Raw genomic sequence first — 288,358 nt, 5'->3', positions numbered from 1 at the left:
TAAAAAAATAAATTTAAAAATTCATTACAAATGAAACTATTGAATTATTTATTTAATAATTAAACTTTGAATTATTTTTATAATGAATTGAACAAATCTCTTTAAAATAATCACCAGAATTATAGATATAATAAATTAAACAATTTATTATAAATTAAACTATTGAATTATTTATGTAATAAATTAAACAATTCATTATGAATTAAACTGTTGAATTATTTGGATAATAAATTAGACTATTCATTTAAAAATAATCGCTTGAATTATTTAGATAATTATTTAAACAATTCATTATAAATTAAACTATTGAATGATTGATATCATAAATTAAACCTTGAATTATTTTGATAATAAATTAAACAATTCATTCAAAAAATAATCACTTGAATTATTTATATAATTATTTAAACAATTCATTATAAATTAAACTATTGAATTATTGATATAATAAATTAAAACTTGAATATTTTTAAAATAAATTAATCAATTTATTTTAAAATAATCCCTTGAATTATTTATATAATAAATTAAACAATTCATTACAAATTAAACTATTGAATTATTTATATAATAGAATAAACTATTGAATTATTTGTACACTAAACTAAACTTTGAATTTTTTTTATAATAAATTAAACAAATCATTTTAAAATAATCACTTGAATTATTTATAAAATAAATTAAACAATTCATTATAAATTAAACTATTGAATTATTTATATATTAAACTAAACTTTGAATTATTTTTACAATAAATTAAACAATTCATTTAAAAATAATCACTTGAATTATTGATAAAATAAATTAAACAATTCATTATAAATTAAACTATTGAATTATTTATATAATAAATTAAACAATTCATTACAAATTAAAATATTGAATTATTTATATAATAAATTAAACAATTCATTACAAATTAAAATATTGAATTATTTATACAATAAATTAAACAATTCATTTTAAAATAATCACTTGAATTATTTATGTAATAAATTAAACAATTCATTATTAATTACAGTATTGAATTATTGATATGATAGATTAAACTATTGCATTATTTATATACTAAATTAAACTATAGAATTATTTATATAATAAAATAAACTTTGAATTATATTGTCAATAAATAAACAATTCATTTTAAAATAATCACTTGAATTATTTATATAATAAATGAAACAACTAATTTTAAAATAATCACAAGAATTAATAAAAAAATAAATTAAACAATTCATTATAAATTAAACGATTGAATTATTTATTAATAAATTAAACTATTGCATTGTTTATATAATAAATTAAAATTTGAATTATTTTTCCAATAAATTAAACAAATAATTTGAAAATAATCACTAGAATTATTTCTGTAATAAATTAAACAATTCATTATAAATTAAAAGATTGAATTATTTATATAATAAATTAAACTATTGCATTGTTCCTGTAATAAATTAAACTTTGAATTATATTTATAATAAATTAAACAATTGATTTTAAAATCATCACTTGAATTATTTATAAAATAAATTAAACAATTAATTATAAATTAAACTATTGAATTATTTATATAATCAATTAAACAAATCATTTAAAAATAAACACCAGAATTATTTATATAATAAATTAAACAATTCATTATATATTAAACTATTGAATTATTGAGATAATAAATTAAACTGGTGCGTTATTTACATAAAAAATTAAACTTTTAATTATTTTAATAATCAATTAAACAATTCATTTTAATATAATCACATAAATTATTTATATAATAATTTAAACAATTCATTATAAACTAAACAGTTGAATTATTTATACAATAAAATAAACTTTGAATTATTTTGATATAAAATTAAACAAATCATTTAAAAATAATAACCAATATTATTTGTAAAATCAATTAAACAATTCATTATAAATTAAACCATTGAATTATTTATATAATAAATTAAACTATTGAATTATTTATATAATAAATCAAACAATTCATTATAAATTAAACTATTGAATTATTTATATAATATATTAAACAATTCATTATAAATTAAATTTTAGAATGATTAATATAATAAATTAAACAATTCATTATAAATTAAACTATTGATTTATTTGTATCATAAATTAAAATTTGAATTATTTTTGCAATAAATTAAACAATTCTTTTTAAAATAATCAGTTGAATTATTTATGTTGTAAATTAAACAATTCATTATTAATTCAAGTATTGAATTATTTATGTAATAAATTGAACTATTGCATTGTTTATATAATCAATTAAATTAAATTATATGATAAATTTAATTTTGAATTATTTTTAGAATCAATTATTCATTTTATTTCAATATAATAACTTGAATTATTTATAAATTAATGAACAATTCATTATAAATTAAACTATTGAATTATTTATATAATAAATTTAACAATTCATTATAAATTAAACTATTGAATCTTTTATGGAATAAATTAAACTATTGCATTATTTTTATAAAAAATTAAACATTGAATTATTTTTATAATAAATTAAACAATTCATTTTAAAATTATCATATGAATTATTGATGTAATAAATTAAACAATTCATTTTAAAAGAATCACTTGAATTATTTATGTAATAAATTAAACAATTCATTATCAATTGAACTATTGAATAATTTAAATAATAAATTAAACTTTGAATTATTTTTATATTATATTAATCAATTTATTTTAAAATAATCACTTGAATTATTTATAAAATAAATTAAACAATTCATAATAAATTAAATTATTCAATGATTTATGTAATAAATTAAACAATTCATCACAAATTAAACTATTGATTTATTTATACAATAAATTAAACTTTGAATTATTTATATAAGAAATTAATCAATGTATTATATAATAATCACTTGAATTATTTATATCATAAATTAAACAATTCATTATAAATTATACTATTGAATTATTTATGTAATACAATAAACTTTGAATTATTTTTATAATAAATTAAACAATTCATTTTAAAATAATCACTTGAATTATTTAGATAATAAATTAAGCAATTCATTATAAATTAATCTATTGAATTATTTATATAATAAATTAAACCTTGAATTAGTTTGATAATAAATTTAACAATTCATTTTAAAAATAATCACTTGAATTATTTATATAATAAATTAAACAATTCATTATAAATTAAACTATTGAATTATTTATGTAATAAATTAAACTATTGCATTGTTTATATAATCAATTAAACTTCAAATTATTTTTATAATAAATTATACGATTCATTTTAAAATAATCACTTGAATTATGAATGTAATAAATTAAACAATTCATCACAAATTAAACTATTGAATTATTTATACAATAAATTAATCTTTGAATTATTTATATAATAAATTAGTCAATGTATTATACAATAATCACTTGAATTATTTATATGATAAATTAAACAATTCATTATAAATTAAACTATTGAATTATTTATATAATACAATAAACTTTGAATTATTTTTATAATAAATTAAACAATTCATTTTAAAATAATCACTTGAATTATTTACACAATAAATTAAACAATTCATTATAAATTAAACTATTGAATTATTTATGTAATAAATTAAACTATTGCATTGTTTATATAATCAATTAAACTTCAAATTATTTTTATAATAAATTATACGATTCATTTTAAAATAATCACTTGAATTATTTATATAATAAATTAAACAATTCATCACAAATTAAACTATTGAATTATTTATACAATAAATTAATCTTTGAATTATTTATATAATAAATTAGTCAATGTATTATACAATAATCACTTGAATTATTTATATGATAAATTAAACAATTCATTATAAATTAAACTATTGAATTATTTATATAATACAATAAACTTTGAATTATTTTTATAATAAATTAAACAATTCATTTTAAAATAATCACTTGAATTATTTACACAATAAATTAAACAATTCATTATAAATTAAACTATTGAATTATTTACGTAATAAATTAAACCTTGAATTAGTTTGATAATAAATTCAACAATTCATTTAAAAGATAATCACTTCAATTATTTATATAATAAATTAAACAATTCATTATAATTTAAACTATTGAATCTTTTATAGAATAAATTAAACTATTGCATTTTTTTTGTTAAAAAATAAACATTGAATTCTTTTTATAATAAATTAAACAATTCATTATATATTAAACTATTGAATTATTGAGATAATAAATTAAACTGGTGCGTTATTTACATAAAAAATTAAACTTTTAATTATTTTAATAATCAATTAAACAATTCATTTTAATATAATCACATAAATTATTTATATAATAATTTAAACAATTCATTATAAACTAAACAGTTGAATTATTTATACAATAAAATAAACTTTGAATTATTTTGATATAAAATTAAACAAATCATTTAAAAATAATAACCAATATTATTTGTAAAATCAATTAAACAATTCATTATAAATTAAACCATTGAATTATTTATATAATAAATTAAACTATTGAATTATTTATATAATAAATCAAACAATTCATTATAAATTAAACTATTGAATTATTTATATAATATATTAAACAATTCATTATAAATTAAATTTTAGAATGATTAATATAATAAATTAAACAATTCATTATAAATTAAACTATTGATTTATTTGTATCATAAATTAAAATTTGAATTATTTTTGCAATAAATTAAACAATTCTTTTTAAAATAATCAGTTGAATTATTTATGTTGTAAATTAAACAATTCATTATTAATTCAAGTATTGAATTATTTATGTAATAAATTGAACTATTGCATTGTTTATATAATCAATTAAATTAAATTATATGATAAATTTAATTTTGAATTATTTTTAGAATCAATTATTCATTTTATTTCAATATAATAACTTGAATTATTTATAAATTAATGAACAATTCATTATAAATTAAACTATTGAATTATTTATATAATAAATTTAACAATTCATTATAAATTAAACTATTGAATCTTTTATGGAATAAATTAAACTATTGCATTATTTTTATAAAAAATTAAACATTGAATTATTTTTATAATAAATTAAACAATTCATTTTAAAATTATCATATGAATTATTGATGTAATAAATTAAACAATTCATTTTAAAAGAATCACTTGAATTATTTATGTAATAAATTAAACAATTCATTATCAATTGAACTATTGAATAATTTAAATAATAAATTAAACTTTGAATTATTTTTATATTATATTAATCAATTTATTTTAAAATAATCACTTGAATTATTTATAAAATAAATTAAACAATTCATAATAAATTAAATTATTCAATGATTTATGTAATAAATTAAACAATTCATCACAAATTAAACTATTGATTTATTTATACAATAAATTAAACTTTGAATTATTTATATAAGAAATTAATCAATGTATTATATAATAATCACTTGAATTATTTATATCATAAATTAAACAATTCATTATAAATTATACTATTGAATTATTTATGTAATACAATAAACTTTGAATTATTTTTATAATAAATTAAACAATTCATTTTAAAATAATCACTTGAATTATTTAGATAATAAATTAAGCAATTCATTATAAATTAATCTATTGAATTATTTATATAATAAATTAAACCTTGAATTAGTTTGATAATAAATTTAACAATTCATTTTAAAAATAATCACTTGAATTATTTATATAATAAATTAAACAATTCATTATAAATTAAACTATTGAATTATTTATGTAATAAATTAATCTTTGAATTATTTATATAATAAATTAGTCAATGTATTATACAATAATCACTTGAATTATTTATATGATAAATTAAACAATTCATTATAAATTAAACTATTGAATTATTTATATAATACAATAAACTTTGAATTATTTTTATAATAAATTAAACAATTCATTTGTTTAATTTATTATAAAAATTAATCTTTGAATTATTTATATAATAAATTAGTCAATGTATTATACAATAATCACTTGAATTATTTATATGATAAATTAAACAATTCATTATAAATTAAACTATTGAATTATTTATATAATACAATAAACTTTGAATTATTTAGATAATAAATTAAGCAATTCATTATAAATTAATCTATTGAATTATTTATATAATAAATTAAACCTTGAATTAGTTTGATAATAAATTTAACAATTCATTTTAAAAATAATCACTTGAATTATTTATATAATAAATTAAACAATTCATTATAAATTAAACTATTGAATTATTTATGTAATAAATTAAACTATTGCATTGTTTATATAATCAATTAAACTTCAAATTATTTTTATAATAAATTATACGATTCATTTTAAAATAATCACTTGAATTATGAATGTAATAAATTAAACAATTCATCACAAATTAAACTATTGAATTATTTATACAATAAATTAATCTTTGAATTATTTATATAATAAATTAGTCAATGTATTATACAATAATCACTTGAATTATTTATATGATAAATTAAACAATTCATTATAAATTAAACTATTGAATTATTTATATAATACAATAAACTTTGAATTATTTTTATAATAAATTAAACAATTCATTTTAAAATAATCACTTGAATTATTTACACAATAAATTAAACAATTCATTATAAATTAAACTATTGAATTATTTATGTAATAAATTAAACTATTGCATTGTTTATATAATCAATTAAACTTCAAATTATTTTTATAATAAATTATACGATTCATTTTAAAATAATCACTTGAATTATCAATGTAATAAATTAAACAATTCATCACAAATTAAACTATTGAATTATTTATACAATAAATTAATCTTTGAATTATTTATATAATAAATTAGTCAATGTATTATACAATAATCACTTGAATTATTTATATGATAAATTAAACAATTCATTATAAATTAAACTATTGAATTATTTATATAATACAATAAACTTTGAATTATTTTTATAATAAATTAAACAATTCATTTTAAAATAATCACTTGAATTATTTACACAATAAATTAAACAATTCATTATAAATTAAACTATTGAATTATTTACGTAATAAATTAAACCTTGAATTAGTTTGATAATAAATTCAACAATTCATTTAAAAGATAATCACTTCAATTATTTATATAATAAATTAAACAATTCATTATAATTTAAACTATTGAATCTTTTATAGAATAAATTAAACTATTGCATTTTTTTTGTTAAAAAATAAACATTGAATTCTTTTTATAATAAATTAAACAATTCATTTTAAAATTATCATATGAATTATTGATGTAATATATTAAACAATTCATTTTAAAAGAATTACTTGAATTATTTATGTAATAAATTAAACTATTGCATTGTTTATATAATCAATTAAACCTCAAATTATTTATATAATAAATTAATCAATGTATTATATAATAATCACTTGAATTATTTATATGATAAATTAAACAATTCATTATCAATTAAACTATTGAATTATATGTATAATAAATTAAACCTTGAATTATTTTTATAATAAATTAAACAATTCATTTAAAATATAATCACTTGAATTATTGATATAATAAATTAAAAATTCATTATCAATTAAACTATTGAATTATTTATAGAATAAATTAAACTATTGAATTATGTATATCATAAAATAAACTTTGAATTATATTTATAATCAATTAAACAATACATTTTAAAATAATCACTTGAATTTTTTATGTGATAAATTAAACTATTGAATTATTTAGAGAATAAATTAAACTATTGAAATATGTATATGATAAAATAAACTTTGAATTATATTTATAATAAATTAAACAATTCATTTTAAAATAATCACTTGAATTATTCATGTAATAAATTAAACAATTCATTATAAATTAAACTATTGAATTATTTATATAATCAATTAAACCTTGAATTTTTTTAAACAACAAATGAAACAATTCATTTAAAAAATATTCACTTGAATTATTTTTATAATAAATTAAACAATTCATTTTAAAATAATCACTTGAATTATTTATATAATATATTAAAGTAGTGCATTATCTGTATGAAATATTAAACTTTGAATTCTTGAAATAGTAAATTAAACAATTCATTTTAAAATAATCACTTGAATTATATATGTAATAAATTAATCAATTCATTATAAATTAAACTATTGAATTATTTATATAATAAATTAAACAATTCATTATAAATTAAACTATTGAATTATTTATATAATAAATTAAACTATTGAATTATTTATATAATAAAATAAGCTTGGAATTATTTTTATAATAAATTAATCAATTTATTTTAAAATAATCACTGTAATTATTTATATCATAAATTAAACAATTCATTATAAATTAAACTATTGAATAATTTATGTAATAAATTAAACTTTGAATTATTTTTATAATAAATTAATCAATTTATTTTGAAATAATCAGTAGAATTATTTATATAATAAATTAACCAATTCATTATAAATTTAATAGTTGAATTATTTATATAATAAATTAACCAATTCATTATAAATTAAACTATTGAATTATTCACATAATAAATTAAACTATTGAATTATTTATATCATTTATAATATTTGAATCATTTTTATCATGAATTAAACAATTCATTTTAAAATAATCACTTGAATTACTGATATAATAAATTAAACAATTCATTATAAATTAAACTATTGAATTATTTATATCATAAATTAAACCTTGAATTATTTTTATAATAAATTAAACAATTCATTACTATTACAAGAATTCAAAGTTTAATATTTCATACAAATAATGCACTACTTCAATATATTGTATAAAAAATTCAAGTGATTATTTTAAAATGAATTGTTTAATTTATTGTAAAAGTAATTCAAGGTTTAATTTATTATACAAATAATTCAATAGTTTAATTTATAATGAATTGTTTAATTTATTATATAAATAATTCAAGTGATTATTTTAAAATGAGTTATTTAATTTATTATAAAAATAATTCAAGGTTTAATTCATTATACAAATAATTCAATAGTTTAATTTATAATGAATTGTTTAATTTATTATATAAATAATTCAAGTGACTATTTTAAAATGAATTGTTTAATTTATTATATCAATAATTCAAGTGATTATATTAAAATGAATTGTTAAATTTATGATAAAAATAATTCAAATTTTATTAATTATATAATTAATTCAATAGTTTAATTTATTCTATAAATAATTCAATAGTTTAATTTATTGTATAAATAATTCAATAGTTTAATTTATAATGAATTGTTTAATTTATTATATAAATAATTCAAGTGATTATTTTAAAATAAATTGATTAACTTATTATAAAAATAATTCAAAGTTTAATTTTTTATATAAATAATGCACTAGTTTAATTCATTATCTAAATAATTCAAGAGTTTAATTTATTGTATCAATAATTCAATAGTTTAATTTATAATGAATTGTTTAATTTATTATGTAAATAATTCAAGTGATTATTTTAAAATGAATTGTTTAATTTACTATTACAAGAATTCAAAGTTTAATATTTGATACAAATAATGCACTACTTTAATATATCATACAGAAATTCACGTGATTATTTCAAAATGAATTGTTTAATTTATTATATAAATAATTCAATAGTTTAATTTTTAATGAATTGTTTAATTTATTATATAAATAATTCAAGTGATTATTTTAAAATGAATTGTTTAATTTATTAAAATAATCCCTTGAATTATTTATATAATAAATTTAACAAGTGATTATAAATTAAACGATTCAATTATTAAATAATAAATTAAACTTTGAATTATTTTGTAATAAATTAAACAAATCATTTTAAAATAATCACTTGAATTATTCATAAAATAAATTAAACAATTCATTATAAATTAATCTATTGAATTATTAATGTAATAAACTAAACTTTGAATTATTTTTATGATAAATTAAACAAATAATTTTAAAATAATCACTAGAATTATTCATATAATAAATTAAACAATTCATTATAAATTAAACGATAGAATTATTTGTATAATAAATTAAACAATTCATTACAAATTAAACTCATGAATTATTTATATAACAAATTAAACTATTGAATTAATTATATAATAAATTAAACGTTGAATTATTTTTATAATAAATTAATCAATTTATTTTAAAATAATCCCTTGAATTATTTATATAATAAATTTAACAATTCATTATAATTTAAACGATTGAATTATTTAAATAATAAATTAAACTTTGAATTATTTTGTAATAAATTAAACAAATGATTTTAAAATAATCACTTGAATTATTCATAAAATAAATTAAACAATTCATTATAAATTAATCTATTGAATTATTAATGTAATAAACTAAACTTTGAATTATTTTTATGATAAATTAAACAAATCATTGAAAAATAATCACTTGAATTATTTATAAAATAAATTAAACAATTCATTATAAATTAAATGATAGAATTATTTTTATAATAAATTAAACAAATAATTTAAAAATAATCACTGGAATTATTTATATAATAAATGAAACAATTCATTATAAATTAAACGATAGAATTATTTATATAATAAATTAAACAATTCATTACAAATTAAACCATTGAATTATTTACACAATAAATTAAACAATTCATTTTAAAAGAATCACATGATTTATTGATGTAATAAATTAAACAATTCATTATCAATTAAACTATTGAATTACTTATATAATAAATTAAACTTTGAATTATTTTTACAATAAATTAATCAATTTATTTTAAAATATTCACTTGAATTATTTACATAATAAATTTAACAATTCATTATGAATTAAACTATTGAATTATTTAAATAATAAATTAAACTTTGAATTATTTTGTAATAAATTAAACAAATCATTTTAAAGTAATCACTTGAATTATTTATACAATAAATTAAACTATTCATTATAAATTAAACTATTGAATTATTTATATAATAAATTAAACAATTGAATTATTTGTACAATAAATTAAACTTTGAATTATTTTTATAATAAATTAAACAAATCATTTAAAAATAATCACTTGAATTATTTATAAAATAAATTAAACAATTCATTATAAATTAAACTATTGAATTATTTATAAAATAAATTAAACGTTGAATTATTTTAATAATAAATTAAACAATTCATTTTTAAAAATCACTTGAATTATTTATATAATAAATTGAACAATTCATTATAAATTAAACTATTGAATTATATATATTATAAATTAAACTTTGAAATATTTTTTAATAAATTAAACAATTCATTATAAATTAAACTATTGAATTATATATATTATAAATTAAACTTTGAAATATTTTTATAATAAATTAAACAATTCATTTAGAAATAATCACTTGAATTATTCATATAATAAATTGAACAATTCATTATAAATTAAACTATTGAATTATTTATATAATAAATTAAACTATTGAACCATTGATATAATAAATTAAATTTGAATTATTTTTATCAATCATTAAACAATTCATTAAAAAATAATCTATTGAATTATTGATATAATCAATTAAAAGATTGATTAATTTATATAATTAATTAAATTTGAATTATTTTTATAATATATTAAACAATTCATTATAAATTAAACTGTTGAATTATCTCTATAATAAATTGAACTTTTGAATTATTTATATAATAAATTGAACAATTCATTATAATTTAAACTTCAACTATTTTTAATGAATTAAACAATTCATTTAGAAATAATCACTTGAATTATTTATATAATAAATTGAACAATTCATTATAAATTAAACTATTGAATTATGTATATAATAAATTAAACTATTGAATTATTTATATAATAAATTAAACTTTGAATTTTTTTAATGAATTAAACAATTCATTTTAAAATAATCACTTGAATTATTTATATAATAAATTAAACATTTCATTATAAATTAAACTACTGAATTATTTATAAAATAAATTAAACTTTGAATTATTTTTTATCATAAATTAAGCAATTCATTATAAATTAAAATGTTGAATTATTTATATAATAAATTGAACTTTTGAATTATTTATATAATAAATTAAACAATTCATTATGAATTAAACTTTTGAATTATTAATATAATAAATTAAACTTTTAATTATTTTTATAATAAATTAATCAATTTATTTTAAAATACTCACTTGAATTATTCATAAAATAAATTACACAATTCATTATAAATTAAACTATTGAATTATTTATATAATAAATTTAATTTGTATTATTTTTTGAAAAAATTAAACGATTCATTATGAATTAATCTGTTGAATTATTTTTATAATCAATTAAACGATTGAGTAATTGATATAATTAATTAAATTTGAATTATTTTTTATAATAAATTAAACAATTCATTATGAATTAAACTGTTGAATTATTTATATAATAAATTGAACTTTTGAATTACTTATATAATAAATTAAAATTTGAATTATTTTTATAAAAATTAAACAGTTCATTTTACAATAATCACTTGAATTATTTATAAAATAAATTAACAATTCATTATAAATTAAACGATTGAATTATTTATGTAATTAATTAAATTTATATTATTTTTATGATAAATTACACAATTCATTATAACTTAAACTATTGAATTATTTCTAACAAATTGAACTGTTGAATTATTTATATAATAAATTGAACTTTTGAATTATTTATATAATAAAGTAATCTTTGAATTATTTTTATAATAAATTAAACAATTCATTTGAAATTATCACTTGAATTATTTATAAAATAAATTAAACAATTCATTATAAATTTAAACTATTGAATGATCTATGTAATAAATTAAACTTTGAATTATTTTCATAATAAATTAAACAATTTATTTTAAAATAATCACTTGAATTATTTATAAAAAAAATAAAACAATTCATTATAAATTAAACTATTGAATTATTTATATAATAAATTAAACTTTGAATTATTTTTATAATGAATTAAACAATTCATTATGAATTAAACTATTGAATTATTTATGTAAAAAATTAAACTATTGAATTATTTGTATAATAAATTAAACTTTGAATTATTTTCTAATAAATTAAACAATTCATTTAAAAATAATCACTTGAATTATTTATAAAATAAATAAAACAATTCATTATAAATTAAACTATTGAATTATTTATAAAATAAATTAAACGTTGAATTATTTTAATAAAAAATTAAACAATTCATTTTTAAAAATCACTTGAATTATTTATATAATAAATTGAACAATTCGTTATCAATTAAACTATTGAATTATATATATTATAAATTAAACTTTGAAATATTTTTATAATAAATTAAACAATTCATTTAGAAATAATCACTTGAATTATTCATATAATAAATTAAACAATTCATTATAAATTAAACTATTGAATTATTTATATAATAAATTAAACTTTGAATTTTTTTAATGAATTAAACAATTCATTTTAAAATAATCACTTGAATTATTTGTATAATAAATTAAACATTTCATTATAAATTAAACTACTGAATTATTTATAAAATAAATTAAACTTTGAATTATTTTTATCATAAATTAAGCAATTCATTATAAATTAAACTTTTGAATTATTAATATAATAAATTAAACTTTGAATTATTTTTATAATAAATTAATCAATTTATTTTAAAATAATCACTTGAATTATTCATAAAATAAATTAAACAATTCATTATAAATTAAACTATTGAATTATTTATATAATAAATTAAATTTGTATTATTTTTCGAAAAAATTAAACGATTCATTATGAATTAATCTGTTGAATTATTTTTATAATCAATTAAACGATTGAGTAATTGATATAATTAATTAAATTTGAATTATTTTTTATAATAAATTAAACAATTCATTATGAATTAAACTGTTGAATTATTTATATAATAAATTGAACTTTTGAATTATTTATATAATAAATTAAAATTTGAATTATTTTTATAAAAATTAAACAGTTCATTTTACAATAATCACTTGAATTATTTATCAAATAAATTAACAATTCATTATAAATTAAACGATTGAATTATTTATGTAATTAATTAAATTTATATTATTTTTATGATAAATTACACAATTCATTATAACTTAAACTATTGAATTATTTCTAACAAATTGAACTGTTGAATTATTTATATAATAAATTGAACTTTTGAATTATTTATATAATAAATTAAATTTGTATTATTTTTCAAAAAAATTAAACGATTCATTATGAATTAATCTGTTGAATTATTTTTATAATCAATTAAACGATTGAGTAATTTATATAATTAATTAAATTTGAATTATTTTTTATAATAAATTAAACAATTCATTATGAATTAAACTGTTGAATTATTTATATAATAAATTGAACTTTTGAATTATTTATATAATAAATTAAAATTTGAATTATTTTTATAAAAATTAAACAGTTCATTTTACAATAATCAATTGAATTATTTATAAAATAAATTAACAATTCATTATAAATTAAACGATTGAATTATTTATGTAATTAATTAAATTTATATTATTTTTATGATAAATTACACAATTCATTATAACTTAAACTATTGAATTATTTCTAACAAATTGAACTGTTGAATTATTTATATAATAAATTAATCTTTGAATTATTTTTATAATAAATTAAACAATTCATTTGAAATTATCACTTGAATTATTTATAAAATAAATTAAACAATTCATTATGAATTTAAACTATTGAATTATCTATGTAATAAATTAAACTTTGAATTATTTTCATAATAAATTAAACAATTTATTTTAAAATAATCACTTGAATTATTTATAAAATAAATAAAACAATTCATTATAAATTAAACTATTGAATTATTTATATAATAAATTAAACTTTGAATTATTTTTATAATGAATTAAACAATTTATTATGAATTAAACTATTGAATTATTTATGTAAAAAAATTAAACTATTGAATTATTTGTATAATAAATTAAACTTTGAATTATTTTCTAATAAATTAAACAATTCATTTAAAAATAATCACTTGAATTATTTATAAAATAAATTAAACAATTCATTATAAATTAAACTATTGAATTATTTATAAAATAAATTAAACGTTGAATTATTTTAATAATAAATTAAACAATTCATTTTTAAAAATCACTTGAATTATTTATATAATAAATTGAACAATTCGTTATCAATTAAACTATTGAATTATATATATTATAAATTAAACTTTGAAATATTTTTATAATAAATTAAACAATTCATTATAAATTAAACTATTGAATTATATATATTATAAATTAAACTTTGAAATATTTTTATAATAAATTAAACAATTCATTTAGAAATAATCACTTGAATTATTCATATAATAAATTGAACAATTCATTATAAATTAAACTATTGAATTATTTATATAATAAATTAAACTATTGAACCATTGATATAATAAATTAAATTTGAATTATTTTTATCAATCATTAAACAATTCATTAAAAAATAATCTATTGAATTATTGATATAATCAATTAAACGATTGAATAATTTATATAATTAATTAAATTTGAATTATTTTTATAATATATTAAACAATTCATTATAAATTAAACTGTTGAATTATCTCTATAATAAATTGAACATTTGAATTATTTATATAATAAATTGAACAATTCATTATAATTTAAACTTGAACTATTTTTAATGAATTAAACAATTCATTTAGAAATAATCACTTGAATTATTTATATAATAAATTGAACAATTCATTATAAATTAAACTATTGAATTATGTATATAATAAATTAAACTTTGAATTATTTTTATAATTAATTAAACAATTCATTTAGAAATAATCAGTTGAATTAGTTATATAATGAATTAAACAATTCATTATAAATTAAACTATTGAATTATTTATATAATAAATTAAACTTTGAATTTTTTTAATGAATTAAACAATTCATTTTAAAATAATCACTTGAATTATTTATATAATAAATTAAACATTTCATTATAAATTAAACTACTGAATTATTTATAAAATAAATTAAACTTTGAATTATTTTTATCATAAATTAAGCAATTCATTATAAATTAAACTTTTGAATTATTAATATAATAAATTAAACTTTGAATTATTTTTATAATAAATTAATCAATTTATTTTAAAATAATCACTTGAATTATTCATAAAATAAATTAAACAATTCATTATAAATTAAACTATTGAATTATTTATATAATAAATTAAATTTGTATTATTTTTCGAAAAAATTAAACGATTCATTATGAATTAATCTGTTGAATTATTTTTATAATCAATTAAACGATTGAGTAATTGATATAATTAATTAAATTTGAATTATTTTTTATAATAAATTAAACAATTCATTATGAATTAAACTGTTGAATTATTTATATAATAAATTGAACTTTTGAATTATTTATATAATAAATTAAAATTTGAATTATTTTTATAAAAAATAAACAATTCATTTGAAAAGAATTGAGAATCCCTACGTGGTCAGTTTTCGGTAAAATATTAAGATGCCTACGTGGCAAAGAAGCAGAATGCAAAATGATTAGAAAGGGTTAATTAGTTAGTAACTAATTAACCCTTTCTAACTAATTAACCCTAATTGCATGGTCTTAGCAATGTAGAGTCTTTGATGTGATTCAAGGACTGGTCTGAATGTCTCCATGTTTATGGCAGATCAATATAGGTAACGAGGTTAGCCAAAGTTGAAAGACATTCCAGGTTGGGAGATAAGGAACAGAAGGAACAGGGAAGAACATTCCACGATGTCTAACAGCAGCTTGATCAGCACATGGACGATTTATGATTGGCCGGAAATAATGTAACCTCGCATGGCAACCTGTGCCCGGCTTATGATTGGTGTTGACCCTCGTTAAGTATGTTCCAACCCTATTGATTTGTATAAAAACGTGTGGATTTCTGTATGTTTTTGTTCTTGCTCTGCCAGCATAGAGGGACTCTATCAGGAGTCCAAATCAATGCTGCAGACTAAGAACCCTGCTATTAAAGTTGTGCTGAACTTTAAAATGTATTCGACTTCAGTTTTTACTGAACCAGACTGAGGGGAAAGAATCCGGATCGTCATTTGGTGGCAGCGGTGGGATCTTAACGGTCGTTCACCGAGTGTTCGCGGAGTAAGAGGCGGATTGTCTCAGACACGGAGGAAGGAAATGGCGCCCCGATGTAAGTAGTCTTAATTTACTATGTCGGTTTTCCTCCAATCCGACAGTCTGACAACGAATCGTCCAATCGCTAACACTCGTGCGGCGTCCTTACAAGATTCAGGTCAGTCTGGCGAATACACAGAAATAGCAGGAAGAGGTCAGTGGTCGAATATCACTGAGGGAATAACTTGTAAGCGGTAGGTCAGTGGTTAATATCACTGAGGGTAGTCAGGGTTTAAGTTCCTGGTGATTGGATATAAACAGGAACTATTGATAAAACTTAGATGCCGCCAAAAAGGCTCAGGAATTAATTTGGAAAAATAACAGAGGTACCACAGCCAAAGAACTAATTGCTTTATGGAGACAGTACTGTAAAAAAATATGGATAGAATTAAGTGACTAGACAAATGTTTAAAAGACAGAGACCCGAAAAAGAAAGGTTTTGTTGTTTAAGTGTACTGTCCCTTTAAAAAGCCTGTCTTGATCAGTGTTTTTTTGTCGGTGTTGTGGGCCACACCCCCTTCTTACTGTATCTTACGTGTTTTCTTCCTTTGTGTAATGTATCTGTCTTGTCGTGTGTTTAATTCTGATACTGCCGAATTAAAATTGGAGTTATTGAGGTTAAGTGACCTATTAAATTCTGGTTCTTATAAAGTGTGGGCATGTTAAATTCCAGACATGGGATCTTCAAAAAATTAGCATTTTGGATGTTTATTTTGTGATTGGCTGTGGTTTAAAAAGAGGTTAAAAATTAACGGGATAGATTAAAAAAACTATCAGGATCATTGTGATAGGAAAAGTCAGAAAGCTGGAACAGCTCGGAGCGTTGATTATAATCACATCCACTAAAAGTATGTAAAAAAATAGTGTGCAAAAATACAGTATAAAGCAATCCACAAATGTGAGAAGTAAAAAAAATCAGTCAAACCTGTGTGAAGTGAAATTTTGAAGGTGGGAACTTAATCTCAAAAGGGAGAAGGATCAAGTTACTCCTACCACAAGAGCAAGTTAATATTAACCCCTTCCATCCCAAGAAACCAGACTGTCATGCCAAGAGCAGTTCAAACAGATAGAAATGACCCAGTCGGTTGAGAACTGTCTGAGGCTTGCCCAGAACACAGGTGAACATGAGGTAATAATTGGAATAGGTTATATTAGTAAAATTGTCCCAATCACTCGGAAATGCCAAAGGCTACAATTGACTGAGAAATAAGTTTTCACGCTACAGTGAAAAATTGATTAGAAAGGAATGTAAAACAAATCATATGAAAAGGGAGCATAGGTTAGACAATTGGAAGTCCATTACTTGAGCTATGTACTGACACAGGGTACTAAACACCTATCAGTTTTACCCTGCCACAGTATGATAAGGAAGTTTTGACAAGTTCTGGGGCTATTCAATTTTATTTGAAATTAATAGTTGAATACAAGATCTGACCAAAGAGGGGAGACCTTCCCTGACAAATTATATAACTCGCGTTGAGAATGCTAAGAAAACTCAACAATTAGATCAACACCTCCTAACTCAAGTGTTAAAACAAAGAGCGACATGGAATGGAGGTGGACATCGTAAAAAGAGATAGGCAAATATGGAGACGTAAAGATCTGTGATAAGTGATATAGCAACTGCCTTTGCCTCAGTTGTGAACACCATTGATTTGGCAACATTAGATCAAAAGGTCAGAGATTTAGGGTCTCGCATTAAAGATATATTAAAAGATAAATGAAAATACAGATAAGGAATTGTCTGAGGATCAAATGCTGACCATATATTTGCAAAGGATAGCTACAGTGCTAGAAACACATGCCCAAACCATTAATAAATTAATAAAAGAGGAATATAACGTATCTTAGCAGGCGGCTGCTAATGATATCTGCTTAATGTGGTTACATCTTGAAATCACAGAGATTAGGACTTGGAGTTAGAAATTCCAGTCTGCAGCCCTGCGTACATCTGTATGTGGGAGAGACGGTGTTTATTTCAGACAGGCTGCGTGCTTCAGAGAGAGAGCAAGAGTGGAACTAGGCAATTTCTCTCTCCTGTTTTGTTTTCTGAATTTGTTTCGGGTATAGGGATTATTCCTTTGGATAAATAAATAATAAATGAAGATTTGACAAATTAATCACTTGGGCTCTCAAGAAGAGCCGCAATGGATTTTCTGTGTTTCTTTTAAAACAGGTGACCCTGGTTTTTTTTTGGGACCACGTGAGTGTTGATGGTGCAGGATTACCAAGAGTAGTTACAAAGTTACGGTGCAACCTTTGCTGGAGAAATTTGGTGCAGGAAACGATCCAGTGGTGTTAAAGATTTAAGACTTTAGCTGCAGACATCAGCGGATACCAAATGTCACAGCGTGGTGATATCAACCTGATTCTCTTCTTTTGAAAACATTTTGATTTGTTTTGTATTAACCTATTTGTTGTCTTCCGAGACAGAGTGCTCGAGGTGGGGAGATATGGGAGTTGCACATCTCTACTATAAAACCACAAAGCCTGGACATAATTTGTTTCTGAAATTGGAATTGATAAGAAAAATTTATATAAGTTGCTATTTAAGCCCTTGAGAAAGGAAAAAATTAACTTGTAATTTAAGGGGATAATCAAATTATATTTTAAAATAAAGGAAGTCCAGTCTAAATGGTTCCTATTGAATGCTGTGTATCAAAGAAGAATTCTTTTCGAGAGGGAAGAGAATTTTACATTGACAAGTCCTGTCGGTCCAACAATACTGCTCTTAAGTTGGGATAATTGTGAAATGATAGAAGGACTCGGGCACAATATAGTGGGATATTTTGGGAAATGAAAAGCGGTTCAAGAAAAATTACGTAAGGTGAATAAATTTTGGGATATTGGACCGGACTGTAAATATCGTATCAGACAGTAACGTTCCTCCAGGGCTCATGATAGGTAATATAATGGGTTATGTAAAATTGGATGAGAGGAAGTGATTGAGAATTAAAGTAAGAAACAGAGAAATTACACCAAATGGGAATTTCTCTAAAGTCATTGAATTGGGCATGATAAAAAAATCAATCTGGCATAAATATGCAATCTAGTGGAAGTCAGGAAAGTGTAGTTGAGAATAGTAAATTGATAGCTTTCTCGTGGAGATATTTGTGTCCTTGCCTATAATGAATAATGAGAAAACTACACTCAATAGCCTGGCCACTACCCTGACATCGGGACCATTCAGGGGGAGATAAGCACTCTAGACACCCCTGATCTTTTTGATAAGATAACCTGAAAACCTAAGAGTGGCTACAGTGGACATAAAAGATACAAATGTATGTTGCCATCATCTGAAATGGAGATCAGGATGAAGAACATGATTACAAAGGCCTATGGCCTGGTGAGCTATTGCAACCACTCTTTAAACAAACCAGTTGCTTTTACAGGACTGAATCCTACAGGACATATGATGTGTGCCATGGAAAATGTTCGGAAATACCATGAGGAAGAAGAGACTGGCCAGCAGAAAGTTAATATCCAAGAACACTAAGCTCATTCCTATGAGATGCTGCTAGTATGCGGAGATACATGAAGAAGATACATTGCAGAATGAGTCTCAGACAGGCTCAGTTACTTGACAACAGCACAACAGGAAAATGGTTAATGTGGTCCAGGCGAGTGAGAAATCCTTTTAAACAAGGCACTGACACATGGTCCATAGAGAAACCAACTAATTAATGAAACAGTCAGGAAACACTGGTATCAATCAAAAGGACTGAAATTAAAGTAAAGAGGGACACAGTAAATTGGATTTCCAAAATTCAGGGTTAGGTTCCCATCAGTTAACAATGAAATTGGGCGAAACAATATTTAGAAGATATCCGCACGTTGGATACAAAATTACAAGATTATGAGGGGCCCAGATAAAGTAGACAGGAAGTACCTGTTTCCCCTAGCAGAGGGTTCAAGAACTAGAGGACGTAGATTTAAGCTGATTGGCTGGAACAAAATTAAAGGGATGTGTTACTAGACATGCTGTCACTGTGTGTCCACATAGTGTTGGACACAGCCTAGAAGCACAGTGTGGGTTTAATAATACCGGTACCAATCAGGATATTAACTGTACCATGGAGGCCCTAGAGGCGGATCTAAAACCCACTTAAGTGGCATATGCCGGAGAGGGCGAATATTGTGTTACAACTAATTTGAAAACTTTTAAATATGCCAATCTAACTTGTGATATTTTAAGTCCAGAATTCTACTCCATTTCTGAAGTCCTGGTTCGGATTGGACCTGAGGAACTGGTAGAGATACACCGGCATAACCTCACCACCTTACAAGTTTCTGAGAATGTCAGAAAGGACTTAAAAGCATATCAGGACACATTTGGGTATCTGACACCCCTGTTGCCTAAATACTTGAAAGCATTGCGAATGGAGATACGCCTCTCCCAGAAGGTTTATTATAACCTACAACAGGACAATAACAACATTAAGAATGACATTGACCAAATTAAAGTCACCACCTGGTGAAATGACCTCTGGAATTTGGGACTGAATATACAGATCCATCTTTGGATTAGATTAGTTTCATATGTATTAGTCGTAGTGCAGTTTGTTGTAATGTGCTTCTTGATTTTCATTGCATGTAATAAATGTAAGCAGAGGATGAAGGGTTTGGCAAAGATAGTAAAACAGAGCCTGGGTGAGAATGTCCCCATTGTCTCTGTGGTTTCAACTAAGAACACATCTTAATGGTACCGGGAGTAGCACCCGCTGGGGTAAGGTGCATGTAAAAGGGAAGACAATTATAGTTTGATAGGATTATCAGATGTTCTGCCTCTCTTCCACCCTGACTGGTGGCCAACACGAAGGGAACCTGGTTAAGATGAGGTACAGCATCTAACGGGATATTGTAGGGAGAATTTGGATTAAGGGTTATAATGGGGAGGGCACCAATTCACAGGTGTAAAATGGTCTGAAAGGTACCATTCAGTCTAGTTAGGCTGGAAACAAAATATAAAGCACCATAGGATATTTGACTATGTTAGCCTTTTCAAACTAACATGAATAGGTTTAGCTGACCAAGGACATTCACAACTTACTTGAGAGATGTTTAGAAGGAGTCCGTTCCTGAGAACAGATAAGAGTACAAAGGCGTATTGATGAAACATGTCTGTGTTCTATTGGGACTTCTCTAGTTCAAGGGCTAGTTATATTCATTGTTATAATTCTTATAGTTTATTGCTTACTTAAATGTTGCTGCGCTGCAGAACCTGCAGAACCAGTGAGCACCGTAATAATTGGTTATCATGAAATTATAAAAGGGGGGAATGAGAATCCCTACGTGGTCAGTTTTCGGTAAAATATTAAGATGCCTACGTGGCAAAGAAGCAGAATGCAAAATGATTAGAATGGGTTAATTAGTTAGTAACTGAGATTGGTACAGGTGGCCTGGCCTCCTGCTGGGCCATATGTTTGCGTAGTCAGCAGGTTTGCATGGTCTTAGCAATGTAGAGTCTTTGATGTGATTCAAGGACTGGTCTGAATGTCTCCATGTTTATGGCAGATCAATATAGGTAACGAGCTTAGCCAAAGTTGAAAGACATTCCAGGTTGGGAGATAAGGAACAGAAGGAACAGGGAAGAACATTCCAAGTTGGAAGGTGAGGAAGTATCCCCTTTGATGTCTAACAGCAGCTTGATCAGCACATGGACGATTTATGATTGGCCGGAAATAATGTAACCTCGCATGGCAACCTGTGCCCGGCTTATGATTGGTGTTGACCATCGTTAAGTATGTTCCAACCCTATTGATTTGTATAAAAACGTGTGGATTTCTGTATGTTTTTGTTCTTGCTCTGCCAGCATAGAGGGACTCGATCAGGAGTCCAAATCAATGCTGCAGACTAAGAACCCTGCTATTAAAGTTGTGATGAACTTTAAAATGTATTCGACTTCAGTTTTTACTGAACCAGACTGAGGGGAAAGAATCCGGATCGTCAGAATCACTTGAATTATTTATAAAATAAATTAAACAATTCATTTTAAATTAAACTATTGAATTATTAATATAATAAATTAAACTTTGAATTATTTTTATAATACATTAAACAATTCATTTAGAAATAATCACTTGAATCATTTATATAATAAATTGAACAATTCATTATAAATTAAACTGTTGAATTATTTATATAATCAATTGAACTATTGAATAATTTATATAATTAATTAAATTTGAATTATTTTTATCATAATTTAAACTATTGAATTACTTATATAATAAATTAAACTTTGAATTATTAATATAATAAATTAAACTTTGAATTATTTTTATAATACATTAAACAATTCATTTAGAAATAATCACTTGAATCATTTATATAATAAATTGAACAATTCATTATAAATTAAACTGTTGAATTATTTATATAATCAATTGAACTATTGAATAATTTATATAATTAATTAAATTTGAATTATTTTTATCATAATTTAAACTATTGAATTACTTATATAATAAATTAAACTTTGAATTATTTTTTTAATGAATTAAACAATTCATTTTAAATAATCACTTGAATTATTTATATAATAAATTAAACAATTCATTATAAATTAAACTGTTGAATTATTTATATTCTAAATTAAACTTTGAATTATTTTGATAAGAAATTAAACAATTCATTTTAAAATAATTAAATTTATATTATTCTTATGATCAATTAAACAATTCGTTATAACTTAAACTATTGAATTATTTATATAATACATTAAACTTTTAATTATTTTCTTAATGAATTAAACAATTCATTTTAAAATAATCACTTGAATTATTATATATAATAAATTAAACAATTCATTATAAATTAAACTATTGAATTATTTATACAATAAATTAAACTATTGCACCTTTAATATAATAAATTAACATTTGAATTGTTTTATAATCAATAAAACAAATCATTTTAAAATAATCACTTGAATTATGTACATAACAAATGAAACAATTCATTATAAATTAAACGATTGAATTATTTATGTAATCAATTAAATTTATATTATTTTTATGATAAATTACACAATTCATTATAACTTAAACTATTGAATTATTTTTAATGAATTAAACAATTCATTTAGAAATAATCACTTGAATTATTTATATAATAAATTGAACAATTCATTATAAATTAAACTATTGAATTATGTATGTAATAAATTAAACTTTGAATTATTTTTATAATAAATTAAACAATTCATTTAGAAATAATCAGTTGAATTAGTTATAAAATAAATTAAACAATTCATTTTAAAATAATCACTTGAATTATTTATATAATAAATTAAACATTTCATTATAAATTAAACTACTGAATTAGTTATAAAATAAATTAAACTTTGAATTATTTTTATAATAAATTAAACAGTTCATTATAAATTAAACTGTTGAATTATTTATATAATAAATTGAACTTTTGAATTATTTACATAATAAATTAAACAATTCATTATGAATTAAACTTTTGAATTATTTATATAATAAATTAAACTTTGAATTATTTTTATAATAAATTATTTAATTTATTTTAAAAAATTCACTTGAATTATTTATAAAATAAATTAAACAATTCATTATAAATTAAACTATTGAATTATTTATATAATAAATTAAATTTGTATTATTTTTAGAAAAAATTAACCGATTCATTATGAATTAATCTGTTGAATTATTTTTATAATCAATTAAACGATTGATTAATTTATATAATTAATTAAATTTGAATTATTTTTTATAATAAATTAAACAATTCATTATGAATTAAACTGTTCAATTATTTATATAATAAATTGAACTTTTGAATTATTTATATAATAAATTATACAATTCATTATAAATTAAACTATTGAATTATTTATATAATAAATTAAACTTTGAATTATTTATAAAATAAATTAAACAATTCATTATAAAATAAACTATTGAATTATTAATATAATAAATTAAACTTTGAATTATTTTTATAATACATTAAACAATTCATTTCGAAATAATCACTTGAATCATTTATATAATAAATTGAACAATTCATTATAAATTAAATGATTGAATAATTTATCTAATTAATTTAACTATTGAACCATTTATATAATAAATTAAATTTGAATTAATTTTATAAGAAATTAAACAATTCATTATAAATTAATCTATTGAATTATTTATATAATCAATGGAACTATTGAATAATTTATATAATTAATTAAATTTGAATGATTTTTATCATAATTAAAACTATTGAATTACTTATATAATAAATTAAACTTTGAATTTTTTTTAATGAATTAAACAATTCATTTTAAATAATCACTTGAATTATTTATATAATAAATTATACAATCATTATAAATTAAACTGTTGAATTATTTATATTCTAAATTAAACTTTGAATTATTTTGATAAGAAATTAAACAATTCATTTTAAAATAATTAAATTTATATTATTCTTATGATCAATTAAACAATTCGTTATAACTTAAACTATTGAATTATTTATATAATAAATTAAACTTTGAATTATTTTTATAATAAATTAAACAGTTCATTATAAATTAAACTGTTGAATTATTTATATAATAAATTGAACTTTTGAATTATTTACATAATAAATTAAACAATTCATTATGAATTAAACTTTTGAATTATTTATATAATAAATTAAACTTTGAATTATTTTTATAATAAATTATTCAATTTATTTTAAAAAATTCACTTGAATTATTTATAAAATAAATTAAACAATTCATTATAAATTAAACTATTGAATTATTTATATAATAAATTAAATTTGTATTATTTTTAGAAAAAAATTAACCGATTCATTATGAATTAATCTGTTGAATTATTTTTATAATCAATTAAACGATTGAATAATTTATATAATTAATTAAATTTGAATTATTTTTTATAATAAATTAAACAATTCATTATGAATTAAACTGTTCAATTATTTATATAATAAATTGAACTTTTGAATTATTTATATAATAAATTATACAATTCATTATAAATTAAATTATTGAATTATTTATATAATAAATTAAACTATTGAACCATTTATATAATAAATTAAATTTGAATTAATTTTATAAGAAATTAAACAATTCATTATAAATTAATCTATTGAATTATTTATATAATCAATTGAACTATTGAATAATTTATATAATTAATTAAATTTGAATTATTTTTATCATAATTTAAACTATTGAATTTCTTATATAATAAATTAAACTTTGAATTGTTTTATAATAAATAAAACAAATCATTTTAAAATAATCACTTGAATTATGTATATAATAAATGAAACAATTCATTATAAATTAAACGATTGAATTATTTATATAATAAATTATACAATTCATTATAAATTAAACTATTGAATTATTTATACAATAAATTAAACTTTGAATTATTTTTATAATAAATTAAACAATTCATTTGAAAAGAATCACTTGAATTATTTATAAAATAAATTAAACAATTCATTATAAAATAAACTATTGAATTATTAATATAATGAATTAAACTTTGAATTATTTTTATAATACATTAAACAATTCATTTCGAAATAATCACTTGAATCATTTATATAATAAATTGAACAATTCATTATGAATTAAATGATTGAATAATTTATATAATAAATTTAACTATTGAACCATTTATATAATAAATTAAATTTGAATTAATTTTATAAGAAATTAAACAATTCATTATAAATTAATCTATTGAATTATTTATATAATCAATGGAACTATTGAATAATTTATATAATTAATTAAATTTGAATGATTTTTATCATAATTTAAACTATTGAATTACTTATATAATAAATTAAACTTTGAATTTTTTTAAATGAATTAAACAATTCATTTTAAATAATCACTTGAATTATTTATATAATAAATTATACAATCATTATAAATTAAACTGTTGAATTATTATATTCTAAATTAAACTTTGAATTATTTTGATAAGAAATTAAACAATTCATTTTAAAATAATTAAATTTATATTATTCTTATGATCAATTAAACAATTCGTTATAATTTAAACTATTGAATTATTTATATAATAAATTAAACTTTGAATTATTTTTATAATAAATTAAACAGTTCATTATAAATTAAACTGTTGAATTATTTATATAATAAATTGAACTTTTGAATTATTTACATAATAAATTAAACAATTCATTATGAATTAAACTTTTGAATTATTTATATAATAAATTAAACTTTGAATTATTTTTATAATAAATTATTCAATTTATTTTAAAAAATTCACTTGAATTATTTATAAAATAAATTAAACAATTCATTATAAATTAAACTATTGAATTATTTATATAATAAATTAAATTTGTATTATTTTTAGAAAAAAATTAACCGATTCATTATGAATTAATCTGTTGAATTATTTTTATAATCAATTAAACGATTGAATAATTTATATAATTAATTAAATTTGAATTATTTTTTATAATAAATTAAACAATTCATTATGAATTAAACTGTTCAATTATTTATATAATAAATTGAACTTTTGAATTATTTATATAATAAATTATACAATTCATTATAAATTAAACTATTGAATTATTTATATAATAAATTAAACTTTGAATTATTTTTATAATAAATTAAACAATTCATTTGAAAAGAATCACTTGAATTATTTATAAAATAAATTAAACAATTCATTATAAAATAAACTGTTGAATTATTAATATAATAAATTAAACTTTGAATTATTTTTATAATACATTAAACAATTCATTTAGAAATAATCACTTGAATCATTTATATAATAAATTGAACAATTCATTATAAATTAAATGATTGAATAATTTATATAATAAATTTAACTATTGAACCATTTATATAATAAATTAAATTTGAATTAATTTTATAAGAAATTAAACAATTCATTATAAATTAATCTATTGAATTATTTATATAATCAATGGAACTATTGAATAATTTATATAATTAATTAAATTTGAATTATTTTTATCATAATTTAAACTATTGAATTACTTATATAATAAATTAAACTTTGATTTTTTTTAATGAATTAAACAATTCATTTTAAATAATCACTTGAATTATTTATATAATAAATTATACAATCATTATAAATTAAACTGTTGAATTATTTATATTCTAAATTAAACTTTGAATTATTTTGATAAGAAATTAAACAATTCATTTTAAAATAATTAAATTTATATTATTCTTATGATCAATTAAACAATTCGTTATAACTTAAACTATTGAATTATTTATATAATAAATTAAACTTTTAATTATTTTCTTAATGAATTAAACAATTCATTTTAAAATAATCACTTGAATTATTTATTTAATAAATTAAACAATTCATTATAAATTAAACTATTGAATTATTTATATAATAAATTAAACTATTGCACCTTTAATATAATAAATTAACATTTGAATTGTTTTATAATAAATAAAACAAATCATTTTAAAATAATCACTTGAATTATTTATTTAATAAATTAAACAATTCATTATAAATTAAACTATTGAATTATTTATATAATATATTAAACTATTGCACCTTTAATATAATAAATTAACATTTGAATTGTTTTATAATAAATAAAACAAATCATTTTAAAATAATCACTTGAATTATGTATATAATAAATGAAACAATTCATTATAAATTAAACAATTGAATTATTTATGTAATTAATTAAATTTATATTATTTTTATGATAAATTACACAATTCATTATAACTTAAACTATTGAATTATTTATATAATAAATTGAACTGTTGAATTATTTATATAATAAATTAAACTTTGAATTTTTTTAATGAATTAAACAATTCATTTTAAAATAATCACTTGAATTATTTATATAATAAATTAAACAATTCATTATGAATTAAACTTTTGAATTATTTATATAATAAATTAAACTTTGAATTATTTTCATAATAAATTAATCAATTTATTTTAAAATAATCACTTGAATTATTTATAAAATAAATTAAACAATTCATTATAAATTAAACTATTGAATTATTTATATAATAAATTAAATTTGTATTATTTTTAGAAAAAATTAACCGATTCATTATGAATTAATCTGTTGAATTATTTTTATAATCAATTAAACGATTGAATAATTTATATAATAAATTTAACTATTGAACCATTTATATAATAAATTAAATTTGAATTAATTTTATAAGAAATTAAACAAATCATTATAAATTAATCTATTGAATTATTTATATAATCAATTGAACTATTGAATAATTTATATAATTAATTAAATTTGAATTATTTTTATCATAATTTAAACTATTGAATTTCTTATATAATAAATTAAACTTTGAATTATTTTTTTAATGAATTAAACAATTCATTTTAAATAATCACTTGAATTATTTATATAATAAATTAAACAATTCATTATAAATTAAACAGTTGAATTATTTATATTCTAAATTAAACTATTGAATTATTTATATAATAAATTAAACTATTGCACCTTTAATATAATAAATTAAAATTTGAATTGTTTTATAATAAATAAAACAAATCATTTTAAAATAATCACTTGAATTATGTATATAATAAATGAAACAATTCATTATAAATTAAACGATTGAATTATTTATGTAATTAATTAAATTTATATTATTTTTATGATAAATTACACAATTCATTATAAATTAAACTATTGAATTATTTTTTATAAAAATTAAACAATTCATTTTACAATAATCACTTGAATTATTTATAAAATAAATTAACAATTCATTATAAATTATACTGTTGAATTATGTAAACAATAATTTAAACTTTGAATTATTTTTACAATGAATTAAACAATTCATTATAAATTAAACTATTGAATTATGTAAACAATAATTTAAACTTTGAATTATTTTTATAATGAATTAAACAATTCATTATAAATTAAACTATTGAATTATTTATGTAATAAATTAAACTGTTGAATTATTTGTATAATAAATTAAACTTTGAATTATTTTCTAATAAATTAAACAATTCATTTTAAAATAATCACTTGACTTATTGTATAATAAATTAAACAATTCATTATAAATTAAACTATTGGATTATTTATAAAATAAATAAAACTTTGAATTATTTTTATAATAAATTAAGCAATTCATTTAAAAATATTCACTTTAATTATTTATGTAATAAATTGAATAATTCATTTTAAATTAAACTATTGAATTATTTATATTATCAATTGAACTATTGAATTATTTATATAATACATTAAATTTAAATTATTTTTATAATCAATTAAACGATTGAATAATTTACATAATTAATTAAATTTGAATTATTTTTATAATAAATTAAACAATTCATTTGAAATTATCACTTGAATTATTTATAAAATAAATTAAACAATTCATTATAAATTAAACTATTGAATAATTTATATTATAAATTAAACTTTGAATTATTTTTATAATAAATTAAACAATTCATTTTAAAATAATGACTTGAATTATTTATATAATAAATTGAACAATTCATTATCAATTAAACAATTGAATTATTTATATAATAAATTACACAATTCATTATTAATTAAGCTATTGAATTATTTCTATAATAATTTAAACAATTGAATTACTTATATAATAAATTAAACTTTGAATTATTTTTATAATAAATTGAACAATTCATTATAAATTATTCTGTTGCATTATTTATGTAATCAATTGAACTATTGAATTATTTATATAATAAATTAAATTTGAATTATTTTTCGAAAAAATTAAACGATTCATTATCAATTAATCTGTTGAATTATTTTTATAATCAATTAAACGATTGAATAATTTACATAATTAATTAAATTTGAATCATTTTTATAATAAATTAAACAATTCATTTGAAATTATCACTTGAATTATTTATAAAATAAATTAAACAATTCATTATAAATTTAAACTATTGAATTATCTATGTAATAAATTAAACTTTGAATTATTTTTATAATGAATTAAACAATTCATTATAAATTAAACTATTGAATTATTTATGTAATAAATTAAACTGTTGAATTATTTGTATAATAAATTAAACTTTGAATTATTTTCTAATAAATTAAACAATTCATTTTAAAATAATCACTTGACTTATTGTATAATAAATTAAACAATTCATTATAAATTAAACTATTGGATTATTTATAAAATAAATAAAACTTTGAATTATTTTTATAATAAATTAAACAATTCATTTAAAAATATTCACTTTAATTATTTATGTAATAAATTGAATAATTCATTTTAAATTAAACTATTGAATTATTTATATTATCAATTGAACTATTGAATTATTTATATAATACATTAAATTTAAATTATTTTTATAATCAATTAAACGATTGAATAATTTACATAATTAATTAAATTTGAATTATTTTTATAATAAATAAAACAAATCATTTTAAAATAATCACTTGAATTATGTATATAATAAATGAAACAATTCATTATAAATTAAACGATTGAATTATTTATGTAATTAATTAAATTTATATTATTTTTATGATAAATTACACAATTCATTATAACTTAAACTATTGAATTATTTATATAATAAATTGAACTGTTGAAATATTTATATAATAAATTAAACTTTGAATTTTTTTAATGAATTAAACAATTCATTTTAAAATAATCACTTGAATTATTTATATAATAAATTAAACATTTCATTATAAATTAAACTACTGAATTATTTATAAAATAAATTAAACTGTTGAATTATTTATATAATAAATTGAACTTTTGAATTATTTATATAATAAATTAAACAATTCATTATGAATTAAACTTTTGAATTATTTATATAATAAATTAAACTTTGAATTATTTTTATAATAAATTAATCAATTTATTTTAAAATAATCACTTGAATTATTTATAAAATAAATTAAACAATTCATTATAAATTAAACTATTGAATTATTTATATAATAAATTAAATTTGTATTATTTTTAGAAAAAATTAACCGAATCATTATGAATTAATCTGTTGAATTATTTTTATAATCAATTAAACGATTGAATAATTTATATAATAAATTTAACTATTGAACCATTTATATAATAAATTAAACTTGAATTAATTTTATAAGAAATTAAACAAATCATTATAAATTAATCTATTGAATTATTTATATAATCAATTGAACTATTGAATAATTTATATAATTAATTAAATTTGAATTATTTTTATCATAATTTAAACTATTGAATTTCTTATATAATAAATTAAACTTTGAATTGTTTTATAATAAATAAAACAAATCATTTTAAAATAATCACTTGAATTATGTATATAATAAATGAAACAATTCATTATAAATTAAACGATTGAATTATTTATATAATAAATTATACAATTCATTATAAATTAAACTATTGAATTATTTATACAATAAATTAAACTTTGAATTATTTTTATAATAAATTAAACAATTCATTTGAAAAGAATCACTTGAATTATTTATAAAATAAATTAAACAATTCATTATAAAATAAACTATTGAATTATTAATATAATGAATTAAACTTTGAATTATTTTTATAATACATTAAACAATTCATTTCGAAATAATCACTTGAATCATTTATATAATAAATTGAACAATTCATTATAAATTAAATGATTGAATAATTTATATAATAAATTTAACTATTGAACCATTTATATAATAAATTAAATTTGAATTAATTTTATAAGAAATTAAACAATTCATTATAAATTAATCTATTGAATTATTTATATAATCAATGGAACTATTGAATAATTTATATAATTAATTAAATTTGAATGATTTTTATCATAATTTAAACTATTGAATTACTTATATAATAAATTAAACATTGAATTTTTTTTAATGAATTAAACAATTCATTTTAAATAATCACTTGAATTATTTATATAATAAATTATACAATCATTATAAATTAAACTGTTGAATTATTTATATTCTAAATTAAACTTTGAATTATTTTGATAAGAAATTAAACAATTCATTTTAAAATAATTAAATTTATATTATTCTTATGATCAATTAAACAATTCGTTATAACTTAAACTATTGAATTATTTATATAATAAATTAAACTTTGAATTATTTTTATAATAAATTAAACAGTTCATTATAAATTAAACTGTTGAATTATTTATATAATAAATTGAACTTTTGAATTATTTACATAATAAATTAAACAATTCATTATGAATTAAACTTTTGAATTATTTATATAATAAATTAAACTTTGAATTATTTTTATAATAAATTATTCAATTTATTTTAAAAAATTCACTTGAATTATTTATAAAATAAATTAAACAATTCATTATAAATTAAACTATTGAATTATTTATATAATAAATTAAATTTGTATTATTTTTAGAAAAAAATTAACCGATTCATTATGAATGAATCTGTTGAATTATTTTTATAATCAATTAAACGATTGAATAATTTATATAATTAATTAAATTTGAATTATTTTTTGTAATAAATTAAACAATTCATTATGAATTAAACTGTTCAATTATTTATATAATAAATTGAACTTTTGAATTATTTATATAATAAATTATACAATTCATTATAAATTAAACTATTGAATTATTTATATAATAAATTAAACTTTGAATTATTTTTATAATAAATTAAACAATTCATTTGAAAAGAATCACTTGAATTATTTATAAAATAAATTAAACAATTCATTATAAAATAAACTGTTGAATTATTAATATAATAAATTAAACTTTGAATTATTTTTATAATACATTAAACAATTCATTTAGAAATAATCACTTGAATCATTTATATAATAAATTGAACAATTCATTATAAATTAAATGATTGAATAATTTATATAATAAATTTAACTATTGAACCATTTATATAATAAATTAAATTTGAATTAATTTTATAAGAAATTAAACAATTCATTATAAATTAATCTATTGAATTATTTATATAATCAATGGAACTATTGAATAATTTATATAATTAATTAAATTTGAATTATTTTTATCATAATTTAAACTATTGAATTACTTATATAATAAATTAAACTTTGATTTTTTTTAATGAATTAAACAATTCATTTTAAATAATCACTTGAATTATTTATATAATAAATTATACAATCATTATAAATTAAACTGTTGAATTATTTATATTCTAAATTAAACTTTGAATTATTTTGATAAGAAATTAAACAATTCATTTTAAAATAATTAAATTTATATTATTCTTATGATCAATTAAACAATTCGTTATAACTTAAACTATTGAATTATTTATATAATAAATTAAACTTTTAATTATTTTCTTAATGAATTAAACAATTCATTTTAAAATAATCACTTGAATTATTTATTTAATAAATTAAACAATTCATTATAAATTAAACTATTGAATTATTTATATAATAAATTAAACTATTGCACCTTTAATATAATAAATTAACATTTGAATTGTTTTATAATAAATAAAACAAATCATTTTAAAATAATCACTTGAATTATTTATTTAATAAATTAAACAATTCATTATAAATTAAACTATTGAATTATTTATATAATATATTAAACTATTGCACCTTTAATATAATAAATTAACATTTGAATTGTTTTATAATAAATAAAACAAATCATTTTAAAATAATCACTTGAATTATGTATATAATAAATGAAACAATTCATTATAAATTAAACAATTGAATTATTTATGTAATTAATTAAATTTATATTATTTTTATGATAAATTACACAATTCATTATAACTTAAACTATTGAATTATTTATATAATAAATTGAACTGTTGAATTATTTATATAATAAATTAAACTTTGAATTTTTTTAATGAATTAAACAATTCATTTTAAAATAATCACTTGAATTATTTATATAATAAATTAAATATTTCATTATAAATTAAACTACTGAATTATTTATAAAATAAATTAAACTGTTCAATTATTTATATAATAAATTGAACTTTTGAATTATTTATATAATAAATTAAACAATTCATTATGAATTAAACTTTTGAATTATTTATATAATAAATTAAACTTTGAATTATTTTTATAATAAATTAATCAATTTATTTTAAAATAATCACTTGAATTATTTATAAAATAAATTAAACAATTCATTATAAATTAAACTATTGAATTATTTATATAATAAATTAAATTTGTATTATTTTTAGAAAAAATTAACCGATTCATTATGAATTAATCTGTTGAATTATTTTTATAATCAATTAAACGATTGAATAATTTATATAATAAATTTAACTATTGAACCATTTATATAATAAATTAAATTTGAATTAATTTTATAAGAAATTAAACAAATCATTATAAATTAATCTATTGAATTATTTATATAATCAATTGAACTATTGAATAATTTATATAATTAATTAAATTTGAATTATTTTTATCATAATTTAAACTATTGAATTTCTTATATAATAAATTAAACTTTGAATTATTTTTTTAATGAATTAAACAATTCATTTTAAATAATCACTTGAATTATTTATATAATAAATTAAACAATTCATTATAAATTAAACAGTTGAATTATTTATATTCTAAATTAAACTATTGAATTATTTATATAATAAATTAAACTTTTGCACCTTTAATATAATAAATTAAAATTTGAATTGTTTTATAATAAATAAAACAAATCATTTTAAAATAATCACTTGAATTATGTATATAATAAATGAAACAATTCATTATAAATTAAACGATTGAATTATTTATGTAATTAATTAAATTTATATTATTTTTATGATAAATTACACAATTCATTATAAATTAAACTATTGAATTATTTTTATAAAAATTAAACAATTCATTTTACAATAATCACTTGAATTATTTATAAAATAAATTAACAATTCATTATAAATTATACTGTTGAATTATGTAAACAATAATTTAAACTTTGAATTATTTTTACAATGAATTAAACAATTCATTATAAATTAAACTATTGAATTATGTAAACAATAATTTAAACTTTGAATTATTTTTATAATGAATTAAACAATTCATTATAAATTAAACTATTGAATTATTTATGTAATAAATTAAACTGTTGAATTATTTGTATAATAAATTAAACTTTGAATTATTTTCTAATAAATTAAACAATTCATTTTAAAATAATCACTTGACTTATTGTATAATAAATTAAACAATTCATTATAAATTAAACTATTGGATTATTTATAAAATAAATAAAACTTTGAATTATTTTTATAATAAATTAAACAATTCATTTAAAAATATTCACTTTAATTATTTATGTAATAAATTGAATAATTCATTTTAAATTAAACTATTGAATTATTTATATTATCAATTGAACTATTGAATTATTTATATAATACATTAAATTTAAATTATTTTTATAATCAATTAAACGATTGAATAATTTACATAATTAATTAAATTTGAATTATTTTTATAATAAATTAAACAATTCATTTGAAATTATCACTTGAATTATTTATAAAATAAATTAAACAATTCATTATAAATTTAAACTATTGAATTATCTATGTAATAAATTAAACTTTGAATTATTTTCATAATAAATTAAACAATTCATTTAGAAATAATCACTTGAATTATTTATAAAACAAATTGAACAATTCATTATAAATTAAACTATTGAATTATTTATATAATCAATTGAACTATAGAATAATTTATATAATAAATTAAATTTGAATTATTTTTATAATAAATTAAACAATTCATTATAAATTAAACTGTTGAATTATTTATATAATAAATTGAACAATTCATTATAAATTAAACTGTTGAATTATTTATATAATAAATTAAACTATTGAACCATTTATATAATAAATTAAACATTGAATTATTTTTAGAATAAATTAATCAATTTATTTTAAAATAATCACTTGAATTATATATAAAATAAATAAAACAATTCATTATAAATTAAACTATTGAATTATTTATATAATAAATTAAACAATTCATTATAAATTAAACTGATGAATTATTTATATAATAAATTGAACAATTCTTTATCAATTAAACGATTGAATTATTTATGTAAAAAATTAAACTATTGAATTATTTGCATAATAAATTAAACTTTGAATTATTTTCTAATAAATTAAACAATTCATTTTAAAATAATGACTTGAATTATTTATATAATAAATTGAACAATTCATTATCAATTAAACAATTGAATTATTTATATAATAAATTACACAATTCATTATTAATTAAGCTATTGAATTATTTCTATAATAATTTAAACAATTGAATTACTTATATAATAAATTAAACTTTGAATTATTTTTATAATAAATTGAACAATTCATTATAAATTATTCTGTTGCATTATTTATGTAATCAATTGAACTATTGAATTATTTATATAATAAATTAAATTTGAATTATTTTTCGAAAAAATTAAACGATTCATTATCAATTAATCTGTTGAATTATTTTTATAATCAATTAAACGATTGAATAATTTACATAATTAATTAAATTTGAATCATTTTTATAATAAATTAAACAATTCATTTGAAATTATCACTTGAATTATTTATAAAATAAATTAAACAATTCATTATAAATTTAAACTATTGAATTATCTATGTAATAAATTAAACTTTGAATTATTTTTATAATGAATTAAACAATTCATTATAAATTAAACTATTGAATTATTTATGTAATAAATTAAACTGTTGAATTATTTGTATAATAAATTAAACTTTGAATTATTTTCTAATAAATTAAACAATTCATTTTAAAATAATCACTTGACTTATTGTATAATAAATTAAACAATTCATTATAAATTAAACTATTGGATTATTTATAAAATAAATAAAACTTTGAATTATTTTTATAATAAATTAAACAATTCATTTAAAAATATTCACTTTAATTATTTATGTAATAAATTGAATAATTCATTTTAAATTAAACTATTGAATTATTTATATTATCAATTGAACTATTGAATTATTTATATAATACATTAAATTTAAATTATTTTTATAATCAATTAAACGATTGAATAATTTACATAATTAATTAAATTTGAATTATTTTTATAATAAATTAAACAATTCATTTGAAATTATCACTTGAATTATTTATAAAATAAATTAAACAATTCATTATAAATTTAAACTATTGAATTATCTATGTAATAAATTAAACTTTGAATTATTTTCATAATAAATTAAACAATTCATTTAGAAATAATCACTTGAATTATTTATAAAACAAATTGAACAATTCATTATAAATTAAACTATTGAATTATTTATATAATCAATTGAACTATAGAATAATTTATATAATAAATTAAATTTGAATTATTTTTATAATAAATTAAACAATTCATTATAAATTAAACTGTTGAATTATTTATATAATAAATTGAACAATTCATTATAAATTAAACTGTTGAATTATTTATATAATAAATTAAACTATTGAACCATTTATATAATAAATTAAACATTGAATTATTTTTAGAATAAATTAATCAATTTATTTTAAAATAATCACTTGAATTATATATAAAATAAATAAAACAATTCATTATAAATTAAACTATTGAATTATTTATATAATAAATTAAACAATTCATTATAAATTAAACTGATGAATTATTTATATAATAAATTAAACTATTGAATTATTTATTTAATAAACTAAACAATTCATTATTAATTAAGCTATTGAATGATTTCTATAATAATTTAAACGATTGAATTACTTGTATAACAAATTTAACTTTGAATTATTTTTTTAATGAATTAAACAGTTCATTTTAAAATAATCACTTGAATTATTTATATAATAAATTGAACAATTCATTATAAATTAAACTATTGAATAATTTATATTATAAATTAAACTTTGAATTATTTTTATAATAAATTAAACAATTCATTTAAAAATAATCACTTGAATTATTTATATAATAAATTGAACAATTCATTATAAATTAAACTATTGAATTATTTATATAATAAATTAAACTATTGAACCATTTATATAATCAATTAAATTTGAATTATTTTTACAATAAGTTAAGGAATTCATTTTAAAATAATCATTGAATTATTTATAAAATAAATTAAACAATTCATTATAAATTAAATGATTGAATTATTTATATAATAAATTAAACAATTCATTATAAATTAAACTGATGAATTATTTATATAATAAATTAAACTATTGAATTATTTATTTAATAAACTAAACAATTCATTATTAATTAAGCTATTGAATGATTTCTATAATAATTTAAACGATTGAATTACTTGTATAACAAATTTAACTTTGAATTATTTTTTTAATGAATTAAACAGTTCATTTTAAAATAATCACTTGAATTATTTATATAATAAATTGAACAATTCATTATAAATTAAACTATTGAATAATTTATATTATAAATTAAACTTTGAATTATTTTTATAATAAATTAAACAATTCATTTAAAAATAATCACTTGAATTATTTATATAATAAATTGAACAATTCATTATAAATTAAACTATTGAATTATTTATATAATAAATTAAACTATTGAACCATTTATATAATCAATTAAATTTGAATTATTTTTACAATAAGTTAAGGAATTCATTTTAAAATAATCATTGAATTATTTATAAAATAAATTAAACAATTCATTATAAATTAAATGATTGAATTATTTATATAATAAATTAAACAATTCATTATAAATTAAACTATTGAATTATTTATATAATAAATTATACAATTCATAATTAATTAAGCTATTGAATTATTTCAATAATAATTTAAACTTTGAATTATTTTCTAATAAATTAAAAAATTAATTTTAAAATAATAACTTGAATTATTTACATATTAAATTAAACAATTCATTATCAATTTTACTATTGAATTATTTATATAATAAATTAAACTTTGAAATTTTTTTAATAAATTAAACAATTCATTTTAAAATAATCACTTGAATTATTTATATAATAAATTAAACTATTGAACCATTTATATAATTAATTAAATTTGAATTATTTTTATAATAAATTGAACAATTCATTATAAATTAATCAATTGAATTATTTATGTAATCAATTAAACTATTGAATAATTTATATAATTAATTAAATTTGAATTATCTTTATAATAAGTTAAACAATTCATTTAAAATAATCGCTTCAATTATTTATAAAATAAATTAAACAATTCATTTTAAATTAAACTATTGAATTATTTATATAATAAATTATACAATTCATTATTAATTAAGCTATTGAATTATTTCTAAAATAATTTAAACTTTGAATTATTTTCTAATAAATTAAACAATTCATTTTAAAATAATGACTTGAATTATTTATATAATAAATTGAACAATTCATTATCAATTAAACGATTGAATTATTTATGTAAAAAATTAAACTATTGAATTATTTGCATAATAAATTAAACTTTGAATTATTTTCTAATAAATTAAACAATTCATTTTAAAATAATGACTTGAATTATTTATATAATAAATTGAACAATTCATTATCAATTAAACAATTGAATTATTTATATAATAAATTACACAATTCATTATTAATTAAGCTATTGAATTATTTATATAATAATTTAAACAATTGAATTACTTATATAATAAATTAAACTTTGAATTATTTTTATAATAAATTGAACAATTCATTATAAATTATTCTGTTGCATTATTTATGTAATCAATTGAACTATTGAATTATTTATATAATAAATTAAATTTGAATTATTTTTCGAAAAAATTAAACGATTCATTATCAATTAATCTGTTGAATTATTTTTATAATCAATTAAACGATTGAATAATTTACATAATTAATTAAATTTGAATCATTTTTATAATAAATTAAACAATTCATTTGAAATTATCACTTGAATTATTTATAAAATAAATTAAACAATTCATTATAAATTTAAACTATTGAATTATCTATGTAATAAATTAAACTTTGAATTATTTTCATAATAAATTAAACAATTCATTTAGAAATAATCACTTGAATTATTTATAAAATAAATTGAACAATTCATTATAAATTAAACTATTGAATTATTTATATAATCAATTGAACTATAGAATAATTTATATAATAAATTACATTTGAATTATTGTTATAATAAATTAAACAATTCATTATAAATTAAACTGTTGAATTATTTATATAATAAATTGAACAATTCATTATAAATTAAACTGTTGAATTATTTATATAATAAATTAAACTATTGAACCATTTATATAATAAATTAAACATTGAATTATTTTTAGAATAAATTAATCAATTTATTTTAAAATAATCACTTGAATTATTTATAAAATAAATAAAACAATTCATTATAAATTAAACTATTGAATTATTTATATAATAAATTAAACAATTCATTATAAATTAAACTGATGAATTATTTATATAATAAATTAAACTATTGAATTATTTATATAATAAACTAAACAATTCATTATTAATTAAGCTATTGAATGATTTCTATAATAATTTAAACGATTGAATTACTTGTATAACAAATTTAACTTTGAATTATTTTTTTAATGAATTGAACAGTTCATTTTAAAATAATCACTTGAATTATTTATATAATAAATTGAACAATTCATTATAAATTAAACTATTGAATTATTTATATAATAAATTAAACTATTGAACCATTTATATAATCAATTAAATTTGAATTATTTTTACAATAAGTTAAGGAATTCATTTTAAAATAATCACTTGAATTATTTATAAAATAAATTAAACAATTCATTATAAATTAAATGATTGAATTATTTATATAATAAATTAAACAATTCATTATAAATTAAACTATTGAATTATTTATATAATAAATTATACAATTCATAATTAATGAAGCTATTGAATTATTTCAATAATAATTTAATCTTTGAATTATTTTCTAATAAATTAAACAATTAATTTTAAAATAATGACTTGAATTATTTATATAATAAATTGAACAATTCTTTATCAATTAAACGATTGAATTATTTATATAATAAATTACACAATTCATTATTAATTAAGCTATTGAAGTATTTCTGTAATAAATTAAACTATTGATCCATTTATATCATAAATTAAATTTGAATTATTTTTATAATAAATTGAACAATTCATTATAAATTATTCTGTTGCATTATTTATGTAATCAATTAAACTATTGAATAATTTATATAATTAATTAAATTTGAAATATTTGTATAATAAGTTAAACAATTCATTTTAAAATAATCACTTGAATTATTTATAAAATAAATTAAACAATTCATTATAAATTAAACGATTGAATTATTTATATAATAAATTAAACAATTCATTATAAATTAAACTATTGAATTATTTATAAAATAAATTAAACTTTGAATTATTTTTATAATAAATTAAACAATTCATTTAAAAATAATCACTTGAATTATTTATATAATAAATTGAACAATTCATTATAAATTAAAATATTGAATTATTTTTGTAATAAATTAAACTATTGAACCATTTATATAATAAATTAAATTTGAATTATTTGAATAATAAATTGAAAAATTCATTATAAATTAAACGATTGAATTATTTATAAAATAAATTAAGCTTTGAATCATTTTTATAATAAATTAAACAATTCATTTAAAAATAATCACGAATTATTTATATAATAAATTGAACAATTCATTATAAATTAAACTATTGAATTATTTATATAATAAATTAAACTATTGAATAATTTATATAATTAATTAAATTTGAATTATTTGTATAATAAGTTAAACAATTCATTTTAAAATAATCACTTGAATTATTTATAAAATAAATTAAACAATTCATTATAAATTAAACGATTGAATTATTTATATAATAAATTAAACTATTGAATTATTTATTAAATAAATTAAATGTTGAATTATTTTTATAATAAATTAAACGATTCATTAAAAAAATCACTTGAATTATTTATATAATAAATTGAACAATTCATTATAAATTAAACTATTGAATTATTTCTGTAATAAATTAAACTATTGAACCATTTATATAATAAATTAAATTTGAATTATTTTGATAATAAATTAAGCAATTCATTTTAAAATAATCACTTCAATTATTTAGAAAATAAATTAAACAATTCATTATAAATTAAACTATTGAATTATTTATAAAATAAATTAAACTTTCAATTATTTTTATAATAAATTATTCAATTTATTTTAAAATAATGACTTGAATTATTTATAAAATAAATTAAACAATTCATTATAAATTAAACTATTGAATTATTCATGTAATAAATTAAACTCTGAATTATTTTTATAATAAATTAAACAATTCATTTTTAAAATAATCACTTGAATTATTTAGAAAATAAATTAAACAATTCATTATAAATTGAACTGATGAATTATTTATATAATAAATTAAACTATTGAATTATTTATATAATAAACTAAACAATTCATTATTAATTAAGCTATTGAATGATTTCTATAATAATTTAAACGATTGAATTACTTATATAACAAATTAAACTTTGAATTATTTTTTTAATGAATTAAACAGTTCATTTTAAAATAATCACTTGAATTATTTATATAATAAATTGAGCAATTCATTATAAATTAAACTATTGAATAATTTATATTATAAATTAATCTTTGAATTATTTTTATAATAAATTAAACAATTCATTTAAAAATAATCACTTGAATTATTTATATAATAAATTGAACAATTCATTATAAATTAAACTATTGAATTATTTATATAATAAATTAAACTATTGAACCATTTATATAATCAATTGAATTTGAATTATTTTTACAATAAGTTAAAGAATTCATTTTAAAATAATCACTTGAATTATTTATAAAATAAATTAAACAATTCATTATAAATTAAATGATTGAATTATTTATATAATAAATTAAACAATTCATTATAAATTAAACTATTGAATTATTTATATAATAAATTATACAATTCATAATTAATTAAGCTATTGAATTATTTCAATAATAATTTAAACTTTGAATTATTTTCTCATAAATTAAACAATTAATTTTAAAATAATAACTTGAATTATTTATATATTAAATTAAACAATTCATTATCAATTTTACTATTGAATTATTTATATAATAAATTAAACTTTGAAATTTTATAAATAAATTGAACAATTCATTATAAATTAAACTATTGAATTATTTATAGTATAAATTAAACTTTGAATTATTTTTATAATAAATTAAACAATTCGTTTTAAAATAATCACTTGAATTATTAATAAAATAAATTGAACTTTTGAATTATTTCTAAAATAAATTAAACAATTAATTATAAATTAAACTATTGAATTATCTATATAATAAATTACACAATTCATTATTAATTAAGCTATTGAATTATTTCAATAATAATTTAAACTTTGAATTATTTTCTAATAAATTAAACAATTAATTTTAAAATAATAACTTGAATTATTTATATATTAAATTAAACAATTCATTATCAATTTTACTATTGAATTATTCATAAAATAAATTAAACAATTCATTATAAATTAAACTATTGAATTATTTCTGTAATAAATTAAACTATTGATCCATTTATATCATAAATTAAATTTGAATTATTTTTATAATAAATTGAACAATTCATTATAAATTATTCTGTTGCATTATTTATGTAATCAATTAAACTATTGAATAATTTATATAATTAATTAAATTTGAAATATTTGTATAATAAGTTAAACAATTCATTTTAAAATAATCACTTGAATTATTTATAAAATAAATTAAACAATTCATTATAAATTAAACGATTGAATTATTTATATAATAAATTAAACAATTCATTATAAATTAAACTATTGAATTATTTATAAAATAAATTAAACTTTGAATTATTTTTATAATAAATTAAACAATTCATTTAAAAATAATCACTTGAATTATTTATATAATAAATTGAACAATTCATTATAAATTAAACTATTGAATTATTTTTGTAATAAATTAAACTATTGAACCATTTATATAATAAATTAAATTTGAATTATTTTAATAATAAATTGAAAAATTCATTATAAATTAAACGATTGAATTATTTATAAAATAAATTAAGCTTTGAATCATTTTTATAATAAATTAAACAATTCATTTAAAAATAATCACTTGAATTATTTATATAATAAATTGAACAATTCATTATAAATTAAACTATTGAATTATTTATATAATAAATTAAACTATTGAACCATTTATATAATCAATTGAATTTTAATTATTTTTACAATAAGTTAAAGAATTCATTTTAAAATAATCACTTGAATTATTTATAAAATAAATTAAACAATTCATTATAAATTAAATGATTGAATTATTTATATAATAAATTAAACAATTCATTATAAATTAAACTATTGAATTATTTATATAATAAATTATACAATTCATAATTAATTAAGCTATTGAATTATTTCAATAATAATTTAAACTTTGAATTATTTTCTCATAAATTAAACAATTAATTTTAAAATAATAACTTGAATTATTTATATATTAAATTAAACAATTCATTATCAATTTTACTATTGAATTATTTATATAATAAATTAAACTTTGAAATTTTATAAATAAATTGAACAATTCATTATAAATTAAACTATTGAATTATTTATAGTATAAATTAAACTTTGAATTATTTTTATAATAAATTAAACAATTCGTTTTAAAATAATCACTTGAATTATTAATAAAATAAATTGAACTTTTGAATTATTTCTAAAATAAATTAAACAATTAATTATAAATTAAACTATTGAATTATCTATATAATAAATTACACAATTCATTATTAATTAAGCTATTGAATTATTTCAATAATAATTTAAACTTTGAATTATTTTCTAATAAATTAAACAATTAATTTTAAAATAATAACTTGAATTATTTATATATTAAATTAAACAATTCATTATCAATTTTACTATTGAATTATTCATAAAATAAATTAAACAATTCATTATAAATTAAACTATTGAATTATTTCTGTAATAAATTAAACTATTGATCCATTTATATCATAAATTAAATTTGAATTATTTTTATAATAAATTGAACAATTCATTATAAATTATTCTGTTGCATTATTTATGTAATCAATTAAACTATTGAATAATTTATATAATTAATTAAATTTGAAATATTTGTATAATAAGTTAAACAATTCATTTTAAAATAATCACTTGAATTATTTATAAAATAAATTAAACAATTCATTATAAATTAAACGATTGAATTATTTATATAATAAATTAAACAATTCATTATAAATTAAACTATTGAATTATTTATAAAATAAATTAAACTTTGAATTATTTTTATAATAAATTAAACAATTCATTTAAAAATAATCACTTGAATTATTTATATAATAAATTGAACAATTCATTATAAATTAAACTATTTAATTATTTTTGTAATAAATTAAACTATTGAACCATTTATATAATAAATTAAATTTGAATTATTTTAATAATAAATTGAAAAATTCATTATAAATTAAACGATTGAATTATTTATAAAATAAATTAAGCTTTGAATCATTTTTATAATAAATTAAACAATTCATTTAAAAATAATCACGAATTATTTATATAATAAATTGAACAATTCATTATAAATTAAACTATTGAATTATTTATATAATAAAGTAAACAATTGAATAATTTATATCATTAATTAAATTTGAATTATTTGTATAATAAGTTAAACAATTCATTTTAAAATAATCACTTGAATTATTTATAAAATAAATTAAACAATTCATTATAAATTAAACTATTGAATTATTTATATAATAAATTAAACAATTCGTTATAAATTAAACTATTGAACCATTCATATAATAAATTAAATTTGAATTATTTTAATAATAAATTGAAAAATTCATTATAAATTAAATGATTGAATTATTTATAAAATAAATTAAGCTTTGAATCATTTTTATAATAAATTAAACAATTCATTTAAAAATAATCACGAATTATTTATATAATAAATTGAACAATTCATTATAAATTAAACTATTGAATTATTTATATAATAAAGTAAACAATTGAATAATTTATATAATTAATTAAATTTGAATTATTTGTATAATAAGTTAAACAATTCATTTTAAAATAATCACTTGAATTATTTATAAAATAAATTAAACAATTCATTATAAATTAAACTATTGAATTATTTATATAATAAATTAAACAATTCGTTATAAATTAAACTATTGAACCATTCATATAATAAATTAAATTTGAATTATTTTAATAATAAATTGAAAAATTCATTATAAATTAAATGATTGAATTATTTATAAAATACATTAAACTTTGAATCATTTTTATAATAAATTAAACAATTCATTTAAAAATAATCACAAATTATTTACATAATAAATTGAACAATTCATTATAAATTAAACTATTGAATTATTTATATAATAAATTAAACTATTGAACCATTTCTATAATAAATTATATTTGAATTATTTTTATAAAAAATTAAACAATTCATTATAAATTTAACTTTTGAATTATTTATAGTATAAATTAAACTTTGAATTATTTTTATAATAAATTAAACAATTCGTTTTAAAATAATCACTTGAATTATTAATAAAATAAATTGAACTTTTGAATTATTTCTAAAATAAATTAAACAATTAATTATAAATTAAACTATTGAATTATTTCTGTAATAAATTAAACTATTGATCCATTTATATAATAAATTAAATTTGAATTATTTTTATAATAAATTGAACAATTCATTATAAATTATTCTGTTGCATTATTTATGTAATCAATTAAACTATTGAATAATTTATATAATTAATTAAATTTGAAATATTTGTATAATAAGTTAAACAATTCATTTTAAAATAATCACTTGAATTATTTATAAAATAAATTAAACAATTCATTATAAATTAAACTATTGAATTATTTATATAATAAATTAAACTTTGAATTTTTAAAAATAAATTAAACAATTCATTTTAAATTAAACTATTGAATTATTTATATAATAAATTATACAATTCATTATTAATTAAACTATTGAATTACTTATAAAATAAATTAAACTTTGAATTATTTTTATAATAAATTAAACAATTCATTTAAAAATAATCACTTGAATTATTTATATAATAAATTGAACAATTCATTATAAATTAAACTATTGAATTATTTTTGTAATAAATTAAACTATTGAATAATTTATATAATTAATTAAATTTGAATTATTTGTATAATAAGTTAAACAATTCATTTTAAAATAATCACTTGAATTATTTATAAAATAAATTAAACAATTCATTATAAATTAAACGATTGAATTATTTATATAATAAATTAAACTATTGAACCATTTATATAATAAATTAAATTTGAATTATTTTTATAAAAAATTAAACAATTCATTATAAATTTAACTTTTGAATTATTTATAGTATAAATTAAACAATTCGTTTTAAAATAATCACTTGAATTATTAATAAAATAAATTGAACTTTTGAATTATTTCTAAAATAAATTAAACAATTAATTATAAATTAAACTATTGAATTATCTATATAATAAATTACACAATTCATTACTAATTAAGCTATTGAATTATTTCTATAATAATTTAAACAATTGAATTACTTATATAATAAATTAAACTTTGAATTATTTTCTAATAAATTAAACAATTAATTTTAAAACAATAACTTGAATTATTTATATAATAAATTAAACTATTGAACCATTTATATAATAAATTAAATTTGAATTATTTTTATAATAAATTGAACAATTCATTATAAATTAATCAATTGAATTATTTATGTAATCAATTAAACTATTGAATAATTTATATAATTAATTAAATTTGAATTATTTTTATAATAAATTAAACAATTAATTAAAAAATAATCACTTGAATTATTTATATAATAAATTAAACAATTCATTATAAATTATACTATTGAATTATTTATATTATAAATTAAACTTTGAATTATTTTTATAATAAATTATTCAATTTATTTTAAAATAATCACTTGAATTATTTACAAAATAAATTAAACAATTCATTATAAATTAAACTATTGAATTATTTATATAATAAATTATACAATTCATTATTAATTAAGCTAATGAATTATTTCTAAAATAATTTAAACTTTGAATTATTTTCTAATAAATTAAACAATTCATTTTAAAATAATCACTTGAATTATTTATATAATAAATTGAACAATTCATTATCAATTAAACGATTGAATTATTTTATAATAAATTACACAATTCATTATAAATTAAGCTATTGAATTATTTCTATAATAATTTAAACAATTGAATTACTTATATAATAAATTAAAGTTTGAATTATTTTTATAATAAATTAAACAATTAATTAAAAAATAATCAGTTGAATTATTTATATAATAAATTAAACAATTCATTATAAATTATGCTATTGAATTATTTATATTATAAATTAAACTTTGAATTATTTTTATAATGAATTAAGCAATTCATTATAAATTAAACTGTTGAATTATTTATATAATAAATTGAACAATTCATTATAAATTAAACTGTTGAATTATTTATATAATAAATTAAACTATTGAACCATTTATATAATAAATTAAACATTGAATTATTTTTAGAATAAATTAATCAATTTATTTTAAAATAATCACTTGAATTATTTATAAAATAAATAAAACAATTCATTATCAATTAAACTATTGAATTATTTATGTAACAAATTAAACTATTGAATTATTTGTATAATAAATTAAACATTGAATTATTTTCTAATAAATTAAACAATTCATTTTTTAAAAATCACTTGAATTATTTATATAATAAATTGAACAATTCATTATAAATTAAACTATTGAATTATTTATAAAATAAATTAAACGTTGAATTATTTTTATAATAAATTAAACGATTCATTAAAAAAAATCACTTGAATTATTTATATAATAAATTGAACAATTCATTATAAATTAAACTATTGAATTATTTCTGTAATAAATTATACTATTGAACCATTTATATAATAAATTAAATTTGAATTATTTTGATAATAAATTAAGCAATTCATTTTAAAATAATCACTTCAATTATTTAGAAAATAAATTAAACAATTCATTATTAATTAAACTATTGAATTATTTATAAAATAAATTAAACTTTGAATTATTTTTATAATAAATTATTCAATTTATTTTAAAATAATCACTTGAATTATTTATAAAATAAATTAAACAATTCATTATAAATTAAACTATTGAATTATTCATGTAATAAATTAAACTTTGAATTATTTTTATAATAAATTAAACAATTCATTTTAAAATAATCACTTGAATTATTTAGAAAATAAATTAAACAATTCATTATAAATTAAACTGATGAATTATTTATATAATAAATTAAACTATTGAATTATTTATATAATAAACTAAACGATTCATTATTAATTAAGCTATTGAATGATTTCTATAATAATTTAAACGATTGAATTACTTATATAACAAATTAAACTTTGAATTATTTTTTTAATGAATTAAACAGTTCATTTTAAAATAATCACTTGAATTATTTATATAATAAATTGAACAATTCATTATAAATTAAACTATTGAATTATTTATATAATAAATTAAACTATTGAACCATTTATATAATCAATTAAATTTGAATTATTTTTACAATAAGTTAAAGAATTCATTTTAAAATAATCACTTGAATTATTTATAAAATAAATTAAACAATTCATTATAAATTAAATGATTGAATTATTTATATAATAAATTAAACAATTCATTATAAATTAAACTATTGAATTATATATATAATAAATTATACAATTCATAATTAATTAAGCTATTGAATTATTTCAATAATAATTTAAACTTTGAATTATTTTCTAATAAATTAAACAATTCATTTTAAAATAATGACTTGAATTATTTATATAATAAATTGAACAATTCATTATCAATTAAACGATTGAATTATTTATGTAAAAAATTAAACTATTGAATTATTTGCATAATAAATTAAACTTTGAATTATTTTCTAATAAATTAAACAATTCATTTTAAAATAATGACTTGAATTATTTATATAATAAATTGAACAATTCATTATCAATTAAACAATTGAATTATTTATATAATAAATTACACAATTCATTATTAATTAAGCTATTGAATTATTTCTATAATAATTTAAACAATTGAATTACTTATATAATAAATTAAACTTTGAATTATTTTTATAATAAATTGAACAATTCATTATAAATTATTCTGTTGCATTATTTATGTAATCAATTGAACGATTGAATTATTTATATAATAAATTAAATTTGAATTATTTTTCGAAAAAATTAAACGATTCATTATAAATTAATCTGTTGAATTATTTTTATAATCAATTAAACGATTGAATAATTTACATAATTAATTAAATTTGAATCATTTTTATAATAAATTAAACAATTCATTTGAAATTATCACTTGAATTATTTATAAAATAAATTAAACAATTCATTATAAATTTAAACTATTGAATTATCTATGTAATAAATTAAACTTTGAATTATTTTCATAATAAATTAAACAATTCATTTAGAAATAATCACTTGAATTATTTATAAAATAAATTGAACAATTCATTATAAATTAAACTATTGAATTATTTATATAATCAATTGAACTATAGAATAATTTATATAATAAATTACATTTGAATTATTGTTATAATAAATTAAACAATTCATTATAAATTAAACTGTTGAATTATTTATATAATAAATTGAACAATTCATTATAAATTAAACTGTTGAATTATTTATATAATAAATTAAACTATTGAACCATTTATATAATAAATTAAACATTGAATTATTTTTAGAATAAATTAATCAATTTATTTTAAAATAATCACTTGAATTATTTATAAAATAAATAAAACAATTCATTATAAATTAAACTATTGAATTATTTATATAATAAATTAAACAATTCATTATAAATTAAACTGATGAATTATTTATATAATAAATTAAACTATTGAATTATTTATATAATAAACTAAACAATTCATTATTAATTAAGCTATTGAATGATTTCTATAATAATTTAAACGATTGAATTAATTGTATAACAAATTTAACTTTGAATTATTTTTTTAATGAATTGAACAGTTCATTTTAAAATAATCACTTGAATTATTTATATAATAAATTGAACAATTCATTATAAATTAAACTATTGAATTATTTATATAATAAATTAAACTATTGAACCATTTATATAATCAATTAAATTTGAATTATTTTTACAATAAGTTAAGGAATTCATTTTAAAATAATCACTTGAATTATTTATAAAATAAATTAAACAATTCATTATAAATTAAATGATTGAATTATTTATATAATAAATTAAACAATTCATTATAAATTAAACTATTGAATTATTTATATAATAAATTATACAATTCATAATTAATGAAGCTATTGAATTATTTCAATAATAATTTAATCTTTGAATTATTTTCTAATAAATTAAACAATTAATTTTAAAATAATGACTTGAATTATTTATATAATAAATTGAACAATTCTTTATCAATTAAACGATTGAATTATTTATATAATAAATTACACAATTCATTATTAATTAAGCTATTGAATTATTTCTGTAATAAATTAAACTATTGATCCATTTATATCATAAATTAAATTTGAATTATTTTTATAATAAATTGAACAATTCATTATAAATTATTCTGTTGCATTATTTATGTAATCAATTAAACTATTGAATAATTTATATAATTAATTAAATTTGAAATATTTGTATAATAAGTTAAACAATTCATTTTAAAATAATTACTTGAATTATTTATAAAGTAAATTAAACAATTCATTATAAATTAAACGATTGAATTATTTATATAATAAATTAAACAATTCATTATAAATTAAACTATTGAATTATTTATAAAATAAATTAAACTTTGAATTATTTTTATAATAAATTAAACAATTCATTTAAAAATAATCACTTGAATTATTTATATAATAAATTGAACAATTCATTATAAATTAAACTATTGAATTATTTTTGTAATAAATTAAACTATTGAACCATTTATATAATAAATTAAATTTGAATTATTTTAATAATAAATTGAAAAATTCATTATAAATTAAACGATTGAATTATTTATAAAATAAATTAAGCTTTGAATCATTTTTATAATAAATTAAACAATTCATTTAGAAATAATCACGAATTATTTATATAATAAATTGAACAATTCATTATAAATTAAACTATTGAATTATTTATATAATAAAGTAAACAATTGAATAATTTATATAATTAATTAAATTTGAATTATTTGTATAATAAGTTAAACAATTCATTTTAAAATAATCACTTGAATTATTTATAAAATAAATTAAACAATTCATTATAAATTAAACTATTGAATTATTTATATAATAAATTAAACAATTCGTTATAAATTAAACTATTGAACCATTCATATAATAAATTAAATTTGAATTATTTTAATAATAAATTGAAAAATTCATTATAAATTAAATGATTGAATTATTTATAAAATAAATTAAGCTTTGAATCATTTTTATAATAAATTAAACAATTCATTTAAAAATAATCACGAATTATTTATATAATAAATTGAACAATTCATTATAAATTAAACTATTGAATTATTTATATAATAAAGTAAACAATTGAATAATTTATATAATTAATTAAATTTGAATTATTTGTATAATAAGTTAAACAATTCATTTTAAAATAATCACTTGAATTATTTATAAAATAAATTAAACAATTCATTATAAATTAAACTATTGAATTATTTATATAATAAATTAAACAATTCGTTATAAATTAAACTATTGAACCATTCATATAATAAATTAAATTTGAATTATTTTAATAATAAATTGAAAAATTCATTATAAATTAAATGATTGAATTATTTATAAAATACATTAAACTTTGAATCATTTTTATAATAAATTAAACAATTCATTTAAAAATAATCACAAATTATTTATATAATAAATTGAACAATTCATTATAAATTAAACTATTGAATTATTTATATAATAAATTAAACTATTGAACCATTTCTATAATAAATTATATTTGAATTATTTTTATAAAAAATTAAACAATTCATTATAAATTTAACTTTTGAATTATTTATAGTATAAATTAAACTTTGAATTATTTTTATAATAAATTAAACAATTCGTTTTAAAATAATCACTTGAATTATTAATAAAATAAATTGAACTTTTGAATTATTTCTAAAATAAATTAAACAATTAATTATAAATTAAACTATTGAATTATCTATATAATAAATTACACAATTCATTATTAATTAAGCTATTGAATTATTTCAATAATAATTTAAACTTTGAATTATTTTCTAATAAATTAAACAATTAATTTTAAAATAATAACTTGAATTATTTATATATTAAATTAAACAATTCATTATCAATTTTACTATTGAATTATTCATAAAATAAATTAAACAATTCATTATAAATTAAACTATTGAATTATTTCTGTAATAAATTAAACTATTGATCCATTTATATAATAAATTAAATTTGAATTATTTTTATAATAAATTGAACAATTCATTATAAATTATTCTGTTGCATTATTTATGTAATCAATTAAACTATTGAATAATTTATATAATTAATTAAATTTGAAATATTTGTATAATAAGTTAAACAATTCATTTTAAAATAATCACTTGAATTATTTATAAAATAAATTAAACAATTCATTATAAATTAAACTATTGAATTATTTATATAATAAATTAAACTTTGAATTTTTAAAAATAAATTAAACAATTCATTTTAAATTAAACTATTGAATTATTTATATAATAAATTATACAATTCATTATTAATTAAACTATTGAATTACTTATAAAATAAATTAAACTTTGAATTATTTTTATAATAAATTAAACAATTCATTTAAAAATAATCACTTGAATTATTTATATAATAAATTGAACAATTCATTATAAATTAAACTATTGAATTATTTTTGTAATAAATTAAACTATTGAACCATTTGTATAATAAATTAAATTTGAATTATTTTAATAATAAATTGAAAAAATCATTATAAATTAAACGATTGAATTATTTATAAAATAAATTAAGCTTTGAATCATGTTTATAATAAATTAAACAATTCATTTAAAAATAATCACGAATTATTTATATAATAAATTGAACAATTCATTATAAATTAAACTATTGAATTATTTATATAATAAATTAAACTATTGAATAATTTATATAATTAATTAAATTTGAATTATTTGTATAATAAGTTAAACAATTCATTTTAAAATAATCACTTGAATTATTTATAAAATAAATTAAACAATTCATTATAAATTAAACGATTGAATTATTTATATAATAAATTAAACTATTGAACCATTTATATAATAAATTAAATTTGAATTATTTTTATAAAAAATTAAACAATTCATTATAAATTTTACTTTTGAATTATTTATAGTATAAATTAAACAATTCGTTTTAAAATAATCACTTGAATTATTAATAAAATAAATTGAACTTTTGAATTATTTCTAAAATAAATTAAACAACTAATTATAAATTAAACTATTGAATTATCTATATAATAAATTACACAATTCATTACTAATTAAGCTATTGAATTACTTATAAAATAAATTAAACTTTGAATTATTTTTATAATAAATTAAACAATTCATTTAAAAATAATCACTTGAATTATTTATATAATAAATTGAACAATTCATTATAAATTAAACTATTGAATTATTTATATAATAAATTAAACTTTGAATTTTTAAAAATAAATTAAACAATTCATTTTAAATTAAACTATTGAATTATTTATATAATAAATTATACAATTCATTATTAATTAAACTATTGAATTACTTATAAAATAAATTAAACTTTGAATTATTTTTATAATAAATTAAACAATTCATTTAAAAATAATCACTTGAATTATTTATATAATAAATTGAACAATTCATTATAAATTAAACTATTGAATTATTTTTGTAATAAATTAAACTATTGAACCATTTGTATAATAAATTAAATTTGAATTATTTTAATAATAAATTGAAAAAATCATTATAAATTAAACGATTGAATTATTTATAAAATAAATTAAGCTTTGAATCATTTTTATAATAAATTAAACAATTCATTTAAAAATAATCACGAATTATTTATATAATAAATTGAACAATTCATTATAAATTAAACTATTGAATTATTTATATAATAAATTAAACTATTGAATAATTTATATAATTAATTAAATTTGAATTATTTGTATAATAAGTTAAACAATTCATTTTAAAATAATCACTTGAATTATTTATAAAATAAATTAAACAATTCATTATAAATTAAACGATTGAATTATTTATATAATAAATTAAACTATTGAACCATTTATATAATAAATTAAATTTGAATTATTTTTATAAAAAATTAAACAATTCATTATAAATTTAACTTTTGAATTATTTATAGTATAAATTAAACAATTCGTTTTAAAATAATCACTTGAATTATTAATAAAATAAATTGAACTTTTGAATTATTTCTAAAATAAATTAAACAATTAATTATAAATTAAACTATTGAATTATCTATATAATAAATTACACAATTCATTACTAATTAAGCTATTGAATTATTTCTATAATAATTTAAACAATTGAATTACTTATATAATAAATTAAACTTTGAATTATTTTCTAATAAATTAAACAATTAATTTTAAAACAATAACTTGAATTATTTATATAATAAATTAAACTATTGAACCATTTATATAATAAATTAAATTTGAATTATTTTTATAATAAATTGAACAATTCATTATAAATTAATCAATTGAATTATTTATGTAATCAATTAAACTATTGAATAATTTATATAATTAATTAAATTTGAATTATTTTTATAATAAATTAAACAATTAATTAAAAAATAATCACTTGAATTATTCATATAATAAATTAAACAATTCATTATAAATTATACTATTGAATTATTTATATTATAAATTAAACTTTGAATTATTTTTATAATAAATTATTCAATTTATTTTAAAATAATCACTTGAATTATTTATAAAATAAATTAAACAATTCATTATAAATTAAACTATTGAATTATTTGTATAATAAATTATACAATTCATTATTAATTAAGCTAATGAATTATTTCTAAAATAATTTAAACTTTGAATTATTTTCTAATAAATTAAACAATTCATTTTAAAATAATCACTTGAATTATTTATATAATAAATTGAACAATTCATTATCAATTAAACGATTGAATTATTTTATAATAAATTACACAATTCATTATAAATTAAGCTATTGAATTATTTCTATAATAATTTAAACAATTGAATTACTTATATAATAAATTAAAGTTTGAATTATTTTTATAATAAATTAAACAATTAATTAAAAAATAATCAGTTGAATTATTTATATAATAAATTAAACAATTCATTATAAATTATACTATTGAATTATTTATATTATAAATTAAACTTTGAATTATTTTTATAATGAATTAAGCAATTCATTATAAATTAAACTGTTGAATTATTTATATAATAAATTGAACAATTCATTATAAATTAAACTGTTGAATTATTTATATAATAAATTAAACTATTGAACCATTTATATAATAAATTAAACATTGAATTATTTTTAGAATGAATTAATCAATTTATTTTAAAATAATCACTTGAATTATTTATAAAATAAATAAAACAATTCATTATCAATTAAACTATTGAATTATTTATGTAACAAATTAAACTATTGAATTATTTATAAAATAAATTAAACGTTGAATTATTTTTATAATAAATTAAACGATTCATTAAAAAAAATCACTTGAATTATTTATATAATAAATTGAACAATTCATTATAAATTAAACTATTGAATTATTTCTGTAATAAATTATACTATTGAACCATTTATATAATAAATTAAATTTGAATTATTTTGATAATAAATTAAGCAATTCATTTTAAAATAATCACTTCAATTATTTAGAAAATAAATTAAACAATTCATTATAAATTAAACTATTGAATTATTTATAAAATAAATTAAACTTTGAATTATTTTTATAATAAATTATTCAATTTATTTTAAAATAATCACTTGAATTATTTATAAAATAAATTAAACAATTCATTATAAATTAAACTATTGAATTATTCATGTAATAAATTAAACTTTGAATTATTTTTATAATAAATTAAACAATTCATTTTAAAATAATCACTTGAATTATTTAGAAAATAAATTAAACAATTCATTATAAATTAAACTGATGAATTATTTATATAATAAATTAAACTATTGAATTATTTATATAATAAACTAAACGATTCATTATTAATTAAGCTATTGAATGATTTCTATAATAATTTAAACGATTGAATTACTTATATAACAAATTAAACTTTGAATTATTTTTTTAATGAATTAAACAGTTCATTTTAAAATAATCACTTGAATTATTTATATAATAAATTGAACAATTCATTATAAATTAAACTATTGAATAATTTATATTATAAATTAAACTTTGAATTATTTTTATAATAAATTAAACAATTCATTTAAAAATAATCACTTGAATTATTTATATAATAAATTGAACAATTCATTATAAATTAAACTATTGAATTATTTATATAATAAATTAAACTATTGAACCATTTATATAATCAATTAAATTTGAATTATTTTTACAATAAGTTAAAGAATTCATTTTAAAATAATCACTTGAATTATTTATAAAATAAATTAAACAATTCATTATAAATTAAATGATTGAATTATTTATATAATAAATTAAACAATTCATTATAAATTAAACTATTGAATTATATATATAATAAATTATACAATTCATAATTAATTAAGCTATTGAATTATTTCAATAATAATTTAAACTTTGAATTATTTTCTAATAAATTAAACAATTAATTTTAAAATAATAACTTGAATTATTTATATAATAAATTGAACAATTCATTATAAATTAAACTATTGAATAATTTATATTATAAATTAAACTTTGAATTATTTTTATAATAAATTAAACAATTCATTTAAAAATAATCACTTGAATTATTTATATAATAAATTGAACAATTCATTATAAATTAAACTATTGAATTATTTATATAATAAATTAAACAATTCATTATAATTTAAACTATTGAATTATTTATATAATAAATTAAACAATTCATTATAAATTAAACTATTGAATTATATATATAATAAATTATACAATTCATTTTAAAATAATCACTTGAATTATTTAGAAAATAAATTGAACAATTCATTATAAATTAAACTATTGAATTATTTATATAATAAATTAAACAATTCATTATAATTTAAACTATTGAATTATTTATATAATAAATTAAACAATTCATTATAAATGAAACTATTGAATTATATATATAATAAATTAAACAATTCATTTTAAAATAATCACTTGAATTATTTAGAAAATAAATTAAACAATTCATTATAAATTAAATTGATGAATTATTTATATAATAAATTAAACTATTGAATTATTTATATAATAAACTAAACAATTAATTATTAATTAAGCTATTGAATGATTTCTATAATAATTTAAACGATTGAATTACTTATATAACAAATTAAACTTTGAATTATTTTTTTAATGAATTAAACAGTTCATTTTAAAATAATCACTTGAATTATTTATAAAATAAATTAAACAATTCATTATAAATTAAATGATTGAATTATTTATATAATAAATTCAACAATTCATTATAAATTAAACTATTGAATTATTTATATAATAAATTATACAATTCATAATTAATTAAGCTATTGAATTATTTCAATAATAATTTAAACTTTGAATTATTTTCTAATAAATTAAACAATTAATTTTAAAATAATAACTTGAATTATTTATATAATAAATTAAACTATTGAACCATTTATATAATAAATTAAATTTGAATTATTTTTATAATAAATTGAACAATTCATTATAAATTAATCAATTGAATTATTTATGTAATCAATTAAACTATTGAATAATTTATATAATTAATTAAATTTGAATTATTTTTATAATAAATTAAACAATTAATTAAAAAATAATCACTTGAATTATTTATATAATAAATTAAACAATTCATTATAAATTATACTATTGAATTATTTATATTATAAATTAAACTTTGAATTATTTTTATAATAAATTATTCAATTTATTTTAAAATAATCACTTGAATTATTTATAAAATAAATTAAACAATTCATTATAAATTAAACTATTGAATTATTTATATAATAAATTATACAATTCATTATTAATTAAGCTAATGAATTATTTCTAAAATAATTTAAACTTTGAATTATTTTCTAATAAATTAAACAATTCATTTTAAAATAATCACTTGAATTATTTATATAATAAATTGAACAATTCATTATCAATTAAACGATTGAATTATTTTATAATAAATTACACAATTCATTATAAATTAAGCTATTGAATTATTTCTATAATAATTTAAACAATTGAATTACTTATAGAATAAATTAAAGTTTGAATTATTTTTATAATAAATTAAACAATTAATTAAAAAATAATCAGTTGAATTATTTATATAATAAATTAAACAATTCATTATAAATTATACTATTGAATTATTTATATTATAAATTAAACTTTGAATTATTTTTATAATGAATTAAGCAATTCATTATAAATTAAACTGTTGAATTATTTATATAATAAATTGAACAATTCATTATAAATTAAACTGTTGAATTATTTATATAATAAATTAAACTATTGAACCATTTATATAATAAATTAAACATTGAATTATTTTTAGAATAAATTAATCAATTTATTTTAAAATAATCACTTGAATTATTTATAAAATAAATAAAACAATTCATTATCAATTAAACTATTGAATTATTTATGTAACAAATTAAACTATTGAATCATTTGTATAATAAATTAAACATTGAATTATTTTCTAATAAATTAAACAATTCATTTTTTAAAAATCACTTGAATTATTTATATAATAAATTGAACAATTCATTATAAATTAAACTATTGAATTATTTATAAAATAAATTAAACGTTGAATTATTTTTATAATAAATTAAACGATTCATTAAAAAAAAACACTTGAATTATTTATATAATAAATTGAACAATTCATTATAAATTAAACTATTGAATTATTTCTGTAATAAATTATACTATTGAACCATTTATATAATAAATTAAATTTGAATTATTTTGATAATAAATTAAGCAATTCATTTTAAAATAATCACTTCAATTATTTAGAAAATAAATTAAACAATTCATTATAAATTAAACTATTGAATTATTTATAAAATAAATTAAACTTTGAATTATTTTTATAATAAATTATTCAATTTATTTTAAAATAATCACTTGAATTATTTATAAAATAAATTAAACAATTCATTATAAATTAAACTATTGAATTATTCATGTAATAAATTAAACTTTGAATTATTTTTATAATAAATTAAACAATTCATTTTAAAATAATCACTTGAATTATTTAGAAAATAAATTAAACAATTCATTATAAATTAAACTGATGAATTATTTATATAATAAATTAAACTATTGAATTATTTATATAATAAACTAAACGATTCATTATTAATTAAGCTATTGAATGATTTCTATAATAATTTAAACGATTGAATTACTTATATAACAAATTAAACTTTGAATTATTTTTTTAATGAATTAAACAGTTCATTTTAAAATAATCACTTGAATTATTTATATAATAAATTGAACAATTCATTATAAATTAAACTATTGAATAATTTATATTATTAATTAAACTTTGAATTATTTTTATAATAAATTAAACAATTCATTTAAATCTAATCACTTGAATTATTTATATAATAAATTGAAGAATTCATTATAAATTAAACTATTGAATTATTTATATAATAAATTAAACTATTGAACCATTTATATAATCAATTAAATTTGAATTATTTTTACAATAAGTTAAAGAATTCATTTTAAAATAATCACTTGAATTATTTATAAAATAAATTAAACAATTCATTATAAATTAAATGATTGAATTATTTATATAATAAATTAAACAATTCATTATAAATTAAACTATTGAATTATATATATAATAAATTATACAATTCATAATTAATTAAGCTATTGAATTATTTCAATAATAATTTAAACTTTGAATTATTTTCTAATAAATTAAACAATTAATTTTAAAATAATAACTTGAATTATTTATATAATAAATTGAACAATTCATTATAAATTAAACTATTGAATAATTTATATTATAAATTAAACTTTGAATTATTTTTATAATAAATTAAACAATTCATTTAAAAATAATCACTTGAATTATTTATATAATAAATTGAACAATTCATTATAAATTAAACTATTGAATTATTTATATAATAAATTAAACAATTCATTATAATTTAAACTATTGAATTATTTATATAATAAATTAAACAATTCATTATAAATTAAACTATTGAATTATATATATAATAAATTATACAATTCATTTTAAAATAATCACTTGAATTATTTAGAAAATAAATTAAACAATTCATTATAAATTAAATTGATGAATTATTTATATAATAAATTAAACTATTGAATTATTTATATAATAAACTAAACAATTCATTATTAATTAAGCTATTGAATGATTTCTATAATAATTTAAACGATTGAATTACTTATATAACAAATTAAACTTTGAATTATTTTTTTAATGAATTAAACAGTTCATTTTAAAATAATCACTTGAATTATTTATATAATAAATTGTACAATTCATTTAAAAATAATCACTTGAATTATTTATATAATAAATTGAACAATTCATTATAAATTAAACTATTGAATTATATATATAATAAATTAAACAATTCATTTTAAAATAATCACTTGAATTATTTAGAAAATAAATTAAACAATTCATTATAAATTAATTTGATGAATTATTTATATAATAAATTAAACTATTGAATTATTTATATAATAAACTAAACAATTCATTATTAATTAAGCTATTGAATGATTTCTATAATAATTTAAACGATTGAATTACTTATATAACAAATTAAACTTTGAATTATTTTTTTAATGAATTAAACAGTTCATTTTAAAATAATCACTTGAATTATTTATATAATAAATTGAACAATTCATTATAAATTAAACTATTGAATAATTTATATTATAAATTAAACTTTGAATTATTTTTATAATAAATTAAACAATTCATTTAAAAATAATCACTTGAATTATTTATATAATAAATTGAACAATTCATTATAAATTAAACTATTGAATTATTTATATAATAAATTAAACAATTCATTATAATTTAAACTATTGAATTATTTATATAATAAATTAAACAATTCATTATAAATTAAACTATTGAATTATATATATAATAAATTATACAATTCATAATTAATTAAGCTATTGAATTATTTCAATAATAATTTAAACTTTGAATTATTTTCTAATAAATTAAACAATTAATTTTAAAATAATCACATGAATTATTGATAAAATAAATTAAACAATTCATTATAAATTAAACTATTGATTTATTTTTATAATAAATTATACTATTGAATTATTTATATAATAAATTGAACCTTGAATTATTTTTATAATAAATTAAACAATTCATTCAAAAATAATCACTTGAATTATTTATCATAAGAATTACACAATTGATTGTAAATTAAACTATTGCATTATTTATATAACAAATTAAACATTGAATTATTTATATAATAAATTAAACAATTCATTTTAAATTGAACTTTGAATTATTTTTATAATAAATTAAACAATGAATTATAAATTTAAATATTCAATTATTTATGTAGTAAATTAAGCTGTGAATTATTTTTACAATAAATTAAACAATTCTTTATAAATTAAACTGTTGAATTATTTAAATAATAAATTAAACTTTGAATTATTTTGTAATAAATTAAACAAATCATTCAAAAATAATCACTTGAATTATTTATAAAATAAGTTAAACAATTCATTATAAATTAATCTATTGAATTATTTATGCAATAAATTAAACAATTCATTATAAATTAAACTATTGAATTATTTATAGAATGAATGAAACTGTTGCATTATTGATATAAAAAATTAAACTTTGAATTATTTTTATAATAAATTAAACAATTCATTTAAAAAATAATCTCTTGAATTATTTTTAAATAAATTAAACAATTCATTATAAATTAAACTATTGAATTATTTTTCAATAAATTAAACTTTGAATTATTTTATAATAAATTAATCAATTTATTTTGAAATAATCCCTTCAATTATTTATAAAATAAATTAAACAATTCATTATGAATTAAACTATTGAATCATTTATATAATAAATTAAACCATAGAATTACTTATATAATAAAATATACATTGAAATATATTGATAATAAATAAACAATTCATTTTAAAATAATCACTTGAATTATTTGTATAATAATTTAAACAATTCAATTTAAAAATAAAATCTGGAATGATTTATAGAATAAATTAAACTATTGATTAAAAATTAAACTATTGAATTATTTATGTAATAAATTAAACAATTGAATTATTTTTACAATAAATTAAAAAATTCATTTTATAAATGATCACTTGAATTATTTAAAGAATAAACTAAACAATTAATTACAAATTAAACGATTGTATTATTTAGATAATGAATTAAATTTGAATTATTTTTATAATAAATTGAACAAATCATTTAAAAATAATCACGAGAATTATTCATATGATAAATTAAACAATTCATTTTAAAATAATCCCTTCAATTATTTATAAAATAAATTAAACAATTCATTATGAATTAAACTATTGAATCATTTATATAATAAATTAAACCATGGAATTACTTATATAATAAAATATACATTGAAATATATTGATAATAAATAAACAATTCATTTTAAAATAATCACTTGAATTATTTGTACAATAATTTAAACAATTCAATTTAAAAATAATCTCTGGAATTATTTATAGAATAAATTAATCTATTGATTATAAATTAAACCATTGAATTGTTTATATAATAAATTAAACAATTGAATTATTTTTATAACAAATTAAACTTTGATTTATTTTTATAATAAATTAAACAATTCATTTAAAAAATAATAATTTGAATTATTTACATAATAAATTAAACAATTGAATTAAGCAATTGAATTATGTTCATAATAAATTGAACAAATAATTTTAAAATAATCACTGGAATTATTTATATAATAAATTAAACAATTCATTATAAATTAAATGATAGAATTATTTTTATAATAAATTAAACAAATCATTTTAAAATAATCACTGGAATTATTCATATAATAAATTAAACAATTCATTATAAATTAAATGATATAATTATTTGTATAATAAATTAAACAATTCATTACAAATTAAACTCTTGAATTATTAAAATAACAAATTAAACTATTGAATTATTAAAATAACAAATTAAACTATTGAATTATTTATATAATAAATTAAACTTTGAATTATTTTGATAATAAATTAATCAATTTATTTTAAAATAATCCCTTGAATTATTTATATAATAAATTTAACAATTGATTATAAATTAAACGATTCAATTATTTAAATAATAAATTAAACTTTGAATTATTTTGTAATAAATTAAACAAATCATTTTAAAATAATCACTTGAATTATTCATAAAATAAATTAAACAATTCATTATAAATTAAACTATTGAATCATTTAAAAAATAAATTAAACCATATAATTAATTACGTAATAATATATACATTGAAATATATTGATAATAAATAAACAATTCATTTTAAAATAATCACTTGAATTATTTGTATAATAATTTAAACAATTCAATTTAAAAATAATCTCTGGAATTATTTATAGAATAAATTAAACTATTGATTATAAATTAAACTATTGAATTATTTATATAATAAATTAAACAATTGAATTATTTTTATAATAAATTAAACTTTGATTTATTTTTATAATAAATTAAACAATTCATTAAAAAAATAATCATTGAATTATTTATATAATAAATTAAACTATTTGTTATAAATTAAACGATTGAATTATTTATGTAATAAATTAAAATTTGAATTATTTTTACAATAAATTAAACAATTCATTTAAAAATAATCACTGGAATTATTTATATCATAAATTAAACAATTCATAACAAATTAAACTCTTGAATTATTTATATAATAAATTAAATAATTGAATTATTTGTACAATGAATTAAACTTTGAATTATTTTGTAATAAATTAAACAAATCATTTTAAAATAATCACTTGAATTATTTATATAATAAATTAAACAATTCATTATAAATTAAACTATTGATTTATTTTTATAATAAATTAAACTATTGAATTATTTATATAATAAATTGAACCTTGAATTATTTTTATAATAAATTAAACAATTCATTCTAAAATAATCACTTGAATTATTTATCAAAAGAATTACTCAATTGATTGTAAATTAAACTATTGCATTATTTATATAACAAATTAAACATTGAATTATTTATATAATAAATTAAACAATTCATTTTAAATTGAACTTTGAATTATTTTTATAATAAATTAAACAATGAATTATAAATTTAAATATTCAATTATTTATGTAATAAATTGAACTTTGTAAAAATAATCACTTGAGTTATTTGCATAATAAATTTAACAATTCATTATGAATTAAACCATTGAATTATTTAAATAATAAATTAAACAATTCATTATAATTTAAACTCTTGAATTATTTATATAATAAATTATACTTTGAATTATTTATATAATAAATTAAGCTTTGAATTATTTTTACAATAAATTAAACAATTCATTTTAAAATAATCACATGAATTAAACAATTCTTTATAAATTAAACTATTGAATTATTTAAATAATAAATTAAACTTTGAATTATTTTGTAATAAATTAAACAGTTCATTTTAAAATAATCACTTGAATTATTTATATAATAAATTGAACAATTCATTATAAATTAAACTATTGAAGTATTTATATAATAAATTAAACTATTGAACCATTTATATAATCAATTAAATTTGAATTATTTTTACAATAAGTTAAAGAATTCATTTTAAAATAATCACTTGAATTATTTATATAATAAAATAAACTATTGAACCATTTATATAATAAATTAAATTTGAATTATTTAAAAAATAAATTAAACAAGTCATTATAAATTAAACTATTGAATTATTTATGTAATAAATTAAACTTTGAATTATTTTTATAATAAATTAAACAAATCATTTTTAAATAGTCACTTGAATTATATAGAAAATAAATTAAACAATTCATTATAAATTAAACTATTGAATTATTTATATAATAAATTAAACAATTCATTATAAATTAAACTATTGAATTATTTATATAATAAATTAAACGATTGAATTATTTATATAATAAACTAAACAATTCATTATTAATTAAGCTATTGAATTATTTCTATAATAATTTAAACGATTGAGTTACTTATATAATAAATTAAACTTTGAATTATTTTTTTAATGAATTAAACAGTTCATTTTAAAATAATAACTTGAATTATTTATATGATAAATTAAACAATTCATTATAAATTAAACTATTGAATAATTTATATTATAAGTTAAACTTTGAATTATTTTGATAATAAATTAAGCAATTCATTTTAAAATAATCACTTCAATTATTTAGAAAATAAATTAAACAATTCATTATAAATTAAACTATTGAATTATTTATAAAATAAATTAAACTTTGAATTATTTTTATAATAAATTATTCAATTTATTTTAAAATAATCACTTGCATTATTTATAAAATAAATTAAACAATTCATTATAAATTAAACTATTGAATTATTCATGTGATAAATTAAACTTTGAATTATTTTTATAATAAATTAAACAATTCATTTAAAAATAATCACTTGAATTATTTATCTAATAAATTGAACAATTCATTATAAATTAAACTATTGAATTATTTATATAATAAATTAAACTATTGAACCATTTATATAATCAATTAAATTTGAATTATTTTTACAATAAGTTAAAGAATTCATTTTACAATAATCACTTGAATTATTTATAAAATAAATTAAACAATTCATTATAAATTAAATGATTGAATTATTTATATAATAAATTAAACAATTCATTATAAATTAAACTATTGAATTATTTATATAATAAATTATACAATTCATAATTAATTAAGCTATTGAATTATTTCAATAATAATTTAAACTTTGAATTATTTTCTAATAAATTAAACAATTAATTTTAAAATAATAACTTGAATTATTTATATATTAAATTAAACAATTCATTATCAATTTTACTATTGAATTATTTATAGAATAAATTGAACAATTGAACCATTTATATAATAAATTTAATTTGAATTATTTTTATAATAAATTGAACAATTCATTATAAATTAATCAATTGAATTATTTATGTAATCAATTAAACTATTGAATAATTTATATAATTAATTAAATTTGAATTATTTTTATAATAAGTTAAACAATTCATTTTAAAATAATCGCTTCAATTATTTATAAAATAAATTAAACAATTCATTTTAAATTAAACTATTGAATTATTTATATAATAAATTATACAATTCATTATTAATTAAGCTATTGAATTATTTCTAAAATAATTTAAACTTTGAATTATTTTCTAATAAATTAAACAATTCATTTTAAAATAATCACTTGAATTATTTATATAATAAATTGAACAATTCATTTTAAAATAATCACTTGAATTATTTATATAATAAATTGAACAATTCATTATCAATTAAACGATTGAATTATTTATATAATAAATTACACAATTCATTATTAATTAAGCTATTGAATTATTTCTATAATAATTTAAACAATTGAATTACTTATATAATAAATTAAACTTTGAATTATTTTTATAACAAATTAAACAATTCATTAAAAAATAATCACTTGAATTATTTATATAATAAATTGAACAATTCATTATAAATTAAACTGTTGAATTATTTATATAATAAATTAAACCATTGAACCATTTATATAATAAATTAAACATTGAATTATTTTTAGAATAAATTAATCAATTTATTTTAAAATAATCACTTGAATTATTTATTAAATAAATAAAACAATTCATTATCAATTAAACTATTGAATTATTTATGTAAAAAATTAAACTATTGAATTATTTGTACAATAAATTAAACTTTGAATCATTTTCTAATAAATTAAACAATTCATTTTATGTGATAAATTAAACTATTGAATTATTTAGAGAATAAATTAAACTATTGAATTATGTATATGATAAAATAAACTTTGAATTATATTTATAATAAATTAAACAATTCATTTTAAAATAATCACTTGAATTATTCATGTAATAAATTAAACAATTCATTATAAATTAAACTATTGAATTATTTATATAATCAATTAAACCTTGAATTTTTTTAAACAATAAATGAAACAATTCATTTTAAAAATGTTCACTTGAATTATTTTTATAATAAATTAAACAATTCATTTTAAAATAATCACTTGAATTATTTATATAATATATTAAAGTAGTGCATTATCTGTATGAAATATTAAACTTTGAATTCTTGAAATAGTAAATTAAACAATTCATTTTAAAATAATCACTTGAATTATATATGTAATAAATTAAACAATTCATTATAAATTAAACTATTGAATTATTTATATAATAAATTAAACAATTCATTATAAATTAAACTATTGAATTATTTATATAATCAATTAAACCTTCAATTTTTTTAAACAATAAATGAAACAATTCATTTAAAAAATATTCACTTGAATTATTTTTATAATAAATTAAACAATTCATTTTAAAATAATGACTTGAATTATTTATATAATATATTAAAGTAGTGCATTATCTGTATGAAATATTAAACTTTGAATTCTTGAAATAGTAAATTAAACAATTAATTTTAAAATAATCACTTGAATTATATATGTAATAAATTAAACAATTCATTATAAATTAAACTATTGAATTATTTATATAATAAATTAAACTATTGAATTATTTATATAATAAAATAAGCTTGGAATTATTTTTATAATAAATTAATCAATTTATTTTAAAATAATCACTGTAATTATTTATATCATAAATTAAACAATTCATTATAAATTAAACTATTGAATAATTTATGTAATAAATTAAACTTTGAATTATTTTTATAATAAATTAATCAATTTATTTTGAAATAATCACTAGAATTATTTATATAATAAATTAACCAATTCATTATAAATTTAACAGTTGAATTATTTATATAATAAATTAACCAATTCATTATAAATTAAACTATTGAATTATTCACATAATAAATTAAACTATTGAATTATTTATATCATTTATAATATTTGAATCATTTTTATCATGAATTAAACAATTCATTACTATTACAAGAATTCAAAGTTTAATATTTCATACAAATAATGCACTACTTCAATATATTATATAAAAAATTCAAGTGATTATTTTAAAATGAATTGTTTAATTTATTGTAAAAGTAATTCAAGGTTTAATTTATTATACAAATAATTCAATAGTTTAATTTATAATGAATTGTTTAATTTATTATATAAATAATTCAAGTGATTATTTTAAAATGAGTTATTTAATTTATTATAAAAATAATTCAAGGTTTAATTTATTATACAAATAATTCAATAGTTTAATTTATAATGAATTGTTTAATTTATTATATAAATAATTCAAGTGATTATTTTAAAATGAGTTATTTAATTTATTATAAAAATAATTCAAGGTTTAATTCATTATACAAATAATTCAATAGTTTAATTTATAATGAATTGTTTAATTTATTATATAAATAATTCAAGTGACTATTTTAAAATGAATTGTTTAATTTATTATGTCAATAATTCAAGTGATTATATTAAAATGAATTGTTAAATTTATTATAAAAATAATTCAAGGTTTAATTTATTATATAAATGATTCAATAGTTTAATTTACAATGAATTGTTTAATTTATTATAAAAATAATTCAAATTTTATTAATTATATAATTAATTCAATAGTTTAATTTATTCTATAAATAATTCAATAGTTTAATTTATTGTATAAATAATTCAATAGTTTAATTTATAATGAATTGTTTAATTTATTATATAAATAATTCAAGTGATTATTTTAAAATAAATTGATTAACTTATTATAAAAATAATTCAAACTTTAATTTTTTATATAAATAATGCACTAGTTTAATTCATTATCTAAATAATTCAAGAGTTTAATTTATTGTATCAATAATTCAATAGTTTAATTTATAATGAATTGTTTAATTTATTATATAAATAATTCAAGTGATTATTTTAAAATGAATTGTTTAATTTATTATAAAAATAATTCAAGGTTTAATTTATTATATAAATAATTCAATAGTTTAATTTTTAATGAATTGTTTAATTTATTATATAAATAATTCAAGTGATTATTTTAAAATGAATTGTTTAATTTATTAAAATAATCCCTTGAATTATTTATATAATAAATTTAACAATTGATTATAAATTAAACGATTCAATTATTTAAATAATAAATTAAACTTTGAATTATTTTGTAATAAATTAAACAAATCATTTTAAAATAATCAATTGAATTATTCATAAAATAAATTAAACAATTCATTATAAATTAATCTATTGAATTATTAATGTAATAAACTAAACTTTGAATTATTTTTATGATAAATTAAACAAATAATTTAAAAATAATCACTGGAATTATTTATATAATAAATTAAACAATTCATTATAAATTAAATAATCGAATTATTTTAACAATAAATTAAACAAATAATTATAAAATAATCACTGGAATTATTCATATAATAAATTAAACAATTCATTATAAATTAAATGATAGAATTATTTGTATAATAAATTAAACAATTCATTACAAATTAAACTCAAGAATTATTTATATAACAAATTAAACTATTGAATTAATTATATAATAAATTAAACGTTGAATTATTTTTATAATAAATTAATCAATTTATTTTAAAATAATCCCTTGAATTATTTATATAATAAATTTAACAATTCATTATAAATTAAACGATTGAATTATTTAAATAATAAATTAAACTTTGAATTATTTTGTAATAAATTAAACAAATGATTTTAAAATAATCACTTGAATTATTCATAAAATAAATTAAACAATTCATTATAAATTAATCTATTGAATTATTAATGTAATAAACTAAACTTTGAATTATTTTTATGATAAATTAAACAAATAATTTAAAAATAATCACTTGAATTATTTATATAATAAATTAAACAATTCATTATAAATTAAACAATAGAATTATTTATATAATAAATTAAACAATTAATTACAAATCAAACTCTTGAATTATTTTTAGAATAAATTAAACTATTGAATTATTTATATGATAAATTAAACTTTGAATTATTTTTATAATAAATTAATCAATTTATTTTAAAATAATCCCTTGAATTACTTATATAATAATTTTAACAATTCATTATAAATTAAACTAATGAATTATTTAAATAATAAATTAAACTTTGAATGATTTTGTAATAAATTAAACAAATCATTTTAAAATAATCACTTGAATTATTTATATAATAAATTAAACAATTCATTTTAAAAGAATCACATGAATTATTGATGTAATAAATTAAACAATTCATTATCAATTAAACTATTGAATTACTTATATAATAAATTAAACTTTGAATTATTTTTACAATAAATTAATCAATTTATTTTAAAATATTCACTTGAATTATTTACATAATAAATTTAACAATTCATTATGAATTAAACCATTGAATTATTTGCACAATAAATTAAACAATTCATTTTAAAATAATCACTTGAATTATTTATAAAATAAATTAAACAATTAATTATAAATTAAACTGTTCAATTATTTATATAATAAAATAAAATTTGAATTATTTTTATATTAAATTAAACAATTCATTTTAAAATAATCGCATGAATTATTTATATAATAAATTAAACAATTCATTATAAATTAAACTATTGAATTATTTTTACAATAAATTAAACTATTGAACTATTTATATAATAAATTAAACCTTGAATTATTTTGATAATAAATTAAACAAATCATTTAAATAATAATCACTTGAAATATTTGTATAATAAATTAAACAATTCATTATAAATTAAACTATTGATTTATTTATATAATAAATTAAACTTTGAATTATTCATATAATAAATTAAACAATTCATTTTAAATTAATCTTTGAATTATTTTTACAATAAATTAAACAATTCATTTTAAAATAATCACTTGAATTATTTCGATAATTATTTAAACAATTCATTATAAATTAAGCAATTGAATTATTTATACAATAAATTAAACCTTGAATTATTTTGATAATAAATTAAACAATTCATTCAAAAAATAATCACTTGAATTATTTAAATAATAAATTAAACAATTCATTATAAATTAAGCTATTGAATTGTTTACAGAATTAATACAATTTGAATTATTTTTACAATAAATTAAACAATTCATTTTAAAATAATCACATGAATTATTGATAAAATAAATTAAACAATTCATTATAAATTAAACTATTGATTTATTTTTATAATAAATTAAACTATTGAATTATTTATATAATAAATTAAACATTGAATTATTTATATAATAAATTAAACAATGAATTATAAATTAAACCATTGAATTATTTACACAATAAATTAAACAATTCATTTTAAAATAATCACTTGAATTATTTATAGAATAAATTAAACAATTAATTTTAAAATTAAACTGTTGAATTATTTATATGATAAATTAAACTTTGAATTATTTTTACAATAAATAAAAAAATTCATTTAAAAAATAATCACTTGTATTATTGATATAATAAATTAAACAATTCATTATAAATTAAACTGTTGAATTATTTATATAATCAATTAAATTTGAATTATGTTTATAATAAATTGAACAAATCATTTAAAAATAATCACGAGAATTATTTATTTAATACATTAACAATTCATTTAAAAAATAATCTCTTGAATTATTTTTACAATAAATTAAACAAATAATCACTGGAATTATTCATATAATAAATTAAACAATTCATTATAAATTAAATAATCGAATTATTTTTACAATAAATTAAACAAATAATTTTAAAATAATCACTGGAATTATTCATATAATAAATTAAACAATTCATTATAAATTAAACGATAGAATTATTTGTGTAATAAATTAAACAATTCATTACAAATTAAACTCTTGAATTATTTATATAACAAATTAAACTATTGAATTATTTATATAATAAATTAAACTTTGAATTATTTTTATAATAAATTAATCAAATCATTTTAAAATAATGCCTTGAATTATTTATATAATAAATTTAACAATTCATTATAAATTAAACGATTCAATTATTTAAATAATAAATTAAACTTTGAATTATTTTGTAATAAATTAAACAAATCATCATTAATTAAAGTATTGAATTATTTATATGATAGATTAAACGATTGCATTATTTATACAATAAATTAAACTATAGAATTATTTATATAATAAATTAAAGATTGAATTATTTTTATAATAAATTAAACAATTCATTTAAAAAATAATCTCTTGAATTATTTTTAAATAAATTAAACAATTCATTATAAATTAAACTATTGAATTATTTTTCAATAAATTAAACTTTGAATTATTTTTATAATAAATTAATCAATTTATTTTAAAATAATCCCTTGAATTATTTATATAATAAATTTAACAATTCATTATAAATTAAACTATTGAATTATTTAAATAACAAATTAAACTTTGAATTATTTTGTAATAAATTAAACAAATCATTTTAAAATAATCCCTTCAATTATTTATAAAATAAATTAAACAATTCATTATGAATTAAACTATTGAATCATTTATATAATAAATTGCACCATTGAAATATGTTGATAATAAATAAACAATTCATTTTAAAATAATCACTTGAATTATTTACATAATAAATTAATCAATTCAATTTAAAAATAATCTCTGGAATTATTTATATAATAAATTAAACTTTGAATTATTTTTATTATAAATTAAACAATTCATTTAAAAAATAATCATTTGATTTATTTATATAATAAATTAAACTATTCATTATCAATTAAACTATTGAATTATTTACATAATAAATTAAACAATTGAATTATGTTCATAATAAATTGAACAAATCATTTCAAAATAACCACGAGAATTATTTATATAATAAATTAAACAATTCATTTAAAAAATAATCTCCAGAATTATTTTTGTAATAAATGAAACAAATAATTTTAAAATAATCACTGGAATTATTTATATAATAAATTATACAATTAATTATTAATTAAACTATTGAATTATTTATACAATAAATTAAACTTTGAATTATTTTTACAATTAATTAAACAATTCATTTTAAAATAATCACTTGAATTATTTATAAAATAAATTAAACAATTCATTCTAAAGTAAACTATTGATTTTTTTGTATAATAAATTAAACAATTCATTATAAATTAAACTATTGAATTATTTATACAATAAATTAAACAATTCATTTTAAAATAATCACTTGAATTATTTATAGAATAAATTAAACAATTAATTATAAATTAAACTGTTGAATTATTTATATGATAAAGTAAACTTTGAATTATTTTTACAATAAATTAAAAAATTCATTTTATAAATGATCACTTGAATTATTTAAAGAATAAACTAAACAATTAATTACAAATTAAACGATTGAATTATTTAGATGATGAATTAAATTTGAATTATTTTTATAATAAATTGAACAAATCATTTAAAAATAATCACGAGAATTATTTAGATGATAAATTAAACAATTCATTTCAAAAATAATCTCATGAATTATTTTTAAATAAATTAAACAAATCATTTTAATATAATCACTTCAATTATTTGTATAATAAATTAAACAATTCATTTTAAAGTAATCCCTTCAATTATTTATAAAATAAATTAAACAATTCATTATGAATTAAACTATTGAATCATTTATATAATAAATTAAACCATGGAATTACTTATATAATAAAATATACATTGAAATATATTGATAATAAATAAACAATTCATTTTAAAATAATCACTTGAATTATTTGTACAATAATTTAAACAATTCAATTTAAAAATAATCTCTGGAATTATTTATAGAATAAATTAATCTATTGATTATAAATTAAACCATTGAATTGTTTATATAATAAATTAAACAATTGAATTATTTTTATAACAAATTAAACTTTGATTTATTTTTATAATAAATTAAACAATTCATTTAAAAAATAATAATTTGAATTATTTATATAATAAATTAAACTATTCATTATAAATTAAACTATTGAATTATTTACATAATAAATTAAACAATTTAATTAAGCAATTGAATTATGTTCATAATAAATTGAACAAATCATTTTAAAATAATCACAAGAATTATTTATATAATAAATTAAACAATTCATTATAAATTAAATGATAGAATTATTTTTATAATAAATTAAACAAATCATTTTAAAATAATCACTGGAATTATTTATATAATAAATTAAACAATTCATTATAAATTAAATGATAGAATTATTTTTATAATAAATTAAACAAATCATTTTAAAATAATCACTGGAATTATTCATATAATAAATTAAACAATTCATTATAAATTAAACGATATAATTATTTGTATAATAAATTAAACAATTCATTACAAATTAAACTCTTGAATTATTAAAATAACAAATTAAAATATTGAATTATTTATATAATAAATTAAACTTTGAATTATTTTGATAATAAATTAATCAATTTATTTTAAAATAATCCCTTGAATTATTTATATAATAAATTTAACAATTGATTATAAATTAAACGATTCAATTATTTAAATAATAAATTAAACTTTGAATTATTTTGTAATAAATTAAACAAATCATTTTAAAATAATCACTTGAATTATTCATAAAATAAATTAAACAATTCATTATAAATTAATCTATTGAATGACTTATATAATAAATTAAACTTTGAATTATTTTTACAATAAATTAATCAATTTATTTTAAAATAATCACTTGAATTATTTACATAATAAATTAAAGAATTCATTATAAATTAAACTATTGAATCATTTAAAAAATAAATTAAACCATATAATTAATTATGTAATAATATATACATTGAAATATATTGATAATAAATAAACAATTCATTTTAAAATAATCACTTGAATTATTTGTATAATAATTTAAACAATTCAATTTAAAAATAATCTCTGGAATTATTTATAGAATAAATTAAACTATTGATTATAAATTAAACTATTGAATTATTTATATAATACATTAAACAATTGAATTATTTTTATAATAAATTAAACTTTGATTTATTTTTATAATAAATTAAACAATTCATTTAAAAAATAATCATTTGAATTATTTATATTATAAATTAAACAATTCATAACAAATTAAACTCTTGAATTATTTATATAATAAATTAAACAATTGAATTATTTGTATAATGAATTAAACTTTGAATTATTTTGTAATAAATTAAACAAATCATTTAAAAATAATCACTTGAATTATTTATATAATAAATTAAACAATTCATTATAAATTAAGCTATTGAATTGTTTACAGAATTAATAAAATTTGAATTATTTTTACAACAAATTAAACAATTCATTTTGAAATAATCACATGAATTACTGATAAAATAAATTAAACAATTCATTATAAATTAAACTATTGATTTATTTTTATAATAAATTAAACTATTGAATTATTTATATAATAAATTGAACCTTGAATTATTTTTATAATAAATTAAACAATTCATTCAAAAATAATCACTTGAATTATGTATCAAAAGAATTACACAATTGATTGTAAATTAAACTATTGCATTATTTATATAACAAATTAAACATTGAATTATTTATATAAAAAATTAAACAATTCATTTTAAATTGAACTTTGAATTATTTTTATAATAAATTAAACAATGAATTATAAATTTAAATATTCAATTATTTATGTAATAAATTAATCTTTGAATTATTTTTACAATAAATTAAACAATTCATTAAAAAAATAATCACTTGAATTATTTATATAATTAATGAAACAATTCATTATAAATTAATCCATTGAATTATTTATATAATAAATTAAACTCTTGAATTATTTATATAATAAATTAAACTATTGAATTATTTATATAATAAATCAAACCTTGAATAATTTTTATAATAAATTAACCAATTCATTTAAAAAATAATCACTTGAGTTATTTTTATAATAAATTAAACAATTCATTTGAAAAATAATCACTTGAATTATTTATATAAAAAATTGAACAATTCATTCCAATTTAAACTATTGAATTATTTGTATAATAAATTAAACCTTGAACTATTTTTATAATAAATTATACAATTCATTTTAAAATAATCACTTGTATTATTTACGTAATAAATTAAACAATTCATTATAAATTAAACTGTTGCATTATTTATATAATAAATTAAACTCTTGAATTATTTATATAATAAATTAAACTTTGAATTATTTTCATATTAAATTAACCAATTCATCATTAAATAATCACCAGAATTATTTATAAAATAAATTAAACAATTCATTATAAATTAAACTGTTGAATTAATCATATAATAAATTAAACAATTCATTATAAATTAAATTTTTGAATGATTTATATAATAAATTAAACTATTCATTCTAAATTAAACTATTGAATTATTTATATCATCAATTATACCTTGATTTATTTTTATAAGAAATTTAACAATTCATTTGAAAAATAATCACTTGAATTATTAATATAATAAATCAAACACTTCATTATAAATTAAACTTTTGAATTATTTATATATGATAAATTAAACTTTGAATTATTTTTATCATAAATTAAACTATTGAATTATTTGTATAATAAATCAAACCTTGAATAATTTTGAAAATAAATTAACCAATTCATTTAAAAAATAATCACTTGAATTATTTATATAATAAATTAAACAATTCATTCTAAATTAAACTATTGAATTATTTATATAATAAATTAAACCTTGAACAATTTTTATAATAAATTAAACAATTCATTTCAAAATAATCACTTGAATTATTTATATAATAAATTAAACAATTCATTATAAATTAAACTATTGAATTATTTTTATAATAAATTAAACTATTGAATTATTTATATAACAAATTAAACATTGAATTATTTATATAATAAATTAAACCTTGAATAATTTTTACAATAAATTAACCAATTCATTTAAAAAATAATCACTTGAATTATTTTTATAAAAAATTATACAATTCATTTGAAAAATAATCACTTGAATTATTTATATAATAAATTAAACACTTCATTCTAAATTAAACTATTGAATTATTTATATCATAAATTAAACCTTGAACAATTTTTATAATAAATTAAACAATTCATTTCAAAATAATCACTTGAATTATTTATATAATAAATTAAACAATTCATTATAAATTAAACTATTGAATTATATATAACAAAATTCAACTCTTGAATTATTGATATCATAATTTAAACTATTGAATTGTTTGTATAATAAATTAAACGTTGAATTATTTTTACAATAAATTAACAAATTCATTAAAAAAATAATCACTTGAATTATTTATATAATCAATTATACCTTGAATTATTTTAATAATAAATTAAACAATTCATTATAATTTAAACTGTTGAATTATTTATACAATAAATTAAACTCTTGAATTATTTATATAATAATTTAAACTATTGAATTATTAATAAAATAAATTAAAACTTGAATAATTTTTACAATAAATTATCCAATTCATTTAAAAGTAATCACTTGAATTATTTTTATAACAAATTAAACAATTCATTTGAAAAATAATCACTTGAATTATTTATATAATAAATTAAACAATTCATTCTAAATTAAACTATTGCATTGTTTGTATAATAAATTAAACGTTGAATTATTTTCATATTAAATTAACCAATTCATTTTAAATGATCACCAGAATTATTTATAAAATAAATTAAACAATTCATTATAAATTAAACTATTGAATGATTTATACTATAAATTAAACAATTAATTATAAATTAAACTATTGAATTATTTATATAATCAATTAAAACTTGAATCATTTAAAAAATAATCACTTGAATTATTTTTATAACAAATTAAACAATTCATTTGAAAAATAATCACTTGAATTATTTACATAATAAATTAAACAATTCATTCTAAATTAAACTATTGCATTGTTTGTATAATAAATTAAACTTTGAATTATTTTCATATTAAATTAACCAATTCATTTTAAAATGATCACCAGAATTATTTATAAAATAAATTAAACAATTCATTATAAATTAAATTTTTGAATGATTTATACTATAAATTAAACAATTAATTATAAATTAAACTATTGAATTATTTATATAATCAATTAAACCTTGAATTATTTTTATAATAAATTATTCAATTTATTTTAAAATAATCACTTTTATTATTTATATAATAAATTAAACAATTCATTATAAGTTAAACTATTGAATTATTTATATAATAAATTAAACTATTGAATTATTTATATAATAAATTAAACCTTGAATTATTTTTACAATAAATTAAACAATTCATTTTAAGATAATCACCAGAATTATTTATATTACAAATCAAACACTTCATTATAAATTAAACTTTTGAATTATTTATATATGATAAATTAAACTTTGAATTATTTTTATCATAAATTATTCAATTTATTTGAAAATAATCACTTGAATTATTTATATAATAAATTAACAATTCATTATAAATTAAACTGTTGAATTATTTATATAATAAATTAAACTCTTGAATTATTTATATAATAAATTAAACTATTGAATTATTTGTATAATAAATCAAACCTTGAATAATTTTGAAAATAAATTAACCAATTCATTTAAAAAATAATCACTTGAATTATTTATATCATAAATTAAACAATTCATTCTAAATTAAACTATTGAATTATTTATATAATAAATTAAACCTTGAACAATTTTTATAATAAATTAAACAATTCATTTCAAAATAATCACTTGAATTATTTATATAATAAATTAAACAATTCATAACAAATTAAACTCTTGAATTATTTATATAATAAATTAAACAATTGAATTATTTGTATAATGAATTAAACTTTGAATTATTTTGTAATAAATTAAACAAATCATTTAAAAATAATCACTTGAATTATTTATATAATAAATTAAACAATTCATTATAAATTAAGCTATTGAATTGTTTACAGAATTAATAAAATTTGAATTATTTTTACAACAAATTAAACAATTCATTTTGAAATAATCACATGAATTACTGATAAAATAAATTAAACAATTCATTATAAATTAAACTATTGATTTATTTTTATAATAAATTAAACTATTGAATTATTTATATAATAAATTGAACCTTGAATTATTTTTATAATAAATTAAACAATTCATTCAAAAATAATCACTTGAATTATGTATCAAAAGAATTACACAATTGATTGTAAATTAAACTATTGCATTATTTATATAACAAATTAAACATTGAATTATTTATATAAAAAATTAAACAATTCATTTTAAATTGAACTTTGAATTATTTTTATAATAAATTAAACAATGAATTATAAATTTAAATATTCAATTATTTATGTAATAAATTAATCTTTGAATTATTTTTACAATAAATTAAACAATTCATTAAAAAAATAATCACTTGAATTATTTATATAATTAATGAAACAATTCATTATAAATTAATCCATTGAATTATTTATATAATAAATTAAACTCTTGAATTATTTATATAATAAATTAAACTATTGAATTATTTATATAATAAATCAAACCTTGAATAATTTTTATCATAAATTAACCAATTCATTTAAAAAATAATCACTTGAGTTATTTTTATAATAAATTAAACAATTCATTTGAAAAATAATCACTTGAATTATTTATATAAAAAATTGAACAATTCATTCCAATTTAAACTATTGAATTATTTGTATAATAAATTAAACCTTGAACTATTTTTATAATAAATTATACAATTCATTTTAAAATAATCACTTGTATTATTTACGTAATAAATTAAACAATTCATTATAAATTAAACTGTTGCATTATTTATATAATAAATTAAACTCTTGAATTATTTATATAATAAATTAAACTTTGAATTATTTTCATATTAAATTAACCAATTCATCATTAAATAATCACCAGAATTATTTATAAAATAAATTAAACAATTCATTATAAATTAAACTGTTGAATTAATCATATAATAAATTAAACAATTCATTATAAATTAAATTTTTGAATGATTTATATAATAAATTAAACTATTCATTCTAAATTAAACTATTGAATTATTTATATCATCAATTATACCTTGATTTATTTTTATAAGAAATTTAACAATTCATTTGAAAAATAATCACTTGAATTATTAATATAATAAATCAAACACTTCATTATAAATTAAACTTTTGAATTATTTATATATGATAAATTAAACTTTGAATTATTTTTATCATAAATTAAACTATTGAATTATTTGTATAATAAATCAAACCTTGAATAATTTTGAAAATAAATTAACCAATTCATTTAAAAAATAATCACTTGAATTATTTATATAATAAATTAAACAATTCATTCTAAATTAAACTATTGAATTATTTATATAATAAATTAAACCTTGAACAATTTTTATAATAAATTAAACAATTCATTTCAAAATAATCACTTGAATTATTTATATAATAAATTAAACAATTCATTATAAATTAAACTATTGAATTATTTTTATAATAAATTAAACTATTGAATTATTTATATAACAAATTAAACATTGAATTATTTATATAATAAATTAAACCTTGAATAATTTTTACAATAAATTAACCAATTCATTTAAAAAATAATCACTTGAATTATTTTTATAAAAAATTATACAATTCATTTGAAAAATAATCACTTGAATTATTTATATAATAAATTAAACACTTCATTCTAAATTAAACTATTGAATTATTTATATCATAAATTAAACCTTGAACAATTTTTATAATAAATTAAACAATTCATTTCAAAATAATCACTTGAATTATTTATATAATAAATTAAACAATTCATTATAAATTAAACTATTGAATTATATATAACAAAATTCAACTCTTGAATTATTGATATCATAATTTAAACTATTGAATTGTTTGTATAATAAATTAAACGTTGAATTATTTTTACAATAAATTAACAAATTCATTAAAAAAATAATCACTTGAATTATTTATATAATCAATTATACCTTGAATTATTTTAATAATAAATTAAACAATTCATTATAATTTAAACTGTTGAATTATTTATACAATAAATTAAACTCTTGAATTATTTATATAATAATTTAAACTATTGAATTATTAATAAAATAAATTAAAACTTGAATAATTTTTACAATAAATTATCCAATTCATTGAAAAGTAATCACTTGAATTATTTTTATAACAAATTAAACAATTCATTTGAAAAATAATCACTTGAATTATTTATATAATAAATTAAACAATTCATTCTAAATTAAACTATTGCATTGTTTGTATAATAAATTAAACGTTGAATTATTTTCATATTAAATTAACCAATTCATTTTAAATGATCACCAGAATTATTTATAAAATAAATTAAACAATTCATTATAAATTAAACTATTGAATGATTTATACTATAAATTAAACAATTAATTATAAATTAAACTATTGAATTATTTATATAATCAATTAAAACTTGAATCATTTAAAAAATAATCACTTGAATTATTTTTATAACAAATTAAACAATTCATTTGAAAAATAATCACTTGAATTATTTACATAATAAATTAAACAATTCATTCTAAATTAAACTATTGCATTGTTTGTATAATAAATTAAACTTTGAATTATTTTCATATTAAATTAACCAATTCATTTTAAAATGATCACCAGAATTATTTATAAAATAAATTAAACAATTCATTATAAATTAAATTTTTGAATGATTTATACTATAAATTAAACAATTAATTATAAATTAAACTATTGAATTATTTATATAATCAATTAAACCTTGAATTATTTTTATAATAAATTATTCAATTTATTTTAAAATAATCACTTTTATTATTTATATAATAAATTAAACAATTCATTATAAGTTAAACTATTGAATTATTTATATAATAAATTAAACTATTGAATTATTTATATAATAAATTAAACCTTGAATTATTTTTACAATAAATTAAACAATTCATTTTAAGATAATCACCAGAATTATTTATATTACAAATCAAACACTTCATTATAAATTAAACTTTTGAATTATTTATATATGATAAATTAAACTTTGAATTATTTTTATCATAAATTATTCAATTTATTTGAAAATAATCACTTGAATTATTTATATAATAAATTAACAATTCATTATAAATTAAACTGTTGAATTATTTATATAATAAATTAAACTCTTGAATTATTTATATAATAAATTAAACTATTGAATTATTTGTATAATAAATCAAACCTTGAATAATTTTGAAAATAAATTAACCAATTCATTTAAAAAATAATCACTTGAATTATTTATATCATAAATTAAACAATTCATTCTAAATTAAACTATTGAATTATTTATATAATAAATTAAACCTTGAACAATTTTTATAATAAATTAAACAATTCATTTCAAAATAATCACTTGAATTATTTATATAATAAATTAAACAATTCATTATAAATTAAACTATTGAATTATTTATACAATAAATTAAACTCTTGAATTATTAATATAATAAATTAAACTATTGAATTATTTATATAATAAATTAAACCTTGAATAATTTTTACAATAAATTAACCAATTCATTTAAAAAATAATCACTTGAATTATTTTTATAACAAATTAAACAATTCATTTGAAAAATAATCACTTGAATTATTTATATAATAAATTAAACACTTCATTCTAAATTAAACTATTGAATTATTTATATAATAAATTAAACCTTGAACAATTTTTATAATAAATTAAACAATTCATTTCAAAATAATCACTTGAATTATTTATATAATAAATTAAACAATTCATTATAAATTAAACTATTGAATTATATATAATAAATTCAACTCTTGAATTATTGATATCATAATTTAAACTATTGAATTGTTTGTATAATAAATTAAACGTTGAATTATTTTTACAATAAATTAACAAATTCATTTAAAAAATAATCACTTGAATTATTTATATAATCAATTATACCTTGAATTATTTTAATAATAAATTAAACAATTCATTATAATTTAAACTATTGAATTATTTATACAATAAATTAAACTCTTGAATATTTATATAATAATGTAAACTATTGAATTATTAATAAAATAAATTAAAACTTGAATAATTTTTACAATAAATTATCCAATTCATTTAAAAAATAATCACTTGAATTATTTTTATAACAAATTAAACAATTCATTTGAAAAATAATCACTTGAATTATTTATATAATAAATTAAACAATTCATTCTAAATTAAACTATTGCATTGTTTGTATAATAAATTAAACTTTGAATTATTTTCATATTAAATTAACCAATTCATTTTAAATGATCACCAGAATTATTTATAAAATAAATTAAACAATTCATTATAAATTAAACTATGAATGATTTATACTATAAATTAAACAATTAATTATAAATTAAACTATTGAATTATTTATATAATCAATTAAACCTTGAATTATTTTTATAATAAATTATTCAATTTATTTTAAAATAATCACTTTTATTATTTATATAATAAATTAAACAATTCATTATAAGTTAAACTATTGAATTATTTATATAATAAATTAAACTATTGAATTATTTATATAATAAATTAAACCTTGAATTATTTTTACAATAAATTAAACCTTGAATTATTTTTACAATAAATTAAACAATTCATTTTAAGATAATCACCAGAATTATTTATATTACAAATCAAACAATTCATTATAAATTAAACTGTTGAATTATTTATATAATAAATTGAACTATTGCATTGTTTGTATAATAAATTAAAGTTTGAATTATAAATTAAATTTTTGAATGATTTATATAATAAATTAAACAATTCATTATAAATTAAACTATTGAATTATTTATATAATCAATTATACATTGAATTATTTTTATAATAAATTAAACAATTCATTTAAAAAATAATCACTTGAAATATTAATATAATAAATCAAACAATTCATTATGAATTAAACTTTTGAATTATTTATATAATAAATTAAACTTTGAATTATTTTTATCATAAATTAACCAATTCATTTAAAAAATAATCACTTGAATTATTTTTATAATAAATTAAACTATTGCATTGTTTGTACAATAAATTAAACTTTGAATTATTTTTATATTAAATTAACCAATTCATTTTAAAATAATCACCAGAATTATTTATAAAATAAATTAAACAATTCATTATAAATTAAACTATTGAATTATTTATATAATAAATTAAACTATTGAATTATTTATATAACAAATTAAACTTTGAATTATTTGTAAAATAAGTTAAACAATTCATTTTAAATTAAACAATTGAATTATTTATATAATCAATTAAACCTTGAATTATTGTTATAATAAATCAAACATTTCATTGACAATTAACTTTAGAATTATTTATATAATAAATTAAACTCTTGAATTATTTATATAATGAATTAAACTTTGAATTATTTTTATGATAAATTAAACAATTCATTATAAATTAAATTTTTGAATGATTTATACAATAAATTAAACAATTAATTATAAATTAAACTATTGAATTATTCATATAATCAATTAAACCTTGAATTATTTTTATAATAAATTATTCAATTTATTTTAAAATAATCACTTTTATTATTTATATAATAAATTAAACAATTCATTCTAAATTAAACTATTGCATTGTTTGTATAATAAATTAAACTTTGAATTATTTTCATATTAAATTAACCAATTCATTTTAAAATGATCACCAGAATTATTTATAAAATAAATTAAACAATTCATTATAAATTAAATTTTTGAATGATTTATACTATAAATTAAACAATTAATTATAAATTAAACTATTGAATTATTTATATAATCAATTAAACCTTGAATTATTTTTATAATAAATTATTCAATTTATTTTAAAATAATCACTTTTATTATTTATATAATAAATTAAACAATTCATTATAAGTTAAACTATTGAATTATTTATATAATAAATTAAACTATTGAATTATTTATATAATAAATTAAACCTTGAATTATTTTTACAATAAATTAAACAATTCATTTTAAGATAATCACCAGAATTATTTATATTACAAATTAAACAATTCATTATAAATTAAACTGTTGAATTATTTATATAATAAATTGAACTATTGCATTGTTTGTATAATAAATTAAACTTTGAATTATAAATTCAATTTTTGAATGATTTATATAATAAATTAAACAATTCATTATCAATTAAACTATTGAATTATTTATATAATAAAATTAAATTTGAATTATTTTTATAATAAGTTAAACAAATAATTTTAAAATAATCACTCAAATTATCTATAAAATAAATGAAACAATTCATTATAAATTAAACTATTGAATTATTTATATTATAAACTAAACTTTGAATTATTTTTATAATAAATTAAACAATTCATTTTAAAAGAATCATTTGAATTATTTATGAAATAAATTAAACAATTCATTTTAAAATAATCACTTGAATTATTTATGTGATACATTAAACAATTCATTATGAATTAAACCATTGAATTATTTATAAAATAAATTAAACAATTCATTATGAATTAAACTATTGAATTATTTGTATAATAAATTAAACCATAGAATTATTTATAAAATCAAATAAACTTTGAATTATATTGATAATAAATATACAATTCATTTTAAAATAATCACTTGAATTATTTGTATAATAAATTAAACAATACATTATAAATTAAACGTTGAATTATTTTTATAATAAATTAAACAATTCATTTTAAAATAATCACTTGAATGATTTATGTAATAAATTAAACAATTCATTATTAATAAAGTATTGAATTATTCATATGATAAATTAAACTATTGCATTATTTATATAATAAACTAAACTTTGAATTATTTTGATAATTAATTAATCAATTTATTTTAAATCAATCAGTTGAATTATTTATGTGATAAATTAAACAATTCATTATAAATTGAACCATTGAATTATTTATAAAATAAATTAAACAATTCATTATCAATTAATCTATTGAATTATTATACAATAAACTAAACTTTGAATTATTTTCATGATAAAGTAAACAATTCAATTAAACAATAAACTCTTGAATTATTTTGTAATCAATTAAACCTTGAATTATTTTTATAATAAATTAATCAATTCATTTGAAAAATAATCACTTGAATTATTTATATAATAAATTAAACAATTCATTATAAATTAAACTATTGAATTATTTATGTAATAAATTAAAATTTGAATTATTTTTATAATAAATTAATCAATTTATTTTAAAATAATCCCTTGAATTATTTATATAATAAGTTAAACAATTCATTATAAATTAAACTTTGAATTATTTTGTAATAAATTAAACTTTGAATTATTTTTATAATAAATTAATCAATTTACTCTAAAACAATTACATGAATTATGTCTATAATAAATTAAACAATTCATTATAAATTAAACTTTGAATTATTTTTATAATAAATTAAACAATTCATTATAAATTAAACTATTGAATTATTTATATAATAAACTAAACTCTTGAATTATTTATATAATAAATTAAACTATTGAATTATTTGTATAATAAATCAAACCTTGAATAATTTTGAAAATAAATTAACCAATTCATTTAAAAAATAATCACTTGAATTATTTATATCATAAATTAAACAATTCATTCTAAATTAAACTATTGAATTATTTATATAATAAATTAAACCTTGAACAATTTTTATAATAAATTAAACAATTCATTTCAAAATAATCACTTGAATTATTTATATAATAAATTAAACAATTCATTATAAATTAAACTATTGAATTATTTATACAATAAATTAAACTCTTGAATTATTAATATAATAAATTAAACTATTGAATTATTTATATAATAAATTAAACCTTGAATAATTTTTACAATAAATTAACCAATTCATTTAAAAAATAATCACTTGAATTATTTTTATAACAAATTAAACAATTCATTTGAAAAATAATCACTTGAATTATTTATATAATAAATTAAACACTTCATTCTAAATTAAACTATTGAATTATTTATATAATAAATTAAACCTTGAACAATTTTTATAATAAATTAAACAATTCATTTCAAAATAATCACTTGAATTATTTATATAATAAATTAAACAATTCATTATAAATTAAACTATTGAATTATATATAATAAATTCAACTCTTGAATTATTGATATCATAATTTAAACTATTGAATTGTTTGTATAATAAATTAAACGTTGAATTATTTTTACAATAAATTAACAAATTCATTTAAAAAATAATCACTTGAATTATTTATATAATCAATTATACCTTGAATTATTTTAATAATAAATTAAACAATTCATTATAATTTAAACTATTGAATTATTTATACAATAAATTAAACTCTTGAATTATTTATATAATAATGTAAATATTGAATTATTAATAAAATAAATTAAAACTTGAATAATTTTTACAATAAATTATCCAATTCATTTAAAAAATAATCACTTGAATTATTTTTATAACAAATTAAACAATTCATTTGAAAAATAATCACTTGAATTATTTATATAATAAATTAAACAATTCATTCTAAATTAAACTATTGCATTGTTTGTATAATAAATTAAACTTTGAATTATTTTCATATTAAATTAACCAATTCATTTTAAATGATCACCAGAATTATTTATAAAATAAATTAAACAATTCATTATAAATTAAACTATTGAATGATTTATACTATAAATTAAACAATTAATTATAAATTAAACTATTGAATTATTTATATAATCAATTAAACCTTGAATTATTTTTATAATAAATTATTCAATTTATTTTAAAATAATCACTTTTATTATTTATATAATAAATTAAACAATTCATTATAAGTTAAACTATTGAATTATTTATATAATAAATTAAACTATTGAATTATTTATATAATAAATTAAACCTTGAATTATTTTTACAATAAATTAAACAATTCATTTTAAGATAATCACCAGAATTATTTATATTACAAATTAAACAATTCATTATAAATTAAACTGTTGAATTATTTATATAATAAATTGAACTATTGCATTGTTTGTATAATAAATTAAACTTTGAATTATAAATTCAATTTTTGAATGATTTATATAATAAATTAAACAATTCATTATCAATTAAACTATTGAATTATTTATATAATAAAATTAAATTTGAATTATTTTTATAATAAGTTAAACAAATAATTTTAAAATAATCACTCAAATTATCTATAAAATAAATGAAACAATTCATTATAAATTAAACTATTGAATTATTTATATTATAAACTAAACTTTGAATTATTTTTATAATAAATTAAACAATTCATTTTAAAAGAATCATTTGAATTATTTATGAAATAAATTAAACAATTCATTTTAAAATAATCACTTGAATTATTTATGTGATACATTAAACAATTCATTATGAATTAAACCATTGAATTATTTATAAAATAAATTAAACAATTCATTATGAATTAAACTATTGAATTATTTGTATAATAAATTAAACCATAGAATTATTTATAAAATCAAATAAACTTTGAATTATATTGATAATAAATATACAATTCATTTTAAAATAATCACTTGAATTATTTGTATAATAAATTAAACAATACATTATAAATTAAACGTTGAATTATTTTTATAATAAATTAAACAATTCATTTTAAAATAATCACTTGAATGATTTATGTAATAAATTAAACAATTCATTATTAATAAAGTATTGAATTATTCATATGATAAATTAAACTATTGCATTATTTATATAATAAACTAAACTTTGAATTATTTTGATAATTAATTAATCAATTTATTTTAAATCAATCAGTTGAATTATTTATGTGATAAATTAAACAATTCATTATAAATTGAACCATTGAATTATTTATAAAATAAATTAAACAATTCATTATCAATTAATCTATTGAATTATTATACAATAAACTAAACTTTGAATTATTTTCATGATAAAGTAAACAATTCAATTAAACAATAAACTCTTGAATTATTTTGTAATCAATTAAACCTTGAATTATTTTTATAATAAATTAATCAATTCATTTGAAAAATAATCACTTGAATTATTTATATAATAAATTAAACAATTCATTATAAATTAAACTATTGAATTATTTATGTAATAAATTAAAATTTGAATTATCTTTATAATAAATTAATCAATTTATTTTAAAATAATCCCTTGAATTATTTATATAATAAGTTAAACAATTCATTATAAATTAAACTTTGAATTATTTATATAATAAATTAAACTTTGAATTATTTTTATAATAAATTAATCAATTTACTCTAAAACAATTACATGAATTATGTATATAATAAATTAAACAATTCATTATAAATTAAACTTTGAATTATTTTTATAATAAATTAAACAATTCATTATAAATTAAACTATTGAATTATTTATATAATAAACTAAACTCTTGAATTATTTATATAATAAATTAAACTATTGAATTATTTGTATAATAAATCAAACCTTGAATAATTTTGAAAATAAATTAACCAATTCATTTAAAAAATAATCACTTGAATTATTTATATCATAAATTAAACAATTCATTCTAAATTAAACTATTGAATTATTTATATAATAAATTAAACCTTGAACAATTTTTATAATAAATTAAACAATTCATTTCAAAATAATCACTTGAATTATTTATATAATAAATTAAACAATTCATTATAAATTAAACTATTGAATTATTTATACAATAAATTAAACTCTTGAATTATTAATATAATAAATTAAACTATTGAATTATTTATATAATAAATTAAACCTTGAATAATTTTTACAATAAATTAACCAATTCATTTAAAAAATAATCACTTGAATTATTTTTATAACAAATTAAACAATTCATTTGAAAAATAATCACTTGAATTATTTATATAATAAATTAAACACTTCATTCTAAATTAAACTATTGAATTATTTATATAATAAATTAAACCTTGAACAATTTTTATAATAAATTAAACAATTCATTTCAAAATAATCACTTGAATTATTTATATAATAAATTAAACAATTCATTATAAATTAAACTATTGAATTATATATAATAAATTCAACTCTTGAATTATTGATATCATAATTTAAACTATTGAATTGTTTGCATAATAAATTAAACGTTGAATTATTTTTACAATAAATTAACAAATTCATTTAAAAAATAATCACTTGAATTATTTATATAATCAATTATACCTTGAATTATTTTAATAATAAATTAAACAATTCATTATAATTTAAACTATTGAATTATTTATACAATAAATTAAACTCTTGAATTATTTATATAATAATGTAAACTATTGAATTATTAATAAAATAAATTAAAACTTGAATAATTTTTACAATAAATTATCCAATTCATTTAAAAAATAATCACTTGAATTATTTTTATAACAAATTAAACAATTCATTTGAAAAATAATCACTTGAATTATTTATATAATAAATTAAACAATTCATTCTAAATTAAACTATTGCATTGTTTGTATAATAAATTAAACTTTGAATTATTTTCATATTAAATTAACCAATTCATTTTAAATGATCACCAGAATTATTTATAAAATAAATTAAACAATTCATTATAAATTAAACTATTGAATGATTTATACTATAAATTAAACAATTAATTATAAATTAAACTATTGAATTATTTATATAATCAATTAAACCTTGAATTATTTTTATAATAAATTATTCAATTTATTTTAAAATAATCACTTTTATTATTTATATAATAAATTAAACAATTCATTATAAGTTAAACTATTGAATTATTTATATAATAAATTAAACTATTGAATTATTTATATAATAAATTAAACCTTGAATTATTTTTACAATAAATTAAACAATTCATTTTAAGATAATCACCAGAATTATTTATATTACAAATCAAACAATTCATTATAAATTAAACTGTTGAATTATTTATATAATAAATTGAACTATTGCATTGTTTGTATAATAAATTAAAGTTTGAATTATAAATTAAATTTTTGAATGATTTATATAATAAATTAAACAATTCATTATAAATTAAACTATTGAATTATTTATATAATCAATTATACATTGAATTATTTTTATAATAAATTAAACAATTCATTTAAAAAATAATCACTTGAAATATTAATATAATAAATCAAACAATTCATTATGAATTAAACTTTTGAATTATTTATATAATAAATTAAACTTTGAATTATTTTTATCATAAATTAACCAATTCATTTAAAAAATAATCACTTGAATTATTTTTATAATAAATTAAACTATTGCATTGTTTGTACAATAAATTAAACTTTGAATTATTTTTATATTAAATTAACCAATTCATTTTAAAATAATCACCAGAATTATTTATAAAATAAATTAAACAATTCATTATAAATTAAACTATTGAATTATTTATATAATAAATTAAACTATTGAATTATTTATATAACAAATTAAACTTTGAATTATTTGTAAAATAAGTTAAACAATTCATTTTAAATTAAACAATTGAATTATTTATATAATCAATTAAACCTTGAATTATTGTTATAATAAATCAAACATTTCATTGACAATTAACTTTAGAATTATTTATATAATAAATTAAACTCTTGAATTATTTATATAATGAATTAAACTTTGAATTATTTTTATGATAAATTAAACAATTCATTATAAATTAAATTTTTGAATGATTTATACAATAAATTAAACAATTAATTATAAATTAAACTATTGAATTATTCATATAATCAATTAAACCTTGAATTATTTTTATAATAAATTATTCAATTTATTTTAAAATAATCACTTTTATTATTTATATAATAAATTAAACAATTCATTCTAAATTAAACTATTGCATTGTTTGTATAATAAATTAAACTTTGAATTATTTTCATATTAAATTAACCAATTCATTTTAAAATGATCACCAGAATTATTTATAAAATAAATTAAACAATTCATTATAAATTAAATTTTTGAATGATTTATACTGTAAATTAAACAATTAATTATAAATTAAACTATTGAATTATTTATATAATCAATTAAACCTTGAATTATTTTTATAATAAATTATTCAATTTATTTTAAAATAATCACTTTTATTATTTATATAATAAATTAAACAATTCATTATAAGTTAAACTATTGAATTATTTATATAATAAATTAAACTATTGAATTATTTATATAATAAATTAAACCTTGAATTATTTTTACAATAAATTAAACAATTCATTTTAAGATAATCACCAGAATTATTTATATTACAAATTAAACAATTCATTATAAATTAAACTGTTGAATTATTTATATAATAAATTGAACTATTGCATTGTTTGTATAATAAATTAAACTTTGAATTATAAATTCAATTTTTGAATGATTTATATAATAAATTAAACAATTCATTATCAATTAAACTATTGAATTATTTATATAATAAAATTAAATTTGAATTATTTTTATAATAAGTTAAACAAATAATTTTAAAATAATCACTCAAATTATCTATAAAATAAATGAAACAATTCATTATAAATTAAACTATTGAATTATTTATATTATAAACTAAACTTTGAATTATTTTTATAATAAATTAAACAATTCATTTTAAAAGAATCATTTGAATTATTTATGAAATAAATTAAACAATTCATTTTAAAATAATCACTTGAATTATTTATGTGATACATTAAACAATTCATTATGAATTAAACCATTGAATTATTTATAAAATAAATTAAACAATTCATTATGAATTAAACTATTGAATTATTTGTATAATAAATTAAACCATAGAATTATTTATAAAATCAAATAAACTTTGAATTATATTGATAATAAATATACAATTCATTTTAAAATAATCACTTGAATTATTTGTATAATAAATTAAACAATACATTATAAATTAAACGTTGAATTATTTTTATAATAAATTAAACAATTCATTTTAAAATAATCACTTGAATGATTTATGTAATAAATTAAACAATTCATTATTAATAAAGTATTGAATTATTCATATGATAAATTAAACTATTGCATTATTTATATAATAAACTAAACTTTGAATTATTTTGATAATTAATTAATCAATTTATTTTAAATCAATCAGTTGAATTATTTATGTGATAAATTAAACAATTCATTATAAATTGAACCATTGAATTATTTATAAAATAAATTAAACAATTCATTATCAATTAATCTATTGAATTATTATACAATAAACTAAACTTTGAATTATTTTCATGATAAAGTAAACAATTCAATTAAACAATAAACTCTTGAATTATTTTGTAATCAATTAAACCTTGAATTATTTTTATAATAAATTAATCAATTCATTTGAAAAATAATCACTTGAATTATTTATATAATAAATTAAACAATTCATTATAAATTAAACTATTGAATTATTTATGTAATAAATTAAAATTTGAATTATTTTTATAATAAATTAATCAATTTATTTTAAAATAATCCCTTGAATTATTTATATAATAAGTTAAACAATTCATTATAAATTAAACTTTGAATTATTTATATAATAAATTAAACTTTGAATTATTTTTATAATAAATTAATCAATTTACTCTAAAACAATTACATGAATTATGTATATAATAAATTAAACAATTCATTATAAATTAAACTTTGAATTATTTTTATAATAAATTAAACAATTCATTATAAATTAAACTATTGAATTATTTATATAATAAATTAAACCTTGAACAATTTTTATAATAAATTAATCAATTCATTTGAAAAATATTCACTTGAATTATTTATATCATAAATTAAACAATTCATTCTAAATTAAACTATTGAATTATTTATATAATAAATTAAACCTTGAACAATTTTTATAATAAATTAAACAATTCATTTCAAAATAATCACTTGAATTATTTATATAATAAATTAAACAATTCATTATAAATTAAACTATTGAATTATTTATACAATAAATTAAACTCTTGAATTATTAATATAATAAATTAAACTATTGAATTATTTATATAATAAATTAAACCTTGAATAATTTTTACAATAAATTAACCAATTCATTTAAAAAATAATCACTTGAATTATTTTTATAACAAATTAAACAATTCATTTGAAAAATAATCACTTGAATTATTTATATAATAAATTAAACACTTCATTCTAAATTAAACTATTGAATTATTTATATAATAAATTAAACCTTGAACAATTTTTATAATAAATTAAACAATTCATTTCAAAATAATCACTTGAATTATTTATATAATAAATTAAACAATTCATTATAAATTAAACTATTGAATTATATATAATAAATTCAACTCTTGAATTATTGATATCATAATTTAAACTATTGAATTGTTTGTATAATAAATTAAACGTTGAATTATTTTTACAATAAATTAACAAATTCATTTAAAAAATAATCACTTGAATTATTTATATAATCAATTATACCTTGAATTATTTTAATAATAAATTAAACAATTCATTATAATTTAAACTATTGAATTATTTATACAATAAATTAAACTCTTGAATTATTTATATAATAATGTAAACTATTGAATTATTAATAAAATAAATTAAAACTTGAATAATTTTTACAATAAATTATCCAATTCATTTAAAAAATAATCACTTGAATTATTTTTATAACAAATTAAACAATTCATTTGAAAAATAATCACTTGAATTATTTATATAATAAATTAAACAATTGATTCTAAATTAAACTATTGCATTGTTTGTATAATAAATTAAACTTTGAATTATTTTCATATTAAATTAACCAATTCATTTTAAATGATCACCAGAATTATTTATAAAATAAATTAAACAATTCATTATAAATTAAACTATTGAATGATTTATACTATAAATTAAACAATTAATTATAAATTAAACTATTGAATTATTTATATAATAAATTAAACCTTGAATTATTTTTACAATAAATTAAACAATTCATTTTAAGATAATCACCAGAATTATTTATATTACAAATCAAACAATTCATTATAAATTAAACTGTTGAATTATTTATATAATAAATTGAACTATTGCATTGTTTGTATAATAAATTAAAGTTTGAATTATAAATTAAATTTTTGAATGATTTATATAATAAATTAAACAATTCATTATAAATTAAACTATTGAATGATTTATATAATCAATTATACATTGAATTATTTTTATAATAAATTAAACAATTCATTTAAAAAATAATCACTTGAAATATTAATATAATAAATCAAACAATTCATTATGAATTAAACTTTTGAATTATTTATATAATAAATTAAACTTTGAATTATTTTTATCATAAATTAACCAATTCATTTAAAAAATAATCACTTGAATTATTTTTATAATAAATTAAACTATTGCATTGTTTGTACAATAAATTAAACTTTGAATTATTTTTATATTAAATTAACCAATTCATTTTAAAATAATCACCAGAATTATTTATAAAATAAATTAAACAATTCATTATAAATTAAACTATTGAATTATTTATATAATAAATTAAACTATTGAATTATTTATATAACAAATTAAACTTTGAATTATTTGTAAAATAAGTTAAACAATTCATTTTAAATTAAACAATTGAATTATTTATATAATCAATTAAACCTTGAATTATTGTTATAATAAATCAAACATTTCATTGACAATTAACTTTAGAATTATTTATATAATAAATTAAACTCTTGAATTATTTATATAATGAATTAAACTTTGAATTATTTTTATGATAAATTAAACAATTCATTATAAATTAAATTTTTGAATGATTTATACAATAAATTAAACAATTAATTATAAATTAAACTATTGAATTATTCATATAATCAATTAAACCTTGAATTATTTTTATAATAAATTATTCAATTTATTTTAAAATAATCACTTTTATTATTTATATAATAAATTAAACAATTCATTCTAAATTAAACTATTGCATTGTTTGTATAATAAATTAAACTTTGAATTATTTTCATATTAAATTAACCAATTCATTTTAAAATGATCACCAGAATTATTTATAAAATAAATTAAACAATTAATTATAAATTAAATTTTTGAATGATTTATACTATAAATTAAACAATTAATTATAAATTAAACTATTGAATTATTTATATAATCAATTAAACCTTGAATTATTTTTATAATAAATTATTCAATTTATTTTAAAATAATCACTTTTATTATTTATATAATAAATTAAACAATTCATTATAAGTTAAACTATTGAATTATTTATATAATAAATTAAACTATTGAATTATTTATATAATAAATTAAACCTTGAATTATTTTTACAATAAATTAAACAATTCATTTTAAGATAATCACCAGAATTATTTATATTACAAATTAAACAATTCATTATAAATTAAACTGTTGAATTATTTATATAATAAATTGAACTATTGCATTGTTTGTATAATAAATTAAACTTTGAATTATAAATTCAATTTTTGAATGATTTATATAATAAATTAAACAATTCATTATCAATTAAACTATTGAATTATTTATATAATAAAATTAAATTTGAATTATTTTTATAATAAGTTAAACAAATAATTTTAAAATAATCACTCAAATTATCTATAAAATAAATGAAACAATTCATTATAAATTAAACTATTGAATTATTTATATTATAAACTAAACTTTGAATTATTTTTATAATAAATTAAACAATTCATTTTAAAAGAATCATTTGAATTATTTATGAAATAAATTAAACAATTCATTTTAAAATAATCACTTGAATTATTTATGTGATACATTAAACAATTCATTATGAATTAAACCATTGAATTATTTATAAAATAAATTAAACAATTCATTATGAATTAAACTATTGAATTATTTGTATAATAAATTAAACCATAGAATTATTTATAAAATCAAATAAACTTTGAATTATATTGATAATAAATATACAATTCATTTTAAAATAATCACTTGAATTATTTGTATAATAAATTAAACAATACATTATAAATTAAACGTTGAATTATTTTTATAATAAATTAAACAATTCATTTTAAAATAATCACTTGAATGATTTATGTAATAAATTAAACAATTCATTATTAATAAAGTATTGAATTATTCATATGATAAATTAAACTATTGCATTATTTATATAATAAACTAAACTTTGAATTATTTTGATAATTAATTAATCAATTTATTTTAAATCAATCAGTTGAATTATTTATGTGATAAATTAAACAATTCATTATAAATTGAACCATTGAATTATTTATAAAATAAATTAAACAATTCATTATCAATTAATCTATTGAATTATTATACAATAAACTAAACTTTGAATTATTTTCATGATAAAGTAAACAATTCAATTAAACAATAAACTCTTGAATTATTTTGTAATCAATTAAACCTTGAATTATTTTTATAATAAATTAATCAATTCATTTGAAAAATAATCACTTGAATTATTTATATAATAAATTAAACAATTCATTATAAATTAAACTATTGAATTATTTATGTAATAAATTAAAATTTGAATTATTTTTATAATAAATTAATCAATTTATTTTAAAATAATCCCTTGAATTATTTATACAATAAGTTAAACAATTCATTATAAATTAAACTTTGAATTATTTATATAATAAATTAAACTTTGAATTATTTTTATAATAAATTAATCAATTTACTCTAAAACAATTACATGAATTATGTATATAATAAATTAAACAATTCATTATAAATTAAACTTTGAATTATTTTTATAATAAATTAAACAATTCATTATAAATTAAACTATTGAATTATTTATATAATAAACTAAACTTTGAATTATTTATATAATAAATTAAACAATTCATTTTAAAATCATCACTTGAATTATTTATGATAAATTAAACAATTCATTATAAATGAATCTATTGAATTATTTATATAATAAACTAAACTTTGAATTATTTTTATAATAAATCAATCAATTTATTTCAAAATAATCACATGAATTATTTATATAATACATTAAACAATTCATTATAAATTAAACTATTGAATTATTTATTTAATAAATTAAACTTTGAATTATTTTTACAAAAAATTAATGCTATAGAAAAGATAGAGCAGCAGGTAAGAAAGGAGGGGGAGTTGCGTTCTTGATTAGGGAGAACATCACGGTTGTAGTGAGAGGGGATATATCCGAGGGTTCGCCCACTGAGTCTATATGGGTAGAAATGAAAAATAAGAAGGGAGAGATCACTTTGATAGGATTGTACTACAGACCCCCAAATAGTCAACGGGAAATTGAGGAGCAAATATGTAAGGAGATTACAGACAGCTGCAAGAAAAATAGGGTGGTAATAGTAGGGGACTTTAACTTTCCCAACATTGACTGGGACAGCCATAGCATTAGGGGCTTGGATGGAGAGAAATTTGTTGAGTGTATTCAGGAGGAATTTCTCATTCAGTATGTGGATGGCCCGACTAGAGAGGGGGCAAAACTTGACCTCCTCTTGGGAAATAAGGAAGGGCAGGTGACAGAAGTGTTAGTGAGGGATCACTTTGGGATCAGTGATCATAATTCCATTAGTTTTAAGATAGCTATGGAGAAGGATAGGTCTGGCCCAAAAGTTAAAATTCTAAATTGGGGAAAGGCCAATGTTGATGGTATTAGACAGGAACTTTCAGAAGTTGATTGGGAGAGTCTGTTGGCAGGCAAAGGGACGTCTGGTAAGTGGGAGGCTTTCAAAAGTGTGTTAACCAGGGTTCAGGGTAAGCACATTCCTTATAAAGTGAAGGGCAAGGCTGGTAGAAGTAGGGAACCTTGGATGACTCGGGAGATTGAGGCACTAGTCAAAAAGAAGAAGGAGGCATATGACATGCATAGGCAGCTGGGATCAAGTGGATCCCTTGAAGAGTATAGAGATTGCCGGAGTAGAGTTAAGAGAGAAATCAGGAGGGCAAAAAGGGGATATGAGATTGCTTTGGCAGATCAGGCAAAGGTGAATCCAAAGAGCTTCTACAAATACATAAAGGGCAAAAGGGTAACTAAAGAGAGAGTAGGGCCTCTTAAGGATCAACAAGGTCATCTATGTGCGGAACCACAAGAGATGGGTGAGATCCTGAATGAATATTTCACATCGGTATTTACGGTTGAGAAAGGCATGGATGTTAGGGAACTTGGGGAAATAAATAGTGATGTCTTGAGGAGTGTACATATTACAGAGAGGGAGGTGCTGGAAGTCTTAACGCGCATCAAGGTAGATAAATCTCCGGGACCTGATGAAATGTATCCCAGGACGTTATGGGAGGTTAGGGAGGAAATTGCGGGTCCCCTAGCAGAGATATTTGAATCATCCACCGCTACAGGTGAGGTGCCTGAAGATTGGAGGGTAGCAAATGTTGTGCCTTTGTTTAAGAAGGGCGGCAGGGAAAAGCCTGGGAACTACAGACCAGTGAGCCTGACATCTGTAGTGGGTAAGTTGTTAGAGGGTATTCTGAGGGACAGGATCTACAGGCATTTGGAGAGGCAGGGACTAATTAGGAACAGTCAGCATGGTTTTGTGAGAGGAAAATCATGTCTCACGAATTTGATTGAGTTTTTTGAAGGGGTAACCAAGAAGATAGATGAGGGCTGTGCAGTAGACGTGGTCTACATGGACTTCAGCAAAGCATTTGACAAGGTACCGCATGGTAGGTTGTTACATAAGGTTAAATCTCATGGGATCCAAGGTGAGGTAGCCAATTGGATACAAAATTGGCTTGACGACAGAAGACAGAGGGTGGTTGTAGAGGGTTGTTTTTCAAACTGGATGCCTGTGTCCAGCGGTGTGCCTCAGGGATCGGTGCTGGGTCCGCTGTTATTTGTTATTTATATTAATGATTTGGATGAGAATTTAGGAGGCATGGTTAGTAAGTTTGCAGATGACACCAAGATTGGTGGCATTGTGGACAGTGAAGAAGGTTATCTAGGATTGCAACGGGATCTTGATAAATTGGGCCACTGGGCCGATGAATGGCAGATGGAGTTTAATTTAGATAAATGTGAGGTGATGCATTTTGGTAGATCGAATCGGGCCAGGACCTACTCCGTTAATGGTAGGGCGTTGGGGAGAGTTATAGAACAAAGAGATCTGGGAGTACAGATTCATAGCTCCTTCAAAAGTGGAGTCACAGGTGGATAGGGTGGTGAAGAAGGCATTCGGCATGCTTGGTTTCATTGGTCAGAACATTGAATGCAGGAGTTGGGATGTCTTGTTGAAGTTGTAAAGGGCATTGGTGAGGCCACACTTGGAGTACTGTGTACAGTTCTGGTCACCCTATTATAGAAAGGATATTATTAAACTAGAAAGAGTGCAGAAAAGATTTACTAGGATGCTACCGGGACTTGATGGTTTGACTTACAGGGAGAGGTTAGACAGACTGGGACTTTTTTCCCTGGAGAGTAGGAGGTTAAGGGGTGATCTTATAGAAGTCTATAAAATAATGAGGGGCATAGATAAGGTCGATAGTCAAAATCTTTTCCCAAAGGTAGGGAAGTCTATAACGAGGGGGCACAGATTTAAGGTGAGAGGGGAGAGATACAAAAGGGTCCAGAGGGGCAATTTTTTCACTCAAAGGGTGGTGAGTGTCTGGAACGAGCTGCCAGAGGCAGTAGTAGAGGCGGGTACAATTTTGTCTTTTGAAAAGCATTTGGACAGTTACATGGGTAAGATGGGTATAGAGGGATATGGGCCAAGTGCAGGCAATTGGGACTAGCTTAGTGGTATAAACTGGGCGACATGGACATGTTGGGCCGAAGGGCCTGTTTCCATGTTGTAACTTCTATGATTCAATGATTCTATGATTCTATAAACAATTCATTTTAAAATAATCACTTGAATTATTTTATATAATAAATTAAACAATTCATTTTAAATTAAACTATTGAATTATTTATAGAATAAATTAAACTATTGCATTATTTATATAAAAAATTAAACTTTGAATTATGTTGATAATAAATTAAACAATTCATTTCAAAAATAATCACTTGAATTATTTATATAATTATTTAAACAGTTCATTTTAAATTAAACTATTGAATTATTTATATAATAAATTAAAATTTGAATTATTTTTATAATAAATTAATCAATTCATTACAAATTAAAATATTGAATTATTTATAGAATAAATTAAACTTTGAATTATTTTTATAATAAATTAAACAATTCATTTTAAAATAATCACTTGAATTATTCATGTAATAAATTAAATAATTCATTATAAATTAAACTATTGAATTATTTATTTAATAAATTAAACTTTGAATTATTTTTACAATCACTTTTTAATAATCACCAGAATTATTTGTGTAATAAATTAAACAATTTATTATGAATTAAACTATTGAATTATTTATTTAATAAATTAAACAATTCATTATAAATTAAACTCTTGAATTATTTATATAATAAATTAAACTTTGAATTATTTATATAATAAATTAATCAATTTATTTTAAAATAATCACTTGAATCATTAAAAAAATAAATTAAAAAATTCATTACAAATGAAACTATTGAATTATTTATTTAATAATTAAACTTTGAATTATTTTTATAATGAATTGAACAAATCTCTTTAAAATAATCACCAGAATTATAGATATAATAAATTAAACAATTTATTATAAATTAAACTATTGAATTATTTATGTAATAAATTAAACAATTAATTATGAATTAAACTGTTGAATTATTTGGATAATAAATTAGACTATTCATTTAAAAATAATCACTTGAATTATTTAGATAATTATTTAAACAATTCATTATAAATTAAACTATTGAATGATTGATATCATAAATTAAACCTTGAATTATTTTGATAATAAATTAAACAATTCATTAAAAAAATAATCACTTGAATTATTTATATAATTATTTAAACAATTCATTACAAATTAAAATATTGAATTATTTATACAATAAATTAAACAATTCATTTTAAAATAATCACTTGAATTATTTATATAATAAATGAAACAACTAATTTTAAAATAATAACAAGAATTAATAAAAAAATAAATTAAACAATTCATTATAAATTAAACGATTGAATTATTTATTAATAAATTAAACTATTGCATTGTTTATATAATAAATTAAACTTTGAATTATTTTTCCAATAAATTAAACAAATAATTTGAAAATAATCACTAGAATTATTTCTGTAATAAATTAAACAATTCATTATAAATTAAAAGATTGAATTATTTATATAATAAATTAAACTATTGCATTGTTCCTGTAATAAATTAAACTTTGAATTATATTTATAATAAATTAAACAATTGATTTTAAAATCATCACTTGAATTATTTATAAAATAAATTAAACAATTCATTATAAATTAAACCATTGAATTATTTATATAATAAATTAAACTATTGAATTATTTATATAATAATTAAACCATTCATTATAAATTAAACTATTGAATTATTTATATAATATATTAAACAATTCATTATAAATTACATTTTAGAATGATTAATATAATAAATTAAACAATTCATTATAAATTAAACTATTGATTTATTTGTATCATAAATTAAAATTTGAATTATTTTTGCAATAAATTAAACAATTCTTTTCAAAATAATCACTTGAATTATTTATGTTGTAAATTAAACAATTCATTATTAATTCAAGTATTGAATTATTTATGTAATAAATTGAACTATTGCATTGTTTATATAATCAATTAAATTAAATTATATGATAAATTTAATTTTGAATTATTTTTAGAATCAATTATTCATTTTATTTCAATATAATAACTTGAATTATTTATAAATTAATGAACAATTCATTATAAATTAAACTATTGAATTATTTATATAATAAATTTAACAATTCATTATAAATTAAACTATTGAATCTTTTATGGAATAAATTAAACTATTGCATTATTTTTATAAAAAATTAAACATTGAATTCTTTTTATAATAAATTAAACAATTCATTTTAAAATTATCATATGAATTATTGATGTAATAAATTAAACAATTCATTTTAAAAGAATTACTTGAATTATTTATGTAATAAATTAAACTATTGCATTGTTTATTTTATCAATTAAACCTCAAATTATTTATATAATAAATTAATCAATGTATTATATAATAATCACTTGAATTATTTATATGATAAATTAAACAATTCATTATCAATTAAACTATTGAATTATATGTATAATAAATTAAACCTTGAATTATTTTTATAATAAATTAAACAATTCATTTAAAATATAATCACTTGAATTATTGATATAATAAATTAAAAATTCATTATCAATTAAACTATTGAATTATTTATAGAATAAATTAAACTATTGAATTATGTATATCATAAAATAAACTTTGAATTATATTTATAATCAATTAAACAATACATTTTAAAATAATCACTTGAATTATTCATGTAATAAATTAAACAATTCATTATAAATTAAACTATTGAATTATTTATATAATCAATTAAACCTTGAATTTTTTTAAACAATAAATGAAACAATTCATTTAAAAAATATTCACTTGAATTATTTTTATAATAAATTAAACAATTCATTTTAAAATAATCACTTGAATTATTTATATAATATATTAAATTAGTGCATTATCTGTATGAAATATTAAACTTTGAATTCTTGAAATAGTAAATTAAACAATTCATTTTAAAATAATCACTTGAATTATATATGTAATAAATTAAACAATTCATTATAAATTAAACTATTGAATTATTTATATCATTTATAATATTTGAATCATTTTTATCATGAATTAAACAATTCATTTTAAAATAATCACTTGAATTACTGATATAATATATTAAACAATTCATTATAAATTAAACTATTGAATTATTTATATCATAAATTAAACCTTGAATTATTTTTATAATAAATTAAACAATTCATTACTATTACAAGAATTCAAAGTTTAATATTTCATACAAATAATGCACTACTTCAATATATTATATAAAAAATTCAAGTGATTATTTTAAAATGAATTGTTTAATTTATTGTAAAAGTAATTCAAGGTTTAATTTATTATACAAATAATTCAATAGTTTAATTTATAATGAATTGTTTAATTTATTATATAAATAATTCAAGTGACTATTTTAAAATGAATTGTTTAATTTATTATATCAATAATTCAAGTGATTATATTAAAATGAATTGTTAAATTTATTATAAAAATAATTCAAGGTTTAATTTATTATATAAATGATTCAATAGTTTAATTTACAATGAATTGTTTAATTTATTATAAAAATAATTCAAATTTTATGAATTATATAATTAATTCAATAGTTTAATTTATTCTATAAATAATTCAATAGTTTAATTTATTGTATAAATAATTCAATAGTTTAATTTATAATGAATTGTTTAATTTATTATATAAATAATTCAAGTGATTATTTTAAAATAAATTGATTAACTTATTATAAAAATAATTCAAAGTTTAATTTTTTATATAAATAATGCACTAGTTTAATTCATTATCTAAATAATTCAAGAGTTTAATTTATTGTATCAATAATTCAATAGTTTAATTTATAATGAATTGTTTAATTTATTATATAAATAATTCAAGTGATTATTTTAAAATAAATTGATTAATTTATTATAAATATAATTCAAAGTTTATTTTATTATATTAAAAATTCAATTGTTTAATTTACTATTACAAGAATTCAAAGTTTAATATTTGATACAAATAATGCACTACTTTAATATATTATACAGAAATTCACGTGATTATTTCAAAATGAATTGTTTAATTTATTATAAAAATAATTCAAGGTTTAATTTATTATATAAATAATTCAATAGTTTAATTTTTAATGAATTGTTTAATTTATTATATAAATAATTCAAGTGATTATTTTAAAATGAATTGTTTAATTTATTAAAATAATCCCTTGAATTATTTATATAATAAATTTAACAATTGATTATAAATTAAACGATTCAATTATTTAAATAATAAATTAAACTTTGAATTATTTTGTAATAAATGAAACAAATCATTTTAAAATAATCACTTGAATTATTCATAAAATAAATTAAACAATTCATTATAAATTAATCTATTGAATTATTAATGTAATAAACTAAACTTTGAATTATTTTTATGATAAATTAAACAAATAATTTAAAAATAATCACTGGAATTATTTATATAATAAATTAAACAATTCATTATAAATTTAACGATAGAATTATTTGTATAATAAATTAAACAATTCATTACAAATTAAACTCATGAATTATTTATGTAACCAATTAAACTATTGAATTAATTATATAATAAATTAAACGTTTAATTATTTTTATAATAAATTAATCAATTTATTTTAAAATAATCCCTTGAATTATTCATAAAATAAATTAAACAATTCATTATAAATTAATCTATTGAATTATTAATGTAATAAACTAAACTTTGTATTATTTTTATGATAAATTAAACAAATCATTGAAAAATAATCACTTGAATTATTTATAAAATAAATTAAACAATTCATTATAAATTAAACAATAGAATTATTTTTATAATAAATTAAACAAATAATTTAAAAATAATCACTGGAATTATTTGTACAATAAATTAAACTTTGAATTATTTTTATAATAAATTAAACAAATCATTTAAAAATAATCACTTGAATAATTTATAAAATATATTAAACAATTCATTCCAAATTAAACTATTGAATTTTTTGTATTATAAATTAAACAATTCATTATAAATTAAACCATTGAATTATTTACACAATAAATTAAACAATTCATTTTAAAATAATCACTTGAATTATTTATAGAATAAATTAAACAATTAATTATAAATTAAACTTTGAATTATTTATATAATAAAATAAACTTTGAATTATTTTTATATTAAATTAAACAATTCATTTTAAAATAATCGCATGAATTATTTATATAATAAATTAAACAATTCATTATAAATTAAACTATTGAATTATTTTTACAATAAATTAAACTATTGAACTATTTATATAATAAATTAAACCTTGAATTATTTTGATAATAAATTAAACAAATCATTTAAACAATAATCACTTGAAATATTTGTATAATAAATAAAACAATTCATTATAAATTAAACTATTGATTTATTTATATAATAAATTAAACTTTGAATTATTCATATAATAAATTAAACAATTCATTTTAAATTAATCTTTGAATTATTTTTACAATAAATTAAACAATTCATTTTAAAATAATCACTTGAATTATTTGGATAATTATTTAAACAATTCATTATAAATTAAGCTATTGAATTATTTATACAATAAATTAAACCTTGAATTATTTTGATAATAAATTAAACAATTCATTAAAAAAATAATCGCTTGAATTATTTAAATAATAAATTAAACAATTCATTATAAATTAAGCTATTGAATTGTTTACAGAATTAATACAATTTGAATTATTTTTACAATAAATTAAACAATTCATTTTAAAATAATCACATGAATTATTGATGAAATAAATTAAACAATTCATTATAAATTAAACTATTGATTTATTTTTATAATAAATTAAACTATTGAATTATTTATATAATAAATTGAACCTTGAATTATTTTTATAATAAATTAAACAATGAATTATAAATTTAAATATTCAATGATTTATGTAATAAATTAAGCTTTGAATTATTTTTACAATAAATTAAACAATTCTTTATAAATTAAACTATTGAATTATTTAAATAATAAATTAAACTTTGAATTATTTTGTAATAAATTAAACAAATCATTTAAAAATAATCACTTGAATAATTTATAAAATAAATTAAACAATTCATTCCAAATTAAACTATTGAATTTTTTGTATTATAAATTAAACAATTCATTATAAATTAAACCATTGAATTATTTACACAATAAATTAAACAATTCATTTTAAAATAATCACTTGAATTATTTATAGAATAAATTAAACAATTAATTTTAAAATTAAACTGTTGAATTATTTATATGATAAATTAAACTTTGAATTATTTTTACAATAAATTAAAAAATTCATTAAAAAAATAATCACTTGTATTATTGATATAATAAATTAAACAATTCATTATAAATTAAACTGTTGAATTATTTATATAATCAATTAAATTTGAATTATGTTTATAATAAATTGAACAAATCATTTAAAAATAATCACGAGAATTATTTATTTAATACATTAACAATTCATTTAAAAAATAATCTCCTGAATTATTTTTATAATAAATTAAACAAATAATCACAGGAATTATTCATGTAATAAATTAAACAATTCATTATAAATTAAATAATCGAATTATTTTTACAATAAATTAAACAAATAATTTTAAAATAATCACTGGAATTATTCATATAATAAATTAAACAATTCATTATAAATTAAACGATAGAATTATTTGTATAATAAATTAAACAATTCATTACAAATTAAACTCTTGAATTATTTATATAACAAATTAAACTATTGAATTATTTATATAATAAATTAAACTTTGAATTATTTTTATAATAAATTAAACAAATCATTTTAAAATAATGCCTTGAATTATTTATATAATAAATTTAGCAATTCATTATAAATTAAACGATTCAATTATTTAAATAATAAATTAAACTTTGAATTATTTTGTAATAAATTAAACAAATCATCATTAATTAAAGTATTGAATTATTTATATGATAGATTAAACGATTGCATTATTTATACAATAAATTAAACTATAGAATTATTTATATAATAAATTAAAGATTGAATTATTTTTATAATAAATTAAACAATTCATTTAAAAAATAATCTCTTGAATTATTTTTAAATAAATTAAACAATTCATTATAAATTAAACTATTGAATTATATTTCAATAAATTAAACTTTGAATTATTTTTATAATAAATTAATCAATTTTTAAAAAAATATTCCCTTGAATTATTTATATAATAAATTTAACAATTCATTATAAATTAAATTATTGAATTATTTAAATAACAAATTAAACTTTGAATTATTTTGTAATAAATTAAACAAATCATTTTAAAATAATCCCTTCAATTATTTATAAAATAAATTAAACAATTCATTATGAATTAAACTATTGAATCATTTATATAATAAATTGAACCTTGAATTATTTTTATAATAAATTAAACAATTCATTATAAATTAAACGATTCAATTATTTAAATAATAAATTAAACTTTGAATTATTTTGTAATAAATTAAACAAATCATCATTAATTAAAGTATTGAATTATTTATATGATAGATTAAACGATTGCATTATTCATACAATAAATTAAACTATAGAATTATTTTTATAATAAATTAAAGATTGAAATATTTTTATAATAAATTAAACAATTCATTTAAAAAATAATCTCTTGAATTATTTTTAAATAAATTAAATAATTCATTATAAATTAAACTATTGAATTATTTTTCAATAAATTAAACTTTGAATCATTTTTATAATAAATTAATCAATTTATTTTAAAATAATCCCTTGAATTATTTATATAATAAATTTAACAATTCATTATAAATTAAATTATTGAATTATTTAAATAACAAATTAAACTTTGAATTATTTTGTAATAAATTAAACAAATCATTTTAAAATAATCCCTTCAATTATTTATAAAATAAATTAAACAATTCATTATGAATTAAACTATTGAATCATTTATATAATAAATTGAACCTTGAATTATTTTTATAATAAATTAAACAATTCATTCAAAAATATTCACTTGAATTATTTATCAAAAGAATTACACAATTGATTGTAAATTAAACTATTGCATTATTTATATAACAAATTAAACATTGAATTATTTATATAATAAATTAAAGATTGAATTATTTTTATAATAAATTAATCTTTGAATTATTTTTATAATAAATTAATCAATTTATTTTAAAATAATCCCTTGAATTATTTATATAATAAATTTAACAATTCATTATAAATTAAATTATTGAATTATTTAAATAACAAATTAAACTTTGAATTATTTTGTAATAAATTAAACAAATCATTTTAAAATAATCCCTTCAATTATTTATAAAATAAATTAAACAATTCATTATGAATTAAACTATTGAATCATTTATATAATAAATTGAACCTTGAATTAATTTTATAATAAATTAAACAATTCATTCAAAAATATTCACTTGAATTATTTATCAAAAGAATTACACAATTGATTGTAAATTAAACTATTGCATTATTTATATAACAAATTAAACATTGAATTATTTATATAATAAATTAAACAATTCATTTTAAATTGAACTTTGAATTATTTTTATAATAAATTAAACAAAGAATTATAAATTTATATATTCAATGATTTATGTAATAAATTATGCTTTGAATTATTTTTACAATAAATTAAACAATTCTTTATAAATTAAACTATTGAATTATTTAAATAATAAATTAAACTCTGAATTATTTTGTAATAAATTAAACAAATAATTTAAAAATAATCACTGGAATTATTTATATAATAAATTAAACAATTCATTATAAATTAAATAATTGAATTATTTGTATAATAAATTAAACAATTCATTACAAATTAAACTCTTGAATTATTTATATAACAAATTAAACTATTGAATTAATTATATAATAAATTAAACATTGAATTATTTTTATAATAAATTAACCAATTTATTTTAAAATAATCCCTTGAATTATTTATATAATAAATTTAACAAATCATTATAAATTAAACGATTGAATTATTTAAATAATAAATTAAACTTTGAATTATTTTGTAATGAATTAAACAAATGATTTTAAAATAATCACTTGAATTATTCATAAAATAAATTAAACAATTCATTATAAATTAATCTATTGAATTATTAATGTAATAAACTAAACTTTGAATTATTTTTATGATAAATTAATCAAATCATTTAAAAATAATCACTTGAATTATTTATAAAATAAATTAAACAATTCATTATAAATTAAACGATAGAATTATTTTTATAATAAATTAAACAAATAATTTAAAAATAATCACTGGAATTATTTATATAATAAATTAAACAATTCATTATAAATTAAACTAATAAATTATTTAAATAATAAATTAAACTTTGAATGATTTTGTAATAAATTAAACAAATCATTTTGAAATAATCACTTGAATTATTTATAGAATAAATTTAACAATTCATTATAAATTAAATTATTGAATTATTTAAATAACAAATTAAACTTTGAATTATTTTGTAATAAATTAAACAAATCATTTTAAAATAATCCCTTCAATTATTTATAAAATAAATTAAACAATTCATTATGAATTAAACTATTGAATCATTTATATAATAAATTGAACCTTGAATTAATTTTATAATAAATTAAACAATTCATTCAAAAATATTCACTTGAATTATTTATCAAAAGAATTACACAATTGATTGTAAATTAAACTATTGCATTATTTATATAACAAATTAAACATTGAATTATTTATATAATAAATTAAACAATTCATTTTAAATTGAACTTTGAATTATTTTTATAATAAATTAAACTTTGAATTATTTGTACAATAAATTAAACTTTGAATTATTTTTATGATAAATTAATCAATTTATTTTAAAATAATCCCTTGAATTATTTATATAATAAATTTAACAATTCATTATAAATTAAATTATTGAATTATTTAAATAACAAATTAAACTTTGAATTATTTTGTAATAAATTAAACAAATCATTTTAAAATAATCCCTTCAATTATTTATAAAATAAATTAAACAATTCATTATGAATTAAACTATTGAATCATTTATATGATAAATTAAACTTTGAATGATTTTGTAATAAATTAAACAAATCATTTTGAAATAATCACTTGAACTATTTATAGAATAAATTAAACAATTAATTATAAATTAAACTGTTGAATTATTTATATGATAAAGTAAACTTTGAATTATTTTTACAATAAATTTAAAAAATCATTTTATAAATGATCACTTGAATTATTTAAAGAATAAACTAAACAATGAATTACAAATTAAACGATTGAATTATTTATATAATGAATTAAATTTGAATTATTTTTATCATAAATTGAACAAATCATTTAAAAATAATCACGAGAATTATTCATATGATAAATTAAACAATTCATTTAAAAAATAATCTCATGAATTATTTTTAAATAAATTAAACAAATCATTTTAATATAATCACTTCAATTACTTTTATAATAAATTAAACAATTCATTTTAAAATAATCCCTTCAATTATTTATAAAATAAATTAAACTTTGAATTATTTTGTAATAAATTAAACAAATCATCATTAATTAAAGTATTGAATTATTTATATGATAGATTAAACGATTGCATTATTTATACAATAAATTAAACTATAGAATTATTTATATAATAAATTAAAGATTGAATTATTTTTATAATAAATTAAACAATTCATTTAAAAAATAATCTCTTGAATTATTTTTAAATAAATTAAACAATTCATTATAAATTAAACTATTGAATTATATTTCAATAAATTAAACTTTGAATTATTTTTATAATAAATTAATCAATTTTTAAAAAAATATTCCCTTGAATTATTTATATAATAAATTTAACAATTCATTATAAATTAAATTATTGAATTATTTAAATAACAAATTAAACTTTGAATTATTTTGTAATAAATTAAACAAATCATTTTAAAATAATCCCTTCAATTATTTATAAAATAAATTAAACAATTCATTATGAATTAAACTATTGAATCATTTATATAATAAATTGAACCTTGAATTATTTTTATAATAAATTAAACAATTCATTATAAATTAAACGATTCAATTATTTAAATAATAAATTAAACTTTGAATTATTTTGTAATAAATTAAACAAATCATCATTAATTAAAGTATTGAATTATTTATATGATAGATTAAACGATTGCATTATTCATACAATAAATTAAACTATAGAATTATTTTTATAATAAATTAAAGATTGAAATATTTTTATAATAAATTAAACAATTCATTTAAAAAATAATCTCTTGAATTATTTTTAAATAAATTAAATAATTCATTATAAATTAAACTATTGAATTATTTTTCAATAAATTAAACTTTGAATCATTTTTATAATAAATTAATCAATTTATTTTAAAATAATCCCTTGAATTATTTATATAATAAATTTAACAATTCATTATAAATTAAATTATTGAATTATTTAAATAACAAATTAAACTTTGAATTATTTTGTAATAAATTAAACAAATCATTTTAAAATAATCCCTTCAATTATTTATAAAATAAATTAAACAATTCATTATGAATTAAACTATTGAATCATTTATATAATAAATTGAACCTTGAATTATTTTTATAATAAATTAAACAATTCATTCAAAAATATTCACTTGAATTATTTATCAAAAGAATTACACAATTGATTGTAAATTAAACTATTGCATTATTTATATAACAAATTAAACATTGAATTATTTATATAATAAATTAAAGATTGAATTATTTTTATAATAAATTAAACTTTGAATTATTTTTATAATAAATTAATCAATTTATTTTAAAATAATCCCTTGAATTATTTATATAATAAATTTAACAATTCATTATAAATTAAATTATTGAATTATTTAAATAACAAATTAAACTTTGAATTATTTTGTAATAAATTAAACAAATCATTTTAAAATAATCCCTTCAATTATTTATAAAATAAATTAAACAATTCATTATGAATTAAACTATTGAATCATTTATATAATAAATTGAACCTTGAATTAATTTTATAATAAATTAAACAATTCATTCAAAAATATTCACTTGAATTATTTATCAAAAGAATTACACAATTGATTGTAAATTAAACTATTGCATTATTTATATAACAAATTAAACATTGAATTATTTATATAATAAATTAAACAATTCATTTTAAATTGAACTTTGAATTATTTTTATAATAAATTAAACAAAGAATTATAAATTTATATATTCAATGATTTATGTAATAAATTATGCTTTGAATTATTTTTACAATAAATTAAACAATTCTTTATAAATTAAACTATTGAATTATTTAAATAATAAATTAAACTCTGAATTATTTTGTAATAAATTAAACAAATAATTTAAAAATAATCACTGGAATTATTTATATAATAAATTAAACAATTCATTATAAATTAAATAATTGAATTATTTGTATAATAAATTAAACAATTCATTACAAATTAAACTCTTGAATTATTTATATAACAAATTAAACTATTGAATTAATTATATAATAAATTAAACATTGAATTATTTTTATAATAAATTAACCAATTTATTTTAAAATAATCCCTTGAATTATTTATATAATAAATTTAACAAATCATTATAAATTAAACGATTGAATTATTTAAATAATAAATTAAACTTTGAATTATTTTGTAATGAATTAAACAAATGATTTTAAAATAATCACTTGAATTATTCATAAAATAAATTAAACAATTCATTATAAATTAATCTATTGAATTATTAATGTAATAAACTAAACTTTGAATTATTTTTATGATAAATTAATCAAATCATTTAAAAATAATCACTTGAATTATTTATAAAATAAATTAAACAATTCATTATAAATTAAACGATAGAATTATTTTTATAATAAATTAAACAAATAATTTAAAAATAATCACTGGAATTATTTATATAATAAATTAAACAATTCATTATAAATTAAACTAATAAATTATTTAAATAATAAATTAAACTTTGAATGATTTTGTAATAAATTAAACAAATCATTTTGAAATAATCACTTGAATTATTTATAGAATAAATTTAACAATTCATTATAAATTAAATTATTGAATTATTTAAATAACAAATTAAACTTTGAATTATTTTGTAATAAATTAAACAAATCATTTTAAAATAATCCCTTCAATTATTTATAAAATAAATTAAACAATTCATTATGAATTAAACTATTGAATCATTTATATAATAAATTGAACCTTGAATTAATTTTATAATAAATTAAACAATTCATTCAAAAATATTCACTTGAATTATTTATCAAAAGAATTACACAATTGATTGTAAATTAAACTATTGCATTATTTATATAACAAATTAAACATTGAATTATTTATATAATAAATTAAACAATTCATTTTAAATTGAACTTTGAATTATTTTTATAATAAATTAAACTTTGAATTATTTGTACAATAAATTAAACTTTGAATTATTTTTATGATAAATTAATCAATTTATTTTAAAATAATCCCTTGAATTATTTATATAATAAATTTAACAATTCATTATAAATTAAATTATTGAATTATTTAAATAACAAATTAAACTTTGAATTATTTTGTAATAAATTAAACAAATCATTTTAAAATAATCCCTTCAATTATTTATAAAATAAATTAAACAATTCATTATGAATTAAACTATTGAATCATTTATATGATAAATTAAACTTTGAATGATTTTGTAATAAATTAAACAAATCATTTTGAAATAATCACTTGAATTATTTATAGAATAAATTAAACAATTAATTATAAATTAAACTGTTGAATTATTTATATGATAAAGTAAACTTTGAATTATTTTTACAATAAATTTAAAAAATCATTTTATAAATGATCACTTGAATTATTTAAAGAATAAACTAAACAATGAATTACAAATTAAACGATTGAATTATTTATATAATGAATTAAATTTGAATTATTTTTATCATAAATTGAACAAATCATTTAAAAATAATCACGAGAATTATTCATATGATAAATTAAACAATTCATTTAAAAAATAATCTCATGAATTATTTTTAAATAAATTAAACAAATCATTTTAATATAATCACTTCAATTACTTTTATAATAAATTAAACAATTCATTTTAAAATAATCCCTTCAATTATTTATAAAATAAATTAAACTTTGAATTATTTTGTAATAAATTAAACAAATCATCATTAATTAAAGTATTGAATTATTTATATGATAGATTAAACGATTGCATTATTTATACAATAAATTAAACTATAGAATTATTTATATAATAAATTAAAGATTGAATTATTTTTATAATAAATTAAACAATTCATTTAAAAAATAATCTCTTGAATTATTTTTAAATAAATTAAACAATTCATTATAAATTAAACTATTGAATTATATTTCAATAAATTAAACTTTGAATTATTTTTATAATAAATTAATCAATTTTTAAAAAAATATTCCCTTGAATTATTTATATAATAAATTTAACAATTCATTATAAATTAAATTATTGAATTATTTAAATAACAAATTAAACTTTGAATTATTTTGTAATAAATTAAACAAATCATTTTAAAATAATCCCTTCAATTATTTATAAAATAAATTAAACAATTCATTATGAATTAAACTATTGAATCATTTATATAATAAATTGAACCTTGAATTATTTTTATAATAAATTAAACAATTCATTATAAATTAAACGATTCAATTATTTAAATAATAAATTAAACTTTGAATTATTTTGTAATAAATTAAACAAATCATCATTAATTAAAGTATTGAATTATTTATATGATAGATTAAACAATTGCATTATTCATACAATAAATTAAACTATAGAATTATTTTTATAATAAATTAAAGATTGAAATATTTTTATAATAAATTAAACAATTCATTTAAAAAATAATCTCTTGAATTATTTTTAAATAAATTAAATAATTCATTATAAATTAAACTATTGAATTATTTTTCAATAAATTAAACTTTGAATCATTTTTATAATAAATTAATCAATTTATTTTAAAATAATCCCTTGAATTATTTATATAATAAATTTAACAATTCATTATAAATTAAATTATTGAATTATTTAAATAACAAATTAAACTTTGAATTATTTTGTAATAAATTAAACAAATCATTTTAAAATAATCCCTTCAATTATTTATAAAATAAATTAAACAATTCATTATGAATTAAACTATTGAATCATTTATATAATAAATTGAACCTTGAATTATTTTTATAATAAATTAAACAATTCATTCAAAAATATTCACTTGAATTATTTATCAAAAGAATTACACAATTGATTGTAAATTAAACTATTGCATTATTTATATAACAAATTAAACATTGAATTATTTATATAATAAATTAAACAATTCATTTTAAATTGAACTTTGAATTATTTTTATAATAAATTAAACAAAGAATTATAAATTTATATATTCAATGATTTATGTAATAAATTATGCTTTGAATTATTTTTACAATAAATTAAACAATTCTTTATAAATTAAACTATTGAATTATTTAAATAATAAATTAAACTCTGAATTATTTTGTAATAAATTAAACAAATAATTTAAAAATAATCACTGGAATTATTTATATAATAAATTAAACAATTCATTATAAATTAAATAATTGAATTATTTGTATAATAAATTAAACAATTCATTACAAATTAAACTCTTGAATTATTTATATAACAAATTAAACTATTGAATTAATTATATAATAAATTAAACATTGAATTATTTTTATAATAAATTAACCAATTTATTTTAAAATAATCCCTTGAATTATTTATATAATAAATTTAACAAATCATTATAAATTAAACGATTGAATTATTTAAATAATAAATTAAACTTTGAATTATTTTGTAATGAATTAAACAAATGATTTTAAAATAATCACTTGAATTATTCATAAAATAAATTAAACAATTCATTATAAATTAATCTATTGAATTATTAATGTAATAAACTAAACTTTGAATTATTTTTATGATAAATTAATCAAATCATTTAAAAATAATCACTTGAATTATTTATAAAATAAATTAAACAATTCATTATAAATTAAACGATAGAATTATTTTTATAATAAATTAAACAAATAATTTAAAAATAATCACTGGAATTATTTATATAATAAATTAAACAATTCATTATAAATTAAACTAATAAATTATTTAAATAATAAATTAAACTTTGAATGATTTTGTAATAAATTAAACAAATCATTTTGAAATAATCACTTGAATTATTTATAGAATAAATTTAACAATTCATTATAAATTAAATTATTGAATTATTTAAATAACAAATTAAACTTTGAATTATTTTGTAATAAATTAAACAAATCATTTTAAAATAATCCCTTCAATTATTTATAAAATAAATTAAACAATTCATTATGAATTAAACTATTGAATCATTTATATAATAAATTGAACCTTGAATTAATTTTATAATAAATTAAACAATTCATTCAAAAATATTCACTTGAATTATTTATCAAAAGAATTACACAATTGATTGTAAATTAAACTATTGCATTATTTATATAACAAATTAAACATTGAATTATTTATATAATAAATTAAACAATTCATTTTAAATTGAACTTTGAATTATTTTTATAATAAATTAAACTTTGAATTATTTGTACAATAAATTAAACTTTGAATTATTTTTATGATAAATTAATCAATTTATTTTAAAATAATCCCTTGAATTATTTATATAATAAATTTAACAATTCATTATGAATTAAATTATTGAATTATTTAAATAACAAATTAAACTTTGAATTATTTTGTAATAAATTAAACAAATCATTTTAAAATAATCCCTTCAATTATTTATAAAATAAATTAAACAATTCATTATGAATTAAACTATTGAATCATTTATATGATAAATTAAACTTTGAATGATTTTGTAATAAATTAAACAAATCATTTTGAAATAATCACTTGAATTATTTATAGAATAAATTAAACAATTAATTATAAATTAAACTGTTGAATTATTTATATGATAAAGTAAACTTTGAATTATTTTTACAATAAATTTAAAAAATCATTTTATAAATGATCACTTGAATTATTTAAAGAATAAACTAAACAATGAATTACAAATTAAACGATTGAATTATTTATATAATGAATTAAATTTGAATTATTTTTATCATAAATTGAACAAATCATTTAAAAATAATCACGAGAATTATTCATATGATAAATTAAACAATTCATTTAAAAAATAATCTCATGAATTATTTTTAAATAAATTAAACAAATCATTTTAATATAATCACTTCAATTACTTTTATAATAAATTAAACAATTCATTTTAAAATAATCCCTTCAATTATTTATAAAATAAATTAAACTTTGAATTATTTTGTAATAAATTAAACAAATCATCATTAATTAAAGTATTGAATTATTTATATGATAGATTAAACGATTGCATTATTTATACAATAAATTAAACTATAGAATTATTTATATAATAAATTAAAGATTGAATTATTTTTATAATAAATTAAACAATTCATTTAAAAAATAATCTCTTGAATTATTTTTAAATAAATTAAACAATTCATTATAAATTAAACTATTGAATTATATTTCAATAAATTAAACTTTGAATTATTTTTATAATAAATTAATCAATTTTTAAAAAAATATTCCCTTGAATTATTTATATAATAAATTTAACAATTCATTATAAATTAAATTATTGAATTATTTAAATAACAAATTAAACTTTGAATTATTTTGTAATAAATTAAACAAATCATTTTAAAATAATCCCTTCAATTATTTATAAAATAAATTAAACAATTCATTATGAATTAAACTATTGAATCATTTATATAATAAATTGAACCTTGAATTATTTTTATAATAAATTAAACAATTCATTATAAATTAAACGATTCAATTATTTAAATAATAAATTAAACTTTGAATTATTTTGTAATAAATTAAACAAATCATCATTAATTAAAGTATTGAATTATTTATATGATAGATTAAACAATTGCATTATTCATACAATAAATTAAACTATAGAATTATTTTTATAATAAATTAAAGATTGAAATATTTTTATAATAAATTAAACAATTCATTTAAAAAATAATCTCTTGAATTATTTTTAAATAAATTAAATAATTCATTATAAATTAAACTATTGAATTATTTTTCAATAAATTAAACTTTGAATCATTTTTATAATAAATTAATCAATTTATTTTAAAATAATCCCTTGAATTATTTATATAATAAATTTAACAATTCATTATAAATTAAATTATTGAATTATTTAAATAACAAATTAAACTTTGAATTATTTTGTAATAAATTAAACAAATCATTTTAAAATAATCCCTTCAATTATTTATAAAATAAATTAAACAATTCATTATGAATTAAACTATTGAATCATTTATATAATAAATTGAACCTTGAATTATTTTTATAATAAATTAAACAATTCATTCAAAAATATTCACTTGAATTATTTATCAAAAGAATTACACAATTGATTGTAAATTAAACTATTGCATTATTTATATAACAAATTAAACATTGAATTATTTATATAATAAATTAAACAATTCATTTTAAATTGAACTTTGAATTATTTTTATAATAAATTAAACAAAGAATTATAAATTTATATATTCAATGATTTATGTAATAAATTATGCTTTGAATTATTTTTACAATAAATTAAACAATTCTTTATAAATTAAACTATTGAATTATTTAAATAATAAATTAAACTCTGAATTATTTTGTAATAAATTAAACAAATAATTTAAAAATAATCACTGGAATTATTTATATAATAAATTAAACAATTCATTATAAATTAAATAATTGAATTATTTGTATAATAAATTAAACAATTCATTACAAATTAAACTCTTGAATTATTTATATAACAAATTAAACTATTGAATTAATTATATAATAAATTAAACATTGAATTATTTTTATAATAAATTAACCAATTTATTTTAAAATAATCCCTTGAATTATTTATATAATAAATTTAACAAATCATTATAAATTAAACGATTGAATTATTTAAATAATAAATTAAACTTTGAATTATTTTGTAATGAATTAAACAAATGATTTTAAAATAATCACTTGAATTATTCATAAAATAAATTAAACAATTCATTATAAATTAATCTATTGAATTATTAATGTAATAAACTAAACTTTGAATTATTTTTATGATAAATTAATCAAATCATTTAAAAATAATCACTTGAATTATTTATAAAATAAATTAAACAATTCATTATAAATTAAACGATAGAATTATTTTTATAATAAATTAAACAAATAATTTAAAAATAATCACTGGAATTATTTATATAATAAATTAAACAATTCATTATAAATTAAACTAATAAATTATTTAAATAATAAATTAAACTTTGAATGATTTTGTAATAAATTAAACAAATCATTTTGAAATAATCACTTGAATTATTTATAGAATAAATTTAACAATTCATTATAAATTAAATTATTGAATTATTTAAATAACAAATTAAACTTTGAATTATTTTGTAATAAATTAAACAAATCATTTTAAAATAATCCCTTCAATTATTTATAAAATAAATTAAACAATTCATTATGAATTAAACTATTGAATCATTTATATAATAAATTGAACCTTGAATTAATTTTATAATAAATTAAACAATTCATTCAAAAATATTCACTTGAATTATTTATCAAAAGAATTACACAATTGATTGTAAATTAAACTATTGCATTATTTATATAACAAATTAAACATTGAATTATTTATATAATAAATTAAACAATTCATTTTAAATTGAACTTTGAATTATTTTTATAATAAATTAAACTTTGAATTATTTGTACAATAAATTAAACTTTGAATTATTTTTATGATAAATTAATCAATTTATTTTAAAATAATCCCTTGAATTATTTATATAATAAATTTAACAATTCATTATGAATTAAATTATTGAATTATTTAAATAACAAATTAAACTTTGAATTATTTTGTAATAAATTAAACAAATCATTTTAAAATAATCCCTTCAATTATTTATAAAATAAATTAAACAATTCATTATGAATTAAACTATTGAATCATTTATATGATAAATTAAACTTTGAATGATTTTGTAATAAATTAAACAAATCATTTTGAAATAATCACTTGAATTATTTATAGAATAAATTAAACAATTAATTATAAATTAAACTGTTGAATTATTTATATGATAAAGTAAACTTTGAATTATTTTTACAATAAATTTAAAAAATCATTTTATAAATGATCACTTGAATTATTTAAAGAATAAACTAAACAATGAATTACAAATTAAACGATTGAATTATTTATATAATGAATTAAATTTGAATTATTTTTATCATAAATTGAACAAATCATTTAAAAATAATCACGAGAATTATTCATATGATAAATTAAACAATTCATTTAAAAAATAATCTCATGAATTATTTTTAAATAAATTAAACAAATCATTTTAATATAATCACTTCAATTACTTTTATAATAAATTAAACAATTCATTTTAAAATAATCCCTTCAATTATTTATAAAATAAATTAAACAATTCATTATGAATTAAACTATTGAATCATTTATATAATAAATTAAACCATAGAATTACTTATATAATAAAATATACATTGAAATATATTGATAATGAATAAACAATTCATTTTAAAATAATCACTGGAATTATTTGTATAATAATTTAAACAATTCAATTTAAAAATAATCTCTGGAATTATTTATAGAATAAATTAATCTATTGATTATAAATTAAACCATTGAATTATTTATATAATAAATTAAACAATTGAATTATTTTTATAATAAATTAAACTTTGATTTATTTTTATAATAAATTAAACAATTCATTTAAAAAATAATAATTTGAATTATTTATATAATAAATTAAACTATTCATTATAAATTAAACGATTGAATTATTTATATAATAAATTAAACTATTCATTATAAATTAAACTATTGAATTATTTACATAATAAATTAAACAATTGTATTATTTACATAATAAATTAAACAATTGAATTAAGCAATTGAATTATGTTCATAATAAATTGAACAAATCATTTTAAAATAATCATAAGAATTATTTATATAATAAATTAAACAATTCATTTAAAAAAAAACTCCTGAATTATTTTTGTAATAAATGAAACAAATAATTTCAAAATAATCACTGGAATTATTTATATAATAAATTAAACAATTCATTATAAATTAAATGATAGAATTATTTGTATAATAAATTGAACAATTCATTACAAATTAAACTCTTGAATTATTGAAATAACAAATTAAACTATTGAATTATTTATATAATAAATTAAACTTTGAATTATTTTGATAATAAATTAATCAATTTATTTTAAAATAATCCCTTGAATTATTTATATAATAAATTTAACAATTGATTATAAATTAAACGATTCAATTATTTAAATAATAAATTAAACTTTGAATTATTTTGTAATAAATTAAACAAAACATTTTTAAATAATCACTTGAATTATTCATAAAATAAATTAAACAATTCATTATAAATTAATCTATTGAATGACTTATATAATAAATTAAACTTTGAATTATTTTTACAATAAATTAATCAATTTATTTTAAAATAATCACTTGAATTATTTATATAATAAATTAAAGAATTCATTATAAATTAAACTATTGAATCATTTAAAAAATAAATTAAACCATATAATTAATTATGTAATAATATATACATTGAAATATATTGATAATAAATAAACAATTCATTTTAAAATAATCACTTGAATTATTTGTATAATAATTTAAACAATTCAATTTAAAAATAATCTCTGGAATTATTTATATAATAAATTAAACAATTGAATTATTTTTATAATAAATTAAACTTTGATTTATTTTTATAATAAATTAAACAATTCATTTAAAAAATAATCATTTGAATTATTTATATAATAAATTAAACTATTCATTATAAATTAAATGATAGAATTATTTTCAAAATAAGTTAAACAAATTTAAAAATAATCACTGGAGTTATTTATAAAATAAATTAAACAATTCATTATAAATTAAACGATAGAATTATTAATGTAAGAAACTAAACTTTGAATTATTTTTATGATAAATTAAACAAATAATTTAAAAATAATCACTGGAATTATTTATATAATAAATTAAACAATTCATTATCAATTAAACTATTGAATTACTTATATAATAAATTAAACTTTGAATTATTTTTACAATAAATTAATCAATTTATTTTAAAATATTCACTTGAATTATTTACATAAGAAATTTAACAATTCATTATGAATTAAACTATTGAATTATTTAAATAATAAATTAAACTTTGAATCATTTTCTAATAAATTAAACAAATCATTTTAAAATAATCACTTGAATTATTTATATAATAAATTAAACTATTCATTATAAATTAAACTATTGAATTATTTATATAATAAATTAAACAATTGAATTATTTGTACAATAAATTAAACTTTGAATTATTTTTATAAATAATTAAACAAATCATTTAAAAATAATCACTTGAATAATTTATAAAATAAATTAAACAATTCATTCCAAATTAAACTATTGATTTTTTTGTATTATAAATTAAACAATTCATTATAAATTAAACCATTGAATTATTTACACAATAAATTAAACAATTCATTTTAAAATAATCAATTGAATTATTTATAGAATAAATTAAACAATTAATTATAAATTAAACTGTTGAATTATTTATATAATAAATTAAACTTTGAATTATTTATATAATAAATTAAACTTTGAATTATTTTTATATTAAATTAAACAATTCATTTTAAAATAATTGCATGAATTATTTATATAATAAATTAAACAATTCATTATAAATTAAACTATTGAATTATTTTTACAATAAATTAAACTATTGAACTATTTATATAATACATTAAACCTTGAATTATTTTGAGAATAAATTAAACAAATCATTTAAATAATAATCACTTGAAATATTTGTATAATAAATTAAACTATTCATTATAAATTAAACGATTGAATTATTCATATAATAAATTAAACAATTCATTTTAAATTAATCTTTGAATTATTTTTACAATAAATTAAACAATTCATTTTAAAATAATCACTTGAATTAATTATACAATAAATTAAACAATTCATTTTAAAATAATCACATGAATTATTGATAAAATAAATTAAACAATTCATTATAAATTAAACTATTGATTTATTTTTATAATAAATTAAACTATTGAATTATTTATATAATAAATTGAACCTTGAATTATTTTTATAATAAATTAAACAATTCATTCAAAAATAATCACTTGAATTATTTATCAAAAGAATTACACAATTGATTGTAAATTAAACTATTGCATTATTTATATAACAAATTAAACATTGAATTATTTATACAATAAATTAAACAATTCATTTTAAATTGAACTTTGAATTATTTTTATAATAAATTAATCAATTTATTTTAAAATAATCCCTTGAATTATTTATATAATAATTTTAACAGTTCATTATAAATTAAACTAATGAATTATTTAAATAATAAATTAAACTTTGAATGATTTTGTAATAAATTAAACAAATCATCTTAAAATAATCACTTCAATTATTTTTATAAAAAATTAAACAATTCATTATCAATTAAACTATTGAATTACTTATATAATAAATTAAACTTTGAATTATTTTTACAATAAATTAATCAATTTATTTTAAAATATTCACTTGAATTATTTACATAAGAAATTTAACAATTCATTATGAATTAAACTATTGAATTATTTAAATAATAAATTAAACAATTGAATTATTTGTATAATAAATTAAACTTTGAATTATTTTAATAATAAATTAAACAATTGAATTATTTGTATAATAAATTAAACTTTGAATTATTTTAATAATAAATTAAACAAATCATTTAAAAATAATCACTTGAGTAATTTATAAAATAAATTAATCAATTAATTCCAAATTAAACTATTGAATTTTTTGTATTATAAATTAAACAATTCATTATAAATTAAACCTTTGAATTATTTACACATTAAATTAAACAATTAATTATAAATTAAACTGTTGAATTATTTATATAATAAATTAAACTGTTGAATTATTTATATAATAAAATAAACTTTGAATTATTTCTATATTAAATTAAACAATTCATTTTAAAATAATCGCATGAATTATTTATATAATAAATTAAACAATTCATTATAAATTAAACTATTGAATTATTTTTACAATAAATTAAACTATTGAACTATTTATATAATAAATTAAACATTGAATTATTTTGACAATAAATTAAACAAATCGTTTAAATAATAATCACTTGAAATATTTGTATAATAAATTGAACAATTCATTATAAATTAAAATATTGAATTATTTATATAATAAATTAAACAATTCATTTTAAATTAATCTTTGAATTATTTTTACAATAAATTAAACAATTCATTTTAAAATAATCACTTGAATTATTTAGATAATTATGTAAACAATTCATTATAAATTAAGCTATTGAATTATTTATACAATAAATTAAACCTTGAATTATTTTGATAATAAATTAAACAATTCATTTAAAAAATAATCACTTGAATTATTTAAATAATAAATTAAACAATTCATTATAAATTAAGCTATTGAATTGTTTACAGAATTAATAAAATTTGAATTATTTTTACAATAAATTAAACAATTCATTTAAAAATAATCACATGAATTATTGATAAAATAAATTAAATAATTCATTATAAATTAAACTATTGATTTATTTTTATAATAAATTAAACTATTGAATTATTTATATAATAAATTGAACCTTGAATTATTTTTATAATAAATTAAACAATTCATTCAAAAATAATCACTTGAATTATTTATCAAAAGAATTACACAATTGATTGGAAATTAAACTATTGCATTATTTATATAACAAATTAAACATTGAATTATTTATATAATAAATTAAACAATTCATTTTAAATTGAACTTTGAATTATTTTTATAATAAATTAAACAAATCATTTAAAAATAATCACTTGAATAATTTATAAAATAAATGAAACAATTCATTCCAAATTAAACTATTGAATTTTTTGTATTATAAATTAAACAATTCATTTTAAATTGAACTTTGAATTATTTTTATAATAAATTAAACAAATCATTTAAAAATAATCACTTGAATAATTTATAAAATAAATGAAACAATTCATTCCAAATTAAACTATTGAATTTTTTGTATTATAAATTAAACAATTCATTATAAATTAAACCATTGAATTATTTACACAATAAATTAAACAATTCATTTTAAAATAATCACTTGAATTATTTATAGAATAAATTAAACAATTAATTATAAATTAAACTGTTGAATTATTTATATGATAAATTAAACTTTGAATTATTTTTACAATAAATTTAAAAATTCATTTATAAAATAATCACTTGAATTATTGATGTAATAAATTAAACAATTAATTATAAATTAAACTGTTGAATTATTTATATAATCAATCACATTTGAATTATGTTTATAATAAATTGAACAAATCATTTAAAAATAATCACGAGAATTATTTATTTAATACATTAACAATGCATTTAAAAAATATTCTCCTGAATTATTTTTATAATAAATTAAACAAATAATTTAAAAATAATCACTGGAATTATTTATATAATAAATTAAACAATTCATTATCAATTAAATGATAGAATTATTTGTATAATAAATTAAACAATTCATTACAAATTAAACTCTTGAATTATTTATATAACAAATTAAACTATTGAATTATTTATATAATAAATTAAACGTTGAAATATTTTTATAATAAATTAATCAATTTATTTTAAAATAATCCCTTGAATTATTTATATAATAAATTTAACAATTCATTATAAATTAAACGATTGAATTATTTAAATAATAAATTAAACTTTGAATTATTTTGTAATAAATTAAACAAATCATTATTAATTAAAGTATTGAATTATTTATATGATAGATTAAACGATTGCATTATTTATACAATAAATTAAACTATAGAATTATTTATACAATAAATTAAAGATTGAATTATTTTTATAATAAATTAAACAATTCATTTAAAAAATAATTTCTTGAATTATTTTGAAATAAATTAAACAATTCATTATAAATTAAACTATTGAATTATTTAAATAACAAATCAAACTTTGAATTATTTTGTAATAAATTAAACAAATCATTTTAAAATAATCGCTTCAATTATTTTTATAATAAATTAAACAATTCATTTTAAAATAATCCCTTCAATTATTTATAAAATAAATTAAACAATTCATTATGAATTAAACTATTGAATCATTTATATAATAAATTAAATCATAGAATTACTTATAAAATAAAATATACATTGAAATATATTGATAATAAATAAACAATTCATTTTAAAATAATCACTTGAATTATTTGTATAATAATTTAAACAATTCAATTTAAAAATAATCTCTGGAATTATTTATAGAATAAATTAAACTATTGATTATAAATTAAACTATTGAATTATTTATATAATAAATTAAACAATTGAATTATTTTTATAATAAATTAAACTTTGATTTATTTTTATAATAAATTAAACAATTCATTTAAAAAATAATCATTTGAATTATTTATATAATAAATTAAACTATTCATTATAAATTAAACGATTGAATCATTTATGTAATAAATTAAACTTTGAATTATTTTTACAATAAATTAAACAATTCATTTTAAAATAATCACTGGAATTATTGATATTATAAATTAAACAATTCATAACAAATTAAACTCTTGAATTATTTATATAATAAATTAAACAATTGAATTATTTGTATAATGAATTAAACTTTGAATTATTTTGTAATAAATTAAACAAATCATTTTAAAATAATCACTTCAATTATTTTTATAATAAATTAAACAATTCATTTTAAAAGAATCACTTGAATTATTTAGATAATTATTTAAACAATTCATTATAAATTAAATGATAGAATTATTTTTATAATAAATTAAACAAATCATTTTAAAATAATCACTGGAATTATTCATATAATAAATTAAACAATTCATTATAAATTAAATGATAGAATTATTTTTATAATAAATTAAACAAATCATTTTAAAATAATCACTGGAATTATTCATATAATAAATTAAACAATTCATTATAAATTAAACAATATAATTATTTTTATAATAAATTAAACAATTCATTACAAATTAAACTCTTGAATTATTAAAATAACAAATTAAACTATTGAATTATTTATACAATAAAATAAGCTTTGAATTATTTTTATAATAAATTAATCAATTTATTTTAAAATAATCACTTGAATTATTTACATAATAAATTAAACAATTCATTATAAATTAAACTATTGAATCATTTAAAAAATAAATTAAACCATATAATTACTTATATAATAATATATACATTGAAATATATTGATAATAAATAAACAATTCATTTTAAAATAATCACTTGAATTATTTGTATAATAATTTAAAAAATTCAATTTAAAAATAATATCTGGAATTATTTATAGAATAAATTAAACTATTGATTATAAATTAAACTATTGAATTATTTATATAATAAATTAAACAATTGAATTATTTTTACAATACATTAAACTTTGATTTATTTTTATAATAAATTAAACAATTCATTAAAAAATAATCATTTGAATTATTTATATAATAAATTAAACTATTCATTATAAATTAAACTATTGAATTTTTTGTATAATAAATTAAACAATTCATTACAAATTAAACTATTGAATTATTTACATAATAAATTAAATTTGAATTATTTTTATAATAAATTGAACAAATCATTTAAAAATAGTCACGAGAATTATTTATATAATAAATTAAACAATTCATTTAAAAAATGATCTCTTGAATTATTTTCACAATAAATTAAACAAATAATTTTAAAATAATCACTGGAATTATTTACATAATAAATTAAACAATTCCATTTAAAAATAATCTCTAGAATTATTCATATAATAAATTAAACTTTGATTTATTTTTATAATAAATTAAACAATTCATTTAAAAAATAATCATTTGAATTATTTTTATGATAAATTAAACAAATCATTTAAAAATAATCACTTGAATTATTTATAAAATAAATTAAACAATTCATTATAAATTAAACAATAGAATTATTTTTATAATAAATTAAACAAATAATTTAAAAATAATCACTGGAATTATTTATATAATAAATTAAACAATTCATTATAAATTAAACTATTGATTCATTTTTATAATAAATTAAACTATTGAATTATTTATATAATAAATTAAACCTTGAATTATTTTTATAATAAATTAAACAATTCATTTAATAATAATCACTTGAATTATTTATCAAAAGAATTACACAATTGATTGTAAATTAAACTATTGCATTATTGATATAAAAAATTAAACATTGAATTATTTATATAATAAATTAAACTATTCATTTTAAATTGAACTTTGAATTATTTTTATAATAAATTAAACAATTAATTATAAATTAAACTGTTGAATTATTTATATGATAAATTAAACTTTGAATTATTATTACAATAAATTTAAAAATTCATTTAAAAAATAATCACTTGAATTATTGATATAATAAATTAAACAATTCATTATAAATTAAACTGTTGAATTATTAATATAATCAATTAAATTTGAATTATGTTTATAATAAATTGAACAAATCATTTAAAAATAATCACGAGAATTATTTATTTAATACATTAACAATTCATTTAAAAAATAATCTCCTGAATTATTTTTATAATAAATTAAACAATTCATTATAAATTAAACGATAGAATTATTTGTATAATAAATTAAACAATTCATTACAAATTAAACTCTTGAATTATTTATATAACAAATTAAACTATTGAATTATTTATATAATAAATTAAACGTTGAATTATTTTTATAATAAATTAATCAATTTATTTTAAAATAATCCCTTGAATTATTTATATAATAAATTAAACAATTCATTATAAATTAAACTATTGATTGATTTTTATAATAAATTAAACTATTGAATTATTTATATAATAAATTAAACAATTCATTTAATAATAATCACTTGCATTATTTATCAAAAGAATTACACAATTGATTGTAAATTAAACTATTGCATTATTGATATAAAAAATTAAACATTGAATTATTTATATAATAAATTAAACTATTCATTTTAAATTGAACTTTGAATTATTTTTATAATAAATTAAACAATTAATTATAAATTAAACTGTTGAATTATTTATATGATAAATTAAACTTTGAATTATTATTACAATAAATTTAAAAATTCATTTAAAACATAATCACTTGAATTATTGATATAATAAATTAAACAATTCATTATAAATTAAACTGTTGAATTATTAATATAATCAATTAAATTTGAATTATGTTTATAATAAATTGAACAAATCATTTAAAAATAATCACGAGAATTATTTATTTAATACATTAACAATTCATTTAAAAAATAATCTCCTGAATTATTTTTATAATAAATTAAACAATTCATTATAAATTAAACGATAGAATTATTTGTATAATAAATTAAACAATTCATTACAAATTAAACTCTTGAATTATTTATATAACAAATTAAACTATTGAATTATTTATATAATAAATTAAACGTTGAATTATTTTTATAATAAATTAATCAATTTATTTTAAAATAATCCCTTGAATTATTTATATAATAAATTAAACAATTCATTATAAATTAAACTATTGATTGATTTTTATAATAAATTAAACTATTGAATTATTTATATAATAAATTAAACCTTGAATTATTTTTATAATAAATTAAACAATTCATTTAATAATAATCACTTGAATTATTTATCAAAAGAATTACACAATTGATTGTAAATTAAACTATTGCATTATTGATATAAAAAATTAAACATTGAATTATTTATATAATAAATTAAACTATTCATTTTAAATTGAACTTTGAATTATTTTTTATAATAAATTAAACAATTAATTATAAATTAAACTGTTGAATTATTTATATGATAAATTAAACTTTGAATTATTATTACAATAAATTTAAAAATTCATTTAAAAAATAATCACTTGAATTATTGATATAATAAATTAAACAATTCATTATAAATTAAACTGTTGAATTATTAATATAATCAATTAAATTTGAATTATGTTTATAATAAATTGAACAAATCATTTAAAAATAATCACGAGAATTATTTATTTAATACATTAACAATTCATTTAAAAAATAATCTCCTGAATTATTTTTATAATAAATTAAACAATTCATTATAAATTAAACGATAGAATTATTTGTATAATAAATTAAACAATTCATTACAAATTAAACTCTTGAATTATTTATATAACAAATTAAACTATTGAATTATTTATATAATAAATTAAACGTTGAATTATTTTTATAATAAATTAATCAATTTATTTTAAAATAATCCCTTGAATTATTTATATAATAAATTTAACAATTCATTATAAATTGAACTTTGAATTATTTTTATAATAAATTAAACTATTCATTTTAAATTGAACTTTGAATTATTTTTATAATAAATTAAACAATGAATTATAAATTTAAATATTCAATTATTTATGTAATAAATTGAACTTTTTTAAAATAATCACTTGAGTTATTTGCATAATAAATTTAACAATTCATTATGAATTAAACCATTGAATTATTTAAATAATAAATTAAACAATTCATTATAATTTAAACTCTTGAATTATTTATATAATAAATTATACTTTGAATTATTTATATAATAAATTAAACTTTGAATTATTTTTACAATAAATTAAACAATTCATTTTAAAATAATCACTTGAATTATTTAGATAATTATTTAAACAATTCATAATAAATTAAACTATTGAATTATTTGCATAATAAATTAAACCTTGAATTATTTTTAAGTAAATTAAACAATTCATTACAAATTAAACTATTGAATTATTTGTAAGATAAATTAAAATATTGCATTATTTACATTAAAAAAATAAACTCTGAATTATTTTTATAATAAATTAAACAATTCATTTTAAAATAATCACATGAATTATTTATAAAATAAATTAAACAATGCATTATAATTAAACTATTGAATTATTTATATAATCAATTAAACTCTGAATTATTTTTATAATAAATTAATCAATTTATTTTTTAAAAATCCCATGAATTATTTATATAATAAATTAAACAATTCGTTATAAATTAAACTATTGAATGATTTGTACAATAAATTAAACTTTGAATTATTTTTACAATAAATTATACAATTCATTTTAAAATAATCACTTGAATTATTTATAAAATAAATTAAACAATTCATTATATATTAAACTATTGAATTATTTATATAATCAATTAAACAATTCATTATAAATTAAACTATTGAATTATTTATGCAATAAATTAAACTGTTGCGTTATTGATATAAAAAATTAAACTTTGAATTCTTTTTATAATAAATTAAACTATTCATTTTAAAATAATCACTTGAATTATGTATGTAATAAATTAAACAATTCATTATTAATTAAAGTATTGAATTATTTATATGATAGATTAAACTATTGCATTATTTATACAATAAATTAAACTATAGAATTATTTAAATAATAAAATAAACTTTGAATTATATTTATAATAAATAAACAATTCATTTCAAAATAATCACTTGAATTATTTGTATAATAAATTAAACCTTGAATTATTTTTATAATAAATTAAACTTTGAATCATTGTTATAATAAATTAAATAAATCATTTAAAAATAATCGCTAGAATAATTTATATAATAAATTAAACAATGAATTATAAATTTAAATATTCAATTATTTAGGCAATAAATTAAACTTTGAATTATTTTTACAATAAATTGAACAATTAATTATAAATTTAAATATTCAATTATTTATACAATAAATTAAACTTTGAATTATTTTTATAATAAATTAAACAATTCATTTTAAAATAATCACTTGAATTATTTGGATAATTATTTAAACAATTCATTATAAATTAAACTATTGAATTATTTATATCATAAATTAAACAATTCATTATAAATTAAACTGTTGAATTGTTCATATAATTAATAAAATTTGAATTATTTTTAGAATAAATTAAACAATTCATTTTAAAATGATCACTTGAATTATTTATATAATAAATTGAACAATTCATTATAAATTAAACTATTGAATTATTTATATAATAAATTAAACTATTGAACCATTGATATAATAAATTAAATTTGAATATTTTTAATAAGAAATTAAACAATTCATTATAAATTAAGTGATAGAATTATTTTTATAATAAATTAATCAATTTATTTTAAAATATTCACATGAATTATTTATATAATAAATTATACAATTAATTATGAATTAAACTATTGAATTATTTATACAATAATTTAAATTTGAATTATTTTTACAATTAATTAAACAATTCATTTTAAAATAATCACTTGAATTATTTATAAAATAAATTAAACAATTCATTCTAAAGTAAACTATTGAATTTTTTGTATAATAAATTAAACAATTCATTATAAATTAAACTATTGAATTATTTGTACAATAAATTAAACAATTCATTTTAAAATAATCACTTGAATTATTTATAGAATAAATTAAACAATTAATTATAAATTAAACTGTTGAATTATTTATATGATAAAGTAAACTTTGAATTATTTTTACAATAAATTAAAAAATTCATTTTATAAATGATCACGAATTATTTAAAGAATAAACTAAACAATTAATTACAAATTAAACGATTGAATTATTTATATAATGAATTAAATTTGAATTATTTTTATAATAAATTGAACAAATCATTTAAAAATAATTACGAGAATTATTTATATGATAAATTAAACAATTCATTTAAAAATAATCTCATGAATTATTTTTAAATAAATTAAACAAATCATTTTAAAATAATCACTTCAATTCTTTTTATAATAAATTAAACAATTCATTTTAAAATAATCCCTTCAATTATTTATAAAATAAATTAAACAATTCATTATGAATTAAACTATTGAATCATTATATACTAAATTAAACCATAGAATTACTTATATAATAAAATATGCATTGAAATATATTGATAATAAATAAACAATTCATTTTAAAATAATCACTTGAATTATTTGTATAATAATTTAAACAATTCAATTTAAAAATAATCTCTGGAATTATTTATAGAATAAATTAATCTATTGATTATAAATTAAACCATTGAATTATTTATATAATAAATTAAACAATTTAATTATTTTTATAACAAATTAAACTTTGATTTATTTTTATAATAAATTAAACAATTCATTTAAAAAATAATAATTTGAATTATTTATATAATAAATTAAACTATTCATTATAAATTAAATGATTGAATTATTTATATAATAAATTAAACTTTGAATTATTTTTACAATAAATTAAACAATTCATTTTAAAATAATCACTGGAATTATTTATATTATAAATTAAACAATTCATAACAAATTAAACTCTTGAATTATTTATATAATAAATTAAACAATTGAATTATTTGTATAATGAATTAAACTTTGAATTATTTTGTAATAAATTAAACAATTCATTATAAATTAAACGATTGAATTACTTATATAATAAATTAAATTTTGAATTATTTTTAGTTTAAATTAATCAATTTATTTTAAAATAATCACTTGAATTATTTACATAATAAATTAAACAATTCAATTTAAAAATAATCTCTGGAATTATTTATATAATAAATTAAACTTTGAATTATTTTTATAATAAATTAAACAATTCTTTTAAAAAATAATCATTTGAATTATTTATACAATAAATTAAACTATTCATTATAAATTAAACTATTGAATTATTTACATAATAAATTAAACAATTGAATTAAGCAATTGAATTATGTTCATAATAAATTGAACAAATCATTTTAAAATAATCAAAAGAATTATTTATATAATAAATTAAACAATTCATTTAAAAAAAAATCTCCTGAATTATTTTTGTAATAAATGAAACAAATAATTTTAAAATAATCACTGGAATTATTCATATAATAAATTAAACAATTCATTATAAATTAAACAATATAATTATTTTTATAATAAATTAAACAATTCATTACAAATTAAACTCTTGAATTATTAAAATAACAAATTAAACTATTGAATTATTTATACAATAAAATAAGCTTTGAATTATTTTTATAATAAATTAATCAATTTATTTTAAAATAATCACTTGAATTATTTACATAATAAATTAAACAATTCATTATAAATTAAACTATTGAATCATTTAAAAAATAAATTAAACCATATAATTACTTATATAATAATATATACATTGAAATATATTGATAATAAATAAACAATTCATTTTAAAATAATCACTTGAATTATTTGTATAATAATTTTAAAAATTCAATTTAAAAATAATATCTGGAATTATTTATAGAATAAATTAAACTATTGATTATAAATTAAACTATTGAATTATTTATATAATAAATTAAACAATTGAATTATTTTTATAATAAATTAAACTTTGATTTATTTTTATAATAAATTAAACAATTCATTAAAAAATAATCATTTGAATTATTTATATAATAAATTAAACTATTCATTATAAATTAAACTATTGAATTTTTTGTATAATAAATTAAACAATTCATTACAAATTAAACTATTGAATTATTTACATAATAAATTAAATTTGAATTATTTTTATAATAAATTGAACAAATCATTTAAAAATAGTCACGAGAATTATTTATATAATAAATTAAACAATTCATTTAAAAAATGATCTCTTGAATTATTTTCACAATAAATTAAACAAATAATTTTAAAATAATCACTGGAATTATTTACATAATAAATTAAACAATTCCATTTAAAAATAATCTCCAGAATTATTCATATAATAAATTAAACTTTGATTTATTTTTATAATAAATTAAACAATTCATTTAAAAAATAATCATTTGAATTATTTTTATGATAAATTAAACAAATCATTTAAAAATAATCACTTGAATTATTTATAAAATAAATTAAACAATTCATTATAAATTAAACTATTGATTTATTTTTATAATAAATTATACTATTGAATTATTTATATAATAAATTAAACCTTGAATTATTTTTATAATAAATTAAACACTTCATTTAATAATAATCACTTGAATTATTTATCAAAAGAATTACACAATTGATTGTAAATTAAACTATTGCATTATTGATATAAAAAATTAAATCATTGAATTATTTATATAATAAATTAAACTCTGAATTATTTTTATAATAAATTAATCAATTTATTTTTTAAAAATCCCATGAATTATTTATATAATAAATTAAACAATTCGTTATAAATTAAACTATTGAATGATTTGTACAATAAATTAAACTTTGAATTATTTTTACAATAAATTATACAATTCATTTTAAAATAATCACTTGAATTATTTATAAAATAAATTAAACAATTCATTATATATTAAACTATTGAATTATTTATATAATCAATTAAACAATTCATTATAAATTAAACTATTGAATTATTTATGCAATAAATTAAACTGTTGCGTTATTGATATAAAAAATTAAACTTTGAATTCTTTTTATAATAAATTAAACTATTCATTTTAAAATAATCACTTGAATTATGTATGTAATAAATTAAACAATTCATTATTAATTAAAGTATTGAATTATTTATATGATAGATTAAACTATTGCATTATTTATACAATAAATTAAACTATAGAATTATTTAAATAATAAAATAAACTTTGAATTATATTTATAATAAATAAACAATTCATTTCAAAATAATCACTTGAATTATTTGTATAATAAATTAAACCTTGAATTATTTTTATAATAAATTAAACTTTGAATCATTGTTATAATAAATTAAATAAATCATTTAAAAATAATCGCTAGAATAATTTATATAATAAATTAAACAATGAATTATAAATTTAAATATTCAATTATTTAGGCAATAAATTAAACTTTGAATTATTTTTACAATAAATTGAACAATTAATTATAAATTTAAATATTCAATTATTTATACAATAAATTAAACTTTGAATTATTTTTATAATAAATTAAACAATTCATTTTAAAATAATCACTTGAATTATTTGGATAATTATTTAAACAATTCATTATAAATTAAACTATTGAATTATTTATATCATAAATTAAACAATTCATTATAAATTAAACTGTTGAATTGTTCATATAATTAATAAAATTTGAATTATTTTTAGAATAAATTAAACAATTCATTTTAAAATGATCACTTGAATTATTTATATAATAAATTGAACAATTCATTATAAATTAAACTATTGAATTATTTATATAATAAATTAAACTATTGAACCATTGATATAATAAATTAAATTTGAATATTTTTAATAAGAAATTAAACAATTCATTATAAATTAAGTGATAGAATTATTTTTATAATAAATTAATCAATTTATTTTAAAATATTCACATGAATTATTTATATAATAAATTATACAATTAATTATGAATTAAACTATTGAATTATTTATACAATAATTTAAATTTGAATTATTTTTACAATTAATTAAACAATTCATTTTAAAATAATCACTTGAATTATTTATAAAATAAATTAAACAATTCATTCTAAAGTAAACTATTGAATTTTTTGTATAATAAATTAAACAATTCATTATAAATTAAACTATTGAATTATTTGTACAATAAATTAAACAATTCATTTTAAAATAATCACTTGAATTATTTATAGAATAAATTAAACAATTAATTATAAATTAAACTGTTGAATTATTTATATGATAAAGTAAACTTTGAATTATTTTTACAATAAATTAAAAAATTCATTTTATAAATGATCACGAATTATTTAAAGAATAAACTAAACAATTAATTACAAATTAAACGATTGAATTATTTATATAATGAATTAAATTTGAATTATTTTTATAATAAATTGAACAAATCATTTAAAAATAATTACGAGAATTATTTATATGATAAATTAAACAATTCATTTAAAAATAATCTCATGAATTATTTTTAAATAAATTAAACAAATCATTTTAAAATAATCACTTCAATTCTTTTTATAATAAATTAAACAATTCATTTTAAAATAATCCCTTCAATTATTTATAAAATAAATTAAACAATTCATTATGAATTAAACTATTGAATCATTATATACTAAATTAAACCATAGAATTACTTATATAATAAAATATGCATTGAAATATATTGATAATAAATAAACAATTCATTTTAAAATAATCACTTGAATTATTTGTATAATAATTTAAACAATTCAATTTAAAAATAATCTCTGGAATTATTTATAGAATAAATTAATCTATTGATTATAAATTAAACCATTGAATTATTTATATAATAAATTAAACAATTTAATTATTTTTATAACAAATTAAACTTTGATTTATTTTTATAATAAATTAAACAATTCATTTAAAAAATAATAATTTGAATTATTTATATAATAAATTAAACTATTCATTATAAATTAAATGATTGAATTATTTATATAATAAATTAAACTTTGAATTATTTTTACAATAAATTAAACAATTCATTTTAAAATAATCACTGGAATTATTTATATTATAAATTAAACAATTCATAACAAATTAAACTCTTGAATTATTTATATAATAAATTAAACAATTGAATTATTTGTATAATGAATTAAACTTTGAATTATTTTGTAATAAATTAAACAATTCATTATAAATTAAACGATTGAATTACTTATATAATAAATTAAATTTTGAATTATTTTTAGTTTAAATTAATCAATTTATTTTAAAATAATCACTTGAATTATTTACATAATAAATTAAACAATTCAATTTAAAAATAATCTCTGGAATTATTTATATAATAAATTAAACTTTGAATTATTTTTATAATAAATTAAACAATTCTTTTAAAAAATAATCATTTGAATTATTTATACAATAAATTAAACTATTCATTATAAATTAAACTATTGAATTATTTACATAATAAATTAAACAATTGAATTAAGCAATTGAATTATGTTCATAATAAATTGAACAAATCATTTTAAAATAATCAAAAGAATTATTTATATAATAAATTAAACAATTCATTTAAAAAAAAATCTCCTGAATTATTTTTGTAATAAATGAAACAAATAATTTTAAAATAATCACTGGAATTATTCATATAATAAATTAAACAATTCATTATAAATTAAACAATATAATTATTTTTATAATAAATTAAACAATTCATTACAAATTAAACTCTTGAATTATTAAAATAACAAATTAAACTATTGAATTATTTATACAATAAAATAAGCTTTGAATTATTTTTATAATAAATTAATCAATTTATTTTAAAATAATCACTTGAATTATTTACATAATAAATTAAACAATTCATTATAAATTAAACTATTGAATCATTTAAAAAATAAATTAAACCATATAATTACTTATATAATAATATATACATTGAAATATATTGATAATAAATAAACAATTCATTTTAAAATAATCACTTGAATTATTTGTATAATAATTTTAAAAATTCAATTTAAAAATAATATCTGGAATTATTTATAGAATAAATTAAACTATTGATTATAAATTAAACTATTGAATTATTTATATAATAAATTAAACAATTGAATTATTTTTATAATAAATTAAACTTTGATTTATTTTTATAATAAATTAAACAATTCATTAAAAAATAATCATTTGAATTATTTATATAATAAATTAAACTATTCATTATAAATTAAACTATTGAATTTTTTGTATAATAAATTAAACAATTCATTACAAATTAAACTATTGAATTATTTACATAATAAATTAAATTTGAATTATTTTTATAATAAATTGAACAAATCATTTAAAAATAGTCACGAGAATTATTTATATAATAAATTAAACAATTCATTTAAAAAATGATCTCTTGAATTATTTTCACAATAAATTAAACAAATAATTTTAAAATAATCACTGGAATTATTTACATAATAAATTAAACAATTCCATTTAAAAATAATCTCCAGAATTATTCATATAATAAATTAAACTTTGATTTATTTTTATAATAAATTAAACAATTCATTTAAAAAATAATCATTTGAATTATTTTTATGATAAATTAAACAAATCATTTAAAAATAATCACTTGAATTATTTATAAAATAAATTAAACAATTCATTATAAATTAAACTATTGATTTATTTTTATAATAAATTATACTATTGAATTATTTATATAATAAATTAAACCTTGAATTATTTTTATAATAAATTAAACACTTCATTTAATAATAATCACTTGAATTATTTATCAAAAGAATTACACAATTGATTGTAAATTAAACTATTGCATTATTGATATAAAAAATTAAATCATTGAATTATTTATATAATAAATTAAACTATTCATTTTAAATTGAACTTTGAATTATTTTTATAATAAATTAAACAATGAATTATAAATTAAACTGTTGAATTATTTATATGATAAATTAAACTTTGAATTATTATTACAATAAATTTAAAAATTCATTTAAAAAATAATCACTTGAATTATTGATATAATAAATTAAACAATTCATTATAAATTAATCTGTTGAATTATTAATATAATCAATTAAATTTGAATTATGTTTATAATAAATTGAACAAATCATTTAAAAATAATCACGAGAATTATTTATTTAATACATTAAGAAATCATTTAAAAAATAATCTCCTGAATTATTTTTATAATAAATTAAACAATTCATTATAAATTAAACGATAGAATTATTTGTATAATAAATTAAACATTTCATTCCAAATTAAACTCTTGAATTATTTATATAACAAATTAAACTATTGAATTATTTATATAATAAATTAAACATTGAATTTTTTAAATAATAAATTAATCAATTTATTTTAAAATAATCCCTTGAATTATTTATATAATAAATTTAACAATTCATTATAAATTAAACGATTGAATTATTTAAATAATAAATTAAACTATTGCATTATTGATATAAAAAATTAAACCTTGAATTATTTATATAATAAATTAAACTATTCGTTTTAAAATAATCACATGAATTATTTATAAAATAAATTAAACAATGCATTATAATTAAACTATTGAATTATTTATTTATTCAATTAAACTCTGAATTATTTTTATAATAAATTAATCAATTTATTTTAAAAAAATCCCATGAATTATTTATATAATAAATTAAACAATTCGTTATAAATTAAACTATTGAATGATTTGTACAATAAATTAAACTTTGAATTATTTTTACAATAAATTAAACAATTCATTTTAAAATAATCACTTGAATTATTTATAAAATAAATTAAACAATTCATTATAAATTAATCTATTGAATTATTTATATAATAAATTAAACCTTGAATTAGTTTGATAATAAATTTAACAATTCATTTTAAAAATAATCACTTGAATTATTTATATAATAAATTAAACAATTCATTATAAATTAAACTATTGAATTATTTATGTAATAAATTAAACTATTGCATTGTTTATATAATAAATTAAACTTTGAATTATTTTTACAATAAATTAAACAATTCATTTTAAAATAATCACTTGAGTTATTTATAAAATAAATGAAACAATTCATTATAAATTAAATTATTGAATTATTTATGTAATTTATTAAATTTTGCATTATTTATACAAAAAAACTAAACGATAGAATTATTTATATAATAAAATAAACTTTGATTTATTTTTATAATAAATTAAACAATTCATTTTAAAATAATTACTTTAATTATTTATAAAATAAATTAAACAATTCATTATCAATTAATCTATTGAATTATTGATATAATAAATTAAACAATTCATTATAAATTAAACCATTGAATTATTCATATAATTTATTAAACTATTGCATTAAATATATAAAAAATAAAACTTTGAATTATTTATATAATAAATTAAACAATTCATTTAAAAAATGATCTCTTGAATTATTTTCACAATCAATTAAACAAATAATTTTAAAATAATCACTGGAATTATTTACATAATAAATTAAACAATTCCATTTAAAAATAATCTCTAGAATTATTCATATAATAAATTAAACTTTGATTTATTTTTATAATAAATTAAACAATTCATTTAAAAAATAATCATTTGAATTATTTTTATGATAAATTAAACAAATCATTTAAAAATAATCACTTGAATTATTTATAAAATAAATTAAACAATTCATTATAAATTAAACAATAGAATTATTTTTATAATAAATTAAACAAATAATTTAAAAATAATCACTGGAATTATTTATATAATAAATTAAACAATTCATTATAAATTAAACTATTGATTTATTTTTATAATAAATTAAACTATTGAATTATTTATTTTATAAATTAAACCTTGAATTATTTTTATAATAAATTAAACAATTCATTTAATAATAATCACTTGAATTATTTATCAAAAGAATTACACAATTGATTGTAAATTAAACTATTGCATTATTGATATAAAAATTAAACATTGAATTATTTATATAATAAATTAAACTATTCATTTTAAATTGAACTTTGAATTATTTTTATAATAAATTAAACAATGAATTATAAATTAAACTGTTGAATTATTTATATGATAAATTAAACTTTGAATTATTATTACAATAAATTTAAAAATTCATTTAAAAATAATCACTTTAATTATTGATATAATAAATTAAACAATTCATTATAAATTAAACTGTTGAATTATTAATATAATCAATTAAATTTGAATTATGTTTATAATAAATTGAACAAATCATTTAAAAATAATCACAAGATTTATTTATTTAATACATTAACAATTCATTTAAAAAATAATCTCCTGAATTATTTTTATAATAAATTAAACAATTCATTATAAATTAAACGATAGAATTATTTGTATAATAAATTAAACAATTCATTACAAATTAAACTCTTGAATTATTTATATAACAAATTAAACTATTGAATTATTTATATAATAAATTAAACGTTGAATTATTTTTATAATAAATTAATCAATTTATTTTAAAATAATCCCTTGAATTATTTATATAATAAATTTAACAATTCATTACAAATTAAACTCTTGAATTATTAAAATAACAAATTAAACTATTGAATTATTTATACAATAAAATAAGCTTTGAATTATTTTTATAATAAATTAATCAATTTATTTTAAAATAATCACTTGAATTATTTACATAATAAATTAAACAATTCATTATAAATTAAACTATTGAATCATTTAAAAAATAAATTAAACCATATAATTACTTATATAATAATATATACATTGAAATATATTGATAATAAATAAACAATTCATTTTAAAATAATCACTTGAATTATTTGTATAATAATTTTAAAAATTCAATTTAAAAATAATATCTGGAATTATTTATAGAATAAATTAAACTATTGATTATAAATTAAACTATTGAATTATTTATATAATAAATTAAACAATTGAATTATTTTTATAATAAATTAAACTTTGATTTATTTTTATAATAAATTAAACAATTCATTAAAAAATAATCATTTGAATTATTTATATAATAAATTAAACTATTCATTATAAATTAAACTATTGAATTTTTTGTATAATAAATTAAACAATTCATTACAAATTAAACTATTGAATTATTTACATAATAAATTAAATTTGAATTATTTTTATAATAAATTGAACAAATCATTTAAAAATAGTCACGAGAATTATTTATATAATAAATTAAACAATTCATTTAAAAAATGATCTCTTGAATTATTTTCACAATAAATTAAACAAATAATTTTAAAATAATCACTGGAATTATTTACATAATAAATTAAACAATTCCATTTAAAAATAATCTCCAGAATTATTCATATAATAAATTAAACTTTGATTTATTTTTATAATAAATTAAACAATTCATTTAAAAAATAATCATTTGAATTATTTTTATGATAAATTAAACAAATCATTTAAAAATAATCACTTGAATTATTTATAAAATAAATTAAACAATTCATTATAAATTAAACTATTGATTTATTTTTATAATAAATTATACTATTGAATTATTTATATAATAAATTAAACCTTGAATTATTTTTATAATAAATTAAACACTTCATTTAATAATAATCACTTGAATTATTTATCAAAAGAATTACACAATTGATTGTAAATTAAACTATTGCATTATTGATATAAAAAATTAAATCATTGAATTATTTATATAATAAATTAAACTATTCATTTTAAATTGAACTTTGAATTATTTTTATAATAAATTAAACAATGAATTATAAATTAAACTGTTGAATTATTTATATGATAAATTAAACTTTGAATTATTATTACAATAAATTTAAAAATTCATTTAAAAAATAATCACTTGAATTATTGATATAATAAATTAAACAATTCATTATAAATTAATCTGTTGAATTATTAATATAATCAATTAAATTTGAATTATGTTTATAATAAATTGAACAAATCATTTAAAAATAATCACGAGAATTATTTATTTAATACATTAAGAAATCATTTAAAAAATAATCTCCTGAATTATTTTTATAATAAATTAAACAATTCATTATAAATTAAACGATAGAATTATTTGTATAATAAATTAAACATTTCATTCCAAATTAAACTCTTGAATTATTTATATAACAAATTAAACTATTGAATTATTTATATAATAAATTAAACATTGAATTTTTTAAATAATAAATTAATCAATTTATTTTAAAATAATCCCTTGAATTATTTATATAATAAATTTAACAATTCATTATAAATTAAACGATTGAATTATTTAAATAATAAATTAAACTATTGCATTATTGATATAAAAAATTAAACCTTGAATTATTTATATAATAAATTAAACTATTCGTTTTAAAATAATCACATGAATTATTTATAAAATAAATTAAACAATGCATTATAATTAAACTATTGAATTATTTATTTATTCAATTAAACTCTGAATTATTTTTATAATAAATTAATCAATTTATTTTTAAAAAATCCCATGAATTATTTATATAATAAATTAAACAATTCGTTATAAATTAAACTATTGAATGATTTGTACAATAAATTAAACTTTGAATTATTTTTACAATAAATTAAACAATTCATTTTAAAATAATCACTTGAATTATTTATAAAATAAATTAAACAATTCATTATAAATTAATCTATTGAATTATTTATATAATAAATTAAACCTTGAATTAGTTTGATAATAAATTTAACAATTCATTTTAAAAATAATCACTTGAATTATTTATATAATAAATTAAACAATTCATTATAAATTAAACTATTGAATTATTTATGTAATAAATTAAACTATTGCATTGTTTATATAATAAATTAAACTTTGAATTATTTTTACAATAAATTAAACAATTCATTTTAAAATAATCACTTGAGTTATTTATAAAATAAATGAAACAATTCATTATAAATTAAATTATTGAATTATTTATGTAATTTATTAAATTTTGCATTATTTATACAAAAAAACTAAACGATAGAATTATTTATATAATAAAATAAACTTTGATTTATTTTTATAATAAATTAAACAATTCATTTTAAAATAATTACTTTAATTATTTATAAAATAAATTAAACAATTCATTATCAATTAATCTATTGAATTATTGATATAATAAATTAAACAATTCATTATAAATTAAACCATTGAATTATTCATATAATTTATTAAACTATTGCATTAAATATATAAAAAATAAAACTTTGAATTATTTATATAATAAATTAAACAATTCATTTAAAAAATGATCTCTTGAATTATTTTCACAATCAATTAAACAAATAATTTTAAAATAATCACTGGAATTATTTACATAATAAATTAAACAATTCCATTTAAAAATAATCTCTAGAATTATTCATATAATAAATTAAACTTTGATTTATTTTTATAATAAATTAAACAATTCATTTAAAAAATAATCATTTGAATTATTTTTATGATAAATTAAACAAATCATTTAAAAATAATCACTTGAATTATTTATAAAATAAATTAAACAATTCATTATAAATTAAACAATAGAATTATTTTTATAATAAATTAAACAAATAATTTAAAAATAATCACTGGAATTATTTATATAATAAATTAAACAATTCATTATAAATTAAACTATTGATTTATTTTTATAATAAATTAAACTATTGAATTATTTATTTTATAAATTAAACCTTGAATTATTTTTATAATAAATTAAACAATTCATTTAATAATAATCACTTGAATTATTTATCAAAAGAATTACACAATTGATTGTAAATTAAACTATTGCATTATTGATATAAAAATTAAACATTGAATTATTTATATAATAAATTAAACTATTCATTTTAAATTGAACTTTGAATTATTTTTATAATAAATTAAACAATGAATTATAAATTAAACTGTTGAATTATTTATATGATAAATTAAACTTTGAATTATTATTACAATAAATTTAAAAATTCATTTAAAAATAATCACTTTAATTATTGATATAATAAATTAAACAATTCATTATAAATTAAACTGTTGAATTATTAATATAATCAATTAAATTTGAATTATGTTTATAATAAATTGAACAAATCATTTAAAAATAATCACAAGATTTATTTATTTAATACATTAACAATTCATTTAAAAAATAATCTCCTGAATTATTTTTATAATAAATTAAACAATTCATTATAAATTAAACGATAGAATTATTTGTATAATAAATTAAACAATTCATTACAAATTAAACTCTTGAATTATTTATATAACAAATTAAACTATTGAATTATTTATATAATAAATTAAACGTTGAATTATTTTTATAATAAATTAATCAATTTATTTTAAAATAATCCCTTGAATTATTTATATAATAAATTTAACAATTCATTATAAATTAAACGATAGAATTATTTGTATAATAAATTAAACAATTCATTACAAATTAAACTCTTGAATTATTTATATAACAAATTAAACTATTGAATTATTTATATAATAAATTATATTTTGAATTACTTTTAGTTTAAATTAATCAATTTATTTTAAAATAATCACTTGAATTATTTACATAATAAATTAAACAATTCAATTTAAAAATAATCTCTGGAATTATTTATATAATAAATTGAACTTTGAATTATTTTTATAATAAATTAAACAATTCTTTTAAAAAATAATCATTTGAATTATTTATATAATAAATTAAACTATTCATTATAAATTAAACTATTGAATTATTTACATAATAAATTAAACAATTGAATTAAGCAATTGAATTATGTTCATAATAAATTGAACAAATCATTTTAAAATAATCACAAGAATTATTTATATAATAAATTAAACAATTCATTTAAAAAAAAATCTCCTGAATTATTTTTGTAATAAATGAAACAAATAATTTTAAAATAATCACTGGAATTATTTATATAATAAATTAAACAATTCATTATAAATTAAACAATATAATTATTTTTATAATAAATTAAACAATTCATTACAAATTAAACTCTTGAATTATTAAAATAACAAATTAAACTATTGAATTATTTATACAATAAAATAAGCTTTGAATTATTTTTATAATAAATTAATCAATTTATTTTAAAATAATCACTTGAATTATTTACATAATAAATTAAACAATGAATTATAAATTAAACTGTTGAATTATTTATATGATAAATTAAACTTTGAATTATTATTACAATAAATTTAAAAATTCATTTAAAAAATAATCACTTGAATTATTGATATAATAAATTAAACAATTCATTATAAATTAATCTGTTGAATTATTAATATAATCAATTAAATTTGAATTATGTTTATAATAAATTGAACAAATCATTTAAAAATAATCACGAGAATTATTTATTTAATACATTAACAATTCATTTAAAAAATAATCTCCTGAATTATTTTTATAATAAATTAAACAATTCATTATAAATTAAACGATAGAATTATTTGTATAATAAATTAAACAATTCATTACAAATTAAACTCTTGAATTATTTATATAACAAATTAAACTATTGAATTATTTATATAATAAATTAAACGTTGAATTATTTTTATAATAAATTAATCAATTTATTTTAAATTAATCCCTTGAATTATTTATATAATAAATTTAACAATTCATTATAAATTAAACGATAGAATTATTTGTATAATAAATTAAACAATTCATTACAAATTAAACTCTTGAATTATTTATATAACAAATTAAACTATTGAATTATTTATATAATAAATTAAACGTTGAATTATTTTTATAATAAATTAATCAATTTATTTTAAATTAATCCCTTGAATTATTTATATAATAAATTTAACAATTCATTATAAATTAAACGATTGAATTATTTAAATAATAAATTAAACTATTGCATTATTGATATAAAAAATTAAACCTTGAATTATTTATATAATAAATTAAACTATTCATTTTAAATTGAACTTTGAATTATTTTAACAATAAATTAAACAATGAATTATAAATTTAAATATTCAATTATTTATGTAATAAATTGAACTTTTTAAAAATAATCACTTGAGTTATTTGCATAATAAATTTAACAATTCATTATGAATTAAACCATTGAATTATTTAAATAATAAATTAAACAATTCATTATAATTTAAACTCTTGAATTATTTATATAATAAATTATACTTTGAATTATTTATATAATAAATTAAGCTTTGAATTATTTTTACAATAAATTAAACAATTCATTTTAAAATAATCACATGAATTATTTATAAAATAAATTAAACAATGCATTATAATTAAACTATTGAATTATTTATATAATCAATTAAACTCTGAATTATTTTTATAATAAATTAATCAATTTATTTTTTTAAAATCCCATGAATTATTTATATAATAAATTAAACAATTCGTTATAAATTAAACTATTGAATGATTTGTACAATAAATTAAACTTTGAATTATTTTTACAATAAATTAAACAATTCATTTTAAAATAATCACTTGAATTATTTATAAAATAAATTAAACAATTCATTATAAATTAAACTATTGAATTATTTATGCAATAAATTAAACTGTTGCGTTATTGATATAAAAAATTAAACTTTGAATTCTTTTTATAATAAATTAAACTATTCATTTTAAAATAATCACTTGAATTATGTATGTAATAAATTAAACAATTCATTATTAATTAAAGTATTGAATTATTTATATGATAGATTAAACTATTGCATTATTTATACAATAAATTAAACTATAGAATTATTTAAATAATAAAATAAAATTTGAATTATATTTATAATAAATAAACAATTCATTTCAAAATAATCACTTGAATTATTTGTATAATAAATTAAACCTTGAATTACTTTTAAATAAATTAAACAATTCATTACAAATTAAACTATTGAATTATTTGTAAGATAAATTAAAATATTGCATTATTTACATTAAAAATAAACTTTGAATTATTTTTATAATAAATTAAACAATTCATTTTAAAATAATCACATGAATTATTTATAAAATAAATTAAACAATGCATTATAATTAAACTATTGAATTATTTATATAATCAATTAAACTCTGAATTATTTTTATAATAAATTAATCAATTTATTTTTTAAAAATCCCATGAATTATTTATATAATAAATTAAACAATTCGTTATAAATTAAACTATTGAATGATTTGTACCATAAATTAAACTTTGAATTATTTTTACAATAAATTAAACAATTCATTTTAAAATAATCACTTGAATTATTTATAAAATAAATTAAACAATTCATTATATATTAAACTATTGAATTATTTATATAATAAATTAAACAATTCATTATAAATTAAACTATTGAATTATTTATGCAATAAATTAAACTGTTGCGTTATTGATATAAAAAATTAAACTTTGAATTATTTTAATAATAAATTAAACTATTCATTTTAAAATAATCACTTGAATTATGTATGTAATAAATTAAACAATTCATTATTATTTAAAGTATTGAATTATTTATATGATAGATTAAACTATTGCATTATTTATACAATAAATTAAACAATAGAATTATTTAAATAATAAAATAAACTTTGAATTATATTTATAATAAATAAACAATTAAATAAATCATTTAAAAATAATCGCTAGAATTATTTATATAATAAATTAAACAATGAATTATAAATTTAAATATTCAATTATTTATATAATAAATTAAACTTTGAATTATTTTTATAATAAATTAAACAATTCATTTTAAAATAATCACTTGAATTATTTGGATAATTATTTAAACAATTCATTATAAATTAAACTATTGAATTATTTATATCATAAATTAAACAATTCATTATAAATTAAACTGTTGAATTGTTTATATAATTAATAAAATTTGAATTAATTTTAGAATAAATTAAACAATTCATTTTAAAATGATCACTTGAATTATTTATATAATAAATTGAACAATTCATTATAAATTAAACTATTGAATTATTTATATAATAAATTAAACTATTGAACCATTGATATAATAAATTAAATTTGAATATTTTTTATAAGAAATTAAACAATTCATTATAAATTAAACTGTTGAATTATTTATATAATAAATTGAACTTTTGAATTATTTATATAATAAATTAAACAATTTATTTTAAAATAATCACTTGAATTATTTACATAATAAATTAAACAATTAATTATAAATTAAACTATTGAATCATTTAAAAAATAAATTAAACCATATAATTACTTATATAATAATATATACATTGAAATATATTGATAATAAATAAACAATTCATTTTAAAATAATCACTTGAATTATTTGTATAATAATTTTAAAAATTCAATTTAAAAATAATCTCTGGAATTATTTATAGAATAAATTAAACTATTGATTATAAATTAAACTATTGAATTATTTATATAATAAATTAAACAATTGAATTATTTTTATAATAAATTAAACTTTGATTTATTTTTTTAATAAATTAAACAATTCATTTAAAAAATAATCATTTGAATTATTTATATAATAAATTAAACTATTCATTATAAATTAAACTATTGAATTTTTTGTATAATTAATGAAACAATTCATTACAAATTAAACTATTGAATTATTTACATAATAAATTAAATTTGAATTATTTTTATAATAAATTGAACAAATCATTTAAAAATAGTCACGAGAATTATTTATATAATAAATTAAACAATTCATTTAAAAAATGATCTCTTGAATTATTTTCACAATCAATTAAACAAATAATTTTAAAATAATCACTGGAATTATTTACATAATAAATTAAACAATTCCATTTAAAAATAATCTCTAGAATTATTCATATAATAAATTAAACTTTGATTTATTTTTATAATAAATTAAACAATTCATTTAAAAAATAATCATTTGAATTATTTTTATGATAAATTAAACAAATCATTTAAAAATAATCACTTGAATTATTTATAAAATAAATTAAACAATTCATTATAAATTAAACAATAGAATTATTTTTATAATAAATTAAACAAATAATTTAAAAATAATCACTGGAATTATTTATATAATAAATTAAACAATTCATTATAAATTAAACTATTGATTTATTTTTATAATAAATTAAACTATTGAATTATTTATTTTATAAATTAAACCTTGAATTATTTATATAATAAATTAAACTATTCATTTTAAATTGAACTTTGAATTATTTTAATAATAAATTAAACAATGAATTATAAATTAAACTGTTGAATTATTTATATGATAAATTAAACTTTGAATTATTATTACAATAAATTTAAAAATTCATTTAAAAAATAATCACTTTAATTATTGATATAATAAATTAAACAATTCATTATAAATTAAACTGTTGAATTATTAATATAATCAATTAAATTTGAATTATGTTTATAATAAACTGAACAAATCATTTAAAAATAATCACAAGAATTATTTATTTAATACATTAACAATTCATTTAAAAAATAATCTCCTGAATTATTTTTATAATAAATTAAACAATTCATTATAAATTAAACGATAGAATTATTTGTATAATAAATTAAACAATTCATTATAAATTAAACGATTGAATTATTTAAATAATAAATTAAACTATTGCATTATTGATATAAAAAATTAAACCTTGAATTATTTATATAATAAATTAAACTATTCGTTTTAAAATAATCACATGAATTATTTATAAAATAAATTAAACAATGCATTATAATTAAACTATTGAATTATTTATATAATCAATTAAACTCTGAATTATTTTTATAATAAATTAATCAATTTATTTTTTAAAAATCCCATGAATTATTTATATAATAAATTAAACAATTCGTTATAAATTAAACTATTGAATGATTTGTACAATAAATTAAACTTTGAATTATTTTTACAATAAATTAAACAATTCATTTTAAAATAATCACTTGAATTATTTATAAAATAAATTAAACAATTCATTATATATTAAACTATTGAATTATTTATATAATAAATTAAACAATTAATTATAAATTAAACTATTGAATTATTTATGCAATAAATTAAACTGTTGCGTTATTGATATAAAAAATTAAACTTTGAATTCTTTTTATAATAAATTAAACTATTCATTTTAAAATAATCACTTGAATTATGTATGTAATAAATTAAACAATTCATTATTAATTAAAGTATTGAATTATTTATATGATAGATTAAACTATTGCATTATTTATACAATAAATTAAACTATAGAATTATTTAAATAATAAAATAAACTTTGAATTATATTTATAATAAATAAACAATTCATTTAAAAAATAATCACTGGAATTATTTATATAATAAATTAAACAATTCATTATAAATTAATCTATTGAATTATTTATATAATAAATTAAACCTTGAATTAGTTTGATAATAAATTTAACAATTCATTTAAAAAATAATCACTTGAATTATTTATATAATAAATTAAACAATTCATTATAAATTAAACTATTGAATTATTTATGTAATAAATTAAACTATTGCATTGTTTATATAATAAATTAAACTTTGAATTATTTTTACAATAAATTAAACAATTCATTTTAAAATAATCACTTGAGTTATTTATAAAATAAATGAAACAATTCATTATAAATTAAATTATTGAATTATTTATGTAATTTATTAAATTTTGCATTATTTATACAAAAAAACTAAACGATAGAATTATTTATATAATAAAATAAACTTTGATTTATTTTTATAATAAATTAAACAATTCATTTTAAAATAATTACTTTAATTATTTATAAAATAAATTAAACAATTCATTATCAATTAATCTATTGAATTATTGATATAATAAATTAAACAATTCATTATAAATTAAACCATTGAATTATTCATATAATTTATTAAACTATTGCATTAAATATATAAAAAATTAAACTTTGAATTATTTATATAATAAATTAAACAATTCATTTTAAAATAATCAGTTGACTTATTCATGTGATAAATTAAACAATTCATTATAAATTAAACCATTGAATTATTTATAAAATAAATTAAACAAATAATTTTAAAATAATCACTCGAATTATTTATATAATAAATTAAACAATTCATCATCAATTAAACGATTGAATTATTTATTTCATAAATTAAACTATTGCATTGTTTATATAATAAATTAAACTTTGAATTATTTTTACAATAAATTAAATAATTCATATTAAAATAATCACTTGAATTATTTATAAAATAAATGAAACTATTCATTATAAATTAAACTATTGAATTATTCACATAATAAATTAAACAATTGAATTATGTTCATAATAAATTGAACAAATTATTTCAAAGTAACCAAGAGAATTATTTATATAATAAATTAAACAATTCATTTAAAAAATAATCTCCAGAATAATTTTTGTAATAAATGAAACAAATAATTTTAAAATAATCACTGGAATTATTTATATAATAAATTAAACAATTCATTATAAATTAAGTGATAGAATTATTTTTATAATAAATTAATCAATTTATTTTAAAATATTCACATGAATTATTTATATAATAAATTATACAATTAATTATGAATTAAACTATTGAATCATTTATATACTAAATTAAACCATAGAATTACTTATATAATAAAATATACATTGAAATATATTGATAATAAATAAACAATTCATTTTAAAATAATCACTTGAATTATTTGTATAATAATTTAAACAATTCAATTTAAAAATAATCTCTGGAATTATTTATAGAATAAATTAATATTTTGATTATAAATTAAACCATTGAATTATTTATATAATAAATAAAACAATTGAATTATTTTTATAATAAATTAAACTTTGATTTATTTTTATAATAAATTAAACAATTCATTTAAAAAATAATAATTTGAATTATTTATATAATAAATTAAACTATTCATTATAAATTAAATGATTGAATTATTTATATAATAAATTAAACTTTGAATTATTTTTACAATAAATTAAACAATTCATTTTAAAATAATCACTGGAATTATTTATATTATAAATTAAACAATTCATAACAAATTAAACTCTTGAATTATTTATATAATAAATTAAACAATTGAATTATTTGTATAATGAATTAAACTTTGAATTATTTTGTAATAAATTAAACAATTCATTATAAATTAAACGATTGAATTACTTATATAATAAATTAAATTTTGAATTACTTTTAGTTTAAATTAATCAATTTATTTTAAAATAATCACTTGAATTATTTACATAATAAATTAAACAATTCAATTTAAAAATAATCTCTGGAATTATTTATATAATAAATTGAACTTTGAATTATTTTTATAATAAATTAAACAATTCTTTTAAAAAATAATCATTTGAATTATTTATATAATAAATTAAACTATTCATTATAAATTAAACTATTGAATTATTTACATAATAAATTAAACAATTGAATTAAGCAATTGAATTATGTTCATAATAAATTGAACAAATCATTTTAAAATAATCAAAAGAATTATTTATATAATAAATTAAACAATTCATTTAAAAAAAAATCTCCTGAATTATTTTTGTAATAAATGAAACAAATAATTTTAAAATAATCACTGGAATTATTTATATAATAAATTAAACAATTCATTATAAATTAAATGATAGAATTATTTTTATAATAAATTAAACAAATCATTTTAAAATAATCACTGGAATTATTCATATAATAAATTAAACAATTCATTATAAATTAAACAATATAATTATTTTTATAATAAATTAAACAATTCATTACAAATTAAACTCTTGAATTATTAAAATAACAAATTAAACTATTGAATTATTTATACAATAAAATAAGCTTTGAATTATTTTTATAATAAATTAATCAATTTATTTTAAAATAATCACTTGAATTATTTACATAATAAATTAAACAATTCATTATAAATTAAACTATTGAATCATTTAAAAAATAAATTAAACCATATAATTACTTATATAATAATATATACATTGAAATATATTGATAATAATTAAACAATTCATTTTAAAATAATCACTTGAATTATTTGTATAATAATTTTAAAAATTCAATTTAAAAATAATCTCTGGAATTATTTATAGAATAAATTAAACTATTGATTATAAATTAAACTATTGAATTATTTATATAATAAATTAAACAATTGAATTATTTTTATAATAAATTAAACTTTGATTTATTTTTATAATAAATTAAACTATTCATTATAAATTAAACTATTGAATTTTTTGTATAATAAATTAAACAATTCATTACAAATTAAACTATTGAATTATTTACATAATAAATTAAATTTGAATTATTTTTATAATAAATTGAACAAATCATTTAAAAATAGTCACGAGAATTATTTATATAATCAATTAAACAATTCATTTAAAAAATGATCTCTTGAATTATTTTCACAATAAATTAAACAAATAATTTTAAAATAATCACTGGAATTATTTACATAATAAATTAAACAATTCCATTTAAAAATAATCTCTAGAATTATTCATATAATAAATTAAACTTTGATTTATTTTTATAATAAATTAAACAATTCATTTAAAAAATAATCATTTGAATTATTTATATGATAAATTAAACAAATCATTTAAAAATAATCACTTGAATTATTTATAAAATAAATTAAACAATTCATTATAAATTAAACAATAGAATTATTTTTATAATAAATTAAACAAATAATTTAAAAATAATCACTGGAATTATTTATATAATAAATTAAACAATTCATTATAAATTAAACTATTGATTTATATTTATAATAAATTAAACTATTGAATTATTTATATAATAAATTAAACCTTGAATTATTTTTATAATAAATTAAACAATTCATTTAATAATAATCACTTGAATTATTTATCAAAAGAATTACACAATTGATTGTAAATTAAACTATTGCATTATTGATATAAAAAATTAAACATTGAATTATTTATATAATAAATTAAACTATTCATTTTAAATTGAACTTTGAATTATTTTTATAATAAATTAAACAATGAATTATAAATTAAACTGTTGAATTATTTATATGATAAATTAAACTTTGAATTATTATTACAATAAATTTAAAAATTCATTTAAAAAATAATCACTTGAATTATTGATATAATAAATTAAACAATTCATTATAAATTAATCTGTTGAATTATTAATATAATCAATTAAATTTGAATTATGTTTATAATAAATTGAACAAATCATTTAAAAATAATCACGAGAATTATTTATTTAATACATTAACAATTCATTTAAAAAATAATCTCCTGAATTATTTTTATAATAAATTAAACAATTCATTATAAATTAAACGATAGAATTATTTGTATAATAAATTAAACAATTCATTACAAATTAAACTCTTGAATTATTTATATAACAAATTAAACTATTGAATTATTTATATAATAAATTAAACGTTGAATCATTTTTATAATAAATTAATCAATTTATTTTAAATTAATCCCTTGAATTATTTATATAATAAATTTAACAATTCATTATAAATTAAACGATTGAATTATTTAAATAATAAATTAAACTATTGCATTATTGATATAAAAAATTAAACCTTGAATTATTTATATAATAAATTAAACTATTCATTTTAAATTGAACTTTGAATTATTTTAACAATAAATTAAACAATGAATTATAAATTTAAATATTCAATTATTTATGTAATAAATTGAACTTTTTAAAAATAATCACTTGAGTTATTTGCATAATAAATTTAACAATTCATTATGAATTAAACCATTGAATTATTTAAATAATAAATTAAACAATTCATTATAATTTAAACTCTTGAATTATTTATATAATAAATTATACTTTGAATTATTTATATAATAAATTAAGCTTTGAATTATTTTTACAATAAATTAAACAATTCATTTTAAAATAATCACATGAATTATTTATAAAATAAATTAAACAATGCATTATAATTAAACTATTGAATTATTTATATAATCAATTAAACTGTTGCGTTATTGATATAAAAAATTAAACTTTGAATTCTTTTTATAATAAATTAAACTATTCATTTTAAAATAATCACTTGAATTATGTATGTAATAAATTAAACAATTCATTATTAATTAAAGTATTGAATTATTTATATGATAGATTAAACTATTGCATTATTTATACAATAAATTAAACTATAGAATTATTTAAATAATAAAATAAAATTTGAATTATATTTATAATAAATAAACAATTCATTTCAAAATAATCACTTGAATTATTTAGATAATAAATTAAACAATTCATTATAATTTAATCTATTGAATTATTTATATAATAAATTAAACCTTGAATTAGTTTGATAATAAATTTAACAATTCATTTTAAAAATAATCACTTGAATTATTTATATCATAAATTAAACAATTCATTATAAATTAAACTATTGAATTATTTATGTAATAAATTAAACTGTTGCATTGTTTATATAATAAATTAAACTTTGAATTATTTTTACAATAAATTAAACAATTCATTTTAAAATAATCACTTGAGTTATTTATAAAATAAATGAAACAATTCATTATAAATTAAATTATTGAATTATTTATGTAATTTATTAAATTTTGCATTATTTATACAAAAAAACTAAACTATAGAATTATTTATATAATAAAATAAACTTTGATTTATTTTTATAATAAATTAAACAATTCATTTTAAAATAATTACTTTAATTATTTATAAAATAAATTAAACAATTCATTATCAATTAATCTATTGAAAAATTGATATAATAAATTAAACAATTCATTATAAATTAAACCATTGAATTATTCATACAATTCATTAAACTATTGCATTAAATATATAAAAAATTAAACTTTGAATTATTTATATAATAAATTAAACAATTCATTTTAAAATAATCAGTTGACTTATTCATGTGATAAATTAAACAATTCATTATAAATTAAACCATTGAATTATTTATAAAATAAATTAAACAAATAATTTTAAAATAATCACTCGAATTATTTATATAATAAATTAAACAATTCATCATCAATTAAACGATTGAATTATTTATTTCATAAATTAAACTATTGCATTGTTTATATAATAAATTAAACTTTGAATTATTTTTACAATAAATTAAATAATTCATTTTAAAATAATCACTTGAATGATTTATGTAATAAATGAAACAATTCATTATTAATTAAAGTATTGAATTATTCATATGATTGATTGAACTATTGAATTATTTGTATAATAAATTAAACAATTCAGTATAAATTAAACTTTGAATTATTTTTATAATAAATTAAACAATTCATTTTAAAAATAATCACTTGAATTATTTATGTAATAAATTAAACAATTCATTATAAATTAAACTATTTAATTATTTATACAATAAACTAATCTTTGAATTATTTTTTAAAAAATTAATCAATTTATTTTGAAATAATCACATTAATTATTTATGTAATAAATTGAACAATTCATTATAAATTAAACTATTGAATTATTTATATAATTTATGAAACTATTGAATTATTTATATAATAAATTCAACTTTGAATTATTTATATAATAAATTGAACAATTCATTTTAAAATAAGCAGTTGAATTATTTATGTGATAAATTAAACAATTCATTATAAATTAAACCATTGAATTATTTATAAAATGAATTAAACAATTCATTATCAATTAATCTATTGAATTATTATATAATAAACTAAACTTTGAATTATTTTTATGATAAATTAATCAATTTATTTAAAAATAATCACTTGAATTATTTATGTAATAAATTAAACAATTCATTATTAATTAAAGTATTGAATTATTCATATGATAAGTTAAACTATTGCATTATTGACATCATAAATTAAACTTTGAATTATTTTAATAATAAATGAAACAAATCATTGAAAAATATTCACTAGAATTATTTATATAATAAATTGAACAATTCATTTTAAAAATAATCTCTTGAATTATTTTTATAATAAATTAATCAATTTATTTTAATATAATCCCTTGAATTATTTATATAATAAATTAAGCAATTGAATTATTTGTATAATAAATTAAACTTTGAATTATTTTTATAATAAATTAAACAAATCATTTTAAAATAATCACTTGAGTTATTTATATAATAAATCAAACAATTCATTTTAAAAATAATCTCTTGAATTATTCTTATAATAAATTAAACAATTCATTATCAATTAAACTATTGAATTATTTATATAATAAAATAAAATTTCAATTATTTTTACAGTAAATTAAGCAATTCATTTTAAAATAATCACTTGAATTATTTATAAAATAAATGAAACAATTCATTATAAATTGAACTATTGAATTATTTATGTAATTTATTAAATTTTCCATTTTTTATACAAAAAATTAAACAATAGAATTATTTATACAATAAAATAAACTTTGATTTATTTTTATAATAAATTAAACCATTCATTTTAAAATAATTACTTGAATTATTTATAAAATAAATTAAACAATTCATTATAAATTAAACTCTTGAATTATTTATACAATAAACTAAACTTTGAATTATTTTTATAATAAATTAATCAATTTATTTTAATACAATCGCATGAATTGTGTATATAATAAATTAAACAAGTCATTATAAATTAAACTTTGAATTATTTTTATAATAATTAAAAAATTCATTTTAAAATAATCACTTGATTTATTTATGGAATAAATTAAGCAATTCATTATAAATTAAACTATTGAATTATTTATATAATAAATTAAACTTTGAATTATTTTTATAATAAATTAAACAAATCATTGAAAAATAATCACTAGAATTATTTATATAATAAATTGAACAATTCTTTTTAAAAATAATCTCTTGAATTATTTTTATAATAAATTAAACAATTCATTATTAATTAAACTATTGAATTATTTATGTAATAAATTAAAATTTGAATTATTTTTATAATAAATTAATCAATTTATTTTAATATAATCCCTTGAATTATTTATATAATAAATTAAGCAATTGAATTATTTGTATAATAAATTAAACTTTGAATTATTTTTATAATAAATTAAACAAATCATTTTAAAATAATCACTTGAGTTATTTATATAATAAATCAAACAATTCATTTTAAAAATAATCTCTTGAATTAATCTTATAATAAATTAAACAATTCATTATCAATTAAACTATTGAATTATTTATATAATAAAATAAAATTTCAATTATTTTTACAGTAAATTAAACAATTCATTTTAAAATAATCACTTGAATTATTTATAAAATAAATGAAACAATTCATTATAAATTGAACTATTGAATTATTTATGTAATTTATTAAATTTTCCATTTTTTATACAAAAAATTAAACTATAGAATTATTTATACAATAAAATAAACTTTGATTTATTTTTATAATAAATTAAACCATTCATTTTAAAATAATTACTTGAATTATTTATAAAATAAATTAAACAATTCATTATAAATTAAACTCTTGAATTATTTATACAATAAACTAAACTTTGAATTATTTTTATAATAAATTAATCAATTTATTTTAATACAATCGCATGAATTGTGTATATAATAAATTAAACAAGTCATTATAAATTAAACTTTGAATTATTTTTATAATAATTAAAAAATTCATTTTAAAATAATCACTTGATTTATTTATGGAATAAATTAAGCAATTCATTATAAATTAAACTATTGAATTATTTATATAATAGATTAAACTTTGAATTATTTTTATAATAAATTAAACAAATCATTGAAAAATAATCACTAGAATTATTTATATAATAAATTGAACAATTCATTTTAAAAATAATCTCTTGAATTATTTTTATAATAAATTAAACAATTCATTATTAATTAAACTATTGAATTATTTATGTAATAAATTAAAATTTGAATTATTTTTATAATAAATTAATCAATTTATTTTAATATAATCCCTTGAATTATTTATATAATAAATTAAGCAATTGAATTATTTGTATAATAAATTAAACTTTGAATTATTTTTATAATAAATTAAACAAATCATTTTAAAATAATCACTTGAGTTATTTATATAATAAATCAAACAATTCATTTTAAAAATAATCTCTTGAATTATTCTTATAATAAATTAAACAATTCATTATCAATTAAACTATTGAATTATTTATATAATAAAATAAAATTTGAATTATTTTTATAATAAGTTAAAGAAATAATTTTAAAATAATCACTCGAATTATTTATAAAATAAATGAAGCAATTCATTATAAATTAAACTCTTGAATTATTTATATAATAAATTAAACTTTGAATTATTTTTATAATAAATTAATCAATTTATTTTAAAACAATTACATGAATTATGTATATAATAAATTAAACAATTCATTATAAATTAAACTTTGAATTATTTTTATAATAATTAAACAACTAATTTTAAAATAATCACTCGAATTATTTATAAAATAAATGAAACAATTCATTATAAATTAAACTCTTGAATTATTTATATAATAAATTAAACTTTGAATTATTTTTATAATAAATTAATCAATTTATTTTAAAACAATTACATGAATTATGTATATAATAAATTAAACAATTCATTATAAATTAAACTTTGAATTATTTTTATAATAATTAAACAATTCATTTTAAAATAATCACTTGATTTATTTATGGAATAAATTAAGCAATTCATTATAAATTAAACTATTGAATTATTTTATAATAAATTAAACAATTCATTTTAAAATAATCACTTGAATGATTTATGTAATAAATTAAACAATTCATTATTAATAAAGTATTGAATTATTCATATGATAAATTAAACTATTGCATTATTTACATCATAAATTAAACTTTGAAGTATTTTTATAATAAATTAAACAATTCATTATAAATTAAACTATTGAATTATTTATATAATAAACTAAACTTTGAATTATTTTTATAATAAATTAAACAATTCATTTTAAAAGAATCATTTGAATTATTTATGAAATAAATTAAACAATTCATTTTAAAATAATCACTTGAATTATTTATGTGATAAATTAAACAATTCATTATGAATTAAACCATTGAATTATTTATAAAATAAATTAAACAATTCATTATGAATTAAACTATTGAATTATTTGTATAATAAATTAAACCATAGAATTATTTATAAAATCAAATAAACTTTGAATTATATTGATAATAAATATACAATTCATTTTAAAATAATCACTTGAATTATTTGTATAATAAATTAAACAATACATTATAAATTAAACGTTGAGTTATTTTTATAATAAATTAAACAATTCATTTTAAAATAATCACTTGAATGATTTATGTAATAAATTAAACAATTCATTATTAATAAAGTATTGAATTATTCATATGATAAATTAAACTATTGCATTATTTACATCATAAATTAAACTTTGAATTATTTTTATAATAAATTAAACAATTCATTTTAAAAGAATCACTTGAATTATTTATGTAATAAATTAAACAAATCATTATAAATTAAGCTATTGAATTATTTATATAATAAACTAAACTTTGAATTATTTTTATAATAAATTAAACAATTCATTTTAAAAGAATCATTTGAATTATTTATGAAATAAATTAAACAATTCATTTTAAAATAATCACTTGAATTATTTGTGTGATAAATTAAACAATTCATTATGAATTAAACCATTGAATTATTTATAAAATAAATTAAACAATTCATTATGAATTAAAATATTAAATTATTTGTATAATAAATTAAACCATAGAATTATTTATAAAATCAAATAAACTTTGAATTATATTGATAATAAATATACAATTCATTTTAAAATAATCACTTGAATTATTTGTATAATAAATTAAACAATACATTATAAATTAAACGTTGAATTATTTTTATAATAAATTAAACAATTCATTTTAAAATAATCACTTGAATGATTTATGTAATAAATTAAACAATTCATTATTAATAAAGTATTGAATTATTCATATGATAAATTAAACGATTGCATTATTTACATCATAAATTAAACTTTGAATTATTTTTATAATAAATTAAACAATTCATTTTAAAAGAATCACTTGAATTATTTATGTAATAAATTAAACAAATCATTATAAATTAAACTATTGAATTATTTATATAATAAACTAAACTTTGAATTATTTTTATAATAAATTAATCAATTTATTTTAAAATAATCCCTTGAATTATTTATATAATAAGTTAAACAATTCATTATAAATTAAACTTTGAATTATTTTTATAATAAATTAAGCAATTCATTGTGAATTAAAGTATTGAATCATTCATATGATAAATTAAACAATTGCATTATTTATATAATAAATTAAACTTTGAATTATTTTTACAATAAATTAAACAATTCATTTTAAAAGAATCATTTGAATTATTTATGAAATAAATTAAACAATTCATTTTAAAATAATCACTTGAATTATTTATGTGATAAATTAAACAAATCATTATGAATTAAACCATTGAATTATTTATAAAATAAATTAAACAATTCATTATGTATTAAACTATTGAATTATTTATATAATAAATTAAACAATTCATTTTAAAAATAATCTCTTGAATTATTCTTATAATAAATTAAACAATTCATTATCAATTAAACTATTGAATTATTTATATAATAAAATTAAATTTGAATTATTTTTATAATAAGTTAAACAAATAATTTTAAAATAATCACTCAAATTATCTATAAAATAAATGAAACAATTCATTATAAATTAAACGATTGAATTATTTATATAATAAACTAAACTTTGAATTATTTTTATAATAAATTAAACAATTCATTTTAAAAGAATCATTTGAATTATTTATGAAATAAATTAAACAATTCATTTTAAAATAATCACTTGAATTATTTATGTGATACATTAAACAATTCATTATGAATTAAACCATTGAATTATTTGTATAATAAATTAAACCATAGAATTATTTATAAAATCAAATAAACTTTGAATTATATTGATAATAAATATACAATTCATTTTAAAATAATCACTTGAATTATTTGTATAATAAATTAAACAATACATTATAAATTAAACGTTGAGTTATTTTTATAATAAATTAAACAATTCATTTTAAAATAATCACTTGAATGATTTATGTAATAAATTAAACAATTCATTATTAATAAAGTATTGAATTATTCATATGATAAATTAAACTATTGCATTATTTACATCATAAATTAAACTTTGAATTATTTTTATAATAAATTAAACAATTCATTTTAAAAGAATCACTTGAATTATTTATGTAATAAATTAAACAAATCATTATAAATTAAGCTATTGAATTATTTATATAATAAACTAAACTTTGAATTATTTTTATAATAAATTAAACAATTCATTTTAAAAGAATCATTTGAATTATTTATGAAATAAATTAAACAATTCATTTTAAAATAATCACTTGAATTATTTGTGTGATAAATTAAACAATTCATTATGAATTAAACCATTGAATTATTTATAAAATAAATTAAACAATTCATTATGAATTAAACTATTAAATTATTTGTATAATAAATTAAACCATAGAATTATTTATAAAATCAAATAAACTTTGAATTATATTGATAATAAATATACAATTCATTTTAAAATAATCACTTGAATTATTTGTATAATAAATTAAACAATACATTATAAATTAAACGTTGAATTATTTTTATAATAAATTAAACAATTCATTTTAAAATAATCACTTGAATGATTTATGTAATAAATTAAACAATTCATTATTAATAAAGTATTGAATTATTCATATGATAAATTAAACGATTGCATTATTTACATCATAAATTAAACTTTGAATTATTTTTATAATAAATTAAACAATTCATTTTAAAAGAATCACTTGAATTATTTATGTAATAAATTAAACAAATCATTATGAATTAAACTATTGAATTATTTATATAATAAACTAAACTTTGAATTATTTTTATAATAAATTAATCAATTTATTTTAAAATAATCCCTTGAATTATTTATATAATAAGTTAAACAATTCATTATAAATTAAACTTTGAATTATTTTTATAATAAATTAAGCAATTCATTGTGAATTAAAGTATTGAATTATTCATATGATAAATTAAACAATTGCATTATTTATATAATAAATTAAACTTTGAATGATTTTTATAATAAATTAATCAATTTACTCTAAAACAATTACATGAATTATGTATATAATAAATTAAATAATTCATTATAAATTAAACTTTCAATTATTTATAAAATAAATTAAACAATTCATTATCAATTAATCTATTGAATTATTATATAATAAACTAATCTTTGAATTATTTTCATGATAAATTAAACAATTCAATTAAACAATAAACTCTTGAATTATTTTGTAATAAATTAAACCTTGAATTATTTTTATAATAAATTACACAATTCATTTGAAAAATAATCACTTGAATTATTTATATGATAAATTAAACAATTCATTATAAATTAAACTATTGAATTATTTATGTAATAAAATAAAATTTGAATTATTTTTATAATAAATTAATCAATTTATTTTAAAATAATCCCTTGAATTATTTATATAATAAGTTAAACAATTCATTATAAATTAAACTTTGAATTATTTTTATAATAAATTAAGCAATTCATTGTGAATTAAAGTATTGAATTATTCATATGATAAATTAAACAATTGCATTATTTATATAATAAATTAAACTTTGAATTATTTTTATAATAAATTAAACAATTCATTTTAAAATAATCACTTGAATTATTTATGTGATACATTAAACAATTCATTATGAATTAAACCATTGAATTATTTGTATAATAAATTAAACCATAGAATTATTTATAAAATCAAATAAACTTTGAATTATATTGATAATAAATATACAATTCATTTTAAAATAATCACTTGAATTATTTGTATAATAAATTAAACAATACATTATAAATTAAACGTTGAGTTATTTTTATAATAAATTAAACAATTCATTTTAAAATAATCACTTGAATGATTTATGTAATAAATTAAACAATTCATTATTAATAAAGTATTGAATTATTCATATGATAAATTAAACTATTGCATTATTTACATCATAAATTAAACTTTGAATTATTTTTATAATAAATTGAACAATTCATTTTAAAAGAATCACTTGAATTATTTATGTAATAAATTAAACAAATCATTATAAATTAAACTATTGAATTATTTATATAATAAACTAAACTTTGAATTATTTTTATAATTAATTAATCAATTTATTTTAAATTAATCAGTTGAATTATTGATGTGATAAATTAAACAATTCATTATAAATTAAACTTTCAATTATTTATAAAATAAATTAAACAATTCATTATCAATTAATCTGTTGAATTATTATATAATAAACTAAACTTTGAATTATTTTCATGATAAATTAAACAATTCAATTAAACAATAAACTCTTGAATTATTTTGTAATAAATTAAAATTTGAATTATTTTTATAATAAATTAATCAATTTATTTTAAAATAATCCCTTGAATTATTTATATAATAAGTTAAACAATTCATTATAAATTAAACTTTGAATTATTTTTATAATAAATTAAGCAATTCATTGTGAATTAAAGTATTGAATTATTCATATGATAAATTAAACAATTGCATTATTTATATAATAAATTAAACTTTGAATGATTTTTATAATAAATTAATCAATTTACTCTAAAACAATTACATGAATTATGTATATAATAAATTAAACAATTCATTATAAATTAAACTTTGAATTATTTATAAAATAAATTAAACAATTCATTATCAATTAATCTATTGAATTATTATATAATAAACTAAACTTTGAATTATTTTCATGATAAATTAAACAATTCAATTAAACAATAAACTCTTGAATTATTTTGTAATAAATTAAACCTTGAATTATTTTTATAATAAATTACACAATTCATTTGAAAAATAATCACTTGAATTATTTATATGATAAATTAAACAATTCATTATAAATTAAACTATTGAATTATTTATGTAATAAAATAAAATTTGAATTATTTTTATAATAAATTAATCAATTTATTTTAAAATAATCCCTTGAATTATTTATATAATAAGTTAAACAATTCATTATAAATTAAACTTTGAATTATTTTTATAATAAATTAAGCAATTCATTGTGAATTAAAGTATTGAATTATTCATATGATAAATTAAACAATTGCATTATTTATATAATAAATTAAACTTTGAATTATTTTTATAATAAATTAAACAATTCATTTTAAAAGAATCACTTGAATTATTTATGAAATAAATTAAACAATTCATTTTAAAATAATCACTTGAATTATTTATGTGATACATTAAACAATTCATTATGAATTAAACCATTGAATTATTTGTATAATAAATTAAACCATAGAATTATTTATAAAATCAAATAAACTTTGAATTATATTGATAATAAATATACAATTCATTTTAAAATAATCACTTGAATTATTTGTATAATAAATTAAACAATACATTATAAATTAAACGTTGAGTTATTTTTATAATAAATTAAACAATTCATTTTAAAATAATCACTTGAATGATTTATGTAATAAATTAAACAATTCATTATTAATAAAGTATTGAATTATTCATATGATAAATTAAACTATTGCATTATTTACATCATAAATTAAACTTTGAATTATTTTTATAATAAATTGAACAATTCATTTTAAAAGAATCACTTGAATTATTTATGTAATAAATTAAACAAATCATTATAAATTAAACTATTGAATTATTTATATAATAAACTAAACTTTGAATTATTTTTATAATTAATTAATCAATTTATTTTAAATTAATCAGTTGAATTATTGATGTGATAAATTAAACAATTCATTATAAATTAAACTTTCAATTATTTATAAAATAAATTAAACAATTCATTATCAATTAATCTGTTGAATTATTATATAATAAACTAAACTTTGAATTATTTTCATGATAAATTAAACAATTCAATTAAACAATAAACTCTTGAATTATTTTGTAATAAATTAAAATTTGAATTATTTTTATAATAAATTAATCAATTTATTTTAAAATAATCCCTTGAATTATTTATATAATAAGTTAAACAATTCATTATAAATTAAACTTTGAATTATTTTTATAATAAATTAAGCAATTCATTGTGAATTAAAGTATTGAATTATTCATATGATAAATTAAACAATTGCATTATTTATATAATAAATTAAACTTTGAATGATTTTTATAATAAATTAATCAATTTACTCTAAAACAATTACATGAATTATGTATATAATAAATTAAACAATTCATTATAAATTAAACTTTGAATTATTTATAAAATAAATTAAACAATTCATTATCAATTAATCTATTGAATTATTATATAATAAACTAAACTTTGAATTATTTTCATGATAAATTAAACAATTCAATTAAACAATAAACTCTTGAATTATTTTGTAATAAATTAAACCTTGAATTATTTTTATAATAAATTACACAATTCATTTGAAAAATAATCACTTGAATTATTTATATGATAAATTAAACAATTCATTATAAATTAAACTATTGAATTATTTATGTAATAAAATAAAATTTGAATTATTTTTATAATAAATTAATCAATTTATTTTAAAATAATCCCTTGAATTATTTATATAATAAGTTAAACAATTCATTATAAATTAAACTTTGAATTATTTTTATAATAAATTAAGCAATTCATTGTGAATTAAAGTATTGAATTATTCATATGATAAATTAAACAATTGCATTATTTATATAATAAATTAAACTTTGAATTATTTTTATAATAAATTAAACAATTCATTTTAAAAGAATCACTTGAATTATTTATGAAATAAATTAAACAATTCATTTTAAAAGAATCATTTGAATTATTTATGAAATAAATTAAACAATTCATTTTAAAATAATCACTTGAATTATTTATGTGATACATTAAACAATTCATTATGAATTAAACCATTGAATTATTTGTATAATAAATTAAACCATAGAATTATTTATAAAATCAAATAAACTTTGAATTATATTGATAATAAATATACAATTCATTTTAAAATAATCACTTGAATTATTTGTATAATAAATTAAACAATACATTATAAATTAAACGTTGAATTATTTTTATAATAAATTAAACAATTCATTTTAAAATAATCACTTGAATGATTTATGTAATAAATTAAACAATTCATTATTAATAAAGTATTGAATTATTCATATGATAAATTAAACTATTGCATTATTTACTTCATAAATTAAACTTTGAATTATTTTTATAATAAATTGAACAATTCATTTTAAAAGAATCACTTGAATTATTTATGTAATAAATTAAACAAATCATTATAAATTAAACTATTGAATTATTTATATAATAAACTAAACTTTGAATTATTTTTATAATAAATTAATCAATTTATTTTAAATTAATCAGTTGAATTATTTATGTGATAAATTAAACAATTCATTATAAATTGAACCATTGAATTATTTATAAAATAAATTAAACAATTCATTATAAATTAAACTATTGAATTATTTATATAATAAACTAAACTTTGAATTATTTTTATAATTAATTAATCAATTTATTTTAAATTAATCAGTTGAATTATTGATGTGATAAATTAAACAATTCATTATAAATTAAACTTTCAATTATTTATAAAATAAATTAAACAATTCATTATCAATTAATCTATTGAATTATTATATAATAAACTAAACTTTGAATTATTTTCATGATAAATTAAACAATTCAATTAAACAATAAACTCTTGAATTATTTTGTAATAAATTAAAATTTGAATTATTTTTATAATAAATTAATCAATTTATTTTAAAATAATCCCTTGAATTATTTATATAATAAGTTAAACAATTCATTATAAATTAAACTTTGAATTATTTTTATAATAAATTAAGCAATTCATTGTGAATTAAAGTATTGAATTATTCATATGATAAATTAAACAATTGCATTATTTATATAATAAATTAAACTTTGAATGATTTTTATAATAAATTAATCAATTTACTCTAAAACAATTACATGAATTATGTATATAAAAAATTAAACAATTCATTATAAATTAAACTTTGAATTATTTATAAAATAAATTAAACAATTCATTATCAATTAATCTATTGAATTATTATATAATAAACTAAACTTTGAATTATTTTCATGATAAATTAAACAATTCAATTAAACAATAAACTCTTGAATTATTTTGTAATAAATTAAACCTTGAATTATTTTTATAATAAATTACACAATTCATTTGAAAAATAATCACTTGAATTATTTATATGATAAATTAAACAATTCATTATAAATTAAACTATTGAATTATTTATGTAATAAAATAAAATTTGAATTATTTTTATAATAAATTAATCAATTTATTTTAAAATAATCCCTTGAATTATTTATATAATAAGTTAAACAATTCATTATAAATTAAACTTTGAATTATTTTTATAATAAATTAAGCAATTCATTGTGAATTAAAGTATTGAATTATTCATATGATAAATTAAACAATTGCATTATTTATATAATAAATTAAACTTTGAATTATTTTTACAATAAATTAAACAATTCATTTTAAAAGAATCACTTGAATTATTTATGAAATAAATTAAACAATTCATTTTAAAAGAATCATTTGAATTATTTATGAAATAAATTAAACAATTCATTTTAAAATAATCACTTGAATTATTTATGTGATACATTAAACAATTCATTATGAATTAAACCATTGAATTATTTGTATAATAAATTAAACCATAGAATTATTTATAAAATCAAATAAACTTTGAATTATATTGATAATAAATATACAATTCATTTTAAAATAATCACTTGAATTATTTGTATAATAAATTAAACAATACATTATAAATTAAACGTTGAATTATTTTTATAATAAATTAAACAATTCATTTTAAAATAATCACTTGAATGATTTATGTAATAAATTAAACAATTCATTATTAATAAAGTATTGAATTATTCATATGATAAATTAAACTATTGCATTATTTACATCATAAATTAAACTTTGAATTATTTTTATAATAAATTGAACAATTCATTTTAAAAGAATCACTTGAATTATTTATGTAATAAATTAAACAAATCATTATAAATTAAACTATTAAATTATTTATATAATAAACTAAACTTTGAATTATATTTATAATTAATTAATCAATTTATTTTAAATTAATCAGTTGAATTATTTATGTGATAAATTAAACAATTCATTATAAATTGAACCATTGAATTATTTATAAAATAAATTAAACAATTCATTATCAATTAATCTATTGAATTATTATATAATAAACTAAACTTTGAATTATTTTCATGATAAATTAAACAATTCAATTAAACAATAAACTCTTGAATTATTTTGTAATAAATTAAAATTTGAATTATTTTTATAATAAATTAATCAATTTATTTTAAAATAATCCCTTGAATTATTTATATAATAAGTTAAACAATTCATTATAAATTAAACTTTGAATTATTTTTATAATAAATTAAGCAATTCATTGTGAATTAAAGTATTGAATTATTCATATGATAAATTAAACAATTGCATTATTTATATAATAAATTAAACTTTGAATGATTTTTATAATAAATTAATCAATTTACTCTAAAACAATTACATGAATTATGTATATAATAAATTAAACAATTCATTATAAATTAAACTTTGAATTATTTATAAAATAAATTAAACAATTCATTATCAATTAATCTATTGAATTATTATATAATAAACTAAACTTTGAATTATTTTCATGATAAATTAAACAATTCAATTAAACAATAAACTCTTGAATTATTTTGTAATAAATTAAACCTTGAATTATTTTTATAATAAATTACACAATTCATTTGAAAAATAATCACTTGAATTATTTATATGATAAATTAAACAATTCATTATAAATTAAACTATTGAATTATTTATGTAATAAAATAAAATTTGAATTATTTTTATAATAAATTAATCAATTTATTTTAAAATAATCCCTTGAATTATTTATATAATAAGTTAAACAATTCATTATAAATTAAACTTTGAATTATTTTTATAATAAATTAAGCAATTCATTGTGAATTAAAGTATTGAATTATTCATATGATAAATTAAACAATTGCATTATTTATATAATAAATTAAACTTTGAATTATTTTTACAATAAATTAAACAATTCATTTTAAAAGAATCACTTGAATTATTTATGTGATAAATTAAACAAATCATTATGAATTAAACCATTGAATTATTTATAAAATAAATTAAACAATTCATTATGAATTAAACTATTGAATTATTTGTATAATAAATTAAACCATAGAATTATTTATAAAATCAAATAAACTTTGAATTATATTGATAATAAATATACAATTCATTTTAAAATAATCACTTGAATTATTTGTATAATAAATTAAACAATACATTATAAATTAAATGTTGAGTTATTTTTATAATAAATTAAACAATTCATTTTAAAATAATCACTTGAATGATTTATGTAATAAATTAAACAATTCATTATTAATAAAGTATTGAATTATTCATATGATAAATTAAATTATTGCATTATTTACATCATAAATTAAACTTTGAATTATTTTTATAATAAATTAATCAATTTATTTTAAATTAATCAGTTGAATTATTTATGTGATAAATTAAACAATTCATTATAAATTGAACCATTGAATTATTTATAAAATAAATTAAACAATTCATTATCAATTAATCTATTGAATTATTATATAATAAACTCAACTTTGAATTATTTTCATGATAAATTAAACAATTCAATTAAACAATAAACTCTTGAATTATTTTGTAATAAATTAAACCTTGAATTATTTTTATAATAAATTAAACAATTCATTTGAAAAATAATCACTTGAATTATTTATATAATAAATTAAACAATTCATTATAAATTAAACTATTGAATTATTTATGTAATAAATTAAAATTTGAATTATTTTTATAATAAATTAATCAATTTATTTTAAAATAATCCCTTGAATTATTTATATAATAAGTTAAACAATTCATTATAAATTAAACGTTGAGTTATTTTTATAATAAATTAAACAATTCATTTTAAAAGAATCACTTGAATTATTTATGTAATAAATTAAACAAATCATTATAAATTAAACTATTGAATTATTTATATAATAAACTAAACTTTGAATTATTTTTATAATTAATTGATCAATTTATTTTAAATTAATCAGTTGAATTATTGATGTGATAAATTAAACAATTCATTATAAATTGAACCATTGAATTATTTATAAAATAAATTAAACAATTCATTATCAATTAATCTATTGAATTATTATATAATAAACTAAACTTTGAATTATTTTCATGACAAATTAAACAATTCAATTAAACAATAAACTCTTGAATTATTTTGTAATAAATTAAACCTTGAATTATTTTTATAATAAATTAATCAATTTATTTTAAAATAACCCCTTGAATTATTTATATAATAAGTTGAACAATTCATTATAAATTAAACTTTGAATTATTTTTATAATAAATTAAGCAATTCATTGTGAATTAAAGTATTTAATTATTCATATGATAAATTAAACAATTGCATTATTTATATAATAAATTAAACTTTGAATGATTTTTATAATAAATTAATCAATTTACTCTAAAACAATTACATGAATTATGTATATAATAAATTAAACAATTCATTATAAATTAAACTTTGAATTATTTATAAAATAAATTAAACAATTCATTATCAATTAATCGATTGAATTATTATATAATAAACTAAACTTTGAATTATTTTCATGATAAATTAAACAATTCAATTAAACAATAAACTCTTGAATTATTTTGTAATAAATTAAACCTTGAATTATTTTTATAATAAATTAAACAATTCATTTGAAAAATAATCACTTGAATTATTTATATGATAAATTAAACAATTCATTATAAATTAAACTATTGAATTATTTAAGAACATAAGAACATAAGAAATTGGAGCAGGAGTAGGCCAATCGGCCCCTCGAGCCTGCTCCGCCATTCAATAAGGTCATGGCTGATCTGATCCCAACCACAAATCTAAAGAACACAAGAAGTCGGAGCAGGACCCGGCCACATAGCCCCTGGGCCCTCTCCGCCACCCACAGGGCATTGACCGATCCGAACTCAGCTTCATGTCCAATTTCCTGCCCGCTCCCCATAACCCCTAATTCCCTTTACTTCTAGGAAACTGTCTATTTCTGTTTTAAATTTATCTAATGATGTAGCTTCCACAGCTTCCTGGGGCAGCAAATTCCACAGACCTACCACCCTCTGAGTGAAGAAGTTTCTCCTCATCTCAGTTTTGAAAGAGCAGCCCCTTATTCTAAGATTATGCCCCCTAGTTCTAGTTTCACCCATCTTTGGGAACATCCTTACTGCATCCACCCGATCAAGACCCTTCACAATCTTATATGTTTCAATAAGATCGCCTCTCATTCTTCTGAACTCCAATGAGTAGAGTCCCAATCTACTCAACCTCTCCTCATATGTCCGCCCCCTCATCCCCGGGATTAACCGAGTGAACCTTCTTTGTACTGCCTCGAGAGCCATATGTCTTTTCTTAAGTATGGAGACCAAAACTGTATGCAGTATTCCAGGTGCGGTCTCACCAATACCTTATATAACTGCAGCAATACCTCCTTGTTTTTATATTCTATGCCCCTAGCAATAAAAGCCAACATTCCGTTGGCTTTCTTGATCACCTGCTGCACATGCATACCAACTTTTTGATTTTCTTGCACTAGGACCCCCAGATCCCTTTGTACTGCAGTACTTTCCAGTCTCTCGCCATTAAGAAAATAACTTGCTCTCTGATTTTTCCTGCCAAAGTGCATAACCTCACATTTTCCAATATTATATTGCATCTGCCAAATCTCCGCCCACTCACCCAGCCTGTCTATATCCCCTTGCAGGTTTTTTATGTCCTCCTCACTCTCTACTTTCCCTCCCATCTTTGTATCATCTGCAAATTTTGATACGTTGCACTCGGTCCCCTCCTCCAAATCGTTAATATAGATTGTAAAGAGTTGGGGACACAGCACCGACCCCTGTGGAACACCACTGGTTACTGGTTGCCAGTCCGAAAATGAACCATTTATCCCAACTCTCTGCTTCCTGTTCGATAACCAATCCTCCACCCATGCCAGAATATTACCCCCAATCCCGTGATTTTTTATCTTAAGTAATAATCTTTTATGTGGCACCTTGTCGAATGCCTTCTGGAAGTCTAAATACACTATGTCCACTGGTTCCCCTTTATCCACCCTATACGTTATATCCTCGAAGAACTCAAGCAAATTTGTCAGACATGACTTCCCCTTCATAAAGCCATGCTGACTTTGTCCTATTAAATTATGCTTATCTAAATGTTCCGTTACTGTCTCCTTAGTAATAGACTCCAAAATTTTACCCACCACAGATGTTAAGCTAACTGGCCTATAATTTCCAGCCTTCTGCCTACTACCCTTTTTAAATAACGGTGTTACATTAGCAGTTTTCCAATCTGCCGGGACCTCTCCTGAGTCCAGGGAATTTTGGAAAACTATCACCAAAGCATCCACAATCCCTACTGCCACTTCCCTCAAGACCCTAGGATGGAAGCCATCAGGTCCAGGGGATTTATCCGCCTTGAGTCCCATTATTTTACTGAGTACCATCTCCTGAGTGATTTTAATCGTATTTAGCTCCTCCCCCCCGAGAGTCCCCTGTTTGTCCAGTGTTGGGATATTCTTAGTGTCCTCTACTGTAAAGACTGAAACAAAATATTTGTTCAGCATTTTTGCCATCTCCATGTTTCCCACCATTAATTTCCCGGTCTCATCCTCTAAGGGACCTATGTTTGCCTTAGCGACCCTTTTTCTTTTTATGTATCTATAGAAACTCTTGCTATCTGTTTTTATATTTTTTGCCAATTTCTTTTCATAATCTAACTTCCCTTTCTTAATCAATCCTTTAGTTACTTTTTGCTGTCTTTTGAAGAATTCCCAATCTTCTATCCTCCCACTAAGTTTGGCTACCTTATATGTCCTTGTTTTTAGTCGGATACTATCCTTGATTTCTTTACTTAGCCACGGATGGCTGTTATTTCTTTTACACCCTTTTTTCCTCAGTGGAATATATTTATTTTGAAAGTTGTAAAATAACTCCCTAAATGAACACCACTGCTCATGTACCGTCTTACCCTTTAATCTATTTTCCCAGTCCACTTTAATCAATTCCGCTCTCATACCATCATAGTCTCCTTTATTCAAGCTTCTCACCCTCTAATTGGATATGGAATTCAACCATGTTGTGGTCGCTCGTTCCAAGGGGATCATTAACTAGGACATTATTAATGAATCCTGACTCATTACACAGGACCAGGTCCAAGGTTGCCTGCCCCCTTGTAGGATCAGTTACATACTGCTCAAGAAATCCATCCCTGATGCACTCAATGAACTCGTCCTCAAGGCTGCTCTGCCCAATTTGATTTGTCCAGTTAATATGATAATTAAATCCCCCATAATTATGGCTGTTCCCTTATTACATGCCCCGACTATCTCCTGATTAATACTTCTTCCAGCAGAGTTGCAACTATTAGGAGGCCGATATACTACGCCCACTAATGTTTTTTTTCCCTTATTATTCCTTATCTCCACCCAAACTGTTTCATTATCTTGATGCTTTGTCCCAATATCATTTCTCTGTATTACAGTGATTCCTTCCTTTATTAACATAGCCACCCCACCTCCCCTTCCTTCCTGCCTGTCCTTCCTGATTGTTAAATACCCTGGCATATTTAATTCCCAGTCGTTGTCACCCTGCAGCCATGTTTCTGTAATGGCCACAAGATCATACCCATACGTAGTTATTTGTGCCGTTAACTCGTCCATTTTATTACGAATGCTACGTGCATTCAGATAAAGAACTTTCAAATCTGTTTTGTGACGCTTAGTTCCTGCTTTTTCCTTTTTTAACACTTTACCTATTACTCCATACCTTCTGTCCCTTCCTGTTACGCTTTCCTCTCTCTCCCTGCTCAGGTTCCCAACCCCCTGCCACTTTAGTTTAAACCCTCCCCAACAGCACTAGCAAACACTCCTCCTAGGACAGCGGTCCCGGCCCTGCCCAGGTGCAGACCATCCGGTTTGTACTGGTCCCACCTCCCCCAGAACCGTTTCCAGTGTCCCAGGAATTTGAATCCCTCCCCCTTGCACCATTCCTCTAGCCACGTATTCATTTGAAATATCCTCCTATTTCTACTCTGACTAGCACGTGGCACTGGCAGCAATCCTGAGATTACTACCTTTGAGGTCCTATTTTTTAATTGACCTCCTAACTCCCATTATTCTGCTTTTAGGACCTCATCCCCCTTTTTACCTATATCGTTGGTGCCTATGTGCACCACAATTTATTTTAAAATAATCCCTTGAATTATTTATATAATAAGTTAAACAATTCATTATAAATTAAACTTTGAATTATTTTTATAATAAATTAAGCAATTCATTGTGAATTAAAGTATTGAATTATTCATATGATAAATTAAACAATTGCATTATTTATATAATAAATTAAACTTTGAATTATTTTTATAATAAATTAAACAATTCATTTTAAAAGAATCATTTGAATTATTTATGAAATAAATTAAACAATTCATTTTAAAATAATCACTTGAATTATTTATGTGATAAATTAAACAAATCATTATGAATTAAACCATTGAATTATTTATAAAATAAATTAAACAATTCATTATGAATTAAACTATTGAATTATTTATATAATAAATTAAACCATAGAATTATTTATAAAATCAAATAAACTTTGAATTATATTGATAATAAATATACAATTCATTTTAAAATAATCACTGGAATTATTTGTATAATAAATTAAACAATACATTATAAATTAAACGTTGAGTTATTTTTATAATAAATTAAACAATCATTTTAAAATAATCACTTGAATGATTTATGTAATAAATTAAACAATTCATTATTAATAAAGTATTGAATTATTCATATGATAAATTAAAGTATTGCATTATTTACATCATAAATTAAACTTTGAATTATTTTTATAATAAATTAAACAATTCATTTTAAAAGAATCACTTGAATTATTTATGTAATAAATTAAACAAATCATTATAAATTAAACTATTGAATTATTTATATAATAAACTAAACTTTGAATTATTTTTATAATTAATTAATCAATTTATTTTAAATTAATCAGTTGAATTATTTATGTGATAAATTAAACAATTCATTATAAATTGAACCATTGAATTATTTATAAAATAAATTAAACAATTCATTATCAATTAATCTATTGAATTATTATATAATAAACTAAACTTTGAATTATTTTCATGACAAATTAAACAATTCAATTAAACAATAAACTCTTGAATTATTTTGTAATAAATTAAACCTTGAATTATTTTTATAATAAATTAAACAATTCATTTGAAAAATAATCACTTGAATTATTTATATAATAAATTAAACAATTCATTATAAATTAAACTATTGAATTATTTATGTAATAAATTAAAATTTGAATTATTTTTATAATAAATTAATCAATTTATTTTAAAATAATCCCTTGAATTATTTATATAATAAGTTAAACAATTCATTATAAATTAAACTTTGAATTATTTTTATAATAAATTAAGCAATTCATTGTGAATTAAAGTATTGAATTATTCATATGATAAATTAAACAATTGCATTATTTATATAATAAATTAAACTTTGAATTATTTTTATAATAAATTAAACAATTCATTTTAAAAGAATCATTTGAATTATTTATGAAATAAATTAAACAATTCATTTTAAAATAATCACTTGAATTATTTATGTGATAAATTAAACAAATCAGTATGAATTAAACCATTGAATTATTTATAAAATAAATTAAACAATTCATTATGTATTAAACTATTGAATTATTTATATAATAAATTAAACGATTCATTTTAAAAATAATCTCTTGAATTATTCTTATAATAAATTAAACAATTCATTATAAATTAAACTATTGAATTATTTATATAATAAAATTAAATTTGAATTATTTTTATAATAAGTTAAACAAATAATTTTAAAATAATCACTCAAATTATCTATAAAATAAATGAAACAATTCATTATAAATTAAACTATTGAATTATTTATATAATAAACTAAACTTTGAATTATTTTTATAATAAATTAAACAATTCATTTTAAAAGAATCATTTGAATTATTTATGAAATAAATTAAACAATTCATTTTAAAATAATCACTTGAATTATGTATGTAATAAATTAAACAATTCATTATTAATTAAAGTATTGAATCATTTATATGATAGATTAAACTATTGCATTATTTATACAATAAATTAAACTATAGAATTATTTAAATAATAAAATAAACTTTGAATTATATTTATAATAAATAAACAATTCATTTCAAAATAATCACTTGAATTATTTGTATAATAAATTAAACCTTGAATTATTTTTAAATAAATTAAACAATTCATTACAAATTAAACTATTGAATTATTTGTAAGATAAATTAAAATATTGCATTATTTACATTAAAAAAATAAACTTTGAATTATTTTTATAATAAATTAAACAATTCATTTTAAAATAATCACATGAATTATTTATAAAATAAATTAAACAATGCATTATAATTAAACTATTGAATTATTTATATAATCAATTAAACTCTGAATTATTTTTATAATAAATTAATCAATTTATTTTTTAAAAATCCCATGAATTATTTATATAATAAATTAAACAATTCGTTATAAATTAAACTATTGAATGATTTGTACCATAAATTAAACTTTGAATTATTTTTACAATAAATTAAACAATTCATTTTAAAATAATCACTTGAATTATTTATAAAATAAATTAAACAATTCATTATATATTAAACTATTTAATTATTTATATAATAAATTAAACAATTCATTATAAATTAAACTATTGAATTATTTATGCAATAAATTAAACTGTTGCGTTATTGATATAAAAAATTAAACTTTGAATTCTTTTTATAATAAATTAAACTATTCATTTTAAAATAATCACTTGAATTATGTATGTAATAAATTAAACAATTCATTATTAATTAAAGTATTGAATTATTTATATGATAGATTAAACTATTGCATTATTTATACAATAAATTAAACTATAGAATTATTTAAATAATAAAATAAACTTTGAATTATATTTATAATAAATAAACAATTCATTTCAAAATAATCACTTGAATTATTTGTATAATAAATTAAACCTTGAATTATTTTTAAATAAATTAAACAATTCATTACAAATTAAACTATTGAATTATTTGTAAGATAAATTAAAATATTGCATTATTTACATTAAAAAAATAAACTTTGAATTATTTTTATAATAAATTAAACAATTCATTTTAAAATAATCACATGAATTATTTATAAAATAAATTATACAATGCATTATAATTAAACTATTGAATTATTTATATAATCAATTAAACTCTGAATTATTTTTATAATAAATTAATCAATTTATGTTTTAAAAATCCCATGAATTATTTATATAATAAATTAAACAATTCGTTATAAATTAAACTATCGAATGATTTGTACCATAAATTAAACTTTGAATTATTTTTACAATAAATTAAACAATTCATTTTAAAATAATCACTTGAATTATTTATAAAATAAATTAAACAATTCATTATATATTAAACTATTGAATTATTTATATAATAAATTAAACAATTCATTATAAATTAAACTATTGATTTATATTTATAATAAATTAAACTATTGAATTATTTATATAATAAATTAAACCTTGAATTATTTTTATAATCAATTAAACAATTCATTATAAATTAAACTATTGAATTATTTATGCAATAAATTAAACTGTTGCGTTATTGATATCAAAAATTAAACTTTGAATTCTTTTTATAATAAATTAAACTATTCATTTTAAAATAATCACTTGAATTATGTATGTAATAAATTAAACAATTCATTATTAATTAAAGTATTGAATTATTTATATGATAGATTAAACTATTGCATTATTTATACAATAAATTAAACTATAGAATTATTTAAATAATGAAATAAACTTTGAATTATATTTATAATAAATAAACAATTCATTTCAAAATAATCACTTGAATTATTTGTATAATAAATTAAACCTTGAATTATTTTTATAATAAATTAAACTTTGAATCATTGTTATAATAAATTAAATAAATCATTTAAAAATAATCGCTAGAATTATTTATATAATAAATTAAACAATGAATTATAAATTAAACTGTTGAATTATTTATATGATAAATTAAACTTTGAATTATTATTACAATAAATTGAACAATTAATTATAAATTTAAATATTCAATTATTTATGCAATAAATTAAACTTTGAATTATTTTTACAATAAATTGAACAATTAATTATAAATTTAAATATTCAATTATTTATACAATAAATTAAACTTTGAATTATTTTTATAATAAATTAAACAATTCATTTTAAAATAATCAGTTGAATTATTTGGATAATTATTTAAACAATTCATTATAAATTAAACTATTGAATTATTTATATCATAAATTAAACAATTCATTATAAATTAAACTGTTGAATTGTTTATATAATTAATAAAATTTGAATTATTTTTAGAATAAATTAAACATTTCATTTTAAAATGATCACTTGAATTATTTATATAATAAATTGAACAATTCATTATAAATTAAACTATTGAATTATTTATATAATAAATTAAACTATTGAACCATTGATATAATAAATTAAATTTGAATATTTTTTATAAGAAATTAAACAATTCATTATAAATTAAACTGTTGAATTATTTATATAATAAATTGAACTTTTGAATTATTTATATAATAAATTAAACAATTTATTTTAAAATAATCACTTGAATTATTTACATAATAAATTAAACAATTAATTATAAATTAAACTATAGAATCATTTAAAAAATAAATTAAACCATATAATTACTTATATAATAATATATACATTGAAATATATTGATAATAAATAAACAATTCATTTTAAAATAATCACTTGAATGATTTGTATAATAATTTTAAAAATTCAATTTAAAAATAATCTCTGGAATTATTTATAGAATAAATTAAACTATTGATTATAAATTAAATTATTGAATTATTTATATAATAAATTAAACAATTGAATTATTTTTATAATAAATTAAACTTTGATTTATTTTTATAATAAATTAAACAATTCATTTAAAAAATAATCATTTGAATTATTTATATAATAAATTGAACAATTCATTATAAATTAAACTATTGAATTATTTATATAATAAATTAAACTATTGAACCATTGATATAATAAATTAAATTTGAATATTTTTTATAAGAAATTAAACAATTCATTATAAATTAAACTGTTGAATTATTTATATAATAAATTGAACTTTTGAATTATTTATATAATAAATTAAACAATTTATTTTAAAATAATCACTTGAATTATTTACATAATAAATTAAACAATTAATTATAAATTAAACTATAGAATCATTTAAAAAATAAATTAAACCATATAATTACTTATATAATAATATATACATTGAAATATATTGATAATAAATAAACAATTCATTTTAAAATAATCACTTGAATGATTTGTATAATAATTTTAAAAATTCAATTTAAAAATAATCTCTGGAATTATTTATAGAATAAATTAAACTATTGATTATAAATTAAATTATTGAATTATTTATATAATAAATTAAACAATTGAATTATTTTTATAATAAATTAAACTTTGATTTATTTTTATAATAAATTAAACAATTCATTTAAAAAATAATCATTTGAATTATTTATATAATAAATTGAACAATTCATTATAAATTAAACTATTGAATTATTTATATAATAAATTAAACTATTGAACCATTGATATAATAAATTAAATTTGAATATTTTTTATAAGAAATTAAACAATTCATTATAAATTAAACTGTTGAATTATTTATATAATAAATTGAACTTTTGAATTATTTATATAATAAATTAAACAATTTATTTTAAAATAATCACTTGAATTATTTACATAATAAATTAAACAATTAATTATAAATTAAACTATAGAATCATTTAAAAAATAAATTAAACCATATAATTACTTATATAATAATATATACATTGAAATATATTGATAATAAATAAACAATTCATTTTAAAATAATCACTTGAATGATTTGTATAATAATTTTAAAAATTCAATTTAAAAATAATCTCTGGAATTATTTATAGAATAAATTAAACTATTGATTATAAATTAAATTATTGAATTATTTATATAATAAATTAAACAATTGAATTATTTTTATAATAAATTAAACTTTGATTTATTTTTATAATAAATTAAACAATTCATTTAAAAAATAATCATTTGAATTATTTATATAATAAATTGAACAATTCATTATAAATTAAACTATTGAATTATTTATATAATAAATTAAACTATTGAACCATTGATATAATAAATTAAATTTGAATATTTTTTATAAGAAATTAAACAATTCATTATAAATTAAACTGTTGAATTATTTATATAATAAATTGAACTTTTGAATTATTTATATAATAAATTAAACAATTAATTATAAATTAAACTATAGAATCATTTAAAAAATAAATTAAACCATATAATTACTTATATAATAATATATACATTGAAATATATTGATAATAAATAAACAATTCATTTTAAAATAATCACTTGAATGATTTGTATAATAATTTTAAAAATTCAATTTAAAAATAATCTCTGGAATTATTTATAGAATAAATTAAACTATTGATTATAAATTAAATTGTTGAATTATTTATATAATAAATTAAACAATTGAATTATTTTTATAATAAATTAAACTTTGATTCATTTTTATAATAAATTAAACAATTCATTTAAAAAATAATCATTTGAATTATTTATATAATAAATTAAACTATTCATTATAAATTAATCTATTGAATTTTTTGTATAATAAATTAAACAATTCATTACAAATTAAACTATTGAATTATTTACATAATAAATTAAATTTGAATTATTTACATAATAAATTGAACAAATCATTTAAAAATAGTCACAAGAATTATTTATATAATAAATTAAACAATTCATTTAAAAAATGATCTCTTGAATTATTTTCACAATAAATTAAACAAATAATTTTAAAATAATCACTGGAATTATTTACATAATAAATTAAACAATTCCATTTAAAAATAATCTCTAGAATTATTCATATAATAAATTAAACTTTGATTTATTTTTATAATAAATTAAACAATTCATTTAAAAAATAATCATTTGAATTATTTTTATGATAAATTAAACAAATCATTTAAAAATAATCACTTGAATTATTTATAAAATAAATTAAACAATTCATTATAAATTAAACAATAGAATTATTTTTATAATAAATTAAACAAATAATTTAAAAATAATCACTGGAATTATTTATATAATAAATTAAACAATTCATTATAAATTAAACTATTGATTTATTTTTATAATAAATTAAACTATTGAATTATTTATATCATAAATTAAACCTTGAATTATTTTTATAATAAATTAAACAATTCATTTAATAATAATCACTTGAATTATTTATCAAAAGAATTACACAATTGATTGTAAATTAAACTATTGCATTATTGATATAAAAAATTAAACATTGAATTATTTATATAATAAATTAAACTATTCATTTTAAATTGAACTTTGAATTATTTTTATAATAAATTAAACAATGAATTATAAATTAAACTGTTGAATTATTTATATGATAAATTAAACTTTGAATTATTATTACAATAAATTTAAAAATTCATTTAAAAAATAATCACTTGAATTATTGATATAATAAATTAAACAATTCATTATAAATTAAACTGTTGAATTATTAATATAATCAATTAAATTTGAATTATGTTTATAATAAATTGAACAAATCATTTAAAAATAATCACGAGAATTATTTATTTAATACATTAACAATTCATTTAAAAAATAATCTCCTGAATTATTTTTATAATAAATTAAACAATTCATTATAAATTAAACTATTGAATTATTTATATAATAAATTAAACTATTGAACCATTGATATAATAAATTAAATTTGAATATTTTTATAAGAAATTAAACAATTCATTATAAATTAAACTGTTGAATTATTCATATAATAAATTGAACTTTTGAATTATTTATATAATAAATTAAACAATTCATTTTAAAATGATCACTTGAATTATTTATAAATTAAATTAAACAATTCATTATAAATTAAATTATTGGTTTATTTATATGATAAATTAAACTTTTAATTATTTTTATAATAAATTAAACAATTCATTTAGAATTAGTCACTTGAATTATTTATATAATAAATTTAACAATTCATTATAAATTAAACTTTTGATTTATTTATATAATAAATTGAACAATTCATTATAAATTAAACTATTGAATTATTTATATAATAAATTAAACTATTGAACGATTTATATAATGAATTAAATTTGAATATTTTTTATAAGAAATTAAACAATTCATTATAAATTAAACTGTTGAATTATTCCTATAATAAATTGAACTTTTGAATTATTTATATAATAAATTAAACAATTCATTTTAAAATGATCACTTGAATTATTTATAAAATCAATTAAACAATTCATTATAAATTAAACTATTGGTTTATTTATATGATAAATTAAACTTTGCATTATTTTTAATGAATTAAACAATTGATTTTTATAAAAAATTAAACAATTCATTATAAATTAATCTATTGAATTATTTATATAATCAATTAAAGTATTGAATAATTTATATAATTAATTAAATTTGAATGATTTTTATAATAATTTAAACTATTGAATGAATTATAAAATAATTTAAACTTTGAATTACTTTTTTAATGAATTAAACAATTCATTTTAAATAATCACTTGAATTATTCATACAATAAATTAAACAATTCATTATAAATTAAACTATTGAATTATTTATATAATAAATTAAACTATTGCACCTTTAATATAATAAATTAAAATTTGAATTGTTTTATAATAAATAAAACAAATCATTTAAAAATAATCACCTGAATTATGTATATAATAAACGAAACAACTCATTATAAATTAAACTATTGAATTATTTATATAATAAATTAAACTTTGAATTATTTTTGTAATAAATTAAACAATTCATTATAAATTAACCTATTGAATTATTTATATAATAAATTAAAGTTTGAATTATTTTTAATGAATTAAACAATTCATTTTAAAATGATCACTTGAATTATTTATAAAATAAATTAAACAATTAATTATAAATTAAACTATTGAATTATTTATATAATAAATTAAACTTTGAATTATTTTTACAATAAATTAAACAGTTCATTTAGAAATAATAAGTTGAATTATTTATATAATAAATTGAACAATTCACTATGAATTAAACTTTTGAATTATCGATTTAATAAATTGAACACTTCATTATAAATTAAACTTGAATTATTTATATGATAAATTAAACTTTGACTTATTTTTATAATAAATTAATCAATTTATTTTAAAATAATCTCTTGAATTATTTAAAAAATAAATTAAACATTTCATTATAAATTATTCTATTGAATTATTTATATGATCAATTAAACCATAGAATAATTTATATAATTAATTAAATTTGAATTATTTTTTTCATAAATTAAACAATTCATTATAAATTATACTGTTGAATTATTTATATAATGAATTGAACTTTTGAATTATTTATATAATAAATTAAACAATTCATTATAAATTAAACTATTGAATTATTTATTTTATGAATTAAACTTTGAATTATTTTTAAAATAAATTAATCAATTTATTGTTCATTTGAATTATTCACTTGAATTATTCATAAAATAAATTAATCAATTCATTATAAATTAAACTATTGAATTATTTATATAATAAATTAAACTTTGAATTATTTATATAATAAATTAAACTTTGAATTATTTTTACAATAAATTAAACAGTTCATTTAGAAATAATCACTTGAATTACTTATATAATAAATTGAACAATTCATTATAAATTAAACTTTTGAATTATTTATATAATAAAATGAACAATTCATTATAAATTAAACTATTGAATTATTTATACAATAAATTAAACTTTGAATTATTTTTACAATAAATTAAACAATTCATTTAGAAATAATAAGTTGAATTATTTATATAATAAATTGAACAATTCATTATAAATTAAACTTTTGAATTATTTATTTAATAAATTGAACACTTCATTATAAATTAAACTTTGAATTATTTTTATAATAAATTAAATGATTGAACCATTTCTATAATTAATTAAATTTGAATTATTTTTTTTATAAATTAAACAATTCATTATAAATTAGACTGTTGAATTATTTATATAATAAATTGAACTTTTCAATTATTTATATAATAATTTAAACAATTCATTATACATTAAACTGTTGAATTATTTACACGATAAATTAAACTTTGAATTATTTTTATACTAAATTAAACAATTCATTTTAAAATAATCATTTGAATTATTTATATAATAAATTGAACAATTCATTATAAATTATACTGTTGAATTATTTATATAATAAATTGAACTTTTGAATTATTTATATAATAAATTAAACAATTCATTATAAATTAAACTATTGAATTATTTATTTTATGAATTAAACTTTGAATTATTCATAAAATAAATTAATCAATTCATTATAAATTAAACTATTGAATTATTTATATAATAAATTAAACTTTGAATTATTTTTATAATAAATTGAACAATTCATTTAGAAATAATCACTTGAATTACTTATATAATAAATTGAACAATTCATTATAAATTAAACTTTTGAATTATTTATGTAATAAAATGAACAATTCATTATAAATTAAACTATTGAATTATTTATACAATAAATTTAAATTTGAATTATTTTTATAATAAATTAAACAATTCATTTTAAAATAATCACTTGAATTATTTATATAATAAATTGAACAATTCATGATAAATTAAACTATTGAATTATTTATATAATAAATTAAACTTTGAATTATTTTTACAATAAATTAAACAATTCATTTAGAAATAATAAGTTGAATTATTTATATAATAAATTGAACAATTCATTATAAATTAAACTTTTGAATTATTTATTTAATAAATTGAACACTTCATTATAAATTAATCTTTGAATTATTTTTATAATAAATTAAATGATTGAACCATTTCTATAATTAATTAAATTTGAATTATTTTTTTATAAATTAAACAATTCATTATAAATTAGACTGTTGAATTATTTATATAATAAATTGAACTTTTCAATTATTTATATAATAATTTAAACAATTCATTATACATTAAACTGTTGAATTATTTACACAATAAATTAAACTTTGAATTATTTTTATACTAAATTAAACAATTCATTTTAAAATAATCATTTGAATTATTTATATAATAAATTGAACAATTCATTATAAATTAACCTATTGAATTATTTATATAATAAATTAAAGTTTGAATTATTTTTAATGAATTAAACAATTCATTTTAAAATGATCACTTGAATTATTTATAAAATAAATTAAAAAATTAATTATAAATTAAACTATTGAATTATTTATATAATAAATTAAACTTTGAATTATTTTTACAATAAATTAAACAGTTCATTTAGAAATAATAAGTTGAATTATTTATATAATAAATTGAACAATTCACTATAAATTAAACTTTTGAATTATCTATTTAATAAATTGAACACTTCATTATAAATTAAACTATTGAATTATTTATATGATAAATTAAACTTTGACTTATTTTTATAATAAATTAATCAATTTATTTTAAAATAATCTCTTGAATTATTTATAAAATAAATTAAACATTTCATTATAAATTATTCTATTGAATTATTTATATGATCAATTAAACCATAGAATAATTTATATAATTAATTAAATTTGAATTATTTTTTTCATAAATTAAACAATTCATTATAAATTATACTGTTGAATTATTTATATAATAAATTGAACTTTTGAATTATTTATATAATAAATTAAACAATTCATTATAAATTAAACTATTGAATTATTTATTTTATGAATTAAACTTTGAATTATTTTAAAAATAAATTAATCAATTTATTGTTCATTTGAATTATTCACTTGAATTATTCATAAAATAAATTAATCAATTCATTATAAATTAAACTATTGAATTATTTATATAATAAATTAAACTATTGAATTATTTATAGATGAGGGCTGTGCAGTAGACGTGGTCTACATGGACTTCAGCAAAGCATTTGACAAGGTACCGCATGGTAGGTTGTTACATAAGGTTAAATCTCATGGGATCCAAGGTGAGGTAGCCAATTGGATACAAAATTGGCTTGACGACAGAAGACAGAGGGTGGTTGTCGAGGGTTGTTTTTCAAACTGGATGCCTGTGTCCAGCGGTGTGCCTCAGGGATCGGTGCTGGGTCCGCTGTTATTTGTTATTTATATTAATGATTTGGATGAGAATTTAGGAGGCATGGTTAGTAAGTTTGCAGATGACACCAAGATTGGTGGCATTGTGGACAGTGAAGAAGGTTATCTAGGATTGCAACGGGATCTTGATAAATTGGGCCAGTGGGCCGATGAATGGCAGATGGAGTTTAATTTAGATAAATGTGAGGTGATGCATTTTGGTAGATCGAATCGGGCCAGGACCTACTCCGTTAATGGTAGGGCGTTGGGGAGAGTTATCGAACAAAGAGATCTAGCAGTACAGATTCATAGCTCCTTGAAAGTGGAGTCACAGGTGGATAGGGTGGTGAAGAAGGCATTCAGCATGCTTGGTTTCATTGGTCAGAACATTGAATGCAGGAGTTGGGATGTCTTGTTGAAGTTGTACAGGGCATTGGTGAGGCCACACTTGGAGTACTGTGTACAGTTCTGGTCACCCTATTATAGAAAGGATATTATTAAACTAGAAAGAGTGCAGAAAAGATTTACTAGGATGCTACCGGGACTTGATGGTTTGACTTACAGGGAGAGGATAGACAGACTGGGACTTTATTCCCTGGAGAGTAGGAGGTTAAGGGGTGATCTTATAGAAGTCTATAAAATAATGAGGGGCATAGATAAGGTCGATAGTCAAAATCTTTTCCCAAAGGTAGGGGAGTCTATAACGAGGGGGCACAGATTTAAGGTGAGAGGGGAGAGATACAAAAGGATCCAGAGGGGCAATTTTTTCACTCAAAGGGTGGTGAGTGTCTGGAACGAGCTGCCAGAGGCAGTAGTAGAGGCGGGTACAATTTTGTCTTTTAAAAAGCATTTGGACAGTTACATGGGGAAGATGGGTATCGAGGGATATGGGCCAAGTGCAGGCAATTGGGACTAGCTTAGTGGTATAAACTGGGCGACATGGACATGTTGGGCCGAAGGGCCTGTTTCCATGTTGTAACTTCTATGATTCTATATAATAAATTAAACTTTGAATTATTTTTATAATAAATTGAACAATTCATTTAGAAATAATCACTTGAATTACTTATATAATAAATTGAACAATTCATTATAAATTAAACTTTTGAATTATTTATATAATAAATTGAACAATTCATTATAAATTAAACTATTGAATTATTTATATAATAAATTAAACTATTGAACCATTGATATAATAAATTAAATTTGAATATTTTTTATAAGAAATTAAACAATTCATTATAAATTAAACTGTTGAATTATTTATATAATAAATTGAACTTTTGAATTATTTATATAATAAATTAAACAATTTATTTTAAAATAATCACTTGAATTATTTACATAATAAATTAAACAATTAATTATAAATTAAACTATAGAATCATTTAAAAAATAAATTAAACCATATAATTACTTATATAATAATATATACATTGAAATATATTGATAATAAATAAACAATTCATTTTAAAATAATCACTTGAATGATTTGTATAATAATTTTAAAAATTCAATTTAAAAATAATCTCTGGAATTATTTATAGAATAAATTAAACTATTGATTATAAATTAAATTGTTGAATTATTTATATAATAAATTAAACAATTGAATTATTTTTATAATAAATTAAACTTTGATTCATTTTTATAATAAATTAAACAATTCATTTAAAAAATAATCATTTGAATTATTTATATAATAAATTAAACTATTCATTATAAATTAATCTATTGAATTTTTTGTATAATAAATTAAACAATTCATTACAAATTAAACTATTGAATTATTTACATAATAAATTAAACAATTCCATTTAAAAATAATCTCTAGAATTATTCATATAATAAATTAAACTTTGATTTATTTTTATAATAAATTAAACAATTCATTTAAAAAATAATCATTTGAATTATTTTTATGATAAATTAAACAAATCATTTAAAAATAATCACTGGAATTATTTATATAATAAATTAAACAATTCATTATAAATTAAACTATTGATTTATTTTTATAATAAATTAAACTATTGAATTATTTATATCATAAATTAAACCTTGAATTATTTTTATAATAAATTAAACAATTCATTTAATAATAATCACTTGAATTATTTATCAAAAGAATTACACAATTGATTGTAAATTAAACTATTGCATTATTGATATAAAAAATTAAACATTGAATTATTTATATAATAAATTAAACTATTCATTTTAAATTGAACTTTGAATTATTTTTATAATAAATTAAACAATGAATTATAAATTAAACTGTTGAATTATTTATATGATAAATTAAACTTTGAATTATTATTACAATAAATTTAAAAATTCATTTAAAAAATAATCACTTTAATTATTGATATAATAAATTAAACAATTCATTATAAATTAAACTGTTGAATTATTAATATAATCAATTAAATTTGAATTATGTTTATAATAAATTGAACAAATCATTTAAAAATAATCACAAGAATTATTTATTTAATACATTAACAATTCATTTAAAAAATAATCTCCTGAATTATTTTTATAATAAATTAAACAATTCATTATAAATTAAATGATAGAATTATTTGTATAATAAATTAAACAATTCATTACAAATTAAACTCTTGAATTATTTATATAACAAATTCAACTATTGAATTATTTATATAATAAATTAAACTATTCATTTTAAATTGAACTTTGAATTATTTTAATAATAAATTAAACAATGAATTATAAATTTAAATATTCAATTATTTATGTAATAAATTGAACTTTTTTTAAATAATCACTTGAGTTATTTGCATAATAAATTTAACAATTCATTATGAATTAAACCATTGAATTATTTATATAATAAATTAAACAATTCGTTATAAATTAAACTATTGAATGATTTGTACAATAAATTAAACAATTCATTTTAAAATGATCACTTGAATTATTTATAAATTAAATTAAACAATTCATTATAAATTAAACTATTGGTTTATTTATATGATAAATTAAACTTTTAATTATTTTTATAATAAATTAAACAATTCATTTAGAATTAGTCACTTGAATTATTTATATAATAAATTTAACAATTCATTATAAATTAAACTTTTGATTTATTTATATAATAAATTGAACAATTCATTATAAATTAAACTATTGAATTATTTATATAATAAATTAAACTATTGAACGATTTATATAATGAATTAAATTTGAATATTTTTTATAAGAAATTAAACAATTCATTATAAATTAAACTGTTGAATTATTCCTATAATAAATTGAACTTTTGAATTATTTATATAATAAATTAAACAATTCATTTTAAAATGATCACTTGAATTATTTATAAAATAAATTAAACAATTCATTATAAATTAAACTATTGGTTTATTTATATGATAAATTAAACTTTGCATTATTCTTAATGAATTAAAAAATTGATTTTAAAATGATCACTTGATTTATTTTTAAAATAAATTAAACAATTCATGATAAATTAAACTATTGATTTATTTATATAATAAATTAAACTATTGAGCCATTTATATAATGAATTAAATTTGAATGATTTTTATAAAAAATTAAACAATTCATTTTAAATTAATCTATTGAATTATTTATATAATCAATTAAAGTATTGAATAATTTATATAATTAATTAAATTTGAATTATTTTTATAATAATTTAAACTATTGAATGAATTATAAAATAAATTAAACTTTGAATTACTTTTTTAATGAATTAAACAATTCATTTTAAATAATCACTTGAATTATTCATACAATACATTAAACAATTCATTATAAATTAAACTATTGAATTATTTATATAATAAATTAAACTATTGCACCTTTAATATAATAAATTAAAATTTGAATTGTTTTATAATAAATAAAACAAATCATTTAAAAATAATCACCTGAATTATGTATATAATAAACGAAACAACTCATTATAAATTAAACTATTGAATTATTTATATAATAAATTAAACTTTGAATTATTTTTGTAATAAATTAAACAATTCATTATAAATTAACCTATTGAATTATTTATATAATAAATTAAAGTTTGAATTATTTTTAATGAATTAAACAATTCATTTTAAAATGATCACTTGAATTATTTATAAAATAAATTAAACAATTAATTATAAATTAAACTATTGAATTATTTATATAATAAATTAAACTTTGAATTATTTTTACAATAAATTAAACAGTTCATTTAGAAATAATAAGTTGAATTATTTATATAATAAATTGAACAATTCACTATGAATTAAACTTTTGAATTATCGATTTAATAAATTGAACACTTCATTATAAATTAAACTTGAATTATTTATATGATAAATTAAACTTTGACTTATTTTTATAATAAATTAATCAATTTATTTTAAAATAATCTCTTGAATTATTTAAAAAATAAATTAAACATTTCATTATAAATTATTATATTGAATTATTTATATGATCAATTAAACCATAGAATAATTTATATAATTAATTAAATTTGAATTATTTTTTTCATAAATTAAACAATTCATTATAAATTATACTGTTGAATTATTTATATAATGAATTGAACTTTTGAATTATTTATATAATAAATTAAACAATTCATTATAAATTAAACTATTGAATTATTTATTTTATGAATTAAACTTTGAATTATTTTTAAAATAAATTAATCAATTTATTGTTCATTTGAATTATTCACTTGAATTATTCATAAAATAAATTAATCAATTCATTATAAATTAAACTATTGAATTATTTATATAATAAATTAAACTTTGAATTATTTATATAATAAATTAAACTTTGAATTATTTTTACAATAAATTAAACAGTTCATTTAGAAATAATCACTTGAATTACTTATATAATAAATTGAACAATTCATTATAAATTAAACTTTTGAATTATTTATATAATAAAATGAACAATTCATTATAAATTAAACTATTGAATTATTTATACAATAAATTTAAATTTGAATTATTTTTATAATAAATTAAACAATTCATTTTAAAATAATCACTTGAATTATTTATATAATAAATTGAACAATTCATGATAAATTAAACTATTGAATTATTTATACAATAAATTAAACTTTGAATTATTTTTACAATAAATTAAACAATTCATTTAGAAATAATAAGTTGAATTATTTATATAATAAATTGAACAATTCATTATAAATTAAACTTTTGAATTATTTATTTAATAAATTGAACACTTCATTATAAATTAAACTTTGAATTATTTTTATAATAAATTAAATGATTGAACCATTTCTATAATTAATTAAATTTGAATTATTTTTTTTATAAATTAAACAATTCATTATAAATTAGACTGTTGAATTATTTATATAATAAATTGAACTTTTCAATTATTTATATAATAATTTAAACAATTCATTATACATTAAACTGTTGAATTATTTACACGATAAATTAAACTTTGAATTATTTTTATACTAAATTAAACAATTCATTTTAAAATAATCATTTGAATTATTTATATAATAAATTGAACAATTCATTATAAATTAAACTATTGAATTATTTATATAATAAATTAAACTTAAAATTATTTTTATAATAAATTAAACAATTCATTTGGAAATAATAAGTTGAATTATTTATATAATAAATTGAACAATTCATTATAAATTAACCTATTGAATTATTTATATAATAAATTAAAGTTTGAATTATTTTTAATGAATTAAACAATTCATTTTAAAATGATCACTTGAATTATTTATAAAATAAATTAAACAATTAATTATAAATTAAACTATTGAATTATTTATATAATAAATTAAACTTTGAATTATTTTTACAATAAATTAAACAGTTCATTTGGAAATAATAAGTTGAATTATTAATATAATAAATTGAACAATTCACTATAAATTAAACTTTTGAATTATCTATTTAATAAATTGAACACTTCATTATAAATTAAACTATTGAATTATTTATATGATAAATTAAACTTTGACTTATTTTTATAATAAATTAATCAATTTATTTTAAAATAATCTCTTGAATTATTTATAAAATAAATTAAACATTTCATTATAAATTATTCTATTGAATTATTTATATGATCAATTAAACCATAGAATAATTTATATAATTAATTAAATTTGAATCATTTTTTTCATAAATTAAACAATTCATTATAAATTATACTGTTGAATTATTTATATAATAAATTGAACTTTTGAATTATTTATATAATAAATTAAACAATTCATTATAAATTAAACTATTGAATTATTTATTTTATGAATTAAACTTTGAATTATTTTTAAAATAAATTAAGCAATTTATTGTTCATTTGAATTATTCACTTGAATTATTCATAAAATAAATTAATCAATTCATTATAAATTAAACTATTGAATTATTTATATAATAAATTAAACTTTGAATTATTTATATAATAAATTAAACTTTGAATTATTTTTACAATAAATTAAACAGTTCATTTAGAAATAATCACTTGAATTACTTATATAATAAATTGAACAATTCATTATAAATTAAACTTTTGAATTATTTATATAATAAAATGAACAATTCATTATAAATTAAACTATTGAATTATTTATACAATAAATTTAAATTTGAATTATTTTTATAATAAATTAAACAATTGATTTTAAAATAATCACTTGAATTATTTATATAATAAATTGAACAATTCATGATAAATTAAACTATTGAATTATTTATACAATAAATTAAACTTTGAATTATTTTTACAATAAATTAAACAATTCATTTAGAAATAATAAGTTGAATTATTTATATAATAAATTGAACAATTCATTATAAATTAAACTTTTGAATTATTTATTTAATAAATTGAACACTTCATTATAAATTAAACTTTGAATTATTTTTATAATAAATTAAATGATTGAACCATTTCTATAATTAATTAAATTTGAATTATTTTTTTTATAAATTAAACAATTCATTATAAATTAGACTGTTGAATTATTTATATAATAAATTGAACTTTTCAATTATTTATATAATAATTTAAACAATTCATTATACATTAAACTGTTGAATTATTTACACGATAAATTAAACTTTGAATTATTTTTATACTAAATTAAACAATTCATTTTAAAATAATCATTTGAATTATTTATATAATAAATTGAACAATTCATTATAAATTAAACTATTGAATTATTTATATAATAAATTAAACTTAAAATTATTTTTATAATAAATTAAACAATTCATTTGGAAATAATAAGTTGAATTATTTATATAATAAATTGAACAATTCATTATAAATTAACCTATTGAATTATTTATATAATAAATTAAAGTTTGAATTATTTTTAATGAATTAAACAATTCATTTTAAAATGATCACTTGAATTATTTATAAAATAAATTAAACAATTAATTATAAATTAAACTATTGAATTATTTATATAATAAATTAAACTTTGAATTATTTTTACAATAAATTAAACAGTTCATTTGGAAATAATAAGTTGAATTATTAATATAATAAATTGAACAATTCACTATAAATTAAACTTTTGAATTATCTATTTAATAAATTGAACACTTCATTATAAATTAAACTATTGAATTATTTATATGATAAATTAAACTTTGACTTATTTTTATAATAAATTAATCAATTTATTTTAAAATAATCTCTTGAATTATTTATAAAATAAATTAAACATTTCATTATAAATTATTCTATTGAATTATTTATATGATCAATTAAACCATAGAATAATTTATATAATTAATTAAATTTGAATCATTTTTTTCATAAATTAAACAATTCATTATAAATTATACTGTTGAATTATTTATATAATAAATTGAACTTTTGAATTATTTATATAATAAATTAAACAATTCATTATAAATTAAACTATTGAATTATTTATTTTATGAATTAAACTTTGAATTATTTTTAAAATAAATTAATCAATTTATTGTTCATTTGAATTATTCACTTGAATTATTCATAAAATAAATTAATCAATTCATTATAAATTAAACTATTGAATTATTTATATAATAAATTAAACTTTGAATTATTTTTATAATAAATTGAACAATTCATTTAGAAATAATCACTTGAATTACTTATATAATAAATTGAACAATTCATTATAAATTAAACTTTTGAATTATTTATGTAATAAAATGAACAATTCATTATAAATTAAACTATTGAATTATTTATACAATAAATTTAAATTTGAATTATTTTTATAATAAATTAAACAATTCATTTTAAAATAATCACTTGAATTATTTATATAATAAATTGAACAATTCATGATAAATTAAACTATTGAATTATTTATATAATAAATTAAACTTTGAATTATTTTTACAATAAATTAAACAATTCATTTAGAAATAATAAGTTGAATTATTTATATAATAAATTGAACAATTCATTATAAATTAAACTTTTGAATTATTTATTTAATAAATTGAACACTTCATTATAAATTAATCTTTGAATTATTTTTATAATAAATTAAATGATTGAACCATTTCTATAATTAATTAAATTTGAATTATTTTTTTATAAATTAAACAATTCATTATAAATTAGACTGTTGAATTATTTATATAATAAATTGAACTTTTCAATTATTTATATAATAATTTAAACAATTCATTATACATTAAACTGTTGAATTATTTACACAATAAATTAAACTTTGAATTATTTTTATACTAAATTAAACAATTCATTTTAAAATAATCATTTGAATTATTTATATAATAAATTGAACAATTCATTATAAATTAACCTATTGAATTATTTATATAATAAATTAAAGTTTGAATTATTTTTAATGAATTAAACAATTCATTTTAAAATGATCACTTGAATTATTTATAAAATAAATTAAAAAATTAATTATAAATTAAACTATTGAATTATTTATATAATAAATTAAACTTTGAATTATTTTTACAATAAATTAAACAGTTCATTTAGAAATAATAAGTTGAATTATTTATATAATAAATTGAACAATTCACTATAAATTAAACTTTTGAATTATCTATTTAATAAATTGAACACTTCATTATAAATTAAACTATTGAATTATTTATATGATAAATTAAACTTTGACTTATTTTTATAATAAATTAATCAATTTATTTTAAAATAATCTCTTGAATTATTTATAAAATAAATTAAACATTTCATTATAAATTATTCTATTGAATTATTTATATGATCAATTAAACCATAGAATAATTTATATAATTAATTAAATTTGAATTATTTTTTTCATAAATTAAACAATTCATTATAAATTATACTGTTGAATTATTTATATAATAAATTGAACTTTTGAATTATTTATATAATAAATTAAACAATTCATTATAAATTAAACTATTGAATTATTTATTTTATGAATTAAACTTTGAATTATTTTAAAAATAAATTAATCAATTTATTGTTCATTTGAATTATTCACTTGAATTATTCATAAAATAAATTAATCAATTCATTATAAATTAAACTATTGAATTATTTATATAATAAATTAAACTATTGAATTATTTATAGATGAGGGCTGTGCAGTAGACGTGGTCTACATGGACTTCAGCAAAGCATTTGACAAGGTACCGCATGGTAGGTTGTTACATAAGGTTAAATCTCATGGGATCCAAGGTGAGGTAGCCAATTGGATACAAAATTGGCTTGACGACAGAAGACAGAGGGTGGTTGTCGAGGGTTGTTTTTCAAACTGGATGCCTGTGTCCAGCGGTGTGCCTCAGGGATCGGTGCTGGGTCCGCTGTTATTTGTTATTTATATTAATGATTTGGATGAGAATTTAGGAGGCATGGTTAGTAAGTTTGCAGATGACACCAAGATTGGTGGCATTGTGGACAGTGAAGAAGGTTATCTAGGATTGCAACGGGATCTTGATAAATTGGGCCAGTGGGCCGATGAATGGCAGATGGAGTTTAATTTAGATAAATGTGAGGTGATGCATTTTGGTAGATCGAATCGGGCCAGGACCTACTCCGTTAATGGTAGGGCATTGGGGAGAGTTATCGAACAAAGAGATCTAGGAGTACAGATTCATAGCTCCTTGAAAGTGGAGTCACAGGTGGATAGGGTGGTGAAGAAGGCATTCAGCATGCTTGGTTTCATTGGTCAGAACATTGAATGCAGGAGTTGGGATGTCTTGTTGAAGTTGTACAGGGCATTGGTGAGGCCACACTTGGAGTACTGTGTACAGTTCTGGTCACCCTATTATAGAAAGGATATTATTAAACTAGAAAGAGTGCAGAAAAGATTTACTAGGATGCTACCGGGACTTGATGGTTTGACTTACAGGGAGAGGTTAGACAGACTGGGACTTTATTCCCTGGAGAGTAGGAGGTTAAGGGGTGATCTTATAGAAGTCTATAAAATAATGAGGGGCATAGATAAGGTCGATAGTCAAAATCTTTTCCCAAAGGTAGGGGAGTCTATAACGAGGGGGCACAGATTTAAGGTGAGAGGGGAGAGATACAAAAGGATCCAGAGGGGCAATTTTTTCACTCAAAGTGTGGTGAGTGTCTGGAACGAGCTGCCAGAGGCAGTAGTAGAGGCGGGTACAATTTTGTCTTTTAAAAAGCATTTGGACAGTTACATGGGGAAGATGGGTATCGAGGGATATGGGCCAAGTGCAGGCAATTGGGACTAGCTTAGTGGTATAAACTGGGCGACATGGACATGTTGGGCCGAAGGGCCTGTTTCCATGTTGTAACTTCTATGATTCTATGATTCTATGATTCTATATAATAAATTAAACTTTGAATTATTTTTATAATAAATTGAACAATTCATTTAGAAATAATCACTTGAATTACTTATATAATAAATTGAACAATTCATTATAAATTAAACTTTTGAATTATTTATATAATAAAATGAACAATTCATTATAAATTAAACTATTGAATTATTTATACAATAAATTTAAATTTGAATTATTTTTATAATAAATTAAACAATTCATTTTAAAATAATCATTTGAATTATTTATATAATAAATTGAACAATTCATGATAAATTAAACTATTGAATTATTTATATAATAAATTAAACTTTGAATTATTTTTACAATAAATTAAACAATTCATTTAGAAATAATAAGTTGAATTATTTATATAATAAATTGAACAATTCATTATAAATTAAACTTTTGAATCATTTATTTAATAAATTGAACACTTCATTATAAATTAAACTATTGAATTATTTATATAATAAATTAAACTTTGAATTATTTTTATAATAAATTAAATGATTGAACCATTTCTATAATTAATTAAATTTGAATTATTTTTTTATAAATTGAACAATTCATTATAAATTAGACTGTTGAATTATTTATATAATAAATTGAACTTTTCAATTATTTATATAATAATTTAAACAATTCATTATACATTAAACTGTTGAATTATTTACACAATAAATTAAACTTTGAATTATTTTTATACTAAATTAAACAATTCATTTTAAAATAATCATTTGAATTATTTATATAATAAATTGAACAATTCATTATAAATTAAACTATTGAATTATTTATATAATAAATTAAACTTAGAATTATTTTTACAATAAATTAAACAATTCATTTAGAAATAATAAGTTGAATTATTTATATAATAAATTGAACAATTCATTATAAATTAAACTTTTGAATTATTTATTTAATAAATTGAACACTTCATTATAAATTAAACTTTGAATTATTTTTATAATAAATTAAATGATTGAACCATTTCTATAATTAATTAAATTTGAATTATTTTTTTATAAATTAAACAATTCATTATAAATTAGACTGTTGAATTATTTATATAATAAATTGAACTTTTCAATTATTTATATAATAATTTAAACAATTCATTATACATTAAACTGTTGAATTATTTACACGATAAATTAAACTTTGAATTATTTTTATACTAAATTAAACAATTCATTTTAAAATAATCATTTGAATTATTTATATAATAAATTGAACAATTCATTATAAATTAAACTATTGAATTATTTATATAATAAATTAAACTTTGAATTATTTTTATAATAAATTAAACAATTCATTTGGAAATAATAAGTTGAATTATTTATATAATAAATTGAACAATTCATTATAAATTAAACTTTTGAATTATTTATTTAATAAATTGAACACTTCATTATAAAATAAACTATTGAATTATTTATATAATAAATTAAACAATTCATTATAAATTAACCTATTGAATTATTTATATAATAAATTAAAGTTTGAATTATTGTTAATGAATTAAACAATTCATTTTAAAATGATCACTTGAATTATTTATAAAATAAATTAAACAATTAATTATAAATTAAACTATTGAATTATTTATATAATAAATTAAACTTTGAATTATTTTTACAATAAATTAAACAATACATTTAGAAAAAAAAGTTGCATTATTTATATAATAAATTGAACAATTCGTTATAAATTAAACTTTTGAATTTTTTATTTAATAAATTGAACACTTCATTATAAATTAAACTTTGAATTATTTTTATAATAAATTAAATGATTGAACCATTTCTATAATTAATTAAATTTGAATTATTTTTTTATAAATTAAAAAATTCATTATAAATTAGACTGTTGAATTATTTATATAATAAATTGAACTTTTCAATTATTTATATAATAATTTAAACAATTCATTATACATTAAACTGTTGAATTATTTACACCATAAATTAAACTTTGAATTATTTTTATACTAAATTAAACAATTCATTTTAAAATAATCATTTGAATTATTTATATAATAAATTGAACAATTCATTATAAATTAAACTATTGAATTATTTTTATAATAAATTAAACAATTCATTTGGAAATAATAAGTTGAATTATTTATATAATAAATTGAACAATTCATTATAAATTAAACTTTTGAATTATTTATTTAATAAATTGAACACTTCATTATAAAATAAACTATTGAATTATTTATATGATAAATTAAACTTTGACTTATTTTTATAATAAATTAATCAATTTATTTTAAAATAATCTCTTGAATTATTTATAAAATAAATTAAACATTTCATTATAAATTATTCTATTGAATTATTTATATGATCAATTAAACCATAGAATAATTTATACAATTAATTAAATTTGAATTATTTTTTTCATAAATTAAACAATTCATTATAAATTATACTGTTGAATTATTTATGTAATAAATTGAACTTTTGAATTATTTATATAATAAATTAAACAATTCATTATAAATTAAACTATTGAATTATTTATTTTATGAATTAAACTTTGAATTATTTTTAAAATAAATTAATCAATTTATTGTTCATTTGAATTATTCACTTGAATTATTCATAAAATAAATTAATCAATTCATTATAAATTAAACTATTGAATTATTTATATAATAAATTAAACTTTGAATTATTTATATAATAAATTAAACTTTGAATTATTTTTACAATAAATTAAACAGTTCATTTAGAAATAATAAGTTGAATTATTTATATAATAAATTGAACAATTCATTTAGAAATAATCACTTGAATTACTTATATAATAAATTGAACAATTCATTATAAATTAAACTTTTGAATTATTATATAATAAAATGAACAATTCATTATAAATTAAACTATTGAATTATTTATACAATAAATTTAAATTTGAATTATTTTTAAAATAAATTAAACAATTCATTATAAATTATTCTATTGAATTATTTATATAATCAATTAAACCATAGAATAATTTATATAATGAATTAAATTTGAATTATTTTTATAATAAATTAAACAATTCATTATAAATTAACCTATTGAATTATTTATATAATAAATTAAACTTTGAATTATTTTTATAATAAATTAAACAATTCATTTAGAAATAATCACTAGAATTATTTATATAATAAATTAAACAATTCATTATAAACTAAACTGTTGAATTATTTATATAATAAATTAAACTATTGAATTATTAATATAATAAATTAAACTTTGAATTATTTTTATAATACATTAAACAATTCATTTAGAAATAATCACTTGAATTATTTATATAATAAATTAAACAATTCATTATAAATTAAACTATTGAATAATTTATAGAATTAATTACATTTGAATTATTTTTATAATAATTAAAACTATTGAATTACTTATATAATAAATTAAACTTTGAATTAGTTTGTTAATGAATTAAACAATTCATTTTAAATAATCACTTGAATTATTTATATAATAAATTAAACAATTCATTATAAATTAAACTGTTGAATTGTTTATATTCTAAATTAAACTTTGAATTATTTTGATAAGAAATTAAACAATTCATTTTAAAATAATTAAATTTATATTATTCTTATGATCAATTAAACAATTTGTTATAACTTAAACTATTGAATTATTTATACAATAAATTAAACTTTTAATTATTTTCTTAATGATTAAACAATTCATTTTATAATAATCACTTGAATTATTTATATAATAAATTAAACAATTCATTATAAATTAAACTATTGAATTATTTATTTAATAAGTTAAACTATTGCACCTTTAATATAATAAATTAAAATTTGAATTGTTTTATAATAAATAAAACAAATCATTTTAAAATAATCACTTGAATTATGTATATAATAAATGAAACAATTCATTATAAATTAAACGAATGAATTATTTAAGTAATTAATCAAATTTATATTAATTTTATGATAAATTACACAATTCATTATAACTTAAACTTTTGAATTATTTATTTAATAAATTGAACACTTCATTATAAAATAAACTATTGAAGGATTTATATGATAAATTAAACTTTGAATTATTTTTAATGAATTAAACAATTGATTTTAAAATGATCACTTGATTTATTTTTAAAATAAATTAAACAATTCATGATAAATTAAACTATTGATTTATTTATATAATAAATTAAACTATTGAACCATTTATATAATGAATTAAATTTGAATGATTTTTATAAAAAATTAAACAATTCATTATAAATTAAACTATTGAATTATTAATATAATAAATTAAACTTTGAATTATTTTTATAATACATTAAACAATTCATTTTAAAATAATCACTTGAATTATTTATATAATAAATTAAACAATTCATTATAAATTAAACTATTGAATTATTTATATAATAAATTAAACTATTGCACCTTTAATATAATAAATTAAAATTTGAATTGTTTTATAATAAATAAAACAAATCATTTTAAAATAATCACCTGAATTATGTATATAATAAATGAAACAATTCATTATAAATTAAACGATTGAATTATTTATGTAATTAACTAAATTTGAATTATTTTTTATAATAAATTAAACAATTCATTATGAATTAAACTGTTGAATTATTTATATAATAAATTGAACTTTTGAATTATTAATATAATAAATTAAACAATTCATTATAAATTAAACTATTGAATTATTTATATAATAAATTAAACTTTGAATTATTTTTATAATAAATTAAACAATTCATTTGAAAAGAATCACTTGAATTATTAATAAAATAAATTAAACAATTCATTATAAATTAAACTATTGAATAATTAATATAATAAATTAAACTTTGAATTATTTTTATAATACATTAAACAATTCATTTAGAAATAATCACTTGAATCATTTATATAATAAATTGAACAATTCATTATAAATTAAACGATTGAATAATTTATATAATAAATTTAACTATTGAACCATTTATATAATAAATTAAATTTGAATTAATTTTATAAGAAATTAAACAATTCATTATAAATTAATCTATTGAATTATTTATATAATCAATTAAACTATTGAATAATTTATATAATTAATTAAATTTGAATTATTTTTATAATAATTTAAACTATTGAATTATTTATATAATAAATTAAAGTTTGAATTATTTTTGTAATAAATTAAACAATTCATTTAGAAATAATCACTTGAATTATTTATATAATAAATTTAACAATTCATTATAAATTAAACTTTTGAATTATTTATTTAATAAATTGAACACTTCATTATAAAATAAACTATTGATTTATTTATATGATAAATTAAACTTTGAATTATTTTTAATGAATTAAACAATTCATTTTAAAATGATCACTTGAATTATTTATAAAATAAATTAAACAATTCATTTAGAAATTATCACTTGAATTATGTATATAATAAATTACACAATTCATTATAAATTAAACTATTGAATTATTTATATAATTAATTAAATTTAAATTATTTTTATAATAAATTAAACAATTCATTTAAAAATAATCACTTGAATTATTTATATAATAAATTAAACAATTCATTATAAATTAAACTATTGAATTATTTATATAATAAATTAAACTATTGCACCTTTAATATAATAAATTAAAATTTGAATTGTTATATAATAAATAAAACAAATGATTTTAAAATAATCACTTGAATTATGTATATAATAAATGAAACAATTCATTATAAATTAAACGATTGAATTATTTATGTAATTAATCAAATTTATATTAATTTTATGATAAATTACACAATTCATTATAACTTAAACTAATGAATTATTTATATAATAAATTGAACTGTTGAATTATTTATATAATAAATTAAACTTTGAATTATTTTTAGAATGAATTAATCAATTTATTTTAAAATAATCACTTGAATTATTTATATCATAAATTAAACAATTCATCATAAATTAAATTATTGAATTATTTACATAATTAATTGAACTATTGATTTATTTATATAATAAATTAAACATTGAATTATTTTTATAATAAATTAAACTTTGAATTATTTTTATAAAAATTAAACAATTCATTTTACAATAATCATTTGAATTATTTATAAAATAAATTAACAATTCATTATAAATTAAACTGTTGAATTACGTAAACAATAATTTAAACTTTGAATTATTTTTATAATGAATTAAACAATTCATTATAAATTAAACTGTTGAATTATTTATGTAATAAATTAAACTATGAATTATTTGTATAATAAATTAAACAATTCATTTTAAAATAATCACTTGAATTATTGTATAATAAATTAAACAATTCATTATAAATTAAACTATTGAATTATTAATAAAATAAATAAAAGTTTGAATTATTTTTATAATAAATTAAAGAATACATTTAAAAATATTCACTTTAATTATTTATGTAATAAATTGAATAATTCATTATAAATTAAACTATTGAATTATTTATATTATCAATTGAACTATTGAATTATTTATATAATAAATTAAATTTGAATTATTTTTCGAAAAAATTAAACGATTCATTATAAATTAATCTGTTGAATTATTTTTATAATCAATTAAACGATTGAATAAATTATATAATTACTTAAATTTGAATTATTTTTATAATGAATTAAACAATTCATTATAAATTAAAATGTTGAATTATTTATATAATAAATTGAACTTTTCAATTATTTATATAATAAATTAAACTTTGAATTATTTTTATAATAAATTAAACAATTCATTTGAAATTATCACTTGAATTATTTATAAAATAAATTAAACAATTCATTATAAATTTAAACTATTGAATTATCTATGTAATAAATTAAACTTTGAATTATTTTCATAATAAATTAAACAATTCATTTAGAAATAAACACTTGAATTATTTATGTAATAAATTGAACAATTCATTATAAATTAAACTATTGAATTATTTTTATAATCAATTGAACTATAGAATTATTTATATAATCAATTGAACAATTCATTATAAATTATTCTATTGAATTATTTATATAATCAATTAAACCATAGAATAATTTATATAATGAATTAAATTTGAATTATTATTATAATAAATTAAACTATTTATGTTAAAATAATCACTTGAATTATTTATAAAATAAATAAAACAATTCATTATAAATTAAACTATTGAATTATTTATATAATAAATTAAACTTTGAATTATTTTTATAATGAATTAAACAATTCATTATGAATTAAACTATTGAATTATTTATGTAAAAAATTAAACTATTGAATTATTTGTATAATAAATTAAACTTTGAATTATTTTTATAATGAATTAAACAATTCATTATGAATTAAACTATTGAATTATTTATGTAAAAAATTAAACTATTGAATTATTTGTATAATAAATTAAACTTTGAATTATTTTCTAATAAATTAAACAATTCATTTTAAAATAATCACTTGAATTATTTATAAAATAAATTAAACAATTCATTATAAATTAAACTATTGAATTATTTATAAAATAAATTAAAAGTTGAATTATTTTTATAATAAATTAAACAATTCATTTTAAAAAATCACTTGAATTATTCATATAATAAATTGAACAATTCATTATAAATTAAACTATTGAATTATTTGTATAATAAATTAAACTATTGAACCATTTATATAATAAATTAAATTTGAATTATTTTTATAATAAATTAAACAATTCGTTATAAATTAAACTATTGAATTATATATATTATAAATTAAACTTTGAAATATTTTTACAATAAATTAAACAATTCATTTAGAAATAATCACTTGAATTATTCATATAATAAATTGAACAATTCATTATAAATTAATCTATTGAATTATTTGTATAATAAATTAAACTATTGAACCATTTATATAATAAATTAAATTTGAATTATTTTTATAATAAATTAAACAATTCGTTATAAATTAAACTATTGAATTATATATATTATAAATTAAACTTTGAAATATTTTTACAATAAATTAAACAATTCATTTAGAAATAATCACTTGAATTATTCATATAATAAATTGAACAATTCATTATAAATTAAACGATTGAATAATTTATATAATAAATTAAACTTTGAATTATTTTTATAATAAATTAAACAATTCATTTGAAATTATCACTTGAATTATTTATAAAATAAATTAAACAATTCATTATAAATTTAAACTATTGAATTATCTATGTAATAAATTAAACTTTGAATTATTTTCATAATAAATTAAACAATTCATTTAGAAATAATCAGTTGAATTATTTATATAATAAATTAATCTTTGAATTATTTTTATAATAAATTAAACAATTCATTTGAAATTATCACTTGAATTATTTATAAAATAAATTAAACAATTCATTATAAATTTAAACTATTGAATTATCTATGTAATAAATTAAACTTTGAATTATTTTCATAATAAATTAAACAATTCATTTAGAAATAATCACTTGAATTATTTATATAATAAATTGAACAATTAATTATCAATTCAACTATTGAATTATTTATATAATCAATTGAACTATAGAATTATTTATATAATAAATTGAACAATTCATTATAAATTATTCTATTGAATTATTTATATAATCAATTAAACCATAGAATAATTTATATAATGAATTAAATTTGAATTACTTTTATAATAAATTAAACTATTGAACCATTTATATAATAAATTAAACATTGAATTATTTTTAGAATAATTTAATCAATTTATTTTAAAATAATCACTTGAATTATTTATAAAATAAATAAAACAATTCATTATAAATTAAACTATTGAATTATTTATATAATAAATTAAACTTTGAATTATTTTTATAATGAATTAAACAATTCATTATGAATTTAACTATTGAATTATTTATGTAAAAAATTAAACTATTGAATTATTTGTATAATAAATTAAACTTTGAATTATTTTCTAATAAATTAAACAATTCATTTAAAAATAATCACTTGAATTATTTATAAAATAAATTAAACAATTCATTATAAATTAAACTATTGAATTATTTATAAAATAAATTAAACGTTGAATTATTTATATAATAAATTGAACAATTCATTATAAATTAAACTATTGAATTATATATATTATAAATTAAACTTTGAAATATTTTTATAATGAATTAAACAATTCATTATGAATTAAACTATTGAATTATTTATGTAAAAAATTAAACTATTGAATTATTTGTATAATAAATTAAACTTTGAATTATTTTCTAATAAATTAAACAATTCATTTAAAAATAATCACTTGAATTATTTATAAAATAAATTAAACAATTCATTATAAATTAAACTATTGAATTATTTATAAAATAAATTAAACGTTGAATTATTTATATAATAAATTGAACAATTCATTATAAATTAAACTATTGAATTATATATATTATAAATTAAACTTTGAAATATTTTTATAATAAATTAAACAATTCATTTTGAAATAATCACTTGAATTATTCATATAATAAATTGAACAATTCATTATCAATTAAACTATTGAATTATTTATATAATAAATTAAACTATTGAACCATTGATATAATAAATTAAATTTGAATTATTTTTATCAATCATTAAACAATTCATTAAAAAATAATCTATTGAATTATTGATATAATCAATTAAACGATTGAATAATTTATATAATTAATTAAATTTGAATTATTTTTATAATATATTAAACAATTCATTATAAATTAAACTGTTGAATTATCTCTATAATAAATTGAACTTTTGAATTATTTATATAATAAATTGAACAATTCATTATAATTTAAACTTGAACTATTTTTAATGAATTAAACAATTCATTTAGAAATAATCACTTGAATTATTTATATAATAAATTGAACAATTCATTATATATTAAACTATTGAATTATGTATATAATAAATTAAACTTTGAATTATTTTTATAATTAATTAAACAATTCATTTAGAAATAATCAGTTGAATTAGTTATATAATGAATTAAACAATTCATTATAAATTAAACTATTGAATTATTTATATAATAAATTAAACTTTGAATTTTTTTAATGAATTAAACAATTCATTTTAAAATAATCACTTGAATTATTTATATAATAAATTAAACATTTCATTATAAATTAAACTACTGAATTATTTATAAAATAAATTAAACTTTGAAATATTTTAATCATAAATTAAGCAATTCATTATAAATTAAACTGTTGAATTATTTATATAATAAATTGAACTTTTGAATTATTTATATAATAAATTAAACAATTCATTATGAATTAAACTTTTGAATTATATATATTATAAATTAAACTTTGAAATATTTTTATAATAAATTAAACAATTCATTTTGAAATAATCACTTGAATTATTCATATAATAAATTGAACAATTCATTATCAATTAAACTATTGAATTATTTATATAATAAATTAAACTATTGAACCATTGATATAATAAATTAAATTTGAATTATTTTTATCAATCATTAAACAATTCATTAAAAAATAATCTATTGAATTATTGATATAATCAATTAAACGATTGAATAATTTATATAATTAATTAAATTTGAATTATTTTTATAATATATTAAACAATTCATTATAAATTAAACTGTTGAATTATCTCTATAATAAATTGAACTTTTGAATTATTTATATAATAAATTGAACAATTCATTATAATTTAAACTTGAACTATTTTTAATGAATTAAACAATTCATTTAGAAATAATCACTTGAATTATTTATATAATAAATTGAACAATTCATTATATATTAAACTATTGAATTATGTATATAATAAATTAAACTTTGAATTATTTTTATAATTAATTAAACAATTCATTTAGAAATAATCATTTGAATTAGTTATATAATGAATTAAACAATTCATTATAAATTAAACTATTGAATTATTTATATAATAAATTAAACTTTGAATTTTTTTAATGAATTAAACAATTCATTTTAAAATAATCACTTGAATTATTTATATAATAAATTAAACATTTCATTATAAATTAAACTACTGAATTATTTATAAAATAAATTAAACTTTGAAATATTTTAATCATAAATTAAGCAATTCATTATAAATTAAACTGTTGAATTATTTATATAATAAATTGAACTTTTGAATTATTTATATAATAAATTAAACAATTCATTATGAATTAAACTTTTGAATTATTGATATAATAAATTAAACTTTGAATTATTTTTATAATAAATTAATCAATTTATTTTAAAATAATCACTTGAATTATTCATAAAATAAATTAAACAATTCATTATAAATTAAACTATTGAATTATTTATATAATAAATTAAATTTGTATTATTTTTTGAAAAAATTAAACGATTCATTATGAATTAATCTGTTGAATTATTTTAATAATCAATTAAACAATTGAGTAATTTATATAATTAATTAAATTTGAATTATTTTTTATAATATATTAAACAATTCATTATGAATTAAACTGTTGAATTATTTATATAATAAATTACTTTTGAATTATTTATATAATAAATTAAAATTTGAATTATTTTTATAAAAAATAAACAATTCATTTGAAAAGAATTGAGAATCCCTACGTGGTCAGTTTTCGGTAAAATATTAAGATGCCTACGTGGCAAAGAAGCAGAATGCAAAATGATTAGAAAGGGTTAATTAGTTAGTAACTGAGATTACTTGGGTTTGCATGGTCTTAGCAATGTAGAGTCTTTGATGTGATTCAAGGACTGGTCTGAATGTCTCCATGTTTATGGCAGATCAATATAGGTAACGAGGTTAGCCAAAGTTGAAAGACATTCCAGGTTGGGAGATAAGGAACAGAAGGAACAGGGAAGAACATTCCACGTTGGAAGGTGAGGAAGTATCCCCTTTGATGTCTAACAGCAGCTTGATCAGCACATGGACGATTTATGATTGGCCGGAAATAATGTAACCTCGCATGGCAACCTGTGCCCGGCTTATGATTGGTGTTGACCCTCGTTAAGTATGTTCCAACCCTATTGATTTGTATAAAAACGTGTGGATTTCTGTATGTTTTTGTTCTTGCTCTGCCAGCATAGAGGGACTCTATCAGGAGTCCAAATCAATGCTGCAGACTAAGAACCCTGCTATTAAAGTTGTGCTGAACTTTAAAATGTATTCGACTTCAGTTTTTACTGAACCAGACTGAGGGGAAAGAATCCGGATCGTCATTTGGTGGCAGCGGTGGGATCTTAACGGTCGTTCACCGAGTGTTCGCGGAGTAAGAGGCGGATTGTCTCAGACACGGAGGAAGGAAATGGCGCCCCGATGTAAGTAGTCTTAATTTACTATGTCGGTTTTCCTCCAATCCGTCAGTCTGACAACGAATCGTCCAATCGCTAACACTCGTGCGGCGTCCTTACAAGATTCAGGTCAGTCTGGCGAATACACAGAAATAGCAGGAAGAGGTCAGTGGTCGAATATCACTGAGGGAATAACTTGTAAGCGGTAGGTCAGTGGTTAATATCACTGAGGGTAGTCAGGGTTTAAGTTCCTGGTGATTGGATATAAACAGGAACTATTGATAAAACTTAGATGCCACCAAAAAGGCTCAGGAATTAATTTGGAAAAATAACAGAGGTACCACAGCCAAAGAACTAATTGCTTTATGGAGACAGTACTGTAAAAAAATATGGATAGAATTAAGTGACTAGACAAATGTTTAAAAGACAGAGACCCGAAAAAGAAAGGTTTTGTTGTTTAAGTGTACTGTCCCTTTAAAAAGCCTGTCTTGATCAGTGTTTTTTTGTCGGTGTTGTGGGCCACACCCCCTTCTTACTGTATCTTACGTGTTTTCTTCCTTTGTGTAATGTATCTGTCTTGTCGTGTGTTTAATTCTGATACTGCCGAATTAAAATTGGAGTTATTGAGGTTAAGTGACCTATTAAATTCTGGTTCTTATAAAGTGTGGGCATGTTAAATTCCAGACATGGGATCTTCAAAAAATTGGCATTTTGGATGTTTATTTTGTGATTGGCTGTGGTTTAAAAAGAGGTTAAAAATTAACGGGATAGATTAAAAAAACTATCAGGATCATTGTGATAGGAAAAGTCAGAAAGCTGGAACAGCTCGGAGCGTTGATTATAATCACATCCACTAAAAGTATGTAAAAAAATAGTGTGCAAAAATATAGTATAAAGCAATCCACAAATGTGAGAAGTAAAAAAAATCAGTCAAACCTGTGTGAAGTGAAATTTTGAAGGTGGGAACTTAATCTCAAAAGGGAGAAGGATCAAGTTACTCCTACCACAAGAGCAAGTTAATATTAACCCCTTCCATCCCAAGAAACCAGACTGTCATGCCAAGAGCAGTTCAAACAGATAGAAATGACCCAGTCGGTTGAGAACTGTCTGAGGCTTGCCCAGAACACAGGTGAACATGAGGTAATAATTGGAATAGGTTATATTAGTAAAATTGTCCCAATCACTCGGAAATGCCAAAGGCTACAATTGACTGAGAAATAAGTTTTCACGCTACAGTGAAAAATTGATTAGAAAGGAATGTAAAACAAATCATATGAAAAGGGAGCATAGGTTAGACAATTGGAAGTCCATTACTTGAGCTATGTACTGACACAGGGTACTAAACACCTATCAGTTTTACCCTGCCACAGTATGATAAGGAAGTTTTGACAAGTTCTGGGGCTATTCAATTTTATTTGAAATTAATAGTTGAATACAAGATCTGACCAAAGAGGGGAGACCTTCCCTGACAAATTATATAACTCGCGTTGAGAATGCTAAGAAAACTCAACAATTAGATCAACACCTCCTAACTCAAGTGTTAAAACAAAGAGCGACATGGAATGGAGGTGGACATCGTAAAAAGAGATAGGCAAATATGGAGACGTAAAGATCTGTGATAAGTGATATAGCAACTGCCTTTGCCTCAGTTGTGAACACCATTGATTTGGCAACATTAGATCAAAAGGTCAGAGATTTAGGGTCTCGCATTAAAGATATATTAAAAGATAAATGAAAATACAGATAAGGAATTGTCTGAGGATCAAATGCTGACCATATATTTGCAAAGGATAGCTACAGTGCTAGAAACACATGCCCAAACCATTAATAAATTAATAAAAGAGGAATATAACGTATCTTAGCAGGCGGCTGCTAATGATATCTGCTTAATGTGGTTACATCTTGAAATCACAGAGATTAGGACTTGGAGTTAGAAATTCCAGTCTGCAGCCCTGCGTACATCTGTATGTGGGAGAGACGGTGTTTATTTCAGACAGGCTGCATGCTTCAGAGAGAGAGCAAGAGTGGAATTAGGCAATTTCTCTCTCCTGTTTTGTTTTCTGAATTTGTTTCGGGTATAGGGATTATTCCTTTGGATAAATAAATAATAAATGAAGATTTGACAAATTAATCACTTGGGCTCTCAAGAAGAGCCGCAATGGATTTTCTGTGTTTCTTTTAAAACAGGTGACCCTGGTTTTTTTTTGGGACCACGTGAGTGTTGATGGTGCAGGATTACCAAGAGTAGTTACAAAGTTACGGTGCAACCTTTGCTGGAGAAATTTGGTGCAGGAAACGATCCAGTGGTGTTAAAGATTTAAGACTTTAGCTGCAGACATCAGCGGATACCAAATGTCACAGCGTGGTGATATCAACCTGATTCTCTTCTTTTGAAAACATTTTGATTTGTTTTGTTTTAACCTATTTGTTGTCTTCCGAGACAGAGTGCTCGAGGTGGGGAGATATGGGAGTTGCACATCTCTACTATAAAACCACAAAGCCTGGACATAATTTGTTTCTGAAATTGGAATTGATAAGAAAAATTTATATAAGTTGCTATTTAAGCCCTTGAGAAAGGAAAAAATTAACTTGTAATTTAAGGGGATAATCAAATTATATTTTAAAATAAAGGAAGTCCAGTCTAAATGGTTCCTATTGAATGCTGTGTATCAAAGAAGAATTATTTTCGAGAGGGAAGAGAATTTTACATTGACAAGTGCTGTCGGTCCAACAATACTGCTCTTAAGTTGGGATAATTGTGAAATGATAGAAGGACTCGGGCACAATATAGTGGGATATTTTGGGAAATGAAAAGCGGTTCAAGAAAAATTACGTAAGGTGAATAAATTTTGGGATATTGGACCGGACTGTAAATATCGTATCAGACAGTAACGTTCCTCCAGGGCTCATGATAGGTAATATAATGGGTTATGTAAAATTGGATGAGAGGAAGTGATTGAGAATTAAAGTAAGAAACAGAGAAATTACACCAAATGGGAATTTCTCTGAAGTCATTGAATTGGGCATGATAAAAAAATCAATCTGGCATAAATATACAATCTAGTGGAAGTCAGGAAAGTGTAGTTGAGAATAGTAAATTGATAGCTTTCTCGTGGAGATATTTGTGTCCTTGCCTATAATGAATAATGAGAAAACTACACTCAATAGCCTGGCCACTACCCTGACATCGGGACCATTCAGGGGGAGATAAGCACTCTAGACACCCCTGATCTTTTTGATAAGATAACCTGAAAACCTAAGAGTGGCTACAGTGGACATAAAAGATACAAATGTATGTTGCCATCATCTGAAATGGAGATCAGGATGAAGAACATGATTACAAAGGCCTATGGCCTGGTGAGCTATTGCAACCACTCTTTAAACAAACCAGTTGCTTTTACATAAGAACATAAGAAATTGGAGCAGGAGTAGGCCAATCGGCCCCTCGAGCCTGCTCCGCCATTCAATAAGATCATGGCTGATCTGATCCCAACCACAAATCTAAAGAACACAAGAAGTCGGAGCAGGACCCGGCCACATAGCCCCTGGGCCCTCTCCGCCACCCACAGGGCATTGACCGATCCGAACTCAGCTTCATGTCCAATTTCCTGCCCGCTCCCCATAACCCCTAATTCCCTTTACTTCTAGGAAACTGTCTATTTCTGTTTTAAATTTATCTAATGATGTAGCTTCCACAGCTTCCTGGGGCAGCAAATTCCACAGACCTACCACCCTCTGAGTGAAGAAGTTTCTCCTCATCTCAGTTTTGAAAGAGCAGCCCCTTATTCTAAGATTATGCCCCCTAGTTCTAGTTTCACCCATCTTTGGGAACATCCTTACTGCATCCACCCGATCAAGACCCTTCACAATCTTATATGTTTCAATAAGATCGCCTCTCATTCTTCTGAACTCCAATGAGTAGAGTCCCAATCTACTCAACCTCTCCTCATATGTCCGCCCCCTCATCCCCGGGATTAACCGAGTGAACCTTCTTTGTACTGCCTCGAGAGCAAGTATGTATTTTCTTAAGTATGGAGACCAAAACTGTATGCAGTATTCCAGGTGCGGTCTCACCAATACCTTATATAACTGCAGCAATACCTCCTTGTTTTTATATTCTATCCCCCTAGCAATAAAAGCCAACATACCGTTGGCTTTCTTGATCACCTGCTGCACCTGCATACCAACTTTTTGATTTTCTTGCACTAGGACCCCCAGATCCCTTTGTACTGCAGTACTTTCCAGTCTCTCGCCATTAAGAAAATAACTTGCTCTCTGATTTTTCCTGCCAAAGTGCATAACCTCACATTTTCCAATATTATATTGCATCTGCCAAATCTCCGCCCACTCACCCAGCCTGTCTATATCCCCTTGCAGGTTTTTTATGTCCTCCTCACTCTCTACTTTCCCTCCCATCTTTGTATCATCTGCAAATTTTGATATGTTGCACTCGGTCCCCTCCTCCAAATCGTTAATATAGATTGTAAAGAGTTGGGGACCCAGCACCGACCCCTGTGGAACACCACTGGTTACTGGTTGCCAGTCCGAAAATGAACCATTTATCCCAACTCTCTGCTTCCTGTTTGATAACCAATCCTCCACCCATGCCAGAATATTACCCCCAATCCTGTGATTTTTTATCTTAAGTAATAATCTTTTATGTGGCACCTTGTCGAATGCCTTCTGGAAGTCTAAATACACTACGTCCACTGGTTCCCCTTTATCCACCCTATACGTTATATCCTCGAAGAACTCAAGCAAATTTGTCAGACATGACTTCCCCTTCATAAAGCCATGCTGACTTTGTCCTATTAAATTATGCTTATCTAAATGTTCCGTTACTGTCTCCTTAATAATAGACTCCAAAATTTTACCCACCACAGATGTTAAGCTAACTGGCCTATAATTTCCAGCCTTCTGCCTACTACCCTTTTTAAATAACGGTGTTACATTAGCAGTTTTCCAATCTGCCGGGACCTCTCCTGAGTCCAGGGAATTTTGGAAAACTATCACCAAAGCATCCACAATCCCTACAGGACTGAATCCTACAGGACATATGATGTGTGCCATGGAAAATGTTCGGAAATACCATGAGGAAGAAGAGACTGGCCAGCAGAAAGTTAATATCAAAGAACACTAAGCTCATTCCTATGAGATGCTGCTAGTATGCGGAGATACATGAAGAAGATACATTGCAGAATGAGTCTCAGACAGGCTCAGTTACTTGACAACAGCACAACAGGAAAATGGTTAATGTGGTCCAGGCGAGTGAGAAATCCTTTTAAACAAGGCACTGACACATGGTCCATAGAGAAACCAACTAATTAATGAAACAGTCAGGAAACACTGGTATCAATCAAAAGGACTGAAATTAAAGTAAAGAGGGACACAGTAAATTGGATTTCCAAAATTCAGGGTTAGGTTCCCATCAGTTAACAATGAAATTGGGCGAAACAATATTTAGAAGATATCCGCACGATGGATACAAAATTACAAGATTATGAGGGGCCCAGATAAAGTAGACAGGAAGTACCTGTTTCCCCTAGCAGAGGGTTCAAGAACTAGAGGACGTAGATTTAAGCTGATTGGCTGGAACAAAATTAAAGGGATGTGTTACTAGACATGCTGTCACTGTGTGTCCACATAGTGTTGGACACAGCCTAGAAGCACAGTGTGGGTTTAATAATACCGGTACCAATCAGGATATTAACTGTACCATGGAGGCCCTAGAGGCGGATCTAAAACCCACTTAAGTGGCATATGCCGGAGAGGGCGAATATTGTGTTACAACTAATTTGAAAACGTTTAAATATGCCAATCTAACTTGTGATATTTTAAGTCCAGAATTCTACTCCATTTCTGAAGTCCTGGTTCGGATTGGACCTGAGGAACTGGTAGAGATACACCGGCATAACCTCACCACCTTACAAGTTTCTGAGAATGTCAGAAAGGACTTAAAAGCATATCAGGACACATTTGGGTATCTGACACCCCTGTTGCCTAAATACTTGAAAGCATTGCGAATGGAGATACGCCTCTCCCAGAAGGTTTATTATAACCTACAACAGGACAATAACAACATTAAGCATGACATTGACCAAATTAAAGTCACCACCTGGTGAAATGACCTCTGGAATTTGGGACTGAATATACAGATCCATCTTTGGATTAGATTAGTTTCATATGTATTAGTCGTAGTGCAGTTTGTTGTAATGTGCTTCTTGATTTTCATTGCATGTAATAAATGTAAGCAGAGGATGAAGGGTTTGGCAAAGATAGTAAAACAGAGCCTGGGTGAGAATGTCCCCATTGTCTCTGTGGTTTCAACTAAGAACACATCTTAATGGTACCGGGAGTAGCACCCGCTGGGGTAAGGTGCATGTAAAAGGGAAGACAATTATAGTTTGATAGGATTATCAGATGCTCTGCCTCTCTTCCACCCGGACTGGTGGCCAACACGAAGGGAACCTGGTTAAGATGAGGTACAGCATCTAACGGGATATTGTAGGGAGAATTTGGATTAAGGGTTATAATGGGGAGGGCACCAATTCACAGGTGTAAAATGGTCTGAAAGGTACCATTCAGTCTAGTTAGGCTGGAAACAAAATATAAAGCACCATAGGATATTTGACTATGTTAGCCTTTTCAAACTAACATGAATAGGTTTAGCTGACCAAGGACATTCACAACTTACTTGAGAGATGTTTAGAAGGAGTCTGTTCCTGAGAACAGATAAGAGTACAAAGGCGTATTGATGAAACATGTTTGTGTTCTATTGGGACTTCTCTAGTTCAAGGGCTAGTTATATTCATTGTTATAATTCTTATAGTTTATTGCTTACTTAAATGTTGCTGCGCTGCAGAACCTGCAGAACCAGTGAGCACCGTAATAATTGGTTATCATGAAATGATAAAAGGGGGGAATGAGAATCCCTACGTGGTCAGTTTTCGGTAAAATATTAAGATGCCTACGTGGCAAAGAAGCAGAATGCAAAATGATTAGAATGGGTTAATTAGTTAGTAACTGAGATTGGTACAGGTGGCCTGGCCTCCTGCTGGGCCATATGTTTGCGTAGTCAGCAGGTTTGCATGGTCTTAGCAATGTAGAGTCTTTGATGTGATTCAAGGACTGGTCTGAATGTCTCCATGTTTATGGCAGATCAATATAGGTAACGAGCTTAGCCAAAGTTGAAAGACATTCCAGGTTGGGAGATAAGGAACAGAAGGAACAGGGAAGAACATTCCAAGTTGGAAGGTGAGGAAGTATCCCCTTTGATGTCTAACAGCAGCTTGATCAGCACATGGACGATTTATGATTGGCCGGAAATAATGTAACCTCGCATGGCAACCTGTGCCCGGCTTATGATTGGTGTTGACCATCGTTAAGTATGTTCCAACCCTATTGATTTGTATAAAAACGTGTGGATTTCTGTATGTTTTTGTTCTTGCTCTGCCAGCATAGAGGGACTCAATCAGGAGTCCAAATCAATGCTGCAGACTAAGAACCCTGCTATTAAAGTTGTGATGAACTTTAAAATGTATTCGACTTCAGTTTTTACTGAACCAGACTGAGGGGAAAGAATCCGGATCGTCAGTATCACTTGAATTATTGATAAAATAAATTAAACAATTCATTGTAAATTAAACTATTGAATTATTAATATAATAAATTAAACTTTGAATTATTTTTATAATACATTAAACAATTCATTTAGAAATAATCACTTGAATCATTTATATAATAAATTGAACAATTCATTATAAATTAAACTGTTGAATTATTTATATAATCAATTAAACTATTGAATAATTTATATAATTAATTAAATTTGAATTATTTTTATAATAATTTAAACTATTGAATTACTTATATAATAAATTAAACTTTGAATTATTTTTTTAATGAATTAAACAATTCATTTTAAATAATCACTTGAATTATTTATATAATAAATTAAACAATTCATTATAAATTAAACTGTTGAATTATTTATATTCTAAATTAAACTTTGAATTATTTTGATAAGAAATTAAACAATTCATTTTAAAATAATTAAATTTATATTATTCTTATGATCAATTAAACAATTCGTTATAACTTAAACTATTGAATTATTTATATAATAAATTAAACTTTTAATTATTTTCTTAATGAATTAAACAATTCATTTTAAAATAATCACTTGAATTATTTATATAATAAATTAAACAATTCATTATAAATTAAACTATTGAATTATTTATATAATAAATTAAACTATTGCACCTTTAATATAATAAATTAACATTTGAATTGTTTTATAATAAATAAAACAAATCATTTTAAAATAATCACTTGAATTATGTATATAATAAATGAAACAATTCATTATAAATTAAACGATTGAATTATTTACGTAATTAATTAAATTTATATTATTTTTATGATAAATTACACAATTCATTATAACTTAAACTATTGAATTATTTTTAATGAATTAAACAATTCATTTAGAAATAATCACTTGAATTATTTATATAATAAATTGAACAATTCATTATAAATTAAACTATTGAATTATGTATGTAATAAATTAAACTTTGAATTATTTTTATAATAAATTAAACAATTCATTTAGAAATAATCAGTTGAATTAGTTATAAAATAAATTAAACAATTCATTATAAATTAAACTATTGAATTATTTATATAATAAATTAAACTTTGAATTTTTTTTAATGAATTAAACAATTCATTTAAAAATAATCACTTGAATTATTTATATAATAAATTAAACATTTCATTATAAATTAAACTACTGAATTATTTATAAAATAAATTAAACTTTGAATTATTTTTATAATAAATTAAACAGTTCATTATAAATTAAACTGTTGAATTATTTATATAATAAATTGAACTTTGAATTATTTTTATAATAAATTATTCAATTTATTTTAAAATAATCACTTGAATTATTTATAAAATAAATTAAACAATTCATTATAAATTAAACTATTGAATTATTTATATAATAAATTAAATTTGTATTATTTTTTTAATGAATTAAACAATTCATTTTAAATAATCACTTGATTTATTGATATAATAAATTAAACAATTCATTATAAATTAAACTGTTGAATTATTTATATTCTAAATTAAACTTTGAATTATTTTGATAAGAAATTAAACAATTCATTTTAAAATAATTAAATTTATATTATTCTTATGATCAATTAAACAATTCGTTATAACTTAAACTATTGAATTATTTATATAATAAATTAAACTTTTAATTATTTTCTTAATGAATTAAACAATTCATTTTAAAATAATCACTTGAATTATTTATATAATAAATTAAACAATTCATTATAAATTAAACTATTGAATTATTTATATAATAAATTAAACTATTGCACCTTTAATATAATAAATTAACATTTGAATTGTTTTATAATAAATAAAACAAATCATTTTAAAATAATCACTTGAATTATGTATATAATAAATGAAACAATTCATTATAAATTAAACGATTGAATTATTTACGTAATTAATTAAATTTATATTATTTTTATGATAAATTACACAATTCATTATAACTTAAACTATTGAATTATTTTTAATGAATTAAACAATTCATTTAGAAATAATCACTTGAATTATTTATATAATAAATTGAACAATTCATTATAAATTAAACTATTGAATTATGTATGTAATAAATTAAACTTTGAATTATTTTTATAATAAATTAAACAATTCATTTAGAAATAATCAGTTGAATTAGTTATAAAATAAATTAAACAATTCATTATAAATTAAACTATTGAATTATTTATATAATAAATTAAACTTTGAATTTTTTTAATGAATTAAACAATTCATTTAAAAATAATCACTTGAATTATTTATATAATAAATTAAACATTTCATTATAAATTAAACTACTGAATTATTTATAAAATAAATTAAACTTTGAATTATTTTTATAATAAATTAAACAGTTCATTATAAATTAAACTGTTGAATTATTTATATAATAAATTGAACTTTGAATTATTTTTATAATAAATTATTCAATTTATTTTAAAATAATCACTTGAATTATTTATAAAATAAATTAAACAATTCATTATAAATTAAACTATTGAATTATTTATATAATAAATTAAATTTGTATTATTTTTTTAATGAATTAAACAATTCATTTTAAATAATCACTTGATTTATTGATATAATAAATTAAACAATTCATTATAAATTAAACTGTTGAATTATTTATATTCTAAATTAAACTTTGAATTATTTTGATAAGAAATTAAACAATTCATTTTAAAATAATTAAATTTATATTATTCTTATGATCAATTAAACAATTCGTTATAACTTAAACTATTGAATTATTTATATAATAAATTAAACTTTTAATTATTTTCTTAATGAATTAAACAATTCATTTTAAAATAATCACTTGAATTATTTATATAATAAATTAAACAATTCATTATAAATTAAACTATTGAATTATTTATATAATAAATTAAACTATTGCACCTTTAATATAATAAATTAACATTTGAATTGTTTTATAATAAATAAAACAAATCATTTTAAAATAATCACTTGAATTATGTATATAATAAATTAAACAATTCATTATAAATTAAACGATTGAATTATTTATGTAATTAATTAAATTTATATTATTTTTATGATAAATTACACAATTCATTATAACTTAAACTATTGAATTATTTTTAATGAATTAAACAATTCATTTAGAAATAATCACTTGAATTATTTATATAATAAATTGAACAATTCATTATAAATTAAACTATTGAATTATGTATGTAATAAATTAAACTTTGAATTATTTTTATAATAAATTAAACAATTCATTTAGAAATAATCAGTTGAATTAGTTATAAAATAAATTAAACAATTCATTATAAATTAAACTATTGAATTATTTATATAATAAATTAAATTTGTATTATTTTTAGAAAAAATTAACCGATTCATTATGAATTAATCTGTTGAATTATTTTTATAATCAATTAAACGATTGAATAATTTATATAATTAATTAAATTTGAATTATTTTTTATAATAAATTGAACAATTCATTATGAATTAAACTGTTCAATTATTTATATAATAAATTGAACTTTTGAATTATTTATATAATAAATTATACAATTCATTATAAATTAAACTATTGAATTATTTATATAATAAATTAAACTTTGAATTATTTTTATAATAAATTAAACAATTCATTTGAAAATAATCACTTGAATCATTTATATAATAAATTGAACAATTCATTATAAATTAAATGATTGAATAATTTATATAATAAATTTAACTATTGAACCATTTATATAATAAATTAAATTTGAATTAATTTTATAAGAAATTAAACAATTCATTATAAATTAATCTATTGAATTATTTATATAATCAATTGAACTATTGAATAATTTATATAATTAATTAAATTTGAATTATTTTTATCATAATTTAAACTATTGAATTACTTATATAATAAATTAAACTTTGAATTTTTTTAAATAAATTAAACAATTCATTTTAAATAATCACTTGAATTATTTATATAATAAATTAAACAATTCATTATAAATTAAACTGTTGAATTATTTATATTCTAAATTAAACTTTGAATTATTTTGATAAGAAATTAAACAATTCATTTTAAAATAATTAAATTTATATTATTCTTATGATCAATTAAACAATTCGTTATAACTTAAACTATTGAATTATTTATATAATAAATTAAACTTTTAATTATTTTCTTAATGAATTAAACAATTCATTTTAAAATAATCACTTGAATTATTTATATAATATATTAAACAATTCATTATAAATTAAACTATTGAATTATTTATATAATAAATTAAACTATTGCACCTTTAATATAATAAATTAACATTTGAATTGTTTTATAATAAATAAAACAAATCATTTTAAAATAATCACTTGAATTATGTATATAATAAATGAAACAATTCATTATAAATTAAACGATTGAATTATTTATGTAATTAATTAAATTTATATTATTTTTATGATAAATTACACAATTCATTATAACTTAAACTATTGAATTATTTATATAATAAATTGAACTGTTGAATTATTTATATAATAAATTAAACTTTGAATTATTTTTAGAATGAATTAATCAATTTATTTTAAAATAAACACTTGAATTATTTATATCATAAATTAAACAATTCATTATAAATTAAATTATTGAATTATTTATATAATAAATTAAACTTTGAATTATTTTTATAATGAATTAAACAATTCATTATCAATTAAACTATTGAATTATTTATGTAAAAAATTAAACTATTGAATTATTTGTATAATAAATTAAACTTTGAATTATTTTCTAATAAATTAAACAATTCATTTAAAAATAATCACTTGAATTATTTATAAAATAAATTGAACAACTCATTATAAATTAATCGATTGAATTATTTATATAATAAATTAAACTATTGAACCATTTATATAATAAATTCAATTTGAATTAATTTTATCAAAAATTATACAATTCATTCCAAATTAATCTATTGAATTATTGATATAATCAATTAAACGATTGAATAATTTATATAATTAATTAAATTTGAATTATTTTTATAATAAATTAAACAATTCATTATAAATTAAACTATTGAATTATTTTTAATGAATTAAACAATTCATTTAGAAATAATCACTTGAATTATTTATATAATAAATTGAACAATTCATTATAAATTAAACTATTGAATTATGTATGTAATAAATTAAACTTTGAATTATTTTTATAATAAATTAAACAATTCATTTAGAAATAATCAGTTGAATTAGTTATAAAATAAATTAAACAATTCATTATAAATTAAACTATTGAATTATTTATATAATAAATTAAACTTTGAATTTTTTTAATGAATTAAACAATTCATTTTAAAATAATCACTTGAATTATTTATATAATAAATTAAACATTTCATTATAAATTAAACTACTGAATTATTTATAAAATAAATTCAACTGTTGAATTATTTATATAATAAATTGAACTTTTGAATTATTTATATAATAAATTAAACAATTCATTATGAATTAAACTTTTGAATTATTTATATAATAAATTAAACTTTGAATTGTTTTTATAATAAATTAATCAATTTATTTTAAAATAATCACTTGAATTATTTATAAAATAAATTAAACAATTCATTATAAATTAAACTATTGAATTATTTATATAATAAATTAAATTTGTATTATTTTTAGAAAAAATTAACCGATTCATTATGAATTAATCTGTTGAATTATTTTTATAATCAATTAAACGATTGAATAATTTATATAATAAATTTAACTATTGAACCATATATATATTAAATTAAACTTTGAATTATTTGTTTAATGAATTAAACAATTCATTTTAAATAATCACTTGAATTATTTATATAATAAATTAAACAATTCATTATAAATTAAACTGTTGAATTATTTATATTCTAAATTAAACTATTGAATTATTTATATAATAAATTAAACTATTGCACCTTTAATATAATAAATTAAAATTTGAATTGTTTTATAATAAATAAAACAAATCATTTTAAAATAATCACTTGTATTATGTATATAATAAATGAAACAATTCATTATAAATTAAACGATTGAATTATTTATGTAATTAATTAAATTTATATTATTTTTATGATAAATTACACAAATAATTATAACTTAAACTATTGAATTATTTATGTAATAAATTGAACTGTTGAATTATTTATATAATAAATTAAACTTTGAATTATTTTTAGAATGAATTAATCAATTTATTTTAAAATAATCACTTGAATTATTTATATCATAAATTAAACAATTCATTATAAATTAAATTATTGAATTATTTACATAATTAATTGAACTATTGAATTATTTATATAATAAATTAAACATTGAATTATTTTTATAAAAATTAAACAGTTCATTTTACAATAATCACTTGAATTATTTATAAAATAAATTAACAATTCATTATAAATTAAACGATTGAATTATTTATGTAATTAATTAAATTTATATTATTTTTATGATAAATTACACAATTCATTATAACTTAAACTATTGAATTATTTCTAACAAATTGAACTGTTGAATTATTTATATAATAAATTAAACTTTGAATTATTTTTATAAAAATTAAACAATTCATTTTACAATAATCACTTGAATTATTTATAAAATAAATTAACAATTCATTATAAATTATACTGTTGAATTATGTAAACAATAATTTAAACTTTGAATTATTTTTATAATGAATTAAACAATTCATTATAAATTAAACTATTGAATTATTTACGTAAAAAATTAAACTATTGAATTATTTGTATCATAAATTAAACTTAAAATTATTTTCTAATAAATTAAACAATTCATTTTAAAATAATCACTTGAATTATTTATAAAGTAAATTAAACAATTCATTATAAATTAAACTATTGAATTATTTATAAAATAAATTAAAAGTTGAATTATTTTTATAATAAATTAAACAATTCATTTAAAAAAATCACTTGAATTATTTATATAATAAATTGAACAATTCATTATCAATTAAACTATTGAATTATTTATGAAATAAATTAAACATTGAATTATTTTTATAATAAATTAAACGATTCATTTTAAAAAATCACTTGAATTATTTATATAATAAATTGAACAATTCATTATAAATTAAACTATTGAATTATTTATGTAATCAATTAAACTATTGAATCATTTATATAATTAATTAAATTTGAATTATTTGTATAATAAGTTAAACAATTCATTTTAAAATAATCACTTGCATTATTTATAAAATAAATTAAACAATTCATTATAAATTAAACGATTGAATTATTTATATAATAAATTAAACAATTCATTATAAATTAAACTATTGAACCATTTATATAACAAATTAAATTTGAATTATTTTAAAAATAAATTAAACAATTCATTATAAATTAATCACTTGAATTATTTATAAAATAAATTAAACAATTCATTATAAATTAAACGATTGAATTATTTATATAATAAATTATACAATTCATTATTAATTAAGCTATTGAATTATTTATATAATAAATTAAACTATTGAACCATTTATATCATAAATTAAACATTGAATTATTTTTAGAATAAATTAATCAATTTATTTTAAAATAATCAGTTGAATTATTTATAAAATAAATAAAACAATTCATTATCAATTAAACTATTGAATTATTTATGTAATCAATTAAACTATTGAATAATTTATATAATTAATTAAATTTGAATTATTTGTATAATAAATTAAACAATTCATTTTAAAATAATCACTTGAATTATTTATAAAATAAATTAAACAATTCATTATAAATTAAACGATTGAATTATTTATATAATAAATTAAACAATTCATTATAAATTAAACTATTGAACCATTTATATAATAAATTAAATTTGAATTATTTTAATAATAAATTGAAAAATTCATTATAAATTAAACGATTGAATTATTTATAAAATAAATTAAACTTTGAATCATTTTTATAATAAATTAAACAATTCATTTAAAAATAATCACGAATTATTTATATAATAAATTGAACAATTCATTATAAATTAAACTATTGAATCATTTATATAATAAATTAAACTATTGAACCATTTATATAATAAATTAAATTTGAATTATTTTTATAAAAAATTAAACAATTCATTATAAATTTAACTTTTGAATTATTTATAGCATAAATTAAACTTTAAATTATTTTTATAATAAATTAAACAATTTGTTTTAAAATAATCACTTGAATTATTAATAAAATAAATTTAATAATTCAATATAAATAAAACTTTTGAATTATTTATACAATAAATTGAACTTTGAATTACTTTTATAATAAATTAAACAATTCATTTAAAAATAATCACTTGAATTATTTATATAATAAATTGAACTTTTGAATTATTTCTAAAATTAATAAAACAATTCATTATAAATTAAACTATTGAATTATCTATATAATAAATTACACAATTCATTATTAATTAAGCTATTGAATTATTTCTATAATAATTTAAACAATTGAATTACTTATATAATAAATTAAACTTTGAATTAATTTTATCATGAATTAAACAATTCATTTTAAAATAATCACTTGAATTAATATATAAAATAAATTAAACAAATCATTATAAATTAAACTATTGAATTATTTACATAATAAATTAAACTATTGAATTATTTACATAATTAATTAAATTTGAATTATTTTTATAATAAATTAAACAATTCATGATAAATTAAACTATTGAATTATTTATATAATCAATTAAACTATTGAATTATTTACATAATTAATTAAATTTGAATTATTTTTAGAATAAATTAAACAATTCATTATAAATTAAACTATTGAATTATTTATATAATAAATTAAACTATTGAACCATTTATATAATATATTAAATTTGAATTATTTAAAAAATAAATTAAACAATTCATTATAAATTAAACTATTGAATTATTTATGTAATAAATTAAACTTTGAATTATTTTTAAAATAAATTAAACAAATCATTTTAAAATAGTCACTTGAATTATTTAGAAAATAAATTAAACAATTCATTATAAATTAAACGATTGAATTATTTATATAATAAACTAAACAATTCATTATTAATTAAGCTATTGAATTATTTCTATAATAATTTAAATGATTGAGTTACTTATATAATAAATAAAACTTTGAATTATATTTTTAATGAATTAAACAGTTCATTTTAAAATAATAACTTGAATTATTTATATAATAAATTAAACAATTCATTATAAATTAAACTATTGAATTATTCATGTAATAAATTAAACTTTGAATTATTTTTATAATAAATTAAACAATTCATTTAAAAATAATCACTTGAATTATTTATATAATAAATTGAACAATTCATTATAAATTAAACTATTGAATTATTTATATAATAAATTAAACTATTGAACCATTTATATAATCAATTAAATTTGAATTATTTTTACAATAAGTTAAGGAATTCATTTTAAAATAATCACTTGAATTATTTATAAAATAAATTAAACAATTCATTATAAATTAAATGATTGAATTATTTATATAATAAATTAAACAATTCATTATAAATTAAACTATTGAATTATTTATATAATAAATTAAACAATTCATTATAAATTAAACTATTGAATTATTTATATAATAAATTAAACTTTTGAACCATTTATATAATATATTAAATTTGAATTATTTAAAAAATAAATTAAACAATTCATTATAAATTAAACTATTGAATTATTTATATAATAAATTAAACTTTGAAACTTTTTTAATAAATTAAACAATTCATTTTAAAATAATCACTTGAATTATTTATATAATAAATTAAACTATTGAACCATTTATATAATAAATTAAATTTAAATTATTTTTATAATAAATTGCACAATTCATTATAAATTAATCAATTGAATTATTTATGTAATCAATTAAACTATTGAATAATTTATATAATTAATTAAATTTGAATTATCTTTATAATAAGTTAAACAATTCATTTTAAAATAATCGCTTCAATTATTTATAAAATAAATTAAACAATTCATTTTAAATTAAACGATTGAATTATTTATATAATAAATTACACAATTCATTATTAATTAAGCTATTGAATTATTTCTATAATAATTTAAACAATTGAATTACTTATATAATAAATTAAACTTTGAATTATTTTTATAATAAATTAAACAATTCATTAAAAAATAATCACTTGAATTATTTATATAATAAATTAAACAATTCATTATAAATTAAACTATTGAATTATTTATATTATAAATTAAACTTTGAATTATTTTTATAATAAATTAAACAATTCATTATAAATTAAACTGTTGAATTATTTATATAATAAATTGAACAATTCATTATAAATTAAACTGTTGAATTATTTATATAATAAATTAAACGTTGAATTATTTTTATAATAAATTAAACAATTCATTAAAAAAAATCACTTGAATTATTTATATAATAAATTGAAGAATTCATTATAAATTAAACTATTGAATTATTTATAAAATAAATTAAACTTTGAATTATTTTTATAATAAATTAAACGATTCATTAAAAAAAATCACTTGAATTATTTATATAATAAATTGAACAATTCATTATGAATTAAACTATTGAATTATTTCTGTAATATATTAAACTATTGATCCAGTTATATAATAAATTAAATTTGAATTATTTTTATAATAAATTGAACAATTCATTATAAATTATTCTGTTGCATTATTTATGTAATCAATTAAACTATTGAATAATTTATATAATTAATTAAATTTGAAATATTTGTATAATAAGTTAAACAATTCATTTTAAAATAATCATTTGAATTATTTATAAAATAAATTAAACAATTCATTATAAATTAAACGATTGAATTATTTATATAATAAATTAAACAATTCATTATAAATTAAACTATTGAATTATTTATAAAATAAATTAAACTTTGAATTATTTTTATAATAAATTAAACAATTCATTTAAAAATAATCACTTGAATTATTTATATAATAAATTGAACAATTCATTATAAATTAAACTATTGAATTATTTTTGTAATAAATTACACAATTCATTATTAATTAAGCTATTGAATTATTTCTATAATAATTTAAACAATTGAACCATTTATATAATAAATTAAATTTGAATTATTTTTATTAAAAATTAAACAATTCATTATAAATTTAACTTTTGAATTATTTTTGTATAAATTAAACTTTGAATTATTTTTATAATAAATTAAACAATTCGTTTTAAAATAATCACTTGAATTATTAATAAAATAAATTGAACTTTTGAATTATTTCTAAAATAAATTAAACAATTAATTATAAATTAAATTATTGAATTATCTATATAATAAATTACACAATTCATTATTAATTAAGCTATTGAATTATTTCTATAATAATTTAAACAATTGAATTACTTATATGATAAATTAAACTTTGAATTAATTTTATAATGAATTAAACAATTCATTTTAAAATAATCACTTGAATTATTTATAAAATAAATTAAACAATTCATTATGAATTAAACTACTGAATTATTTACATAATAAATTAAACTATTGAATTATTTACATAATTAATTAAATTTAAATTATTTTTATAATAAATTAAACAATTCATGATAAATTAAACTATTGAATTATTTATATAATCAATTAAACTATTGAATTATTTATATAATAAACTAAACAATTCATTATTAATTAAGCTATTGAATTATTTCTATAATAATTTAAACGATTGAGTTACTTATATAATAAATTAAACTTTGAATTATATTTTTAATGAATTAAACAGTTCATTTTAAAATAATAACTTGAATTATTTATATAATCAATTAAACAATTCATTATAAATTAAACTATTGAATTATTCATGTAATAAATTAAACTTTGAATTATTTTTATAATAAATTAAACAATTCATTTTAAAATAATCACTTGAATTATTTAGGAAATAAATTAAACAATTCATTATAAATTAAACTGATGAATTATTTATATAATACATTAAACTATTGAATTATTTATATAATAAAATAAACAATTCATTATTAATTAAGCTATTGAATGATTTCTATAATAATTTAAACGATTGAATTACTTATATAACAAATTTAACTTTGAATTATTTTTTTAATGAATTAAACAGTTCATTTTAAAATAATCACTTGAATTATTTATATAATAAATTGAACAATTCATTATAAATTAAAATATTGAATAATTTATATTATAAATTAAACTTTGAATTATTTTTATAATAAATTAAACAATTCATTTAAAAATAATCACTTGAATTATTTATATAATAAATTGAACAATTCATTATAAATTAAACTATTGAATTATTTATATAATAAATTAAACTATTGAACCATTTATATAATCAATTAAATTTGAATTATTTTTACAATAAGTTAAAGAATTCATTTTAAAATAATCAATCGAATTATTTATAAAATAAATTAAACAATTCATTATAAATTAAATGATTGAATTATTTATATAATAAATTCAACAATTCATTATAAATTAAACTATTGAATTATTTATATAATAAATTATACAATTCATAATTAATTAAGCTATTGAATTATTTCAATAATAATTTAAACTTTGAATTATTTTCTAATAAATTAAACAATTAATTTTAAAATAATAACTTGAATTATTTATATATTAAATTAAACAATTAATTATCAATTTTACTATTGAATTATTTATATAATAAATTAAACTTTGAATTTTTAAAAATAAATTAAACAATTCATTTTAAAATAATCACTTGAATTATTTATATAATAAATTAAACTATTGAACCATTTATATCATAAATTAAATTTGAATTATTTTTATAATAAATTGAACAATGCATTATAAATTAATCAATTGAATTATTTATGTAATCAATTAAACTATTGAATAATTTATATAATTAATTAAATTTGAATTATCTTTATAATAAGTTAACCAATTCATTTTAAAATAATCGCTTCAATTATTTATAAAATAAATTAAACAATTCATTTTAAATTAAACTATTGAATTATTTATATAATAAATTATACAATTCATTATTAATTAAGCTATTGAATTATTTCTAAAATAATTTAAACTTTGAATTATTTTCTAATAAATTAAACAATTCATTTTAAAATAATCACTTGAATTATTTATATAATAAATTACACAATTCATTATTAATTAAGCTATTGAATTATTTCTATAATAATTTAAACAATTGAATTACTTATATAATAAATTAAACTTTGAATTATTTTTAGAATAAATTAAACAATTCATTAAAAAATAATCACTTGAATTATTTATATAATAAATTAAACAATTCATTACAAATTAAACTATTGAATTATTTATATTATAAATTAAACTTTGAATTATTTTTATAATAAATTATACAATTCATTATAAATTAAACTGTTGAATTATTTATATAATAAATTGAACAATTCATTATAAATTAAACTGTTGAATTATTTATATAATAAATTAAACGTTGAATTATTTTTATAATAAATTAAACAATTCATTAAAAAAATCACTTGAATTATTTATATAATAAATTGAAGAATTCATTATAAATTAAACTATTGAATTATTTATAAAATAAATTAAACGTTGAATTATTTTTATAATAAATTAAACGATTCATTAAAAAAATCACTTGAATTATTTATATAATAAATTGAACAATTCATTATAAATTAAACTATTGAATTATTTCTGTAATATATTAAACTATTGATCCAGTTATATAATAAATTAAATTTGAATTATTTTTATAATAAATTGAACAATTCATTATAAATTATTCTGTTGCATTATTTATGTAATCAATTAAACTATTGAATAATTTATATAATTAATTAAATTTGAAATATTTGTATAATAAGTTAAACAATTCATTTTAAAATAATCACTTGAATTATTTATAAAATAAATTAAACAATTCATTATAAATTAAACGATTGAATTATTTATATAATAAATTAAACAATTCATTATAAATTAAACTATTGAATTATTTATAAAATAAATTAAACTTTGAATTATTTTTATAATAAATTAAACAATTGATTTAAAAATAATCACTTGAATTATTTATATAATAAATTGAACAATTCATTATAAATTAAACTATTGAATTATTTTTGTAATAAATTAAACTATTGAACCATTTATATAATAAATTAAATTTGAATTATTTTAATAATAAATTGAAAAATTCATTATAAATTAAACGATTGAATTATTTATAAAATAAATTAAACTTTGAATCATTTTTATAATAAATTAAACAATTCATTTAAAAATAATCACGAATTATTTATATAACAAATTGAACAATTCATTATAAATTAAACTATTGAATTATTTATATAATAAATTAAACTATTGAACCATTTATATAATAAATTAAATTTGAATTATTTTTATAAAAAATTAAACAATTCATTATAAATTTAACTTTTGAATTAATTATAGTATAAATTAAACTTTGAATTATTTTTATAATAAATTAAACAATTCGTTTTAAAATAATCACTTGAATTATTAATAAAATAAATTGAACTTTTGAATTATTTCTAAAATAAATTAAACAATTAATTATAAATTAAACTATTGAATTATCTATATAATAAATTACACAATTCATTATTAATTAAGCTATTGAATTATTTCTATAATAATTTAAACAATTGAATTACTTATAAAATAAATTAAACTTTGAATTAATTTTATAATGAATTAAACAATTCATTTTAAAATAATCACTTGAATTATTTATAAAATAAATTAAACAATTCATTATGAATTAAACTACTGAATTATTTACATAATAAATTAAACTATTGAATTATTTACATAATTAATTAAATTTGAATTATTTTTATAATAAATTAAACAATTCATGATCAATTAAACTATTGAATTATTTATATAATCAATTAAACTATTGAATTATTTACATAATTAATTAAATTTGAATTATTTAAAAAATAAATTAAACAATTCATTATAAATTAAACTATTGAATTATTCATGTAATAAATTAAACTTTGAATTATTTTTATAATAAATTAAACAAATCATTTTAAAATAGTCACTTGAATTATTTAGAAAATAAATTAAACAATTCATTATAAATTAAACTATTGAATTATTTATATAATAAATTAAACAATTCATTATAAATTAAACTATTTAATTATTTATATAATAAATTAAACGATTGAATTATTTATATAATAAACTAAACAATTCATTATTAATTAAGCTATTGAATTATTTCTATAATAATTTAAACGATTGAGTTACTTATATAATAAATTAAACTTTGAATTATTTTGTTAATGAATTAAACAGTTCATTTTAAAATAATAACTTCAATTATTTAGAAAATAAATTAAACAATTCATTATAAATTAAACTATTGAATAATTTATAAAATAAATTAAACTTTGAATTATTTTTATAATAAATTAAACAATTCATTTAAAAATAATCACTTGAATTATTTATATAATAAATTGAACAATTCATTATAAATTAAACTATTGAATTATTTATATAATAAATTAAACTATTGAACCATTTATATAATCAATTAAATTTGAATTATTTTTACAATAATTTAAAGAATTCATTTTAAAATAATCACTTGAATTATTTATAAAATAAATTAAACAATTCATTATAAATTAAATGATTGAATTATTTATATAATAAATTCAACAATTCATTATAAATTAAACTATTGAATTATTTATATAATAAATTATACAATTCATAATTAATTAAGCTATTGAATTATTTCAATAATAATTTAAACTTTGAATTATTTTCTAATAAATTAAACAATTAATTTTAAAATAATAACTTGAATTATATATATATTAAATTAAACAATTAATTATCAATTTTACTATTGAATTATTTATATAATAAATTAAACTTTGAATTTTTAAAAATAAATTAAACAATTCATTTTAAAATAATCACTTGAATTATTTATATAATAAATTAAACTATTGAACCATTTATATAATAAATTAAATTTGAATTATTTTTATAATAAATTGAACAATTCATTATAAATTAATCAATTGAATTATTTATGTAATCAATTAAACTATTGAATAATTTATATAATTAATTAAATTTGAATTATTTTTATAATAAGTTAAACAATTCATTTTAAAATAATCGCTTCAATTATTTATAAAATAAATTAAACAATTCATTTTAAATTAAACTATTGAATTATTTATATAATAAATTATACAATTCATTATTAATTAAGCTATTGAATTATTTCTAAAATAATTTAAACTTTGAATTATTTTCTAATAAATTAAACAATTCATTTTAAAATAATCACTTGAATTATTTATATAATAAATTGAACAATTCATTATCAATTAAACGATTGAATTATTTATATAATAAATTACACAATTCATTATTAATTAAGCTATTGAATTATTTATATTATAAATTAAACTTTGAATTAGTTTTATAATAAATTGAACAATTCATTATAAATTAATCAATTGAATTATTTATGTAATCAATTAAACTATTGAATAATTTATATAATTAATTAAATTTGAATTATTTTTATAATAAGTTAAACAATTCATTTTAAAATAATCGCTTCAATTATTTATAAAATAAATTAAACAATTCATTTTAAATTAAACTATTGAATTATTTATATAATAAATTATACAATTCATTATTAATTAAGCTATTGAATTATTTCTAAAATAATTTAAACTTTGAATTATTTTCTAATACATTAAACAATTCATTTTAAAATAATCACTTGAATTATTTATATAATAAATTAAACTATTGAACCATTTATATAATAAATTAAATTTGAATTATTTTTATAATAAATTGAACAATTCATTATAAATTAATCAATTGAATTATTTATGTAATCAATTAAACTATTGAATAATTTATATAATTAATTAAATTTGAATTATTTTTATAATAAGTTAAACAATTCATTTTAAAATAATCGCTTCAATTATTTATATAATAAATTGAACAATTCATTATCAATTAAACGATTGAATTATTTATATAATAAATTACACAATTCATTATTAATTAAGCTATTGAATTATTTCTATAATAATTTAAACAATTGAATTACTTATATAATAAATTAAACTTTGAATTATTTTTATAATAAATTCAACAATTCATTAAAAAATAATCACTTGAATTATGTATATAATAAATTAAACAATTCATTATAAATTAAACTATTGAATTATTTATATTATAAATTAAACTTTGAATTATTTTTATAATAAATTAAACAATTCATTATAAATTAAACTGTTGAATTATTTATAAAATAAATTGAACAATTCATTATAAATTAAACTGTTGAATTATTTATATAATAAATTAAACTATTGAACCATTTTTATAATAAATTAAACATTGAATTATTTTTAGAATAAATTAATCAATTTATTTTAAAATAATCACTTGAATTATTTATAAAATAAATAAAACAATTCATTATCAATTAAACTATTGAATTATTTATGTAACAAATTAAACTATTGAATTATTTGTATAATAAATTAAACATTGAATTATTTTCTAATAAATTAAACAATTCATTTTAAAATAATCACTTGAATTATTTATATAATAAATTGAACAATTCATTATCAATTAAACGATTGAATTATTTATATAATAAATTACACAATTCATTATTAATTAAGCTATTGAATTATTTATATTATAAATTAAACTTTGAATTATTTTTATAATAAATTGAACAATTCATTATAAATTAATCAATTGAATTATTTATGTAATCAATTAAACTATTGAATAATTTATATAATTAATTAAATTTGAATTATTTTTATAATAAGTTAAACAATTCATTTTAAAATAATCGCTTCAATTATTTATAAAATAAATTAAACAATTCATTTTAAATTAAACTATTGAATTATTTATATAATAAATTATACAATTCATTATTAATTAAGCTATTGAATTATTTCTAAAATAATTTAAACTTTGAATTATTTTCTAATACATTAAACAATTCATTTTAAAATAATCACTTGAATTATTTATATAATAAATTAAACTATTGAATTATTTATATAATAAACTAAACAATTCATTATTAATTAAGCTATTGAATGATTTCTATAATAATTTAAACGATTGAATTACTTATATAACAAATTAAACTTTGAATTATTTTTTTAATGAATTAAACAGTTCATTTTAAAATAATCACTTGAATTATTTATATAATAAATTGAACAATTCATTATAAATTAAAGTATTGAATAATTTATATTATAAATTAAACTTTGAATTATTTTTATAATAAATTAAACAATTCATTTAAAAATAATCACTTGAATTATTTATCTAATAAATTGAACAATTCATTATAAATTAAACTATTGAATTATTTATATAATAAATTAAACTATTGAACCATTTATATAATCAATTAAATTTGAATTATTTTTACAATAAGTTAAAGAATTCATTTTAAAATAATCACTTGAATTATTTATAAAATAAATTAAACAATTCATTATAAATTAAATGATTGAATTATTTATATAATAAATTAAACAATTCATTATAAATTAAACTATTGAATTATTTATATAATAAATTATACAATTCATAATTAATTAAGCTATTGAATTATTTCAATAATAATTTAAACTTTGAATTATTTTCTAATAAATTAAACAATTAATTTTAAAATAATAACTTGAATTATTTATATATTAAATTAAACAATTCATTATCAATTTTACTATTGAATTATTTATAAAATAAATTAAACAATTCATTATAAATTAAACTATTGAATTATTCATGTAATAAATTAAACTTTGAATTATTTTTATAATAAATTAAACAATTCATTTTAAAATAATCACTTGAATTATTTAGAAAATAAATTAAACAATTCATTATAAATTAAACTGATGAATTATTTATATAATAAATTAAACTATTGAATTATTTATATAATAAACTAAACAATTCATTATTAATTGAGCTATTGAATGATTTCTATAATAATTTAAACGATTGAATTACTTATATAACAAATTAAACTTTGAATTATTTTTTTAATGAATTAAACAGTTCATTTTAAAACAATCACTTGAATTATTTATATAATAAATTGAACAATTCATTATAAATTAAACTATTGAATAATTTATATTATAAATTAAACTTTGAATTATTTTTATAATAAATTAAACAATTCATTTAAAAATAATCACTTGAATCATTTATATAATAAATTAAACAATTCATTATAAATTAAACTATTGAATTATTTATATAATAAATTAAACTATTGAACCATTTATATAATCAATTAAATTTGAATTATTTTTCCAATAAGTTAAAGAATTCATTTTAAAATAATCACTTGAATTATTTATAAAATAAATTAAACAATTCATTATAAATTAAATGATTGAATTATTTATATAATAAATTAAACAATTCATTATAAATTAAACTATTGAATTATTTATATAATAAATTATACAATTCATAATTAAATAAGCTATTGAATTATTTCAATAATAATTTAAACTTTGAATTATTTTCTAATAAATTAAACAATTAATTTTAAAATAATAACTTGAATTATTGATATATTAAATTAAACAATTCATTATCAATTTTACTATTGAATTATTTATATAATAAATTAAACTTTGAAATTTTTTTAATAAATTAAACAATTCATTTTAAAATAATCACTTGAATTATTTATATAATAAATTAAACTATTGAACCATTTATATAATAAATTAAATTTGAATTATTTTTATAATAAATTGAACAATTCATTATAAATTAATCAATTGAATTATTTATGTAATCAATTAAACTATTGAATAATTTATATAATTAATTAAATTTGAATTATTTTTATAATAAGTTAAACAATTCATTTTAAAATAATCGCTTCAATTATTTATAAAATAAATTAAACAATTCATTTTAAATTAAATGATTGAATTATTTATATAATAAATTATACAATTCATTATTAATTAAGCTATTGAATTATTTCTAAAATAATTTAAACTTTGAATTATTTTCTAATAAATTAAACAATTCATTTTAAAATAATCACTTGAATTATTTATATAATGAATTGAACAATTCATTATCAATTAAACGATTGAATTATTTATATAATAAATTACACAATTCATTATTAATTAAGCTATTGAATTATTTATATAATAATTTAAACAATTGAATTACTTATATAATAAATTAAACTTTGAATTATTTTTATAATAAATTAAACAATTCATTAAAAAATAATCACTTGAATTATTTATATAATAAATTAAACAATTCATTATAAATTAAACTACTGAATTATTTATATTATAAATTAAACTTTGAATTATTTTTATAATAAATTAAACAATTCATTATAAATTAAACTGTTGAATTATTTATATAATAAATTAAACTATTGAACCATTTATATAATAAATTAAACATTGAATTATTTTTAGAATAAATTAATCAATTTATTTTAAAATAATCACTTGAATTATTTATAAAATAAATAAAACAATTCATTATCAATTAAACTATTGAATTATTTATGTAAAAAATTAAACTATTGATTTATTTGTATAATAAATTAAACTTTGAATTATTTTCTAATAAATTAAACAATTCATTTTAAAATAATCACTTGAATTATTTATAAAATAAATTAAACAATTCATTATAAATTAAACTATTGAATTATTTATAAAATAAATTAAACGTTGAATTATTTTTATAATAAATTAAACAATTCATTAAAAAAAAATCACTTGAATTATTTATATAATAAATTGAACAATTCATTATAAATTAAACTATTGAATTATTTATAAAATAAATTAAACGTTGAATTATTTTTATAATAAATTAAACGATTCATTAAAAAAAAATCACTTGAATTATTTATATAATAAATTGAACAATTCATTATTAATTAAACTATTGAATTATTTCTGTAATAAATTAAACTATTGAACCATTTATATAATAAATTAAATTTGAATTATTTTTTATAATAAATTAAACAATTCGTTTTAAAATTATCACTTGAATTATTAATAAAATAAATTAAACAATTCAATATAAATAAAACTTTTGAATTATTTGTACAATAAATTGAACTTTGAATTACTTTTATAATAAATTAAACAATTCATTTAAAAATAATCACTTGAATTATTTATATAATAAATTGAACTTTTGAATTATTTCTAAAATAAATTAAACAATTCATTATAAATTAAACTAATGAATTATCTATATAATAAATTACACAATTCATTATTAATTAAGCTATTGAATTATTTCTGCAATAATTTAAACAATTGAATTACTTATATAATAAATTAAACTTTGAATTAATTTTATAATGAATTAAACAATTCATTTTAAAATAATCACTTGAATTATTTATAAAATAAATTAAACAATTCATTATAAATTAAACTATTGAATTATTTACATAATAAATTAAACTTTGAATTATTCATTTAATGAATTAAACAATTCATTATAAATTAAACTATTGAATTATCTGTATAATAAATTAAACAATTCCTTATAAATTAAACTATTGAATTATTTAAACAATAAATTAAACTTTGAATTATTTATATAATAAATTAAACAATTAATTTTAAAATAATCACTTGAATTATTGATATAATAAATTAAACAATTCATTATAAATTAAACTATTGAATTATTTATATAATAAATTAAACTTTGAATTATTTTTATAATAATTAAAACAATTCATTTTAAAATAATCAATTGAATTATTTATATAATGAATGAAACAAATCATTATAACTTAAACTATTGAATTATTTATATAATAAATTAAATTTGAATTATTTTTATAAAAAATAAACAATTCCTTATAAATTAATCTATTGAATTATTTATATAATCAATTAAACTATTGAATTATTTATATAATTAATTAAATTTGAATTATTTTTATAATAAATTAAACAATTCATTTTAAAATAATCACTTGAATTATTTATAAAATAAATGATACAATTCATTATAAATTAAACTATTGAATTATTTATATAATAAATTAAACTATTGAATTATTTATATAATAAATTAAATTTGAATTATTTTTTATAAAAAAGTAAACAATTCATTTTAAAATAATCACTTGAATCATTTATAAAATAAATTAAACAATTCATTATAAATTAAACTATTGAATTATTGATATAATCAATTAAACTATTGAATTATTTATATAATTAATTAAATTTGAATTATTTTTATAATAAATTAAACAATTCATTATAAATTAAACTGATGAATTATTTATATTATAAATTGAACACTTGACGTTTTCCTCTAATAAATTGGATCATTTATGTAAGAAATTGAACAATTCATTATAAATTGAAGAATTGAATCATTTATATAATAAATTATTTCCTTGATTATTTACATAATACATTAAACATTTGAATTATTTGTACAATAAATTAAACACTTGACTTCTTCATATAATAAATTATATCTTTGAATTATTTATATAATAAATTAAACAAGTGAATTATTTATATAATAAATTAAACAATTCTTTATAAATTAAACATGTGATTATTTACATAATAAATTACACACTCAAATTACTTGTGTAATCAATTGAATTATTTATTTTATTTAAACAATTCATTATAAATTAAACTATTGAATTATTATTATAATAAATAAATCAACAATTGAATTATGTGTGTAATAAATTAAACCATTCATTATGAAATAAACTATTGAATTATTTATATAATAAATTAAACTTTGAATTATTTTTATAATAATTAAAACAATTCATTTTAAAATAATCAATTGAATTATTTATATAATGAATGAAACAAATCATTATAACTTAAACTATTGAATTATTTATATAATAAATTAAATTTGAATTATTTTTATAAAAAATAAACAATTCCTTATAAATTAATCTATTGAATTATTTATATAATCAATTAAACTATTGAATTATTTATATAATTAATTAAATTTGAATTATTTTTATAATAAATTAAACAATTCATTTTAAAATAATCACTTGAATTATTTATAAAATAAATGATACAATTCATTATAAATTAAACTATTGAATTATTTATATAATAAATTAAACTATTGAATTATTTATATAATAAATTAAATTTGAATTATTTTTATAAAAAAGTAAACAATTCATTTTAAAATAATCACTTGAATCATTTATAAAATAAATTAAACAATTCATTATAAATTAAACTATTGAATTATTGATATAATCAATTAAACTATTGAATTATTTATATAATTAATTAAATTTGAATTATTTTTATAATAAATTAAACAATTCATTATAAATTAAACTGATGAATTATTTATATTATAAATTGAACACTTGACGTTTTCCTCTAATAAATTGGATCATTTATGTAAGAAATTGAACAATTCATTATAAAATGAAGAATTGAATCATTTATATAATAAATTATTACCTTGATTATTTACATAATACATTAAACATTTGAATTATTTGTACAATAAATTAAACACTTGACTTCTCCATATAATAAATTATATCTTTGAATTATTTATATAATAAATTAAACAAGTGAATTATTTATATAATAAATTAAACAATTCTTTATAAATTAAACATGTGATTATTTACATAATAAATTACACACTCAAATTACTTGTGTAATCAATTGAATTATTTATTTTATTTAAACAATTCATTATAAATTAAACTATTGAATTATTATTATAATAAATAAATCAACAATTGAATTATGTGTGTAATAAATTAAACCATTCATTATGAAATAAACTATTGAATTATTTATATAATAAATTAAACTTTGAATTATTTTTATAATAATTAAAACAATTCATTTTAAAATAATCAATTGAATTATTTATATAATGAATGAAACAAATCATTATAACTTAAACTATTGAATTATTTATATAATAAATTAAATTTGAATTATTTTTATAAAAAATAAACAATTCCTTATAAATTAATCTATTGAATTATTTATATAATTAATTAAATTTGAATTATTTTTATAATAAATTAAACAATTCATTTTAAAATAATCACTTGAATTATTTATAAAATAAATGATACAATTCATTATAAATTAAACTATTGAATTATTTTTATAATAAATTAAACAATTCATTTTAAAATAATCACTTGAATTATTTATAAAATAAATGATACAATTCGTTATAAATTAAACTATTGAATTATTTATATAATAAATTAAACTATTGAATTATTTATATAATAAATTAAATTTGAATTATTTTTATAAAAAAGTAAACAATTCATTTTAAAATAATCACTTGAATCATTTATAAAATAAATTAAACAATTCATTATAAATTAAACTATTGAATTATTGATATAATCAATTAAACTATTGAATTATTTATATAATTAATTAAATTTGAATCATTTTTATAATAAATTAAACAATTCATTTTAAAATAATCACTTGAATTATTTATAAAATAAATGATACAATTCGTTATAAATTAAACTATTGAATTATTTATATAATAAATTAAACTATTGAATTATTTATATAATAAATTAAATTTGAATTATTTTTATAAAAAAGTAAACAATTCATTTTAAAATAATCACTTGAATCATTTATAAAATAAATTAAACAATTCATTATAAATTAAACTATTGAATTATTGATATAATCAATTAAACTATTGAATTATTTATATAATTAATTAAATTTGAATTATTTTTATAATAAATTAAACAATTCATTTTAAAATAATCACTTGAATTATTTATAAAATAAATGATACAATTCATTATAAATTAAACTATTGAATTATTTATATAATAAATTAAACTATTGAATTATTTATATAATAAATTAAATTTGAATTATTTTTATAAAAAAGTAAACAATTCATTTTAAAATAATCACTTGAATCATTTATAAAATAAATTAAACAATTCATTATAAATTAAACTATTGAATTATTGATATAATCAATTAAACTATTGAATTATTTATATAATTAATTAAATTTGAATTATTTTTATAATAAATTAAACAATTCATTATAAATTAAACTGATGAATTATTTATATTATAAATTGAACACTTGACGTTTTCCTCTAATAAATTGGATCATTTATGTAAGAAATTGAACAATTCATTATAAAATGAAGAATTGAATCATTTATATAATAAATTATTACCTTGATTATTTACATAATACATTAAACATTTGAATTATTTGTACAATAAATTAAACACTTGACTTCTTCATATAATAAATTATATCTTTGAATTATTTATATAATAAATTAAACAAGTGAATTATTTATATAATAAATTAAACAATTCTTTATAAATTAAACATGTGATTATTTACATAATAAATTACACACTCAAATTACTTGTGTAATCAATTGAATTATTTATTTTATTTAAACAATTCATTATAAATTAAACTATTGAATTATTATTATAATAAATAAATCAACAATTGAATTATGTGTGTAATAAATTAAACCATTCATTATGAAATAAACTATTGAATTATTTATATAATAAATTAAACTTTGAATTATTTTTATAATAATTAAAACAATTCATTTTAAAATAATCAATTGAATTATTTATATAATGAATGAAACAAATCATTATAACTTAAACTATTGAATTATTTATATAATAAATTAAATTTGAATTATTTTTATAAAAAATAAACAATTCCTTATAAATTAATCTATTGAATTATTTATATAATCAATTAAACTATTGAATTATTTATATAATTAATTAAATTTGAATTATTTTTATAATAAATTAAACAATTCATTTTAAAATAATCACTTGAATTATTTATAAAATAAATGATACAATTCATTATAAATTAAACTATTGAATTATTTATATAATAAATTAAACTATTGAATTATTTATATAATAAATTAAATTTGAATTATTTTTATAAAAAAGTAAACAATTCATTTTAAAATAATCACTTGAATCATTTATAAAATAAATTAAACAATTCATTATAAATTAAACTATTGAATTATTGATATAATCAATTAAACTATTGAATTATTTATATAATTAATTAAATTTGAATTATTTTTATAATAAATTAAACAATTCATTATAAATTAAACTGATGAATTATTTATATTATAAATTGAACACTTGACGTTTTCCTCTAATAAATTGGATCATTTATGTAAGAAATTGAACAATTCATTATAAATTGAAGAATTGAATCATTTATATAATAAATTATTTCCTTGATTATTTACATAATACATTAAACATTTGAATTATTTGTACAATAAATTAAACACTTGACTTCTTCATATAATAAATTATATCTTTGAATTATTTATATAATAAATTAAACAAGTGAATTATTTATATAATAAATTAAACAATTCTTTATAAATTAAACATGTGATTATTTACATAATAAATTACACACTCAAATTACTTGTGTAATCAATTGAATTATTTATTTTATTTAAACAATTCATTATAAATTAAACTATTGAATTATTATTATAATAAATAAATCAACAATTGAATTATTTCTATAATAAATTAAACAATTGAATTATGTGTGTAATAAATTAAACCATTCATTATGAATTAAACAATTGAATTATTTATTTAATAAATTAACACTTCATTATTTATATATTAACTTAACCTATTGAATCATTTAAAAAATAACTGCAACAATTGATTATTTAGATAATCAATTGAACAATTCATTATTAATTAAACAATTGATTTATTTGCATAATTAATTAAACAATTCATTTGTTTATATAATAAATTAAACAATTGACTTAATTCTATAATAAATTAAACAATAGAATTATTTTAAAAATAAATTTAAAAGTTGAATTATTTATATAATAAATTAAACTTTGAATTATTTTCATATAAATTAAACAATTCACTATAAAATAAACACTTGAATTATTTTTTAATAAAGTAAACCATTGAATTAATTATATAATTAATTAAACACATGAATTATTTATAGAATAAAATAAACTTTGAATTGTTTTTATAATAAATAAAACAATTCATTTTAAAGTAAAGACTTGAATCATTTATATAATAATATAAACAATTCATTATAAATTAAAGATTTGAATTGATAATGTGATAAATTACCTTATTGAATTATTTATATTATAAATTAAACACTTGATTATTTATATAATAAATTAAACAATTCATTGGAAATTGAAGAATTACATCATTTATATAATAAATTATTCACTTGATCATTTACATAATATATTAAACAGTTGAATTATTCATATTATAAATTAAACACTTGACTTCTTTTTATAATAAATTAAACCTTGGAATTATTTATATAATAAGTTGAACAATTCAATCTAAATTAAACAATTTAATTATTTGTAAAATAAATTAAACAGTTGAATTATTTATATTATAAATTGAACACTTGACATTTTCCTGTAATAAATCGGATTATTGATGTAAGAAATTGAACAATTCATTATAAATTGAAGAATTGAATCATTTATATAATAAATTATTTCCTTGAATATTTACATAATGCATTAAACATTTGAATTATTTATACAATAAATTAAACACTTGACTTCTTCATATAATAAATGAAATCTTTGAATTATTTATATAATAAATTAAATAAGTGAACTATTCATACAATAAATTAAACAATTCATTATAAATTAAACATTTGATTATTTACATAATAAATTACACACTTGAATTATTTATGTAATCGGTGGAATTATTTATTTAAGTTAAACAATTCATTATGAATTAAACTATTGAATTGTTATAATAAATTAAACAGTTGAATTATTATTATAATAATTAAATAAACAATTGAATTATTTCTATAATAAATTAAACAATTGAATTATGTATATAATAAATTAAACAATTCATTATAAATTAAACAATTGAATTATTTATTTAATAAATTAAACACTTCATTATTTATATATTAACTTAATCTATTGAATCATTTACAAAATAACTGCAACAATTGAATTATTTAGATAATCAATTGAACAATTCATTGTTAATTAAACAATTGAATTATTTACATAATAAATTAAACAATTGATTCGTTTATATGATAAATTAAACAATTGACTTAATTCTATAATAAATTAAACAATATAATTATTTAAATAATAAATTAAAAAGTTGAATTTTTAAATTTATTTTATTCGTTCACGGGATGTGGGGGTCGCTGGCAAGGCCGGCATTTATTGCCCATCCCTAATTGCCCTCGAGAAGGTGGTGGTGAGCCGCCTTCTTGAACCACTGCAGTCCGTGTGGTGACGGTTCTCCCACAGTGCTGTTAGGAAGGGAGTTCCAGGATTTTGACCCAGCGACAATGAAGGAACGGCGATATATTTCCAAGTCGGGATGGTGTGTGACTTGGAGGGGAACGTGCAGGTGGTGTTGTTCCCATGCGCCTGCTGCCCTTGTCCTTCTAGGTGGTAGAGGTCGCGGGTTTGGGAGGTGCTGTCGAAGAAGCCTTGGCGAGTTGCTGCAGTGCATCCTGTGGATGGTGCACACTGCAGCCACAGTGCGCCGGTGGTGAAGGGAGTGAATGTTTAGGGTGGTGGATGGGGTGCCAATCAAGCGGGCTGCTTTATCTTGGATGGTGTCGAGCTTCTTGAGTGTTGTTGGAGCTGCACTCATCCAGGCAAGTGGAGAGTATTCCATCACACTCCTGACTTGTGCCTTGTAGATGGTGGAAAGGCTTTGGGGAGTCAGGAGGTGAGTCACTCGCCGCAGAATACCCAGCCTCTGACCTGCTCTCGTAGCCACAGTATTTATATGGCTGGTCCAGTTAAGTTTCTGGTCAATGGTGACCCCCAGGATGTTGATGGTGGGGGATTCGGCGATGGTAATGCCGTTGAATGTCAAGGGGAGGTGGTTAGACTCTCTCTTGTTGGAGATGGTCATTGCCTGGCACTTATCTGGCGCGAATGTTACTTGCCACTTATCAGCCCAAGCCTGAATGTTGTCCAGGTCTTGCTGCATGCAGGCTCGGACTGCTTCATTATCTGAGGGGTTGCGAATGGAACTGAACACTGTGCAGTCATCAGCGAACATCCCCATTTCTGACCTTATGATGGAGGGAAGGTCATTGATGAAACAGCTGAAGATGGTTGGGCCTAGGACACTGCCCTGAGGAACTCCTGCAGCAATGCCCTGGGGCTGAGATGATTGGCCTCCAACAACCACTACCATCTTCCTTTGTGCTAGGTATGACTCCAGCCACTGGAGAGTTTTCCCCCTGATTCCCATTGACTTCAATTTTACTCGGGCTCCTTGGTGCCACACTCGGTCAAATGCTGCCTTGATGTCAAGGGCAGTCACTCTCACCTCACCTCTGGAATTCAGCTCTTTTGTCCATGTTTGGACCAAGGCTGTAATGAGGTCTGGAGCCGAGTGGTCCTGGCGGAACCCAAACTGAGCATCGGTGAGCAGGTTATTGGTGAGTAAGTGCCGCTTGATAGCACTGTCGACGACACCTTCCATCACTTTGCTGATGATTGAGAGTAGACTGATGGGGCGGTAATTGGCCGGATTGGATTTGTCCTGCTTTTTGTGGACAGGACATACCTGGGCAATTTACTGGAACAGCTTGGCTAGAGGCGCAGCTAGTTCTGGAGCACAAGACTTCAACACTACAGCTGGGATGTTGTCAGGGCCCATAGCCTTTGCTGTATCCAGTGCACTCAGCCGTTTCTTGATATCACCTGGAGTGAATCGAATTGGCCGAAGACTGGCTTCCGTGATGGTGGGGATATCGGGAGGAGGCTGAGATGGATTATCCATATTAAATTTACATAATAAATTAAAATTTGAATTATTTTCATATAAACTAAACAATTCACTATAAAATAAACACTTGAATTATTTATACTGTAAATTAAACAATTAATTTTGAAATAAACAATTAAATTACTTATATAATAAAGTAAACATTTGATTATTTACATAATATATTAAACCTTTGAATTATTTATATAATAAGTAAAACACTTGACTTTATATTCTAAATTAAACACTCGAATTAATTATATAATAAATCAAACTATTGAATTATTTACATATGTTAAACAATTCACTATAAATTAAACTATTGAATTATTTACATATGTTAAACAATTCACGATAAATTAAACTATTGAATTATTTGTATAATGAAATAAACAGTTGAAGTATTTTTGTAATAGATTAACCAATTGAATTATTTATGTAATAAATTAAGTTATTGAGTTATTTATGTAACAAATTAAACATGACGTATTTCTTTAATAAATTAAACAATTGGATTATTTATATAAGAAATTAAACAATTCATTATAAATTGAAGAATTGAATCATTTATATATTAAATTATTCACTTGATTATCTACATAATATATTAAACATTTGAATCATTTTTATAATATATTTAAAAATTCATGATAAATTAAACTATTTAATTATTTGTATCATAAATTAAACTATTTAATTGTTAATATAATAAATTAAACACTTGCATTATTTAAATGATAAATTAAACACTTGATTATATAATAAATTAAACAGTTGAATTATTTATAGAATAACCTAAATTAGTGAATTATTTATATTATAAATTAAACAATTGATTATATAATAAATTAAACAGTTGAATTATTTATAGAATAGATTAAACACTGAATTAATTAGTTAATAAATTCAACTTTGAATAATTTTTATAATAAATTAAACAATTCTTTTTAGAATAAACACTTGAATTAATTATATAATAAATTAAACAATTGATTATTTATAAAAAAAATAAACACTTGAATTATTTATGTAATAACCTAAATTATTGAATTATTTATATTATAATTTAAACAATTGATTATTTATATAATAATTTGAACAGTTGAATTATTTTTATAATAAATGAAACAATTCATTGTAAATTAAACACTTGATTATTTATGCAATAAATTAAACAGTTGAATTATTTATCTAATAAATTAAACAATTCATTAGAAATTAAACAGTTGAGTGATTTATATAATAAATTAAACAATTCATTATGTTAAACACTTGAATTATTTATATAATAAGTTAAACACTTGAATAATTCATATAATAAATTGATCTTTCAATTATTTATATAATAAATTAAATAATTCATTATAAATTAAACACTTGATTATTTATGCAATAAATTAAACAGTTGAATTATTTATCTAATAAATTAAACAATTGGATTATTTATATAAGAAATTAAACAATTCATTATAAATTGAAGAATTGAATCATTTATATTATAAATTATTCACTTGATTATTGATATAATATATTAAACCACTGAATTATTTATATGATAAATTAAACAATTGAATTATTCATATAATAAGTTAAACAATTCATCATAAGTTAAAATATTGAATTATTTGTATAACAATATAAGCAGTTGAATTATTTATAATATAAATTAAACAATTGAATTATTTATATAATAAATTAAAAAGTTGAATTAATTATATAATAAATTAAACACTTGAATTATTTATATAATATATGAAACACTTGAATTAATTATTTAAAATAAACACTTCAATTATTTAAATAATAAATGAAACATTTGATTATTTACATAATATATTAAACCTTTGAAATATTTATATAATATGTTAAACATTTGACTTCTTGATATAATAAATTAAATCTTTGAATTATTTATATAATAAATTGAAAAATTGAATTATTGATGTAATAAATTAAACAATTCATTATGAATTAAACATTTGATAATTTACATAATAAATTACACACTTGAATTATTTATGTAATCAATTGAATTATTTATATAAGAAATTAAACAATTCATATAAATTGAAGAATTGAATCATTTATATAATAAATTATTCACTTGATTGCATACATAATATATTAAACCATTTAATTATTTATATAATAAATTAAACAATTGAATTATTTATATAATAAGTTAAACAATTCATCATAAGTTAAACTATTGAATTATTTGTATAATAAAATAAACAGTTGAATTATGTATAATATAAATTAAACACTTGAATTAATTATATAATAAATTAAACACATTAATTAATTATATAATAAATTCAACTATGAATTATTTATATAATAAATTAAGCATTTGATTAATTACATAATATATTAAACCTTTGAATTATTTAAATAATAAATTAAACACGACTTCTTTATATAATAAATTAAATCTATGAATTATTTATATAATAAATTAAACATTTCATTAAAAATTAAACTATTGAATTAGTAATATAATAAATTGAACACTTCAATTAATTATATAGTAATTTCTACTTTAGATTATTTTGATAATGAATTAAACAATTCTTTTTAGAATAATCACTTGAATTAGTTATGTAATAATTCATTATTAATATAATAAATTAAACACTTGAATTTTTTATGTAATCAATTAAAATATTGAATTATTTATACAATAAATTACACAATTCATTATAAATTAAACTATTGAATTATTTGTACAATAAATTAAACAGTTGAATTAATGATGTATAAAATTAAGCAATTGAATTGTTTATATAAGAAATTAAACAATTCATTATAAATAAGACTATTGAATTATTTATATAATAAATTAAACAATTGATTTAATTCTATAATAAATTAAACAATTGATTTAATTCTATAATAAATTAAACAATTCATTATATATTAAACACTTGAATTATTTATATAATAAATTAAACCATTGAATTATTTTTATAATAAATAAAACAATTCATTATAAAATAAACACTTGAATTATTTATATAATAATATAAACATTTCATTATAAATTAAGCACAAATTATTTATGTGATACATTAAGTTATTGAATTATTTATATTATAAATTAAACACTTGATTATTTATGTAATAAATTAAATAATTCATTATAAATTGAAGAATTAAATCATTTATATAATAAATTATTCACTTGATTATTTACATAATATAGTAAACCGTTGAATTATTTATATAAATTTACACGTTCCACTGCTCGCTCTTTATTTACCTGCTCCGCCCTTCATCCTTTATTTACTTGTTCTGCTCCTCGCTCTTTATTTACATCCTCCGCTCATCTCTCTTTCTTTACTAGCTCCGCTCCTCGCTCTTTATTTACCTGCTCCGCTCCTCGCTCTTCATTTACCAGCTGTGCTCCTCACTCTTCCTTTACCTACTCCACTCCTTGCTCTGTATTTAATTGCTGCGCTCTGCACTCTTTATTTTCCTGCTCCGCTCCTCACTTTATTTACCTGCTCCGCCCCATCTCTTTATTTACATGTTCCAATACTCGCTCTTTATTTACCTGCTCCCCCCTCCTCACCCTTTACTTACCTGTTCCGCTCTTCACTGTTTATTTACCTGCTTTGCTCCTTGTTCTTTATTTAACTGCTACATTCAGCACTCTTTATTTACCTGCTCCGCTCATCACTCTCGATTTACCGTCTCCACTCCTCTCTCTTTATTTACCTGCTCCGCTCTGCGCTCTATATTTACCCACTTTGCCTCTCGCTCTCTATTTATCTGCTCCGTTCATCGCTCTTTATTAACCTGCTCTGCTCCTTGCTCTGTATTTACCTGCACCGCTCTGCACTCTTTATTTTCCTGCTCTGCTCCTCGTTCTTTTATTACCTTCTCTGCTCCTCTCTCTTTATTTACCTACTCCGCTCTGTGCTCTTTATTTACTTGCTCTGCTCCGTGCTCTTTATTTAACTGCTAGACTCTGCGCACTTCCTTCACCTGCTTCGCCCCACACTCGTTATTTACCTGCTCTTCTCCTCGCTCTTTACTTACCTGATCTGCTCTGTGTCTTTCTTTACCTGCTCCGCTCCTCACTCTAAATTTACGTGCTTCTGTCTATGCTCTTTATTTACCTGCTCCACTCCTCTCTCTTTATTTACCTGCTCTCCTCCTCGCTATTTATTTACTTGCGCCGCCCCATCTCTTTATTTACATGTTCCACTGCTTGCTCTTTATTTATCTGATCCGCTCCTCACTCTTTATTTACCTGCTCCACGCTGCGATCTTTGTTTATCTGTTCAGCTCCTCACTCTTTATTTACCTGCTCCGCTCTGTGCTCTTTATTTACCTGCGCTGCTCCACGCTCTTGATCGACCTACTCTGCCCTATCTCTTCATTTACATGTTGCACTGCTCGCTCTTTATTTACCTGCTCCACTCCTCTCTCTTTATTTACATGCTCTGCTCCTCACTCTTTATTTACCTGCTCTGCTCCTCACCCTTTACTTACCTGTTCCACTCTTCACTGTTTATTTGCCTGCTCTGCTCCTTGTTCTTTATTTAACTGCTCCATTCAGCGCTCTTTAGTTACCTACTCTGCTCTGTGATCTATATTTACTTGCTCTGCTCCTCACTCTTAATTTACCTGGTCCACGCTGCGCTCTTTATTTACCCGCTTTGCCTCTCGCTCTTTATTTACCTGCTCCGTTCATCGCTCTTTATTTACCTGCTCCGGTCGGCGCTCTTTATTTACCTGCTCTGCTCCTCACTCTCAATTTACGTGCTCCACTCTGTGCTTTTTCTTTACCTGCTCCACTCATCGCTCTTTATTTACCTGCTCCACTCGTCTCTTTATTTACATGCTCCGCTCCTCACTCTTTATTTACCTGCTCCGCTCTGTGCTTTTTATTTACCTGCGCTGCTCCAGCTCTTTATTTACCTTCTCCACTCCTGACTCTCTATTTACCTGCTCCGCTCCTCATTCTTTATTTACCTGCTCCACTCCTCGCTCTTTATTTACCTTCTCCGCTCCTCGCTCTTTATTTACCTTCTCCACTCCTGACTCTCTATTTACCTGCTCCGCTCCTCATTCTTTATTTACCTGCTCCACTCCTTGCTCTTTATTTACCTGCTCCGCTCCTCACTCTTTATTTACCTGCTCCGCTCCTCACTCTTTATTTACCTTCTCCGCTCCTCGCTCTTTATTTACCTGCTCCACTCCTCACTCTTTATTTACCTGCTCCACTCCTCGCTCTTTATTTACCTGCTCCACTCCTCACTCTTTATTTACCAGCTCCACTCCTCACTCTTTATTTATCTGCTCCACTCCTCACTCTTTATTTACCTGCTCCGCTCCTCACTCTTTATTTACCTGCTCCACTCCTCGCTCTTTATTTACCTGCTCCGCTCTGTGCTTTTTATTTACCTGCGCTGCTCCAGCTCTTTATTTACCTTCTCCACTCCTGACTCTCTATTTACCTGCTCCACTCCTCGCTCTTTATTTTCCTGCTCCGCTCCTCACTCTTTATTTACCTGCTCCACTCCTCACTCTTTATTTTCCTGCTCCACTCCTCACTCTTTATTTTCCTGCTCCGCTCCTCACTCTTTATTTACCTGCTCCACTCCTCACTCTTTATTTTCCTGCTCCACTCCTCACTCTTTATTTACGGGCTCCAATCCTCACTCTTTATTTACCAGCTCAGCTCCTCACTCTTTATTTACCTGCTCCACTCCTCACTCTTTATTTACCTGCTCCACTCCTCACTCTTTATTTACGGGCTCCAATCCTCACTCTTTATTTACCTGCTCCACTCCTCACTCTTTATTTACCAGCTCCGCTCCTCACTCTTTATTTACCAGCTCCACTCCTCACTCTTTATTTTCCTGCTCCGCTCCTCACTCTTTATTTACCTGCTCCACTCCTCACTCTTTATTTACCAGCTCCACTCCTCACTCTTTATTTTCCTGCTCCGCTCCTCACTCTTTATTTACCAGCTCCGCTCCTCACTCTTTATTTACCAGCTCCGCTCCTCACTCTTTATTTACCAGCTCCGCTCCTCACTCTTTATTTACCAGCTCCGCTCCTCACTCTTTATTTACCAGCTCAGCTCCTCACTCTTTATTTACCTGCTCCACTCCTCACTCTTTATTTACGGGCTCCAATCCTTGCTCTTCTTTTGACTGATCCACTCCATGCTCTTTATATACCTGCTCAGCTCCTCGCCCTTGAGTAACCTGCTTCACTCTGTGCTCTTTATTTAAATGCCCTGCTCCTTGATCTTTATTTATCTTTTTTTAAATCGTTCATGGGATGTGGGCAGCGCTGGCGAGGCCGGCATTTATTGCCCATCCCTAATTGCCCTTGAGAAGGTGGTGGTGAGCCGCCTTCTTGAACCGCTGCAGTCCGTGTGGTGACGGTTCTCCCACAGTGTTGTTAGGAAGGGAGTTCCAGGATTTTGACCCAGCGACGTTGAAGGAACGGCGATATATTTCCAAGTCGGGATGGTGTGTGACTTGGAGGGGAACGTGCAGGTGGTGTTGTAACCATGTGCCTGCTGCTCTTGTCCTTCTAGGTGGTGGAGGTCGCGGGTTTGGGAGGTGCTGTCGAAGAAGCCTTGGCGAGTTGCAGCAGTGCATCCTGTGGATGGTACACACTGCAGCCACTGCACGCCGGTGGTGAAGGGAGTGAATGTTTAGGGTGGTGGATGGGGTGCCAATCAAGCAGGCTGCTTTATCTTGGGTGGTGTCGAGCTTCTTGAGTGTTGTTGGAGCTGCACTCATCCAAGCAAGTGGAGAGTATTCCATCACACTCCTGACTTGTGCCTTGTAGATGGCGGAAAGGCTTTGGGGAGTCAGGAGGTGAGTCACTCGCCACAGAATACCCAGCCTCTGACCTGCTCTCGTAGCCACAGTATTTATATGGCTGGTCCAGTTATGTTTCTGGTCAATGGTGACCCCCAGGATGTTGATGGTGGGGGATTCGGCGATGGTAATGCCGTTGAATGTCAAGGGGAGGTGGTTGGACTCTTTCTTGTTGGAGATGGTCATTGACTGGCACTTATCTGGCGCGAAAGTTACTTGCCACTTATGAGCCCAATCCTGGATGTTGTCCAGGTCTTGCTGCATGTGGGCTCGGACTGCTTCATTATTTGAGGGGTTGCGAATGGAACTGAACACTGTGCAATCATCAGCGAACATCCCCATTTCTGACCTTATGATGGAGGGAAGGTCATTGATGAAACAGCTGAAGATGGTTGGGCCTCGGACACTGCCCTGAGGAACTCCTGCAGCAATGCCCTGGGGCTGAGATGATTGGCCTCCAACAACCACTACCATCTTCCTTTGTGCTAGGTATGACTCCAGCCACTCGAGAGTTTTCCCCCTGATTCCCATTGACTTCAATTTTACTAGGGCTCCTTGATGCCACACTCGGTCAAATGCTGCCTTGATGTCAAGGGCAGTCACTCTCACCTCATCTCTGGAATTCAGCTCTTTTGTCCATGTTTGGACCAAGGCTGTAATGAGATCTGGAGCCGAGTGGTCCTGGCGGAACCCAAACTGAGCATCGGTGAGCAGGTTATTGGTGAGTAAGTGCCGCTTGATAGCACTGTCGACGACACATTCCATCACTTTGCTGATGATTGAGAGCAGACTGATGGGGCGGTAATTGGCCGGATTGGATTTGTCCTTCTTTTTGTGGACAGGACATAGCTGGGCAATTTTCCACATTGTCGGGTAGATGCCAGCGTTGTAGCTGTACTGGAACAGCTTGGCTAGAGGCGCAGCTAGTTCTGGAGCACAAGTCTTCAGCACGACAGCTGGGATGTTGTCGGGGCCCATAGCCTTTGCTGTATCCAGTGCACTCAGCCATTTCTTGATATCACGTGGAGTGAATCGAATTGGCTGAAGACTGGCTTCTGTGATGGTGGGGAACCCTGCACCGCTCCTCACTCTTAAATTACCTGCTCCGCTCTGCGTTCGTTATTTATCCACTTAGCTCCCCGCTCTTTATTTACCTGTTCTATTCCATGCTCATTATTTACCTGCTATGCTCCTGGCTCTTCATTTACTTGCTCTGCTACTTGGACTTCATTTACTTGTCTGCCCCTTGGTCTTCATTTACCTGCTCCACTCCTCGGTCTTTATTCACCTGATCCGCCGCTCAACAATTATTTACCTGCTCTGCTCCTCACTCTTTATTTCCCGGCTCCACTCCTCAGTCTTTTTTTGCCAGCTCCACTCCTCACTCTTTATTTACCTGCTCCGCTCCACAATCTTAATTTACCTGCTCCACTCCTCAGTCTTTATTTACCTGCTCCGCTCCTCACTCTTTATTTACCTGCTCCACTCCTCGCTCTTTATTTACCTGCTCCACCAGTCCCTCATTATTTACCAGCTGCTCTCCTCCCTCATTATTTACCAGCTCCTCTCCTCACTCTTTATTTACCTGCTCCACTCCTCACTCTTTATTTACCTGCTTCACTCCTCCCTCATTATTTACCTGCTCCTCTCCTCACTCTTTATTTACCTGCTCCACTCCTCCCTCATTATTTACCAGCTCCACTCCTCACTCTTTATTTACCTGCTCCGCTCCTCAATCTTCATTTCCCTGCTCCGCTCCTCACTCTTTATTTACCAGCTCCGCTCCTCGCTCTTTATTTACCTGCTCCGCTCCTCACTCTTTATTTACCAGCTCCTCTCCACAATCTTTATTTACCTGCTCCGCTCCTCACTCTTTATTTACCTGCTCCGCTCCTCACTCTTTATTTACCTGCTCCGCTCCTCACTCTTTATTCACCTGCTCCGCTCCTCACTCTTTATTTACCTGCTCCGCTCCTCACTCTTTATTTACCAGCTCCGCTCCTCACTCTTTATTTTACTGCTACGCTCCTCACTCTTTATTTACCTGCTCCACTCCTCACTCTTTATTTTACTGCTACGCTCCTCACTCTTTATTTACCTGCTCCACTCCTCACTCTTCATTTACCTGCTCCACTCCTCACTCTTTATTTTACTGCTCCACTCCTCACTCTTTATTTACCTGCTCCACTCCTCACTCTTCATTTACCTGCTCCGCTCCTCAATCTTTATTTACCTGCTCCGCTCCTCACTCTTTATTTACCTGCTCCACTCCTCACTCTTCATTTACCTGCTCCACTCCTCACTCTTTATTTTACTGCTCCACTCCTCACTCTTTATTTACCTGCTCCACTCCTCACTCTTCATTTACCTGCTCCACTCCTCACTCTTTATTTTCCTGCTCCGCTCCTCACTCTTTATTTACCAGCTCCGCTCCTCACTCTTTATTTACCAGCTCCGCTCCTCACTCTTTATTTACCAGCTCCGCTCCTCACTCTTTATTTACCAGCTCCGCTCCTCACTCTTTATTTACCAGCTCAGCTCCTCACTCTTTATTTACCTGCTCCACTCCTCACTCTTTATTTACGGGCTCCAATCCTTGCTCTTCTTTTGACTGATCCACTCCATGCTCTTTATATACCTGCTCAGCTCCTCGCCCTTGAGTAACCTGCTTCACTCTGTGCTCTTTATTTAAATGCCCTGCTCCTTGATCTTTATTTATCTTTTTTTAAATCGTTCATGGGATGTGGGCAGCGCTGGCGAGGCCGGCATTTATTGCCCATCCCTAATTGCCCTTGAGAAGGTGGTGGTGAGCCGCCTTCTTGAACCGCTGCAGTCCGTGTGGTGAAGGTTCTCCCACAGTGTTGTTAGGAAGGGAGTTCCAGGATTTTGACCCAGCGACGTTGAAGGAACGGCGATATATTTCCAAGTCGGGATGGTGTGTGACTTGGAGGGGAACGTGCAGGTGGTGTTGTAACCATGTGCCTGCTGCTCTTGTCCTTCTAGGTGGTGGAGGTCGCGGGTTTGGGAGGTGCTGTCGAAGAAGCCTTGGCGAGTTGCAGCAGTGCATCCTGTGGATGGTACACACTGCAGCCACTGCACGCCGGTGGTGAAGGGAGTGAATGTTTAGGGTGGTGGATGGGGTGCCAATCAAGCAGGCTGCTTTATCTTGGGTGGTGTCGAGCTTCTTGAGTGTTGTTGGAGCTGCACTCATCCAAGCAAGTGGAGAGTATTCCATCACACTCCTGACTTGTGCCTTGTAGATGGCGGAAAGGCTTTGGGGAGTCAGGAGGTGAGTCACTCGCCACAGAATACCCAGCCTCTGACCTGCTCTCGTAGCCACAGTATTTATATGGCTGGTCCAGTTATGTTTCTGGTCAATGGTGACCCCCAGGATGTTGATGGTGGGGGATTCGGCGATGGTAATGCCGTTGAATGTCAAGGGGAGGTGGTTGGACTCTTTCTTGTTGGAGATGGTCATTGACTGGCACTTATCTGGCGCGAAAGTTACTTGCCACTTATGAGCCCAATCCTGGATGTTGTCCAGGTCTTGCTGCATGTGGGCTCGGACTGCTTCATTATTTGAGGGGTTGCGAATGGAACTGAACACTGTGCAATCATCAGCGAACATCCCCATTTCTGACCTTATGATGGAGGGAAGGTCATTGATGAAACAGCTGAAGATGGTTGGGCCTCGGACACTGCCCTGAGGAACTCCTGCAGCAATGTCCTGGGGCTGAGATGATTGGCCTCCAACAACCACTACCATCTTCCTTTGTGCTAGGTATGACTCCAGCCACTCGAGAGTTTTCCCCCTGATTCCCATTGACTTCAATTTTACTAGGGCTCCTTGATGCCACACTCGGTCAAATGCTGCCTTGATGTCAAGGGCAGTCACTCTCACCTCATCTCTGGAATTCAGCTCTTTTGTCCATGTTTGGACCAAGGCTGTAATGAGGTCTGGAGCCGAGTGGTCCTGGCGGAACCCAAACTGAGCATCGGTGAGCAGGTTATTGGTGAGTAAGTGCCGCTTGATAGCACTGTCGACGACACATTCCATCACTTTGCTGATGATTGAGAGCAGACTGATGGGGCGGTAATTGGCCGGATTGGATTTGTCCTTCTTTTTGTGGACAGGACATAGCTGGGCAATTTTCCACATTGTCGGGTAGATGCCAGCGTTGTAGCTGTACTGGAACAGCTTGGCTAGAGGCGCAGCTAGTTCTGGAGCACAAGTCTTCAGCACGACAGCTGGGATGTTGTCGGGGCCCATAGCCTTTGCTGTATCCAGTGCACTCAGCCATTTCTTGATATCACGTGGAGTGAATCGAATTGGCTGAAGACTGGCTTCTGTGATGGTGGGGAACCCTGCACCGCTCCTCACTCTTAAATTACCTGCTCCGCTCTGCGTTCGTTATTTATCCACTTAGCTCCCCGCTCTTTATTTACCTGTTCTATTCCATGCTCATTATTTACCTGCTATGCTCCTGGCTCTTCATTTACTTGCTCTGCTACTTGGACTTCATTTACTTGTCTGCCCCTTGGTCTTCATTTACCTGCTCCACTCCTCGGTCTTTATTCACCTGATCCGCCGCTCAACAATTATTTACCTGCTCTGCTCCTCCCTCTTTATTTACCTGCTCCGCTCCTCACTCTTTGTTTGCCTGCTCCACTCCTCACTCTTTATTTACCTGCTCCGCTCCTCATTCTTTATTTGCCTGCTCCACTCCTCACTCTTTATTTACCTGCTCCAGTCCTCACTCTTTATTTCCCGGCTCCACTCCTCAGTCTTTTTTTGCCAGCTCCACTCCTCACTCTTTATTTACCTGCTCCGCTCCACAATCTTAATTTACCTGCTCCACTCCTCAGTCTTTATTTACCTGCTCCGCTCCTCACTCTTTATTTACCTGCTCCACTCCTCCCTCATTATTTACCAGCTCCACTCCTCACTCTTTATTTACCTGCTCCGCTCCTCAATCTTCATTTCCCTGCTCCGCTCCTCACTCTTTATTTACCAGCTCCGCTCCTCGCTCTTTATTTACCTGCTCCGCTCCTCACTCTTTATTTACCAGCTCCTCTCCACAATCTTTATTTACCTGCTCCGCTCCTCACTCTTTATTTACCTGCTCCGCTCCTCACTCTTTATTTACCTGCTCCGCTCCTCACTCTTTATTCACCTGCTCCGCTCCTCACTCTTTATTTACCTGCTCCGCTCCTCACTCTTTATTTACCAGCTCCGCTCCTCACTCTTTATTTTACTGCTACGCTCCTCACTCTTTATTTACCTGCTCCACTCCTCACTCTTTATTTTACTGCTACGCTCCTCACTCTTTATTTACCTGCTCCACTCCTCACTCTTCATTTACCTGCTCCGCTCCTCAATCTTTATTTACCTGCTCCGCTCCTCACTCTTTATTTACCTGCTCCACTCCTCACTCTTCATTTACCTGCTCCACTCCTCACTCTTTATTTTACTGCTCCACTCCTCACTCTTTATTTACCTGCTCCACTCCTCACTCTTCATTTACCTGCTCCACTCCTCACTCTTTATTTTACTGCTCCACTCCTCACTCTTTATTTACCTGCTCCACTCCTCACTCTTCATTTACCTGCTCCGCTCCTCACTCTTTATTTACCTGCTCCGCTCCTCACTCTTTATTTACCTGCTCCACTCCTCACTCTTCATTTACCTGCTCCGCTCCTCAATCTTTATTTACCTGCTCCGCTCCTCACTCTTTATTTACCTGCTCCGCTCCTCAATCTTTATTTACCTGCTCCGCTCCTCGTTCTTTATTTACCTGCTCCGCTCCTCACTCTTTATTTACCTGCTCCACTCCTCACTCTTTATTTGCCTGCTCCACTCCTCACTCTTCATTTCCCTGCTCCGCTCCTCGTTCTTTATTTACCTGCTCCGCTCCTCACTCTTTATTTACCTGCTCCACTCCTCACTCTTTATTTACCTGTACCGCTCCTCACTCTTTATTTGCCTGCTCCACTCCTCACTCTTCATTTACCTGCAACACTCCTCACTCTTTATTTACATACTGCACTCCTCACTCTTTATTTACCTGCTCCACTCCTCACTCCTTATTTACCTGCTCCACTGCTCACTCTTTATTTACCTGCTCCACTCCTCACTCTTTATTTACCTGCTCCATTCCTCACTCTTTATTAACCTGCTCCTCTCCTCACTCTTTATTTACATGCAACTCTCCTCACTCTTTATTTACCCGCTCCTCTCCTCACTCTTTATTTACCTGCTCCTCTCCTCACTCTTTATTTACCTGCTCCGCTCCTCACTCTTTATTTACCTGCTCCACTCCTCACTCTTTATTTACCTGCTCCACTCCTCACTCTTTATTTACCTGCTCCGCTCCTCACTCTTTATTTATCTGCTCCACTCCTCACTCTTTATTTCCCGGCTCCACTCCTCACTCTTTATTTACCTGCTCCGCTCCTCACTCTTTATTTACCTGCTCCGCTCCTCACTCTTTATTTATCTGCTCCACTCCTCACTCTTTATTTACCTGATCCACTCCTCACTCTTTATTTACCTGCTCCGCTCCTCACTCTTTATTTATCTGCTCCACTCCTCACTCTTTATTTACCTGCTCCGCTCCTCACTCTTTATTTATCTGCTCCACTCCTCACTCTTTATTTACCTGATCCACTCCTCACTCTTTATTTCCCGGCTCCACTCCTCACTCTTTATTTACCTGCTCCGCTCCTCACTCTTTATTTACCTGCTCCATTCCTCACTCTTTATTTACCTGCTCCACTCCTCACTCTTTATTTACCTGCTCCATTCCTCACTCTTTATTTGCCAGCTCCACTTCTCACTCTTTATTTACCTGCTCCGCTCGTCACTCTTTATTGACCTGCTCCACTCCTCACTCTTTATTTCGTGGCTCCACTCCTCAGTCTTTTTTTGCCAGCTCCACTCCTCACTCTTTATTTCCCGGCTCCGCTCCTCACTCTTTATTTACCTGCTCCACTCCTCACTCTTTATTTACCTGCTCCGCTCCTCACTCTTCATTTACCTGCTCCACGCCTCACTCTTTATTTACCTGCTCCATTCCTCACTCTTTATTTGCCAGCTCCACTTCTCACTCTTTATTTACCTGCTCAGCTCGTCACTCTTTATTGACCTGCTCCACTCCTCACTCTTTATTTCGTGGCTCCACTCCTCAGTCTTTTTTTGCCAGCTCCACTCCTCACTCTTTATTTCCCGGCTCCGCTCCTCACTCTTTATTTACCTGCTCCACTCCTCACTCTTCATTTACCTGCTCCACGCCTCACTCTTTATTTACCTGCTCCACTCCTCACTCTTTATTTACCTGCTCCACTCCTCGCTCTTTATTTACCTGCTCCGCTCCTCACTCTTTATTTACCTGCTCCACGCCTCACTCTTTATTTACCTGCTCCACTCCTCAGTCTTCATTTACCTGCTCCGCTCCTCGTTCTTTATTTACCTGCTCCACTCCTCCCTCATTATTTACCAGCTCCTCTCCTCACTCTTTATTTACCGGCTCCACTCCTCACTCTTTATTTACCTGCTCCACTCCTCACTCTTCATTTACCTGCTCCGCTCCTCACTCTTTATTTACCTGCTCCACTCCTCCCTCATTATTTACCAGCTCCTCTCCTCACTCTTTATTTACCGGCTCCACTCCTCACTCTTTATTTACCTGCTCCACTCCTCACTCTTCATTTACCTGCTCCGCTCCTCACTCTTTATTTACCTGCTCCACTCCTCGCTCTTTATTTACCTGCTCCACTCCTCACTCTTTATTCACCTGCTCCACTGCTCACTCTTTATTTACCTTCTCCGCTCCTCACTCTTTATCTACCTGCTCCACTCCTCACTCTTTATTTACCAGCTCCGCTCCTCCCTCATTATTGACCAGCTCCGCTCCTCACTCTTTATTTACCTGCTCCGCTCCTCACTCTTTATTTACCTGCTCCGCTCCTCACTAATTATTTACCTGCTCCGCTCGTCACTCTTCAATTTCCTGCTCCACTCCTCACTCTTTATTTACCTGCTCCGCTCCTCACTATTTATTTGCCAGCTCCACTCCTCAATCAATATTTACCTGCTCCACTCCTCACTCTTTATTAACCTGCTCCGCTCCTCACTCTTTATTTACCTGCTCCACTCCTCACTCTTTGTTGACCTGCTCCGCTCCTCACTCTTTATTTGCCTGCTCCACTCCTCACTCTTTATTTACCTCCTCCACTCCTCACTCTTTGTTGACCTGCTCCGCTCCTCACTCTTTATTTACCTGCTCCACTCCTCACTCTTTATTTCCCTGCTCCACTCCTCACTCTTTATTTCCCGGCTCCACTCCTCACTCTTTTTTTGCCAGCTCTACTGCTCACTGTTTATTTTCCTGCTCCGCTCCACATTCTTTATTTACCTACTTCGCTCGTCACTCTTTATTTACCTGCTCCGCTCCTCACTCTTTATTTACCTACTTCGCTCGTCACTCTTTATTTACGTGCTCCGCTCCTCACTCTTTATTTACCTGCTCCGCTCCTCACTCTTTATTTACCTGCTCCACTCCTCACTCTTTATTTACCTGCTCCGCTCCTCACTCTTTATTTACCTGCTCCGCTCCTCACTCTTTATTTACCTGCTCCGCTCCTCACTCTTTATTTACCTACTTCGCTCGTCACTCTTTATTTACGTGCTCCGCTCCTCACTCTTTATTTACCTGCTCCACTCCTCACTCTTTATTTACGAGCTCCGCTCCTCACTCTTTATTTACCTGCTCCGCTCCTCACTCTTTATTTACCTGCTCCACTCCTCACTCTTTATTTACCTGCTCCGCTCCTCACTCTTTATTTACGTGCTCCGCTCCTCACTCTTTATTTACCTGCTCCGCTCCTCACTCTTTATTTACGTGCTCCGCTCCTCACTCTTTATTTACCTGCTCCACTCCTCACTCTTTATTTACGAGCTCCGCTCCTCACTCTTTATTTACCTGCTCCGCTCCTCACTCTTTATTTACCTGCTCCTCTCCTCACTCTTTATTTACCTGCTCCGCTCCTCACTCTTTATTTACCTACTTCGCTCGTCACTCTTTATTTACGTGCTCCGCTCCTCACTCTTTATTTATGTGCTCCTCTCCTCACTCTTTATTTACCTGCTCCACTCCTCACTCTTTTTTTGCCAGCTCCACTCCTCACTGTTTATTTTCTTGCTCCTCTCCTCACTCTTTATTTACCTGCTCCACTCCTCACTCTTTATTTACCTGCTCCGCTCCTCACTCTTTATTTACCTGCTCCGTTCCTCACTCGTAATTTACCTGCTCCACTCCTCACTCTTTATTAACTGCTCCACTCCTCACTCTTTATTTACCTGCTCCGCTCCTCACTCTTTATTTCCCGGCTCCACTCCTCGCTCTTTATTTGCCAGCTCTACTCCTCACTCTTTATTTACCTGCTCCACTCCTCACTCTTTATTTACCTGCTCCGCTCCTCACTCTTTATTTACCTGCTCCACTCCTCACTCTTTATTTACCTGTTCCGCTCGTCATTCATTATTTTCCTGCTCCACTCCTCACTCTTTATTTACCTGCTCCACTCCTCACTCTTTATTTACCTGTTCCGCTCGTCATTCATTATTTACCTGCTCCACTCCTCACTCTTTATTTTCCTGCTCCGCTCCTCACTCTTTATTTACCTCCTCCACTCCTCACTCTTTATTTACCTGCTCCGCTGCTCACTCTTTATTTACCTGCTCCGCTCCTCACTCTTCATTTACCTGCTCCGCTCCTCACTCTTCATTTACCTGCTCCACTCCTCACTCTTTTTTTGCCAGCTCTACTCCTCACTCTTTATTTACCTGCTCCGCTCCTCATTCTTTATTTGCCAGCTCCACTCCTCACTATTTATTTTCTTGCTCCGCTCCTCACTCTTAATTTACCTGCTCCACTCCTCGGTCTTTATTTACCTGCTCCACTCCTCACTCTTTATTTCCCTGCTCCAATCCTCGCTCATTATTTACCAGCTCCTCTCCACACTCTTCATTTCCCTGCTCCACTCCTCGTTCTTTATTTACCATCTCCGCTCCTCGTTCTTTATTTACCTGCTCCGCTCCTCACTCTTTATTTACCTGCTCCACTCCTCGCTCATTATTTATCAGCTCCTCTCCTCACTCTTTATTTATCAGCTCCTCTCCTCACTCGTTATTTACCTGCTCCACTCCTCACTCTTTATTTACCTGCTCCACTCCTCCTCATTATTTACCAGCTCCACTCCTCACTCTTTATTTACCTGCTCCACTCCTCACTCTTTATTTATCTGCTCCACTCCTCACTCTTTATTTACCTGCTCCACTCCTCCCTCATTATTTACCAGTTCCTCTCCACACTCTTTATTTACCAGCTCCACTCCTCACTCTTTATTTACCTGCTCCACTCCTCGCTCATTTTTTATCAGCTCCTCTCCTCACTCGTTATTTACCTGCTCCACTCCTCCTCATTATTTACCAGCTCCACTCCTCACTCTTTATTTACCTGCTCCACTCCTCCCTCATTATTTACCAGTTCCTCTCCTCACTCTTTATTTCCCTGCTCCACTCCTCCCTCATTATTTACCAGCTCCACTCCTCACTCTTTATTTACCTGCTCCACTCCACACTCTTTATTTACCTGCTCCACTCCTCACTCTTTATTTACCAGTTCCTCTCCTCACTCTTTATTTACCAGCTCCACTCCTCACTCTTTATTTACCTGCTCCACTCCTCACTCTTTATTTCCCTGCTCCACTCCTCCCTCATTATTTACCAGCTCCACTCCTCCCTCATTATTTACCAGTTCCTCTCCTCACTCTTTATTTACCTGCTCTGCTCCTCACTCTTTATTTACCAGCTCCACTCCTAACTCTTTATTTACCTGCTCCACTCCTCCCTCATTATTTACCAGCTCCTCTCCTCACTCTTTATTTACCTGCTCTGCTCCTCCCTCATTATTTACCTGCTCCGCTCCTCACTCTTTATTTACCTGCTCCGCTCCTCACTCTTCATTTCCCTGCTCCGCTCCTCACTCTTTATTTACCAGCTCCACTCCTAACTCTTTATTTACCTGCTCCACTCCTCACTCTTTATTTACCTGCTCCACTCCTCCCTCATTATTTACCAGCTCCTCTCCTCACTCTTTATTTCCCTGCTCCGCTCCTCACTCTTTATTTACCAGCTCCACTCCTAACTCTTTATTTACCTGCTCCACTCCTCACTCTTTATTTACCTGCTCCACTCCTCCCTCATTATTTACCAGCTCCTCTCCTCACTCTTTATTTACCTGCTCCACTCCTCACTCTTTATTTACCTGCTCCACTCCTCCCTCATTATTTACCAGCTCCTCTCCTCACTCTTTATTTACCTGCTCCACTCCTCCCTCATTATTTACCTGCTCCGCTCCTCACTCTTTATTTACCTGCTCCGCTCCTCACTCTTTATTTACCTGCTCCGCTCCTCACTCCTTATTTACCTGCTCCGCTCGTCACTCTTCAATTACCTGCTCCACTCCTCACTCTTTATTTACGTACTCCACTCCTCACTCTTTATTTACGTGCTCCACACCTCACTCTTTATTTACCTCCTCCGCTCCTCACTCTTCATTTCCCTGCTCCACTCCTCGCTCTTTATTTACCTGCTCCGCTCGTCACTCTTCAATTTCCTGCTCCACTCCTCACTCTTTATTTACCTGCTCCGCTCCTCACTATTTATTTGCCAGCTCCACTCCTCAATCAATATTTACCTGCTCCACTCCTCACTCTTTATTAACCTGCTCCGCTCCTCACTCTTTATTTACCTGCTCCACTCCTCACTCTTTGTTGACCTGCTCCGCTCCTCACTCTTTATTTGCCTGCTCCACTCCTCACTCTTTATTTACCTCCTCCACTCCTCACTCTTTGTTGACCTGCTCCGCTCCTCACTCTTTATTTACCTGCTCCACTCCTCACTCTTTATTTCCCTGCTCCACTCCTCACTCTTTATTTCCCGGCTCCACTCCTCACTCTTTTTTTGCCAGCTCTACTGCTCACTGTTTATTTTCCTGCTCCGCTCCACATTCTTTATTTACCTACTTCGCTCGTCACTCTTTATTTACCTGCTCCGCTCCTCACTCTTTATTTACCTACTTCGCTCGTCACTCTTTATTTACGTGCTCCGCTCCTCACTCTTTATTTACCTGCTCCGCTCCTCACTCTTTATTTACCTGCTCCACTCCTCACTCTTTATTTACCTGCTCCGCTCCTCACTCTTTATTTACCTGCTCCGCTCCTCACTCTTTATTTACCTGCTCCGCTCCTCACTCTTTATTTACCTACTTCGCTCGTCACTCTTTATTTACGTGCTCCGCTCCTCACTCTTTATTTACCTGCTCCACTCCTCACTCTTTATTTACGAGCTCCGCTCCTCACTCTTTATTTACCTGCTCCGCTCCTCACTCTTTATTTACCTGCTCCACTCCTCACTCTTTATTTACCTGCTCCGCTCCTCACTCTTTATTTACGTGCTCCGCTCCTCACTCTTTATTTATGTGCTCCTCTCCTCACTCTTTATTTACCTGCTCCGCTCCTCACTCTTTATTTACCTACTTCGCTCGTCACTCTTTATTTACGTGCTCCGCTCCTCACTCTTTATTTATGTGCTCCTCTCCTCACTCTTTATTTACCTGCTCCACTCCTCACTCTTTTTTTGCCAGCTCCACTCCTCACTGTTTATTTTCTTGCTCCTCTCCTCACTCTTTATTTACCTGCTCCACTCCTCACTCTTTATTTACCTGCTCCGCTCCTCACTCTTTATTTACCTGCTCCGTTCCTCACTCGTAATTTACCTGCTCCACTCCTCACTCTTTATTTACCTGCTCCACTCCTCACTCTTTATTTACCTGCTCCGCTCCTCACTCTTTATTTCCCGGCTCCACTCCTCGCTCTTTATTTGCCAGCTCTACTCCTCACTCTTTATTTACCTGCTCCACTCCTCACTCTTTATTTACCTGCTCCGCTCCTCACTCTTTATTTACCTGCTCCACTCCTCACTCTTTATTTACCTGTTCCGCTCGTCATTCATTATTTTCCTGCTCCACTCCTCACTCTTTATTTACCTGCTCCACTCCTCACTCTTTATTTACCTGTTCCGCTCGTCATTCATTATTTACCTGCTCCACTCCTCACTCTTTATTTTCCTGCTCCGCTCCTCACTCTTTATTTACCTCCTCCACTCCTCACTCTTTATTTACCTGCTCCGCTGCTCACTCTTTATTTACCTGCTCCGCTCCTCACTCTTCATTTACCTGCTCCGCTCCTCACTCTTCATTTACCTGCTCCACTCCTCACTCTTTTTTTGCCAGCTCTACTCCTCACTCTTTATTTACCTGCTCCGCTCCTCATTCTTTATTTGCCAGCTCCACTCCTCACTATTTATTTTCTTGCTCCGCTCCTCACTCTTAATTTACCTGCTCCACTCCTCGGTCTTTATTTACCTGCTCCACTCCTCACTCTTTATTTCCCTGCTCCAATCCTCGCTCATTATTTACCAGCTCCTCTCCACACTCTTCATTTCCCTGCTCCACTCCTCGTTCTTTATTTACCATCTCCGCTCCTCGTTCTTTATTTACCTGCTCCGCTCCTCACTCTTTATTTACCTGCTCCACTCCTCGCTCATTATTTATCAGCTCCTCTCCTCACTCTTTATTTATCAGCTCCTCTCCTCACTCGTTATTTACCTGCTCCACTCCTCACTCTTTATTTACCTGCTCCACTCCTCCTCATTATTTACCAGCTCCACTCCTCACTCTTTATTTACCTGCTCCACTCCTCACTCTTTATTTATCTGCTCCACTCCTCACTCTTTATTTACCTGCTCCACTCCTCCCTCATTATTTACCAGTTCCTCTCCACACTCTTTATTTACCAGCTCCACTCCTCACTCTTTATTTACCTGCTCCACTCCTCGCTCATTTTTTATCAGCTCCTCTCCTCACTCGTTATTTACCTGCTCCACTCCTCCTCATTATTTACCAGCTCCACTCCTCACTCTTTATTTACCTGCTCCACTCCTCCCTCATTATTTACCAGTTCCTCTCCTCACTCTTTATTTCCCTGCTCCACTCCTCCCTCATTATTTACCAGCTCCACTCCTCACTCTTTATTTACCTGCTCCACTCCACACTCTTTATTTACCTGCTCCACTCCTCACTCTTTATTTACCAGTTCCTCTCCTCACTCTTTATTTACCAGCTCCACTCCTCACTCTTTATTTACCTGCTCCACTCCTCACTCTTTATTTCCCTGCTCCACTCCTCCCTCATTATTTACCAGCTCCACTCCTCCCTCATTATTTACCAGTTCCTCTCCTCACTCTTTATTTACCTGCTCTGCTCCTCACTCTTTATTTACCAGCTCCACTCCTAACTCTTTATTTACCTGCTCCACTCCTCCCTCATTATTTACCAGCTCCTCTCCTCACTCTTTATTTACCTGCTCTGCTCCTCCCTCATTATTTACCTGCTCCGCTCCTCACTCTTTATTTACCTGCTCCGCTCCTCACTCTTCATTTCCCTGCTCCGCTCCTCACTCTTTATTTACCAGCTCCACTCCTAACTCTTTATTTACCTGCTCCACTCCTCACTCTTTATTTACCTGCTCCACTCCTCCCTCATTATTTACCAGCTCCTCTCCTCACTCTTTATTTCCCTGCTCCGCTCCTCACTCTTTATTTACCAGCTCCACTCCTAACTCTTTATTTACCTGCTCCACTCCTCACTCTTTATTTACCTGCTCCACTCCTCCCTCATTATTTACCAGCTCCTCTCCTCACTCTTTATTTACCTGCTCCACTCCTCACTCTTTATTTACCTGCTCCACTCCTCCCTCATTATTTACCAGCTCCTCTCCTCACTCTTTATTTACCTGCTCCACTCCTCCCTCATTATTTACCTGCTCCGCTCCTCACTCTTTATTTACCTGCTCCGCTCCTCACTCTTTATTTACCTGCTCCGCTCCTCACTCCTTATTTACCTGCTCCGCTCGTCACTCTTCAATTACCTGCTCCACTCCTCACTCTTTATTTACGTACTCCGCTCCTCACTCTTTATTTACGTGCTCCACACCTCACTCTTTATTTACCTCCTCCGCTCCTCACTCTTCATTTCCCTGCTCCACTCCTCGCTCTTTATTTACCTGCTACGCTCTTCACTCTTCATTTACCTGCTCCACTCCTCACTCTTTATTTACCTGCTCCACTCCTCACTCTTTATTTACCTGCTCCACTCCTCGCTCTTTATTTCCCTGCTCCACTCCTCACTCTTTATTTACCATCTCCGCTCCTCGTTCTTTATTGACCTGCTCCACTCCTCACTCTTTATTTCCCTGCTCCGCTCCTCGCTCTTTATTTACCTGCTCCACTCCTCGCTCTTTATTTCCCTGCTCCACTCCTCACACTTTATTTTCCTGCTCCACTCCTCACTCTTTATTTACCTGCTCCGCTCCTCACTCTTTATTTACCTGCTCCGCTCCTCACTCTTTACTTGCCAGCTCCACTCCTCACTCTTTATTTTCCTGCTCCACTCCTCACTCTTTATTTACCTTCTCCGCTCCTCACTCTTTATTTCCCTGCTCCACTCCTCACTCTTTATTTACCTTCTCCGCTCCTCACTCTTTATTTTCCTGCTCCACTCCTCACTCTTTATTTACCTTCTCCGCTCCTCACTCTTTATTTACCTGCTCCACTCCTCCATCATTATTTACCTGCTCCGCTCCTCACTCTTTATTTACCTGCTCCGCTCCTCACTCTTTATTTACCTGCTCCACTCCTCACTCTTTATTTACCTGCTCCGCTCCTCACTCTTTATTTACCTGCTCCACTCCTCACTCTTTATTTACCTGCTCCGCTCGTCACTCTTTATTTACCTGCTCCGCTCCTCACTCTTTATTTACCTGCTCCGCTCCTCACTCTTTATTTACCTGCTCCGCTCCTCACTCTTTATTTACCTGCTCCGCTCGTCACTCTTTATTTACCTGCTCCGCTCCTCACTCTTTATTTACCTGCTCCGCTCCTCACTCTTTATTTGCATGCTCCACTCCTCACTCTTTATTTGCCAGCTCCACTCCTCACTCTTTATTTACCTGCTCCGCTCCTCACTCTTTATTTGCCAGCTCCACTCCTCACTCTTTATTTCCCGGCTCCGCTCCTCACTCTTTATTTACCTGCTCCGCTCGTCACTCTTTATTTACCTGCTCCGCTCCTCACTCTTTATTTACCTGCTCCGCTCCTCACTCTTTATTTGCCAGCTCCACTCCTCAGTCTTTATTTCCCGGCTCCACTCCTCACTCTTTTTTTGCCAGCTCTGCTCCTCACTCTTTATTTTCCTGCTCCACTCCTCACTCTTTATTTACCTGCTCCGCTCCTCACTCTTTATTTACCTGCTCCGCTCGTCATTCTTTATTTACCTGCTCCACTTCTCACTCTTTATTTTCCTGCTCCTCTCCTAACTCTTTATTTTCCTGCTCCACTCCTCACTCTTTATTTACCTGCTCCGCTCCTCACTCTTTATTTACCTGCTCCGCTCCTCACTCTTTATTTGCCAGCTCCACTCCTCACTCTTTATTTACCTGCTCCGCTCGTCATTCTTTATTTACCTGCTCCACTTCTCACTCTTTATTTTCCTGCTCCTCTCCTAACTCTTTATTTACCTCCTCCACTCCTCACTCTTTATTTACCTGCTCCGCTCGTCATTCTTTATTTACCTGCTCCGCTCCTCACTCTTTATTTTCCTGCTCCTCTCCTAACTCTTTATTTACCTCCTCCACTCCTCACTCTTTATTTACCTGCTCCGCTGCTCACTCTTTATTTACCTCCTCCACTCATCACTCTTTATTTACCTGCTCCGCTCCTCACTCTTTATTTACCTGCTCCACTCCTCACTCTTTATTTACCTGCTCCGCTCCTCACTCTTTATTTCCCGGCTCCACTCCTCACTCTTTATTTACCTGCTCCACTCCTCACTCTTTATTTACCTTCTCCGCTCCTCACTCTTTTTTCGCCAGCTCTACTCCTCACTCTTTATTTTCCTGCTCCACTCCTCACTCTTTATTTACCTGCTCCGCTCCTCATTCTTTATTTGCCAGCTCCACTCCTCACTCTTTATTTACCTGCTACGCTCGTCATTCTTTATTTACCTGCTCCACTCCTCAATCTTTATTTTCCTGCTCCTCTCCTAACTCTTTATTTACCTCCTCCACTCCTCACTCTTTATTTACCTGCTCCGCTGCTCACTCTTTATTTACCTCCTCCACTCGTCACTCTTTATTTACCTGCTCCGCTCCTCACTCTTTATTTACCTGCTCCACTCCTCACTCTTTATTTACCTTCTCCGCTCCTCACTCTTTATTTACCTGCTCCGCTCCTCACTCTTTATTTCCCGGCTCCACTCCTCAAACTTTTTTTGCCAGCTCTACTCCTCACTCTTTATTTCCTGGCTCCACTCCTCACTCTTTATTTTCCTGCTCCTCTCCTAACTCTTTATTTACCTCCTCCACTCCTCACTCTTTATTTACCTGCTCCGCTGCTCACTCTTTATTTACCTCCTCCACTCGTCACTCTTTATTTACCTGCTCCGCTCCTCACTCTTTATTTACCTGCTCCACTCCTCACTCTTTATTTACCTGCTCCGCTCCTCACTCTTTATTTACCTGCTCCACTCCTCACTCTTTATTTTCCTGCTCCACTCCTCACTCTTTATTTACCTGCTCCGCTCCTCATTCTTTATTTGCCAGCTCCACTCCTCACTCTTTATTTTCCTGCTCCTCTCTTCACTGTTTATTTACCTGCTCCGCTCCTCACTCTTTATTTACCTGCTCCGCTCCTCACTCTTTATTTGCCAGCTCCACTCCTCACTCTTTATTTTCCTGCTCCTCTCTTCACTGTTTATTTACCTGCTCCGCTCCTCACTCTTTATTTACCTGCTCCGCTCCTCACTCTTTATTTACCTGCTCCGCTCGTCACTCTTCATTTACCTGCTCCGCTCCTCACTCTTTATTTGCCAGCTCCACTCCTCAATCTTTATTTACCTGCTCCGCTCCTCACTCTTTATTTGCCAGCTCCACTCCTCACTCTTTATTTCCCGGCTCCACTCCTCACTCTTTTTTTGCCAGCTCCACTCCTCACTCTTTATTTCCCGGCTCCACTCCTCACTCTTTTTTTGCCAGCTCCACTCCTCAATCTTTATTTACCTGCTCCGCTCCTCACTCTTTATTTGCCAGCTCCACTCCTCACTCTTTATTTCCCGGCTCCACTCCTCACTCTTTTTTTGCCAGCTCCACTCCTCACTCTTCATTTACCTGCTCCGCTCCTCACTCTTTATTTCCCGGCTCCACTCCTCACTCTTTTTTTGCCAGCTCTACTCCTCACTCTTTATTTGCCAGCTCCACTCCTCAGTCTTTATTTCCCGGCTCCACTCCTCACTCTTTATTTACCTGCTCTGCTCCTCACTCTTTATTTTCCTGCTCCACTCCTCACTCTTTATTTACCTGCTCCGCTCCTCACTCTTTATTTACCTGCTCCGCTCGTCATTCTTTATTTACCTGCTCCACTCCTCACTCTTTATTTACCTGCTCCGCTCCTCACTCTTTATTTACCTGCTCCGCTCCTCACTCTTTATTTGCCAGCTCCACTCCTCACTCTTTATTTACCTGCTCCGCTCGTCATTCTTTATTTACCTGCTCCACTCCTCACTCTTTATTTACCTGCTCCACTCCTCACTCTTTATTTTCCTGCTCCTCTCTTCACTGTTTATTTACCTGCTCCGCTCCTCATTCTTTATTTACCTGCTCCGCTCCTCACTCTTTATTTACCTGCTCCGCTCGTCACTCTTTATTTACCTGCTCCGCTCCTCACTCTTTATTTACCTGCTCCGCTCGTCACTCTTTATTTACCTGCTCCGCTCCTCACTCTTTATATGCCAGCTCCACTCCTCACTCTTTATTTACCTGCTCCGCTCCTCACTCTTTATTTGACAGCTCCACTCCTCACTCTTTATTTCCCGGCTCCACTCCTCACTCTTTTTTTGCCAGCTCCACTCCTCACTCTTTATTTACCTGCTCCACTCCTCACTCTTTATTTCCCGGCTCCACTCCTCACTCTTTTTTTGCCAGATCTGCTCCTCACTCTTTATTTTCCTGCTCCACTCCTCACTCTTTATTTACCTGCTCCGCTCCTCACTCTTTATTTACCTGCTCCGCTCCTCACTCTTTATTTGCCAGCTCCACTCCTCACTCTTTTTTTACCTGCTCCGCTCGTCATTCTTTATTTACCTGCTCCACTTCTCACTCTTTATTTTCCTGCTCCTCTCCTAACTCTTTATTTACCTCCTCCACTCCTCACTCTTTATTTACCTGCTCCGCTGCTCACTCTTTATTTACCTGCTCCGCTCCTCACTCTTTATTTACCTGCTACGCTCGTCATTCTTTATTTACCTGCTCCACTCCTCACTCTTTATTTTCCTGCTCCTCTCCTAACTCTTTATTTACCTCCTCCACTCCTCACTCTTTATTTACCTGCTCCGCTGCTCACTCTTTATTTACCTCCTCCACTCGTCACTCTTTATTTACCTGCTCCGCTCCTCACTCTTTATTTACCTGCTCCACTCCTCACTCTTTATTTACCTTCTCCGCTCCTCACTCTTTATTTACCTGCTCCGCTCCTCACTCTTTATTTCCCGGCTCCACTCCTCACTCTTTATTTACCTGCTCCTCTCCTCACTCTTTATTTACCTGCTCCACTCCTCACTCTTTATTTACCTTCTCCGCTCCTCACTCTTTTTTTGCCAGCTCTACTCCTCACTCTTTATTTTCCTGCTCCACTCCTCACTCTTTATTTTCCTGCTCCTCTCCTCACTCTTTATTTGCCAGCTCCACTCCTCACTCTTTATTTACCTGCTCCGCTCCTCACTCTTTATTTGCCAGCTCTACTCCTCACTCTTTATTTCCAGGCTCCACTCCTCACTCTTTTTTTGCCAGCTCCACTCCTCACTCTTTTTTTGCCAGCTCCACTCCTCACTCTTTATTTACCTGCTCCGCTCGTCACTCTTTATTTACCTCCTCCACTCCTCACTCTTTATTTACCTGCTCCGCTGCTCACTCTTTATTTACCTGCTCCACTCCTCACTCTTTTTTTGCCAGCTCCACTCCTCACTCTTTATTTACCTCCTCCACTCCTCACTCTTTATTTACCTCCTCCACTCCTCACTCTTTATTTACCTGCTCCACTCCTCACTCTTTATTTACCTGCTCCACTCCTCACTCTTTATTTACCTCCTCCACTCCTCACTCTTTATTTACCTGCTCCGCTGCTCACTCTTTATTTACCTGCTCCGCTCCTCACTCTTCATTTACCTGCTCCACTCCTCACTCTTTATTTACCTGCTCCACTCCTCACTCTTTATTTACCTCCTCCACTCCTCACTCTTTATTTACCTGCTCCGCTGCTCACTCTTTATTTACCTCCTCCACTCCTCACTCTTTATTTACCTCCTCCACTCCTCACTCTTTATTTACCTCCTCCACTCCTCACTCTTTATTTACCTGCTCCACTCCTCACTCTTTATTTACCTGCTCCACTCCTCACTCTTTATTTACCTCCTCCACTCCTCACTCTTTATTTACCTCCTCCACTCCTCACTCTTTATTTACCTCCTCCACTCCTCACTCTTTATTTACCTGCTCCACTCCTCACTCTTTATTTACCTGCTCCACTCCTCACTCTTTATTTACCTCCTCCACTCCTCACTCTTTATTTACCTGCTCCGCTGCTCACTCTTTATTTACCTGCTCCGCTCCTCACTCTTTATTTACCTGCTCCACTCCTCACTCTTTATTTACCTGCTCCACTCCTCACTCTTTATTTACCTGCTCCACTCCTCACTCTTTATTTACCTGCTCCACTCCTCACTCTTTATTTACCTGCTCCACTCCTCACTCTTTATTTACCTCCTCCACTCCTCACTCTTTATTTACCTGCTCCACTCCTCACTCTTTATTTACCTGCTCCACTCCTCACTCTTTATTTACCTCCTCCACTCCTCACTCTTTATTTACCTCCTCCACTCCTCACTCTTTATTTACCTGCTCCGCTGCTCACTCTTTATTTACCTGCTCCATTCCTCACTCTTTATTTACCTGCTCCGCTCCTCACTCTTTATTTTCCTGCTCCGCTCCTCACTCTTCATTTACCTGCTCCACTCCTCACTCTTTATTTACCTGCTCCACTCCTCACTCTTTATTTACCTGCTCCGCTCCTCACTCTTCATTTACCTGCTCCACTCCTCACTCTTTATTTACCTGCTCCACTCCTCACTCTTTATTTACCTCCTCCACTCCTCACTCTTTATTTACCTGCTCCGCTCCTCACTCTTCATTTACCAGCTCCACTCCTCACTCTTTATTTACCTTCTCCGCTCCTCACTCTTCATTTACCTTCTCCGCTCCTCACTCTTTATTTCCCGGCTCCACTCCTCACTCTTTTTTTGCCAGCTCTACTCCTCACTCTTTATTTCCCGGCTCCACTCCTCACTCTTTTTTTGCCAGCTCTACTCCTCACTCTTTATTTTCCTGCTCCACTCCTCACTCTTTATTTACCTGCTCCGCTCCTCACTCTTTATTTGCCAGCTCCACTCCTCACTCTTTATTTACCTGCTCCGCTCCTCACTCTTTATTTACCTGCTCCGCTCCTCACTCTTTATTTCCCGGCTCCACTCCTCACTCTTTTTTTGCCAGCTCTACTCCTCACACTTTATTTACCTGCTCTACTCCTCACTCTTTATTTCCCGGCTCCACTCCTCACTCTTTTTTTGCCAGCTCTAGTCCTCACTCTTTATTTTCCTGCTCCACTCCTCACTCTTTATTTACCTGCTCCGCTCCTCATTCTTTATTTGCCAGCTCCACTCCTCACTCTTTATTTTCCTGCTCCTCTCGTCACTGTTTATTTACCTGCTCCGCTCCTCACTCTTTATTTACCTGCTCCGCTCCTCACTCTTTATTTACCTGCTCCGCTCGTCACTCTTTATTTACCTGCTCCGCTCGTCACTCTTTATTTACCTGCTCCACTCCTCACTCTTTATTTACCTGCTCCGCTCCTCACTCTTTATTTACCTGCTCCGCTCGTCACTCTTTATTTACCTGCTCCACTCCTCACTCTTTATTTGCCAGCTCCACTCCTCACTCTTTATTTACCAGCTCCACTCCTCACTCTTTATTTACCTGCTCCACTCCTCCCTCATTATTTACCAGTTCCTCTCCTCACTCTTTATTTACCTGCTCCACTCCTCACTCTTTATTTACCTGCTCCACTCCTCCCTCATTATTTACCAGCTCCACTCCTCACTCTTTCTTTACCTGCTCCACTCCTCCCTCATTATTTACCAGCTCCTCTCCTCACTCTTTATTCACCTGCTCCACTCCTCCCTCATTATTTACCAGCTCCTCTCCTCACTCTTTATTTACCTGCTCCACTCCTCACTCTTTATTTACCTGCTCCTCTCCTCCCTCATTATTTCCCAGCTCCTCTCCTCACTCTTTATTCACCTGCTCCACTCCTCCCTCATTATTTACCAGCTCCTCTCCTCACTCTTTATTTCCCTGCTCCGCTCCTCACTCTTTATTTACCTGCTCCGCTCCTCACTCTTTATTCACCTGCTCCTCTCCTCACTCCTTATTTACCTGCTCCACTCCTCACTCTTTATTCACCTGCTCCACTCCTCCCTCATTATTTACCAGCTCCTCTCCTCACTCTTTATTTACCTGCTCCGCTCCTCACTCCTTATTTACCTGCTCCGCTCGTCACTCTTCAATTACCTGCTCCACTCATCACTCTTTATTTACGTACTCCACTCCTCACTCTTTATTTACGTGCTCCGCACCTCACTCTTTATTTACCTGCTCCACTCCTCACTCTTTATTTACCTGCTACGCTCCTCACTCTTCATTTACCTGCTCCGCTCCTCACTCTTTATTTACCTGCTCCGCTCCTCACTCTTTATTTGTCAGCTCCACTCCTCACTCTTTATTTACCTGCTCCGCTCCTCACTCTTCATTTACCTGCACCACTCCTCACTCTTTATTTACCTGCTACGCTCCTCACTCTTCATTTACCTGCTCCGCTCCTCACTCTTTATTTACCTGCTCCGCTCCTCACTCTTTATTTGTCAGCTCCACTCCTCACTCTTTATTTACATACTCCACTCCTCACTCTTTATTTACCTGCTCCACTCCTCACTCTTTATTTACCTGCTCCACTCCTCACTCTTTATTTACATACTCCACTCCTCACTCTTTATTTACCTGCTCCACTCCTCACTCTTTATTCACATACTCCACTCCTCACTCTTTATTTACATACTCCACTCCTCACTCTTTATTTACCTGCTCCACTCCTCACTCTTTATTTTCTTGCTCCACTCCTCACTCTTTATTTACCTGCTCCACTCCTCACTCTTTATTTACCTGCTCCACTCCTCACTCTTTATTCACATACTCCACTCCTCACTCTTTATTTACCTGCTCCACTCCTCACTCTTTATTTTCTTGCTCCACTCCTCACTCTTTATTTACCTGCTCCACTCCTCACTCTTTATTTACCTGCTCCGCTCGTCACTCTTTATTTACCTGCTCCGCTCCTCACTCTTTATTTACCTGCTCCGCTCCTCACTCTTTCTTTGCCAGCTCCACTCCTCACTCTTTATTTACCTGCTCCACTCCTCACTCTTTATTTCCCTGCTCCACTCCTCGCTCTTTATTTACCTGCTCCACTCCTCGCTCATTATTTACCAGCTCCTCTCCACACTCTTAATTTACCTGCTCCACTCCTCACTCTTTATTTACCTGCTCCGCTCCTCACTCTTTATTTACCTGCTCCGCTCCTCACTCTTTATTTACCATCTCCGCTCCTCGTTCTTTATTTACCTGCTCCACTCCTAACTCTTTATTTACCTGCTCCACTCCTCCCTCATTATTTACCAGTTCCTCTCCTCACTCTTTTTTTACCTGCTCTGCTCCTCACTCTTTATTTACCTGCTCCACTCCTCGCTCATTATTTATCAGCTGCTCTCCTCACTCTTTATTTATCAGCTCCTCTCCTCACTCGTTATTTACCTGCTCCACTCCTCACTCTTTATTTACCTGCTCCACTCCTCCCTCATTATTTACAGCTCCACTCCTCACTCTTTCTTTACCTGCTCCACTCCTCCCTCATTATTTACCAGTTCCTCTCCTCACTCTTTATTTACCTGCTCTGCTCCTCACTCTTTATTTACCTGCTCCACTCCTCCCTCATTATTTACCAGCTTATCTCCTCACTCTTTATTTACCTGCTCCGCTCCTCACTCTTTATTTACCTGCTCCACTCCTCCCTCATTATTTACCAGTTCCTCTCCTCACTCTTTATTTACCTGCTCCACTCCTCACTCTTTATTTACCTGCTCCACTCCTCCCTCATTATTTACCAGCTCCACTCCTCACTCTTTCTTTACCTGCTCCACTCCTCCCTCATTATTTACCAGTTCCTCTCCTCACTCTTTATTTACCTGCTCCACTCCTCCCTCATTATTTACCAGTTCCTCTCCTCACTCTTTATTTACCTGCTCCACTCCTCACTCTTTCTTTACCTGCTCCACTCCTCCCTCATTATTTACCAGTTCCTCTCCTCACTCTTTATTTACCTGCTCCACTCCTCCCTCATTATTTACCAGTTCCTCTCCTCACTCTTTATTTACCTGCTCCACTCCTCACTCTTTATTTACCTGCTCCACTCCTCACTCTTTATTTACCAGCTCTACTCCTCACTCTTTATTTTCCTGCTCCACTCCTCACTATTTATTTTCTTGCTCCGCTCCTCCCTCATTATTTACCAGTTCCTCTCCTCACTCTTTATTTACCTGCTCCACTCCTCACTCTTTATTTACCTGCTCCACTCCTCACTCTTTATTTACCTGCTCCACTCCTCCCTCATTATTTACCAGTTCCTCTCCTCACTCTTTATTTACCTGCTCCACTCCTCCCTCATTATTTACCAGTTCCTCTCCTCACTCTTTATTTACCTGCTCCACTCCTCCCTCATTATTTACCAGCTCCTCTCCTCACTCTTTATTTACCTGCTCCACTCCTCACTCTTTATTTCCCAGCTCCTCTCCTCACTCTTTATTCACCTGCTCCACTCCTCCCTCATTATTTACCAGCTCCTCTCCTCACTCTTTATTTACCAGCTTATCTCCTCACTCTTTATTTACCTGCTCCGCTCCTCACTCTTCAATTACCTGCTCCACTCCTCACTCTTTATTTACATACTCCACTCCTCACTCTTTATTTACCTGCTCCGCTCCTCACTCCTTATTTACCTGCTCCGCTCCTCACTCTTCATTTACCTGCACCACTCCTCACTCTTTATTTACCTGCTACGCTCCTCACTCTTCATTTACCTGCTCCGCTCCTCACTCTTTATTTGCCAGCTCCACTCCTCACTCTTTATTTGCCAGCTCCACTCCTCACTCTTTATTTACCTGCTCCACTCCTCACTCTTTATTTGCCAGCTCCACTCCTCACTCTTTATTTACCTGCTCCAATCCTCACTCTTTATTTACCTGCTCCACTCCTCACTCTTTATTTACATACTCCACTCCTTACTCTTTATTTACCTGCTCCACTCCTCACTCTTTATTTACATACTCCACTCCTTACTCTTGATTTACCTGCTCCACTCCTCGTTCTTTATTTACCTGCTCCACTCCTCACTCTTTATTTGCCTGCTCCACTCCTCACTCTTTATTTACCTGCTCCACTCCTC

Source organism: Heptranchias perlo, unplaced genomic scaffold, assembly GCF_035084215.1.
Source record: "Heptranchias perlo isolate sHepPer1 unplaced genomic scaffold, sHepPer1.hap1 HAP1_SCAFFOLD_239, whole genome shotgun sequence".
Taxonomy (NCBI): domain Eukaryota; kingdom Metazoa; phylum Chordata; class Chondrichthyes; order Hexanchiformes; family Hexanchidae; genus Heptranchias; species Heptranchias perlo.
The sequence above is the reverse complement of the archived record's forward strand: the minus strand, read 5'-3'. Positions refer to the sequence as shown.